The sequence below is a fragment of the Bubalus bubalis genome, chromosome 21, assembly GCF_019923935.1.
Source record: "Bubalus bubalis isolate 160015118507 breed Murrah chromosome 21, NDDB_SH_1, whole genome shotgun sequence".
NCBI lineage: Eukaryota > Metazoa > Chordata > Mammalia > Artiodactyla > Bovidae > Bubalus > Bubalus bubalis.
In genome coordinates, this window is record NC_059177.1 from 8,362,330 (window position 1) to 8,650,687 (window position 288,358).

A 288,358-nucleotide genomic window follows, 5' to 3' on the forward strand; every position below is an offset into this window, starting at 1 on the left:
GAAAGTGAGTGGTGTCCTTATTTTACACACAAGGGAGCTGAAATGGGAAGAGGGCTCGCCCAAAGTTACACAGCAGGCAGAGGGTGGAGGGAAATGGAGATTCAGGACGTCTGTTACTTCACCCATCACATGTCTGTTGGGTGTTTACTGGCCCCCTGCCTCCCTGTCCTGGTGGTGGGCCAGAAGATGCTGCATTAGAGAGGGAGTAATTGGGAAACCAGTCAGAAGGCTTTTTTTTTAAAAAAAAAATCATTTATTTATTGGCTGAGCTGGGTCTTAGTTGCGGCACTCAGGATCTTTGATCATTGTCGTGGCATTAGAACGCTTAGTTGTATCATGCGGGATCTAGTTCCCTGACCAGGGATTGAACCTGGGCCCTCTGCATTGGGAGCTCGGAATCTAGCCACTGAACCACCAGGGAAGTCCTCAGAGGCTTTCTTGGTGACCCAGACATGAGGTGAGGAAGGGCCATGTGATTCTAGACCTTGACTCGCTCCCACAAGCCCTCTGGGCACTGCTTCCTCAGCCTCCTCCCTTACTTCTTCCCCCTCCTTAAGCACCAACATCTCTCAGTGGTTGCTCCTGTCTCTAGTTTCTTTTCAATCTCCGTGGGTGATGCCACCTCCAGCCTGGCTTTTATCCTCAATTCCAAATTCACATCCTCAGCTGGACACATCTCCCAAGCTCAAGATCCATTCAAGACACTTGCATGACTCACAAATCTCACCCTTTCTCTTATGAATCATATAGTATCCCTGATTCCTTCTCTCTCCTGAATTCTAATTCTCCCTCTCCAGTGAATCCTTCTCATTAATGTTTAAAATGCTCAAATTTCTCCTACTAAAACTAAGACATCTAGGACCTATTATATAGCACAGGGGATTATACTAAATATCTTGTAATAACCTAATAATCCTGGACTCTCCACCTAAGTGAATGGCCTGACTGATCACCAGTCGCTCCACTAGGAGTCTCTGTGTCGTCATTGATTCTCTGCTTCCCACCGCATGTGTGTGTTAGTCGCTCAGTCGTGTCCAACTCTTTGTGACCCTGTGGATTGTAGCCCACAAAGCATCTCTGTCCATGGAATTATTCAGGCAAGAATATTGGAGTGGATAATCATTGCCACCTCCAGGGGATCTTCCTAACCCAGGGATCGAATCCAGGTCTCCCACATCACAGGCACATTCTTCACCATCTGAGCCACCAGTGAAGCCGAATCCCATCTCCTTAATAGCTTTTGGATGTATGCTCTTCTTCTGGACCCTGCTTTACCTATCTTAGTTAAGAGATTCTTTTGTTGGAAGCCTGCCACCCGTTTCTAATTTGTGTTCCTGACTCCAACTTCTTTTTCCTTTCCTTTTCTATAATACTAATAGCCATATTGTTTCCTTTTCAAAGTTTCCATGGTCTTCTATTTGGGTGAAATATCAAATCTAAAACTCTTAGCATTCTTCTCATGCAGATCATTGCTAACAAGTCCCATTTTCTCTTCCTTTTTTGCTCTCCCCCCTCTCTGTTCCTGACACAATGGTGCTCTTCCTATGGTCCTCAAATGTTGCTAGGCTTTCTTGGGCCACTGTATTTTTATCAAAGCTATAGTTTTTTTCCAGTAGTCATGTATGGATGTGAGAGTTGGACCATAAAGAAGGCTGAGTGCCAAAGAATTGATGCTTCAAACTGTGGTGCTGGAGAAGACTGTTGAGAATCCCCTGGACTACAAGGAGATCAAACCAGTCAATCCAAAGAAAATCAGCCTGAATATTCATTGGAAGGACTGATGCTAAAGCTGAAGCTTCAATACTTTGGTCACTTGATGCAAAGAGCTGACTCATTTGAGAAGACCCTGATGCTGGGAAAGATTGAGGGCAGGAGGAGAAGGGGGCGGCAGAGGATAAGATGATTAATAGCATCATTGACTCAATGGACATGAGTTTGAGCAAACTCTGGTAGATAGTGAAGGACAGGGGAGCCTGGGATGCTGCAGTCCATGGGGTCACAGAGTTGGACACAACTTAGCAACTGAACAACAACAGCTTCATTCTCCCTGGGGTGACCTTCTTGTTGACCTGCAAACATTTCCCTATCCTTCTAGCTGAGCTTCCTCACACCACCTCCTTCTCCTGGGGAGCTTTTTTGTCCCCCCACCCCAACTCCCACCCCATAGGCATATTGCACGGTACCTCTTTTCAGTTCCTCTGAGCACTTTCTATATACCTGTTTTAAAATGAGTACTTATTTCTGAGTTTGAATTCCCAGTAGAAGGGTATCAGCAATGCTTAGTACAGTTATGCCTGATTGGCATTCAATCAGTGATTTTTTAAAATATTTTTTTTTGACATGGCCCATTTGGAAAGACTTCATTGAATCTGTTACAATATTGCTTCTGTTGTTTATGTTCCTTTTTTTTTTTTTTTTTGGCCATGAGGCATGTGGGATCTTATCTCTCTGACCAGGGATCAAACCCTTACCTCCTGCATTAGGAAGTAAAGTCTTAACCACTGGACCGCCAGGGAAGTTCCAGTGGTTTGTAAATATATGGATATGCTTTCTGCAAATGAGGTCATTGGTTGTGAGCTAGAGGAACTCACCCACTTAAGGCTAATTTCTGTAAACAGGGTTTGTGGAAAGGTTCCTGGGAAATCTCATGAAACTGAACTGTAGGTGGGTCAGCTGGGCTTTGCGATGGCTTAGAAGTCATCAGGCAGCTGCTTTCTCTTTTTCTGGAGCTTCATTCCTTTTTTTTTAAACCAGCACCCTAAACTTTCATTCTGAAATTATCTCTGGCCATGGTAATAAAATGCAACAAATATTCACTGAATAGTCTTCCTCCTGTCATCAGCCGTGGAATACATACAGTGTCATAGAACTGGCCACTAGAATTAAAACCCGCTAGAACATCTTTTATGTTAAGTGGCGAGAGCAGCATCTCACAGAAATTTTTACATGCATATATACACAGCCCACATGCAACCATTTTCACATGTGGAGCTTTGTTCTTTCTCGTCTGCTCCTATCTGTATATCTTTGCTCATGTCCTTGACTAGTCTGGAAGTCTCTGAAGCTCCATAACTCTGACCTGCACCCAACTTCGGTCACTGTCTGTCCTTGTCACATGCCGCAGTACCAACTTCTGGGACCTTCAACAGTCCCTGTATCTCACTCCAAATTGTCTAGAAAAGTTGGTTCGTGGCCAGCCAGTGGCATGGCTAGCTTTGAATTGGTTCTGTTCAAAGTCTCTTGGCCTAAAGCTATCGGTTGGCATGAAGACTCTGATAAGGGATGTGCTAGGGGCAGGAAAACTGATTGGCTGTGAAAGTTGGAGCAGAATCCTAGTTTCGTGACTTGCTTATCAGGACCACTGCAGCTACGAGGGATGTGAATAGCTGAAGCCACAGACAGTCGGTTTTCTAAGCCTTCAGAGTGTCAGAGTCTGATGTTGATCTTGGCCCTATACCAACTCCAGCTGCTTCATCCTATCTCTAGCCTTAAGGTCTTTCAACCCAGCAGAACAGCCTCACATATGACATCCAGTAGAAATCAACTGGTAACTCAACAAGGGTGTGGCTGGACTTTCAGGTGTTCATTTGAACTGGGTTGACTTATCTAAAAGTGATTCTGGGAAGACAGTGTGCTTTGTCCTTTTATAAAATTAAAAAAATATTTATTTATTTTGCTGCATCAGGTCTTAGGTGCAGCCTGTGGGATCTTTAGTTGCGGCATGTGAACTCTAAGTTACGGCATGTGGGATTTAGTTCCCTGACCAGGGATTGAACACAGGCCTCCTGCATTGGCAGTATGGAATCTTAGCCACTGGACCACCAGAGAATCTCAGTGTGTTTTGTCCCGAACTGTCATTTCTGGCAGAAGTAGCTCTAATTACAGGTACAAGAAGAGGCTTCACTCTCTGGCTGGACCTTGCGTTCTCCAACCTTTCCCCAGGGAGTCACTTTTCTGGATTTGAAAGTATCAAGAAGTGGCACGGAGTAGAAAGACCATAGCTGTGGAATCTGTTGCTCTTTTACTGAGAATCTTTGCATACCTCTATTTTTCCTTCTCTGATTATGCAGAGTAATTTCCTAGGGAACACATTTAGAGAGCTGAGTTTTCTAGGTCCATTTTAGGCTTCTGGTGCAAACAAATCCTGGGACATCTCATTTATTGCCTCCAGCCAGTAAGCAAGTGTGTCTTTTGACTCAGAGCATCCTGAGCCTCTAGGCTATCAGATAAGGACCAAAAAAAAAAAAAAAAAAAAAAGGTATGTGTTTGAGGTCCTGGTACTGGTACTGGTGCTGGTAAGTCGCTTCAGTTGTGTCCGACTCTGTGCGACCCCATAGATGACAGCCTACCAGGCCCCTGTCCCTGGGATTCTCCAGGCAAGAACACTGGCTGCTGCTGCTGCTAAGTCGCTTCAGTCGTGTCTGACTCTGTGCAACCCCATAGACGGCAGCCCGCCAGGCCCCCCCGTCCCTGGGGTTCTCCAGGCAAGAATATTGGTGTGGGTTGCCATTTCCTCCTCCAATGCATGAAAGTGAAAAGTGAAAGTGAAGTCGCTCAGTCGTGTCTGACTCTTAGCGATCCCATGGACTGCAGCCTACCAGGCTCCTCCGTCCATGGGATTTTCCAGGCAAGAGTACTGGAGTGGGGTGCCATCGTCTTCTCCAGTTTGAGGTCCAGATGTGGTGAAATTGATGTTACCAAGCTCTAGTTGGACATTTGGATGTAGGACTTTACGTCCAATTAAAGAACTGGCTTTTTGGATATTATTTGGGCATTGAGGGGCAAGAGAATCAGGCTGAAAAGAAAACTTTTCAGGGAAAATTACTGAACCTCTCAGATTCTCAGTTTCTTCCTTTCTCTCTCCCTCCCTCCCTTTCTTTCTTTTAAAAATACTTCTATATTTGACTGCACTGGTCTTAGTTGTGGCACATAGGATCTTTTACTTGCATCATGTGAGATCTAGTTCCCTGACCAGGGATTGAACCCAGGCCCCCTGCATTGGGAGCACAGAGTCTTAGCCACTGGACCCCTAGGAACATCCCAACAGTTTCTTTCTTTATGAATTGTGGACCATCAGGAATATAACGTCTTGGGTGTGGAAGCTGTAATAAAGTCAGCTGAAGAAGATGAAGACTGCTGCTGTTCCTTCAACAGTCCCTGGTCATCAACATGGTGAAAACTGTGCCGATTCCCAGGACACTGGAGGACCAGTGAGCACACTGAAGGAGAAGCTTGAATCTGGCGATCTCCACACTGCAGGCAAAAACCAAGCCTATATCAGGGTGCTATACCTGCACCACGATGTTCTGTGGCCATGCAGATAGACCAAACTCTGCCTAGAAAGAAGTTAAGCAGGTTTTCTTGTCATTAAAAAAATTTTACTGCCACACAGGTCAGAAATTTTAATATGCTAATAATATTATTAAATCTGTAGGTGCATATAGTATCTAGTACTTACCATCCTTGTTTTGTGATACAATCTTTTCCCTTCATTTTAGTAGAACAACTTACAAGGCTGTCATTATATGAAACACAGACATAAAATAACTGTGGAACAATTGAGTTCAGTTGCAGGAGATGAGACGGCATTTGTGTACCAGGCAGAACTCCTTTAGAGGTAAGAGAGAGGTTAGAGATTAAGACCCGGCTTTAGCTGGCCTCAGTTAAAGATGAAATCTGTTGACTTAGGGGACTTGGAAGACTGAGGAGTCTTCTGGCTTTCGGTGTAACATAATCAAGGTGTTCAGAGAACATAGTTGGGTTTCTCTGTTCTTTTTACCATGAGACAAGCTCTGTTCATGCACCAACTATCTTAAGTTGGGATCCCAAGAAGCAGATTTTTTTCTTTTAGAATTTGCTTTTCCTTTAAAAAAAAAACAACTTATTTTTAATTGCAGGATCATTGCTTTCCAATGTTGTGCTGGTTTCTGCTGTACAACAACGTGAATCAGCTGCAAGTGTATATATATCCCCTTCTTGAGCCTCCCTCCTACCCTACCCCCATTCCACCCCTCTAGGTCATCAGAGCTGAGCTCCCTGCATTATACAGCAGCTTCCCAGAAACTGTCTATGTTACACGCAGTAGCATATGTATGGCAATGCTACTCTGTCAATTTGTCCCACCCTCTCCTTCCCCTGGAAGCAGACTCTTGAATGGAGAGTTGCATAAAGATTTATTGGGCAAAGTTCTTGGAACCTGTACCTGTGGGGAATTGAGAAAGCCATGACTAGGCAAAGAAAGATGCTCACATCTGAAGTGGTTGCAAGCTGAAGCCTTGCCTAATCCTACAGGAAGCTCTAGAAGCCTTCAAAGTGGTCTCCATATTGAAGCAAAGCGTCTATGGCATTGTATCTCTCTATTAGCAGGGCATTGGTTATGAGCCACTCTCTGGAAAGAGATATAACTTTGATGAAGTGTTTCATTGTGGCCGAGAGCAATTCCAGATGAGCAATTCCAGCTCTGAGCAATCAGCAGCAAACACTCTGGCAGTTGGGGAAATGAGTGGCTTTGCTTGGAAAGGGTAGCTGGACAGCACATCACAGGTCCACTAAACTCAACCAACATGGCCCTGCCAGCTCAGGACAGAACCTTCTTAGTATTTCAGAGGGAGAGATTTTCCTTTCAGGTGCTGTTTGTGAAAAGGGAATTTCATTGCTCAGCCTGGGTTCTTACTGCCTTTGTGATGGAGGAAGTGAAGTCATGTGATTGATGCACCATATGAGGGAGAGAAAATCCCCAAGAGGAATACAGATACATAGATAGTAAAGGGACAAAAAAGGAATGAATTATAGCCTTCAAAATCTTATTGTTCGAAGGATGAGAAAGCATATCCACAAGTGATGAGTAATAGCACAAAAGATTTTATGGCAGATACTTCTAAAAAGTATGACCAAGGGTCACTTCAGTTCAGTTCAGTTCAGTTGCTCAGTCGTGTCCGACTCTTTGCGACCCCATGAATCGCAGCACGCCAGGCCTCCCTGTCCATCACAAACTCCCGGAGTTCACTCAGACTCAAGTCCATCGAGTCAGTGATGCCTGGTTAAGATGGAGAAGGGAAATTTGTTTCTAATTTGCAATTGCACTTATGTCTAAATCTTTATTATACTCTTTAATTGTGAAGATAATTCTACATATACCATAGTGTAGGCTGGTTTTGAGTTGGTAATGCTATTTAACCATCTCATCCTCTGCCGCCCCCTTGTTCTTTTTCCTTCAGTCTTTCCCACATCAGGGTCTTTTCCAATGAGTCGGCCCTTTGAATCAGGTGTCCAAAGTATTGGCGCTTCAGCTTCAGCGACAGTACTGCAATGAATATTCAGGGTTGATTTCTTTTAGGATTGAGTCTTCTCCAGAACCACAATTTGAAAGCATCAGTTCTTCAGTGCTCAGCCTTCTTTATGGTCCAACTATCACATCCATACATAACTTACTAGAAACGCCATATCTTTGACTTGATGGACCTTTGTTGGCAAAGTGATATCTCTGCTTTTTAATATGCTGTCTGGGTTTGTCATAGCTTTCTTTCTAAGGAGCAAACATCTTTAAATTTCATGACTGTAGTCACCATATGCAGTGATTTTGGAGTCCAAGAAAATAAAATTTGTAACTGCTTCTGTTTTCCCCCTTTTATTTGTCATGAAGTGATGAGACTGGATGCCATGATCTTAGTTTTTTAAATGTTGAGTTTCAAGCCAGCTTTTTCACTCACCTCTTTCACCTTCATCAAGAAGTCACTCAGTCATGTCTGACTCTTTTCGACCCCATGGACTGTAGCCTACCAGGCTCCTCCATCCATGGGATTTTCCAGGCAAGAAAACTGGAGTGGGTTACCATTTCCTTCTCCACACACTTTCTTTCTTTCACCTTCATCAAAAGCTCTTTAGTTCCTCCTCACTTTCTGCTGTTAGAGTGGTATCATATGCATGGACTTCCCTGGTGGCTTAGACAGTAAAGATTCTGCCTGCAATTCTGGAGACCCGATTTTGATCTCTGGGTCGAGAAGATCCTCTGGAGGATCCTTTGGCTGCTCACTTCAGTATTCTTGCCTGGAGAATCCCATGGACAGAGGAGCCTGGTGAGCTACAATCCATGGGGTTGAAAAGAGTAAGTCATGACTGAGGGACTAACACACACACACACCTGCATATCTGATTTTGTTGATATTTCTCCTGGCAATCTTGATTCCAGCTTGTGATTCATCCAACCTGGCATTTTGCATGATGTGCTCTACATATAAGTTAAATAATCCTTGTCATGCTCCTTTCCCAGTTTGGAACCAGTCAGTTGTTCTGTTTCCAGTGCTAACTGTTGCTTCTTGACCCACATACAGGTTTCTCAGGAGACAAGTAAGGTGGTCTGTCTCTATTCCCATCTCTTTAAGAATTTTCCACTGTTTGTTGTGATGAACACAGTCCAAGGCTTTAGCACAGTCAATGAAGCAGAAGTGGATGTTTTCTGGAATTCTTTTGCTTTATCCATTATCAGTCAAATGTTGACAATTTGATCTCTGGTTCCTCTGCCTCTTTGAAACCCAGTTTGTACATCTGAAAGTTCTCGGCTCACATACTGCTGAAGCCTAGCTTGAAGGATTTTGAGCATTACCTTGCTAGCATGTGAAATGAGTGCAATTGTATGGTAGCTTGAAAATTCTTTGACATTACCCTTTGGGATTGAAACGAAAACCAATCTTTTCCAGTCCTATGGCCACTACTGAGTTTTTAAATTATTGACATATTGAGTGCAACACTTTAACAGTATCATCTTTTAGGATTTGAAATAGCTCAGCTGGAATTCCATCACCTCCGCTAGCTTTGTTCGTAGTGATGCTTCCTAAGGCCCACTTGACTTCATACTCCAGGATGTCTGGCTCTAGGTGAATGACCACACCATTGCGGTTATCTGGGTCATTAAGATTGTTTCTGTGTAATTCTTCTGTGTATTCTTGCCACCTGTTCTTAATATCTTCTGCTTCTGTTAGGTCCATACAATTTCTGTCTTTTATTGTGCCCATCTTAGCGTGAAATGTTCCCTTGGTATCTCTGATTTTCTTGAAGAGATCGCCAGTCTTGCCCATTCTATTGTTTTCCTCTATTTCTTTGCATTGTTCACTTAAGAAGGCTTTCTTATCTCTCTTTGCTATTCTCTGGAATTCTGCATTCAGTTGGGTATATCTTTTGCCCTCTCCATTGCCTTTCACTTCTCTTCCTTCCTCAGCTATTTGTAAAGCCTCCTCAGAGAACCACTTTGCCTTGTTGCATTTATTTTTCTTCAGGATGGTTTTGGTCACTGCCTGCTGTACAGTGTTATAAACCTGCTTCCATAGTTCTTTAGGCACTCTGTCTATCAGGTCTAATCTCTTGAATCTATTTATCACCTTCACTGTATAATCATAGGGATTTGATTTAGGTCATTCCTGAGTAGCCTAGTGGTTTTCCCTATTTACTTCAATTTAAGCTTGAATTTTGCAATAAGGAGCTTGTGATCGGAGCCATGGTCAGCTCCAGGTTATGTCTTTACTGACTGTATAGAGCTTCTCTGTCTTCAGCTGCAGAGAACTTAGTGAATCTGATTTCAGTATTGACCATCTGGTGATGTCCATGTGTCAAGTCCTCTCTTGGGTTGTTGGAGAAGGGTGTTTGCTATGACCAGCATGTTCTCTTGAGAAAACTGTTAGGCTTTGCCCTGCTTCATTTTGCACTCCACGGCCAAACTTGTCTGTTACTCCAGGTATTTCTTGACTCCTACTTTTGCAGTCCAATCAAGGGCATCTTTTTTTGGTGTTAGTCCTAGAAGGTCATGTAGGTTTTCATAGAACCCATCAACTTCAGCTTCTTCTGCATAAGTGGTTGTGGCATAAACTTGGATTACTGTGATGTTGAATGTTTTGTCTTGGAAAGGAACAAAGATCATTTTCATCCTTTTTTGAGGTTTCACCCAAGTACTGCATTTTGGGCTCTTTTGTTGACTATGAAGGCTACTCCATTTCTTTTAAGGAATTCTTACTCAAAGTAGTAGATATAATGGTCATAAATTAAATTCTCTCATGTTAGTTCACTGATTCCTAAGAGGTCAATGTTCAATCTTACCATCTCCTACTTGACCATGTCTAATTTACCTTGATACAGGGACCTAACATTCCAGGTTCCTATGCAATAACCAGAGGATGAGATGGCTGGATGGCATCACTGACTCGATGGACATGAGTCTGAGTGAACTCCGGGAGTTGGTGATGGACAGGGAGGCCTGGCGTGCTGCGATTCATGGGGTTGCAAAGAGTCAGACACGACTGAGTGACTGAACTGAACTGAACTGTGCATTCTCTTGGCAGAACTCTATTAGCCTTTGCCTTGCTTCATTCTGTACTCCAAGGCTAACTTTGCCTGTTACTCCTGGTGTTTCTTGACTTCCTACTTTTGCATTCCAGTCCCCTATAATGAAAAGGACATCTTTTTTGGGTGTTAATTCTGGAGGGTCTTGTAGGTCTTCATAGAACCATTCAACTTCAGCTTCTTCAGTGTTACTGGTCAGGGTACAGACTTGGATTACTGTGATATTGAATGGTTTGCCTTGGAAATGAACAAGGATCATTCTGTTGCTTTTGTGATTGCATCCAAGTACTGAATTTCAGACTCTTTTGTTGACTATGATGGCTACTCCATTTCTTCTATGGGATTCTTGCCCACAGTAGAAGATATAATGGTCATCTGAGTTAAATTCACCCATTCCAGTCCATTTTAGTTCACTGATTCCTAAAATGTCGATGTTTGCTCTTGCCACCTCCTGTTTGGTCACTTCCAATTTTCCTTGATTCATGGACCTAGGATTCCAGGTTCCTATGCAATATTGCTCTTTACAGCATCAGAACTTGCTTCTATCACCAGTCACATCCAAACAACTGGGTGTTGTTTTTGCTTTGTCTCTGTCTCTTCATTCTTTCTGGAGCTATTTCTCCACTGATCTCCAGTAGCATATTGGGCACCTACCGACCTGGGGAGTTCATCTTTCAGTGTCCTATCTTTTTGCCTTTTCATATGGTTCATGGGGTTCTCAAGGCAGGAATACTGAAGTGGTTTGCCATTCCCTTCTCCAGTGGACCACATTTTTTCAGAACTCTTCACTATGGTCTGTCTTGGGTGGTCTGCAAGGCATGGTTCATAACTTCATTAAGTTACACAGGCCCCTTCACCAGGACAAGGCCGTGATCCATGAAGGGGAGAGACTCAATTAAGAGGTTGATAATCATCACCAATCTATCAATCTTTACAACAATTCTCATGAAAGTGCCATTATTGCCCCCATAATTGGGTTGCCATTACCTTCTCCAGGGGATCTTCCCGACCAGGGATCAAACCCGAGTCTCCCACATTGCAGGTAGATTCTTTACCATTTGAACCACTATGGAAACTACAGAAAGGGGAACTGAGGTTAAATGAATTTTTCCAGTCTTTTATAAGTATTATAATAATAAATGGGATTTGACTGTAAAAGTTGGTGCTTGACCCCCTGTTATGCAGCTTAACAACTCAAGTTGACATTTCTGATTAGATCTTTTAAAAACTAGTCCTTTCTCTAGTAGAAAACTTAATTCATTGATTCTTGTACAATGAATTAAAGAATCTGAAATGGGAAGATTCAGCACAATCATACTCTGTAACTTGTTTCATGAGATGTTTTTATCTGTCTAGCAATCATATCTTCAATGTTTTAACATTAAAATGGATTTTACACATAATATCACAAGAACAGGAAAGATAAAAGAAGGTGAAAAGTTAATCCTTGATAGTAACACCTTTCAGCCATTTTTCTCTTTGTGTCTCCTCATAGGTCTAGTCCACAGGAAGATATTTTTATCTTATATCCATGCAGAACTAAGGTTGAACCATGTGAAATTTTCAGTATTTGGCCATTTTTTTCAGTGCAAAAATAATAACTTCATATGGTTCAGCCTGCTACTTTTCAGCATTAAACTTAACATTTTGTACAATATTAAAATTTTCTCTGTTGCTGGGTAGCTTTTATAGTTTTCATTTCCATGACTGTCCAATATTCTATCAAGTAAATGCTCACTTTAACCATTCCTTTTCTGTTGCCTTTGGTTTTTTAGTTTTGTAAATTAATATCTTCATACAAAGACATTTGTCTCTCCTTTGGGTTTTTCCTTAGGACAAATTCCTGCTGATGGAATTACTGAATCCAAGAAAATATTTATTTTATGGCTTTTGCTATATATAGTTAAATCACTTTAAAAACAGAACCTATTTAAATTGCAATCAGCAGTGTATAAATGTACTAACTTCATCAGAACCTGATTAGCCTTGAGGATTATCATTATTTTCTATAATATAATAGGTGTAAAATGGTACTTAATGAATATTTTAATTTGTTTTTCTTTGATCACAGCAAGGTGGAGCATTTATGAATGTTTGTTTGCTAATTTCTTTCTTCCTGCATAGATGATCAGATCATATGTTTTGCTCATTCATCTATTGAGCATCTTATTTGCATATGATCTTTTTTTTTGTTTTGACCATACCACATGGCATGTGGGATCTTAGTTCTCCAACTAGGGATCCAACCCACCCCTCCTGCATTGGAAACATGGAGTCTTAACCACTGGATTGCCAGGGAAGTCCCTTATGTGTGTATGATAATTATGCATTTTATATAATATAGATTTTTACCCTTAATCTTTCTTTAAAAAACATTTTACTTCCTCTTTCTCTCCTAATTTTCATTATGTTATTTAGAAGCCACAAAATAAATATTTTATACCATTAAATCTGAATTTTCCCATCAATTAAAGCATAGAAAATATTAATTCCTGTTTATATTTAAATATGTTTAATTTTATTCTTCTCCACATCCTGTAAGATTTAAAAATATTTACTCTTTTAGTGATCTAAAGTTTTATTTTTATTTTTTAAAATTAATTTATTTTAATTGGAGGCTAATCACTTTACAATATTGTAGTGGTTTTTGCCATACATTGACATGAATCAGCCATGGGTGTACATGTGTCCCCCATCCTGAACCCCCCTCCCACCTCCCTCCCCATCCCATACCTCAGGGTTGTCCCAGTGCACCAGCTTTGAGTGCCCTATTTCATGCATCAAACTTGAACTGGTGATCTGTTTCACATACGGTAATATACATGTTTCAATACTATTCTCTCAAATCATCCCACCCTCACCTTCTCCTACAGAGTCCAAATGTCTGTTCTTTGTATCTGTGTCTCTTTTGCTGTCTCACATATAGGGTCATCATTACCATCTTTCTAAATTCCATATATATGCGTTCATATACCATATTGGTGTTTTTCCTTCTGACTTACTTCACTCTGTATAATAGGCTCCAGTTTCATCCACCTCATTAGAACTGATTCAGATATGTTCTTTTTAATACCTGAGTAATACTCCATTGTGTATATGTACCACATCTTTCTTATCCATTCGTCTGCTGATGGGCATCTAGGTTGCTTCCATGTCCTAGCTATTGTAAACAGTGCTGCGATGAACACTGGGGTACACTTGTCTCTTTCAGTTCTGGTTTCCTCCGTATGTATGCCCAGCAATGGGATTGCTGGGTCATATGGCAGTTCTATTTGCAGTTTTTTAAGGAATCTCCACACTGTTCTCCATAGTGGCTGTACTAGTTTGCATTCCCACCAACAGTGTAAGAGGGTTCCCTTTTCTCTGCACCCTCTCCAGCATTTATTGTTTGTAGACTTTTTGATAGCAGCCATTCTGACCAGTGTGAGATGGTACCTCATTGTGATTTTGATTTGCATTTCTCTGATAATGAATGATGTTCAGCATCTTTTCATGTGTTTGTTAGCCATCTGTATGTCTTCTTTGGAGAAACATCTGTTTAGTTCTTTGGCCCATTTTTTGATTGGATTATTTTTTTTTTTTGGTATTGAGCTGCATGAGCCCCTTGTATATTTTTGAGATTAATTCTTTATCAGTTGCTTCATTTGCTATTATTTTCTCCCATTCTGAAGGCTGTCTCTTCACCTTTCTTATAGTTTCCTTCGTTGTGCAAAAGCTTTTAAGTTTAATTAGGTCCCATTTGTTTATTTTTGCTTTTATTTCCATTAGTCTGGGAGGTGGGTCATAGAGGATCCTGCTGTGATTTATGTCAGAGAGTGTTTTGCCTATGTTTTCTTTTAGGAATTTTGTAGTTTCTGGTCTTACATTTAGATCTTTAATCCATTTTGAGTTTATTTTTGTGTATGGTATTAGAACGGAGAAGGCAGTGGCACCCCACTCCAGTACTCTTGCCTGGAGAATCCCATGGACGGAGGAGCCTGGTAGGCTACAGTCCATGGGGTCGCTAAGAGTCGGACATGACTGAGCAACTTCACTTTCACTTTTCACTTTCATGCATTGGAGAAGGAAATAGCAACCCACTCCAGTGTTCTTGCCCAGAGAATCCCAGGGACAGAGGAGCCTATTGGGCTGCCGTCTATGGGGCCGCACAGAGGTGGACACGACTGACACGACTTAGTAGTAGTATGGTGTTAGAAAGTGTTCTAGTTTCATTCTTTTACAAGTGGTTGACCAGTTTTCCCTGCTGCTGCTGCTGCTGCGTCATTTCAGTCGTGTCCAACTCTGTGCGATCCCATAGACGGCAGCCCACCAGGCTCCCCCATCCCTGGGATTCTCCAGGCAAGAACACTGGAGTGGGTTGCCATTTCCTTCTCCAATGCATGAAAGTGAAAAGTGAAAGTGAAGTCACTCAGTAAGTGTCCGACTGTTCGTGACCCTATGGACTGCAACCTACCAGGCTCCTCCATCTATGGGATTTTCCAGGCAAGAGTACTGGAGTGGGCTGCCATTTCCCAGCACCACTTGTTAAAGAGATTGCCTTTTCTACATTGTATGTTCTTGCCTCCTTTGTCAAAGATAAAGTGTCCACAGGTGAATGGATTTGTCTCGGGGCTTTCTATTTTGTTCCTTTGATCTATATTTCTGTCTTTGTGCCAGTACCATACTGTCTTAATGACTGTAGTTTTGTAGTATAGTTGTTTTTCCCTTGCTGCTTTTAATATTTGTTCTTAGTGTTTGGTCTTCATCAGTTTGATTAATATGTATCTTGGGATGTTTTACCTTGGGTTCGTCCTGTTTGGGACTCTCTGGGTTTCTTGGACTTGAGTGGCTATTTCCTTCCCCATTTTAGGGAAGTTTTCAACTATTATCTTCTCAAGTATTTTCTCATGGCCTTTCTTTTTGTCTTCTTCTGGGACTCCTATGATTCTAATGTTGTGGTGTTTAACATTGTCCCAGAAGTCTCCTATGTTGTCCTCATTTCTTTTAATTCCTTTTTCTTTTTTCTCTCTGTTTCATTTATTTCCACCATTCTATCTTCCACCTCATTTATCCTATCTTCTGCCTCAGTTATTCTACTGTTGGTTCCCTCCAGAGTGCTTTTGATCTCAGTTATTGCATTATTCATTATCGATTGACTCTTTTTTTAATTTTTTCTAGGTCCTTGCTAAACATTTCTTGCATCTTCTCAATCCTTGTCTCTAGTCTATTTATCTGTAACTCCATTTTGTTTTCAAGATTTTGGATCATCTTTACTCTCATTATTCTGAATTCTTTTTCAGGTAGACTCCCTATCTCCTCCTCTTTTGTTTGGTTTGGTGGGCATTTATCATGTTCCTTTACCTGCTGAATATTTCTCTGCCTTTTCATTTTGTTTAGATTGCTGTGTTTGGGGTGGCCTTTCTGTAGACTGGAAGTTTGTGGTTCCTCTTTATTGTGGAGCTTGCTCCCTGTGGGTGGGGTTGGATGAGTGGCTTGTCAAGGTTTCCTGGTTGGGGGGAGCTTGTGCCTGTGTTCTGGTGGGTGGAACTGGATGTCTTCTCTCTGGAGTGCAGTGAAGTGTCCAGTAGTGAGTTTTGGGGTGTCTCTGGGTTTGACATGGCTTTGGATAGCCTGTATTTTAATGCTCAGGGCTGTGTTCCTGTGTTGCTGGAGAATTAGCATGGTATGTCTTGCTTTGGAACTTGTTGGCCCTTGGGTGGAGCTTGGTTTCAGTGTAGGTATAGAGGCTTTTGGATGAGCTATTGTTGATTAATGTCCCCTGGAATCAGGATTTCTCTGGTGTTCTCAAGTTTTGGATTTAAGCCTCCTGCCTCTGGCTTTCAGTCTTATTCTTACAGTAGCATCAAGAGTTCTCCATCCATACAGCACCGATGATAAAACATCCAGGTTAATGGTGAAAAAATTCTCCACAGTGAGGGACACCCAGAGAGATTCACAGAGTTACATGGAGAAAAGAATAGGGAGGAAGGAAATAGAGGTGACCAAGAGGAGAAGAGGGGGAATCAAAAGGGGCGAGAGTAATCACTTCCCTAAGTATTCTCCACAGCCCGGAACACCCAGAGAGATTCACAGACTTAAGTAGAGAAGAGAAGGGGGAGGGAGGAGATAGAGGTGACCTGGGGGAGAAAAGGGAGAGTCAAAAGGGGAGAGAGCAATCAAGCCAGTAATCACACCCCTAAGTGAAAATGGATACTGAAGATTCAGTTCTTAAAGGTACAGAATTGATAACAAATACCAAAAAGCAAAGATTAAAAATCTAGAGTAGAGGATAGACTCAAAAATACAAAACAAAATCAATCACAAAAATTATAAAAAAAATATATATGAAATTTGCTTTAAAAATAGGGTCTTTTTTTTGCAGGGTAATAGTAGGTTATAAAAATGAAAATTAAAGGAATAATAAAGAACTTAAAAATAAAGCAATTAAAAATGATAATAGTAAAAATATATCTAGGCATTTCTCTGGAGCTGTTGAGGGCAGCGTGGGGTCAGTTCAGTTTCAGATAGTCCCTGGTTCCAGCTTGTACTTCTTTTCAAGGTCTATAGGCCCATTCCAATGCTTAGTCAATGTTAATTACAGGGTTTTAATTTGTTGTACCCGTCACTTCCAGAGCATTCCCTCTTTGTTTATTTTGTTTTTTTTTTTTCTGTTTGCAAGTCACTTCAGTGTCTAATTTCAACCCTGGCACAAGGGGGTGAAGGTGGTCACTTATTTAGGCTCACTTGTTCAGTTGTGTTGTGGGGAGAGAGGAACACTGCAAACAAAAATACCACTGGCATGTGTGGGTAGTGCTCGCACTATATGGACCACACTGGGTTTGCCCCAGCTCACAGTGGTGTGTGCTTTCCGGGTCTACGCTGCTCAGGCTCCAGGGTCTCTGCAGGGGTACTGTCCAAAGCAGACCCTGTGTTCATGCACTTCCCAGGTCTAAGCTTCTCGGGTTCAGGTTCTTGGGTACTCCTAAAGGGCACAGACTCCACTGGGCATGTGTTTTGTATGCTTCCTAGGTCTGAGCAGCTCAGGTGACCAAGTGCTTGGTGAGTACACTGTCCCACGTGGACCGTGTGTCTTAATCACCTCCCCATCCCAGCAGCTTGGTTTCCTGGGTGCCCAGCGAGAGCACCGTCTCAGGTGAGCCATGTGTCTCCTCTGGGGAGCTGATCTCAGGCTGTGACCCTCCTGGCAGATGTTAACCATCCAGGATCCCAGGAAGATGTGATTAGCAACTGGGAGCCTGCTCACAGTTTGGTGGAGGATGCCGGTCTCTGGGGCTGAGATTGCCCCTTGCCTTCAGGCTTTGGCTGTCGCATGCCTGCCTCTCTGCCTCCAGTGGGGGGAGGTACCTGTACACAGCTGGCTAGCTCTCCTTTGGTATTCACTCAATGCTTTGTTCTGTGAGCGGGCCAGGATGTGCATTAGGTTAGAGCCTTTCGTGGGAAAGTTCTCTCTTTTTTTTCTGGCTATCCCACAGTTTGGGTTGCTATCTCATGTTAGCTCCCTCAGATTGTCCTCAGGCCTAGACTTTACCCTAAGCTTGCAGCCCGCGCCTCCTTGTGCAGCCCCTGCTCACTGGTGGCAGACGCGAGTGTCTGGGCTACTCCACTGGGAGTTGCGGTTAGGTGCGTATTCTGTGGGTTTTTTTTTTTTTTTTTTTTCTTCTCCTTGTTATGTTGCCCTCTGAGATTCCAAAACTCCCCACAGGCCCTCCAGTGAGAGAGTTTCCTGCTGTTTGGAAACTTCTCCTCCTTCACGACTCCCTCCCGAGGACAGGTCTCCATCCCTAACTCTTTTGTCTCTCTTTTTGTCATTTATATTTTATCCTACCTCTTTTTGAAAAGAATGGGCTGCCTTTCTGGGTGCCTGGTGTCCTCTGCCAGTGTTTAGAAGTTGTTTTGTGGAAGATACTCAGCATTCAAATGATCTTTTGATGAATTTGTGGGGGAGAAAGTAGTCTCCACATCCTGTTCCTCCACCATCTTGGGACTGCCCCAGTGATCTAAAATTTATTTTGATTTATGGTAAGCTGAGGATATAAACTAATTTTATTTTCAGTAAATTTGGAAAACTCAGAAGTGGCCACAGGACTGAAAAAGGTCACTTTTCATTCCAATCCCCAAAAAGGGCAATGCCAAAGAATGTTCAAACTGTGCCATAATTGCACTCATTTCACACACTAGCAAAATAATGCTCAAAATCCTTCAAGCTAGCCTTCAGTAGTATGTGAACCAAGAACTTTCAGATGTACAAACTGGGTTTAGAAAAAGAAGAGGAACAAGAGATCAAATTGCCAACATCTGTTGGATCATAGAAAAAGTAAGGGAATTCCGGAAAAACATCTACTTCTATGTCATTGACTATGCTAAAGCCTTGGACTGTGAGAATCACAACATACTGTGGAAAATTCTTAAAAGATTGGAATACCAGACCACCTTACCTGCCTCCTGAGAAACCTGTGTTCAGGTCAAGAAGCAACAATTAGAACCAGATATGGAAGAAAGGACTGGTTCCAAATTGGGAAAGGAGTATGTCAAGGTTGTATATTATCACCCTGCTTATTTAAGTTCTATGCAGAATATATCATGTGAAATGAGAGGCTAGATGAATCACAAGCTGGAATCAAGGTTGCTAGGAGAAATACCAATAACCTCAGATATGCATATGACACCACCCTAATGGCAGAAAGTGAAGAGGAACTAAAGAGCCTCTTGATGCAGGTGAAAGAGGAGAGTGAAAAAGCTGGCTTAAAACTCATTGTTCAAAAAACTAAGATCATGGCATCTGGTCCCATTACATGGCAAATAAGTGGAGAAACAATGGAAACAGTGACTGACCTTATTTTCTTGGGCTCCAAAATCACTGCAGATGGTGACTGCAGCCATGAAATTAAAAGATACTTGCTCCTTGGACAGAAAGCTATGACAAACCTAGACAGCATAATAAAAAGCAGAAGCATCACTTTGTGGACAAAGGTTGATATAGTCAAAGCTATGGTTTTTCCTGTTGTCATGTACAGATGTGACAGTTGGACTGTAAAGAAGGCTGAGTACCAAAGAATTGATGGTTTTAAACTATGGTGCTGGAGAAGACTCTTGAGAGTCCCTTGGACAGCAAGGAGGTCAAACCAGTCAATCCTAAAGGAAACAAACCCTGAACATTCATTGGAAGGACTGATGCTGAAGTTGAAGCTCCAATACTTTGGTCACCTGATATGAAGATTTGACTCACTGGAAAAGATCCTGATCCTGGGAAAGATTAAGGCAGGAGGAGAAGGGGGAGACAGAGAATGAGATGGTTAGATGGCATCATCAACTCAATGGACATGAGTTTGAGCAAACTCTGGAAGATAGTGAAGGACAGGGAAGCCTGGTGTGGTGCAAAGAGTCAGACATAACTGAATGACTGAGCAACAACAATTTTAAATTTGTTAATCAGATATCTCCATTGTTTAGTGATGTTTCCTCTAAGAATGTAAAAATGTTGAATGTGATAGAGTCTACTTCTGGAGCATTTATTTGGTTCCACATTCATTTATTTGATTCTACATTCCAGTACCAGGTGTATTTTAGTACCTAACAGGGTGGTCTCCTCTAATAATTTTCATGTCAAGAATATTCATTTTTCCCCCTGGCTTTGCCCCTATTTTTTCCTTCTTAGGTTAATTCTGCAATACTTCACAATTTCAAAATTTGGTCAGGTTTAAAAAATAGTGTATTGGTTTCCCTTTGCTTTGTAACAAAATAATACCATAAACTTAATGGCTTAACACAACACAGGTTTTCTACCTTATGGTTCTGTAGGTTAGAAGTCTCACTTGGTTAAAATCAAAGTGTTAGTAGAGCTGCATTCCATCCTGGAGGCTATCGGAGAGAATCATTTTCTTGCCCTTTCCTACTTCTAGAGGCTGCCCATATTCCTTGGCTCATGGACCCCTTCTTCTTCTTCTTTTTTTTTTTTTTGAGTTTTGTGTATTAGAACATCACTTACAATAGAATATTTTGTTTATTTATTCATTCATTTTTGGCTGTGCTGGGTCATTGGTGCTGCATGCAGGCTGCTCTCTAGTTGAGGTGCACAGACTTCTCATTGAGGTGGCTTTTTCTGTTGTGGAGCGTGAGCTCTAGGCTTCCAGGCTCAGTAGTTGTGGTGCAGGGGCTTGGTTGCCCCACGACACATGGGATCTTCACAAACCAGGGCATGCACACATGTCCCCTGCACTGGCAGGTGGATTCATAACCACTGGACCACCAGGGAAGTCCCACCTCTAAAGGTAGCAATGCTGCATCTCTCTGACTTTTTTCATTCTAAGCAGAGCCAGAAAATATCCTCTAATTTAAAAGATCTGTGTGATTAGGTTCAGCTCTGGATATTCCAGGATAATCTCCCCCCATTGCAAAGTCTTCACCCTTAATCACATTTATAAAGTCTACTTTATATATTACATACCATGTATGTAATATATTCAAAAGTACTGGGATTAGGACATGCACCTATTTAGGAAGCCATAAATTTGCCTGTAGATGTTTTTCTGGAACTCTCTTCCTTTTTCCATGATCCAGCAGTTGTTGGCAATTTGATCTCTGGTTCCTCTGCCTTTTCAAAAACCAACTTGAACACCTGGAAGTTCACGGTTCACATATTGCTGAAGCCTGGCTTGGAGACTTTTGAGCATTACTTTACTAGCATGTGAGATGAGTGCAATTGTGCAGTATTTTGAGCATTCTTCGGCATTGCCTTTCTTTGGGATTGGAATGAAAACTGACCTTTTCCAGTCCTGTGGCCACTGCTGAGTTTTCCAAATTTGCTGGCATATTGAGTGCAGCACTTTCACACCATCATCTTCCAGGATTTGAAACAGCTCAACTGGAATTCCATCACCTCCACTAGGTTTGTTCGTAGTGATGCTTTCTAAGGCCCACTTGACTTCACATTCCAGGATATCTGGCTCTAGGTGAGTGATCACACCATTATGGTTATCTTGGTCATGAAGATCTTTTTTGTACAGTTCTTCTGTGTATTCTTGCCATCTCTTCTTATTATCTACTAAAAAGCATTTTGATGAAAGTGAAAGAGGACAGTGAAAAAGTTGGCTTAAAGCTCAAGATTCAGAAAATGAAGATCATGGCATCAGGTCCCATCACTTCATGGCAAATAGATGGGGAAACAGTGGAAACAGTGTCAGACTTTATTTTTTGGGGCTCCCAAATAACTGCAGATGGTGACTGCAGCCATGAAATTAAAAGATGCTTACTCCTTGGAAGGAAAGTTATGACCAACCTAGATAGCATATTCAAAAGCAGAGACATTACTTTGCCAACAAAGATTTGTCTAGTCAAGGCTATGGTTTTTCCAGTGGTCATGTATGGATGTGAGAGGTGGACTGTGAAGAAAGCTGAGTGCTGAAGAATTGATGCTTTTGAACTGTGGTGTTGGAGAAGACTCTTGAGAGTCCCTTGGACTGCAAGGAGATCCAACCAGTCCATTCTGAAGGAGATCAGTCCTGGGATTTCTTTGGAAGGACTGATGCTAAAGCTGAAACTCCCATACTTTGACCGCCTCATGTGAAGAGTTGCCTCATTGGAAAAGACTCTGATGCTGGGAAGGATTGGGGGCAGGAGGAGAAGGGGACGACAGAGGATGAGATGGCTGGATGGCATCACCGACTCGATGGACATGAGTTTGAGTGAACTGTGGGAGTTAGTGATGGACAAGGAAGCCTGGCGTGCTGCGATTCATGGGGTCGCAAAGAGTCGGACACACCTGAGCGACTGAACTGAACTGAAGTTTGCCTACAACAAGTAGCTTCAGAATTTTGTTTGGGATTCTGTTAAATATATGTTAAATGATCTTGAAAGAATGAGCATTTGTGGACTATTTCGTTTGCATATCCATAGGGAGGTAAGTTCAGACTTCATGATCATCTGGTGACATTTTGAGGATTTCTTTAGTAGTTGTATGAGATTCCCTGGTGGCTCAGATGGTAAAGAATCCACGTGCAATGCTGGAGACCCAAGTTTGATCCCTGGATGAATGACTACCCACTCCAGTATTCTTGTCTTGAGAATTCTATGGGCACAGGAGCCTGGTGAGCTATAGCCCATGAGGTCACAAAGAGTCAGACACTACCGAGCAGCTAACAACACTTTTAGTAGTTCATTTCAGTTCAGCTCAGTTGCTCAGTCATGTCCGACTCTTTGCGACCCCATGAATCGCAGCACGCCAGGCCTCCCTGTCCATCACCAACTCCCGGAGTTCACCCAGACTCACCTCCATCGAGTCAGTGATGCCATCCAGCCATCTCATCCTCTGTTGTCCCCTTCTCCTCCTGCCCCCAATCCCTCCCAGCATCAGAGTCTTTTCCAATGAGTCAACTCTTCGCATGAGGCGGCTAAAGTACTGGAGTTTCAGCTTTAAAGTTTCATTCCTTCCAAAGAAATCCCAGGACTGATCTCCTTCAGAATGGACTGGTTGGATCTCCTTGCAATCCCAGGGACTCTCAAGAGTCTTCTCCAACACCACAGTTCAAAGGCATCAATTCCTCAGCATTCAGCCTTCTTCACAGTCCAACTCTCACATCCATACATGACCACAGGAAAAACCATAGCCTTGACTAGACGAGTCTTTGTTGGCAAAGTAACGTCTCTGCTTTTGAATATGCTGTCTAGGTTGGTCATAACTTTCCTTCTAAGGAGTAAGTGTCTTTTAATTTCATGGCTGCAGTCACCATCTGCAGTGATTTTGGAGCCCCAAAAAATAAAGTCTGACACTGTTTCCACTGTTTCCCCATCTATTTCCCATGAAGTGATGGGACCGGATGCCATGATCTTCGTTTTCTGAATGTTGAGCTTTAAGCCAACTTTTTCACTCTCCACTTTCACTTTCATCAAGAGGCTTTTTAGTTCTTCTTCACTTTCTGCAATAAGGGTGGTGTCATCTGCATATCTGAGGTTATTGATATTTCTCCCGGTAATCTTGATTCCAGCTTGTGTTTTTTCCAGTCCAGCGTTTCTCATGATGTACTCTGCATATAACTTAAATAAGTAGGGTGACAATATACAGCCTTGATGTACTCCTTTTCCTATTTGGAACCAGTCTGTTGTTCCATGTCCAGTTCTAACTGTTGCTTCCTGACCTGCATACAGATTTCTCAAGAGGCAGATCAGGTGGTCTGGTATTCCCATCTCTTTCAGAATTTTCCACAGTTTATTGTGATCCACACAGTCAAAGGCTTTGGCTAGTCAATAAAGCAGAAATAGATGTTTTTTTGGAACTCTCTTGCTTTTTCCATGATCCAGTGGATGTTGGCAATTTGATCTCTGGTTCCTCTGCCTTTTCTAAAACCAGCTTGAACATCAGGAAGTTCATGGTTCACATATTGCTGAAGCCTGGCTTGGAGACTTTTGAGCATTACTTTACTAGCATGTGAGATGAGTGCAATTGTGTGGTAGTTTGAGCATTCTTTGGCATTGCCTTTCTTTGGGATTGGAATGAAAAGTGACCTTTTCCAGTCCTGTGGCCACTGCTGAGTTTTCCAAATCTGCTGGCATATTGAGTGCAGCACTTTCACAGCATCATCTTTCAGGATTTGGAATAGCTCAACTGGAATTCCATCACCTCCACTAGGTTTGTTCGTAGTGATGCTTTCTAAGGCCCACTTGACTTCACATTCCAGGATGTCTGGCTCTAGATGAGTGATCACACCATCGTGATTATCTGGGTCGTGAAGATCTTTTTTGTACAGTTCTTCTGTGTATTCTTGCCATCTCTTCTTAATATCTTCTGCTTCTGTTAGGTCCAGACCATTTCTGTCCTTTATTGAGCCCATCTTTGCATGAAATGTTCCCTTGATATCTCTGATTTTCTTGAAGAGATCCCTAGTCTTTCCCATTCTATTGTTTTCCTCTATTTCTTTGCATTGATCACTGAAGAAGGCTTTCATATCTCTTCTTGCTATTCTTTGGAACTCTGCATTCAGATGCTTATATCTTTCCTTTTCTCCTTTGCTTTTTGCTTCTCTTCTTTTCACAGCTATTTGTAAGGCCTCCCCAGACAGCCATTTTGCTTTTTTGTATTTCTTTTCAATGGGGATGGTCTTGATCTCTGCCTTCTGTACAATGTCACGAACCTCATTCCATAGCTCATCAGGCACTCTATCTATCAGATCTAGGCCCTTAAATATATTTCTCATTTCCACTGTATAATCATAAGGGATTTGATTTAGGTCATACCTGAATGGTCTAGTGGTTTTCCCTACTTTCTTCAATTTCAGTCGGAATTTGGCAATAAGGAGTTCATGATCTAAGCCACAGTCAGCTCCTGGTCTTGTTTTTGCTGACTGTATAGAGCTTCTCCATCTTTGGCTGCAAAGAATATAATCAATCTGATTTTGGTGTTGACCATCTGGTGATGTCCATGTGTAGAGTCTTCTCTTGTTTTGGTGGAAGAGGGTGTTTGTTACGACCAGTGCATTTTCTTGGCAAAACTCTATTCGTCTTTACCCTGCTTCATTCCATATTCCAAGGCCAAATTTGCCTGTTACTCCAGGTGTTTCTTGACTTCCTACTTTTGCATTCCAGTCCCCTATAATGAAAAGGACATCTTTTTTGGGTGTTAGTTCTAAAAGGTCTTGTAGGTCTTCATAGAACTGTTCAACTTTCACTTCTTCAGCATTACTGGTTGGGGCATAGACTTGGATTACTGTGATATTGAATGGTTTGCCTTGGAAATGAACAGAGATCATTCTGTCATTTTTGAGATTGCATCCAAGTACTGCATTTCGGACTCTTTTGTTGACCATGATGGCCACTCCATTTCTTCTGAAGGATTCCTGCCTGCAGTAGTAGATATAATGGTCATCTGAGTTAAATTCACCCATTCCAGTCCATTTCAGTTCGCTGATTCCTAGAATGTTGACATTCACTCTTGCCATCTCTTGTTTGACCACTTCCAGTTTGCCTTGATTCATAGACCTGACATTCCAGGTTCCTATGCATTATTGCTCTTTACAGCATCGGACCTTGCTTGTATCACCAGTCACATCCACAGCTGGGTATTGTTTTTGCTTTGGCTCCATCCCTTCATTCTTTCTGGAGTTATTTCTCCACTGATCTCCAGTAGCATATTGGGCACCTACTGACCTGGGGAGTTCCTCTTTCAGTATCCTATCATTTTGCCTTTTCCTACTGTTCATGGGGTTCTCAAGGCAAGAATACTGAAGTGGTTTGCCATTCCCTTCTCCAGTGGACCACATTCTGTCAGAGAAACCCAAGTAAGACAGTAGGTGTTGCAAGAGGGCATTAGAGGGCAGACACACTGAAACCATACTCACAGAAAACTAGTCAGTCTAATCACACTAGGACCACAGCCTTGTCTTTTAGTAGTTATATAGACCCTATCTCCTTAATTGTTCTCTGCAAGTTTCCCTTTTGTGTGTTGCTATTGTGAACAGGACTTCCCTTTGCTCAGATTCCTCCCTAGTACATTTTTCTAACAAGTTATTGTTTGATGTCCTTTATTCTTTAGGAAAATTTATTCCCTAATGCAATCTTGATTTGGCATCGACTCTACAAGGAGAAACATATGCTGGCAATATGTGGTGCTGCGTGAATGCAGCTCCCAGGGAATTAGCCCAGCTATGCCATATTGAGAATCTCCACTTTCATTATTTATTTGAAAAGATGCAAAAATGCTGAGCACTGAGATGACCTTCAGTGCTTATGAAAGGTTGCTGAATATCGTGTTTGACCTAGTTTGCTCAATGTCCTGAGCAGAAGGACACCCAGCAGTCCAGGAGCTGCCCTGGCAGAGGGAAGTGGCATATGGGCCTGGGGTGGGAGAGGCAGAGCTTTGTTTAGGGACCCTGCACCACCCCTGTCTCCAAATGATTGATTAATTTCTACTTCAGCAGTTTGCAGTTTGTGATCTACCTCCTTTTAAGTTTGATATTCACATTGAAAGCATTCTCATGATGCAGAGGAGGGAGCTTAGGATTGGGAAAAGGGAGGCTTGGTTCCAGCCTTACGAACTTGGTTGAGTCCATATGGTCCTGAGGAGGTAATGTGATTCCTCAGGGGATCAGTTTTCTTGTAGTAATGGGAGTTGGATGATGTATCAGTCTATAAACTGATGGAGATCTTGAAGATGGCAAAAATCCATCTGAAGAAGGAACAAAGTACTGATCATTTTAGTTCCCACTCTTCTCTTGACATTGATTCTACGGTGACACTCAGGAAGCAGAGCTCTTTTGGACCTGTTTACTCTAGAAATATCTTTAATCTTGTGAGCTAATTCTCATCTCAGCCTATGAGCTCTTGCAACATCTCAGCATCCCCTGCGGGGAGTAGGGATGGTGGGACCTGACATCCTTCCTAAATGATAGGCATATAGAATTAAAAACACATTGGTCTTGTAAGATTTTAAAAATAGGGAAATATTGATGTGGGAATGTGAAAATCTATTATATAGTATTATGAGATAAAAAGTACAATGAAAAACTAAAAACAAACAAATAAAAAACCACATTGGTCTTCTGAAACTGGATCCTCCAGCCTCTGTTCTGCAGGAAACTTTTGCTCTTCAAGTCCAAGAGGAGAAACCTGGTAGGCTTGTCTTTAGGACCAAATGAAGTCTGGATGGATTTGGCCTTTCCCAGGCAATCCTTCCCATGGATCTTGTTGACATTCACCCCTCCTACTCTGTATGTGCATTGACATGTCTTCATAGCATGTCTCTTCATCAGCTACAGTTCCCCTTCCCTTGAAGATCAGGGGCTCTGATGTCTGAGGGGCAGGCATTGGCCAATGGGATCCAGAGAGTGCCTCGGAGACCGGAGGGAGAGGGACTGCATGATGGAGAAGGAAGTTTGGAGTCTTGTGGAGAAGAAAATGGGGACAGCAGTGCTGTTGTGCAGCCATAGCTTTTGAAAAGACACTGCAGTATTACAGTATAGCATGCTGGAGCAGGAAGAGCCCTCAGCCGGAGGGCCCGAAAGGTCAGAGGGAGGGCCCAGGGCCTCAGCTGCCAGGCCAGATCAGAATTCGAACCACCAGATGTCGCAGATGATGGTGGAAGGGGCCGCCTGCCTTCCCCCAACCTGTGAGCATGAGTGGGATCAAGTTTTATGTTTTCTTATCATCATTTCCGTTCAGTTCAGTTGCTCAGTCGTGTCTGACTCTTTGTGACCCCATGAATCACAGCATGCCAGGCCTCTCTGTCCATCACCAACTCCTGGAGTCCACCCAAATCCATGTCCATTGAGTCGGTGATGCCATCCAACCATCTCATACTCTGTCGTCCCCTTCTCCTCCTGCCTTCAATCTTTGCCAGCATCAGGGTCTTTTCAAATGAGTCAGTTCTTTGCATCAGGTGGCCAACGTATTGGAGTTTCAGCTTCAAAATCAGTCCTTCCAATGAACACCCAGGTCTGATCTCCTTTAGGATGGACTGGTTGGATCTCCTTGCAGTCCAGGGAACTCTCAAGAGTCTTCTCCAGCACCACAGTTCAAAAGGATCAATTCTTTGGTGCTCAGCTTTCTTTATAGTCCACCTCTCACATCCATACATGACCACTGGAAAAACCATAGCCTTGACTAGACAGACCTTTGTTGACAAAGTGATGTCTCTGCTTTTTAATATGCTGTCTAGCATGGAGAAGGCAATGGCACCCCACTCCAGTACTCTTGCCTGGAAAATCCCATGGACGGAGGAGCCTGGTAGGCTGCAGTCCATGGGGTCGCTAGGAGTCAGACACGACTGAGCGACTTCACTTTCACTTTTCACTTTCATGCATTGCAGAAGGAAATGGCAACCCACTCCAGTGTTCTTGCCTGGAGAATCCCAGGGACGGGGGAGCCTGGTGGGCTGCCGTCTCTGGGGTTGCAAAGAGTCGGACACGACTGAAGCGACTTAGCAAATTAACAAGGTTGGTCATAACTTTTTTTCCAAGGACTGTATTAAACTGAATGGAGGAATAGGCGTATTAGCAAAGGACTCCCTTAATAGCATTTTTAAAAATTAATCTTTATTGGAGTATAGTTGCCTTACAATGTTGTGTTAGTTTATGCTGTGCAGCAAAGTGATTCAGGTATACGTATACATATATACCCACTGTTCTGGATTTCCTTCCCATCCAGGTCACCACAGAACACCAAGTAGATATGTCAAGGCTTAGTTGCAGCACATGGGGTCTTTGTTGTGTCAAGCTGATCTTTCGTTGTGATGCATGGACTCTAGCTGTGGCATGGGGGCTTAGGTATTCTGCGGCAAGTAGGATGTTAGTTCCCCAACCAGGGATCGAACCTGTGTCCCCTGCATTGTAAGGTGCATTCTTAAGCACTGGACCACCAGGGAAGTCCCAGGCTGGGTGGCTTAAACAGTAGAAATGTATTTCTCACAGTTCTAGAGGGCAGGAGATTTGATATCAGGGTGCCAGAATGGTCAGGTCCTGGTGAGGGCTTACTTCCTGGCTTGTAGACAGCTGCCTTCTTACTGTGTCCATGGCCCAGACAGATGGAGCTCTAGTCTCTTTCTAATCATGGGGACTCCACTCTTGTGACTACTTCTGAACCTGATTGCCTCCCAAAGGCCTCATCTCCAATACTATTACATTGAGGGTTAGGATTTCAATGTGAATTTTCAGGGGACACACGCATGCAGTATATAACAGCATCTAAGCCTTGCTTTAGCAGGTAGTGACACAGATTAATGACCACTGTGTTCACAGCCTGGAATTGAGGAATTGACCCAGACCATGGGTCCACAGAACACATACTGCCACTCACTGCTTGAGAATTCACTGGGCATATTATTTAGCCTTTCTGAGCCTCAGTTTTTCCATTTGGATGTGCTGGGAAGAGATTTTCTGTACTCTACAGGGGTGCTGGGATAAATTATGCAAAGCAATTCATTTGTAGTAACTAATTGATAAATATTAATTGTTCATATTATCCATGTTCCAAATACATTATTTCCACGTGTGTGTGTGTGTGTGTGTGTGTTCCTTTGCAAACAGAACAAGAAAATGTCAGGAAAGATAATTGACTTTCACAAATAAAAAGCTTTTGAATAACCTCCTGTTGGTTGGGTAGAATTTTCTGCTCATGTTTATTTGCAAGGTCATCATCCAAGTTGCATGACTAGCCATCAGAGAGATATCTGGAAATAAACATTTTCAAGGGCAGGTGGAGATAATGGTACCTTGTGGAGCTGGGCTGATAAAAAGCAAAAGAGATGAAGGGGGAGGGATTTATTGATGAGACACTCCCAAGAGGCAGCCGCCTATAAAGATGAAGCCACAAAGTCTATGACAGGCCCTGGCTACATACATTCAATGAGCAAAGAAAGGCCTCAGTGATCCTACAGTGCCAGGGAGGGAGTGTGTGTGTGTGTGTGTGTGTGTGTCCTATGTTAATAGCACATCTTGTTTAGGCTGTGAAATAAACCACGGGGGAGATGAGCAAGAATTGCCATTCCATTAGTCTGCATTTTCTCTGATGCCCAGCTGGCATCATTATGATCCAAGAGAAAGTGAGTTTTACTTCCTCCATCTAGCAGGAGAGATCTGAGAGCAGGCTCTGAGCACAGTAGTGATGAGTAAGCAGCCAACCATTTGCTGTACAGACTGGAGGACCAGAAGTGGGACTCAGGTGTCTGCTGCCAGCTGTCTCTCAGATCTAACTCCTTAGCCTGTTTTCTAAGTCTGCCAAGATAGTTGTTCTCAAAGCTTTTGGTTTGAACCAACCAAACCCCTGCAAACATATTTTTTATCTTTTAGAATGTATTAATTAGTCCCATGTGGTTAATTTGTGAATTTAGGAGTTTTTATGTCCCATCTATACTGTTTGTCATGTTAAGTTATGGGTTAAAGAGAAGTGGATTAAAGTCTCCATTAATGTTCATTTTTCCTTGTTTTTGGTGCTTTATCCTGTGGCCTGTTTAGTGCTTTTTGCCCTGAATTCTACCCTGTCTGTGAGGGAGCCTCAGAGCCTCTGCTTTCTTTGGATATGCATTTGCTTGCAAACCTTGGTGCAGCCTCTGATTTCCCATCTTTCTGGGTTAGGCTGTCTTAGATATGCCTCTTGTATACATACTGTTGGCTTTTTCTTCATGACCCAATAGAAGAATATGATCTCCTACTAGATGTTTACATACTTCACATTTATTATTAAAGCAAATGAGTTGGATGTTAGTTCTGTCATCATATTAGATGCCATCTCTTCTATTTTTCCTTTTTATAATCTTTTATTATATGATCTGCTTCCTTTGTGTTTGTGGTGGTGGGATGGTATGTGTGTGTACTTTCTGGAGATCTGAAAAGTTTGTGCTCTTTTAATTTCTTCAGGTGCTTACATTGGTAATTTCACTCTTCCCTTCATTTAAACTCTATTGACTTTGCTGTAGTCAATTTTGCTTCTCTCTCTCTCTCTCTCTTTTTTTTTCTTCCGTTTTCCCCCTGTCTGTACCCAATTTTTGTCAGTTCTTTTTCTTGGGTCAAATTTCCAGGGTTCACATTGATTTCTTTCAATATATTTATCGATTTATCTGTCTTCCCCTCTCCTCTCAATTGTTGTTACTGCTTTTTAAAAATAACATTTATTTATTTGGTTGCACAAGGTCTTAATTGTGGCAATTATGGGATCTTCAATCTTTGTTGTGACATATGGGATCCATTTCCCTGATCAGGGATCGAACCCAGGCCCTCCACATTGGGAGTGCAGAGTCTTAGCCACTGAACTACCAAGGAAGTCCTCTAATTGTTGTTAGTAATATTACTTTTACATTATTATTGTGTATACCATGGACAAAGCCTTTGACTGTGTGGATCACAATAAACTGTGGAAAATTCTGAAAGAGATGGGAATACCAGACCACCTGACCTGCCTCTTGAGAAACCTGTATGCAGGTCAGGAAGCAACAGTTAGAACTAGACATGGAACAACAGACTGGTTCCAAATAGGAAAAGGAGTATGTCAAGACTGTATATTGTCACCCTGCTTATTTAACTTCTATGCAGAGTACACCACGAGAAACGCTGGGCTGGAAGAAGCACAAGCTGGAATCAAGATTGCTGGGAGAAATATCAATAACCTCACATATGCAGATGACACCACTCTTATGGCAGAAAGTAAAGAGGAACTCAAAAACCTCTTGATGAAAGTGAAAGAGGAGAGTGAAAAAGTTATCATGGCATCTGGCCTATCATTTCATGGGAAATAGATGGGGAAACAGTGGAAACAGTTTCAGACTTTATTTTTGGGGGCTCCCAAATCACTGCAGATGGTGACTGCAGCCATGAAATTAAAAGACACTTACTCCTTGGAAGAAAAGTTATGACCAACCTAGATACCATATTCAAAAGCAGAGACATTATTCTGCCAACAAAGGTCCGTCTAGTCAAGGCTATGGTTTTTCCAGTGGTCATGTATGGATGTGGGAGTTGGGACTGTGAAGGAAGCTGAGAGCCGAAGAATTGATGCTTTTGAACTGTGGTGTTGGAGAAGACTCTTGAGAGTCCCTTGGACTGCAAGGAGATCCAACCAGTCCATCCTAAAGGAGATCAGTCCTGGGTGTTCATTGGAAGGACTGATGCTAAAGCTGAAACTCCCATACTTTGGCCACCTCACGTGAAGAGTTGACTCGTTGGAAAAGACTGAAGCTGGGAGGGATTGGGGGCAGGAAGAGAAGGGGACGACAGAGGATGAGATGGTTGGATGGCATCACCGACTCGATGGACATGAGTTTGAGTGAACTCCTGGAGTTGGTGATGGACATGGAGGCTTGGTGTGCTGCAATTCATGGGGTCGCAAAGAGTCGGACACTACTGAGCCACTGAACTGAACTGAACTGAACTCACCTACCCTCACCCTCCTTTCACAGCGGAGGAAATTGAAGCAAACAGTTGTGCAGTAAATGGTAGAGCAGGATACACATCCAGGCCTTAGGCTTCCAGGGCTGTGTGTGTCCGCCCTCCTGTCACTGTTCCACGGTTCGGCGCGCACCGCCTGAGACTGCCGAGAAGGCTGAAACCAGAACTCACAGCCAGCCCCAGAGCAGCGCAGGGTCAATGAGCCGTTTCTCCTCTTCCTTCTCCCTCTTCTCCTTATATTGCTCCTTCTTCTCCCCGTGCTTTTCCCTGGATTGATCCTGTTTCAAGATAGGGGAAAATACGTCTTTTTTTTGTTTGACAAAAAAGGTGCAAAATTATTCCAAGCATTGAAAAGCACTTCTTTCTCCCGAAGGAAAGTTTCAGACGCTGACCTTGCTACTGGAGATACATTAGAAAATGATGAGGAAACTTCAGCTTTCAGTCTTTGTGCTGCTTTTCAAGTATCGTTTATATCTTCAGGCTTTCAAGATGGCAGCCGAGGGGGGCGCCAGTGGCGGAGGGCTGTGGAAGCAGCCGCTGGACCTCGGTGAAGCCCTGGATCTTGCGTCCTTTGGATCCAGGTTGTGAGTCAAAAGAGGAAGGGGAAGAGCCCTGCTGAGCAGCCACACCCTTCTAGAACAGTAAGTGCTGGCTGTTTACCTCAGTGGTCTCTGGCTCTGGTTCCAAATAGAAACTAGGTCATGAAGTGGGTACTTAGGGACCCACCTTGCAAGCCATTCTCTCTTTCCTTCATGGTTTTCTCCCAGTGTTTCCTTCACTCTCACTCTGCAGTCTCTTTCTTAGGGGAGGAAAAGCCTCGGCCTGGAAAATAGGCTTCTTGCTCTGATCTCATACAAACCTTTCAAACCCTGAGAAAGAGAGACAGGAGTGGGAGGAGCATGGAAGAGCCAGAGAAGGGGAGGGAGACCCACTGAACTCTGAACTCTGATTCCACATTTCCTGCGGGAGAATCTGATTGGTTTGGCTTCGGTCAGGGGTCCGTTTCTATCAAAGGGCCCGGGTTGCTGCTGTAGCTGCTGAGGATATAGACCCTCTGAGGAGGACTGGGGTGGAGAAGATGACTGATGGCGAGGGTGATCTTGGACACTAAATGGGGCCTTCCCAGGTGGCGCTAGTGGTAAAGAACTCGCCTGTCAATGCAGGAGAAGTAAGAGATGCGGGTTCAATCCCTGGGTTGGGAAGATCCCCTGGAGGAAGGCATGGCAACTCACTCCAGTATTCTTGCCTGGAGAATCCCATGGACAGAGGAGTCTGGTGGACTGCCTTCCATAGTCGCAAAGAGTCAGACATCACTGAAGTGACTGAGCATGCACAAAGGCACGGACACTAAATTGCTGTGTCAGTCTGCGCCTGGGGCCCTGAGATGGCACCTCCAGTCCTGCCTCCGGCTCCCATCCTAGTCCCCTAGCCTGCCCACCCACTGGCCTGGATTCCCAGTTGGCTGTCCGCCACGTAGTTCCTTTCCATTGTCTGATATGGACTGTTTGCCTTGGCAGTTGCTCTTTTTGTTGGTTCCCATGCCCCCTTCCAAACAGGCTTGCCTGGCATGTCAACTTGGTCTTTTCTCTGCCAGTTGATTTCTTCCTTGAGTGCTTTGCTGTAGCAGCAGAATGCCGTATACCAGACTCAGCCAAAGTCACTTAAAAGTCCTGTTCTGTAAGCAGAGGTGGATCAATCAATACTTCTCCTGCCACTTCCATGTGCCTCTCTCCAAATCATTCCAATCTAAAGAGGGAACCAGACAATCTTGGGGTGGGGGGTGGTGGCATTTCATCCCTACAAAGTTCTCCAAGGAAAGTTCAAAGATGGGCTGTTGTTTAGAGATCAATGAAAACGAAATGGAATTTAAATATTAAGAAGAAAGCGCTTGCCTTCAGGTAAAGCTTGCATTTGCATAATAATGAGAAAGACTAGTCCCATGGAATTGAGAATCTGACTGGAATCTCAAATCCTGGCAAAGGAGGATTCTTGTGCCTGAACTGGCAATAGGAAGTATGCTAATGAGGGGTTTGCTGCTGTCCATCACGTTCCACAGATTCTGAGACAAAGAAATAGAAGGAGATCACAAATGGGAGGTGATACAACTTGACATTAACCTTAATCTGGTTTGTTTTCCCATCAGCCCGTGACAGATGTGCAATTGTGGAAGCCTTTGAAGGGCGTGGGGCGAATGATGCCCGCGAGTCAGAGCTGCCTGACACTGCCATCAGAGTGCTGCCATTGTCCTTACTGTTACTGTGTTAGAAACGACGGGAGGGAGGGGAAGGGAGTCTGCAGTACGACCTGAATCATTATTGAGAACTAATAGGAACATCTGAAAAGAAAAGTAAAAGGAGAAGGAAATAAGGACTCTTAAGTAAATATTTTTGTGCCTTGCTTGTTAAGATAGGGGAGACCTAGTATCTGGGTGATAGAATCAATAATTTAGAAGACACCTTAACTTGGAAACTGGGGAGACATGCTTGTGTTAGCCTGTCCCAGACTTGAGCTGAAATTCTTTTATTTGAGGCAATGGAGTGTATTTTGGGGGAGACAGAGAAAAGCTGTGATGGACAAAATCCCAAGAGGGCCTCTGTCATCTTCTCCCCCTACTGTTGTGTCCTGTATAATTAATTCCTTCCTTGAGAGTGTGGGCAGAACTTATGGCTTGCTTCTAATAGAGTCACACTCATGATCTTGTTGTATTATATGACAAAGTTAAGAGGATTTTGCAGGGTTAATTCAGTTCAGTTCAGTTACTCAGTCGTATCTGACTCTGCGACCCCATGGACTGAAGCATACCAGACCTTCCTGTCCATCACCAACTCCTGGAGTTTGCTCAAACTCATGTCCATTGAGTCGGTGATGCTATCCAACCATCTCATCCTCTGTCATCGTCTTCTCCCGCCTTCAGTCTTTCCCAGCATCAGAGTCTTTTCCAATGAGTCAGTTCTTTGCATCAGGTGGCCAAAGTATTGGAGTTTCAGGGTTAATTAAAGACCCTCATTAATGGACTGAGTTAATGATAGGTGAGATTATCATGAGTGGGCTAGGCCTAATTGTTTACCCTTTCAAAGAACCAGTTCTTGGTTTTATTGATTTTTTTCCAATCTTTTTTTTTGTTTTTTTAGTTGGTAGTAACATCGGAGAAGGTGATGGCACCCCACTCCAGTACTCTTGCCTAGAAAATCCCATGGACGGAGGAGCCTGGTAGGCTGCAGTCCATGGGGTCGCTAAGAGTTGGGCACGACTGAGCGACTTCACTTTCACTTTTCACTTTCATACATTGGAGAAGGAAATGGCAACCCACTCTAGTGTTCTTGCCTGGAGAATTCCAGGGATGGGGGAGCCTGGTGGGCTGTAGTCTATGGGGTTGCACAGAGTCGGACACGACTGAAGTGACTTAGCAGCAGCAGCAGCAACATACCAATGTTAATTTCTTTTTTTTTATTTTATTTTTTAACTTTACAATATTGTATTGGTTTTGCCATATCTTTTAAAAAATTGTTTTGTTTATTTCCTCCTTGATATTTAGTTTCCATGCTTCTGCTAACTTTAGATTTTGTTTGTTCTTTTCCTAACTGTTTTAGGTGGTAAGTTAGGTTATTTACTTGAGACTTTTCTTGTTTTTTGACGAAGGCCTGTATCACTATGAACTTCCCTCAGAGAACTGCTTTTGCTGCATCCCATATATTTTGTGTGGTTGTGTATTCATTATTGTTTGTCTCAAAGTATTTTTAAATTTCCTTTTTGATTTCCTCATTGACCCATTGGTTTTATAGTAGCATATTGTTTAGTCTTCATGTAATTTTTTTTTTCTAGTTTCTTTTCCTGTGTTTGATTTCTAGTTTCATGTCATCGTGATCAGAAAAGATACTTGAGATAATTTCTGTACTCTTAAATTTTTTGAGGTTAGTTTTGTGCCCTAGGGTATGGTTAAGGGCCTGACCTAATTGGGTGAGTCCTTCAAAAGAGGGCTTTGACATTCTTTGAAATCAGAGACTCTAAGATATAGACCCTCTCCACTTCTGTCTTTAAAGCTGCCATGCAAGCCACAAGAAGATGACTTCTTTCCTCAACCCAAAGGCATCTGAAAGCAGATACTTCCCTTGCTGAGCTCTTAGATGAAACCCCATAGCCTTAACCCATTTTGACTTCAGCCTTGTGAGACCTTGACAAGAGAACCTAGCTAAGCCAGGCATGAATTCCTAACCCCTAGAAACAATGAGATCATAAAATGGGTGTTGTTCAAAGCTGTTGAGTTTGTGGTAATTTGTTATATAGCAATACAAAATGAATACAGGAGTTTATTCTTAAATAAGTCAGTTGGAGCAATACTACGTGCATTAGCCTTTCTGGTGGGGGTTGGGGGAGAAAGGCTAAAGGGGATTTAACAGCTCTGGTGTCACATACACATTTCGGTAGCTGGTTAGATGCCAGTCTAGGCTCTTCTTAACTGCTTGAGGATGTCTCCAAAGGCTGGATAGCTAGTTAGGCCAAGTCTTTGATCTCAGAATTACTATCTGTTCCGTCAGGCTTCTTTTCTCTTCATTGGAACTACCAAAATAATGTGACTCACTCAAGACTACATTTTCAGGGACATGACTAAGTTCATATTATAGTTTCACATATCTATTTATATTAACTATCCTATTTCTTATTAGTCAACTATTTCAGTTCAATTAAAGACAAAATTAGTTGAACATTTACTATATTATGGACTTCCTGTTGGGGTGGGGACAGAAAGTGGGGATGTTATAACAAATACAGAGGGTTGTGGTTCTACTGTGTACTTCTGTATTTTCTGATTGGGTGCTCTTAGGAAAATTACCTACCTGAGCTTCATCTTATAAGTAAGAATGATACAGACAACAGGAATGGTGATTAAGGATAATGATCAATCACTTAGCTGATAATGATAGGGCTATCGATATTGATAATATAGTTTTGAAATCAATTTGATAATATAGTTTTGGAGAAGGAAATGGCAACCCACTCCAGTACTCTTGCCTAGAAAATTCCATGGATGGTGGAGCCTGGTGGGCTACGGTCCATGGGGTCACAAAGAGTTGGACACAACTGAGCGACTTCATGACTTTGAAAATTAAATGAGCAAAGTACATGCAATGCTGGCATTATAATAAACTCTCAATGTATGTTGCTGCTGCTAAGTTGCTTTAGTCGTGTCCGACTCTGTGCGACCCCATAGACAGCCTCCTACCAGGCTCCTCTGCCCCTGGGATTCTCCAGGCAAGAACACTGGAGTGGGTTGTCATTTCCTTCTCCAATGCGTGAAAGTGAAAGTGAAAGTGAAGTCGCTCAGTCATGTCCGACTCTTAGCGACCTCATGGACTCTAGCCTACCAGGCTCCTCTGTCCATGGAATTTTCCAGGCAAGAGTACTGGAGTAGGGTGCCATTGCCTTCTCTGCAATGTATGTTAGTGTTCTAATATTACTGTTTATGAAGGAAGTAAATAAGGAAAAACATCTTTTAGGAAGGAATCTTTTAATGAAGCCTAAAACTACGGGTGATATTTGATGGGAGAAGATAAGGGACGATTCCAAGCAGAAGGGCCATCAATGATCAAAGACCTTGAGGTAGGAAATGGATAAAAAGTTTGGAAGACAGTGGCTTCCTACAGTATTTCTATTACACTCTTCTTATTTCCCCCTAAAGAACTTGACAGGCTCTTTCTTTCAGACTGGAGCTTGGATTTTACAGTGGCCTCCAAGTTCCCATGAAGTTTATTTTTCCTTCTGATTGTGGTTGAGATTGAACCCTGACACTTAGGAGAATAAGGACAATATATGGCTGGTTCATACTTTTCAGAATGGCACAGTCTTAGTTCGGAGCATGGCCTGCTTAGATAGCAAACTAGAGTGGGTGGGGTTTAGCCACCCCAGCCTTTGGGGAACGAGAGAGTGTACAGTGTCAGGTGTGGGAGGGTCCATCAGTCATTAATTTCAGGTGGAAAAGACCTGCAGGAGCCCCACAAAACTAGGTGTGGCAGAGGAGGTTTCTTTCCTTGTCCTCCCCGTGTTTTCTTTTACTTCTGTACTCCTGGAAGTCCAGGCAAAGAGGCCAAGACTCACAAGTTATACTAAAGAACGGATCAGCATTATCCTGAGAAAGATTTTGTAGATCTTTGAGCCTATAAGCTTTAGGATTCCTCTTATAAATGGCAGTAGGCTCTTCCCTCTGGCCTATTAGGGTGGACCCAAGACCCTGGGGTGAGGATAGAAGGTCAGAGGTAGAAATGGAAGCATAAAGGAGGAGGGAGATTAGGGAGAGGAGGGCCTTCTGGATGCTCATATAAGGTGGATTGTGTGTGGGATGAAGGGCAAATTGATGGCAAAGAAGAGCAGTGCTGTGCCATCTCCTGGATCCTGGAATTGTTTATGACAGTCTACTGCCCATTGCAGATTCTTACCTGTGTCTCTCCTGCATTGCCCAGAAAACTCTGGGATTACTCTGGAGGGTGGGTTTGAAATTGTTTGAAACTGCTCCATGTGACACAGTCTCCCGTTTATTCATAAGCATCAGAAGGTGAATAGGAAACATGGCAGCTCCCTGTTCCCTTGAACTAGTTCTGCCTCGAGTCTTACTGTTGAAAGTACTGGTGAAGTGGCAAATTCATCACAAAGGCCAAAACGTTATGGTCAGTTCGTTGCCCACTGTAGTTGATATCGTTACTGGTTTTGCATGTTCAACATTACATGGTACAGGAAGCCCAACTCGGTGTTCCGTGATGACCTGGATGGGTGGGAGGGAGGTCCAAGAGAAAGGGGATATATATATATATATATATATATATATAATACAGCTGATTCACATTGTGCAGAAGAAACTAACACAACATTGTTAAGCAATTATACTCCAATAAAAAACATTATGTGTTGTTTGCTTCAAAAAAACATGCTTAGGAAACTTGGTATTTGGAAACAACACACACAAGACTCAGAGTCTTGAGCTTCAACGATCTCCCTCTGATGTACAGTGGACCTGGACTAGTTAAACCTCCAGCACTCAGGTCACTTGTTGTTCTGAAGGCTTGGATGTCAGTCTCTTCCGTCAGAGAATGGACCACCATTTAGAATTTATTGATTGATTGTCTTCTCTGGGCTGTGAGTTTCCTGGGGACTGGATTTTGTGGCTTCCCTATAGCTTTATTCTCAAGTCCAGCACAGTGCCTCACATTGTCAAGGCAAATTTGTTGAATGCGTGAATGAATCTCAGTGACACTGCTCTGACTCCATGAATACATGTTATTTAATGACCAGGTACACTAGTGTTTGTAAGGTTACTGGTTTGTGTCCAGGGTATCTAGGGCTACAGAAGGATGGGCTCTTTGTGTGTTGGTTGATGTTCCTCCTCTTGCTGAACTTGACTGCTGTTTTCTCTCCTCAACCTGTGCTCCTGCATCCTTTCACAAATGGTTTTACTGCCTTTCTCTGTAGTCTGTTTCTTTGGATGACCGTGTCATTGGGGAGCTAGAGGCTGGTTCTGCCTCTTTGGTGGGAAGTGCAGCGTGCATAGTTGCTCAGTAAAGGAACAGAGAGGGCTTCCAGCAGCCCAAGCAGGGCAACTGTAGAGTGAGGCGGGAGCAGACGGGGTGCCCAAGCTTCAAAAGTGATGAGGAGGAGTGCTAGGGAGTTCTCTAGCTAGAGCACCATGGTCTTGACAGTGCTCAGGTTGAACACTTTAAGTAGCATCTACCATAAAAGAAGCACAACCCTCCTTTCTTGAGGTGCCCTGGGAACTTCCATTGTAGGGTTCACACCTTAATTAGTGTTTTCCTGGCATTAATATATTTGGGTACATCTCAGCAGGTGGCACTAATGGTAAAGAACCCACCCCCAAGACAGGAGACACAAGAGACGTGGGATTGATCCCTGGGTTGGGAAGATCCCCTGGAGTAGGAAATGGCACCCCACTCCAGTATTATTGCCTGGCAAATCCCATGAACAGAAGAACCTGGTGGGCTAGTCTATGCAGCTGCAAAGAGTTGGACGCAACTGAGCGACTGAGCACATGAGCACAGCTCCACTGGGTATCTGGGATACATTAGGTATCATAGTCAGAGTCCTCCAGAGCAGGGGTCCCCAACCTAATAATGTCTGATGATCTGAGGTGGAACTGATGTCATAATGATAGAAATAAAGTGCACAATCAGTGTAATGCACTTGAATCATCCCCAAACCATCCCCTGGCCCTCAGTCCTGGAAAAATTGCTCCATAAAAATGGTCCCTGGTGCCAAAAAGGTTGAGGAGCGCTGCTCCAGAGAAACAGAACCAATATTGTATGCGTGTGTATAGAACATACATACAGTGTTTTGCCAGCTATCTGGGCGTCCTTTAACCAATCAACTTCACCCTTGACCATCAAAACTAACAATTAACCATCAAACTGGATCTTGCTACAAGTCTGGATGGAAGTAGAACAGCCATGTTCATGGTCCCGGGAACCAGATCGGGTGGGAGAGCAGGGCCCTCAGACCCAGGCTGTCCCACTGCAGAGCTTCTGTGCTGGAAGAGGAGGGGCACCATCGCAGTGATGTGTTTGTGGCCTGAGCTTTCCTTTTTACTTTCTGCAGAGTAACACCACTTGCTATTATTAACTATAATAATGACATTGTATCAGTCACTTTGTAACTAACAAAGTCCTTCTGACCAGCCAGAGACTTGGAGTACACTTCCCAGAGAACACCAAACTGGCTCTGAGCCATTTGTCATCCTTGTCATTGTCTTCCTGTGGTTCTGATCATTACTAATAATGATGATCATGATCATTAGGCTTAGGAAGAAAATAATGATAAAATGGCTCTAATTAAGCATTCTAAATACATCATGTTCTTATCATTATGTTGTCTAGTATTAATTATAATCACTATAATCACTCTTAATGTGAACTTCTGCTTGGGTTTGTCTTCTGTGTGATCAAAGCCTTGAAAGACATGCTCCTGTTAGCTTCCCTGGCGTACTGGCCAAGGGAGCGCCGGTTTCCAATCACGGCCCTGTGTGTGGAGTAAGTGTGGATCCCTTCAGGGGATGTAATAAAGAACTCCAGGAACCAAAATGCAGCGAAGTCAACCTTGGGCAGATGTGTTATGGAAGTGTGTCTGATGTGGGATGAAATAGACTTCAGGATCTTCAATTTTAATTTCAAAGTGAAGTTTGTCTCTGCCATTTCCCAGCTGTGTGACCTTGAGAAATCTGCTTTGTCCCTCTGAGTGTAGAGATTCATAGTGCTCTATTCCTGTATTGCAAATAGAGGTAGTATATATTTTCCGGTTTCCCTCCCCCTCTAGTTTATGCAGTAAGGGAGTGTAGAGTAGAATGAGGTCCTAGGCTGTGAACTCTTGAAAGAAACCAAATGAATAGTCACTCTAGCACCTGACACAGTGCTTGGCATATACTTGGTTTGTACTGAATGAATGTTGCCTGAATGAGTAAAGCTATTAAAGCATTGATAGCTTTATATAATTTATAGCTGGAAGAGATTTTCAGTTGAATTGTTAATTTCTGGTTCTTAAATTTCTGAGCTGCCTTAAGTCAGAGCTCATTTGCCCTTTGCTTGGATCAGCTGCCTTTCTCAGGCTCCAAGGTCTCCACTCCCATCAGCTCCCTCCAGCAGTGGGAAGACGAGGTCTCTGGGATGTAGGCATTAAACAAGATGAACACATGGCCCATGAATGCCATCCATTCCACCCGTCAGCCCACCTCCTCTCCACTGCAGCTCTCCCTTCGGGGACTAGCTGACCCTGGGCTCCTCCCTGAGCCTAGGCCCCTTTCTTAACTTAACTCACATACCAACATCATCCACTGTGACTTGGACCTGGGCTTAGAGGATCTCCTGTTTGAGGAGTCCTGAAGTTAGCTCAATATGGCACGGTCTTTTAGCTATTCCCACATCCTCCTGTTCTGTGTGATCCACACTCTAATTTGCATTTAGAAGATGTGCTGACCACGGTAAGCTCAGTTTTGTTTCAATTACTAGAAATTCCTCATTCGTAGGAAACAAACGAATGAACTCTTAGTTGTCTTATTCAAGTACCCAGCACCAAGACTTAACACACTGCTTCAAGTGCCCTTACTTCATTTACTCTTATCAACGCCAAAGACTGGGGACTTCCTTGGCGGTCCTGTGGTTAGGACTTGGCATTTTCACTATTGTGGCCCAGGTTTAATCTTTGGTTGGGGAACTCAGATCCTGATATTTAAAAAAAAAAAAAAAAAGGCAAGAGCCTTGCTAGTATTGTCATATCCAAAGGACCCTGCTGGGCCTGTCTGCAAGTCCTTCTGTGCAATCGGCCATGCTCTTGTTCTCTCCTAGAGCAGTGGGCTCAGAGATCATATGTGGGTAGAAGGACCCCACATCCTCTTGGAAGAGCAGAACCAAGGACGCACATGAGAGTATGTCAGGACATAAATAAACCTCCACTGCCTCAGGTCACTGAGAGGCAGGGTGTTTGCTGCAGCAGGTAGCGTGTTACCCTGCCTACCGCAGACATGGACAGAGACATTCCTGGAAAGCAGGATGTTGAAGAGATGGGCGTCCAAAGGTCAGAGACTCCGCACTCGGTGGGCCCAGATTTCTGTGCCTCTCTTCAGCCCTCCATTACTCTCTTTCACAGTCATCCCAAACATCTGTCTGGGAGTTAGCAGCCTGCGTTAGCTTCCTCCTGTGACTCCCACAGATGAAAAGTGCTGGAGAATGATGTCCCGGGAGGGCCAGCATCGGGCCAATCACGCCCTGCCCCAGCTCTGCTGCAGTGCCCCTGTCCTGCCCGTGGGAGCACATGGATGAGAAGCCAGCTTCTCCATAAGGTGCTTTTGTCCCCCTGGATCCTGTCCCCGGTCTCTGCCCGTGGGGCTGGAGGGAGGGACAGAGGCTCGGACCCGCAGGGCTGAAGTGTGAGTTGGCCACGATTTCAGGCTAATGAAGGCGCTGCAGGCCCTTTTGCTGGCTGCCAGTTCCCGGCTTTGTGTGCTGGAAACATCTTGAACAAAATGTCATGGAGAGCATCTCGGCAGTGTCCTGCTGACTGAGGACACGGGGCTGCCGAGTTTGCCATCTGCCCGCAGCCTCTCCGAGGTAATTATATCAGAGTCTCTCAAGTCCTGGAACAAGGTGGATGTCAAATGCACTTTCCTTCCTCTAGGAAGGTAATTTTCATTTTCTCAGTTCATTTGGAGATGCACATCATTATTGTCTCCAGGTGTGAGGGAGGTGCAGGGAGAGAAGATGGGGGACTGTGTGGAGTCAGGAAGGGTGGCAGGAGGTGGGAAGGAAGGGGGGGATGGTTGAGGGAGGGGCACAGTCACTCTGAGCCCAGAGAGGGGCATGGACGCTAATTTTGGCAACTTTTAATTAAACGATAGGCTGGAAAAATTCCATTATTATTACTGCTCAGCTTTCTGACTGGAGTGGCTTAACGTCTTCTTTATTAGTGTAATAGTCTGAGAGCATTTTCTTTCTTCTCTGATTGCTAATTTGCACTAGGCAGAGGAAACGTGTCTGATGGCTCTTGGAAGAGAAATGTTTTCAAAATTTGCCAAACACAGAGCTTTTATACTCTTTCCCTCTGCCCCTCCTGTGATCCTGTGATTGCTTTTTGTTTGGGGTGGGAGGGAGAGGGGATTCAGTTCTACACGTGAAGCCTGTCACTTGGCAAGGGGAATGCAAAGCTAGTCCTCACTGGAAATATGCTTTAAATGTGGAGGCCCCTTCTCTGGGATATGGGTCTTCAGATTCCTCTGACTTTAGACAGCGCTTAGGACTGTTCTGCAGGAGGGCTGGCAGCACCTCTTCTTTAATGGACTTGCTTACAGAATCTTTATAATGAGGTTAATGGCCAAGATCATAAGGGCACGGGAAGCCAGGCAGCTGTCCAGGTGCCCTGGGGTCATGGGACAAAGGTCTGTAGACATTAAAAAGTCTACATTAATTCCATTGTTAACACAGCAGGTATACAAATTAGGCTTTATTTTTATCATTTTGCAGTCAGAGACATGGAGTTTTATAAAGGAAAAAAGTTATCTAGTAAGTAGACTGGTGAACAGTTTGCATTTTCTTGGGACTTAGTGAGTTCCTGGTACATGGGACTTTCAGTGTTACAATGGACTGAGTCGAGGGCAAAATGGGGTGAATTGGTCACCTTGTTAGTAAGTTCAATTTTCGGTTTTCAGATCCAAGAACAGGATTCTTTCTTGTTCCTCACAGCAGCCCCCAGTATATGCACTGCATTAATTGTGGTGTTAATTGGCTTTATTTAGGCTTTTATTATTTTGTATATGGATGCAAACTACCCTATCAGGGAGCTCATCTGGCTGACTTAGGGCTGTACTGGAGAATGAACACACCCAATGTTAATAGTATTGGCTTGTGCCTTTTGAAAAATTGTCTTTGAGAGGGTGCATATTACTCCATCACTCAAAATGTATTTGGAAATTCCAAATCTTCCAATTTGTCACTAGATCCAATTTTCAGAGCCATTCAAGAGACAGAGTCTTATTATTTTGCAGTTACATTTTGTGGCAAAATTACCTTTTAGTAATGTGCCTCTTGTTTCACCTCTCTTGCTCTTCTGCTGCTGCTGCTTCTAAATCGCTTCAGTCGTGTCCGACTCTGTGCGACCCCATAGATGGCAGCCCACCAGGCTCCCTGTTCCACGGATTCTCCAGGCAAGAACACTGGAGTGGGTTGCCATTTCCTTCTCCAATGCATGAAAGTGAAAAGTGAAAGTGAAGTCACTCAGTCGTGTGCAACTCTTAGCGACCCCATGGACTGCAGCCTACCAGGCTCCTCCGTCCATGGGATTTTCCAGGCGAGAGTACTGGAGTGGGGTGGCATTGCCTTCTCTGATCTCTCTACTATATGTTATTATATCCTTCCACCAGCTTGTTTCAGTGGTCATGTATCTGTAACAGCAGAAAATATGGTTGATTATAAGTACAGTTGGTGTTTGATGACCACCAGTGGTTTTAGTGAGTAATGAGAGCAAGTAACACCTTGAATACTGAAGATATCACTAACTAATATGTGGTAGCATTTGACACATTGTATAAATATAATGTAAAGTTAGCAAGGATCCAAAATTTGGTTATTAAAAAGCAAGCATTGTTATTGTGCTATAAATGAAACCTCAAGAAGGTTTTAGAAAAGGTGTTTGGAAGGATGCACTAGAGGAGAACCGTAGCCACAGGACATACACTCTGACCATAGACTCAATATGTAATGAAAAAGTAAGCTGGTAGGGAATATCAATTTCTCTTTAAATTTAGTAGAATTATTACAAAAGCCTATTCAAGAGAGCAAAAAAGCAAGGAGCATTAAAACAATAAGGAGCATTAAATACTCTTCCCCAGGAATATTTTATCACTTTTCAACCTTCATTTCTATGTAGCATTAGATGAAGTATTAGGTTTAACCAATAGTAATTTTTTACCTCAGAAATGGTTGAGTATTGGCAATTTTGTATGGTTCAAACTAACATGGCTATTTCTATATTGCTGATGGAAAAATGGAATTTATTACCGAGACAGTGAGTTATTGGAAAAACAGGGCAGAAAGCCCTCTGATCCCCAGTATAGAGCTCTTTCTGTTTTTCTCCTCTGTAGCTCCAGATCCACTGGCTCCCACAGAGCAAAAATGTGTGTGATGACTTTTGAAAAATGGCTATAAATTTGTTGACACTCTTTACATCAAGAGAGTCTCTGTCCTTACCTCTTAAATCAGGCAATCTTATGATTATCTTTTTTTTTTTTCAAACAACTTTTCATTGAAATATAGTTGATTTACTTATTAATATTGTGTTAGTTTCAGGTGTACAACAAAGTGATTCATATATATATGTATGTATCTATACACACGCATACTTTTCCAGGTCCTTTTTCATTATACTTTATTACAATATATTGAATATAGTTCTTTGTGCTATACAGTAGATCCTTATTGATTATCTAGTTTGTATATAGTAGTGTGTATATGTTAATCCCAAACCTCTATTTTATTCCTCCCACCTTTCCCCTTTGGTGACCATAAGTTTGTTGTCTATGTCTGTTTTGTAAATAAGTTCATTTTTATTGTTTTTTAAGATTCCACATATATCATAAGGTATTTTTCTTTCTCTGTCTGACTTAATTTAGTATGATAATTTTTGGGTTCATTCCTGTTGCTGCAAAAGGCATTTTTTCATTCTTTTTATGGCTGAGTAGTGTCCATTGTCTATAGGTACCACATCTTCTTTATCCCTTCATCTGTTGATAGACGTTTAGGTTGCTTCCATGTCTCGACTATTTTAACCTAGGGTTATCTCGACCAGTGGAAGTGATACTGTGTGAACCTCAAGGGTAACTCACAAGAGACGATACAATTTTTGCCTGGTTCTCTTGGAATGGTCATTCTTGTGCCACTCACAGCTCTGTTCATGTGGTGAGAAGCCCAGGTCACATGGAGAGGCCATAGTAGGTGCATCCACGTGTTGGTGAACATGTGGAGCCTAGACTTTGAGTCATGATGCCCCAGGCACCAGACATGGAGTCAAGGGACCTCCAAATGTGTCAGCCCCCAGCCACTGGCATCTGCGCGACTGAGGCTCTGGACGCTGTGGAGCAGAACCAAGCCACGTTCTGCTCAGATTCCTAACCTGCAGCATTTGTAAGCCTAATGATATGATCACTGCTTTAAGCCACTAAATTTGCAATTGTTTGTTATTCAGCAATAGGTCCCTGAAACAATGTGACAAGAATGTGTCCTTCTTGTCTAGAAAGTTGGGCTTCATTTTCTGTTCCAAACAGTCCATCTGAGTTCCAGTCAGATGCTGTCCTTCCCCTGGAAGCTCATGCTTGCTCTTGACCATGCAGGAGCATAAACCAGGAGTGTCAGGGTGACACCATCCCTAATTAGCCTGATGCTCTGAGAAGTCTGAGGGAGGTTTCTGTCTAGTGTGGGAATCTCAGCTTGCAGACAGTAGGGTTTGTCAGAAAAGCCTCTTGAAGAAGGTGCTCTCAATTGGGTTCAGATGCTGCAGGAATGCAAAAAGATTCTTCACATGTGCATATCTTTTCATTTAAAAATAACTTTAAAATGTATTTTGAAAGGAGTACTGCATATTCATTATTGCATAAATTGAAAATTCAGACAAGGCAAAGAAAGAAAGTAAAAGACATCTATAGTTTCCATCCAGAGGCAAGTGCTTATTACCACCTCCTTTTCTGGACATATATCATGTGATCTATTTGTACATGATGTCATGGAATGTGTGATTATTACCATAAAACCTATAAAAATGTACCATACACAATTTAACATATGAGATTATTCTATCCATTTTATTCTATAATTACTTTTTGTTTTACCAAAATATTATTAACATTTTTCCATGCCTGTTTATAAAACTCTAATTTATTTCTGTACACTGATTGCATAAGATGAATTGTGTGATTGCACTGGTAATGGATGTTTACACTTATTCCATACTTCTTTGTACAAATTATGCTGTATCACCTTCTAAAGAGAGTGCTTAAGTGTCTTAGGCTGGCTATTTCTTGTCTTTTGTGCAACCCAGGCACATTTCTAATAGAAAATGTTTACCCATATCCTCTAGGTCTGTCCTCGCTGCCCACTGACCCACCCTGACACATTTTTGCACACATACACAACACACCCATGAATTCAGTAGGAGGACATATGTACACATAGGGGAATTCCACAGAAGATGGCTGTGGGATCTTGAGATCAGACCTTTTCAAAAGGGAGCAGGCATTTTTGTTCTCAGACTTTGTGCAAGGTTGCAACCAACATCTGCTCCTCCAAAGAAAGAAATATTTAAAGATGCTGTGGGAAGTAGGTTAGGCTGAACATGAAAGGTTTTTTTTCCTCTCCCCTCACTCTTGTGTTTGTAAGTATCTCCCCTGTGGGTTTTGCAGTGGGGAAATGTCAGCATAAATATGGAATAAAAATGGTCTGGTCAGCTAGTTGGTGTAGGTTTTTTAAAATGGAGGAAATAAAGTACAGATTTCAAGTGGCATCTACATGGATTAAGCTCCTCTTCATTTTTTTTTTTTTTTTCCTTTGTCTTCAAGGAAAAGGTCCAAAAGGACTCACTTGCTTTCTGTTAGCTGCAAAGCAGCAGAGTATAGGTTTTTCTTAACATTCTTTGCTCGAGTAAGCTACAAACTTTTCACAGGACAATGGCAGTGTTTTTCAAAGGAACACTTGGGATTTCAATACAACGGGAGAAAACGAGGCTGAGTGGAGTTTGGCTTTCTTCTGTTCCTCTCCAATTCCTTGGTGGATTCCACAGCTTGAACAATGAACCTTGAACTGGTTGAGTTTTTGCTAAGAGGGCAAATGTGGTGACTGGGGGTAAACTTAGGTTTTGCTGTCAGTTAGATTGGAGAAGGAAATGGCAACCCACTCCAGTATTCTTGCCTGGAGAATCCCAGGGACAGAGGAGCCTAATAGGCTGCTGTCTATGGGGTCCCACAGAGTCGGACATGACTGAAGTGACATAGCAGCAGCAGCAGCAGCAGCAGCAGCAGCAGCAGCAGAGTTAAGTTAGAGCCCAGTTTCATTGCATCTGAGACATGGATATAATTTGAACTTCAGTTCAGACCACAGATGGTTGTCTTTGCTGGAGAGGTAAGGGGTAAACATAAAGCAATTGTACATAATAAATATTCGCAAATGCTGGTTTCCATCTCTGCCCATGACACCATTTTGTCTACCAGGGTGTACTGAACTGGAGAAAGTAAACTTGACTGGAAGTCTTCTCCTGACAGAGTGAGAGGCATCTTTGAGAGAAAGGATTTTTAAAGGAACCTAGGGCGGCACTAGTTACCTGCCTCTTCTGTCTCAAGGGGCCAGGGTATATTCTAAAAATGTCTTGTGTGGTGAATGGAAGAGATTGTTTTGTTGCTTGCTGTAGGGGTTCTGAGAGTGAAACCAGCAGATTCTGGAAAGATGTGTGTTCTGTGAGGTAACCCATCTCCATGTGTCACCTGGAGTCTTCAGGAAGCCTACCCCGATCAAGAAAATACTTGCTTTAAGTGATGATTTTCTTTTGGAAACTGGTAAAGAAACTAAGATTGCTGTGGATTTAAAGGGAGCCAGATTCAGAGGTCCCTGGGTTGGGAAGATCTAGAGGAGGAAATGGCAAATCTCTCCAGGATTCTTGCCTGGAAAGTTCCATGGACAGAGGTGCCTGGCTGGCTACAGTCTGTGGGTTTGCAATGAGTCAGATATGACTGAGCAAACACACACACACACACACACACACACGGATTCAGAGGTAACAGAGTCTGAGGAAATGAGCTTTCAGTCGTGCAAATGTTGTGGAGAGGACTTACGACTGTTACAGGTGATGGAATTGGGAGTCAGGACAAGTTTCACTGAGACTCTCAGTGGCAGGATGACCTCTGGGTTACACTTTTTTCTCCTTAAGTATGTTCCTCATTTGTGATGAATGTTTCTATTTACATCTCTTTCAGATATTGAAGCAAGACTGATTTAACAAAATCACAGTGAAATAAAACTTTTTCATTGGACTTTTCTGCTCCCCAGATAGTTTAAAGGATCCTTTGGCCTTTTAACGTTTTTATTGCCTTGTAAAATATTTACTGGTTTTCCTCACAAATCTTGGTGTCTCACTTAGAAGTAACACAACTGGCAGTAGGGCTAGATATAATCTAAAATTATTGTAAGAGATATACTTGTTTGCCCAGAATGTAATTTCTTTCCATTCTGGCTCATTCCACTCCCACCCCTCACCTAGATCTTGGGCTTGTGTTTGTCGCGTGTCTGCAATTGTATTTTATATTCTACAGTCTTTCTTTTTTACAGACATAGGCTGTAATTCAAGAGCTACAGTCAGATTCCAAAGTCTGGGCATAGACCATGCAGGGGCGGAGCTAGAGAACAGATTTCAGGTGGAGATGACCAGTAGGGGAACTATTCTAATAAATAGAGATGGATGGTCAAAGCCTTTGCTTCCTCTTGGACTTAACTGTCTACATTCAACAAATTGCACCTTTCTTGATATTAACAACTTTACTATGGTAATTATTGGAGAGAAAAAAGATTAGCTTTGTGCCTGGCCTTTCATTAGATGTTTAAACATAGACTATTTGTGTAATAAGTCCAAGTGCTCCAGAAAGCATTGTAAGAAACTTTTTCATTATTAATAATAATGAAACCCATGCATTCAGAGTTACAGCTGATAATAAGGATACGACTAATATTGGATGCAGGATGATAAACTTAGGGCTTGTAATCTCAGAAAAAACTATTAGAATAGTAATTGGAATGACTCCTTTCAGTAACATATTACAAGACTCACAAATGCTACTGAATGCTGAAGCTATTCTCCAGAAAAGATTACTTGGGGAAAAGGATAGGAATACTTTTGAATACTCATAAAGTGCCAGATACTTACATGTTGTTTCCTTGGATACTTGTAATAATTTTGAGATGAAAGTATTATTTTTACAGCTAAGTACATAGAGGGTAAAGGAGGTTAAGGATTTCACTAATCACATATGGTGTGTGCATGTGTGCTAAGTTGCTTCAGTCGTGTCTGACTATTTGTGACACTATGGACTGCAGCCAGCCAGGCTCCTCTGTCCATGGGATTCTCCAGGCAAGAATGCTGGAGTGGGTTGCTGTGCCCTCCTCCAGGGGATCTTCCTGACCCAGGGAGCCAACCCATGTCTCAAGTCTCCTGCATTGGCATGTGGGTTCTTTACCTTTAGCACCACCTGGGAAGCCCACTTTATATTTACACACACACACACACACACACACACACACACACACACGTATATAAAATCTCATATGGTAAGTGAATGCAAATGTTGGCTCTAGAATTCAGCCCCTACATGTATGCCCTTTCCATCAAGGGAAAGATTAAACGTGTTTAACCTGTAGTGTTAAATGTGTTTGATTCAGAAGGTGCTTTACTTCAAAGTCAAACATAGAGGGGCAGAACAGTTATCCATAAAGCCAAGAAATGAAAAGTTTCAACTTCACATTTATTGGCAGTTGGCAAACGTCCATCTTCCATTGTTACTCTAGCCTCTTGAAGAAAAAAAATATACATTCACCAAGTGTAGTGAGAAGAATGCTTCTTGGCAAGGTGTTTTCAGACACAGAACTTTGAGAGTAAGATAAGAATTGAGGAAGAGTGAGAGACTGGCTGACTTCTTAGAGGGTTTGCAATGTCAGAATGACAGTGGGTTGTCCCAGAAACGAAACTCGTCAGTGCCTTGGATTTAACCAGGCTCTGAGAACTGATTCATGAGTATAGAAAACTATTTATTAATGTACAAGCTAAGATTTCATCTTCTGTGACCGTATAATGGTACTCACCCCCAAGGAAATTTTTTTTGGTACTAAGATAATAGGTGTACTGAAGGTTTATTAGTGAGTAGACTTAGAAGGAATGGTTTGGGTGACCATGTGGGTATTTTCTTCAGGCCACAGATGAGAGTAGGTATGTCTAGTGACCAGAACATTCTCCTTGGTTCAGTAGTAACTATAACATTCATGTTCTTTTTTTTTTCTCCTGGATTCCACTCTTCACTCCTTTTGTAAGATTCAGTAATTTAACTGTTTAAACAAGTATCACACAAATATATACTCAAGTAACCTTAATTGGATCCCCACAAAGCCCTGCAATGCATGACTCTAAAAGTGGAAAACCCAAGACCAGTTTCTCCCATTAATATGGATCTCGTTTGTTCTACTTATTCCAAGATTTGATGTCAACTTGCTATAGCCACCACATATAGTCATTAAAAACACAAAACCCCTCTCAACAGAGCTGATTTAATGTGACCTGAAATTCATTAATGAAATGGAATTTGGATAATCATTCGCTAGAGATTAGAGTGTAGGAAAAGAAAATATAAGATGAATTTGTGGCAAGATTTCTGTAAATAATAATTAATTGAAGAAGAAATGAAGTATATAGGAAGGGGTGGATATTGCATTTTATTTGGGGCAAGAGAGAAACTAGAAGGAATATTTCCTGGGAGAGAAGCTACAGTTCTGATTATCATTTTCATTAAGGATGACAATAACATGAAAGGCTCATGTAAATTAAGCATTACTATTTTCAAACATACTTTCAAAGTTTCTTTTCAATCATTCAAGGGTAACATAGCATGGTTAAAGTTCTGTTTATCCCAATTATGGTGTGTTTCTCTTTGTATAATTGAAAGCTATCTAATGAGCACTCACTGTGTAAGAGGTGACTGCAAGGTGATATGAATAAACAGAAAGGACGATCGTTTCCTTTAAGGAACAATTGTTTTGAGTTCCGTCATTTCAAGTCTTCACGTGGGAAAGGGTGATTGACAGCTAAGGACTGTATATGCTTTATGCCCGACAGTTGGCATATCCCACCATTGGGAAGGACTGGCATAACGTCCTGGAGGTCAGGTCAGGAGCTGGGAAGGTAGCATTAACTTTGATTAGGAAAGTTCATCTGTGATATTTGCTCCCTTGAAGAGATTGGGTATTCCCTTTACATCAGTGACCCCCGACCTTTTGGCACCAGGGTGCAGTTTCATGGAAGACAATTTTTCCCTGAATCAGTGGGTGGGGGAGGTGGCTGGATGGTTTCTGGGTGAGTCCAAGTGCATTGCACTTATTGTGCACTTTATTTCTATTATTATTACATCAGCTCCACCTGAGATCATCAGGCATTAGATCCCAGAGGTTGGGGACCCCTGCCTTACACGAATCTTCAGTAAACTCTTCAAGTTTTCCAAGAGTTTATTGTTCTTATTTCCAGTTAGGCCACCTTTTAAGGGTAGCAGTTCTCCATTTAAATGGCAGCATAGTTGTCTGTGTTCAAGTACTTTCCAGGGGCACATTCTGGAGTTTACAGCTGTCCAGTAGTTATTAAAATTGCAGTTGAGGGGGGAAAAAAAACATTAAGGATGATTGCATAAAGGATGTGCAGATAATTCCTTCTTTTGAGATGCTAACATTTCCTTCCAGACCCAAGAGCTGTGAACCTCAACTGACTAGTAATGGCCCACCAAAGATTTGCAGTGTGGGTGAGTCATGAGCTTATGGTGAGGAACACTGTGAGGAACAGCCTTCAGAAACACCTTGCGCAGGCTGTGGAGAGAATGTTCCTGAGAATATCTTTTATAATTTAGGGCAAAGCATAGAGAGGTTTTTAAACCTACTGTGCAAGTTACCTAGTCAATAGTCCAATAGGCTAGCTCATCAACAACGCCTCCATCTTTAGCCTTTTCAGTGTTACTTGTCCCTCTGTGGTAGTAAAGGCAGAAGCAGAGAGAGTGATGGAAGCTGAGATCTGCCCCTACTGTGAGTACTAGCTCCTGTTAGGAGAGTGGGCAAATCACCATTAATGAGAAGAGAATTACCAAGATGGAGAAAGTGACCCTACATGAAATTATTTCCACTTACTACATTACATGATTTTTAAAAATTTTCTTTATTTTTAACTGAAGGATTATTACAATAATGTGTTGGTTTCTGCCATATATCAACATGGATCAACCATAGGTATACATATGTCCCCTCCCTCTTGAGCCTCCTCCTCACCTCCCACCCCATCCCACCCCTCTAGGTTCTCTCAGAACTCTGGTTGGAGTTCCCTGCATCATACAGCAATTTTCCACTGGCTATCTATTCTACATCTGTTAGTGTATATGTTTCCATGCTATTCTCTCCATTCATCCACCCTTTCCTTCCTACCCCGCCCTCCAGTCCATAAGTCTGTTCTCTATGTCTGTGTCTCCATTCCTGTCCTGCTAATAGGTTTATCAGTGCCGTCTTTCTAGATTCCATATATATGTGTTAATATATGATGTTTTTTTCTTTCTGACTTACTTTATGCTGTATAATAGGATCTAGGTTCATCCACCTCACTGCAACTGACTCAAATGCATTCCTTTTTGTGGCTGAATAATATTCCATTGTATATATGCTACATTACATGATTTAAAAAATTTTTATTTTATTATTGGAATATAATTACAGTGCTGTGTTAGTTTCTGTTGGACAGCAATGTGAATCAGATATATGTATACATATATCCCCTCCCTCTTACATTATATGATTTAATTTGCCCAGATCTGTGCTGTTCAATAGGGTAGACACTAGTCACATGTGGCTATTTACATTTGCATCCAAATTAATCCAAAGTTAGCAAAATGAAAAATCCATTTCCAGTTTCTTGGTTATACTAGTAACATTTCTAGTGCTCAGTAACCACATATGGCTATTTGGCTACTATAATGGACACAAATGGATAGAAAATTTCCTTTACTGCAGAACATTCTACTGGATAGCACTGGTCTAGAGCATAATAAGGAGAGAATGAGCCAAGCAGTGAAGTCCATGGTCTGTTTTACAAAGCAATGTATCAGGATATTTTCTATCTTTTTATTGTTGTACTTACCACATTACATTATTAGTAGCTACATTATTGCTACATTATCTTTGAGTTGGTACAAATGGATCATGCTTACTCAGTTATTCTAGAATAAGGGAGTTTCCCCACTAGCCAAATGTATGGATTCATATTTGTGTGTATGTATATTTATCAGCCCTTTCTATACATCTGTGTATCTATGTATCTATCTATCTGGGCTTCCCTGGTGGCTCAGATTGTAAAGAATCTACCTGCAATGCAGGAGACCTGGGTTCAATCCCTGGGTTGGGAAGATCCCATGGAGAAGGGAATGGCAATCCACTCCAGTATTCTTGCCCAGAGAATTCCATGCACAGGGGAGTCTGGCGAGCTACAGTTCATGGGGTTGCAAAGAGTCAGACACGACTGAATGACTATCACACATACACACACCCACACACACACATCTATTTATCGTCTAGCTAGGTACATCTGTCAATATATTCTTTCTCTTATTGGCTGTGTAGAATTTCTAAATTTAGTGCATCAGCATAGATACTTTTATGATCTGTGGAATAATTCTAACTGAGAAAGTTGACTCAAGGTAATGATTTAGGAAGTCTTGAATAATTTGTAGATTTAAAAATTTTTCTCTGTACCTGCTTCCTATTATCAAAAATAAACAAGAGTTAGGTGTCATTTTTATTAATAAGAAGAGTTGGGAGAATGTCTGACAGATGGAGAAGGACAAAGGAAGGAGCAAATAGAGATGAACAGATGAATAAGAGGAGAGACATTTATTGTATCCTGTGGACCTATTACTAGGCGAGGTTGTTCTCCTGTTTAGTTCTTAGAATAACCCAGGGAAGTAGATTTTGTCTTGATTTTAGAGGTGAGTAGACAGGCTCAGAGAGGGATTTCATTGCTCAGAGTTCACACTAGTTAATGTAGACGGTACTGCTGACATTCAAACTCAGTGTCTTACTCGAAGAATCCCTCGTTTCCCCCTCTATCAGCTGCTAAGTTATCTCTCTTTCCTGAGAGCTGACAGCTTACCCTCTATCTCCTTCCGTTGTTTTATATTTTATCTCTTATCTTTGCTTCAAATTTTTTCATGTGAGGAATTTTTGTTCTCTTTACTTGAAAATAAAGGGCAGTGTGTCTAAAAGATTTTTTCCTTTTGCTTACCAGAGTAATTCTTTTTCTGAATTGTGTTATACCCGCTTTTTTGCTCTTACAGCTCTTCCAGTTTTTACCAGAATACTAAGCGATGGCCCATGCCATTTCATTTCTAAAGGTTACATCTTTCATTGGGGGTGATTTTGTTTGGGTCTTTGATTTGCTCATTTAAAATGTTGGAGATGGGTGAGAGGTGTGAACCAAGGCTGTAACTGCTTCAGTTTGGTTATATTGTCTCCAGACTCCTCGCTAAATCTGCTGCATCCTCTGTTCTCATTGGACCATCTTTTAAATTTTGGCATTCTGCTCTTCAAACTAAGCAGATGTTTAGCTTATTTTCATTGAGGCTGAATATATCACCAGTCTCTTGTGATTTAATATGAACAACATATACATATACGTATACAGTTAAACAAATAATATAATGAAAATAAAGTGCCCATTACCCAGTTTAAATAATTCAGTTGTTCAAACTGCAGTTCCATGGAATGGGGAAAGCTGAACTATTGGCTTGCTTTTCAGATAATGTTAAGGTAAAAAAGAATAAGTGGTAAGAATAGTTGCAATTAGTAGCAGTAGTAGTCTTAGTCACTCAGCTGTGTCCAGCTCTTTGCGACCCCATGGACTGTATGTAGCTCGCCAGGCTCCTCTATCCATGCAATTCTCCAGGCAAGAATACTGGAGTGGGTTGCCATACTGTTCTCCAGGGGAATCTTCCCGACCCAGGGATCGAACCCAGGTCTCCTGCATTGCAGGCAGATTCTTTACCATCTGAGCCACCTTACTGACAAAATAAGGACAGATACCTTCTGGGTGTTTGCATGGAGTATATCATTTATTTCTTACCCCTGGAAGCAGATGTTGCTACATGCATTTCATGGTTGAAGAAACCAAGGTTCAAAGAGGTTAAACAACTTGTTCAAGGACGTTTAGCAAGTAGGTGGCCAAGCTAGAACTTGATTCTGGTTTTTCATTTATGTTAGTGAGAGATTTGGGAAAAGAGCTTCACTCATTAGACTCTCACTCTGTTATTATAGCAGTTTGTAAATGTTGGATCAGGAGTGCTATGGAAATTATGCAGATATTACAGAGGAGGAATAATTAGATGATAACAGAGAAGTGGTTTGGCTACAAGGATTGAATAGAACTGTGTTACCTTTCCTAGAAACAAAAAATCTCCTCTCTTGCAGCAGGAGACCTGGGTATAGAAGGATTGGGTGTTCTCGTGATTAAAAGGGATGAGAAAAGGAGGTCTTTGGTGGGAGCTGGGGGCTCTCAGTTAGTGAGTCCTGACCACACCCAACTGAGTGAATAAATTCTGCAGATATCTCTATGGGATGCTTTCCTCCCATAGAGGAAATGCTTTCTTCCCTTCATACCCACTAGCCTGCATATGATATGTTCAGACTGTCCCACCACAGAGGGTTCTACTCTTAAGGCAGTGGTTTTAAATTGGTTGAGATGTCCTCTGGGGGGAAATCTGATAATATCCAGAGATACTTTTAATTGTCACAGCTGGAGAGGGTGTACGGGCATGTAGTGAGTAGATGACAAAGATGCTGCTAAACAGCCTTTAATGCACAGGACAGCTCCCTGCAGCAAAGAATTACCAGCCTCAAAATGTCAGTAGTGACAATGCTGAGAAACCTTGCTTTAAGATAAAGCGAACAGATGGCACACCTTTTGTTCTCTAGGTCTTGAAGGCGACAGTGTGTAAGAGGGTATGAGGTTTGGCTAGAGGGAGGAGCAATAGACACTGCTGCTGCTGCTAAGTCGCTTCACTAGGGAACCTTCAATATCTGAGTTCACATAGGTTGGCTCCTAAAGGGAAATTAAGGAATTCACAGCTTTGAAATTCAAGCTCATGTTTTCTGATTCCAAATCCAGTGATTTCCAGTTTCCATCATCTTAATTTAGCAAATGCTGCACAATATCATAAAAGTTTTCTCTTGCAAAGACTATTTGGTTAGAAAATAACTCCAGGGGAGTTAAAAAATATAAATATGTTTGTTAATGATGAACATTTTTTAAAATGAAGAGTTTTCAGTGAAGTTGCATTAAAGTTTCAAATTTCAACTTCCTATAATTTTTGAAAAAAAAATTACCTTTGAGAACATTGTACAAATGTGTGAGTGTCTATATAACAGTCTCAAATATACTTTAGTCAACTGGTGATAAAATTGCTGTTAGAACAAATATTGGTCTATGGTATGCATTAAAGGGATTCTAGATTTCCACAATGTTGGGGAAATTGTTGTAGGGGTCTGTGACTTTAAGTATACAGTCCACTTTTATTTGTGTATTTAATTTAAAAAATTTATTTTACAGTTGAGCAAAAAAATAGTTTCATTTAAAAAAAATTGTGTATTATCCTAATTTTTGTGCATCAAGCAACCTCCTGATGATGTCATAAACTAGGGAAAGTTCCTTACCAGATAAAACACATTTATATGTATAGAAAATAGAAATCTTGACCTTGCATCTTTAAAAATTACATGTATTTCTTTTTAATGGAAGGATAATTGCTTTACAGTATTGTGTTGATTTCTGCCAGCCATGAACATGAATCAGCCATAGGTATATCTGTGTCCCCTCCCTCTTGAATATCCCTCCCACCTCACTCCTCATTCCACTCCTCTAGGTTGTTTGCATTTGCTGAGTCATACAGCAAATTCCCATTGGCTATCTATTTTATACATGGTGATGTGTTTCCATGTTACTCTCTCCATACATCATGCCCCCTCCTTGCTTCCCGCCTCCCCACCCTTTCTCCTTAAGTCTCTTCTCTGTCTGTGTCTTCACTGCGGCCCTGCAAGTAGCTTCATCAGTACTGTCTTTCTGCTGCTGCTGCTGCTGCTAAGTCACTTCAGTCATGTCCGACTCTGTGCGACCCCATAGATGGCAGCCCACCAGGCTCCCCCGTCCCTGGGATTCTCCAGGCAAGAACACTGGAGTGGGTTGCCATTTCCTTCTCCAATGCATGAAAGTGAAAAGAGAAAGTGAAGTCGCTCAGTTGTGTCCGACTCCTAGCGACCCCATGGACTGCAGCCTACCAGGTTCCTCCACCCATGGGATTTTCCAGGCAAGAGTACTGGAGTGGGGTGCCATTGCCTTCTCCGACTGTCTTTTTAGATACCATATGTATGCATTAAGGTAAAGTTGCTCAGTCGTGTCCGACCAAGAGTACTGGAGTGGGTTGCCATTGCCTTCTCCAGAAGGAAATTTTTCCTTTCTGACTTACTTCACTCTGTATAATGGACTCTCGGTTCATCCACCTCATTAGGACTGACTTAAATGCATTCCTTTTTATGGCTGAGTAATATTCCATTGTATATATGTACCACAGCTTCTTTATCCATTCATCTGTTGACAGACATGTTGTGTCCATGTTCTAGCTAATGTAAATAATGCTGCAATGAGCTTTTTCAATTTTGGTTCCTTCAGGGTGTTTTATTAATTTTATTTGTGTATGACCCAAGTTTACTTTTATTTATTTAAAATATTTTTGTTTATGAAAAACAATAAAGAAGGTAAAGAGTGAAAATTTCTCCTTAATTTTTCTTCCCATCTTCCCAGTTTCTCTCCTTTCCCCCAAAGAAACTATTAGTTTCTTCTCTTCTCTTCCAGAGTTTCTTTATGCATATTCAAGCAAATAAAAGCATGCAAGTTTTATAGACTTGTACTGCTTACAGTGTTCTTGATCTTATTTTCTCATTTAACAACATTATCTGAGAGATGTTTCCATATCAGTACATAGAGAACTTTCTCTTTTTGGTGTGTTTTCACAACTACATGTTAGGATGAGTCATAATCTACTTAACTGATTGTCATTGAAGGACGTTTGTTGTTCTCAAACCATTATTATCAAGCTTACACAATGTTTGAATGCCAGTTCAAACATTATGTAGATATGTCTATGAGATAGTTTTTGAGAAGAGGAATAGAGGGCAAAGTGTATATGTATTTTTATTTTTGAAATATATTGTGTTCAGTGAAAGAGCTACATTCCCACCAGTGATAGACCGGAGAGGCTGTTTCCATATGAATTCATTAATAGAGTGTGCTGCTAAAATTTCAGGTTTTTGCTAACAGAATGAGTCCATGTTTGGATGCTTAGAGAAAGTTGTATTTCCATTTTTGTAAACTGCCTGTTCATGCTGTTTGCCCATTTTTCTACTGGGTTGTGATATTTTTTGCCTTTATTTCTAGGAGCTTCTTATGATGTTAAGAATCCATATCCATGAAATAAGTTACATATATATTTCCCAGGTTTTCATTTGTTTTTGGAACCATATGATGTATTTTGCTATTCAGAAGATTTAAAAATACCTTTATAGGCAAATTTATTAATCTGATTTTATAGCTTTCAGATTTTGAACATAGCTAGGAAGACCTTTCTAGCTAGTTGGGGAAGGAGTGCATCAAGGTTGTATATTGTCACTTTGCTTATTTAACTTATATGCAGAGTGCATCATGCAAAATGCTGGACTGGATGAAGCACAAGCTGGAATCAAGATTGCAGGCAGAAATATCAATAACATCAGATATGCAAATGACACCACCTTTATGGCAGGAAGTGAAGAGGAACTAAAGAGCCTCTTAGAAGAGTGAAAAAGTTGGCTTAAAACCCAACATTCAAATTCAACAAATTTCATCATGGCAGCAAGTAGATAGGGAAACAGTGGAAACAGTGACAGACTTTATTTTCTTGGGCTCTAAAATCACTGCAGATGGTGACTGCAGCCATGAAATTCAAAGGTGCTTGCTCCTTGGAAGAAAAGCTATGACCAACCTAGACAGCATATTAAAAAGCAGAGACATTACTTTACCAACAAAGGTCCATCTAGTCAAAGCTGTGGTTTTTCCAGTAGTCATGTGTAGATGTGAGTGTTGGACTATAAAGAGAGCTGAGCGCTGAAGAATTGATGTTTTTGAATGGTGGTGTTGGAGAAGACTCTTGAGAGTTCCTTGGACTGCAAGGAGGTCAAACCAGTCAATCTTAAAGGAAATCATTCCTGAATATTCATTGAAGGACTGATACTGAAGCTGAAGCTCTAATACTTTGGGCACCTGATGTGAAGAACTGACTGATTGGAAAAGACCCTGATTCTGGGAAAGATTGAAGGCAGAAGAGAAGGGGATGACAGAGGATGAGATGGTTGGATGGCATCACCAACTCAATGGACATGAATCTGAGCAAGCTCCAGGAGTTGGTGATGGGCGGGGAGGCCTGGTGTGCTGCAGTCCTTGGGGTCACAAAGAGTTGGACATGACTGAGTGACTGAACAGCTAAGGCCTTTCACTCACTGAGACTATAAAGGAATTCTCCTTTGTTTTATTTTACCACTTTTCTGTTTTCCTTTTTTTTTTATTTTATTTTTAAACTTTACATAACTGTATTAGTTTTGCCAAATATCAAAATGAATCTGCCACAGGTATACATGTGTTCCCCATCCTGAACCCTCCTCCCTCCTCCCTCCCCATTCCATCCCTCTGGGTCGTCTCAGTGCACCAGCCCCAAGCATCCAGTATCGTGCTTCGAACCTGGACTGGCAACTCATTTCATACATGATATTTTACATGTTTCAATGCCATTCTCCCAAATCTTCCCACCCTCTCCCTCTCCCACAGAGTCCATAAGACTGTTCTATACATCAGTGTCTCTTTTGCTGTCTCGTACACAGGGTTATTGTTACCATCTTTCTAAATTCCATATATATGCGTTAGTATACTGTATTGGTGTTTTTCTTTCTGGCTTACTTCACTCTGTATAATAGGCTCCAGTTTCATCCACCTCATTAGAAAACCCTAAAGACTCCACCAGAAAATTACTAGAACTAATCAATGACTATAGTAAAGTTGCAGGATATAAAATCAACACACAGAAATCCCTTGCATTCCTATACACTAATAATGAGAAAACAGAAAGAGAAATTAAGGAAACAATTTCATTCACCATTGCAACAGAAAGAATAAAATACTTAGGAATATATCTACCTAAGGAATCTAAAGACCTATATATAGAAAACTATAAAACACTGGTGAAAGAAATCAAAGAGGACACTAACAGATGGAGAAATATACCATGTTCATGGATTGGAAGAATCAATATAGTGAAAATGAGTATACTACCCAAAGCAATCTATAGATTGAATGCAATCCCTATCAAGCTACCAACAGCATTCTTCACAGAGCTAGAACAAATAATTTCACAATTTGTATGGAAAAACAAAAAACCTCGAATAGCCAAAGCGATCTTGAGAAAGAAGAATGGAACAGGAGGAATCAACCTACCTGACTTCAGGCTGTACTACAAAGCCACAGTTATCAAGACAGTATGGTACTGGCACAAAGACAGAAATATAGATCAATGGAGTATTATTCAGCCATTGTTTTCCTTTTTAAATTGATATCTCTTCTCCATTTAAAGTTTCACTGGCATGATGTTGTTTATGGCTCCAACTTCATTTTTCCTACAAAAGGCTAGTAATTGACTGTTTAGCAAGTAGTCTATCTTTCTCCCACTGATGTGACTTGGGAATTTTCCTAAATACTGTTTTCTTCTCCTTTTTTGTGTCATCTTGGAGATTTTTTTTATCAACGTTATGTTTACTTCATACTTTATGTTTTCTATGTTTTGAAACACTTAGTGTTGGCTATCTACTGTTCAAGGTTTTAGTATATTTCCACTGTGAAACCAGTAGGGCCTGGTGCTTTATTAAAAAGTAGCTCTTTGGTAATTTTTCTGTTTCTTCCATGGAAAACAATATGTTTAAATTTTCTATTTTGTTTTCTGGGATCAGTTTTGGTAAACTCTATTTCCCTAGAAAATTATTTATTTTATCTGGATTTTCAAGTTTATTTGTGTGGAATTTCATAAATCATTCTCCATGGTGCTTTAATTTTCTGTGCATCTTGTCATTTTTTTCCTTTTTGTATTTATGCCTCCTTTAAAAAATATATAAGATACAGAATTATTTATATATTTTTACTATTCTTCCCTACATCCTGTAAGAATCATATTTTATTTTATTGGTTCCATTGTTTTCCTAGTTTTTAATTAATCAGTTTCTACTATTAACCTTTATTAATTTCTTTCCTGTGGTTTGTTATTGTTGTTAGGCCACTAAGTCATGTCTGATTCTTTGTGACCCTATGGCCTATAGCTTACCCGGCTCCCTTGTCCTCCATTGTCTCCCAGAGTTTGCTCAAACTCATGTCCACTGAGTCAGTGATGCAATCTAACCATCTTATCCTCTGCCACCTCCTTCTTCTTTTGCCTCCAATCTTTCCTAGCATCAGGGTATTTTCTGATGAGTCAGCTTTTTGCATCAAGTGCCAAAGTATTGGAGCTTCAGCTTTGGCATCATTCCTTCCAGTGAATATTCAGGGTTGATTTCCTTTAGGATTGACTGGTTTGATCTCCTTACAGTCTGAGGGGCTTGCAAGAGTTCTCCAGCACCACAATTCAAAAGTATCAATTCTGTCATATAAAAGTGGAATATATACTTAACTATTTTACTATTACTTTAGTTGATTAGGTTATTAACTATTAAAGTTATTATTTTGTGAAAACTATTTTAGCTGATTTTTACAAGTTCTATATTTTTTTTGTCATCCATGCTTTCTGGAAATTCTGTGATTTCAATTTAGTTCTCTTGGATTCAAGAGTTAAGAGAAAAAGCTTTGCTTTTAGGAGTAGGAGGACCCTTTTGCTTTCTCCTTTTATAATTAGATTCTAGTTTTAGTCCATTGTGATTGGGAAACCTTCCTGTTCTATTTTTTCATTTTGAAATTTGTTGAATTTTACTTGTGGCCTAATACATGGTCAAATTTCATAACTATTCCATGGGGACTTAAATGCATTTTTATTTTAGGGTAATGGATTTGGTATATATTAATCAGGATTACAGGCCTCATTGTATTGTACTTTGCTTTACTGAACTTTGCAGATACTACTTTTCCCCTTCAAGTTGAGGGTTGTGGCCATGTGTGTTGAACAAGCCTGTTGGTGCCAGTTTTCTGATAGCATTTGCTCGTTCATGTCTCTGTGTCATATTTTGGTTCCCTCTTAGCTCAGTCAGTAAAGAATCTACCTGCAATGCTGGAGACCCGGGTTCAATGTCTGGGTTGCAAAGATCCCCTAGAGAAGGAAATGGCAATCCATGCCAGTAGTCTTGCCTGGAGAATCCCATGGACAGAGGAGCCTGGCAGGCCCCAGTCCATGGGGTCACAAGAGTTGGACATGACTTAGTGACTAAACCACCATCACCGCAATATTTCAAAATTTTCATTATTATTGTGTTTTTTGCGATGGTCTGTAACCAGTGATCTTTGTTGTTATTATTGTCATTGTTTACAGATGCCATGAACCTTGCCCATATAAGCTGATGAACTTAATTGATAAATGTGTGTGTTCTGACTGCTTCACCAGCCATTCCCCATCTCTTTCCTCTCTTTCAGCCTTCCTGTTCCCTGAGATGACAATATTGAAATTAAGCCAATTAATTAATAACCTTACAATGTTCTAAGTGGTTAAGTGAAAGAAAGAGTCACATGTCTCTCAGTTTAAATTGAAAACTGGAAATGATTAAGCTTAGTGAGGAAGGCATGTTGAAAACCCAAACAGACTAAAAACTAGGCCTCTGGTGCCTGTTAGCCAAGTGGTGAATAAAGTTCTTGAAGGAAATTAAAAATCCTACTCCAGTGAACACATGAATGATAAGGTGAAACAGCCTCATTGCTGATAGGGAGAAAGTTTGAGTAGTCTTGTGGTTCACAATAAACTGTGGAAAATTCTGAAAGAGATGGGAATACCAGACCACCTGACCTGCCTCTTGAGAAAGCTATATACAGGTCAGGAAGCAACAGTTAGAACTGGACATGGAACAACAGACTGGTTCCAAATAGGAAAAGGAGTACGTCAAGGCTGTATATTGTCACACTGCTTATTTAACTTATATGCAGAGTACATGATGAGAAATGCTGGGCTGGATGAAGCACAAGCTGGAATCAAGATTGCCAGGAGAAATATCAATAACCTTGCAGATAACACCACCTTTATGGCAGAAAGTGAAGAGGAACTAAAAAAAAGCCTCTTGATGAAAGTGAAAGAGGAGAGTGAAAAAGTTGGCTTAAAACTCAACATTCAGAAAACGAAGATCATGGCATCTGGTCCCATCACTTCATGGGAAATAGATGGGGAAACAGTGTCAGACTTCATTTTTTTGGGCTCCAAAATCACTGCAGATGGTGATTGCAGCCATGAAATTAAAAGACGTTTACTCCTTGGAAAGAAAGTTATGACCAACCTAGATAGCATGTTAAAAAGCAGAGACATTACTTTGCTAACAAAGGTCCATCTAGTCAAAGCTATGGTTTTTCTAGTGGTCATGTATGGATGTGAGAGTTGGACTGTGAAGAAAGCTGAGAGCTGAAGAATTGACGCTTTTGAACTGTGCTGTTGGGGAAGATGCTTGAGAGTCCCTTGGACTGCAAGGAGGTCCAACCAGTCCAGCCTAAAGGAGACCAGTCCTGTTCATTGGTGGGAATGATGCTAAAGCTGAAGCTCCAATACTTTGGCCACCTCATGTGAAGAGTTGACTTATTGGAAAAGACTCTGATGCTGGGAGGGATTGGGGGCAGGAGGAGAAGGGGACAACAGAGGATGAAATGACTGGATGGCATCACTGACTCGATGGACATGAGTTTGGGTAAACTCTGGGAGTTGGTGATGGACAGGGAGGCCTGGCGTGCTGTGATTCATGGGGTTGCAAAGAGTCAGACACGACTGAGCGACTGAACTGAACTGAACTGAACTGAACGGATAGAAGATCAACCCAACCACAGAATTCCCTTAAGCCAAAGCCTAATCCAGAGCCAGGTCCTAATTCTCCTCAATTCTATGAAGGCTGAGAGAGGTGAGGAAGCCACTGAAGAAAAATTTGAGACTAGTAGAGGTTGGTCCATGAGGTTTAAGGAAAGAAGCCATCTCCACCTCCGTAACAAAAGTGCAAGTGAAGCAGCTGATGTGGAAACTGCAGCATATTCTTCAGCAGGTCTAGATAAGATAATTCATGAAGGTGGCTACATTAACCAACAGATTGTCAGTGTAGGCAAATAGCTTTCTATTAGAAGAAGATGCCATCTAGGACTTTCATAACTAGAGTGGATAAGCCATTGCCTAGCTTCAAATCTTCAAAAGATAAGCTAATTCTCTTGTTAGAGGCTAATGAAGTTGGTGACATGAAGCTGAAGCCAGTGCTCATCAGCCACTTCCCAAATCCTAGGAACCTTAAGAATTGTACTAATTCTACCCTGCCTGTGCTGTCTAACTGGAACAACAAACCCTGGAGGACAGCATATCTGGATGGGCTATTGCTCCAAAAAAAAAAAAATACCCCTTTCAAAATCTGACTACTCATTGACAAGGCTTCTGGTCACCCAAGATCTCTGATGGAGATGTGCAAAGTCAACGTTGTTTTATCTCCGATGCAATGAACATGAACTTGGGCAAACTCCGGGAGATGGTGAGGGACAGGGAGGCATGGCATGCAGCAGTCCATGGGGTCACAGAGAGTCAGACACAACTGGGTGACTGAACAACAACACAACTTTCATACCGCAGCCTGTGGGTCAAAGGGTCATTTCAACTTTGAAATCTTACTATTTAATAAGAAATATATTTTGTAAGGCTATAGCTGTCATAGATAGTGATTCCTCTGATGGATCTGGGCAAAATAAATTGAAAATATTTTGGGAAAGATTCACCATTCTAGCTGCCATTTAGAATATTTGTGAGAAAAGATCAAAATACCAACAGTAACAGTTTATAAGAACTGTTTACTAATATCAACAGTAAGGAGTTTGGGAGAACAATTTAGAAGGACATTCAGCCCTCATGGATGACCTTGAGAGGTTCAAGAATCAGTAGAGGAAGTAACTGCAGATGTAGTGGGAGTAGCAAGAGAACTGAAATTAAAAGTGGAGCCTGAAGATGGGACTGAATTGCTGCAACCTCATGATAAAATCTGAATGGATCATGAGTTGCTTCTTAGGGATGAGCAAAGAAAGTGGTTTCTTGAGATGGAATCTACTCCTGGTGAATATGCTGTGAAGATGAAATGACAACAAAGGATTTAGAATATTACATAAACTTACTTGATAAGGCAGCAGCAGGGTTTGAGAGGATTGACTCCAGTTTTGCAAGAAGTTCTCCACTAGGTCAAATGCCATTAAATAGCATTGCAGGCTGCAGAGAAGTCATTCATAAAAGGAAGAGTTGATCTGTGGAGCAAATTTAATTGTCTCATTTTAAGAAATGGTCACAGACACCTCAACCTATGGCAACCAATACCCTGGTCAGTCAGCAGCTATCAACTCTGAGGCAAGACCCTCCACCAGCAAAAACGATTACTATTCACTGAAGACTCAGATGATGGTTAGCATTTTTAAGAAATAAAATATTTTAAAATTAAAGTATGTATATTTTTTAGACATAATGCTATTGCATTCTTAATAGACTACAGAATGGTATAAATATGACTTCTATATGCACTTGGCAACCAGAAAATTCATGTGACTCACTTTATTGCAGTATTCATTTTATTGCGGTAACTTTCTTTTTTCTTTCTTCTGGAACTGAACCTGCAGTTTCTCCAAGGTCTGCCTCACTTCATCAGCTTTCTTATTTAGGTTTTCTATCTTTGTCTCTTGTTATGCTTTTTTGGTCACTTAACTGTTGAGAGCTGACAGAAACAGTGTAGCCTCCTGTTACTAGGGCATTTCTTTATATCTCCTCATAGTTCTTGAAATTTCTGATTTGTGAATATTGCTGCTAAATTATTTGATCTTCATAACTTGAACATACATTTTGACAGCAACCATTACCAATTGCCCTTCTTTGTTTCATATAATGCTTTGTTTTAGAGCAATACTTCTACCTGGTCTAGGGTTAATATTGTGATCCCTGCTTTGTGTAATTCTTTGTATTGCGTGATGCAACTACTCAGGCTTCTTTTCTGTTTTTTGAATCACTTTTTAAAGATGTGTCTAAAAACTAACCCAATCAACAAATAGGAAGAAAATCTCAATAAACATTTCTCCAAAAAGACATACAGATGGCCAAAAAGCACATGAAGAGATGCTCAACATCATTAATTATTCAGTTCAGTTCAGTCACTCAGTCATGTCCAACTCTTTGCAACCCCATGAACTGCAGCACTCCAGGTCTCCCTGTCCATCACCAACTCCCGGAGTCCACCCAAACCCACGTCCATTGAGTCGATGATGCCATCCAACCATCGCATCCTCTGTCATCCCCTTCTCCTCCTGCCCCCGATCTTTCCCAGCATCAGGGTCTTTAGAGAAATGCAAATCAAGACTGCAACGAGGTATCACCTCACGCAGGTAGGAATGGCATTATAATCAAAACGTTTACAAACAGTAAATGCGGAGAGGATGTGGAGAAAAGGGAGCCCTCCTACACTGTTGGTGGGAATGTAATTTGGCCACTATGGAGAACAGTATGGAGTTTGCTTAAAAAAACATAATTCAAAAAGATACATGCACCGCTACCTCAGTGTTCATGGCAGCACTGTTAGTAATAGCCAAGGCATGGAAGCAACCTATGTCCACTGACAGATGAATGGATAAAGAAGATGTGGTCTGTGGAAACCTCATCCAAAAAAATGTGTCTTTTTAATTTTGGCAGAGTTCAGTTTTGCTTTGTGAGCCACTCTGAACATTTCTTTCTTTTAATACATACGTTTTCTCATTTATATTTTTTATATAACAGATGCATTTGATTTGATTATGTTAAATTATTTTACATTTGTTTTCTCTTTTCTTAAAAAAGTCATTCACTATGTAGTTTGCTCTTTTTCTTTGTTGGTTTGTAGTTCTGTAACTTATAGTTTGAATTTTTATTTTAGTAGTTACTTCCATACTTAGAATTTTCTATGGCCACCTACTTTCTTTTTAAGATTTTTTTTTTTTTTTGATCTGGACTATTTTTAAAGTCTTTATTGAATTTGTTACAATATTGCTTCTGTTTTATGTTTTTGTTTTTTTCACCTCAATGCATATGGGGTCTTAGCTCCCTGACCAGGGATCAAACCCTCAGCCCCTGCATTGGAAGACGAAGTCTCACCACTGGACTGTCAGGGAGGTCACTGCCTACTCTTCCGGGCATCTATTACTTCCCAAATAGGTGCTCAATATAAATTAGTATTATCTACTTCCTAAAACTTTCTCTTCTTTTATTACCTGATATTAGCCGATGAATTGAAGAAAGTGCTTTCTTTGTACAGTTAAATGTGTCTCTACTTAGCAATGGCCTTAAGAAAAACTAATGTGAAAGAACAATATTTCTGTTGTTTCATCATCTTTTTCCTTGAATTTCTCCACTTTCGCATTGTGGTCCTTATTCAGTGAGGTATTTCATTAATACTGAATATAAATTCTGGTAAAACGCTTGGTCACCGTTTCAATCTGCTCTGTGGCACCATTTTTCTCATAAAGGTTTTTGTCTGTTGGTAAGTTTTGCCCCTCTCTCCTGTTTTTCTTATAGTAAGTTTGTGTTGATACCTTTTCTATATCGCTTTACTATTCTTATTTAAATCCGTTTTATTTTTCTGGATGAGCTCCTGGTGGCAGCTCCTTGGTGGCGGTGGGAGTGGGTATTGGATGCCCAGAGTAGACTTCCAGATGTCACAACCCAAGGGTCTTCTTTGTTTCGCTGCAGCAGAGACAGACTGCTTCCTGAAAATACAGTTTTTCTGTGCCTTTTTTTTTTCCTTTTTTCTGAGTATAGCCTCATTTCCTCTGTTTTTCCAAATCAAATTGAGTCCTAGAGGGCTTTTTCTTCCTGGCTGTGTACCCCAGTTTCTGCGCTCTTTGTGACAAACATGAGATGTCATTTGCCTCAGGAGGAGTCCTCATATCCAGGAAGCATATCTTTTTACTGGAACTTTCTGAGATTGGCCTCTGCTGGCCCTTTTCACCCCATGCTTATTCTTGTTACCTCTTGCACAGCCTCTGCCTCATTTCAGGGGCTTTTGGGGGCCCTTATGCAGATTTTTTGGAGTCTGTAGATTATAGCTGTCCTGGTTTTACTGAAAATGGAATTTGTGACAATTCTCAATTTTGCTTTTGTAACGTTTTCAGTAGGAGAAGTACTTATCTTGGAATTCAAATCCAATTTTATTTTATTTTATTTTTATTTTATTTTATTTTATTTTATTTTTTTTTTAATTTTATTTTATTTTTAAACTTTACATAACTGTATTAGATTTGCCAAATATCAAAATGAATCCGCCACAGGTATACATGTGTTCCCCATCCTGAACCCTCCTCCCTCCTCCCTCCACATTGCAGCGCTGTTTGAGAAGCACAGGTCAGGGGCAAAGTGAAGTGCTTCTGCGATTTGTCAGATGTCCTGCTTCACCCACACACTTCTCAGCCGCTGTAAACATGGAGAGAAGCGGGAAAGCTTCTGCAGTTGTCCCCTTGGTGTTTTGTTTGTAATTCTAGCCTTCTTTCTCTCATCCTCAAGGTCTGGTCATCTCTGTCAGACAGCTGGGGATGTGTTTCTGAGTTTCTTTAAGACAGTGACATTGCTCCGATTTTGGGGTCATGTGAGGGACACCGAGGCAGTGCTCAGACCTCCTGTGTGGCCCAGTGTTTGTGTGAAGTTCTGTCCCCTACATGGGGGAGCCATCTCCCTGCTCCCACCTGCTTACACACAGACACAGCTGCAGGGGATGGGTAACAGAACTGTGGGTAATAGACTGGTCTTCTTAAAACCACAAGTCATAGTATAGAATCGATGAGCACTGCAGAGAACGGTGGGTCACTACATGGAGAGCCGTCTCTGTTTCTGGGTAACCTGGAAGGTGTAAGCTTTCCGTGAGATTTGATATGTTCACTCACATAACATCACACCATTCCTATTGCCACTTTTAGAGGTCAAGGACAAGGTTATCTATGTATTCTTTTTATTATTATCTTTCACAGTTATTTAGCTGCTTAGCAAAACTGTAGTGTATTTTGTGGGTTATTGGTCACATTGAAGGAGGAATTAGCTGGGGGATGGGTTGAATGGTGATCACAATGAATATGAAAAAGATTTAAAAAAATAAAGAGCACTTTACAATACATTAAGTTCCATGTCATTGGTGATACAAAGCTGAATCAATCATCTGCCTCATATGCAGATGGAAGGCTGCAGACTGGCATTTATTAAGCACCTGTGTGCGTGCTCAGTCACTCAGTCATGTCTGACTGTAGGACATGTGGCCCCATGGACTGTAGCCCCCCAAGCTCCTCTGTCCATAGGATTTCCCAGGCAAGAATACTGGAGAGGGTTGCCATTTCCTCCTTCAGGGGATCTTCCCGACCCAAACATGGAACCTGTGTCTCTTGTGTCTCCCACATTGGCAGGCAGGCTACTAGCACCACCTGGGGAGACCAGTTAAACCCTTAGGTTTGATCCGGGGTTGGGAAGATCCCTTGGAGAAGGCACTGGCAATCCACTCCAGTATTCTTGCCTGGAGGAATTCGATGGACAGAGGAGCCTGGTGGGACCCAACGCCTCAGTCCATTGGATTGCAAAGAGTCAGACACAACTGAGCGACTATACTCTATGTAGTAAATATTGGGATAGGCATTTTACTTAGTTCTTTTGACAACTCTCTTGTGTGGGCGTTACTAGCCTTATCTTCAAGAGGAGCCATTTGGAGCTCAGAGAGAAGGCATAGAGCCCAAACTAGGATCAGTGACCTCAAAGCTCACCCTCCTTCTATTGCACCACACTGGTTCCATTTCCGTAGGTGGAACAGGCATGGGTACCATTTCCTGACATGCGAGTGATGGGCTGAGACCGGAAATGAAACCAGTCAGCCTGAGGGTTCCCAGTTTAGGTACCTGTGTTAAGGTGCTATTGAAACCTGGGTCCCAAGATACTCTGAAATTCTGTTTGTGTCTGAGGCTAGAGGCTGGGATGGAAGGGAAGTTTGGGTTGAGAGATTAAACACTCTGGGGATGCTAAATGCCAGGAAGATTAAAAACTAATAACCAAACATACATATTATCCAGAACACCTTGTTTCTTACTCCGAAAAATATGTAAGCCAAAAGCAAGTCTCTTTTCTTTAAAGTTACGAGATTATATTAGTAAAAGTGTGTCCCATACTTCTCTTTAGGGGCTGTTCTCACAATTCCTAGCTTGGCATTGGTGTGGGAAATGCAGTGCTCCCTGGTGCCATACTGCTGGGAAATTCGATACCTGTCCCTGGGTTGGCTCTTTCCAGCCACCTCCGTTCTCATGGCTTCACCAAGTCAGTTATCTTTCCACTTGACCCTCATGGGTCTGTGTCTTGAGCCCACTGTATTATCTTCCTCACAGGCATTTGCTCTCTGTGCAGAAATTTGCCGTGTGCCATTTCCCATGTCATGTGATGATAGCATGTCTGTGTAACTCAAAAATTTGGCAACAGTGACATTTCTGTGTTTGTGCTGGAATGATCTTGATATTACCAGGGACTGAAGGATGCTGCCACCTGCTAGGAACATATGCTTGTGTTTGAGCAAAGGTTAATGAGTCTATTCAGAAAATGACTCAGGTGCGGGCTCAAGAGCAACTTGCTATGTTCTAAGGTAACTGAGCTGTGTGTTCTGAGAACTTGGTCCCTTTGGGGTAAAGCAATTTGAAAGTTCCTTTTAGGGAGGTGGTGGATAGAGTAGTGGTTTGATTGATAATTTTCATCTTACACATAAGACGGATGTTCTCTGGCTTGACTACATGTTCTGCCTTGCAGGTCTGCATGCAGATATTAATTCTGTATCAGATTATACATTTGTAGGGGTGCAAAAGTCCCTTTATCTTAATCTCTGTGTATTTGTCTTTTTGTAGGCTCACTGCTTTGCACAAAGGTGGCAGCCACTGTTAGGGTATACACAGTGACTTGGATTGTATTTATTGAATATAAACATAGGTTGATAAATTTGATACCATTGAATCACACTCACCCTTCATATCAATTCTCCATTTTCTGGAGGTCTTACTTAGTTAAATGTGATGGCCAAGCTTTTGAGAATCTTCTAAATCCATGAGCCTTATTTTTGGATACCTATTTGTTGAGGTGTTTTTCTCTTGGATTTACAAAGAGGTGTAGCACACCATTCAAAATTGCTCTCTGGACAAACAAGACATCCTTCCCCAATCAGGATGGTGGTTTGACCTGAAGGAGCCTTTTCACCTCCCAGAAAAGCAGAGCAGTGAAACTTGTCTCTTAGTTAACTTGTCTTACTTTAAGAAAGGACTTGTTAGTTTAAAAATAGTCATCTTTTATTCCCCGCCTGTCAGGGCCTCTCTGCCTTCTCTCAAAAGCCAGCATTTACTGATGTTCTTTGATTGACACCCTCCTCAGTACTAAAAGGGAACAGAGAATGGGAGAAGGTTTCACTTTATTGACAGGCGCTGAGCCCTTGTCAGGGACAATTGCTTAGCAACCTCTATGGTGCCACTCTGGGGGAAGGGGGAAGGAAAGGGCAGAATTACATATAAATGAGAGGAAATCATGTGACAGAAGCCAACTATCATAAAACACTGAGTATTTTCTTTAAGTAGGTCTTTTAAGTTAGCAATGTAAGTTGTAAAATCTGCACAAATTATCTCTGCCCTTCCCCTGGGTTGTTGGATTACTGCAGAGTAGAGCTAATGTTAGGTTTTTGCAAAATGCACATTGATGTGGGGAAGAGAAAGGGAGCTGAGTTCAGAGAAAGCAAAGCTGGGTTCCTGTCTTGACTCTCCTTCTGGCTGCTTGACTCTGTGTGGGTGGCTTGACATTCCTGAGCTTTCTGGGTAAAACTGGGAAAACCACCTTGTGAAGATTAAACAGACATATTTAGAATTATAGGTTTACATGTGTGTGGGAGGGTCTTGAAAATTGTCAAGCACCTATAAAATAAGGAGTTCTTATAATTGTGCTATATTGAGATGCAGTGTATGTATTAAGATGGTACACTAGTGTAAGTTGGACGTAAATATGATTTTATTGGTGTGGAAGGAACACTGGCTTATGTTTATAAGTACTTTTCAGAGTACCTTTGAAAATATTATATCATTTGGTTCTTATAGTTCTGTAATACAGAATAACTATCTCCTTTTTTTAGGTTAATCATTATTAAACCCATTTCTAGAATTTGCCTACAACTAGTCTAGGGGTTGAACAGGGACTTGATCAAATCAATTGGTCCAAAAAACTGTGGCAATTTTATTCTCTTTTCAATTTCTGTCACTACCTTCAATTTCTTTTGTATAAGATTATGTAAACTAGCTTTTTTCCCAGATAACCTGTGGTAAACAACTGGTTTTTTAAAATTCTAATGTGTCACACATGGATAGTTTTGTAAAATACTATGAAAATGAAATATTACAGTCAGTTTGGACTATATGTTATATTTGGACTGTATGTTATATGTAATATTACAGTTTGTTTGGACAATATGCTAGAGGAAAGATGATACCATCAGGGAAGCTGGGCAAAGAGTACATGGGGACTCTATACTATTTTTGTAACTTTTGAGCTTTTGTGAGTCAACTTCCTTTACAAAAGTTACTGAGAATAAGTTATTAGAAAATAAAAATAAATACAATTCCTATATTTCAATCATTGGTGTAAACAGACATAAAATTACTCTGTCAAATTGTTATAAAAGTTTCTAAATGTATACTCTGGATTTCTATGCTTATTTTGTGGTGGACCAATAACAGGTCCACCGACCACATGAGTGTGAACATTAATAAAAATTAATTTCTTCTTTGTTTAAATAAGTCATTCCTGAAGGGACTGCAACTTCAACGTTCAAGTTCACTGAAGAGAGTCTAATTGTCACGCACCTTGTGTCCAGTCAACTATGGCAGGGTGGGAGGTAGGACCATGCCAGGATCCAACTTACCAGTGAGCATCCATTTTCAGAATAGTAGGGATGAAAAGAAAAGCTCAGGAAGTGACCAATAAATGACTCAATTTGTGTCTAATTCTAGGGAGGCAAAGACCAGCCCTTGGTGGAAATAACTGTAGATCACTGTCTAAAACTGCCAATTGCTTAAATACTGCAAGTTGGGGAAGAGGAATTATGGGAATTCAGAGAAGAGAAAATGTCTCCTTGGGAGATGACAGAGTTTCTTGAATTGAGTGGCATGTAAGTGGCTGAAATAATCCTTGAAGTAAGTGTGAGGTCTGATGAGAGATGAGAGGGGAAAGTCATTGTTAAGTTTTCTACAGATTGTTATTTTAGGAAAGTCAATCATTCAGTGGTGGGGAGGATGGATTAGAGTTAGGGGGTGATGAAGCCAAGGTCAGGGAGTCAGCTGTCAGGCTGATGCTTGGGAAGCATTGAAACAGTGGTTGTGGAATGGAAAAGAAGTGGACACAAGGGAAATTCCAGGTGAAAAACAGAGCAGAGAAACTGATTCAATGTGGGACATTAATAGTGAGAGGTACAGGAAGAGGAACACATTTGGGAGGAATGAGTTTCAGTTGTACTGCTTTTGAGGGGCTGGTGATGGTTTAGATGGTGGTTTCTTCCCTGGTGGCTCGGATGGTAAAGAATCTGCCTGCACGCAGGAGACCTGGGTTCTATCCCTGGGTCAGGAAGATGCCCTGGAGAAGGGAATGGCTACCCATTCCAGTATTCTTGCTTGGAGAATCCCCACAGACAGAGGAGCCAGTGGCCTACAGTCCATGGGGTCTCAAAGAGTCGATTGAACGACAACACTTCTCCTCAGTCGAAAATCCAAGTGTCCAAATGATCAGGAGGATGCTTTCACAGAATCGGAATCTTAAATACTGCCACTCACAAAGATGCATTCCAATCCTAAGTGTGGGCGTCTTGGGGACAGGGGCTTTGAAGATGGAATGAAGGTGAGGTTTCCAGGTGAAATCGTCCTGGATTTGGAGTGAATTACCCTTGGAAGAGAAAAGAGAGGAGGGTTCCCGCTTGGAGATGCACAGAGAAGGCCTAGTGGAGACAGGCAGAGATTGGCGTCATCCTGTCACAGGCCAGGGAACGCTGGGAGCCCCCAGACCCCACCGGGGGAGACTGCACAGGCCGCCCCACCGGAGCCTGGGGTGGGAGTCAGGCCTCACACAGTGAGCCACACTTCCAGCCTCCTGAAGTGCGACAGAATATACTTCTGTTGTTTGAAGTCACCAGTGTGTGTGATTTGTCATGGCAGCTCTAGGAAATGTATACCTCTCTGAGAAGTCTGTATATCACGTTTTTCTTGTGTTGTGAGGTAGAGGGAAAGCGAGGTTCCTTATTCATCTCTATTGGTGTCTTGTTTCTGGGTGTTTTCAAAGGTGGCTTTTCTTGCAAGTTACCAGAGGTAGAAATGATGTCATTCAGAAGAATAAAGTTTAGGACACCTAAAGTGTGAAAGGATTGGTTTACAGACCAATCCACCCCTCCCCATTGCATTGATTTAATTACTTTCTTCCTTTTTTTCCCTCCCTTCCTCCCTCCCCCCCACCTCCTTCTCTCATTTTTGTCCTTCTTTCTAACAGAATCTCCCTATATTGGAAGATTTCCTGCCATAAAAAGAAAACACAATTCAGATTCATTTTTCCATTTCTAACTTCCAATCTGAACTTTAGAATAACCAGAGTTACCACATTCACACATGTATACCTGTGGTGGATTCATTTTGATATTTGTCAAAACTAATACAATTATGTAAAGTTTAAAAATAAAATAAAATTAAAAAAAAAAAAACAACAACAAAAAAAACAAAAGTAATCAGCGTCCTATACACAGTCAGTCTAGTCTTATTCTGGTTAAAGATGTGATTATTTTCTTCTTGGACCTTTTGAAATATTGAAAACTAACTTGCAGACCCTCTAACTTCATTGCTACTGTCAGTATTTGGTTAGAGGTTATTGCCTCGAGAGCAGGGTTTCCATTTGGGCTCACTGCCTAACACAGTTTCTGGCACAGACTAGGCTTCCACATAATGTTTGTTGGCCTGAACTGTTGACTGAAGGATTGGATTTACTGGCCTAATACTGCATAATTCTTAAAGTGAATTTCCCTCATGAGATTAGAAGCATTTAAATGTGTCCTCAGGCTTGTGTGAAATTGGGAACCACCATATGTTTGCATATCAATAAGAGTACCCTCCATTGGGAGTGTGGAAGAACACAAATCAGTCTGGTTTCAACAAAGGGAATGTATTGGCTTGTGGAATGTAAATTCCAGAAGTGCTGACTTTAGGTGATGGTTGATCAAGGAGCTCCATGATGCCAAGAAGGGATGAGTTTCTTTCTGGTTTTGTTATTCTGTCCATGGTGTCAGCTTTATCCTAAGGTGGGGCCCCTTTTTGCCACTAGGAAGGCAGATGATATGAAAAAAGCCCCACTTGCTTGTTAGTTAATATCACTGGAAAAGAATATCTCTACCTAAGCTGTCAAACAAAAGTACTGAACGTTCCTCTGATGGGACCAACTAGGGCACATGTCTGTCTTTGAGCCGATCTCTATAATGATGAGTTATAATTATGCTACAAGAAAGACCTCATTGCTGGTTTAAGAACTTCTTGGCCTAACTAATAAGGAAAGGGTAACTCAGTTCCCCTTTGGTTAGACATTCCTAAGTTTAGAGAATCACTAGTCCAGGCTGTGTTAGCTGAGGAAGGCTAAGAATGATAAAAGGTTATATTTGTGTTCCAGTATATTGCACTGGGACAGGCCCTTTATTTATATTGCATATTATATAATCTAAGAAGTGATTTTGTACAACTGACCCAAATGGTGGAGCCCCAAGACCTAATTAGAATAGCTTAGCTGCAGAGCAGTCCCTGCCTTATTTATGGAGTGAGGTCGAGTATCTAAAATCCGATGTGACCTTACTGTCTCCAGTTTACCATCTGTAATTGGGGGTGCATGGAAGAACTGTATAAAAAAGGTCTTAATGAACTGGATTACTACAATGGTGTGGTTAGTTACCCAGAGCCAGACATTCTGGAGTGCAAAGTCAAGGGATCTTAGGAAGCACTGCTGTTAATAAAGCTAGTGAATGCAATGAAATTCCAGCAGAACTATTCAGATCCCTAAAGGATGATGCCATCAAGGCTGCATTCATTATGTCAGCAAATCTGGAAGACCCAGCAGTGGCCACAGGACTGGAAAAGGTCAATCCTTATCCCAAATCCCCAAGAAGGGTAGTACCAAAGAAGGTGCTCAGCATAGGACAATTGTATTTATCCCCGTGCTAGTAAGATCATGGTTAAAATCTTGCATGCTAGGCTTCAGCATTACACGAACCAAGAACTTCCAGATGTCCAAGCTGGGTTTAGAAAAGGAAGAGGAACTAGAGATCAAATTGCCAACATTCACTGGTTTATAGAGAAAGCAAGGGAATTCCAGAAAAACATCTATTTCTGTTTCATCAACTATGCTGAAGCCTTTGACTGTGGGGATCATGGTAAACTGTGAAAAGCTCTTAGAGAGACGGGAATACCAGAGACGGGAATACCAGAGACGGGAATACCAGAGATGGGAATACCGAACCATCTTACCTGTCTCCTCAGAAACCTGTATGCGGATCAGGAAGCAACAGTTAGAACCCTGTATAGAACAACTGATTGGTTCAAGATGGAGAAAGTACGACAGGGCTGACTGCTGTCACCCTGTTTGTTTAACCTATGCGCTGAGCACATCATGAGAAATGCTGGGCTGGATGAGTTACAAGCTGGAATTAAGATAGGTGGGAGAAACGTCAACAATCTCATATGTGGATGATACCACTCTCATGGCAGAAAGCAAAGAGGAACTAAAGAACTTCTTGATGAACGTGAAGGAGAGTGAAAGAGCTGGCTTAAGACTAAATATTAAAAAAACTAAGGTCATGACATCCAGATCCATTACTTCATGGCAAATAGAAGGGGAAAATGTGGAAGCAGTGACAGATTTCCTCTTCCTGGGCTCTAAAATCACTGCAGATGGTGACTGCAGCCCTGAAATCAGAAGACGTGTGCTTCTTGGCAGGAAAGCAATGACAAACTTAGTATGTTGAAAAGCAGAGATGTTACCCTGCCAACAAAGGTCCGTATAATCAAGGCTATGGTCTTCCCAGTGGTCATGTACAGTTATGAGAGCTGAACTGTAAAGAAGGCGGAGTGCTGAAGAATTGATGCCTTCAAACTGTGGTGCTGGAGAAGACTCCTGAGAGGTCCTTGGACAGCAAGGAGATCAAACCAGTCAATGTTAAGGGAAATCAACCCTGAATACTCATTCAGGAAGGACTGATGCTGAAGCTGAAACTCCAGTATTTTGATCATCTGGTGTGAACCAATGACTCATTGGAAAAGTCCCTGATGCTGGGAAAGATGAAGGGAAGAAGGAGAAGAGGGCGTCAGAGGATGAGATGGCTGGGCGGCATCACTGATGCAATGGACATGAACTTGGGCAAACTTTGGGAGGTGGTGAGGGACAGGGAGGCCTGGTGTGCTGCAGTCTATGGGGTTGCAAGGAGTCAGACACGACTGGGCAACTGAATAACAACAACAGCAATTGGGGGTTTATTGTTTAGAAGTTTATAATTCCTTTGGAAAAAAAGTTATTTAAAAAAAGTGACTTCCCATTTGGTCCAGTGGTTAAGACTCCACACTCCCAAAGCAGGGTTCCTGGTCAGGGAACTAAGATCCCACATGCTACACTGAGCAGCTGGGATTGGAGGAAAGTTATTAAAATGAAATTGGTAATTCCTTTGGAGAATATTGTCCACCTCTCTGCTGTATGCTTTTACCACCCCGACTTCCTTCTGTATCCTTCAGTTAGTAAACCTTATTTTATTTGCCCAAGTCAAGGCCAGTGTTGGTCTTACTCAGTGCATCTGAGTTACTCTTGATGTTTGCTGCTTCAGTGGTTACCCAGAGCTAACTGTCTTGGGCCAGTTCTGAATTAGTCCTGGAGCCAGGGCTGGGCTTAGCCCGCCTAAACCACATAACCTTTTATAGTGGCTAAAACTGATGCAGGGAGAGGCTATCACCATGCCTACTTATTGGCATTGTCTGTCCAACTTATAGCGGGTATTTCACTTGCTGTCACAGGGACCATTAATGTCTTCCTACTGCAAATGAGAAGACTGTGAGATTTCTGTTTCTAATTTGAGTTCTTTATCAGTCTAATATATATTGTTTATATAAAGAATATTTGGAGGTACAGGAAATGTTACTGGATCCAGTGGGTCATAAGAAGATGGTTTGGGTTTGTGCTTCCTGGAGACTCGGGGCTTCCCCGAGATTCTCATAGCTGAGCTGAACGAGGAGCAGTGAAGCTTTGGAGGCCAGCCCTGCTTCAGTCACAGTGGTCATGTGTGATTTCATTTAAGATCTGGTGCAGCTAACAGGTAGGGTTGAAAACCACTACTCCATCCTAGCTCTGTGACCTGGAAAAAAAAAACCCTCCCCATCTCTAGTCCTCAGTTTCCTTTACTTGTAAAATGAAGGTGCTAGATGAGAAGTTCTCAAAAACCCCTTCCATCTTCCACAGTCTATGATTCTATGACTTGCCTTTAGCCAAGTTGCATGAAAACTGATTAAATGACTCCCTTCGAAGTTATTAATTCAGCACAGCTTCCCCATCTTAGTGAGTTTTCAGCTGGCTAATGCCAGATGACAGTCATGAAATGCCAGCCTTGCTGGTGTGGGATGGAGTTAACAGTGTGAGGTTTGCTGAGTGTTTCTGTGTGATCAGTGTGAAAGCAATCACATCTCCAGAGCGAAAAAGGTCAGTGTCCTGTCGCTTCCAAGCCTTGCCACGCTAAGGGGACATGAAGGGGACTGCCACCCGCCGAACGCAAATCAGGCTAAAAAATGAATGCCCTCTGCAGTTGCAGTCTGCTAGCTCCGAATGTCAAACGATATTACTTTGGGAGCCTGTTAAGCCCCCTTCTCAGAGCACAGCAGTGTCTAAATCCCTTCATCTCATTTGATTAATCTGAGAGACTATAGAATATGTTATTAGGCATGGAAAACATGCCTGCAGTGTGATAGTCTGCAGTATTACCAAGCATGGACATTCTTTGAAGGCCTGATGATCTTTCCTGGTTCTGGGTTGCTTGGAAGTAGGGGTGGGGAAGCTCGTTGATCTTAGTGAATTAGCATCCGATGTGAAATAATATTAGTGAATATATCTGTACATTAAAAAAACAACAACAGGGTGGAACATCCCTGGAGGTCAAGTGGTTAAGACTTAACTTTCAATGCAGGAGGCTCGGGTTCAGGCCCTGATCAGGAAGCTAAGATCCCCACACACTGTGTGGAGTGGAGCGGCCAGGAAAAAAAAAAAAAGGATTATAGAGTGAATCATAACCCTTATAGGAACAGGACTCTTCTACCCCAAAGAGGGGACTCTTTCTTTGTCTGTCTTTCCCTGAAATAAAGGGAAAGTGTTAGTTGCTCAGCTGTGTCTGAGTCTTTGTGACCCATGGACTATAAAGCCTGCCAGGCTCCTCTGTTCATGGAATTCTCTAGGCAAGAATACTGGAGTGGGTTGCTGTTTCCTTCTCCAGGGGACCTTCCTGACCCAGGGATTGAATCTGGGTCTCTTGCACTGCAGGCGGATTCTTTACCATCTGAGCCACCAGGGAAGCCCCACGCCTTAAGCCTTGAACATACACCCGTACTTAACAGGAAGGAGACCATATATTTAACAGTGGTATTTCTCATCGGTAAGATCACAGATGACTTCTTTTTTCTTATGTTTTTGTATCTTACACATTTTTACCATGGGCACATTTTTTAATAAGAAAATATACTTGAAACCGTGTGTTATTTCAAAATACATTTTCCTTTGTTTGTTGTAAGGTCATTCTTTTCCCGAGAAATGTCCCTGAATACTGTCTTTTTTCCCATCCTGCTAAAATGGAGGAAATGCTCTGTGAAACAGATGAACTGAGCCCTTCCTGGGAAGCATCCCGCATTTTCCTTTTCAAGACCTGGAGCCACTGTGTGGCCTGACAAGCAGTAAGAAATGTGATAATAAAGACGATGAGCCACTCCAGGGCTGGGTTTCATTTCCAGCTTAATTAAATCCTAGAAACACACCTGACCTCCAGCTTTGAAGGGCTGCCACAAAAGCCAGGTGCCCTCATCAGCTAGGGCTCGCCCTGCGGTGACGGTGGGAAGGCGGCCTGAAAGGAGAGGGCAGAGGGAGGCAGAAGCCGTCGGAGATGAAACAGTGGAGTCAGGAGGCAATATTTCAGAGGAAGCTGTTTCATCCTGTGGGTGATCTCTCTGCCCCTCTGCTTAAAAAGCTGAACAGCAGCACTAACCTATGAATGTCCTGAATTGAAAACTCTGCCAATGGCTCTGCTGCCCCTGCCACCTGGCCCCCCAACCAGTCCTCGACCAGCTCCCTGCCCCCACCTGTCGTGGTAAATGGGGTACAAAATGCACTTGGTTGGCACAAGTCCTGACATGCTCTCTGGGCCACGCTGGTTGACTGGCTCCTGGGATGACAAACGCCTGGCTGCTTGTGGTCTGTTGGGCCCTGCAGCTACCCAGGGTCTCTGTATTCAATATCTATTTCAAGACCAGAAATCCTCCTGAAATCTAAATGATGTGGAGGGGAGGGGAAATGCCATGATTAATTGAGCCCAGAAATTGTACAGTGATCTTGAATGACATATCAGCTGGTTTTCAAGACCACTTGTGACACATGATGAGTTTTATATGTGAGGAAACGAGGCTCTGAAAGAGTAGGTAATTGTCATGGCTCTCAGAAGCAGAGCCTGAGACAGGAGTTGGGCCCCTGGTTTTATGAAGGGGCTGCTTTTAGGAGTGGAGAAGGCGATGGCACCCCACTCCAGTACTCTTGCCTGGAAAATCCCATGGACAGAGAACCCTGGTAGGCTGCAGTCCATGGGGTTGCCAAGAGTCGGACACGACTGAGCAACTTCCCTTTCACTTTTCACTTTCATGCATTGGAGAAGGAAATGGCAAGCCACTCCAGTGTTCTTGCCTGGAGAATCCCAGGGACGGGGGAGCCTGGTGGGCTGCCATCTCTGGGGTTGCACAGAGTCGGACACGGCTGAAGTGACTTAGCAGCAGCAGCAGCTTTTAGGATAAACTTAGAATGAGGCAGGGGGCAGGAGAGAGGTGGGAAAGGGTAAGTAAGGATGTGGTCTCAGGACACTCAGCTTGGCCTGAACCAGAGGCAGCCCTGGAGCATAAACTTCATCATGGAATGATCCCTACCCTGAGGCCAGGAGGCTGACTGACCTCCACTGGTCCTTGCTGGGAGTCGTCCCTGGGGTGGGGACACAGCTCCTCAGGCCAGGAGGCTCATATCAGCTGAGGGCAGTTCGCTGAAGGAAGGTGCCATTTGAAGCTCATGACAGTCAATACTCATAATATCTGGGGGACAATACCAACCTGCAAAGGGGCCCTGGCCTGGCGTCACCAACTCCTGCTCATCCACAGTGAACCCATGCTGGTTCTTTTCAGAACCGAAGGATGGCTCTGGGGGTTGGGGTGACCCAGGGGTGTGGCTCTCATTTTTGTAGCATGTGAAGATGGTCACAAATGTGCATGAGCCATGCAAATCATGGGAGATACTTTATAATCATTGAAAAGAAGAGTCCTTTGACCCTCAGTTGTGAATATTTCTTGCTCCTCTTTGATTTTTGAACATTTTGTACCTTCACAGGAGCTGCCATTATATTCAGAAAGTAAGAACATGTCTATCTCTTTGACTCAAGTGGGAACTTCTCAAGAGAAGAAATCTTGCCTCGTTTCAGGGGTAACACGCCCGCTTATACATGTCTTGTCCATAGTAGGCTAATCAACACTGATTGAATTGAGCACTTCTTGATTTTGGGAGGTGGGGAGTGGCTTCCTGGTGCTATTATTTTAGCCTGTCAACCACTCTAAGTTCATTCAGTGTCTATTAGTTAGCTGTGACCAGGTCAAAGGGCACTGTGTTGGTGCCTGTTTTATTTCCTATCTGTCCAAGGGTCTCAGAGTCCATTAAACAGCAACAGGAAGGTCATTCTAGGGACCAGGAAGAAAGGCAGCTCCATTTTGAAGCCATGTAGAAAAAGAGTGTGTCTCCTGGAGTCAGGAGACTTGGAACACCACTCATTAGTTAGTTTTCGCATCTGTAAAATGGGACAGGCCACCGCCGGGTTGAATGTACAGGGCTGTTGTGGAGGATCAAAGGAGGTAATACAGGTGAAATCCACAGACTGTGAGAGAAAATTGATGAGCTTGTAAGGACCAGTGATGGTTCAAAGGCAAGGGTGAGAGACAAAGGGCTTGGAGCCCCTCTCTGCAGTTCAGGTGCTGGATTCCTGTGTGCTTAGAATTCACAGTCTCAGGGAAACAAAAAAGGGAAAGGAAAATCTGCTTGCTTCTCTCTTCCTCTCCTGACTTTAGGGAACTGCATATGCTATAATTAGGGCCTCAGCTTATACCTCCAATTTCTGAAAGTTTCCCACTTATTTTTAGAAGAACATACACACTTTACAATGCCTGACACCTGCTCAAGCAAGCAAATAATTGTTTTGACACTGTGACAGAGAGTATATTTTAACACTTTCTGAAATCTGCCAATGGAATAATTAGAGTCTAATTCTCATTTGCCAGGACAATGAGCTCTTGAGGCCAGATGACTCCCTGATGGCAAACCGGCCACCTTTTCCTGGTTCTCATTGGCTGGTAGAGATCTAGTTTCACATAATTGTCTCCATCCTTACTGATGACTGATTTTTGACCTTTAATGATAATTAAAGGTTTCTTTGGATGGGTATTTTACTATAATTCTCGTTGCTTGAAAGATAGCTTTGATTTAATAGTTGGACTATTAAAGATTTCACTTTCCTTGTGGAGTGACCTCCTAGCTGGCCTAAGGCAGTAGGGCAAGGGGCCACAGAGAACTAGCACTCCTTCTCTGGGCAGAGGCGGCCAAAGAAGGAGGGATGGCAAAGAGAAAGTGTGGATATGAGGTAAAACTAGTGAGAACTGGCTAGAAGCACTGTCTTATGTTCTAGCATCAGATTTAGGAAGGATCTTGGAGATGCTGGGGATGGGGAAAGGGGTGTGGTTTCTTTCCTGGACCATTGGGATGTATTGCTGGACCATGGACTTGGAAGCTATGAGGATGCTGAGTCAGGCCAGGCAGCCTTCCAGAATCCTGGCTTTGATTTGGGATCCCGCAGAGTCCATCCTATAACCCTATGTAGGCATGGAGCCAAGCCTGCTACCCTGCCCAACTGTTGAGCCTTTGGGCCCACATAACTCAAAGGCCCCACATAAGAGAGCCTTTGAGTGCAGCCTGTGGTACTGCCCTGCAGTGGAGTCATGGAGCCCAGCTTACAGCCTTGCCCTGCCACAGATCCCAGTCTATGGCCCCACCAATGGCTGAATATAGCCTGAAGCCTCTCCAGGGCAAGGAACCCAGACAGTGATCACCCAACAATATAGTACAGTTTCTAGCCCCACCTAACTGCAGCCTACAGCTGCAAGCCCAGCTGGGCCTTGCCCAACAGCAGAGCACAGATATTGGCCTGTGTGATCACGATACCCAGCCTGTGGCCCCATCTGTCTATGAAACCCTGCCTGCAGCTCTGCCTGAATATGGAATCCAACTGGTGGTACCATCCCATTTGGGTAGCATAGCCTGAGACCCCCATCTGATCAGAAGCAATCATGGTGCCCGGTCTGTAGCCCTGCCCAGTTGCATAGTACAACCAGCACCAACCTACTAGGAAACATAACAGTGACTTTGTAAAGCTGGTGGCAGAGACCAGAGAGTGCCTTCAACTGTGGAGCCCAGCCAGCAGCACCCCTTCCTAACCTCAGAGCACAGGAAGTGGCCTCACCCAACTAGAAATCCTGATAGTAAGCCCCACCTGCCTATGGACACTGCCAGCTGACCTGACCATTACCCCGAGCTGAGCTGACTGGTGAAGGATAGGCCCTGATGAAAAAACTGGAAGGGGAGACTGCTTACTCAGATGCTCAGATACCAGCACGAGGAATCAAAGATCACAAAGAATCAGGTAAACACAACACCACTAAGAGAAACTAAAAGGGCTCCAATAACTGACCCTAAAGAAATAGGCTGTTTATGCGCTGTTTGACAAAGAATTCAGAATAATCAGGATTCAGAAAGTAAATTGGTACAGCCATTATGGAAAGCAGTATGGAGTTTCCTCAAAAGATTAAAAATAGAATTGCCGTATGATCCAGCAATCCCACTTCTGTGTATCCATCTGATGAGCATGTGAGAAACTGCTCAACATCATTAGTCATTTGAGGAATCCAAACTAAAACCACAGGGAGATACCAGCTCACACCCACTGGAATGGCTAGAATGCAAGACTTGCAGTGTTGCTGAAGATGTGGAAACACTGGGAGTCTCAGACATTGCTGATTGGAGTAGAAAATTGGTACAACCACTTTGGAAAAGTTTTGGCAGTCCCTTATAAAGGTTAAAAAAAAATCTAGTATACTGTATTGGAAAGCCAATACAATATTGTAAAGTAATTAACCTCCAATTAAAATAAATAAATTTATTTAAAAAAAACCTATGTATCTTATGATACATAGTAATGCCACATACAAGTATTGCTACATACAAGTAATGCCACAGGTAAGTATTTACCTAAGAGAAGTAAGAACATATGTCTACAAAAGGACTTGACCACAATGTTCATAGCCCCAAACTGGAAACAACCCAAATATTTCCTTGATTTATTTCTCAGAAGTATTTCTCACTGTGGAAGAAATTGAAGGAATTTCTGCATAGACGCAGGGTGGACCTCCCCAGCTCCCATGAAGAAGTGACATCACAAAGGGAGCAGATGACAATTTCTCAAACTTCAGATTTACAGCAAGGACCAGCTGTCGACGTGATTCCGAATCACCACTCCAGGTGATGAGGTTTTTCTCCTCAGTGGTCCGGGTACAAAAGCTCCAAGAAAGAGGTCCCTGCTTTTCCTGCTTTGGCTCCTGTCCTGTTCCTGGCATGCTAACATGAAAGCTGATTGTGTCTCTCCCAACTCTGCATCCAGTGATGTCACGTTGATAACATAAAATCAGCACAGTGAGAGTATTTGCATGATAAAAACCAGCATTTCATCTCCCATTCCACATCTTCTTGCAAAGCCATTGGTTAAACACTGACCAGCTCATCCTTTTCTGTGCCTTCCCCCTTCCCGCCTGGTGATTCTACTCTGACGAAATTAATCATTCTTTCTACTTGATCATTGTCTAGCACACACTGTTGTATCCCCAGGAAAGGACTTCATATGCTTTCACTGTTTCCTGATTCTGCTCTGGAGTCAGTGGGTGACAGTTTTCTTCTTTCTCAGAACCCAAAAGAGGGGCCTTTCTTCCCTACTTGGTGAGTGAGGACGGTTTCATGAGATGATTTTATTTGTCCATAGTTTTCAAAACATCCAGGCTAAACAAGAAAGAGCAACTTATGAGAAGATCTCACACAAAATGTAGGGGATTTAAGAATAATGCGTCCAATAAGAGGGTCAGGCAGGAATGTGCGAACTGTCTTTTAAAGGGACAGATAGTAAATATTTGAAGCTTTAAAGGCCAGGAGGCAACCATGTAAGTATTTATATAACCATTTAAAATGTAACCGTATAAAAATTAAAAAAAAAATCTTGGCTTATTAGCTATGAAGAAACAGGAAACTGGTTGGCTTTGTGGGCTGCAGTTTTCTGAGCTCTGCTATGGAGGACTGACCTGGGGAATGAGAAAGGCAAGGTGGTCAGGTAGGAGGCTGGCAGATAAGGATGACAAGGGAGGGTTAATACTGGGATGACGACAGTGGGGAGGAAGGAATGGGGAGAAATAGGTCAGAGGGAATGTAAATATCTAATTAGTTGTATATATAGCTGATACATGAAAAGACGAATCACGTGTGATCCAGAGAGCTGCTTGCAATTTGTTACTCTGTCTTGGAGATTCACAAACATTAGATAATTAGAAGCTCTGAGAAATCCTTCAGTAAGTTAAGCTTTCTTTGTTCAGTAAGTAAACTTTCTTTGTTCAGTCTGTCATTTCTCAAAATTATTTACCCATGGAGTCCTTTATTCATGGACTACCTACTAATTGATGCCCCCACGAAGTAATGTATCATGGAATGTCCTTTCATAGGTTCACTGACTTAGTCTATAAGTGCAGGTCGGTTCAGTCACTCAGTTATGTCCACCTCTTTGTGACCCCATAGACTGCAGCACGCCAGGCTTCCCTGTCCATCACCAACTCCCCGAGCTTATTCAAACTCATGTCGATCGAGTCACTGATGCCACCCAACCATCTCATTGTCTGTCGTCGCCTTCTCCTCCCGCCTTCAGTCTTTCCCAGAATCAGGGTCTTTACCAATGAGTCAGTTCTTCACATCAGGTGGCAAATGGAGCTTCAGCATCAGTCCTTCTAATGAATATTCAGGACTGATTTCCTTTAGGATTGACTGATTTGATCTCCTTGCAGTCCAAGGGACTCTCAAGAGTCTTCTCCAACACCACAGTTCAAAAGCATCAATTCTTTGGCAGTCAGCTTTCTTTATAGTCCAACTCTCACATCCATACATGACTACTGGAAAAACCATAGCTTTGACTAGATGGATCTTTTTGGCAGAGTAATGTCTCTGCTTTTTAATGTGCTATCTAGGTTTGTCATAATTTTTCTTCCAAGGGGCAAGCATCTTTTAATTTCATGGCTGCAGTCACCATCTGCAGTGATTTTGGAGCCCCCCAAAATAATGTCTTTCACTGTTTCCATTGTTTTCCATCTATTTGCCATGAAGTAATGGGACTGGATGCCATGATCTTTGTTCTTTGAAATTTGGGTTTTAAGCCAGCTTTTCACTCTCCTCTTTCACCTTCATCAAGAGGCTTTTTAGTTCCTCTTTGCTTTCTGCCGTAAGGGTGGTGTCATCTGCATATCTGAGGTTATTGATATTTCTCCTGGCAATCTTGATTCCAGCTTGTGTTTTATCCATCCCAACATTTCCAATGATGTACTCTGCATATAAGTTAAATAAGCAAGGTGACAATATATAGCCTTGATGTACTCCTTTCCCAATTTTAAACCAGTCCATTGTTCCATATCTGGTTCTAACTGTTGCTTCTTGACCTGCATGCAGATTTCTCAGGAGGCAGGTAAGGTGGTCTGGTATTCTCATCTCTTTAAGAATTTTCCACAGTTTGTTGCGATCCACACAGTCAAAGACTTTAGCATAGTTGATGAAGTAGATGTTTTTCCGAAATTCTCTTGCTTTTTCGATGATCCAATGGATGTTGGCAATTTGATCTCTGGTTCCTCTGCCTTTTCTAAATCCAGCTTGAGTATCTGGTAGTTCCTGGTTCATGTATTATTGAAGCCTAGCTTGGAGAATTTGAGCATTAGTTTACTAGCACGTGAGGTAAGTGCAGATGTGCGGTGGTTTGAACATTCTTTGGCATTGCCTTTCTTTAGAATTGCAATGAAAACTGACCTTTTCCAGTCCCGTGGCCACTGCTGAGTTTTCCAAATTTGCTGGCACATTGAGTGCAGCACTTTAATGGCATCATCTTTAAGGATTTGAAATAGCTCAGCTGGAATTCAATCACTTCCACTAGCCTTGTTCAAAGTAATGTTTCCTAAGGCCCACTTTACTTTGCACTCCAGGATGTCTGGCTCTAGGTGAGTGACCACACCATCGTGGTTATCTGGGCCATAAAGATCTTTTTCGTATAGTTGCCACCTCTTCTTAATATCTTCTGCTTCTGTTAGGTCCAAACAATTTCTGTCCTTTATTGTGCTCATCTTTGCATGAAATGTTCCCTTGGTATTGCTAATATTCTTGAAGAGATCTCTAGTCTTTCCCCTTCTATTGTTTTCCTCTATTTCTTTTCATTGGCCACTGAGAAATGCTTTCTTATTTCTCCTTGCTATTATTTGAAACTGTGCATTCACATGGGTATATCTTTCCTTTTCTCCTTTCCCTTTCACTTCTCTTCTTTTCTCAGCTATTTGTAAGGCCTCCTCAGACAACCATTTTGCCTTTTTGCATTTCTTTTTCTTGGGGATGGTCTTGATCACTGCCTCCCATACAATGTCCATAGTTCATCAGGCACTCTGTCTATCAGATCTAGTCCCTTGAATCTATTTCTCACTTCCACTGTATAATTGTAAGGGATTTGATTTAAGTTATACGTGAATGGTCTAGTGGTTTTCCCTACTTTATTCAATTTAAGTCTGAATTTTTCAATAAGGAGTTCTTGATCTAAGACACAATCGGCTCCTGGTCTTGTTTTGCTGACTGTTTGAAGCTTCTCCATCTTTGGATGCAAAGAATATAATCAATCTGATTTTGGTATTGACCATGTGATGATGTCCATGTGAAGAATCTTCTCTTGTTTTTGAAAGAGAGTGTTTGCTATGACCAGTGCATTCTCTTGGCAAAACTTTGTTAGCCTTTTTTCCTGCTTCATTTTGTACTCAAAGGCCAAACTTGCCTTTATTCTAGGTATCTCTTGACTTCCTACTTTTGCATTCCAGTCCCCTATGATGAAAAGGACATCTTTTATTTTCTTAGTTCTAGGAAGTCTTGTAGGTCTTCTTAGAACTGTTGAACTTCAGCTTCGTTGACTTTAGTGGTTGGGGCATAGACTTGGATTACCGTGATATTGAATGGTTTGCCTTGGAAATCACCAGAGATCATTCTGTCATTTTTGAGACTGCACTCAAGCACTGCTTTCTTGACTGTTTTGTTAACTATGAGGGCTACTCCATTTTTCCTAAGGGATTCTTTCCCACAGTAGTAGATTTAATGGTCATCTGAGTTAAATTCGCCTATTCCAGTCCATTTTGGTTCACTGATTCCTAACATATCGCTGTTGACTCTTGCCATCCCGTTTGACCATTTCTAATTCACCTTGATTCTTGGACCTAGCATGGACCTAGCATTCCAGGTTCCTATGCAGTATTGTTCTTTACAGCATTGGGCTTTTCTTCCATCACCAGTCACATCTACAATGGGGCATTGTTGTTACTTTGGCTCAGCCTCTTCATTCTTTCTGGAGCTATTTCTCCACTCTTCTATAGTAGCTTATTGGTCACCTACCAACCTGGGGAATTCATCTTTCAGTGACATCTCTTTGCTTTTCTTACTGTTCATGAGGTGGTTTGTCATTTCCTTCTCCAGTGGACCACATTTTGTCAAAACCCTCCAACATCACCCATCCATCTTGTGTGGCCCTACATATCATGGCTTGTGGTTTCATTGAGTTAGACAAGGCTGTGGTCCAAGTGATCAGCTTGGTTAATTTTCTGTAATTCTGGTTTCCATTCTGACTGCCCCCTGATGGATGAGGATAAGAAGCTTGTGAAAGTTTCCTGATGGGAGGGATAGGCTATGGGATAATCTGGATCTTGCTCTGATAGGTGGGGCCAGTTCAGTTCAGTCGCTCAGTCGTGTCCGGCTGTTTGTGACCCCATGAATCGCAGCACTCCAGGCCTCCCTGTCCATCACCAACTCCTGGAGTTCACTCAAACTCATGTCCATCGAGTCGGTGATGCCATCCAGCCATTTCATCCTCTGTCGTCCCCTTCTCCTCCTGCCCCCAATCCCTCCCAGCATCAGAGTCTTTTCCAATGAGTCAACTCTTCGCATGAGGTGGCCAAAGTACTGGAGTTTCAGCTTTAGCATCATTCCTTCCAAAGAACACCCAGGGCTGATCTCCTTTAGAATGGACTGGTTGGATCTCCTTGCAGTCTAAGGGACTCTCAAGAGTCTTCTCTAACACAACAGTTCAAAAGCATCAATTCTTCAGCGCTCAGCTTTCTTCACAGTTCAACTCTCACATCCATACATGCTGCTGCTGCTGCTGCTGCTAAGTCGCTTCAGTCGTGTCCGACTCTGTGCGACCCCATAGACGGCAGCCCACCAGACTCCCCCGTCCCTGGGATTCTCCAGGCAAGAACACTGGAGTGGGTTGCCATTTCCTTCTCCAATGCATGAGAGTGAAAAGTGAAAGTGAAGTTGCTCAGTCGTGTCCGACTCTTCAAGACCCCATGGACTGCAGCCTACCAGGCTCCTCCGTCCATGGGATTTTCAAGGTCCGTCTAGTCAAGGCTATGGTTTTTCCAGTGATCCATACATGACCTCTGGAAAAACCATAGAGTTGACTAGACGGACCTTTGTTGGCAAAGTAATGTCTCTGCTTTTGAATATGCTGTCTAGGTTAGTCATAACTTTCCTTCCAAGGAATAAGCATGTTTTAATTTCATGGCTGCAGTCACCATCTGCAGTGATTTTGGAGCCCCCAAAAATAAAGTCTGACACTGTTTCCACTGTTTCCCCATCTATTTCCCATGAAGTGATGGGACCAGATGCCATGATCTTTGTTTTCTGAATGTTGAGCTTTAAGCCAACTTTTTCACTCTCCTCTTTCACTTTCATCAAGAGGCTTTTAGTTCCTCTTCACTTTCTGCCATAAGGGTGGTGTCATCTGCATATCTGAGATTATTGATATTTCTCCCGGCAGTCTTGATTCCAGCTTGTGCTTCTTCCAGTCCAGCGTTTCTCATGATGTACTCTGCATATAAGTTAAATAAGCAGGGTGACAATATACAGCCTTGACATACTCCTTTTCCTATTTGGAACCAGTCTGTTGTTCCATGTCCAGTTCTAACTGTTGCTTCCTGGGCTGCATATAGGTTTCTCAAGAGGCAGGTCAGGTGGTCTGGTAGGTGGGGCCATGCTCAAGTAAATCTTTAATCCAATTTTCTGTTGATGGGTGGAGCTGTGTTCCCTCCCTGTAGTTTGGCCTGAGGCCTAAAGGCCTCATAAGTCCTTCAAGAGGAATTATGCCAGCAAGATGGTAGATTGGGCAAAATGGAAAATAGGATCTAAAAGTGCATTCATTGCCCAAGGCAGTGTCTCTCTCTTCAGGAAAACAGGAACCATATCTGGTATTTTACCATAGACAATTTAATATAGGGGATTAAATCGCTAAACAGGTGTTTGGAGGATTGTAACTGCAGAGAGATGTAGCAACTGCAGGAAACATCCAGCACCATTAGAGCTGGGAGAACAAAGGGAAGAGGTTGGGTTAATTAGAACCTAGAGACTTAGAGTGAAGGCCTCCAGAAAGCTGAGACCCAGGCGGTGAAGCAGGAGGTGCCACCTGTCTGGTGCTGGTGTCCCTGAGGGGAACCCCAGGAATCTGGCTCTGAGTGTATGGATGAAAAAAACCTGGAATCAGCTGCTACTGCTGCTAGCATGGGGCACTGTTGCTGAGGCGACATTGACAGGAAGCGGAAGCAAGGAGCAATGCCTTTCTTCTTCCTCTAGTCTTGCTGTCTCCCTCTAGCACCCTTTATTGGCAGATCCTCACAGGAAGCCAGATGGCAAAGGAGAAATTTTATCCCTGAAGTTCAACCTCAGGATCATAAAACAGACAACAGATGGGTGGGTGGTGCTGAGAGACAATAGCTTAATAACCAGCCCAGATCCTAACATACATGTATGGTCAGTTTCCAAACAGCCTGAGTCTGAATGCCTCAAGAGGTCTCTTCCTTCTTCCAAGGACTAGGACAATCACAGGTCCCTTTCTGAGGCTTTTCTTTTTTTCTTAGACTGCAGAAACTATTCTCAGTTGAGTAGAGAAAATCAATGGTTTTACTTACTTTTCTCTTATAATCCAGAAGAGTTAAAATAAAGAGAAAAGAGATTTTGGCAAAAAGCAAAACAATTTGGCAGCCTGTTCTAAACTTTTTCAGCATCCCTAGATTCAGCTGTTCCTAATCCTGTTCTTATGTGCTTTAATTTTCCATTTTAAGTCCCAGAGATTTAGAGGTACCTGCTTTATTGCTGGTGGTGGGTACTTAGGGATGACAGGGCTGAGTGCTGAAATGAGATACACAAGTAATGAAAACAAAGAAGCACTCTGTTCTCCCAAAGACCCCTCTTCTGGGAGGCACAGTGTCAGGCATCTTTCTGGAGAAGCTGAAGCATCCTGGCATCTTCTCTTTTTATGTTCCAGTGCTGACTGTAGAATGGTTTTCTTATACGTGAAACTGCTCCGATATGAAAGTCTGACAGAGCGATGTACACAGTTTGAGAAAGTATCTGGTTTGAACCCAGTTCAATCTCTTAGTATGTCCTGAGATACTTCACTTTATTACTCACTTTATTATTGATCATAATTGTACCTGTCCTGCTCTCTTTTTTTGGCTCATTCAGAAGATCAAAAGAGATGGTAACTCAATATGAAAACATATTGCAAATAGTAAAAATGAAAGAAATACACCAGGAATCAACAGTCATGGGGTTTGAGCTGTATTATTTCCGTGGCTCCTGACTCTGTAAGGTTACAAAGAGAGATGTCTCTGCCCTCCCCACCAAATGCCTTTATATGTTAGCAAAATTACAATGTATACACCTATCTGGGTTTATGCAGCATATTTTTCCCTCATAAAGTCTTTATCTTGAATGTCACTATCAGCAAAGCACCCAATGTGTAAGTGAAAATAAGCCCAGGACAGATATCTGTGTTCCTAGACCAATTCAGTTTTCTGTGCTTATTACTTCCACTTTTTCTTGGGATCAAGATGGAGTAGATGTTTCTGAAAATTTTGTTTGAATCTAGGAATCAAGTACTACTATCATAATTTCTTCCTCTCCCCGCCCTCCTCCTCCTCCTCCTCCTAACAATAGTAGCATTTGTTGAGTGCTTAGTGTATGTCGGACACTTTAAAAGATTTCTTATTTTGGCTGTGCTGGGTCTTAGTAGAGGCATGTGGGATCTAGTTCCCGGATCAGAGATGGAACCTGGGCCCCCTGCATTGGGAGTCTGGAATCTTAGCCACTGGGCCACCAGGGAGGTCCTTGGACACTTTAAAAGCACTTGTACTATATTGTCTTCTTAAAAATAACCTTATGAGGTAAATATTGTTTTCATTATCACTTAATATTAGGAAAGTGAAGCATAAACAGGTAAAGAAGCTTGCCTGAGATTACAGACACTTAGTTATGGAGTTGGGATTTAAACTCCATAAACTAGTTCCAAAGTCTAAACTTAAATCTACTCAAGAAGTGTATTCAATATTTTATTTTATTTTTTAACTTTAAAATATTAAAAAAAAGAAGTGTATTCAAGAAATACTTGTGCATAAATTGTGTAAATCAGAGTTGCCTATCAATAGCTTTTATTTTTGACATAGAAGTATTGTTTATTGAACACTTAAAAAGTAGTAGATTGAGTTATAAGATTCTCTATGCATTGTCTTATTTAATTCTCACAATATTTAAAAATCATTGTTCTTATCAGATGAAGAAACTAAAGTTCAGAGAATTTAAACAATTTGTGCAATCACACTCCTACTTTTAATAATTGTTGAAACACATTGAATTCAGGTCTATATGATTCAAAATCCCATGTTTTAGTGTAGTAGGTCATATACCTCTTTGTTTATCAAAAATACATATTCTTCCTATTTTCAATGAAGGCATCCCTCAAACTTCCCTGAACATTAGTGTAAAACTTATAATGGGCAAGCTGAAATAAAGCTAAATGAAGGTCAGAAATCATGTGGTATCCTTAGGGACCAGGTAATTTTACCAGGACGCTGGGTCGAGGGGCAATGAAATAGAGCAATGCTCCAGCTTTGAGCTTCTTAGAAGACAAGACTCCCCCCGTCCCCGCCCCCATCCTGACACACTTAGACCAATTTTGCACAAGCCACAAACTTCCCTTAGTGCTCAAAGTCAAGAGAAATTTATCTTAAGTCTTGTATTTGGACAACAGCCATAGTTTCTAGGGACCTTCATGAAACACAGCTTGGTATGAATGAATAGTTGGTGAAAGACAGAGACTGGAATTTATATTGTAAGTGAGATAGATGAAATATTTGTGGAGTATCTTTAAAGGGGAATGAATTATAGATGTATATCCTAGTGTGACGTATCAACTAATGTTCTTAGATCTGTCATACCAACTCCATTGGTAAATGTGTTTACCAACCTCATAGAAGGAAATAACTTCATTTATGTGCTAAAACTCAGTTGTTTACTTCTTAAAATTTTGGAGGAAAAAGTTTACAACTAATTTAGAACTTGTTCAACTTCAACTTAATGGACGGTCTCTATTTTCTCCTTGCAAGATCTGGTTGAGACTGAGGCTTCCTTATTCATTTATTCATTCAGCCTTTAATTTGGTTCTCTGTTAGTGAAGGGGAACTTCAGGCTTGACTGACACCCAGGCAGAAGAAACAAGAGAAGAAACGTTGGCCAAGAACTTGGTAGATCTCAATGGCCTGTGGTACATTCATGGGTCCTATGCACAACTGAGTCAGTTGAGTCCTACCTGTTAATGATATGCTGGAGCGAACCATTCAGGAAGGTAATAAGACAGGGGTACAATCAGCAAACAAGTCAGAGTCACTGATGTACATGATGTAGTTTCAAGACCAAGGAGGTAAAGATACTCAGAACTGGGTTTGCATTCAAGTGACCACAGCACAACATTCTTGAGCTTGAGACAGCCTTTCTTTAGTGAACCACAGTCTCACCCACATGGGCGTGGGGAGTACAACTCCTCATACTTGATGGATAAAATCTCAAATAGGTTAAAGATGAAATGAAAAGCCCAGGGGATGTATGATCATAGCTAGGTTCTAGGGTATTTTTTAAGTTTTTATGGAATTTGTTACATATTGAATATTGCTTCTGTACATGTTTTGTTTTTTTGGCCGTGAGGCATGTCGGATCCTAGCTCCCCAAACAGGGATCAAATCAAAATCCCTGCATTGGAAGATGAAGTCATAACCACTGAACTGCCAGGAAAGTCCCAGTTCAAGGGTTTTGCTCAAATATGACATCAGCATATCTCCATCTCCATCCATCCATCCATCCCTCCATCTCTCATTTATTTGATATAATTATGTCTATTGACTCAGAAACTAAAACTAGTTCAATATTAATGGAAATGAAAATTAAATTAGGTTTCTTTATAATAATTAAAGAAATGCAGTACAAATGGCATCAAGTATTAGTCACCTATGCATTAATTTGTAAGTATAATAGATGTTTATTAAAACACTCTTACAGACCAGGAGTTGTGGTAAGAGCTAGGGAGAATATATGGATAAGTAAGACAGAGGCTTGCTTTTTAGATCTTAGGATTCACAGACTAGTAGAAAGTCATCACATCCACCTCTCTGACCTCATGTCCCATGCTCTTACCTTCACTCACTCCACTTTAGAGACACTGTCCTCCTTCCTTTTTCTAAAACATACAAGCCTCTCTTTCCTCAGGGCCTTTGCACTTGCAGTTTCCTCTGCTCAGACTGTTCTTTCCCTCGATATGCAGTGTCGAGTCCACACTTCCTGCTGATGTCTGCTCACACATGAGCCCCTCAGTGAGGTCTTCCCTGAGTATCCCATACAGGGTAGCAATTCTCTTTCACTCAGGACACTCTGTATCTCCATAGTTCTGAACTACTTTTCTTCCTAATCATCTATATTGAATTTTTATATGTTTGTTTGTCTCCCCTTATGCCCAGTAGAATACATGTCCCTTGGAAATTAGGACATTTTTACATTCTACACTATCCTTGTGTCCAGGGAGGAGCTTGGCAAGAGTCGATGTTTAATAATTATTTTTAAATGAAATAATGCAAAGAAGAAAAAGTAACGTTGTTTGACAGCAATGGAGAAGGAGTGATTATTTTGGATCGGAGGTATGAATTTTGATCAGCTTATGAATCCTTGAATAAAAGGTTTTTACTTTGAATAGTAAAGTCCACAAATGTGGGACGACTACATGGCTAAATTCTAAGATAGATATACCCAGCATTTCAGGAATCAAGGTGCTGGTTAGATGTGATAAATGGCCATATGATGCCTGAAAATTTTCCATTACCCTGTGCATTTTTTTTTTTTTTTTTGGTTTGGAACCATCTGGAGATAAATGGGTTTGACCTCATTTCCAAAACTACTTGTGTAACCTGTTCCTGGTAACCAGGATCTAAATCTTCACTCATTGGCTGTCTGTACCTGATTCTATGCTCCCAATCCTTACAACTCTGACTACTCATGGGACTCAAGAGAACTCTGAACATTTTCCTTGTCACAAAAACCATCACTCATCTGAGATGTGGAACAGGGAAGAAGTCTAAAATTCATCGGAATGGCTCAGGGCAACCTGGACTGCCAGAGAAAACAGGTGTTCTGGAAAACAAAGTTGTTCCAGTGATGAATGGAACAACTTTGAGGCACAGAATCCAAGCTGTGCTTGGGCCCTGTGACACTTTTCCTTGTCTTGCTTGTGGATGTCAGACAGGTAATTGAGGTCTCTCAGGCAGCCAGAGAGTCCCCCATTTGGGGGCAGTTTTTCACTTATTCAATTGAGCTTCTTCCTGGTATAAGACTCAGAGCATGACCCAGTCTTGATCTAACCAGAAGTTCTCCCTAGTAAGTTTGTGGGATTTCCCCCAAGTGTTTCAGGAAGCTTTCTCTTGAGATTGTTTTAATCAAAGAGTATTTTTGAAAAACATTATTTACTTATTCATCTGCGCTGGGTCTTAGTTGCAGCTAGCGGGATCTTCGATCTCCTTTGTAGCGTGTGAGATCTTTAGTTGCAACATGTGGGATCTAGTTCCCTGACCAAGGATGGAACCCAGGCCCCCTGCATTGGAAGCTTGGAGTCTTAGCCACTAGACCACCAGCAAGTCCTAGTCAGAGAGTATTATTTTCAGGAAGGAGAAGCTCATTCAAACAAGCTTCTTTAAAACATAGGAGAGATGGGAGAAATTTTCCAGAGTTTAAAAGCAAGAGGTGGCGGATTCATTTTGATATTTGGCAAAACTAATACAATTATGTAAAGTTTAAAAATAAAATAAAAAACAAAAACAACAACAACAACAACAACAAAAACAAAAGCAAGAGGTGGCAACGTGTTAGCTCATGGCATGTTTCTCTACAGGGTTCTAATTCAGTTTTCTTTCCTTGGATCCGGTTCCTCCAGTGCTCTGTTCATCAGGCCAAAAAAGACCATTTCTGACCTGGCTGGATCACTGTCCAGCAGCATGTGAAGGAGGCTGTGTGTTCCATTCTAGATTCCTGGAAGAAAGAACCCAAGTGGCTCAGCTGTATCTGGGATCTTCTGTGCAATCAGACATAACCAGAGGGCAGGGTCCCGTGGCCTGGTGTCCACTCAGCAGGGCGGTGGGAGGTGGCTCACTCAGAAGATAGGCTGAGGATACGGGCAGGGTACAACTGGTATCTCTAGTGCAGACTGGAAGTGCTGTTCAGAGCTAGAGACCTGTGCATTTAGTGGGACCTGAGGGGACAGAGCTGTCATGGACAGGAGCTATTAGTTAGACACATGGGATGGAGGAGGGGAAGTTCAGATACCAAGAAGGAATCCTGGATACCAAAGTGCAAATGATGGGAAGAATGAGTGCCTGGGCTGTGCCAAGATGGCCTACCTTGTCCCCTCATGCCACTTGCTGTCCTGCAGCTGAAATAGGGGTGAAAGAGAATCTCCTGGATTAAGGAGGAGCTGCTGCACCAAAGGGGTTAATCAGTGTGTGAGTGACTCACATGCCCTCGCCTTTCTTGCACCTGGGTGGATTTTCCTGCACACCTGAAGTCTCAGTTTATTGCCCTAAGACAGGATTCTCAGCTGCAAACAAGAGGAAGCCTGCAGATTTGTCTTGACTGCAGTGTGTGACGGAGAAGGAAATGGCAACCTGCTCCAGTATTCTTGCCTAGAGAATCCTGTGGACAGAGGAGCCGGGTGGGCTGCTGTCCGTGGGGTCGCACAGAGTCGAACATGACTGAGTGACTTAGCATGCAAGCATGTATTGGAGAAGGAAACGGCAACAAGCTCCAGTATTCTTGCCTAGAGAATCCCGTGGACAGAGGAGCTGGGTGGGCTGCTGTCCATGGGGTCGCACAGAGTTGGACACGACTGAAGCGACTTAGCATGCATGCATGTATTGGAGAAGGAAATGGCAGCCCACTCCAGTATTCTTGCCTGGAGAATCCCAGAGACAGAGGAGCGTGGTGGGTTGCCATCTATGGGGTTGCATAGAGTCGGACATGACTGAAGTGATGCAGCAGCAGCAGCAGTGTGTGAAAGGCAGAAAAGTTCACCTCTCCTACCATTTTAAGGAAAAGGACAGAGACCATTTATTGAGGAATAGTTATGTTCCTGGATGCTATAGGTATTCCATCCAGGCCTCCTGGGTCTCCCTTGCCCTGTCTGTGCATCCCCTTCCAGTTTCAATGGGCATGTGCTTACAGACACCCTGCCTTGGGGTCTGTTCTTGGGCAGATGGTGTTCTGCAGGGGGGAGCTGCTCTGCTCACTGTGTCTGTGAATGTAGGTTTCCCTTCTTGCCCCCATGGAGACTCTTAGCTCCTAATGGACAGATGCAGGATATGAAAGTCTTGCCCTCTTGCCTTCAATGGAGACAACCTCTGAGGTGTAACCCACACTCCAGAGTGCCCCTGCACAGTCCAGCTGAGGCCACCCTCTGCAGGTCTCTCCCTGAGACCAGTCCTCCCCAGCCATCCTCCTCTTCCCTGTCCTGCTCCCTCCTCTCCCTTGCTGGTCTCACTGGGGGTGTTTTCTTAATCAGTCACTTGCACAAGAATCTCAGCCTTGAGTCTGCTTCTGACAAACCTGATCTAACTTGCCCTGCTTTCATTTGGGCCTGACAAAACCCTTGTGAAGGACACATTATTATCTTCATTTTACAGATGGGAACCTGAGCCTCAAAAGGTGGTAAGATGGCCAGAGCTAGTGATTCAAATCCAGCTCTGTCCAACACCATGAATTCAGTGCCCTGGAAGACAATCAGCATTTAGATGAAGCTAAGCCAGTGGTCTCCTCATAAATGCAGTTGCTTTCTGAAAGTCACAGAGAAGATTAGCCTCCTGCATTGCATCAGGAGTTGTCTGAGGTCTCAGGCCTATATGGGTGTTTTCACTGACTGTCTTCCTTCCTCCTTTAGCCTGTGTGGTACTTACCCATCTATTTCATCTATCAGCACTCTGCTTTGAGGGTCTGCTTTCACCTATGGCTCTTAATAAGCCAGTAAGCTGGTTGAGGACCAAAACCCTTGCTACTTATTGCGTGAAATCCCCAGAACCTAGCGTGGCCCTTGGCACAGAAGAGGTACTTAAATGAATATCCCTTCAGTTAAAGGGGCCCGCCACAGGCAGTGTACTCCATGGAAGGTCTGCTCTGGAGAAATCAGTTAAATCAAAACGAAGGGATTTCTCTGAATTCTTGAAAAGAACTGTTTCTCACTCTCTAGTGCCTACATTGTGGTTTAGTGCAGAGACCTCACTCCAGTGCTGTCTGGAGTGAGGACATAGTGAGTGTCCCTCCTCTGAGGTCTCCTTTCCAGCAACAGTAGCTAATTCTGTCCAAACGTTTTTACTCAAGATACATTTTCAGATTATATATATATATATATATATATATATCAATGACTTTGACATTAATTCTGGGAAATTATGAATCCCTCTTCTTAATTTTGGAGAAGGCAATGGCACCCCACTCCAGTGCTCTTGCCTGGAAAATCCCATGGGTGGAGGAGCCTGGTGGGCTGCAGTCCATGGGGTTGCTAGGAGTGGGACACAACTGAGCGACTTCACTTTCACTTTTCACTTTCATGCATTGGAGAAGAAAATGGCAAGCCACTCCAGTGTTCTTGCCTGGAGAATCCCAGGGACGGGGGAGCCTGGTGGGCTGCCATCTATGGGGTCGCACAGAGTCGGACACGACTGAAGCAACTTAGCAGTAGCAGCAGCAGCTTCTTAATTTACTATGCAGAAATCAAAAAGCCAAGACAGCTATATTAATACCAGAAAATTTCAAGGCATAAATTGTTTCCAGAGTCCAGAGATAAAGAGGGATATTTTACAGTGCTAAAAGGACCAATCCACAACAGACAAAACAGCCCTAAAATGTCTGCACCCAATTAACGTACTTAAAAGTACATAAAGCAAAAATTAAGAGGTAAAAACAGACAAATTCACTGTCGTAGTCAAGGTTGACAACTCACACAGAGAAAGGAGACATAAGCAGTTACATCAATGTTGAGATACAAAGCACATTAGAGTAGTTGCCCATTGGTGGGAGTGGAGGGGAATAAGCAAGTGTAAGAAATAGGAAAAAAGGCAAAAATTAAAATCAAATTAAACAGAATGAAGCCTGACATAAACTGATGATAGGATCCCACATATTAAAGGTATGTGTACCTCAGTTCTCTAGACAACAGGGGTAAAGTGAAAACTAAGAATAAAGTTTATTGGAAAATCCTAGTATTGAAGATTTGTTTCTTACCAGCATCACTTTTGAATTCATCATTCTCCCAAGGTTATCAATGGAGCAGACACTGTCTTGATACCATGAATCACAGTGTAGGTAATTATACATTCCAAAAGCATGCATATGTTCCAGTGTCTATTGATCATCTTGAAGTTTTACTTCTGCCACAGCTGAAATAGAAGGAAAATAAACATAAACATCAAGAAAAAAGAAATCTTCCACTAAAGTCAAGCCTGATCATTATATTGAACATCAGACATGAGTAATGCATAGGGTATGATTTAACCAATTTTGAGTGGTCAAATAATGGCATTATTCTCTTTTAAATTGTGAATCAATATTAGAAGCCCTTGTATTTTTCTGCTGATGCTGCTAGCAGATTTTCCTCACCGTGCTTTTCCACCCTCCCCTCAGTGTACCAATCCAGATAATAATTCAGATGGATATTATGGCTCATGGTTCCTGGGATTTTTTTTTGAAAGGTGCGTGGGTGGATTTTGTGATTATGTAAGCACAAAGCTAATAGGATTGGCGGGCGCCCCAGCTGAGAACAGGCAGGTGCCCCGCAGTCTCCTCCCGGCCTTGCTCTCCCTGGGTGTGGGCTGGTGCTGGGCCGCCTCTGTTACAGAGCAACCCCAGCATCCCCGCCTGCTGTGCCCTGCCACGCTACAGCTCCTAGCTAGAACCAAGAAATATGGACACTGACTCTTACACTCCAGCAGCCTTTAAAGTCACCACTACAGAAGGAGCTTGGATCTAGAATCAGAGTTTGTAGGTTGCCTTGGGAGGAATCCATGGGCTGAACTGGGTGCACTGGGTGCTTACGTTAACCGATGAAATTTATGGAAAATAATGTTTTGGCCTGTGTTTCAGGTACCTGTCACTGCATAACAAACCAGATGAAAAGCTTCGTAGTAGAAAGTATCATGACTTTCTATCACAACATAACCAGGAGGGACGGAGCAGTAGGGATTGAATGTCTGTTTCACTTGTTTCTGCTGGGCTGGAGTATGCAAGATGCTTTCTTCACTGACATGCCTGACACTTGGTCAAGGATAGTTTGAAGGGCTGGGCCTTGGCTGGGATAGCTTGACTCGGTACACGTTTGCCTTTGAGTCTTGCTCTTGGCTGCTTCCCTTGGTTTCCCTTTCTGTAGTTTCAGGGTCTCTGTCCCTCTCTTCAAAAGGCCTCTCCTTGTAGTCTCTCCAGCAGGGTAGTGACAATTCTGATGTGAGCACATAGAGCTTCCAAAAGTGCAAAGGCAGAAAGTCAAGGGCTTTGGAAGTCTTAGGCTCAGGACAGGCAGAGACTTGGTTGTATTATACTCTTGCTAATGTCTTTATTTTGGCTCAGATCCAAGAAGGGGGAACTTCTCAAGGATGTAAGGACTAAAGGTATGATTTTCCCCCAGATCCACTGATGTAAGACTTCTGCAGCATGGTCTGGGGCATAGAATAGACAGAGGCTACTGAGGTTTAAGAAGTGCCTAGGACTGCCAGATAAAATACAGGCTACTCAGTTAAATTTGAACCTTAGATGAACCATAAGTAATTTTTTAGGATAAATATGTCCAGTGCAAGCAGCATAGCATGCAATATTTGAGACATCAGTTCAATTCAGTTCAGTTCAGTCGCTCAGTCGTGTCCGACTCTTTGTGGCCCCACGAATCCCACTACGCCAGGCCTCCCTATCCATCACCAACTCCCGGAGTTCACTCAAACTCTTACCCTAAATTGCCTTGTTTTTCTTTCCTGAAATTCAAACTTAATAGAGCATTCTGAATTTTTCTTTACTGGATTTGGCAACCCTAGGTGAGAGCCCAGTGAGCAGAACCTAATAGCTGTTTATTAGTCTAGTTGCAAGGTGGTTTCAGGGCATGTGAGGACAAGAAGTAGAAGGCAGGTCTTTGAGGATAGCAGAGGACTGAGGCTGAGTGTTCAGACAGTGGACCAGAGTGGCTGAGGTCAGGACAGTGGAATCAGCAGACCAGAGAGGAAATCTCAACTCTGCTCTGAAAACTGTGTGTGTATGTGTGGTGGTGGTGGGGTGTTTTAGGCTTTCAAATAAGGCACATAATATAGTGCTACTCAGTAGGGTTGTGGTGGGGATTAAACATGGGTACCTGGAATGCACTTGGCGCAGCGCCTGGTATGTAGTAAGCTCCACGAACAGGTTAGTGTAGTCACACTCAGAGCAGCCATTGCGGCAGTGATCATAGCGTTGTGGGCATTGAAGCTGGTGCACAGGGAGTGGGGAAGAGGCACGGAGGAGGCTAATGTTCCCAGAACAGAGGCCAGGCTCTGTGCCTGCTGCTTACCTTTCTCCCTCTCCCTTAATCATCATAGCCTTTGCAGGGACAATAAATCAATTTTAGAGATTAGTGAATTGACTTGGAGGAACTACTGTTTGCCTGAGTGGCAAAGTCAGGTCTGTCTGATTCCAGAATTTTTTTCCTATTGAAAAAAAGACAAGTTAGTATAGTTCATTCAGGTGGACCTCAGTTTGGGTACTTCCTCTTAGTGTCCTAAGGCCCGTCTTTCCTTGACCTTGGCATCTGTCGCTTCAGCTCTGAGCCTTCCCTACTCCATTGGATGATAGAAGAGGAGCACGCACTTGCTTCTCCCACAGCCCGTTGCAAGCATTCACTGTGGTGTGAAGACATGTGAAAACTCTAAAGTGCCCCACAGGTGTTGAGATTGTTTTATAAACCCTAGTTCATCACGTGTCTGTGGAATTGAAATATAAATCACATATTCTGCTAATTCTAGGCCTTGGCAGGATGGGAAGCTCTGCTTTCTAGAAGGCAGTGAGGAAGGGGATTGGGGAGGTAGGAAGAAAAGAGAGGTGAGTCTTAGGCTGTGGTGTGTTTCCCTTGGAACACTCTGGCAGAAGATTTTGAGGATGTAGGATTTAAGGGCAAATAGTTGAGCAGGACATGAGCCATCCCTGTGTGGGCTGCGTATCTCTCCCTCTGGCTTATTGCTTTTAGGAAGCCTCACAAATAGCTCCTTACCTGAGGCACAGGGAGGTGTAATCAAGAGATTGATGAAATGCCAATTTCATGTTTCTTTCATTGTCTGCTGTAGATTTGGAACTTATTTACAAGGCCACTATGAACTTTCAGACTTCCCCAGAGAGGAGCAGCTTAGAAATATGTGGAAGTATTGTCATTATCTATTTTATGGGTGAGCATGATGTAAACAATGACTGACAAAGCCTGAGTGAGCTGGGTCGTGCCTCTGGCTTGCGTTTTCTCTTCTCTAATTCACTCTGGGTCTGAATTTCCATCCTCCCAGCACTCCGGACGTGCAGCTGCATTCATTATACTCACGAACTCTGCCCAAATCTGCCACATAAGGCACACAGTGGTCTACAACCACAGACTCATTTCCCGGGCAGTAAATTATGATAACGTGACAAGACAAGGTTCTAGTTCTGACACATATTTTCCACGTTTGCCAGAGGTAACAGCATAGCTGGTGGGGTGTGTGTGTCTGTGTGTGTTTGTGTTTATGTGTGATGGGGGAGGAGTGAATGTGTGGGCTTCTGAAAGGCATCTTGCGAATGCCACAGTAGAAGGAGAGGCGAGAGTGCTCTCTGCTTGGTAATGAGATTCAGTGTTATGGGGCTGTTATTTTTAGAGTTTAAACTATGAAAATCTCATTCGCTCCCGAGAGCCCTCCTCTCTGCCATTCTTTAGCACATCAGGTGAGAAATCAAGTGTCATCTTTAAAAAATGATAACAGATCCCAAGTTAACTTGTAAAAAATACCCCTTTCCCCTAATTCTAAGTGTTTGGTATGGCGAGAATCATCTTATAAATTGGAATTCTGATTTGAGATGAGCAGGGAGAGACAGGAGAAGGAAGATTAGAGATAGAGAATTAAAAATGGAACTTGACTTTATTCTTTATGAATAATTAAGCACAAATGCTCACTGCAGGCGTGTGTGCTTATTTGTATACTTGACTTTTTATACATATGTGTACGTATAGGTAACTTGCGACTTCCATACCTGTGTGTATATGTATGTGTTTCAGACATGCTTTTTGATATATTCTATGAATAATTTTTGATGATCTTTGTCTAAATTCTCTTCTTTGGTTATCCTTATATTTTATCCTCACATTTGTTCCCATCAGATTTCTTTAGCAGAACTAGTAAACTGGTTGCAATCTTAAAGGTACAAAGGCATGTCTCCCTTGATCATATAAGCTCCAGAGACAGAAATTTCTATTGTTTTTGCATACATCCAGTCAACCAGTAAAATTCAGGAGACTAAACAAGAAGATGCTCATTGCTTTGAATTCCAGCTATGTGGGTGATATCTTCCAAATGTGTATCTCGGGTATTAACTTTTCCCATGAGGCTGGGCATCTCAGAATTGATGCTTTAAAACAGTGGTGTTGGAGGAGACTCTTGAGAGTCCCTTGAACAGCAAGGAGATCAAACCAGTCAATTCTAAAGGAAATCAACCCTGAATGTTCATTGGAAGGACTGATGCTGAAGCCGAAACTCCAGTATTTTGGTCATCTGATGTGAAAATCTGACTCATTGGAAAAGTCCCTGATGCTGGGAAAGATGGAGGGAAGAAGGAGACGAGGGCCTCAGAGGATGAGATGGCTGGGCGGCATCACTGATGCAATGAACATGAACTTGGGCAAACTTTGGGAGGTAGTGAGGAAAGGAGATGACTGGTGTGCTGCAGTCCATGGGGTCGCAAAGAGTTGGACATGACTAGGTGACTGAACAACAACCACAATGATAGATTTATTCCTTGTTTTTTAATGGAATCTCTGTACTGTTTTCCATAATGGCTGTATCAGTTACCTTCCAACCAACAGTGCAAGAAGGTTCCCTTTTCTCCCCATCATCTCTAGCATTTATTGTTTGTAAATTTAAAAATGATGGCTGTTTACTGGTCGTAGCAAATGCCCTCTTACAACAGCACAAGAGGCAACTCTATGCTTGGATATCACCAGATGGTCAAGACTGAAATCAGGTTGAAAATGCTCTTTGCAGCCCAAGATGGAGAAGCTCTATACAGTCAGCAAAAATAAGACCTAGAGCTGACTATGACTCAGATCATGAACTCCTTATTGAATAATTCAGGCTTAAATTGAGGAAAGTAAGGAAAACCACTAGATCATTCAGGTATGACCTAAATCCCTTATGATTATACAGTGGAAGTGATGAATAGTTTCAAGGGATTGGATCTGATATACAGAGTGCCTTAAAAACTATGGACAGAGGTTCGTAACACTGTACAGAAGGCAGTGACCAAAATCATCCCAAATCAAAAGAAATGCAAGAAGGCAAAGTGGTTGTTGGAGGATGACTTACAAATAGCTGAGAAAAGAAAAGAAAGGAAAGGCAAAGGAAAAAGGAAAGATATATCCATCTGAATGCAGAATTCCAAAGAATAGCAAGGAAAGATAAGAAAGCCTTCCTAAGTGATCAATGCAAAGAAATAGGAAAACAACAGAATGGCAAAGACTAGAGATCTCGTCAAGAAAATTAGATCATTCCAAGGGAACGTTTCATGCAAAGATGGGCACAGTAAAGGACAGAAACAGTATGGACCTAGCAGAAGCAGAAGATATTAGGAAGAGAAGAATTACATACAGAAGAACTATACAAAACAGATCTTAATGACCCAAATAACCACAATGGTGTGGTCACTCACATAGAGCCAGACATCCTGGAGTGTGAAGTCAAGTGGGCCTTAGGAAGCATTACTTTGAAGAAAGCTAGTGGAGGTGATGGAATTCCAGCTGAGCTATTTCAAATCCCGAAAGATGATGCTATTAAAGTGCTGCTCTCAATATGTCAGCAAATTTAGAAAAATCAGTAGAGTCCACAGGACTGGAAAAGATCAGTTTTCATTCCAATCCCAAAGAAAGGAAATGAAAGGAATGCTCAAACTACCACACAATTGCACTCATCTCACACGCTAGTAAAGTAATGCTCAAAATTCTCCAAGCCAGGCTTCAGCAATACATGAACCGTGAACTTCCAGATGTTCAAGCTGGTTTTAGAAAAGGCAGAGGAACCAGAGATCAAATTGCCAACATCCACTGGATCATCAAAAAAGCAAGAGAGTTCCAGAAAAACATCTATTTCTGCTTTATTAACTATGCCAAAGCCTTTGACTGTGTGGATCACAATAAACTGTGGAAAGTTCTGAAAGAGATGGGAATGCCAGACCACCTGCCTTGCCTCCTGAGAAACCTATATGCAGGTCAGGAAGCAACAGTTAGAACTGGACATGGAACAACAGGCTGGTTCCAAATAGGAAAAGGAGTACGTCAAGGCTATATATTGTTACCTTGCTTATTTAACTTATATGCAGAGTACATCATGAAAAACACTAGGCTGGATGAAGCACAAGCTGGAATCAAGATTGCCGGGAGAAATATCAATAACCTCAGATATGTAGATGACACCATCCTTATGGCAGCAAGTGAAGAACTAAAGAGCCTCTTGATGAGAGCGAAAGAGGAGAGTAAGAAAGTTGGCTTAAAGCTCAACATTCAGAAAACTAAGGTCATGGCATCTGGTCCCATCACTTCATGGCAAATAGATGTGGAAACAGTGGCAGACTTTATTTTTTGGGGCTCCAAAATCACTGCAGATGGTGACTGTAGCCATGAAATTAAAAGATGCTTACTCCATGGAAGGAAAGTTATGACCAACCTAGACAGCATAGTAAAAAGCAGAGACGTTACTTTGCCAACAAAGGTCTGTCTAGTCAAGGCTATGGTTTTTCCAGTGGTCATGTATGGATGTGAGAGTTGGACTATAAAGAAAGCTGAGCATCAAAGAATTGATGCTTTTGAACTGTGGTGTTGGAGAAGACTCTTGAGAGTCCCTTGGACTGCAAGGAGATCCAACCAGTCAATCGTAAAGGAAATCAGTCCTGAATATTCATTGGAAGGACTGATGCTGAAGCTGAAACTCCAATACTTTGGCCACCTGATGCGAAGAACTGACTCCTTTGAAAAGACCCTGATGCTGGGAAAGATTGGGGGCAGGAGGAGAAGGGGATGACAGAGGATGAAATGGTTGGATGGGATCTCTGACTCAATGGACATGAGTTTGGGTAAACTCTGGGAGTTGGTGATGGACAGGGAGGCCTGGTGTGCTGCAGTCCATGGGGTCGCAAAGAGTGGGACACAACTGAGTGACTGAACTGAACTGAATTGAACTGATTTCATTCCTTTTGTTACAGTGGTAGATGGGATTGTTTCCTTAATTTATCTTTTTGATTTTTCATTGTTAGTGTATAGGAATACAAGGGATTTCTGTGTGTTAATTTTATATTCTGTGACTTTACTAAATGCCTTGATTAGCCCTAGTGGTTTTTTGGTGGCACTTTTATGGTTTTCTACTGATCCGATCTGATGCATAGTATCCACTTGCATGACCAGGGAAGTCCTACCTCCTTTTTTATTTATTTTATTTTTAATTGGAGGCTAATTACTTTACAATATTGTGGTGGTTTTTGCCATACATTGACGTGAATCTGCCATGGGTGTACATGTGTTCCCCATCCTGAACCCCCCTCCCACCTCCCTCCACATCCCATCCCTCAGGGTCATCCCAGTGCACCAGCCCTGAGCACCCTGCCTCATGCATCGAACCTGGACTAGCGATCTATTTCACATATATTAATATACATGTTTCAATGCTATTCTCTCAAATTATCCCACCCTTGCCTTCTCCCACAGAGTGCAACAGTGTGTTCTTTACATCTGTGTCTCTTTTGCTGTCTCGCATATAGGATCATCGTTACCGTCTTTCTGAATTCCATATATATGCGTTAATATACCGTATTGGTGTTTTTCTTTCTGACTTACTTTGCTCTGTATAATAGGCTCCAGTTTCATCTACCTCATTAGAACTGATTCAAATGCATTCTTTTTAATGGCTGAGTAATATTCCACTGTGTATATGTTCCACAGCTTTCTTATCCATTTGTCTGCTGATGGACATCTACCTACCTCCTTTCTTGATGAGTCACCACAGACATTATTTTGGAGAGCTGACTTTGGCAAGAATTCTTACCCTTTGCCTGCTTCTAAGCCAGTTTTTCCAGGATCCCATCTCCTGGCTCTGGAGTGAGTATGGGGTTCCAACGGGTTCCATCCTGGCCATAGGACAGTGTAGAGGAGAGGTAACTTCTCCTCTACCCTTTATGAGGAGTCCTTTCCTGAGACACCCTTTTCCCTACGATACTTCATAAGTGGATAAGCTTCTCTAGGTTAAAATTTTCCACTGTAGCCACTGTAATTCCAGATAATCTTTAGTAAGTTTAACCTGCCTTTTCAGCCTTGAATCAAATTTTATTCATCTGGGACCTCACACTAGACTCAGTTCCACTTAGGTTGGCTCCGGTCCAACCCCAGACCTGATCTAGTTTCCAAGTTGGAACTATTCTGATGCTGAAACTGGTCTGGTTTCTAAGCTGGACCCATCTGACCCCAGACCCAGTTTTTAAGTTGGATCCATTCTGACTTGGCTGATTTCCAGACCCAGTCCACAAAAATAAATGCTCACGTGAAGTCTGAAAGCTCATAATGCAAAGGCTGTGGGGAGGAAGTGATCCCCAAACCCCTCACCACCCCTCACCAACATCCAGGGCAGCGAGCTCAGGAACTCAGTGGCGCCTGCACCTGATTGCTCGTGGCTCAGGGCCCCTGGGGCGCTCCTTTAATTCTGTCTTCTGACACCACAACTGTTAAGAGATACTAAGGCACATTACAATTTTTAAGAGTTTATTTGAGCAGAAATCAATTTGAGTTGGGCAGCATCCAGTCTTGCAGATAGAAAGGAGTCCAAGGAGCTGTGCAAAATAAAAGGCCTTTTGTACAGGAGCAGAATGAGGAAGTGAAATGAGGCTAAAAAATGGGTTGACTATTGCAAGGTTTCCTTCCTTAGTGGGGCTGGTGGGGACCCCTCAGACAGATTGTCCAAGTAGTGCTGATCAAGTGACTCCTGAATGACTCTTAAAAAAAAAACTAGAGTATAGTTGCTTTATAATGTTGTGTTAGTTTCTGCTGTACAACAAAATGAACCTGTCACACATACACACACCGCCCCTCTTCCCTGGATTTCCCTCCCATATAGGTCACCACAGAGCACCAAGTAAAGTCCCCTGTGCAGGACAGTAGGTTCTCTTCAGTTACACATTGTTGCTGCTTAGTCCTGTCTTTGTGACCCCATGGACCATAGCCCACCAGTCTCCCCTGTCCCTGGGATTTCCCAGACAAGAATACTAGAGTAGGTTGCTATTTCCTTTTTCAGGGAATCTTCTTGATCCAGGGACCGAACCTGAGTCTCCTGCATTGGCCGGTGGATTCTTCACGGCTAAGCCCCTAAGGAAGCCCACTTTATACATAGTATTTTATACATAATAGTGTACATTTGTCAGTCCCAGTTTCCCAATCTATCCCACCCCTTCTGTCCCTCTTTGGTATCCATCCTTTTATTCTCTAAGTCTGTGTCTCTATTTCTGCTCTGTGGATAAGTTCATCTGTACCATTTTTCTAGATTCCACATGCGTGCTGCTTGACTCTGGAAGATCCCGTTTCTGAAGGAGTTGATGCTGTGCTAAGGTAAGTCCTGGTTTGGGGAGTGGAGCTTAGCCTAAGCAGCTCCATTTTGGGTCTCTTGTCTTGTTTTCATTTTAATAATGTATTCATTTATTTTTGGCTGCACTGGGTCTTCGTTGCTTTGCTTGCCCGCTCTCTGGTTGCAGTGAGCCTGAGCCACTCTCCAGCTGTGGTGCACGGGCTCCTCCTTGAGACGGCTTCTCTCGTTGTGGGGCACGGGCTGTAGGTGCGTTACGGCCTTCGGTAGCTGCAGCAAGCGGGCTCAGTGGATATGGTGCGCGGACTGAGTTGCTCCGCATCGTGTGGAATCTTCCCAGACCAAGGATCAAACCCAGGTCCGCTGCACTGGCAGGCAGATTCTTCTCCACTGTACCACCAGGGAAGTCCTCTTTTCTCATTTTCTGAGTGCGTGTTCCATTCACCTTTGGTTGGCTCTGCCAGGATTCTTTAATTTTACAATCATGCACACCCATCTCCTGCTCCATTTTGTCTCTACGTAAATGCCACCTCCTCAGAGTGATTATCTTTAAGCATTTAAAATAAAATACTGCTCCTGTACCCTATCTTCCTGACCCTGCCTCCTTTAACCTATTTTATCTTTATTCATAACACTCATCATGGTCTGACATTATATGCTTATTTATTTGTTTCCTCTCACCCCTATGTAAGCTTCCTGAGGAAGGGTTTTTTTTTTTTTTTTTAAATGCCATTTTTCCAGTGCCTAGAACAGTATCTGCCATCTAGAAATTGCTCAATAATTATTTGTTAAATAAACAAGTGAATGAGTTCCCTGGAAAGATTTCTACCAACATTCTGGTAAATTCTCTCTAGTGTTAGTGCAATTATTTATTCTGCTGCTCTGGCATGTGATACAGGGAAATGGACCATAATGATAGTTTGAAAGTGGAGGTTGTCTATCACTTCTTTCTTGTCACCCACCAAAAACTCCTTATTCCAGGGAAGTTGCTGATTAGGGCAGTGGGATTTTAAATCCAGGAAAAGTGTGGAGTGCTGGCTTCCTTCTCTCTTTTTGTAAATATCCTGAGAGTTACTTCTTTGTAAAGTCATTTTCTGGGAAGAGTTAAGTGCTTTCTGCAGGGAGCTGAGCCCTGACAGATCCCTGGTGACCTTTTGAGCCAACTTGAGGCAATGGCACCCCACTCCAGTGCTCTTGCCTGGAAAACCCTATGGATGGAGGAGCCTGGTAGGCTCCAGTCCATGGGGTCGCTAAGAGTCGGGCACGACTGAGCGACTTCACTTTCACTTTTCTCTTTCATGCATTGGAGAAGGAAATGGCAACCCACTCCAGTGTTCTTGCCTGGAGAATCCCAGGGACAGAGGAGCCTGGTGGGCTGCCGTCTATGGGGTCGCACAGAGTCGGACACGACTGAAGTGACTTAGCAGCAGCAGCAGCAGTACTTTTTACAGAAACACAGAGGAAAATCTCCTAGTTTTGATGCTACTTTGCAAAACTAGAAATAAAAGTTGAAACCAAACTATTTTCTAAGTTTACCCTCTTGATTCGTACATTTACCTGAGTTCTTCTCTCTTTTCCTAGTCAACCTCTGCAGCTCAGCTGACACAATATTTTGCTTTTATCTTACAAAATATTTCTCCTTAAAACCTGTTTCTGTAAAGAGAAGAATAGGTGGGATGTGGACTTCTTAAAAATATTGTACCTGAAAAATATCCTGAACAGTAGAATGGTTGCAAACTTACATAAGATGCTGTGTTTTCAACAAAGTCAGGAATGGTATGCCACCCTGAATCCTTGTCACGTGCAATCTGACAGATGAAACCCTCTCACCCTGATTTTGTCCCCAGGGGCCAGGATATGGATTGTCTGTGTCTCCATTTTCCAGGGGGCTCTCCAGGCCCTGAGTCACATCTGTATGGACTTTGTCCACACCTGTGAGGCCCCAATGGTATCTGACAGGAAAGCAAATGCTTTCAGAAGAAAGCTGCCGTTTTCCCCAATTTTGATATTCTTTTCCATTATTGCCTGTAAAGCTAATCCAACTCCACATGATGACCTCTTGTTCTGGAGTATTTCCCTTTCTGGTGTCTCCTTCTATGTGGTGTCTGTGGGTTGGTGGTGCTGGTGGTGGGGGTCTCAGGCCCAGTGGGGAAGGAAACAGCGCCCCCAACTCCTTCCTATCAGTGGAGCATTTGGTTGACCTTGACTGCTGGGCTCACTTGGTGTTGCAGTGGATTCTTGAGGAATGAACCTACCTGGGCTGCCTCTGTTGCCAGGCTGGGCATCAGGAAACATCTGGCTGAGGTTACCCCCTTCTGTAGGTTGAGAGGTCATATGATCCCCAGCTGCTGTGCTCCTTCTCCAGTTCTGGGGTCTCAAACCAGATCCTCTTCTTCTTCTACCTTTCAGAGTTCCCCTTTGACTGTCTCTTGAGTTATTTGCAATGTTTATTATGGTACTTGGTGGGGGAGGAGTGGGCAGGGCTAGAGGACGTCATCTTGTTGAGGACAGGAGTTGTCAGGTTCTACTTTTAAAAATAAGTTTTAGTTGAATACTTTTGTCATCTGGAGGAGAAGGCAAAAACTGCTGTATTTTAAAATTTTTTATTTATTTAAAAATATTTTTTATTTATTTGACTGCGCTGGGTCTTAGTTGAGGTGTGCAGAATCTTTAGTTGTAGCATGTGGAGTCTAGTTCCCTGACCAGGGATGGAACCTGGGACCCCTGCATTGAGGATGCGAAGCCTTAGCCCCTGGGCCACCAGGAAGCTTCAGAATTAGGTGGGCCTGAGTTTGAGCCACAGTTTCACCTGTTATTTGCCATGTGACTTCTGGCAAGTTCATTAACCATTGTTAAGTCTCAGCTTCCACATTGGTAGAGAATAACCGTATTACGTTTCTTTCTTTTTTCTTTTTCATTATGGTTTATCACATGATACTAAATATAATTCCCTGTGCTATACAATAGGACCTTGTTGTTTTATCTATTTGTCCATTGGATTCTCCAGACAAGATTACTGGAGTGAGTTGCCATTTCCTACTCCAAAGGATCTTCCCAGTCCAGGGATCAAACCCACATCTCCTGCATTGGCAGGTGGATTCTGTACCACTGAGCTAACTGGGAAGCCCCCTGTTGGGTTTCTTAAATTTTAGTCAACGAGAGGCCTGACTAGCTTGAGAAAAAGAATCAATGCAATTCCTTGAGAAAAAGGAATGCACTAGAAGGTGAGTCAGTTGGAAAAAGAGAAGCCATTCCAGTTATTTTAACACAAAGGGTTTAATAACGTGTCTGGATTAATTGGGTGTTGGAGGACTGAAAAGGCCATTATAGAACATTAGGGTTAATATAAAATTAGTAATTTCAAGAATCAGTCCCACTGCTAGGGCTAAGGACACAGAGGGAGAAAATTGAGGTGATCAGAACATAGAGACTCGCAGGTGAGACCCTAATGGATCAGTACCGTGACCTCTGCAAAAAGGCTCTGCCTGGTGCTGGTAATTTGGGGCTGAGAGGAGGGACAATGAAGCTAGTTCAGAGAGTGTGGAAATAAATGATTAATAGAAACCGTGCCACTGGAACCCACTGTTTGTGGAACCAGTTAGTGCTACTGGGGTGGAGAGATGCTATCCAGGTGTCACTGAAAAACTTTGTGTTTGTTCAGGAGGAGCAAGCTCTTCCTCCTGTCTTCCAGTCTCCCTCCCCACCATTTGTGGCAGAGTTGACTTGAATCAAACTGACAGAAAAGAACAATGATTTGCATAGGGCTGCAGTCCATGGGGAGAAGGCAATAGCACCCCACTCCAGTACTCATGCCTGGAAAATCCCATGGATGGAGGAGCCTGGTGGGCTGCAGTCCAATGGGGTCGCTAAGAGTCGGACACGACTGAGCGACTTCACTTTCACTTTTCCCTTTCATGCATTGGAGAAGGAAATGGCAAGCCACTCCAGTGTTCTTGCCTGGAGAATCCCAGGGATGGGGGAGCCTGGTGGGCTGCCGTCTATGGGGTCACACAGAGTCGGACACGACCGAAGTGACTTAGCAGTAGCACCCTAGCAAAGTAAAGCAGGGTGTGGTTTGATCTGAGAACCAGTCACTTAATAACTAGCAAAGAAGGATACTGGGCAGTCCATAGAATCAAAGATCTTAGAAAGGGCAAGAGCCAGGCCTGATCCGAGAAGTTTGAAGTAGAAATTCACTAAACTGTTAGTGTGCAGACACCGCAGAGGAATTCTTTATGGTGTTGCTCAAACCACTTTTGACCCTTTTGTGTCCTCAGTCGGGAGTAAAATATCTGGAATAGAGACAGAACTTGGCCAAGCTTGTTATATGCCCATTCTAATGGTCAAAAGGATCGAAAGGATGGGATCCCATAAGTGGCAACCCACTAGGATCATGTGGAGGAGGGAAAGGACCATCTCCAAAGGAAATAATGCTGAAGGAAAAGAGATGAAAAGTTATATACTGCATTAATTTTCTTGCCATAGACATGTGGCTGGTCACAGGATGTGTGATATCAGGAACTCACGGTGGGTGGTGTGTTTCTATTTTTACCCTACAGACTTTTTAGACTTTTTATATTGCTTCTTTTCATCTCTTACCATAATTTAAGGTAACTTTTATGTATCTTTTAAAAGCATTATTTTTGTTTGAAAATAATTAGGAAATGGTTTTGATGTAATTGCCTTAGTCATTCCTCTATTGTTGCTTTTTTTCTTTAACTTTTGTAATATAAATAATTCTGTGGTAAGTGTCTTCATACACAAATCTCGGGCTGTGCATTAACTGTCTTGACTGGAGAACCCATAAGAATTCTGGAGTGTCTTTCATATTCCTGGTGTGGAAGGTTGAGCAGGTTGTTTAACAGCTGATGCAAATGCTTCTTCCTAATGGAGTGCAGTGTGCAATCTGCACATCCATATATGGCAGCCCTGAATCCTGCTTATGCCACATATTTACTGTGTGAACTTGTGCAAGTTATTATTTTTTTTGCAAGTTTGTTGCCTCCATTTCTATAGAGAAAATAATACTTACCTTCTAGAGTTATTGTGAGAATTAAATGAGTTAATATATCTAAAACCCTTAGAACAGGTCTGGAACATACTAACTGCTATGCATATTTATTATGATTATGTGATGATGTTATTATTATCAGTGGGTATGAACATTTTAAGATGTTGGCTGCAGGCTGCCAAATGGAAACTCATCTTAAAATGACTGAAGACCTAGTATAATCTTCTGAATCTGGAAGCCTGGCAACTCTAGTTGATGTCATGATTGGATTCAAGGCTTCAAGAACTGTAGACTACGCTTGCAGTCCTGCTGAGAAGAAGCTGAAATATGAAGCCACATTTTCCAGAGATGAGATGAGGCACAGAAATGGAAGGTTAATTGGCCCAAGAGGAAGCATGTGATGATGGAATCATGATTACAGAAAAGGAAAAACCAGTGAAGAAAGCCAGTAGTGGGGAGTTTATTGGAAGAGAAGCCACTTATCCCTCTGTGGGGAGGACAGGTGACTGCAAGCTCTTCATGAGCTGGTGGGCCAGAAATCTGGGTCCCACCAGACGGGATGCTCAGGAGCAGTCACCATTAATTCTCAGTTGGGGTGTCCTGCTTACGTTTGGCTTCATATGGCATTGCAGTCCAGATGAGAGTCACAGCTTGGATCTCTTCTCCCTCTCTGAAAATTTTCCTCTAGAATAATGGTTGCCTTGTTAACCACCACCAACAGTTTTCAAAGGAGTACTTTCAGAAAGATGCAAAGGGCAGCAGAATGCTTGACCAAACCCATCTGGTTTCAGAAGCCTGTCTCTTCTCAGACAGGTCACTTTCATTAAGACAAACCATGAAGATTCCCATGCCTGCAGACAGAGGCAGAAAAGCTCTACTGCAGGCAGTTTCAGAGACATCTCCATGCAGAATAAGCAAAGTGAAGGTTGGGCCGGTCTCTCACTGCACTGAGTGAGCTGTGGGAGGTTTTCTGTTCTCTGACTTCATACTTTTACCTTATTTGTTGGGGAAGGAGAAGCCAGTCAGGCTGTGTGGAGGCCAGGATATTCTTTGGGGCCACATTGAACCAACAAGCAAGAGGAGTGAGTGAAGTCGCTCAGTCGTGTCCAACTCTTTGCGACCCCGCGGACTGTAGCCTACAAGGCTTCTCTGTCCATGGAATTTTCCAGGCAAGTGTACTGGAGTGGGTTGTCATTTCCTTCTCCAGGGGATCTTCCCGACCCAGGGATCGAACCCAAGTCTCCCGCATTGCAGGCAGACACTTTACCATCTGAGCCACCAAGCAAGGGGAAGCAGACCCCGAAACAGGATTTTGAATATAGATAGTTTATTCTCAAGGTGTGAAAAGAACTCAGGAAGTGGGTGAAGAAGTGGGACAGGGAAGGAAAGTCAGCTTATAAATGGTGTGTTAGCCAGTTACCACCATGGAAAACTGGAGCTTTATCCCGTATGGACACTCTTGGGAAAGAAAGGAACACAGGACTCAGACATTTCCTACTGTGGGGCAAAGAAGCTGAGGTATTTATACAACAACTTTCATCAGTTATCAGTTGAGGGCTGCTCAGGGAAATGTTAATTTCCTGGTGTTTCCAAGACTCAAAGGTCTGCTAGAAGTGTTGGAAAAAGCCCTGGAAGAGATGCAGATACTGGTAGGTGGGAATCTGCCTCATACACAATACGGCCAGATCTGAGGATTATGGGTGGGGGCACTTCCAGTGTCTGTTACATGTAGCTTAAAGGTCAACACCCAAGCTCAGGTCTTCCTCTGGTCCTCTTTCCTGTGGTAAATCTCGGCAGATCAATGTGTCCTATGTGGGTAATAATTAAAAGTCTAATTAATCACATTAAAACAGGAAAATTGTTAACCAATATTTATGGAAAATATACTTCTGTATGTGATCATGCATCTGGGATTATTTTGCATGATATATTCTGTTGGTAGAAATAGAATATAGTGGACAAGTTGGTTGAGAAGTAGAACAGGTCTTGGGAAACAAGACATTTGTAGTCACAGTCCTGTTTCAGAGGAAGAGACTGCAGAGTTTTGATATTTTTGTAACTGTGCAGTAGGTCTCAGTAGAGAAAATATCTTGAAATTCTATTAGGAAGGGTTGAGTTGGGGTGAAAAAGGATACACTAATCTCATGAGCTTCAGAACATCCTGGTAACAGCACAAGCCTTGCCTTCTTCCCACTGGTGTGGTCACTGCCAAGGCACACCTGCCAAGTCTGTAGGGAGCCCTGCTGCTTTGTACTTTCTTCCAGCCAGTCGACTGTGTGGAGAAAACTCTGAGCTGAAGCATGTGGAATCCATTTTCTGATGGATTTTGTGAGTTGGTTTGGGTTCCTTTTATCACTGTAATGCAGTATTAATTGGAATCATTCTTTCCTCATGAACATCTTTGTAAAAAAATTAATCCTTACTTCTTGGATGATGTTGTAGGGAGATTTCATTGCTTTTCCAGTCATTTTGAGGAAATCAGATCAGTTTCATTTGCAAGAGTAAGAATTCCAATCTAATCTAATGTCAAAACTTCAGACCCTCCAATACCCTTTTCCTCCAAAATCAGACGTAACTTGTGACTTGAGGCTCGGCAGGAGAAGGGAGGGTTGTGGTCCATTCTTTCCGTCTTCTTGTCCCACCTCTTTTTCAGTTAACTCTGCTGAATTTGGCTTCTTCAGAGCTGGAGAATATGGAGTGGGGGCTTTACAAAAGGCAGAGGCAATGTTTTTAATTGTGTTGTCTTTTAATGGTATGGCTGTCACAAGCCCTCTGTTAAGTATAGGCATCCAGTGGGTGGTTCTTTGGGGTATTCTCAGAGACCTCCAGTGGGGACCTCTGTACCTCACTCTGTCTTGGCCAATAGACCCGCTCTCTGCTGACTTCTTACAGCTCTTCCCCTGTTCTGTAGCCAAGGCATGTCACTGGGAATGCTTTGTCTCTATGGGCAGTCCTTTTCAATGAGGTCCTTTTAAACAGCTTAAGAATGGATTAAATTTCACAGGGTCCACATGGGAACTTAGCTTCCTTGATCCACTGAATTCTCAAAGTGAAGTTCATTTCTATTCTGTGCTGAGGTGATGCTCCAGCTAGGCCCTTGCTGTCATATCTCCCAGAGAGCCTGTATCAGTTTCTGCAGATAACTCTCTCACATTCCAACCTCATCACAAATTTATTGGGCTCTATATATACCATCAGCCAGGGAAGAAGATTCTACTTGTTTCTCCTGTCAGACAGTCTAAAAATTAGTTTTTGGGATACCCCTACTTGTTTGGGGATAAAAGAACGTGTAATAATCCTAATGATTCTACTTTTAATTAATCCATCTCATTTTATGTAGTTGTCATTCAGTCATTAAGTTGGGTCCTTCTCTTTGCAACCCCATGGGCTGCAGCACACCAGGCTTCCCTGTCCTTCACTATCTCTGAGTTTGCTCAGACTCATGTCCATTGAGTTGGTGATTGCCGGGAGCCGGCATATTGCATATTGAGTGCATATTGCATATTGCATATTGAGTGCAGCACTTTCCACAGCATCATCTTTCAGGATCTGGAATAGCTCAACTAGAATTCTATCACTGCTGGGAGCCAGCGTGAGGCACTCCGCCCATGGCAAAGGTCATGAGGAAGGAGGCTCGGCATAGGCAAAGGTGGGATCGAGCCTCAGGAGTCCCCCTGGAAATTCTCAAGCATCTACCCCCAAAACCAGAGTCTGCCTACTTTCTGCTTTGTGCTTTCACCTACACCTCTGACTTTACGGGGGCTGTCCCCCACTACCTCTCTCTGAAAAGAGAGTTAGCTTACAGCTCCAGTTAATAATTCCTGGGTGTGACAGCGTTTCAACCTACAAACTCCTTTGGAAGTCCTCTAGCCTGCCTGAATAGGTTTTTCCGGCCACATGTGATTGTTCAGAGCCTCCCAACTGTGAGAGGCAGGAGATGTTCTAAACTGTCTAAACACAGATTCTTTTGAGTAGTTAAAAGATTGATTAGAAATTGTATTGGTGAAGGATTTTTCACATATTGAGCCAATGTTTGCTGCTAAGTCTCCATACTCCTTACCTACTGTGTCCTTGGCAGTGTATTGATTGATATAATGGGTGTATAGAAATGTAAAATGCAGCTTTGTCCAGTGCTTTTTTGGAGGTTGGTGCCTGACTTTGGAATAATCACCTTTAGAGACAAGTTTCTTAAAATGTTAACAGGCCTCCGGGCCAGAAGATGATGTAAATCACCTGAACTTTTGCATATGATAAGTTTGAAAGCCTGGCTTTGATTAGAACCAGGAACTGCTGTCCTTGCATGACTCCACCCCTTCCCCCATTATCCTCTATGCATAACTTAAGGTATAAAAACTACTTTGGAAAATAAAGTGTGGGCCTTGTTCACCGAAACTTGGTCTCCCTATGTCGCTCTCTCTCTCAAATTCTGGCTGAGTCTCCATCTGGAGTGCGGAACCCGCCATGCTTGCTAATTATGCCTGGGCTTCTAAGATCCGACCGGGGAGGCTTCAGTGTCTCCTCTCCTTCGGGAGAATGGAAGGACGCCTGCGGCCTATGTAAGTGGTGCAAACATCTTGTCTTGAAGTTTTATTGGTCTCCCGCATAAACCAAGCTACTCAGCCTCTTTTCTCCACTGAATTTTCCTACTGAGCTATCCTCATTCTATTACTCTTTATATCTTTGATAAATATTTATAAATAAATAGGTCACTGATGCCATCCCCACTTCGAATACCCTGGATCAGCCGGGGCTGGACCCTGGCAGGTGATACCATCCAACTGTCTCATCCTCTGTAGTCCCCTTCTCCTCCTGCCTTCAATCTTTCCCAGCATCAGGGTCTTTTCCAATGACTCTGCTGTTTGCATCAGTTCAGTTCAGTTCAGTCGCTCAGTCGTGTCTGACTCTTTGCAACCCCATGAACCGCAGCACACCAGGCCTTCCTGTCCATCACCAACTCCCGGAGTCTACCCAAACCCATGTCCATTGAGTCGGTGATGCCATCCAACCATCTCATCCTCTATCGTCCCCCTCTCCTCCGGCCATCAATCTTTCCCAGCATCAGGGTCTTTTCAAAGGAGTCAGCTCTTCGCATCAGGTAGCCAAAGTATTGGAATTTCAGCTTCAACATCAGTCCTTCCAATGAACACCTAGGACTGATCTCCTTTAGGATTGACTGGTTGGATCTCCTTGCAGTCCAAAGGATTCTCAAGAGTCTTCTCCAACACCACAGTTCAAAAGCATCAATTCTTCAGTGCCCAGCTTTCTTTATAGTCCAACTCTCACATCCATACATGACTACTGGAAAAACCATAGCCTTGACTAGATGGACCTTTGTTGGCAAAGTAATGTCTCTGCTTTTTACTATGCTGTCTAGGTTGGTCATAACTTTTCTTCCAAGAAGTAAGCATCTTTTAATTTCATGGGTGCAATCACCATCTGCAGTGATTTTGGAGCCCCCCAAAATAAAGTCAGCCACTGTTTCCACTGTTTCCCCATCTATTTGCCATGAAGTGATGGGACTGGATGCCATGATCTTAGTTTTCTGAATGTTGAGCTTTAAGTGAACTTTTTCACTCTCCTCTTTCACTTTCATCAAGAGGCTGTTTAGTTCTTCGCTTTCTGCCATAAGGTGGTGTCATCTGCATATCTGAGGTTATTGATATTTCTCCCAGCAATCTTGATTCCAGCTTGTGCTTCTTCCAGCCCAGCGTTTCTCATGATGTACTCTGCATATAAGTTAAATAAGCAGGGTGACAATATACAGCCTTGACATACTCCTTTTCCTATTTGGAACCAGTCTGTTGTTCCATGTCCAGTTCTAACTGTTGCTTCCTGACCTGCATACAGGCTTCTCAAGAGGCAGGTCAGGAGGTCTAGTATTCCCATCTCCTTCAGAATTTTCCACAGTTTATTGTGATCCACACAGTCAAAGGCTTTGGCATAGTCAATAAAGCAGAAATAGATGTTTTTCCGGAACTCTCTTGCTTTTTCGATGATCCAGCAGATGTTGGCAATTTGATCTCTGGTTCCTCTGCCTTTTCTAAAAGCAGCTTGAACATCTGGAAGTTCGTGGTTCACATATTGCTGAAGCCTGGCTTGGAGAATTTTGAGCATTACTTTACTAGCTGTTTGCATCAGGTGGCCAAAATATTGGAGCTTCAGCTTCAGCATCAGTCCTTCCAGTGTATATTCAGGGTTGATTTCCTTTAGGATTGACTGGTTTGATCTCCTTGCAGTCCAAGGGACTCTCAAGAGTCTTCCAGTACCACAGTTGGAAAGGATCCATTCTTCAGTGCTCAGCCTTCTTTACGGTCCCAGTTCTTACATCTGGATGTCAAAGACAGGCTGAATGGTTTTGGTAACTAGTGGTCTAAACTGCACAGATGTGCTCTAACCACAAACCCAAATCTCGGTGGCTTCAAACAAAGGAATTTTATTTCTGGGTCATGTTATTGGCCAAAGTAGTTTGGTGTTTGTTGGGAGGAGGTCTGCTCTGTGCCATTGTTGGGTATTCAGGTTTCTTTTCCTAGTGTCTTTGCTATCTTCTTTGTGGAGAGTCTAGTTTGGCATGATGGCTTCCTTTGATAGTCTGGTGACGCTTAGGGACCCTTTCTCAGGATAGTATTTTTAAGTGAATAGAATACAATAGTCAAAATGTTAATAAAGTGTGTTGAAAGTAATAGATGTGCTTCTTTATTACACATTAAATAATAAGACTGAGGCGGCAGGTCTAACAACTTATGTACTTTTGAAGTAATCATGAACAAAACAGTATTTTGAGATACTGTAACAACTGGAATATATTAGTAAACATCTGTGACTTTTGTTGGTGACGATGTCACGGGTATCGTATAGTGTTTGTCACATTCATAAACTGAAGGAAATGGTAACATCCGTTAGAAATTAATTTATATCGCTGAATTTTTTTCTCTCATAAACTTCATGGAGTTCCTGAAATGAATCCCTTGAAGATCTGTGAATGGTGGTTTAAGAATCTTTATAGAGCCTCTACATGGAGAAGGCAATGGCACCCCACTCCAGTACTCTTGCCTGGAAAATCCCATGGACAGAGGAGCCTGGTAGGCTACAATTCATGGGGTCGTGAAGAGTCAGACATGACTGAGCGACTTCACTTTCATTTTTCACTCTCATGCATTGGAGAAGGAAACGGCAACCCACTCCAGTGTTCTTGCCTGGAGAATCCCAGGGACAGAGGATCCTGGTGGGCTGCTGTCTATGGGGTTGCACAGGGTTGGACACGACTGAAGCGACTTAGCAGCAGCAGCAGCAGAGCCTCTACAGCACCTTTTATGGTGTGTTCTATAAGATTTGACCACAGTTATGAAAAAAGCCCTGGGGAAGCTGCTAGGTACCCTTCCTTGTATCCACAGTCTTGGCAATTTGGCTTTGTAGTTCTTTCATCAAAAGGCAGAGTCTGGATACTTGTTTCTTCAGCCTGCAGTGCCTTTATTTCTTGCTTTGGGCCCATAGAGTGTGGTAGGAACGACACCGACCCAGTTCTGATCCTGGCCCTCAGGAAGCTTCTGCTTTTTTCCTGTGAACCCTGCCATTCCCATATGAACAATCTGGATCTGTCTGCTAGATGATGAGAGGCATGTGCTCAGCTGTTCTGTCCGTTCCGCCATCTGCCAGCTAACTGCCAGGAGTACAGGGGCCAGCTGACCCACATCACACTGCAAACACGGCAGGCATCGGCAGTGAGATGAGAAGTACCACCCTCTGTGTCCCGCCCAAGTTACCAACTTGCCCAGTTGTGCCTGAAATAAACGGTTGTTGTTTTAATCCACTGAGTTTGAGGCGGCACTTTCAGTAGGAATAACTCCTCATGCAGGAAGATGGCATCAGTAAGTACTGATGCGAGGAGGATGGCCCCACTTTTAACTGATTTGACTAGGTGGTGAGATTGTTTCTCTCCCTTACATTTTGTTGTTGAAATCTAATTATAGGGCCCTACCTATATACAAGCAAGAGATATTGTAAAATGTAGTCCAGTGTCATGTCCAGGAGAGGGCGACAGAGATATTGGTGCATCTCTGTCAGAAGCACTTACTTCTCTCTGTTTTGGAGCCTCAGCTGAAACTGCTGCTCAAGGACAGACAAGTGTTTGTTAGTTGCTCAGTTGTGTCTGACTACTCTGTGCAGTCCCGTGGACTGTAGTCTGACAGGTTCCTCTGTCCATGGGATTCTCCAGGCAAGAATACTTGAGTGGGTTGCCATTCCTTTCTCCAGGGGATCTTTCTGAACCAGGAGTCAAGCCCGGGACTGTTACTACCTTGCTCCCATCTGCCTCCAAAGAGGATAAGATTCTGGTTTAGTAGATTCTGGCCCTGGTCATATTCATTTGAGGCAGAGAAAGGAGAAAGCATGCAGGTTGAGCCATGATATTCAATTGCATTTTTAAAGCACATATACCTTCTCAAGGAAATCAACCCTGAATACTCATTGGAAGGACTGATGCTGAATCCGAAACTCCAGTACTTTGGCCACCTGATGTGAACAGCTGACTTACTGGAAAAGACGCTGATGCTGGGAAAGATTGAGGGCAGAAGGAGAAGGGGGCGACGGAGAATGAGATGGTTGGATGGCATCACCAACTCAATGGACATGAGTTTGAGCGAACTCTGGGAGATGGTGAAGGACAGGGAAGCTGGTGTGTTGCAGTCCATGGGGTCACAAAGAGTCAGACAAAATGAGCAAGTGAACAACAGCCAAAACATACCTTCTTGTGTATAGTTCCTTTGGGACCCCACGGGGAGGAGGCTTCATGCCAAGATTTATATATTCTTACTTTGTGTGTTGTGGTTGATTCTATCACAGCAACATCGGCATCTCTGTTCGTTGCTCTCTTAGGGTGTTGTATACAGTCTAGTGTATATAGGGTCTGCTGCTGCTGCTGCTAAGTCGCTTCAGTCGTGTCCGACTCTGTGCAACCCCAGAGACGGCAGCCCACCAGGCTCCCCCGTCCCTGGGATTCTCCAGGTAAGAACACTGGAGTGGGTTGCCATTTCCTTCTCCAATGCATGAAAATGAAAAGTGAAAGTGAAGTCACTCAATCGTGTCCAACCCTCAGCGACCCGTGGACTGCAGCCTTCCAGGCTCCTCCATCCATGGGATTTTCCAGGCAAGAGTACTGGAGTGGGGTGCCATTGCCTTCTCCGTATATAAGGTCTAGTAACGTGATTTATGATCCACAAGTTTGAACGAGGAGTCCTAAGACCACATAGTTAACGTGAAGTGTGCTGGAGGAATTGTACTGTATTCCCCACACCCAGGTTTCAACCTCTTCTTTCTAACTTACTAATTATGCAACCTTTTGGGAAAATTCCTTAAGTGCAGGCACTGCTTCCTTTTTGCAAAATGTAGACAATCATAGCAAACATCCACGTTTCTTGTGAGCATTACCTGAAAGAATGTGAAAGTATTAAATACTTCATACTCGTTCTACAAATACAAACCGAATCTAAAGGATGAGTAGGCTAGTGTTTTAAATAATAATTTGAAAGGTAAATATAGGACAGAAAGTTTTGTTAATCAGCACAATGGAACCATAAGCCCATGTGAGGCCCCTATCTAGTATGGACTCAATTATTTAATTTCCTCTTTATCCTTTTTCCATGGTTTCATTCATCTTTTGCTTTAGATATCCATTCTCATGTGCATTATGCATATTCCTTTTTTGGTGGGCTGCACTGCGAGGCATGTGGGATCTTAGTTCCCCAACCAGAGTTTGAACCCTTGCCCCCTGCATTGGAAGCATGGTGTCTTAACCACTGTTCCCCCAGGAAAGCACACCATATTCTTAAATTCATTTATATTTGGAAAATGTAGTATTGTTTTGTATGTATTTGTGTTTTTAAATTTATGCAAATGGTATTGTGTTCAAAATTTTTTTTAGCCTTTTGCCCAGTGCCTTGTTTGAAATGACTGCCCACGGTGCTGAAAGTGATCTCACTCATATTACTTTAAGGGTAAGTAGTATTATCTAAGTATTTTCTACCTTTAACTTATACATTCTCATTTGTTGGACACTCGGGTTGTTTACAATATCAAAATCATGCATTAAAAGCAACTTTTAAAATAGCCACTTTACTAACCTGATGGAAAATTTCTCTGGGATGAATGCTTAAGAGAGGACTAACAGTAACAGCGGAGAAGGAAATGGCAACCCACTCCAGTGTTGTTGCCTGGCAAATCCCATGGATGGAGGAGCCTGGTGGGCTGCCATCTATGGGGTCGCACAGAGTCGGACACGACTGAAGTGACTTAGCAGCAGCAGCAGCAGCAGCAGGAGATCATGTGGAGAAGGAAATGGCAACCCACTCCAGTGTTCTTGCCTGGAGAATCCCATGGATGGAGGAGCCTGGTGGGCTGCCATCTATGGGGTTGCACAGTGTCGGACACGACTGAAGTGACTTAGCAGCAGCAGCAGCAGCAGCAACAGTAACAGAGTGTGTGCACACTACATTTTACCAAGGACAGCTAAAGTGACTTTCCAGAGGTCTTTCCAGTACCAGTGTATATACCCACCAGAACTGCACAGGGAGCCTGTTGCTTTTACATCTGCACAGTTTTTCTAAACTTTGTATTTTAATAGATGTGAAGTCTTTAATTGTCATATGAATTTTTATTTCTCTCCTTTCTTGTGAGAGTATCTTTATGTGTGTGTGGGCCTTTCAGGAATCCCTCCTCTGCATCATTCCTTCATATCCTAGAGAATCCATTTTCTCGATACCACGTACCAAGCAAACCTCCTCTCCCCGTAGCTTTGAAGAGTCACCTTTCAGCTCAGTTCAGTCACTCAGTCGTGTCTGACTCTGCAGCCCCATGGACTGCAGCACCCCAGGCTTCCCTGTCCTTCACCAACTCCCAAAGCTTATTCAAACTCTTGTCCAGTTGAGTTGGTGATGCCATCCAACCATCTCATCTTCTGTTATTCCCTTCTCCTCTTGCCTTCAATCTTTCCCAGCATCAGGGTCTTTTGAAATGAGTTAGTTCTTCACATCAGGAGGCCAAAGTATTGGAGTTTCAGTTTCAGCATCAGTCTCTCCAGTGAATATTCAGGACTGATTTCCTTTAGGATGGACTGTTTGGAACTCCTTGCAGTCCATGGGACTCTCAAGAGTCTTCTCCAGCACCACAGTTCAAAAGCATCAATTCTTCAGTGCTCAGCCTTCTTTATAGTCCAACTCTCACACCCATACATGACTACTGGAAAAACCATAGCCTTGACTAGAGAGACCTTTGTTGGCAAAGTAATGTCTCTGCTTTTTACTATGCTATCTAGGTTGGTCATACCTTTTCTTCCAAAGATCAAGTGTCTTTTAACTTCATGGCTGCAGTCACCATCTGCACTGATTTTGGAGCCCCCCAAAATAAAGTCTGCCACTGTTTCCTCTGTTTCCCCACCTATTTGTCTTGAAGTGATGCCGTGATCTTAGTTTTATGAATGTTGAGTTTTAAGCCAACTTTTTCACTCTCCTCTTTCACTTTCATCAAAAGGCTGTTTAGTTCTTCTTCGCTTTCTGGCATAAGGGTGGTGTCATCTGCATTTCTGAAGTTATTGATATATATCTCCTGGCAATCCTGATTCCAGCTTGTGCTTCATCCAACCTGGCATTTTGCATGATGAACTCTGCATACAAGTTAAACAAGCAGGGTGACAATATACAGCCTTGACGAGTCATCTTTAGTATGTGTCAAAGTCACGTACAAAATGGGATCTACTTGTTTTTTTTAAAGATTTTTTTTTGATGTGGACCATTTTTAAGTCTTTATTGAATTTGTTACAATATTGCTTCTGTTTTATGTTTGTTTTTTTTTTTTTTAGATATATATACATTTTGGTTTTTTGGTTGTGAGGCATGTTGGATCTTAATTCTCTGCTGCTAAGTCACTTAAGTCGTGTCCAACTCTGTGCGACCCCATAGACGGCAGCCCACCAGGCTCCCCCGTCCCTGGGATTCTCCAGGCAAGAACACTGGAGTGGGTTGCCATTTCCTTCTCCAATGCATGAAAGTGAAAAGTGAAAAGTGAAAGTGAAGTCGCTCAGTCATGTCCGACTCTTAGCGACCCCATGGACCACAGCCTACCAGGCTCCCCTGTCCATGGGATTTTCCAGGCAAGAGTACTGGAGTGGGGTGCCATTGCCTTTTCTGCTTAATTCTCTGACCAGGGATCAAACCCCATACCTCATGCATTGGAAGGCAAAGTCTTAACCACTGGACTGCCAGGGAAATCTCAAGTGGGATGTATTTCTGAGGTCTCTATTCTGCTCTACATTTGTTCTGTGTATCTTTTTGTATGCCAGTCCATACAAAAGTCCAATGGCCTTTTCCTGTATCTCAATATTACTTGTAGTAAACTTTCTGCTCCCATCTTTCCTCTTCTGTTTTAAAACAGACTTAGATCTTCGTGGCCTTTGTTCTTCCTTTTTATCCTCTGTGACAATTAATTAGTCTATCCTCTGAATACAATTTATTGAAAGGGCTAGCTTTTTGCTGTTTAGCACAGGGGAAGCTCAGCTCAGTGCTCTGGATGACCTAGAGGGGTGGGACTGGGCGGGTGAGAGAGAGTCTCAAAGAGGGAAGGGGTATATGTATGCATATAGTTGGTTCACATTGTTGTACAGCAGAAACTAACACAACATTGTGAAGCAATTATGCTTAAACAGGAAAATAGAGAGAGATAGCTTTTAATAACAAATTCATAAGTGAACTTAATCATGAATCTCCACTTCTAAGAAATGGTATGTGTATTCTTATTTTTGTTCCTTTTTTTTTGAGTAGTCACTTTCATTTTCCTTCAGCCAAAGAGCTTTTTGGAGAGTGATTTTTTTTTTTTAACATTTTCAAGTGGCCTTATTTTAGAATTAACATGCTCTTATTGATTTCTGGCTTTATTGCATTTTAATTAGAGGAGGTGGCTGCAGAATACTTTTTAGAACTCTGGATTGTCTTTGTGATCCATTGTATGATTGATTTATGTGAACGGCCCATGGGCACTAGAAAGCTATTTTCCATAGAGTTAAAGTTGGTAATTATTAAGCCAATCTTTCTGAATTATTTATTTCAAATCCTTTAATCTAGTTTTGTTAACCCATAGGGGGCCCCAGAGAAGTTTACAGATGGGCTTCAGGGGATTCCTAAACCCCCTGACATGTACGGAATATGTACATGTTTCTGAGTAAGGAGAGAGCTTTCATGAGACTCTCGTAGGGATTTGAGAGTCTAAAAAGATAAACAGCCTCAAGATCTTGAGTTTTGTTTCATGGTTGTTTGTATCTATGATCTGTCAATAGCCGTACAGTTCTTGTACAATTTTGTCTTGTTTTTCTGCTACTTTTCATATATTGGCACAATGTTGACTGATGCATAAAATTCATGGAAATTTATGACATTTCTGTGGATTCTATTATTTATCAATATAAAATGATAATTATAAAATCATTAAAAATCCCTTTGATAATGTTTGCTTTGAATTCAGCTTTATCTGATTTTATTATTCCAGTTGTAGTTTTCTGTTTGTATTTGCTAACTCTGTGCTTTGTCAAAAAATTTCAGTTTTGTGCTTCTTGCTTAATTGGATTCTTTTTGTATCAAGCATGTTTAATACGAAATTTTATCCCTTTTATGCTCATTGCAACAACTGATATATTTGCTTCTAACTTATGTCATTTGCTTTTATTTTGTTGTTGATATTCATGGTTTTCTTTGTTATTGCTTCTGTCTTTTGTTATATGGATTTGTTCTCATTGGTTTGCTCTTCTTCAGTGGTTTGTGAATTTCGGTTGCAGACTATTTTGAAACCACATTTTTAATTCTTTAGACGTTTTTCCAAATATATTCTTATAGACATCTATTTAATATTACAATTGGTGTCTTTCCGTCCCATTTATGGAGAAGGCAATGGCACCCCACTCCAGTACTCTTGCCTGGCAAATCCCATGGACAGAGGAGCCTGGTAGGCTGCAGTCCATGGAGTCCTTAAGAGTCAGACATGACTGAGTGACTTCACTTTCACTTTCCACTTTCATGCATTGGAGAAGGAAATGACAACCCACTCCAGTGTTCTTGCCTGGAGAATCCCATGGACGGAGAAGCCTGGTAGGCTATAGTCCGTGGGGTCGCACAGAGTTGGACACGACTGAAGCGACTTGGCAGCAGCAGTCCCATTTATACTATAATAAGAATTAGAACTTATTCTCTTTTCCTCTTCCATTTATTTATACAAATTTACTTTTTAATTCAGTTTTTTTCAATTCCACGATTATTTTTATATTTTAGATCTTCATGAGTGTATTGTCATTTTTTATATTCTTTTTAGTCAAATAAGAATTAAGCCAATTTATATTAATTGCTTTCAGGAGTCTAATTTTGTTGTGACTTCTTCCTTGGCTTCTTAATTTTGCTTTACTTTTTTCATTATTTAATGTTTTAAATATTATTTTTATGAAAACTTGTTTTAAAGAGTATATTTTCAGATCCCTCCTATCCCCAAGATTGTCTTTATTTGCCCTCCCACGTGTGACAGTGAATAGGAATGCATCAACTGGCAACTTCTACCTAAAAAAACACATCAAAAAATTAGTGACTTGAAAAATAATCATTTATGTAGTTCACAATTCTACAGTTTGCCAATTTGAGCCAAGTTCTGCTGAGAAGTTCTCCTCATCTAGAATGGTCTCACTCATGCCTCCATGGTCAGCTGTTAGGTGGGTGGGTGTTGGCCTCGTTTGAAGTGGTTTAGTCCTTAGGTGGACCTTCATCTGATTGTAGGCTGTGGGCATGGCAGCTGGGTGGGATTCCAAGAGAGAGCACAGAAGCATGCACGCACAGCTCCTTTTATATTGGCACAGCAGGATTTCTAACACATTCTGTTTTCCAAAGGAAGTGACTGACACTGCCAGCCATTCTTGGTGGGGTGGAGAGAGAGACTCCCCTCTTGATGGGAGATGCTGCTGTCCCATCACAAAGAGGAATTCATCAACAAAAGGATGCTTATTGCCATTTTAGCAAGTCAGTCTACTATAGTATATAGAACTTCTGACACAAGTCTGTAAAAGATTCTTCTCACCTCATCAGTTAAAATATTTTAAAAAGTGTGTGTGTGTGTATATATATGTGTGTGTGTGTGTGTGTGTGTGTGTGTATGCTACTCTGCTTAGTCACTCAGTTGTGTCCAACTCTTGCCAACCCCATGAACTGTAGCCCACCAGGCTCCTCTGTCCATGGGTGTTCTCCAGGCAAGAATATAGATCAAACCCAGGTCTCCTACATTGCAGGCAGGTTCTTTACTATCTGAGCTGCCAGGGAAGCCCATATATATATAGGGGCTCAGCGGGTAAAGGACCTGCCTGCCAATGCAGGACAATCGGAAGACGTGGGTTTGATTCCTGGGTCAGGAAGATCCCCTGGAGAAGGGAAGGGCAGTCCACTCCAGTATTTTTATCTGGAGAATCCTGTGGACAGAGAAGCCTGTGGGGGCTACAGTCTACAGGACGCAAGAGTTGGCCATGACTGAAGCGACTAAGCGTGCACGCACATCTATATATGCACACACATATACATGGCCTCTTTCCAGAAAATTTTATTCTGGACTGTAATAGGTTATTTCCAGGGACATTGTGCAACCTCTGAGTGTTCTTTGTTTTTTCCTTTGTTTTATAGATATTTGAATAATTTCTTATTTATTTTTCTTAATGAGTAAATCAAGGTTTATCTAGAATCATTTTTCTTTTTTTTTTAAAGGTAAATCTTAAAACTGTATTATTAAAGTGATATATTCATAGGTTAAAACATCAAGCAGCAAAGAATGGTGTAAAATAAAAAGTAAAGTCTCTTCTCCCACAACCTAACCCCTTGCTGGTGGTAACCATGATCAACAGTTTGCTGGCATCCACCAGCAATATCTTTTCCATACATATGGAATACACACATATGTCACTCAAATAAGATAATGTTTTCACATTGTCCAGCACCTTTTTAGTTTTCCACTTAATATATTCTGAAGCTTTTCCTACGTCAGTACATATAGAATTATTATGCTTGTTTTTAACAGCTCAAAAGCTGTTGATGTAACTCTTTAACTGTAGATGTTTTTACCCATACGTGAATGTACTTGGATTAATAAGTGAATCTACATGTACCCACTTCCTAGTTCTAGCTGTTATCAGTATTTGGCCAGTCTTGGTTGCAGTATTCATCTCTCTTTACACTCCAAACACTGATTTATTCCTTATTGATAGCTTCAAAGTAATTCCCAGATATCATATCAATTCATCCTTAAACTATTCATTATGCATCTCTAACTGATAAGAACTTTGCCCGTGTAATCACCATGCCATTACCACCACATTAAAGGAAAATAACAAGTCCTTAGTCTTATCTCATTTCCACTCCATAGTCACGGTTACCTGATTATCTCAACTCTTCTTCTGAAGTTGGATTGCCTGGATCAGGATCTTCACAAAGACTCACACATTTCATTTTGGTTTTTATATGATTCTTCAAGATGTACAATCTGAAAACTGATTTTGGATGTCAGCTGAAATATTTATTTTCTCTATTTTCAAATTTAGAGTTTGCTTTTTTCCTTTAGGATTGAACCGTGTGTGTGTGTGTGTGTGTGTGTGTGTGTGTTTTGAATGTGTGAAGCATTTCTGTTGTTTAGGAGTTTAAAGGATGTAAGAGTGAAATGCTCAGAAAATCCTTGCTTTTGTGCCCCTCCCCTTCATTCTATTACTCTTGCCATTACCCCTGACTTCTACAGGTAACCATCCATTCTACTTGTTAGTAAGTTATCCTTCTATTATTTCTCTCTCTCTTTTTAAAAAATATTTATATATTTGGCTTTGCTGGGTCTTGGTTGTAACATGCAGGGATGGAACTGGGGCCCCCTGAATTGAAAGCATGGAGTCTTAGCCACTGGACCACCAGGGAAGTCCCCTGGTATTTCTTTTGACAAAAATCATTGTGTGTGTGTTTATGTGTGTATTTCCTGGTGTTTCTTGCACAGAAGGTATCATATTCTATACACTGCTTGAACCTTGTATTTGACGCTTAGTTTTTCTTGGTGCTCACTCTGTATTGGTCCAAATAACATTTCCTCATGCCTTTTGTGTGGTAGCAGAGTACTCCACTGGGTGGAGATACCCTGGCTTGTCTAACCAGTCCTCTGAATAATCTTGAGCACATATTGTCTGGTATTTGTGCAAACGTATTTTCAGGGTAGACTTCTGAGATGTGAAATTGGTGGGTCAAAGGGAAAATGCTTATGTAATTTTGTTAGATATTGCTATCATAACATAGGATCATTTTAATACTGTATTTTCTTTCAGACCAGATTTCAGCATTTTTTCAACAGCCAGGCTTTGGTTATATTCTCTGTCCACTTGTGCTTTGGTTGAATTTATCACAGACATTCAGTTAACTGGCAAATAAATCTGTATAGTAATGGTTCCAGTTCTTATTTCTGGCAGCCTTTCACTTTCTTTATTGGGGTAGTGTCTTTGCCTCACACCCAAAGGATTGGGCTCTGAATAGTGCATGTGAAAATCTACATTCCTGGAATGCAGTGCTACAGGGGTCTCTGCCTCTGCTCCTGCCCATGACGCTTTTCTGTAAAACTCCTCCTGCCCCAGATGTACTCAGACACATACTGCTTTAGCTGCTAGTCAGGTCATTTTTTTGGTGGTGTTATCTTATCCCGGATGTAGAAAAATGGTGCTTCGTTATTTGGGGAGTGGGTAAAGGAGAGGATTACTATTTTGTTTTCATTGTGGAAGAATTGGGGAGCAGACAGAGGCAGTAGAGGGGTTGATCTTCAATTTTCAGTTCTGTTGTTACTAATTTTTAGGTGGAGTTTTGTCTGGATTATATCTGTTCTTTTCAGATTCATGGATTGCCTTTCAGTCTAAGTTTTCGGGATAGTACAATTTGTTACCTTTTGCTGTATTTTCATTGGTATTTCAGTGAGATTATAGATTGGAAAACTTGAATTGGAGCTGCTTGTCAAAAATATTTTTAAATCAGAAAACTCATTGGTTTTTTCAGTATTGTATCTGTCCGTTCTTGCTGTGTAACCAACCACCTTCAAACTCTGGCTAATACTAATACTACTAATAACACAGTCTCACCCATTTATGGTTTGGCAGAACACCAAGTAGTCTAGGCTGGGTTTGGCTGGGAACTCTGCTTTAGTTGTTGGTCTTATTGGGTTTAGTTCCTCACTGCAGACTGCGCTCAGGTCTGCTCTATATACGTATTTAACACAGGCTGAAGTGTCTGGAAAAGCTCACCCCATGCTGAAGAAAGAAGTTGAACCAGCTTCTGGTTCAACTGGTTCAACTGTGTGTGGAACCAGCACATTGTCACTGGGACCCAGTTTCATTGGCCAAAGCATGTCAGATGACTGAGCCCACGTTCCAGGAACAAAGAAATTATGCCATATCTTGTGAAAAGGACAGCAAAGCCACATAGCCAATAGCATGGGGAGGGAGCCCAGAGTGTTTATTGTTTGGGGGTACTATGCCAAATCTTTCCCACAACTGTTTGTATCTCCACCTTCCCCTAACATGTTGAATAAAAATAGATTTCCTTTTGTTTCAAAATGAGGAAGCTGAGATTGAGGAATCTTTAGGAACTTCCTCACCATCGAACACCTTTTCCAGGATTTAGTTGGGATTTCAAACCAGGTCTCTATCCCTTTTCTGACTCTGCTGTTCCAAACTGACTTTCTTTCCCCTTCCCCTCAGTTCTTCAAACACACAGTACTCAGTGAGGAAAATCAGACACAGAACCAGTTATAAGCCACCCGACACATGAAAAGCTGCACCCACCAAAAGTTCCCTTATACAGGAGGAGGTAAAGGAGGCACCCTTGGGAAGAGCCTCGATTTAGTTGATGGAAGGGAACTTGATACCAGGGATCAATTAAAGGCTCTGGTTAACCTTGCCACTTGATGCTGGCTGGATCACAAGGCTTGGAAGAGTGGTGCAGAGAAGACCTCGAGAAAAACAACTGCAGCCACACCAGCCATCCCATGATTAACATTTTGAAATCTGCTGTACAGAACAGGTTAGCACAGAACCTCAGCCTTGGAGGCATATATATAATAATGACTCACACAGTCATTAGTGTGTGAACCCCAGGCAGGGAGCTCACATTTCCTATGAGAGAAGAGTTTTGTTCAGTCATAAGCGCTCTCCTACTGGGTCTGGAATTGCTCTCTGCACCAAAAATGCCTGACTTCATTTTCTTTGAATTTAAAGAGACCTTCAAAAACATTTTGGCTTAAATATAAAGAAAAACTTTTTATAAAGGAAAAGAAATTAGAAAAAAAAGATGAGTAGACTGTTAACGAAATGAAAATAGTTTCATTGAAAATGCCTCGAACGAAAGTGAAAGTCGCTCAGTCGTGTCCAACTCTTTGCAACCCTATGAACTGTAGCCCACCAGGCTCCTCTGTCCATGGGATTCTCCAGGCAAGAATACTGGAGTGGGTTGCCATTCCCTTTTCCAGGGGATCTTCCCGATCCAGGGATCAAACCCAAATCTTCTGCATTGCTGGTAGATTCTTTACCATCTGAGCCACTTAAGTCACTTCAGTCGTGTCCGACTCTGTGTGACCTCATAGACAGCAGCCCACCAGGCTCCCCCGTCCCTGGGATTCTCCAGGCAAGAACACTGGAGTGGGTTGCCATTTAGGGAAGCCCAAATATAGTTAAAAATATTAAGAATATGCTCCCATCAGTACCATCTTTCTAGATTCTATATATATGTGTTAATATGTGATATTTGTCTTTCTCTTTGTGACTTACTTCACTTTGTATAATAGGCTCTAGGTTCATCCACCTCATTAGAACTGACTCAAAAGATACAATACTGTTTCCATGAATGAGAAAAAAGGAAAAGAAACCTGATAAATATAAATTACTTTTATTTTGCAGTGAAAGTGAAAATAGAAGTATATTTTAAAATCATGTTGCTAAAATAAACATTACAAACTGTTTTTCAATAGCACAAAATACTATAAGCAGCCCTGAAAAGGAAGAATTCAGAGTTTGGGCCTCAAATATCAGCCCTGATGGTACATTATGTATTCATCTGTCTCCTCTGGTCTTTTCTCATTCTCACCTGAACTTCACATTAGTTATAACTGGCATTGATACCTAGAGTTTGTCTCCTTTTGCTTGTAAAAAGATCAGCTTTGACACTTTTTCTTACTGGTTACAAGAAGAAAGAAGCAGGGGCTAGTTTGCACATGTGGACCCTGAGACTTTCTTGCTGTTCCAACCAGAAGACATGGCAAAAGCATTAAAGGTTGGGAAGTCAATTCCATAATTAACAACATATCCTTTCTTTCTTTCCTGCCTGGGGGAATGCAACTCTAGACCTTTCATTGGGGAGGGTAATCTTACTGGATTATGACCTGGGGGAAAATAAAATCATCTTGAAAGAAGGCAAAACCATCACAGGAGCTCTGTCACTCTTTTTCATCTCATTTCAAGTTGTGTTCTCCAGCCCTTGAACCTTCAGGGAAACTCCAGCCAGAGACTATTTGTGTTTGCCATGCCTTTGGTAACATAATAGGGTGATGAAGTCTTAGGCAGGGAAGACCTTCAGTCTTAACTTTACTTGCTTCCTGCTAAACCTCAGGATCTATATATTTTCTGTTGTGTACATGAAAGCTTTTCTTTTAGAGAATTTTTTTGTAATGGGAAATGGCTCAGAGTTGTAGAGTTGATTATGGTTCCTTCTTGACTAAGAATAAGTAACTGTCTGTAGCAAAATCTGAAACTCTTCACTAAGTTCTTCTCAGAACCAGTAATGGGCAAAACTGAAATCTGAAAAATTCATTTTTACTAGGATTATATTGCCAGTTCTTTGTTTCTCCAGCATGAGACCTCGGAAGTTATTACCTGCTCCTAACCTCAGACGGAGAAGGCAATGGCAACCCACTCCAGTACTCTTGCCTGGAAAATCCCACGGACGGAGGAGCCTGTTAGGCTGCAGTCCATGAGGTCACTAAGAGTCAGACATGACTGAGCGACTTCACTTTCACTTTTCACTTTCATGCATTGGAGAAGGAAATGGCAACCCACTCCTGTGTTCTTGCCTGGAGAATCCCAGGGACGGGGGAGCCTGGTGGGCTGCCGTCTATGGGGTCACACAGAGTCAGACACGACTGAAGTGACTTAGCAGCAGCAGGAGCAGCAACCTCAGATGATCTCAGTTGCCCCACTAGTGTTTGCTCTCTGGCAAGAATCATAAACTGAATCACAAAAAGATGTAGGCAACTCTTAGGAGAAAGCGATGCTTTTTACAGGAATGAATGAATATTACCAAGATGTTGGTGGCTTCCAACCTGGGATACCTGAACCCCAAGATTCTGTGTAGATAGGGAAAGAAATATCTTTGAACTATTTTCAACATTGAAAAGACATTTACCCATGAGACAGTCATCTAGCAGATAAATCAAATTTCCTTCTTTGAACTTTAATTTTATCAACTCAGTGTGGTAATTTGAGTTAACATGTACTGAAGAATAATTTATAAATACCAAATATTTGTTATTCAAAAATCCACCAGAGATGTGATTCATGGGAGAGATTAAAATCAGTTTGAAGGGTAAAAAATCTGAATTTTCTATTTAGAGAAAAAAAGATTTAATAGCAGTGTTTCCAACATCAGCTTGAAACTGTTGATAAAGTAGAGAAGGATATAGAGAAAGTATGCAATGAGCATCTGCTCAGGGTCTGGTCGGACACTTTTACACACAGTCATTCTTTGGGTGGTGGGTATCTTCATGTAGAAGCTGTGGTTTATCCCAGTCTTTCCCTAGGGCTGAGTGCAACAGTTACTTTTTCTGTGGAAGGTGTTTCCCATGCGTTTATGAAATGGGATGGAAGATGAGAGAACTCCTCCGAGAACACACATCTGAGCTAGAATTAGGATCCAGGTGTGTCTCAAGAACTTCCACTTTTTTCAGCTGCACCTTGACTTTATATCAGTGAGATTAAGAAGAATCATCCTAGATGTCCTGAAGTCATCTACACAGGAAAATGCATACTGTTTTCTGTAGATTCACCGTCTGTACATCTGTCCATCTTGGAGCTACTGTTTTTTGTGATGTGGCTGTCTGTCTTGAATTGGAAACCTTTCTGCTTTGCACAGTACTGACTGTTTCTCCATATCACTCTAAATAAAGAGTAGTGTTCAGAAGGAATGGCTTAGGTTAGTTTGCCCGTCCTGTGCCCTTTTGGACACAGAAGGCTTGTGCACAGGCTGCGCTGAGGCTCACGGAGTCTGGCTTTGAGCTGCCCATCTGGCTGGGTGAGGGGCTTCTTCTCTCTTGGGTCTCCCTTGTGCTGCCCTCCAGGGCCTGCCTACCAAGCTTGGTTTGCTCTCATTTGAAAGCTGAAGCCTGGGTGCAGCAAGTCCGGGTGCAAAAAAGACGAAAAACTAAACAAACAAAAACTGAAGCCCACTGATAATGTGAACCTGGAGAAAAAGACTCCCTTTCACAGTCATTGTCTGGTCTGTCAGTCAGCCCCAGGACTCCTCTGCAGGACCAGGAAGACATAGTTGAGAAAAAAAGGACGTGGCTGACGATGGAACACACACACACATGCATGCCTGTGCTCAATCACACAACACAGGCATGCAGAAAAGGAGGGAGGGAGGTATGGTGATCATACCTTGTGTGTCAAGGATGCGAGATCTCTCCGTTCACAGTTGCATTCTTTTATTTTCAACAAACATTCATGGAGAAGCCAGTCCCAAGGAGCCCTGTAGCAGCACTCTGCAGGCTCTGAGTGGGATACAAAGCCACTTAACACAAGTCTCCACCCTCACAGTCTAGATGGAGAAGCATAAAACCAAAATGAACAGAAACCAAATAAAAACAGCTCCCCTCCCCCAATCCACTAACCCAGGAACCAACTTGAAAATTTCCGAGCACTTTCACAAACATCTCATTTAGCCACACATGCAAGGTGGGTGAGGCAAGTGTTATCTGTGTTTTATAGGTGAGAACAAGGGCCTTGTTGAAGATTGCAGAGCTAGCAAGCAGCAGCCCCAGAATCCAGGTCACCTAGCTCCTGATTCAAAGCGTTCCCACAATGCGATGCTGCCTCTGTGTAAACACTTGGTCACAATACAGCACTCTGTTAGGAGAGTACAAAGGAAAATAAATGATTAATTCTTCCGGACTAAGGGAGATGGAGGATCAGGCTTCTCAAAAGAAGTAATTTGCCACAGGTAGAGGAAATACAGATTGTTGTTTGCAGAAAAACACAATGGGATGGGAAGGTAACCAGTGTTCCCATGTAGAGCAGTGGTGAAGAGGTTGATATGTTTAATCCAGACTTTACTGAGTGATCAGGTCTAAGTCCAAGAGAAAACAGTCAGATACATGAACGCATCTGCCTGCAGCTTGCCTCCTGGATTTTCAGCTCCTGTATGAGGACCATCAATTTCTCAGGAAATGGTCATTAGGCATAAGGAACCCTCTTCATTAGCCCTGCTGCTGCTGCTGCTGCTAAGTCGCTTCAGTCGTGTCCGACTCTGTGCGACCCCAGAGACGGCAGCCCACCAGGCTCCCCCGTCCTTGGGATTCTCCAGGCAAGAACAGTGGAGTGGGTTGCCATTTCTTTCTCCAATGCATGAAAGTGAAAAAAATAAAGTGAAGTTGCTCAGTCGTGTCTGACTCCTAGTGACCCCATGGACTGCAGCCCACCAGGCCCCTCCATCCATGGGATTTTCCAGGCAAGAGTACTGGAGTCCTCCTCTAATCCTCTGACTTGGTACACCTCAGGGTGGAGATCCTGTCAGTAAACTATGGAATATCTTCTTGTTGGTCTACTCCAAGGATGTGAGATTAGGATTCAAGGTATTGTTTTGCTCCCACAGAAATGCTTCATACATCCTGTGTGACTTGCAGCACATCATTTGGTGCCTGCAATCATATTTCTTCATCTGCAAAATGGGGGTAATTATATCAACCATGAAGGGTGGCTGTGGTTATCAAGTGAATTGATTTTTATGAAGCCCATGGCCCAGTTCCTGACTCACAGATACCTGGTTATAAATATGAGACATTTCTGCTACTATTTGACATGAGGGAAAGGAATTGGTGAAGATCTGTTACATGCTGACCCTGCTTCTCCTCCATTCCAGGTTCCTGTAGGGCCAGCATGACCAGGGGCTGAATGGCCTCCATTGTCATAATCAATGAGGTCCTTCAAAATGGGGTGCTTTGCTGAGACTTGTGTTTCATGGGTTCATGGAGAAGAGGAAGAAGGAGAAAGCCAAGTTTAGTTTCTAATCTGGCTGAAGTAGTGCATCTGTGTGTTTTGAAAGCATTGGTTTTGGTTTGGGTGGTTCACTTTGCCAATGAGATACCATAACAAGCAGATGATATTCAATATGTGGTGAGGGAATAAAGTATGGTTTTGCAAACCCACCCATTATGAGTGACCCCAGACAGCAGCTGGAGATGGGCAGGGACTGGGGCCAAACCAAAAGAGCTGGGACTCGAGCAGGAGTGGCAGAGTGGAGTGACATCTGTGTCTTCAGGGCAAAGGTGGCATTTTCAGGGGAAGAGACAGCTCTATGATAACTTGGACCTCCATGGCTCATTTCCAGTTCATCAATTCCTAGGTCTTTGGCAGCACAATAAAATCCAGATCCCCATGGAATGGCATGGCTGAGTCTGTCTTGCACCTTGTAGCCTTATCCGGATGGGCTCAGCATTTAGGCATGATGGGGTGGGGAGATCTGGGACTGAGCAGGACGGGAGAAGAATGGAGCTGAAGCCCCCATGAAGCTCCAGTCCCTGGATGTTCATTGCCGGCACCTGAACCCTTTACTGCCTCTGGATTTTGCTGATGCCACAGGATCATTTGTCACCTGTTGAAACAAGCATCTGATACTCTGGCCATACTCCACTTGTATGTCACCATCCCATCAGGTACGTCTTCCACACTTACAGGAATTAGTTCCACATTTGCAGGAATTAATATCTTCAGCTAGGAATGCATTTGCAACTCTGGAGACTCTTCAGTGTAGAGGAACTATAACAGGTAATGGGAAAAAGCATGAGTAAGAAAAGCATATCCCTGGCTTATAAATGGGTGATATTTTTTCTCAATGGTAGAAGTCAGGGAACAGTGCTTGGGAATTTTAATTTCACTCAGTGGTCACTCATGACTGTGGCTGACTTTGCTGAAAGTCAATTCTATCTCCTGTGGAACAAATGGAATTTGGACTTTATTTGATCTGATTCTATGCAGGTAATAGGTATAGAAAAACTCTTGATTAAAAGTAGAGTTTAGTTCAATAGTTGTGAATTTCTCAGTGTAGTGAATGCACCATTTGTAGCTGATAATATAGTTAGTGTGGCTTACTCAGCACCCTTTTCACCCTCCTTGCTATAGCTGCTGCTGCTGCTGCTGCTAAGCCGCTTCAGTCGTGTCTGACTCTGTGCGACCCCATAGATGGCAGCCCATCAGGCTCCACCGTCCCTGGGATTCTCCAGGCAAGAACACTGGAGTGGGTTGCCACTTCCTTCTCCAATGCATGAAAGTGAAAAGTGAGTCAAGTCCTTGCTATAGAGAATGAATCAAATGCTAAGAACTACATTTCCCAGACTCCCTTGCAGCTAAGATTTTCCTGTGACTTAGATTATAAGGCAAGTGCCCTTGCAATAAGCCTGGGGGCAGATGAGAATAATGTCAGGCACCAGTCATGCAGAGATATATACAATTTTCTGGAAAATGCTGTGGCAGCATATTCTTTCTTTTAGGTTCATGTTCTTGTTTCATAGGAGCTATGTCTTCTCTTATTTCTCTCAAGGTAACCAGCAATCTACATTTTTATGAAAGTTTGCTCTCTCTGCAGAGATTTTATTTTTTCTGAGTTGCTTCTTTTTATATGTTGTTTGTTTTGATCATTATATTTTATGTTAGAGGTTTACCTAGAAGGCTAGTGATTCTTGATTGTGTGTTCATATATCTATCTATCTATCTATCTATCTATATCTATATCTAAGAGGTGGGGGCTAAACCCTTGGAAACCCTGAGCAAATGAGTTGGTTTGAAGACTGAGCATCACTGTGGGTCATCTTACTGGGGAAGCTCGACGTCAGTATCTTCTGGTCCTTCCTCTGGGGCTAGGCAGAGGGTGACGGTCTGGCTGTCAGTGTTCTAAGAGCCTAGAGAGGGAAGAGAACTGACCTCTGCATTCAGCTCACATAGCCTTACTTGACTGCACTGCTTTGGGTCGCATTGCCCACTGTCGTCTGTGCCAGCATGGGAGCTTCCTGCTTACCCCTCACCTTCTCAGAGGGAGACTTCCAGATTTCCCCAGGTGGGAAGTCTCGTGCAGTGTGGGGTGAGCACGGGGCCTGGAGCACTATCTGACCCTTCATCCCTCCTTTCCGATTTGACTTCTCTCTCATTCACCCCATTGCCGGAAATACTTAATGCTCACAGTACTTGAGCTTTTTGACGATTCTGTTGTGTTATTCAGGCTGGCCTTGGATTCCCTGCTGCCTTTTTAAGATTCAGTTTTTGAGCAACATTGAAACATATACATTACCGTATGTAAAATAGATAGCCAGTGGCAATTTGCTGTATGATGCAGGGAGCTCAGACGCAGTGCTCTGTGACAACCTAGAGGGGTGGGATGGGGTGGGGGGTGGGAGGGAGGCTCAAGAGGGAGGGGACATATGTATGCCTGTGGCTGATCATGTTGATGTATGGCAGAAACCAACACAATATTGTAAAGCAATTATCTTGCAATTAAAAATAATCAAAATTTTCTGTTTTCAACAGTTTACTAAGTCAGTTACCCCTTGTCCATCTTTCATTCACTTTGCAATTTTCAGCATTTTCTTGCTATCTCCTCCCCTGCTCTTTCCATCTTTTTGAAATTATACCTTTAAGAAAAACCCTCTAACTATAGCTTTAGTGAGGTTTTAGAAAAGGAGGAAAATCAGATATTTTCAATCTTCTGTCTTTATGTACAGCTGTCCACATATTTCTTTATATTCAGTTTCTACCATTTATCCAATATTCACAACACTAGTAGAAATGATTGTCTACTTAAATTTATTACTATACTATAAGCACAATTCATATTATTCTACTTTTGCAGACACTTTCATTAGCTGTATGTTTTAGAGCATAGGTGTACTTTAATTTCCATACTTGAATGGGAGAATTCTAGATACACAGGTCTCAGTGGTTCCTTCCCAAGAAGATCAAAGTGAAAATCCAAAGTATCAGGCTTTTACTTAGAGTTTTACTTAGATATTTTCTTTGTTTCAGTCATTTCAGTGTTATGATGAATATCTTTGTACATAAAGTTCTTCATGCTTTAGGATTATTTCTTCAGGCTTGATTCCCAGTAGTGAAATTACTAGATTCCAAGCTATAAACATTTTTAAAGCTTTGGATTCTCACTGTCAAGTTTCCTTCCAAAAGTTATGGCATATTTGCTCAACAGAGAGGAACAATAGGTCAGAAATCTGTTTGGTACACCCTTGCGAAGCCATCCACACAGCTCATCTCAGGAGTCAGGCACACATATAAACACCAAAAAATCTTGGCAGTTCCTCCTTTGCCCACTTGTGATGCCAGTTTCTTGGTCATTATGACAGGAGCCAATCCCAGACTTTCCCTGCTACTTAGGATCCTGCCATTTGCGATTCAGGAAGCACTTGCTGCATGCTTAGGTTGCCCCCAAACACACAGGAACAATTCTGTGTGGCACCTCCCAGTTTTAGCGAAACTTGGAGAAATTCCAAACAGGAGACCGGTGGCCTTGTCACCGTCAGAGCCCCTCCCGCAGGGTCCCCGTCTTTGCTGAGCTCCACGAATGGGGCCAGACCCATGGAAATGGCGTTTCGGGGGCAATGAGAGAAGGATGTTCACTGGGACTGGAAGGTCTCTGTAGCTGTCTCCCCTGCACCAGGGAAGTGTGTACTATGCGTCTGACCTTTTCCTTAATGGTGTATCTCCTTTCATACATGTTATTTTTCTTTAAGCAAACATGTAAAACAGAACAGGCTTGAATCAGCTTGAAGAGAAAAATGGGTCCTCATTCCCAAATGAGGACCACATCCTTTACCATCCCACAGCAGTCAGGCCAGGGGTTGCTTGACTAGAAATCCCCCAGGGCCCACAAATGGACAGAAAGCGGGGCCGTGTCACAAACAAACTGAAGCCCAATTCATGGCTTTATTGTGTGAAGGGTGTGTGTGTGTGTGTGTGTGCATGTGTGTGTGCAAACATGTGCACACGCACTAGTTTAGTGTTTGGGAAATAACAGCTGCTGCTTGTTACTTATCATTTTTCAGGGATGGTACATCCTATACTGAGCTTCTCTGGTGGTTCAGTGGTAAAGAATCCACTTAACAATGCAAGAGATGTGGGTTCAATCCCTGGGTCGGGAAGATCCCCTGGAGGAGGAAGCAGCAACCCACTCCAGCATTCTTGCCTGTGTCTCTTTATGGACAGAGAAGCCTGGTGGGCTACAGTCCGTGGGATCCCAAAGAGTTGGGCACAATTTAGCAATTTAACAACAACACACGCTGTAGTTGTTCTGGGGGGTGATGGGGAAGGTGATTGTGTGCAGGGTCCTCAAGAGGGAACTGAAGATTTGTGAGCATCTTCATCCATAGGCTCTTAGGACCATAAGGCAACCCTTTGAGGGGATCCCAGAAGCCTCCTCAAGGACTGATGCTTCGAACTAATCTTTGGACAAAGCAAGTCTGTCTCTCTGACTGGCCCCTGTTCACTGACTATTGCAATGGTCCTGGTAATTTTCCTTTGTATTTTATTTCTGCATGAAATGTCACAGAAGACAGCACCTAAAAGCTACACATATTGTAAGAAAGAGCTTCTCTTTTAATGTTTGAGACGGTTGAATTCTTGATTCATCTATCTGACCATCAGGGTTTTCCACGTTTGAAATGGGATCATGCTTCTTAGCTCATAAGGTTGTTGTGAGATTAAAATGACCCTTCTTGATGCATCGGGCACAGCGCCTGCCCACAGTTTATGTTCTATGTGCTAATTCCCTTCCTTGGTCTCAGGAGAGATGTGCCTTTGGTGGTGGGTCCCAGTTAGAGACCTTTCTGGACAACTCATCAAAGACAGAGTTCCTGGATCTTCGCTCCCATCTGCTTCCATGTGGATCAAGTCATTGACATGCCTTTGGAAATCTCCTTTTACGCTGCCACCTCCTCTCATTTCATTAGCAGGGGTTCTCAAAGTGTGGTCCCTGGACCAAGAACATCAGCATCACCTGGGAAGTTAGAGATGCCACTTCTCAGGCCTCAGCCTGAGCTACTGAATCAGACATTCCAGGGATGGGGCCCAGCGTATGTGTTTGAACAAGCCTTAGAGGTGATGCTAGGGTAGACTCAGGTTGGAAGCCACTGGTCTAAAGACACTGAATTCTCATTATCTGCCATCACATTTGGTCTGCTGACTGGGCACAGTCCACCTGCCTTACGACGGTGAAATTGGCTGAAATCTCTCCCGTGTCTCCAGCAGAGGCAGACCCTGTAGTGGAGTCTTTATTTTGTCTTGGTGACGGTGTTTCTTCTCACTTGTCAGTGCCCGGGCCCAGCTGGGGTCCTGGAGCTTGGCCGGGCCTCAGCCTGTGGCAGAGGAACCTGTGCTCTTAGCCCTCCTGCAGCCCTGCATCAGGATTATGAGGCATAAACTTCATTGTAGTTTAACTTTTACTTCATATTTTACATTCTATCAGTTCTTGAAACTATTGCATTTCACCAAGTGGAGAGGAAAAAAAAAAAAAAACACCTTAAAATGTTACCGAACACTTTAATAGTCTGTTTTCCTTGATCAGAGGTTCAGAGCATGTGCCAACATTTTCTTCATTTTCCACTTCCAAAATTCTGTCATCCCTTTAGTACTTTGGGGGAAATTCTCACTATGTCAGCAGGGCACTCAAAATCTCTATAACTGTAATCTTTGGAGTCAGGATCCTGAATATTGCCATCAAATCTTCATTCTGTGTTCCCCAGTGCTCAGCACAGGCTGAGGGTTTTATCCACTGAATGGACAAGCTCAGTGCACATCTGCCCTCCTCTACAGAGCCTACAGGTCTCGCTTGATCAATTGCTGGCCTATTTTGAATGTTATTGAATTAAGACTTCCTTGAATAGGCTTGTGTTTATCCTGCAAGGAGCTCTGCCAAGATGAAATTAGATTTTATAAGGTCCCGGATGGTTGCAGGAGCCATAGCAAGGCTTTAATATTTCAGAGAGCAATTATGTCGGGCTTGATCTCAAGTTCAAGTTAAAATTTGCAACATCTTCTTTGTGCAATAGTTGGTTGGAGGTTATCAAGCATAATGGTGAGAGGCCTCAGACAGTACCCTGATCTTCATAGTTGTTTTGAGTTTGGCTGGAAGTGGAAGTAACTCAGTGGTCCAAACAGAGATTGCTGTGGGAAGGATGTCTGCTTTCCAAGCATAGGGGCTTGGTGCTTGCTGTACCCTCTGTCCTGGAGTGCATGCCAAGATCTTCTCAGGTCGTATTTCTTTATAGCATTTGCTAAGAGGCTGTATAGGGCAGGAGCTAAGGGCACAGACTCCAGAGCCAGATTCTGTGGGTTAGCATGCTGCCTCCCCCCCCAGCTAGCTGTGCAACCCTCAGCGCATAATCAAACCCTTTGCTGCCGTGGTGTCTTCAGCAGTGAATGGAGATAATAGTACTGACTTTATGGAGTTGTTGGGAGGGTTAAAATAATTCATACATGGCAAGTGCTTTGAATATCTCTGGGCACCAAGAAAACCCTCCATCATTGTTAGCTAATACTATTATCATTCAGGTTCAGTTCCAAAATGACCTGTCCTGAGAGGCCTTTCCTGACCACTTAATCCAAAACAGTTCTCCCCACGTCACTTTAATCATCATCAGGCCACCACGTTACAGCCCTTGTGACATTGCCTGATATGAGAGCTTGCTCTGTTTCTTTCATGTCCTTCCAAGCCCAGAACATAAGTTCCACAACATCAGGCCTTGTGCCTTGGTCACTGCTGAATTCTCAGCACCTAGAGTACTGCTGAATCACCGCTGGCATTCAGTCAAAATGTGCTGAGTGAGTTATGGGTTCCGGAGCTCACCCACTTCTGACCAACTCAGAGAGGTAGCCCTCCTGCAGTGTGGAGAGGGAGGCATGATCTGGGGCCCACACACCCCTTGGAGGCCAGCTCACCACTTGCAGTTTTTGAGACCGTGGGCTCTACTTTGGGGGAGTTCAGAGTCTGATTCATTCCAGCATCTTCTAAGGCCTGAGAGATGTGCACTGCTCCGTAGGAGCACAGTGAAATGGGGGTATCTCCAAAGACTAAAGTGACTTGGCCTTTCTAGCCCTCTAAGGACCGAAAATAAAATGAGGAGTTTATGTTTATATGGAGGAGGCTTGGCTGGCCTCATTCAGACTCAGGGAGATGTATGAAACCTGGCCACACTGCTCATCCTGCCTCCTCCAGTAGACGCCTGCTCACTTGCCATGAGGTTTTGCTGCTCCAGGATCGGGTACACTTCACAGGCAGCCTTGATGTGACAAAAGTCTTGTTTTTCTTTTCCAGACTTGGCCAAGGGTGCGTAACATTTGGATGCCCAAATCTGTAATTCTCAGTGTTGTGCTTCTCTACTTACTATTATTATTTTTTATTTTATTTTTATTATTATTTTTGGCCATACCACATGGCCTATAGGGTCTTAGTTTCCCAGCCAGGGATCGAACCCATAACCCCTGCAGTGAAAGTGCAGAGTCTTAACCACTGGACCACCAGGGAAGTCCCATGCTTCTCTATTTTATAAGCAGATTTATTTGTAAGAATGCAGCCAATCTGGGAGTGCTTGCTCAAGACCCTGTTGGGATCAGGCACTCGATGGCTCAAAGCTAGGCTTGCCCACCTGGTTCCCAAGTTTGTTTTCCATTCCTCTCATAGTAATCAGGACAGGATAGGCTATGCTGCAGAAACAAACAATCCCGTTGTCTCAGGGACTTGATGCAAGGGAAGCTTACTGCTATTGCTGTGTCTGGGGATTCTCTCAGATTCTCATCCAGAGAGTGACTCAGTGAATCAGGCTGATCTCGTTATGAAGTGGCCCCCAGGGTCCCTGCAGAAGGAGAGGAGAAACCCTGGAATAGTACCCAGATTCCCCCACTTCTGCTCTGAGGTGATGCACTTCCCCTCTGCTTCTCTTTCATTGGTTGAGCTGGTCACATGGCCCAGCCACCTGCGAAAGTCTGCAAGTGTGATCTTCCACGTACTCAGTTATTTCCTGAGAGAAAATAACTGTTATGCAGAAAGACTGAGGCTGCTCACTTTGTACCTACTATTTTTATTCCTTCTTTCTTTTGGCAGCCACATCGCATAGCATGGGGGATCTTAGTTCTCTGACCAGGGATCAAACCTGTGCCTCCTGCATTGGAAGTGTGGAGGCTTAACCACTGGACTGCCAAGGAAGTCCCTGCACCTACTGTTTGAAAGGACATTACCCCAGAAATTAAAAATATATTTGTTTTCTCTACCAAGATAGTAGCACAACTTGAATCTTCACTGTCTAGAGGAGAAAAATAAACTCACATATTTAATATTTAGTGGGGTTACCCTCATGGTAGCAGAACTGTTAGACTGTGACCCAGTAATGCATAGGATTTGCATAGAAGAAAAAAGCAATATTTCAAGGACTTGGGACATGTAAGCAGTGACTCAGAGACAGGAATGATTATGAATAGTACCATTAGCATGAAATTAGAAAACTGCTCAGACGTGAGAGTCTTTGAAAGAGAGGCTAACTACCCAGAAGACTTATTCTCTAACTTCTCAGGATTGGTAATAATATACAGGGATGAAATATTCAGGTCCTTGGATAGAGCTGCCCAGGCATTTATCAATTACTTCAAGAAGGTATGTGGATGCCTTCTATAAGCTAGACACTGAACTAGAAAGGGACATGTGTATAAGTAAGACATGGTTCAAGCATTCAGAAAACTCATGGTCTGATGGGGGATACCGATTAACGAAATAATAATGTCTTACAACATGGGAATTGTAATACAGAGGTGTGTTCAAGGTGAAATGGTGGCTTGTGAGGTCAGAAAAAACTTCAGGCAGGAGGCTGTGCTTAAATTCATTCTGGAAGAATGGATAAACAATAGTCAAGTAGATAAGGGAGTGAGAGCATCCAGAATACTGTGTAAAGACAAGGAGGTGTGGAACAGTAAGACATAATGTGGACTGGAGAATACATACATAAGTAAATAAAGTATGATTAGAAAATGGGGTGGGGATGGCGGGGCATGTGATGTGGCTGGAGTGGTCATCTGGGCCAGGTCACAAGGAGTCTTCTTTGTCGAGTTAAGGAATTTGGGTCTTATCTTGAGGATAATAGGGTGCCTTTGAAGAGTTTTAAGGCAGGAGCATAAGGTACTAATGACCCGGTTTTCTTTGGTAGTGGGCAGGAGGATGGGTTAGAGATGATGAAACCAGAAGCAGGCAGACCGGCAGGGAGACTGATGAGCTGGTCCAGGTGAGAGGCAGTGGGATCTGCACGGGACAGGATCCCCTGGAGATGAAGGCGAGACCTAGTGGGTCTGGCATTGTTGCAGCAGAGATGAAGGAACGGCACCGTGCACTTTTAATGCTCCTCAGATTAGGTACGATGAACCCAAGAGAGCGCATGATGAAGGTGGGATCCATCAAGAACTGTATGACGTTTCTAACTGTGGTCTTGCCAAATGTGACAAATGCTGTTGGTGCCTTGTCCAGATCCCATTTATCACGCTCGGATGCCCACCCTCTAGGCTTCTGAAAGCTCAATGATGTACCTCTTCTGCAGAGAATTGTCTTCCTTTGCCGGGTGCTGCCTGGCCCTGGTCATGCACATGGGAAGCCTGCAGCCCGTGATGGATGCATGTCGGAGCACAGCAAAAGTTGGACCTAAAGAGGACACAACTTTGCATTGAAGTTTCTCTCCAGAGCCTCTATGCTCAAATCACAGCTGGATTTTACCCAAGACCTCCGTCCTTGCTTGGCTCCTTCCTCTGCTTTATCCCGCTTCCCTCCCTCCCTGGTTTCTGACGGTACCCCCTTAATATGTCACGTGCACCAGAATCCTTGTCACAAGCTCTGCCTCAAGAAAAACCTGTCTGAGATAACAGGAAATGTTGGAGATGGATGTTAATAAAAGACTGGAAAATAAAACCCCCACATGGCTAGCCATCTGAGGACAGTGAATTGGAAAACATAGTCAGAGAATAAACGATGCAGTGGCACTGAAGGCAGACCCCCCAATCCTCTTGCTGAGTTTATGAGAGAACCCTGATTCTTCAACGTGTGCGCGTATGTGCTGCCCTTAGGGATCAGGGCCACAGCTGCCGAGTTCCAAGCCCCATTTGATGCTCATCTGCCTGCAGAGCAGATGCGGGAGGTGGTGGACAGCAGAGTGAGGGTCTGAAGAAGCGTTCTTTTGTTTCAGTATAGGGAAACCTTGGCAGGGAACCTGTCGGGGCTGGGCTCCATTGGCCTCATCTGGAAAGGGAAAGGTGGGGCCAAATAACCTCAGCTTCCCCCAGACCTTGCTTCAGCACTGTCCTTTGAGATGGAATTGCAAATGCCAATAACATCTCTCTTCTTTTTTCTTTTTTCCCTTGCCTGGATGGCTCTGAAGGCTGAGGGCTGCAGAAATAGATAAAATGTGTCCCTGGCTCACTCCCCTCCTTTTAAAGCCACCTTTACAAAGCCCATGGCTCCCTCCTGTTCTCTTTATGCTGAAAAACACTACTCACGTGGGCAGATGTCGTTTTTAGCCTGTACGTCTGGGTCGAAGGTTCTGAGCCCAGTTTTCCCATTGTTTTGCTGTCTCCTGCTCACAGCTGCCCCCGTCTCACTGGGGAGCAGGCGGGCCAGGAGGAGGCCGGGCCGGTGCCGCGGGTGGCCTTGCAGTTACCCTCCTTCCAGGGAACATGCGTCAAGTCGCTGGCACGCAGACCAATACTAAGAGGGGCTGGCTGGGATTTTTATTTTTGACTTCCCTTTCCAAAAATCTCTGCTTTATTTTGGCATGGGGACAGAATGCAACTACCCCCTCTGCAAACACTGTAAAACGATCTCCAGACCAAACCTCCCGTGGTGCTTTAATCAGGCAGCTGTAAGGTACCAAGGCCAGTTGGATGCTGAGGGTTTGTGTGCAAGGATAAAGTGCTCCAGGTTATCTGAGACCCTGTGGGCGGTTGTGACTTGTCTTTTTAGTGCTGGTCTTATGGATGGACTGAGGGAGGGAGTAAGAGAGGAAGTCAGGAGAGAGTGGTCAAAAAAGACAGAGAGAGAGAGAGAGTAGGGCAAAGAAAGATAAGTGGGAGGAGATGAGAAGAAAGCCATTGAGGGCTGGGGAGAGAGAGATTAAAGAGAGGGAATTAAAAAGAGAACTAGAGATAGAGAGACAAAGAGACACAGAGAAGAAAAAGGAACAGGAGAGGAGAAAAGTGAGGGGAAGAAGAGTAAAGAGGGGAGAATCAGAAAGAGAGAAAGGTAGAGATGTGGATGAATTTAAAAGAGTGGGGGATTCTTACTCATTGAAAAGAATTGGAAAAGGGGGGTGGGTCATGGGCTGAAGCATAGTTGGGCTGAGGCATAGTTGTGTTGAGGAAGGGTAGTTATGAGTGAGGAAAACTGATGAAAAATTCTGAAAAACCATCTTGGCAGGCCCAGGATTGGGAGGAATGGGGATACATTACATGAGGCCACACTGCTTTAGGTCCAGGGCACACTGGCTCTTCCTAGGACTCTGGTCTTCCCAGCACATCCCCATCTGCCCAGGCATGGGCTGGTATTCCTCAGCTGCCCTTCTCTAAGAGGAGCGTGGCTAAGGATCATGACCTTCTTCCTGACTATACGCTGAGTGGGATAGGAAAGCAGGAATGGGCTCCATTGGCCTCATCTGGAAAGGGAAAGGTGGGGCCAAATAACCTCAGCTTCCCCCAGACCTTGCTTCAGCACTGTCCTTTGAGATGGAATTGCAAATGCCAATAACATCTCTCTTCTTCTTTTTTTTTTTTCCCCTTGCCTGGATGGCTCTGAAGGCTCTCTGATGGCTCTGATGGCTTTCTGGCTTATCATCCCCCAGTTCCGGTTCTGCCCTGACCCAGGCTTCTTGTGCTCATGAGGCTGCCCGCCCTTCAGTGTATGTCAGGCAGAGGCCAGAGACTTGGCATTGCCAGAGAACACTATGCATGGTCCCATTTAACCTGTTGAAATTGATCAAAGGAATGGCTCCAGGAAAACGATTCAGGGTGATGGACAGAAGCTTAGGGCTCAGGGTTCTGCCTCTGTCCCCGGCCAGTGTGCAGCCTTTGGTAAAGCCTGACCTTTCCGAGCCTCCATTCCCTCATATGTAAAATGGTGAGGGCAGAGGTCCTGATGGAACTGGGTCTCTGTCCAGTGTAGGCGGTCCCTCGTACATGGCTTTCTCCCCCTTCCCCGTGACATTTCTTAGTGGACTTCTCTGAGTGAGGGGAGCTTTGGGTTTCTTCCTGACACAGCTTGAACCCCCTGGGCTCCCAGGAGCAAGGTCCCAGGAATAAGAAAAAAGCCCGGGTTGTAGCCTCTGGCCAGGCGTAGAGAGACCACTCTGGCAGCTGTGAAGACTTGGTTTGGTTTGGCCTTTGCCAGGGGGCAGGGTTGTGGCAGTGTTTTATGCCCAGCCCACTTTTGGACCCTGGAAGCCTTGCACGCTTAGCTGTTTGGGGGGTACTGGGCATGCTAATGAGCTTGGTGGTCGGGACGAAGCTGGGGAGTTGCATCCACCAGGTTCTGCTCAGCCAGGGTGAGAGGGCATGCAGCCCTGCACTCTAATCCACCGGGAGTGAAATAAAGTCAGTGAAACAACTACCTTTCCCAGGCCGCAATTAGAGACGGGTTTTTCTCGCCAACTTGTTTCATTGTCTTTTTGGCTTTCTGGCTTATCATCCCCCAGTTCCAGTTCTGCCCTGACCCAGGCTTCTTGTGCTCATAAGGCTGCCTGCCCTTCAGTGTACATCAGGCAGAGGCCAGAGACTTGGCATTGCCAGAGAACACTATGCATGGTCCCATTTAACCTGTTGAAATTGATCAAAGGAATGACTCCAAAGCCAACTCTGTGAGTTGCTTTCCTAATGCCATCATTCACCAGACCCAGGGGCCAGGCTCCACTGCAGACATCTCCTTCTCCTCACCATCCCCCCTGAGGGTGGCAGGAATACAGCACTCTGTGTTTCGCTGCAGATGTGACAAAGCTCAGAGACATGAAGACCCTGCTCCCAAATGGTGGGGCCAGTCCTCCAGACTCATGGCCCCCAAGCTCCCAGGAGGACCATGGATGGGGGTGCTGTGTGGAAGACTCTCATAGGTGAGGGAGGGGCAGCCTGAGTCAATGTGGATGGACAGGAAGAAGCTCCCCTTGCCCTTGGCAGGGGTCAGAGTGGTGGCAGAAGTTTCCCTCTGCTGAGGTTAGAAGAGGTAAGGATCCTGACTTGGTCATCACCACTCTGCTAGTGTTGAACATATAATTGGAAATACACCCCAAAAGGGGGTGGAGGAAAACTTCAGACTGAGATGACTTTAGTCATAGAACTCTAAATATTTAGTTTCAGTTGTTGCATCTTAGTAATTAAGGGTTTGAAAGGAATAGACAGGCTTTCCCTTGGTTTGCAAATGTGTGCACCACCATACACACACACACACACACACACACACACACGCATGTGTGCACATCACTGCCTTCAGATTCAGAGAGAGCCAGCTTGCACTGCTGGGACAGCTGGGGAAGCCTCCTTGCCTCCGTTGCCTAATGGCTTTCAGGGGCCTGGCAGGAGGACCCCACCTGGCATCCTAGCCATCGCCTCACGAGGAAGGGGCAGGTACCATATCCTGCAGCAAGATGCCTTGTTTCTATGCCTTTTCCCTGCCTGGACTGTTGGGTTCTCTGCTGGGGCTGGAGAGATTAAGGCACGATTGTGTCCCTGTGTTCCCTTGGGCTCCATGGTGTCCCCAGGCAGTTGGCTCAGGTTATTCTAGAGCTCTGATCTGTTTGCAGTGCGAGGATCTGTTTCCAAGGCTGCCTTCCCCACTGCACCGTCAGCTCCCACTGAGTCCAGGGCCACGCAGGGTTCATTGTTCTCTCTGAGCACAGAATCTGCTGTTGGAGCAGCTGGAGAGAAGGCCTTGAGGACAGAGTTCAGTTCACTTCAGTCGCTCAGTCGTGTCTGACTCTTTGCGACCCCGTGAATTGCAGCACGCCAGGCCTCCCTGTCCATCACCAACTCCCGGAGTTCACCCAAACTCATGTCCATCGAGTCGGTGATGCCATCCAGTCATCTCATCCTCTGTCATCCCCTTCTCCTCCTGCCCCCAATCCCTCCCAGCATCAGGGTCTTTTCCAATAAGTCAACTCTTTGCATGGGGTGGCCAAGGTATTGGAGTTTCAGCTTCAGTATCATTCCTTCCAATGAACACCCAGGACTGGTCTCCTTTAGGATGGACTGGTTGGATCTCCTTGCAGTCCAAGGGACTCTCAAGAGTCTTCTCCAACACCACAGTTCAAAAGCATCAATTCTTTGGCTCTCAGCTTTCTTCACAGTCCAACTTTCGCATCCATACATGACCACTGGAAAAACCATAGCCTTGACTAGATGGACCTTTGTTGGCAAAGTAATGTCTTTGCTTTTGAATATGCTATCTAGGTTGGTCATAACTTTCCTTCCAAGGAGTAAGCGTGTTTTAATTTCATGGCTGCAGTCACCATCTGCAGTGATTTTAGAGCTCCCAAAAATAAAGTCTGACACTGTTTCCACTGTTTCCCCATCTATTTGCCATGAAGTGATGGGACCAGATGCCATGATCTTCGTTTTTTGAATGTTGCGCTTTAGACCAACTTTTTCACTCTCCTCTTTCACTTTCATCAAGAGGCTTTTTAGTTCCTCTTCACTTTCTGCCCTAAGGGTGGTGTCATCTGCATATCTGAGGTTATTGATATTTCTTCCGGCAATCTTGATTCCATCTTCTAGGCCAACATTTCTCATGATGTACTCTGCATATAAGTTAAATCAGCAGGGTGACAATATACAGCCTTGATGTACTCCTTTTCCTATTTGGAGCCAGTCTGTTGTTAGAAGCTAGCATTGCCCTGGCAGCCTTACCACAACTCCAGCTCTGTCCTTCCATCTGCACAAGCAGAAATCCAGACCTGCCTGTGAACCAGAATTTCAGGAATTCCTAAGAAAGCAGGAAGCTGGGCTAGCAAGTAATGTGTTAGTTTTGCAGTAGGACATAGAATAGGCCAGAGCAGGGCCCCTACCCGCTTGAGAACAAATCTGCATTGGATACCCAAGGCATCCAGTCAAGTTTGGTTCTCAAACTTGAAAAAGCATCAGAGAGGGCTTGTTAAAACACAGAGGGCTGGGCCCTGCTCCTGCAGTTCTTCTGAATCTGGAGTGGAGCCTGAGAAGTGCATTTCCATTATTTTCCCAGAGGATGCTGATATGGTGATCCAGGGACCCCACCTGTGAAAACCATGGTGCTAGGTCAGTGTGAATGGGGGAGGGAAACATGGCCCCTTGTGGTCCCCAGACCCTGGGGATCTGCAGGGCTGTCTGGGTCACTGCCCACTACATTGCTTCCACTCTTCTTTCACTTGTCTCCCCCTTGTAAAAACAACGAAACCAAAAGAAAAAGTCTTCACAACAGTGAAAATGATCCTTAACAATAATAACAACTACAGCGAAAAAATAAGGTAGAAAATGCATCCTGGCTGTTGTGAAATGTTTTTGCACAATGTCCTTAGTTGGAAATGCCCCCCAGTGCAGGACAACAAGGAACTCTGGCTTGGTCTCTGTGGGCTAGAGTTTGCCAGCAAGATCCTCAGCCCAAGGGCAGGAGGCAGGTCAGGTGATGGCCCTGCTCGGAGGAAAGCATGCCAGAAAGCTGGTGCGAGGATGAGCCGTCCTCCCCACCTGTTCTCGCCTAAGCACAGCTTCTCCTAAGGCATGGACGCCTCACCATCTGTGCTTTTAACGTGCGAAACACATTTTTAAATATACTATTTAATTAAAAATGATATTTGTCAGCTTACTGCTGTGCCAACTCCCTTCCCAGAGTTGTGTTGTTGCCGGGGCTTCAATACAAGAGAAGAGTCGACTTTCTAGGGAGCAGAGGTTGGGTGGCAGGGTGGCAGTTCAAGGCAGAGCTGCAAAGCTTTTCAGAGCCAGCAATAAGACCCTTGCATTGTTCTCAGAGGTCTGAAACCCTCCAGAGGTCAGGGTACTGTTGTTTCTGGAAGGGATGGGCATCTTCACCATCCGTGAACTTTCCTCCCGTTTGCAGAACAGACCCTGTAAATATTAATCTATCAGTATGTCTACCAAAAAAAAAAAAAAAATTCCAGTAATATACAAGCTACACATCCCTGCGTAGAAGCTGCCTGGGTACCCTGGGTGTCATAGCTGGCATGTCCCGTCTTCCTCTTTCAACGTCTAAATGATACCTCTGTTGAGCCGCTCTGCTTTGCTCCATTGTGGAAATTCGGAAGATTTTTCACAGCACGAGCATGACAGGCCGTCCCAGCTGTGCTATGAACTCATGCCTGCTCAGCTGGTACCGCTTTCTCGTCGTGAGGAGTAGGGGTGTTGTCCTGGGCTTTTGGCTGTGCTGTCAGCCTTGGAATAAATCGTACCCATGTCTTATGGCAGAAGGGAAAGGGTGAGGAAGGAGGAAAAGAGAGAGAGAAGAAAGCAAGCCTAATTCTGCACGGATATGTTTTCTGATCAATCTCTAGAAAAATCTTCCATGTTCACTGTGTGCCCCAAACCTAGGAATGGTAAATGATTTTTTTTACCAAGTTTTGCTTTTAGTCTAGCCTATGGGTTGAAGGCAGAAGGACCACCAGATGGGGCTAGAGAGAGGCTTGTTTGGGATGAGGCAGTAGCCAACTTATGGGCAGAAAACAATTAGTCCTGAAAGAGCTTACTTTTCATGTCCTAAAATGGAAGTTAAGTCCTAATGAGTCTTTGCAGCTCATGATTCTTCTGTAGAAAGCTCTGTGCTTTTAGCAGTGCCAAGCATTGTCCCTTCAGCCTCAAAACAGCAGCAGGCAACTTCTTTCTCTGCTCTCTTGCTTCCTGCCTGTCCCTGTTCTTCCTGCCTTCCTCCTGCTCTCTCCTCCCACTTTCTGCTATGACCATTCAAGTGTCTGTGTTGTAAAGCACTTTTCAGAGGCTCCATGGACTCAAACTAAAGGGCAGAGCGGCTCAGCCTCTCACATCTGATCTTACTGCTCTAGACGGATTAGCATTATTACTTTGGAGAAATTCCTTCAGCAAACTTCCACTAAATATTTGTGTAATACCTTCCAGGGATTACTAATAGCTCTCAGAATACTCTGGCAGTCTCATCTCACTCGTGATCTGTCCTTTTCAGTGAGTTCTTTGGAACTCCTCCCCTGCACTAGAAAGCATATAAGATAGTTTTAGCAGTCATCCTTTTAAAGATAAACATTTTCAAGTTCAGAGTGCAGAGATGATAAATACATAATGCTCTAAGTTTTTGGATTAATTGGTAATTAATTTTTGCAAAGAGCTTTGGAGATAAAAAGTGTTGCCTGCCATCTTGTCAAATTAGTGCTGATTACAGATTTTTAAGTTTAACACCGTGTGGATGTAGGCTTTTTCAGACCTCTTATATTGTGTTGCTGGAACAAAAGGGCACTTCTTTGAAATTTTACATCAATTATCGAATAAATGAGAGAGAGGATCAGTGAACTCGACAAATCAGCCATCAGTCTGATAGCAAACACACACACACATGTGTAGGCCCGATAAGAATTTTGACGGCATTGGAAACGGCATTCTGTATCACATTATTCTCATCCAGACTGGAATGAGGAAAAATGGTGACGACAGAATGGGTTATCGTGGAGTCTGAAGATGCACTTCTTCTTGATTTCAGTTGGAATGAGATGATGAAGTGAATATGCTGATTATAGCCCATAAAGGTCAAAAAATAAACTCAAACAGAAGACATGGGGAGACTGACAAGGCCTCAGGAGAGTACCCCATAAAGGGGTGCCGCTGAGCACAGACCTGCTGCCTGGTGGGGCCAGCAAAGCCAGGGAGTCACTCCCTGTGGAGTCACTGCTCATCAAGCTGCCCTTTGGTTATTTAATCTGGGACTAGGTCCCTGGGTCTCAGTGTCCCCTCTGAAAGATGGGATAGCCATATCTACCTCAGCGTTGTTTTAAGTGGCAAATGAGGTCCATTGTGCTTTGCAGGTGGTGTTTTCCGTAAGTGTTATCCTAGGTACCATGATACCTAGGGACGCCCAGCTGGGGTTCCCCAAATTGTGCTGGTGATCAGGACCCTATAGGGTAAGAGTATTTTGAGCCACATGGAGCAATAAAGACAGCTGACATTTGCATTCGGCTTTGGGTTTATAATTCACCATCACTCTTGTTCTTTCATGGTGTCCCCACAGCCTCCTTGTGAGGAGGTCAAGGCAAGCAACATTTCCCCAAAACCAGAAATGAGAAAGTTGAATGATTTGTCTACTCAGATCTTTTGATTCCAAGCCCAGAACAATTCAGCGGCATCTCTGAAGGTACCAACAGTCACGGCAGGGAGTGAAAAGAAGTGGATCTTATAATAGTGTGGCATAAAGGAACCACTCCTCAGATAGAGGGAGGGGACCACCACCTCCTCATTCCTGTGGCTCAATGAGTGTGAGCTTGTACATGCACATGCACACATACACTCACACACACACACACACACACACACACACACACACTCTCACACCCCTGAAGATAGCCAGACAGCCAGTTTAAAGCATCTGCCTACAATTCTTTAAAAAACGAAGATGCCATTTCCAAAGGCTAATCCCACTTTTTTGGAGGAAGAAAAGGAGAAAGTCTGATTTGGAGACTAGCAGGATGAGGGCGAGACCTGCTGGGCTAGCTGGAGAAGTGTGAACGTGGGGTGCTAGTCTCAGTATTAAGGTACTCCAAATTTAATTCTTCTCCACAGCTTTACACGAATGTCTTTCTGATGCGTGCCTTCCTTCTCTTCTTATGAAACAATGCTGGCAAACGCGAAGGAGAGGACTTTTATTGTGTTAAAAGGAGCTTTATTTGAGACAAGTTTCCATAACGACAGACTTTTTATATATAGAAGCAACACTACCTGCTTTTTTAAAAAAAATTCTTTTGGAATCACAGTCTGAGTAAAATCTGGTAAATTCTTAAGATATTCTAGGGGTCGACAGAAAGGGTCCACAGACACCTTGAAAACAGTGGGTTCACGGGCAGTTGGGCTGCAAATTGCTTTGCCAGTCCTCTGTGGACCCACTGGCCTGACCCTGGGCTGCAACCTGTACCGAGAAGGCTGGAGAGGATGCTGGCAGCTTCCCCAGCCCTGTCCAGAACGAGTCCATCTCCCATGTCTTCCTTATTCTCTCCTCTCCCCTCTTTCTATTTCCTCACTTCTTTTCCTTCCTCTGACTTCCCAGGTTAATAACATGCTGGGATCTTGGCCATAAATAGATCCCAAGTTTTGCTTCATGACCCAGACACTTGGGTGGGCCAATTAAACTATAGATTCTGGGGGCCTCATCCCATATTCCCTGAATTAGACCAGAGAACCTTCATTTCTAAGCTTCTCCCCAGGTGACTCTGAGCCCAGCACCCTGCCCTGAATCCTGCCAGGAGAATAAGGAACAAGGTTAGGTCACACGGAGCATTGTGTATATGTGAACGTTAGACCCTTGTCATTGCCCCAGGACAGATGCTGAAGCTGAGGCTTAGGGAGCTTAAGAAATATGCTTCAGGGTAACTATTCAGTCACTTCTTCATTGAATCACTGAGTGACTTCTTCTTTTGTCATGGTTTTTTGTGTGTGTGAAGGAGGGGGCAGACCCTAAAAAATACGTAGAGGAATAAAGCACAGTGGCTCCTCTCAAAAGTGACTGTAATGAGGAGGGTCACACTGCTCATTGCTGCTGGAACCAGAGTGCAAAGCTAGTTTTCTGACCCAGGATCTTGTGTTTTTAGAAAACCTTTTGTTTTGAAGTAATTACAGACTCACAAGAAGTTGTAGAAATAGTACCGAGTTCCTACATACCCATCACCCAGCTTCTTCGAAAGGTACCATCTTACAAAGCTATCATGCACTATAAAAACCAGGAAATTGACACTGGCATGATACAACTAGGCAAACTCCAAGCCTTACTCAGATTTCACCAGGTTTCAGCATGGACTTTTTAATGACATGCAAGGCCACAGATGGATCTGTAATCCTCCCTTAGCCTTGATGTTAGTTCGCAACCAAACTGGCTTCTGTTTCTGAGATGACAGGAGCTGATCAGAACTTGTGGAAGACACAAATCACACTCTGGGTGAGTTTGCCTTTCACAAAATAAAAACATGTATGATATCCAGTGGACACTATTGTTGCTGTGAACTGTTTCCGGGCTAGCATCTCCCAGCTGCTCTTAGTGTCTGCTGCCCCTGGCGTATAGTTGATCCTTCTCTGGACAGGTGACCCTCAGCCAAGCAAGAGCAGCCTGGCAGGGGTAAGATATCCCAGCCCCTCCTCCTGCAGCCGATAATGGACTGCCATGGTGGCAAAGAAGCCAATTCTTAGGATTATGGAGGGACCAGTTCTATGACACAAGTCACACTCCAGAGCTCCTAGAGCGATGGGCTGAAGCACTTTCCTGCTTAGCTACTTCCTGTGTCCCATCCTGAGCCCCCCACCCCCTTTTTCCTGAGGACACCCCCTCTGTAGATCATGTGCCTCTGAACCCCCATGTCAGACTCTGCTTCTAGGGAACTTGAGCAAAGCCACATTCTTGTTTTGTTTTCTTTTCTCCGTTTTTAATTTTGGAGAAGGGCCATTCTAGATTCACAATAGATTTCCTTGTTGTACTTTGGAGCACCCCCATGCCCCCACAGACATGCCCAGATGCCCAGACACACACATACAGACTCGTACAGCCTTATCGCCACCCGGCTATCCTTCATAAACACCATAACTAGGGCTGCATGGCAGGGGGTGATGGGGCAATCCTGAGCAGCCATTTTGGGCCCTGCATTGTGTGTATAAACAAGTTGAAGCCCAAATCAAAGATCGTGCATTTCATGTCAAATTGCATTTCATTAGTTTCTGGACATTGCTTTGAGATAATCAATACAATGTGATCAGAGTGCAGTTTTATATTCAGCACAATGTCTTCGCTGGAAATTCAAACTACTGTCTTCTGCTTCCCTGTTTACACAAAGGTAACTTTAAATTAGACTGATTGGACTGAACTGATCATTTGTTTTCCCTTCAGTAGAGAGTAACATCAATAAGGCTGCTTTTTATTTATTTTTTATTTATTTATTTATTTTTTAATAAGGCTGCTTTTTAGACCACCTGGGTGCTCGTGGCCAGCCCATAACTATGGGGAAGTGTTGCAGTGTTTTAAGAGGTACCACTCAGATGATAAAGAATCTGCCTGCATTGCAGGAGACCTGAGTTCAATCCCTGGGTTGGGAAATTCCCCTGGAGAAGGGAATTGGCAACTCCAGTATTGTGGCTGGAGAATTCCATGGACAGAGGAGCCTGGTGGACTACACTCCATGGGGTCCCAAAGAGTTGGACACAACTTAGAGATAAACACTTTCATTTTCACTTTTTTCACCAAGCTCAGAAACTAAGATTCAGGAGTCTTGGGGTCTTCCATGACTTGATAGCTGGAAATACTGGGCATGTTCCTTTTAAAATCTCTGGGTTATTTTCCAATAATATGGAACTAATATAACCTCCCTTGCCTGTCCCAGAAAACAAGGATAAAATTATTTAAGTGAAGGTGCTTTGTAAGCTAAAAAGTACTCAAGAGAGAGGTAGGTGTCAGTTTCCAGGGCCTCATCCCTGAATTTGTGCATCCCTTCCTCCTTTGGTTAACAGTCCTGCCTCCTTCTTAACTTTATCCCAGACCACCCCCACCGCCACCACCCAAAGCCTTTATGACTTCTTGGAGGGACCCTGAGTCTCTTAGAATTCTCTTTCCTTGTGAAATCTTACCAAGAAGATGTACTCTAAGAATGCTCTGATGTGGCTGGAATTTTACAGGTGCATTCATCACTCTCAATGCCCCCAAATCTGGATTAAAACACAGAAAACAAAATGTGTCCAGTCTTTTGACTTTGGCTTATTTTGCAACAGGATTTTGTAGTATTGCAACCAAGATACAGAACAGGTTCTGGTATTTCTCCACGAAATATCCCCAAAAGGTTCAACATTTCTTTTGTGGGATGTTTCCAATGGAAGAATCAGTCTGTTTCAAATCATCCTTTGGTCTGCTGTGATCACGCAGCCATGAAGGGCTTGGTGGGCATGCAAGGAAGAGGGTCGGGGAGCATGTGGTGACGAGGCCAAGGCTTTGAGGTTTGGAGACTACCTCCTCTGAGTTCAGTTTTCACTTTTTCTTGCTTCCGGAAATATACTCTTATTTCTCTCCTTCCCACTTGATATCAGATATTCACACCCTCCCTGAAGACTGCCTCCTTATGGGGTGCAACTAGCATCAAAATATAACAGTTCAGGTTTTGTATGTTATAAAAATATAGCACTTATTGACGTGAAGTTAATTACATTGGAGTACACCAGAGGAAACAAAAAGATTAAACTTCTACCCAAGATGCTCCATTTCTCCAAATTCATGTCAATGACCATAAAACTTGTTCAGGAGACATGGTCTAAGCAGTGTAATAGCCCAAGGAACAGTTCAGGGTCAGAGTTTTCTGGAAGTTATCAGTGACTGTTTTCTGAGCCCGCCTGGCGGTCTCCAGGGAGCCCTGGTTGTATCTTACTGGTGCAGTTGACTCTGGAAATGCATGGACTGTTCTACTGGGTTTGGCCTGAGCATTTTGAGCTTTTCCGCTTATGGAATGGTTAAGCTACAATCATGAATGTTTAAATGCATTAGAATGTCATCTCTTGATAATAATAATAATAAAACAGCAGGAACAAGTACTGTATTCCTTGTTGAGTGCTGATACAGTGAAGGGCACCTCTGTCCACTGGTTCTACCAGCCTCCAGAGATCACCTTGAACCTTTATTCTTAATTCCCATGCCTAATCCTTCACCAGGTGCTGTTGATTCCACTTCCATATTTCTTATTCTTCTTCTTTTTAAAAAAAATCTCCTGGAGTATAGTTACTTTCAGGCTTCCCTAGTGGCTGAGGTGGTAAAGAATCTGCCTGCAATGTAGGAGACCTGGGTTCGATCCCTGGGTTTGGAAGATCCCCTAGAGGAGGGCATGGAAACCCACTCCAGTTGTTCTTGGCTGGAGAATCCCCATGGACAGAGGAGCCTGGTGGGCTGCAGTCCATGGGGTTGCAGAGAGTCGGACATGACTGAGCGACTAAGCATAGCACATAATTGCTTTACAATATTGTCTCAGTTTCTGCTATACAGCAAAGTGAATCAGTTATACGTATACATATATCCCCTCTTGTTTGGGGTTTCCTTTCCATTTAGGTCACCACAGAGCATTAAGTAGAGTTCCCTGTGCTGTACAGTAGGTTCTCACTAGTTACCTATTATATCTCACTTCCGTACTCTTTTAAAAAATTAATTATTTGGCCGTGCTGGGTCTTCGTTGCTGTGCACTGGCTTTCTGTAGTGCAGTGAGCACAACCGCTCTCGAGTGTGGCGCCTGGACTTCTTATCATAGTGGCTTCTTTTGTTGAGGAGCATGGGCTCTAGATTGCAGGCTCAGTAGCTGTGATGCACAGGTTTAGCTGCCTCACAACATGTGAACTCTTTACTGGCCAGGGATCGAACCCATCCCCTGCATTGGCAGGTGGACTCTTAACCACTGGATCCCCAGGAAAGTCCCTTCCATACTTCTTAATAAATCTTTCCACTCCTCCATTGCTGCTGGCCCCATCTGAACCTAAGGATCTGTCTTATCACACCTGCATTATCACAAACATGTCTTTTTGAAGCCATTCTTGCCTCCCTCCAACCCATTCTCCTGTAAACATGCACGTCTGGTTTCAGATTTCAGATGGCAAACTTATATATCCAGCTTTCCTTTCTCCCAAAACTCCCCTGGAAGGACAACGGGAGACTTCAAAGAACAACAGTTCAAATACAGCAGTGTTGGAAGGTTAAGGACAAAAGCCAACAGCCACAGAGAAAGTTAAACGAAATCCTGTATGAGAAGAGACAGGTGTGATCGGTTTGATAAAGACAACAGATCTGGAAGAACTGCAACGTGAAGCACCCAGCATGAGAGCAACCTTCTTCAAGGGGCAGCAGAGGAAGCTTCCAAGGTTGAGGATGATGAGTGATGGTTATGGGGTGATCGCCAGAATTAGCAATAAAAAAAAAAAAAAAGAATTTTTAACAGCCAATTCTCCAGGAAGTGTCCTCTTTCATCCTCTTCCCCTCATACACAGAGCATGTGGCCATGGCACAAAACCCAAGAGCTAATCTTGAAAGAAAGTGTGTGATCTTTCTAGGAAGGTATCTTCCTGTGGTTTGGGGATCCGGAGAAAAGCTGGGCTGATCAGAAATGAGCTCATCAGAAATCCGCATTAGAAAGAGAGAAATAAAGGCATCAAGAACAAAGCAGCTCCACCCAAGAGGTCATTCTGACCTCTGTACAGGCCCTCTGTACATGGCAGTTGTGAGATGCTGCCTGCAGACAGCTCCCCAGCTCTGTCCCCACAGCAGAATCAGCAGGTCGCCAGCCCTTGCTTCCTCATGAAGCCTGCCTTCCACTGTTCCACTTATGGAAAAGCTTGTTAGGGAAACAAATCTACCCCACTGCAGAGGAAACATTACCCTTTACTCGTGAACATGAATTCTCAACCAGAAACCAGATATTTAAGGAAAACCAGTAGCACAAATGGAAAGACTAAGTTAAAAAAAAAACAAAAAACAAAAAACAACAACAACACAAATAAAATAGAGCAATCCTCTGTGGAAGAGACAGAAATAATTGAGAAACAAAAAAAGACCTCAAAAGTTCTGAATTGTCTTTAAAAAGAGAGGCAAGTGGATACTCTCCATTTTCTCCTCTTTAATAAACAAAGAACAAGCTATTCCATATAAAAAAGAGCAAGTAGCAAGAAAGGAATCCCTGGAAACTAAAAATATGTTCAATTGAAATGAAAAAAAAAAAAAAGAGATCAAAGGACTGACTAAATAAGACAAAGCAAAGCCGGGGTTAAAGACCAAAGTTAGGAGATAAGTCAAAGAAATCTCCTGCAACAGGAAACAAAAGTCGAAGAGGTTATCCTGTCAACAGTAGAATGGCCAGAAATCAGAGTCTCTTCCCACGTGGAAAAGGATGAGAACAGTGCAGTGCTGCACACAATGTGGATGACCATCAGGAACACTGGGGAAAAGAACCAGCCCCAGAGAGCTTGTGCGGTATTATCCTGTGCGTGTAATGAGTTCAAAGACAGGCACAAATGCTCCCAGGCACTGAAAGGAGAGTGGTGGCCCCTGGGGAGGTGGTAACAGGAGGCCACATGAGGTGGCTTCTGGATACTGGTAACATTCTTTTTCTTGATTTGAGTGCTGGCTACATAGGTTGTTCAGGCTGTGCAAATTCATCAGTTCATACATATGGGTTCATTTTTCTCTATGTATACTATACTTTGATAAACATTATCAAAAAAGAGCCAAACAAGTATAAAACATCATGCATTCGAATTTATCAGTGTATCCTTGATGGTTCTGGGTCTGGTATTTAATATCATGTTCAGAAAACTCTCCCCTGGTCTGAGATTACAACGTTGTTTTCCCTGATGCTCTCTTCCAGTACATTTATGGTTTAATTTTGTTTTGGTTATTATTTAAATGGCATGACCATCTAGATTTCTTTCTGTAGATCATCATTAAAAAAAAGACGACTCCATGCGTCACCAACAAATGTGTCACGATGCATTTAATGAGTCCTCTGTTGTTAGGAAATAGGTTGTATTTAGTTTTCACTATTTAGAAAATAATAAAATATAGACAACTGGGTAATAGGGAGTTAAATATTCATCCATTAACAGTTCAAGCAAGGGGATGTGATAACAGAGGGAACAAAACCAATGGAAAACAGGTTTCTCAGAGGTAAGGAAAGGAAGGTCTTTAGAGTGTCATGGCCTAATCCACGCTGAGCAGAATGCTGAGAAAAAAGTTCACACTTAGATGCAACGAAGTTAAAGTGGAAAACTCCAAGGATAAAAAGAATATGCTGAAAGTTTCTGTAAAGAAGAAGCAGGTTACCTGAGATGCAATCAGCTTGACATCAGATCTCTCGCCGTCAAGAGTGAAGATACATTATTTAAAAGAAAATGACATGTTTCAAGTTCTGAATATGCCCCCAGCCAAACTTTCAATTAAAGGTTATTTCTGAGAAATCAAGCACTCAAAGTTTTTACCACCCAGGTAGCCAATTTGAACATAATTACTTGACTTGAAGAGTTTTTCTGAAACATTCAAAGGAATATAAGAGAATGACTATGTCCTGGTTCTCCACAACCTCTGTTTGGACCCCAGACTCATTTGCTTCAGTGTTCACAGAACCTCCATGCCCCCTCTTCAGGACACACAGAGTCTTCTGGGTCTCCTGCTCACCACACACCAACCGTAAAGAATCAAAGCTGCCACCTCAGGTCAATTTATTTAGATAACTCCCTCCACCTGTGTTGTAGCCATTTTGGACTTTGTGACTGGCTGAATGGAGGGCTTTTCCGAAAGCACTGTGGGCTCCCTCAGACTGTGGTCTGGAAAGTGGTTTGCTGGCCCCCGGGGGTCTCATGAATCCTCTTGCTAGCTGGAAGGTTACCACTGTGTGCAAACTCTCTGGGATCTCAGCCTGGAGGGAGGCCAGGACACATGTTTGCTTCTCCATCTCTTTCTCTTCTCCATGCTCAGCACAAAGCCAGAAAGACTGGGCTTTCCCATGTGGCAGGGGTCTTTTATAGCCTGAATGCTCTCTTTCCCTTTAGCTTGTAGCTCAACTCCCAACCCTCGAGAGCCCAAGAAATATAGAAAATTCCCTCCTCTCAATGTGGCAGTTTCCTTGATAGGAACTTGAAGTCCTTTTCAAATCATTGACAACTATGAACTCTCTTCTTCCCTATCTGGGTGATAAGTATTCAATTTCATCTATTCTAAGGACAACCAGCACTTCCTTGATTCCTCCCAGTGTAAACCTTGTCTGCCAGATCTTGCACAGGACATAGGAGTTATCATAATTATTTGCGTCTATCTGGTTATCACATGGCTCCCTCCAGATCATTCACTCTATGAGAGAAATGCCTCTAAACCAGCTGTCCTCAACCTTTTTGGCACGAGGGACTGGTTTCATGGGCTTCTCTGGTGGCTCAGATGGTAAAGAATCTGCCTGCAATGCAGGAGTCCCAGGCTCAATCCCTGGGTCAGGAAGATCCCCTGGAGAAGGGAATGGCAACCCACTCCAGTATTCTTGCCTGGAGAATTCCATGGACAGGGGAGCCTGCAGGCTACAGTCCATGGGGTTGCAAAGAATTGGACATGACTGAACAACTGAATACTTTTTAAACACTAGTTTCATGGAAGGTAATTTTTCCTGGGGTGAGGGGATTGTTTTGGGATGATTCGAGCACATCACATTTATTGTGCCCTTTATTACTTTATTTCTCTTGTTATTACATCAACTCCACCTCTGGTCATCAGGCATTGGATCCCGGAGGTTGGTGACCCCTGCTCTAAACAAGTCTATGAAGTTACTCTGATTTGGCCAGTTAAGGTGGATTTGTTTACACTCTCAGATCTGCTTCTTAATCACGAATATCTTTTGAGTGAGTTTAAATGACTTCTTCTGGGTTAAAACCAATGGCCAGAGGTGATCCTTGAGGAGGACCCAAGGATAGAAGGAGGTGAATCTCCTAATCATGAGTATCCAGGACGCAAGACTCTGAGACAGTGCTTCTCTCTCCATCTTCATCCCAGCCTGCCAGTGCCCTGTTTTGGAGGCAGACAACTGGGCTGTCCTGTGGAAACTGCTTTTGGAGTGCTTCTGGAGTGTCCTCTCTGGTTCCAGGTGCCCTTAATGTTAGTGTTTTTGTGGATGTTAATGAGGGGACAGTCATATCCATGCACATAAGCTGGCCCAACTCTCAGGCTCTAGATTCAGGACGTGAGAAGAACCACCCCTGTAGGGCATCTTCCAAAGACGAGGCGAGCTGACTCGGGCTGGAAGTTCTCAGGAGCAGTTGTGCTGGGAATTGGAGCCCTTGCTCTTTCTTCTTTCCTCTTTCTCTCCTTTCCTCCCTCTTAAGGATGTATGAACAATGCTGTTTGCAGGAATACCTGCCCCTTTCCCAGATTCTCTCTTAGATTATGGTATATCATTTGCTTGCCTTTTAACACACACACTGTGCACCATTTTTCATTGCTCCCTTAGTTTTGAAATATGTATTTCCAGCATTTCCCTTGGGAGCCAGGAGGCTTGGTCTTAGCCTTGCTGTCTGACTGTGGGAAAATTAATTGCCCCTGCTGGGCCTCTGCTTTATCCTATGCAACAGGGCTGAGAAGGACCAGATAATGCCAGCATTTCTGTCAGTGATGGCATTCTAGGGCACTTGGCTTTGAAGCCGAGGCAGGACTGACATATGATGGCATCTGCATGTGGTCGGTGGCTGTCAGCATTCCACTCGGAGAGGTTTCACGGGTACGTGGACTCCTGCTCGGAACACAACTGCCTAGAAGGAGCAGAGACAAGTGTGCTGGCAGAAGTGACTGTCTATTAACACAGCCAGTTGTTGATTAATGAAGGGGAGAGAGCACAGAAAACTGAAATCCACAGATGATTGTCAAACCTTATCTTCAGCAATAATTTTATCCTCTTCTCTGATTTCATTGAAAACAATTTTTTTTTGCTTCCTCTTAGACCAAAGCTGCTAACAAGAAAAAAAATGAACTGATTTAAATTTCATCTTCTTTCATTTTCTCCGTGCCAGCTGAGGTAGAGTGCTAATGAGCAGTGGAAAGACCACAAGGGTTCATCAAAGGGTGGGAAGAAAGAGTGAAGAGGCCAGAGCCCCTGCCCACAGGGTGGGAGTTGAGCGAGTGAAGGTCAGCATTAGAGGGTGCAGCACAGTGTAGGTTTGCCCTCGAACATGCCGCAGCCCTTGTCACAGTTGGTGGTGATGCTCTGCTCCATGCAGCCACTCAGGAACCCAGGATTCTTCCATCCCTTGATGCATCAGAGACCTCTACCAAATTCTCTGCATCTGGCTTGAAGACAGAGGAAGAGAGAGCATGGAAGATTGTGAAGGAGGTCTTATGAGTGGAGCCTGACCACAGAGAACTCAATCATATGACCCTATCTGACTCCAGGGGGAGCTGGGAAATGTAGTCTGGCTTCGTTCCCAAGAAGTAAAGGAACAGGATGAGTGAACACGTTGCAATGTCTTTGCCATCAGGTCTTGGTCCATGCTGGCTGGTTGTTGCTCTTATAGCTCTGAAGTGGGGGGACACTTTTCTCATCAGTACCTGAGCTCATTCATGGTCTTACTCAGGGCTTTTGTGTCATCCCTTCTTTTCTGGAATGCAGTCAATCCCCAGCACCCAGATCACAGCTTCTCCTGGTCAGGGAAACTCTCTGATGGTACCCGACTCTCTCTGAAGAAAGGAAGAGGAGACTATTTCCTTGTATTCTCATGATTAGGGACCAGGCTCTAAGCCCTTTGGATCTGATTGGAATCTTTACTGTGTTATTCACGTTTCTGGACCTGAGTTGTTCCAACTGTAAAACAATAATTAAAAACTTTTGTCTCATAAGATTTTTGTGATGTTGAGAGTAGTATTTGGCATATTTGCAGGTTTAATATATTAATCTAAAACACTCAGTGGATTCAGAAGGGGAAGAAAATGTTCAGACTTTGCTTCTAACCCCAATAACTCTAGGGAAGTTGTTACTTTAAAAAAAGAATGAAGTTCTTTTGTGCTGTCTCTTTCTTGCTCATTAACCAACAAAGAATCTAGTTATGGCTTCTTGTCATCAAGACTGCAGGGTAATGGTAAAGAATATTCATTTCTCCCAATCTGTAACAAAAATTAGGTGTGGTAGGGGGTTGTCCAAGTGTCTGTTCTGTCATCCTTAGACCATCAAAGGACCATGGGATGACTGTGGATCTGTATTGGGGAAAAGTAGAGTTGATGGAAGTAATTAGGATTGATTTTGAAGTTTTGGAGCTTAAAAGACCTTTTGAACATCTTTTCTTCTGTCTCCCATGGAAATAAAATTTTTAAAAAATCTTAATTCTTCCAGTCCAAAGTGCCTGTTTCTGTTTGTACTTCCCTAGGAGTTCAGGAACCTTGATCATAATCCTAATTACCATAATACTGCAACTGATTTAATGGCATTAAACAAATGTCTGTACTTAGTAGTTACTATATGCTGGGCATATTCAAACTTGTTTGTTCCTTTTGTCTTGGCAGGCATGGGATTTGAATCCAGGACCAGGTGGCTGCAGAATCAAGTCTTTTCTACAATATGGTGTTGTCTTTTAGATTATGTAGACATTGGTGGTATAATCTGATCAAGTTCATAATTTAATCAATCTTGATCAACTTGATCAAGTTCATGAACTTGAAGAACTCGATGACACACTGGTGCCTTTATTACATTGCACAGAAATTATACTGCCTGGTAATGGTGGTGGGGGACTGTCTCCAACATATTTTGTTAGGAATTTGCAGTATTTCAGTTTTAGTCTAACAGATAAAGTAGGCTGTATAGGTCCAACTCCCAAAGAACTCCCAGTTTCATGGGTCTAAGTGGAGCTGGGTGTCCAACGTTGTGTGTCCAGGAACAAGGTTCCCAAGGGAGTTCACAAAGGAAATTCAAAGTTCCAGCGAAGGTCTGTGGGGGACAGGGAGGATGACCTGGGAGAGCCAAGGGGTAGAATAGGGTCTGGACCTGTCAGATGGGTCCTAGCGTCTTCTTGGGAGTTATTTGGTGTCCAGGGCATGTAGAGGGGTCTCAGAAAGACCTTGGGTTCATCACCCTGATGAGAAAACCTTCATCCACTTGCATGTTCTGGGAAGGGGGTTACCCTGGTAGATAAGATGTGTCAAGGGTAGCCATGGGTTCTGAGACAGAGGTTGGCTGATGCTGGGGCAGCCCTCCCTCTATGCCCTTCCCTAAGTGGGGGAGTGAGGACCCCCATGCAGATTTTATTTTACAGATTCCCAGGAAGTGGAAGAGGAACAAAGGCTGACTCTGGCTTGACATTTCTGCTGCTCTCTCCTTTCCTTCCACCCTACTCAGGAATTCAGAAGTATAGGAAATTACTTGGTTAACCAAATGGAGAATTTAATGAACCCACAGATACTAAAAGAAAAATCTGCAGTATCTTTATCTGTGTAATTAATTATCCTCTGTCTGTGAAGTGTTCTGAGCATGTGATGTGCCATGGATCTCTTGTGTTATTAATTATCATCATGCATGGGAAACATAACTGGATTTCTTGACCTCCGTGCCCTTAACAGCCCCTGTTTAATGGTGCGTTAATTGTAGCTTTACTTTTTGATCAGCTTTGATTCTCTTTAGGTGGTGAAATACTTTTTCATGCCTTTTAAGAATTTCTCCTTAGAAGATCAAGTTTCAAAAGTATGTGTGCAAATGTGAGTATCAGTGAGGAGACACTGAAAGTGTCTGAGGTGGGAGGAGCTTCAGGGAGGAGCCGGTGAAAGCACAGGAAGCAGATCTCCTAGTGTCAGATGAAATTTGAAGGAGGAGAGACTGGGAGCAGGAACAATCCTGCTCAGGCATGAAGCAATGGAAATTTAGGAATTAGGGATTGTATGGAGGAGAGAAAAACTTATTATTTTGGAACTGTTGGAGACAGTGTCATAATGGGCCCTCTGGTATGCTGGGGAAAGACCATAGGTAGCTTAATACCTTGTGTTAAAAATGCAAAAGAATTTGGGAGCTGGAGGTAGTCTTGAGACGGATAGATGCGAGACAGATTTGGAAGGAGGGAGCCACAGTGAGAGTCCTGTGGACTTGAGGACGGAATCCTCTGTGGTGAGTGAGTGGCTGTGTGCCCTACAGCAGGCATGGCCCAGGTCCTGAGTAAGCGCGGGGCTGGGTAGCAATAAGGTTTGTCTTCTCATCTGTACTTGGATGCAGGGTAATACTCACCTGTCTTCAGTGTGGTGGGAATGGTGTTCTAGAGAAGTCAGAGTGCCACACTGGGCTTAGCCGTGAGAAGAGGGAAGGGGAGGTTGGGAGAGGGCAATGCAAGTTAGGTGGAGAGTGGTCCTCCAGCACGGACTCTATTGACTCCAAGAACAAAAAGCCACAGTGGGATTCAGTAAATTCTTGAGCTGGGCCTGGATTTCCAAGAGCATGTGAGATGGGGTTAAGTCAATTTGATTTGATTTTTCAAAACCAGTGTGACCTCAGCTAATATCATGATACCAAAAGGAAAGACAAATCCTAGCTACTCTGCAAATTGAGGATCATATGTTGAACCGTAAGAAGACCAAAGTCGCTTGCCTTCCTCTCTCCAGCTTTGACCTTGTATTTGTCTTTTAGTTACATAGTTATGTCTAACTCTTTTTCAACCCCATGGACTGTAGCCACCAGGCTCCTCTGTCCATGGGTTTTCCAAGGCAAGAATACTGGAGTGGGCTGCCATTTCCTCCTCCAGGGGATCTTCCCGACCCAGGGATCAAACCTGTCTCTCCTTCACCTCCTTGCATTGGCAGGTGGATTCTTTACTACTGAGCCACCAGGGAAGCCCCTGTGTATCCATTCATTGTTTTACTACTTTTCTCGAATAGTCGCCTGTATCTCAGTGGGACAAACTATGTTTTTAGAGCTTTCAAAAAATCCTTTTTTTCTGGAGCCACTCTGTTCTGGATCACTTTGGGCTTTTAATGAGATAAGGTCTAGATAACTGTTCTGGATCATTCTGGACTTTTAATGTGGAGAAACCCAGAGACACTTGTCTCAGAGCCAGTCTTGGTTCTTAATGAGGTGAGGCCTATGGAAACGCAAATATGTGGATGAAGTCTTCCAAATTGCTACCTTCTTTCCCCAACTCCTCTCCTTTGTTGTTTTTCATGTTACTTCTTTTTTTTTCTCCCTGAGTATGTGTGTGATAATAGGCATTATCAGTGGACAGGTGGAGGTCTGAGTATCTATTTGTGATTCTACGCCTGGACTGCCTTCGTCACTAAATAGCTATATGAACCCTGGCAAGTCACCCAGTCTTTCCTTCTCTGCCTACGTCTGGCCTTCTATAATCCACTGTTTCCTTTTCATGAGATTTCCCTGTTTAGTTGTCTCTATTGATAAAATGCTCAGGCCAACTGATCATTTCATCTGCCAAAGCAAAAAAGCAAAAAAGGTTCCATAGCCAAGATATGCAAACAACCTAAATGCCCGTCGTGGATGCATGGATAAGGAAAATGTGGTGTGTGTATATATATAGAGAGAGATATATAAGACAAATGATTTATCTTTCCTTTTGAGATCATGATATCACATTGGTGTGGAAAATCAAATAAAATTGACTTGATCCCATCTCACATCCTATATATAAGGGAATACTACTCAGCCATAAGAAGATGAAATCTTGTCATTTGAGACAAAATGAATGGACCTGAATATACTATGCTAAGTGTACTGAGTCTAATTGGGGAGGACAAATGCTATATGGTTTCACTTATGTGTGGAATATGAACAAACAGACAAAATTAATGGCCAAACAAACACATAAATAAAAAGAAGAGAATACTGGTCGGAGAACTGATGCTTTTGAACTGTGGTGTTGGAGAAGACTCTTGAGAGTCCCTTGGACTGCAAGGAGATCCAACCAGTCCATTCTGAAGGAGATCAGCCCTGGGATTTCTTTGGAAGGAACGATGCTAAAGCTGAAACTCCAATATTTGGCCACCTCATGTGAAGAGTTGACTCATTGGAAAAGACTCTGGTGCTGGGAGGGAGGAGGAGAAGGGGACGACAGAGGATGAGATGGCTGGATGGCACCACTGACTCGATGGACATGAGTTTGGGTGAACTCCCCAAGTTGGTGATGGATAGGGAGGCCTGGCGTGCTGCAGTTCATGGGGTTGCAAAGAGTTGGACATGACTGAGCGACTGAACTGAACTGAACTGAATGGGAAAGGAGGCAGAGGGAAGGGCAAAATGAGTAAAGAGAACCAGCTGTATGGTGATAAGTGGAAACTGAAGTTTTGGTAGTGAGCATGCTGTGGTGTATGCATATGTGAAACTTATAATATCATAAGCCAATGCTACCTCAATTAAAAGAAATAAAGTGTTGTCTTCTACAAATACTGATATAAGATACTCCATGATGGCTAACTTGAATCACTCTGGGTTTGAGAATGCCTTCCTGGCTTGGCCAGGTACTCACCTGTGAAATGTTTGAGTATTGGAGTTGCAGATGTGGTGGGAGAGACATTTCTTTCCCTGTGGAAGTTACCATACCCAGGCAAGCATGCAGGTCATGTCAGGGATCCTGGGCAAGTTCTCAGTATGTCTCTAAGATACATTTCATTCCTTGTGTTTCTTTGTGTTGCCGTTCTGAAATGCAAACAGGTTGAAGACAGGAGCTGTCTTTAATGGAAACTGAATGGTGCCTAACCTCTGTGGATATCCACTGAGTGTTGAATAACAGCAGTGATCATGTAATAAGGACACCGGCTCACTCAGGAGAGAATACCAAATAGCCTGGAATTTTCCTGTTGCTGGCAGCACGGCCCAGGAGCATCCTGAGGTGAATTTAAAAACCTCAGCGATTCAAATCACATTTCTCATAAGAAATCCATCTTCTAGGTTGGAGTAATTGTTCAGCTCATTGCTGGTTTACTGCGTGATTTGTTAGTCCTTGTTTGAATCCTCCAGGTCTGGAAGAAAGATATTGTGCTTTAATGATAAATAATCTCAAAAAGAGGAAAAAACATCCAACCAGCTCCCTGGCCAGTACCTTTCTCTTTTTACCTCATCCAGTATTTTTTTTTCCAACTGCTTCAGTTGTTCTGAAGTAAATTATTACCGTATGAGCTCCATTTAAAGAGCTGCTATAGAAAACAAGCTGCCACAAGCTATTAAGAAAATAACCCTATTTCAGTTTTGAGTGAAAAGGAAAAGAAATTAGCTCCACTCAAGATACATTTTTTCCCCGCGTGGAACCAGAGTCTTTCTCTACAGCATCAAAGAAAAGAAACTGTGTCCTTTTTCTATCCTCCCTGCTTTCTTCAATTCTACCCCCAGTCTTATTCCAGAGGATCCTGAAGAAAGCTGTCAGAAATCTTAGTTAAAAGCTTTCTGATGGAGACACTAATGATTGGTTTGGAAAGACCCAGGGTGAGTGGGCACGAATGCAGCTCCCCCTGCAGATGTGTAGTCTGTGCCCAGCACAGACGTCTTCCCCAGCATGGGTGCTTCAGCGTCACTGGGGCACTGCTGGGCTTGAGATTCACGCATTCACTCATTGTTGGCCCACAAGTGCCACATGTCTTGCCAGATGACCAAGATATAGTAAATAAGACATAGCCATGCCCTAAAATGACCTCACTGTAGATTAAAGAATGATGGGTTCCCTGGATATGTAAAATGACAGTGACAGGCATGACTTGGAGGTGGGTTGTGGGACCACAGCTCAGAGTACTTACTCCGTCTTAAGAGGGGTCACAGAAACTTGCCAGACGAGGTGATACCTGAGTTGTTTTGAGAGACAAATAGGAATTTTCCAGTTGTAGGAACGTCCAGGAAAGAGCATTTCATCGTCACACCTTATTTGCCCTCTGCCCTTGGAACTTTAGAAGTATTTCACCCCACATTTCCAAACTTTGTTGAAGTTCAAATAGGGGCCATTTCTGCTTCTCTGTGTCTACTAATTCTCTCAGCTATCAAATACCAACAGTGGAGCTAATGCTGGGTGCTTTGTAATATCTTATTTGTCTTAACTTTACTCCTATGTTTATAGATGAGGAGGCTATAGTCACGCAGCTGATAATTCAGATAGCCTAGTCTGTTTTCTAAAATATAAGCTCTTCTCACTAGAGCATGCTGCAAGTTAAAAAATTCTGTATGGTCTAAGTGGAAAGAATATTTAAGCCTGACAGCTACACTTTCTAGCATGAAAACCTGCAGCACATTTATAGTATTTGCCTGAGTAGATAAGTCTCATTGTTATTGTTATTATTATACATGAACTATATTATTTGTTGTGCTTGGTTTTTGTTTTTCCATATTGTCAGGCTTTGAAATGTACATTTTTGCAAGGAGATCCAACCAGTCCATTCTGAAGGAGATCAGCCCTGGGTGTTCTTTGGAAGGAATGATGCTAAAGCTGAAACTCCAGTAGTTTGGCCACCTCATGCGAAGAGTTGACTCATTGGAAAAGACTCTGATGCTGGGAGGGATTGGGGGCAGGAGGAGAAGGGGACAACAGAGGATGAGATGGCTGGATGGCATCACTGACTCAATGGACATGAGTCTGAGTGAACTCCGGGAGTTGGTGATGGACAGGGAGGCCTGGCATGCTGCAATTCATGGGGTCGCAAAGAGTCGGACACGACTGAGTGACTGAACTGAACTGAACTGATAGCACATTTACATTTCTTATGAACAGGTATTTCCATGTTTCTGTAGTATTTGTGGACACCAAAATACTTGAACTGCTGAGCCAGTTGCTAGTACACTTTAAGAAACACCAAGCTGGGCTCAGTGCCCTAGCAGAAAGATTGGAACCTTCAACGTCTTCTGCCCCTGTGTAGACATAATGATACATGAAACTGGATTCTAAAGTGTCTATTTAGGACTTTATTTCCTCTTACGCAAAAGAGAATTTTAGGAAGTTTTGAGTTGATCATTGTCCCTGGTGGCAAAGACCACTGACTGTATGAAAATTCTAGGGCTAGACTACATTTCCCAACCTTCCCTTGCAGTTCAGCATGGTCATGTGACCGGGTTCTAGCCAATGGGCTGCAGGACTCAGTGATGCGTATCCCTGCCAGGTTTGGCACACAAACCTCCCATGCAAGTTCTTTCATGCTGTGCACCTTTTACAACTGCCTGAGACAGAGATGACTTTCAGGGTGACCTTGGAAGCCATGTGTTGAAGATCCACGATCAACCATCTGCCTGAATGACTATGTGGAAGAATCCATTCTCTGTCAAGAACTCTTAGGTGAACACGGAAAAAACTATCATGTTTCCCTTTTTTATTTTTAGACTTACTTGCTGCAGCAGCCAGTGTTACTCTAAACAATGTAGATCATCATCATCCCTGGAGTCTTTATTGCCTTAAACTTAGTATCTGTGGCCTGAATCTTGCAGTTTCCACTGTAGAGAACTTAGTAGGGAGAGTTGGAGGGCTTTGTGAGGCTTTAAATGGGAGGAAGGCACACAGGTTAAGTCATCAGGTCCCATCCCCGCTTGTCTCTGCTGAGCTGGGTGTGGCCTGTCCCCTGAGGGCTCTACGGGCATGGAGGAGAATGTTCTGGCTGTGGTCTTTTCCCTTGGTTGCTTTATCAACATAGCTTGTTCTGCTGCAGGGTTCCTGATGAGATTTCTGTTTGCCAGGGCCTGCCATCTCTCTGTCTTTGTTTCATCCTTCTTTTCCTGAAGAGTTGTCCATTGCAGTGACTTCATTAGCTCTATCTTATTTCAAAATTTATTCAAGTGGAGTGAGGCGCTTCCAATTCTCAGAGCTGCTGAGTTTGGAGGACGAACAAAACTTGCTCACGTGTATTAGTGGAAGGTGCTGGCAGGAACCCGGTGTTGGTGAAACATTTTTTATAAAACACCAACCTAGTGTTGAAAAATAAGCATATATCCTGTCAGTGTTTCTAGAGGTCTTCCTGAGTCTAAGTTCTGGGCACAGTTTATCTGGATAGATTTGGGGAACTGGGTTTCTACCACCACTGATGCTGTATCTGGAACCCATCAGCTGGGAACATCTGTTGCTGAGTAAATCCACTTCTCACTTTATTAAAATGTCACAGGGCATGACCCACAGGGAGTGGGCAGAGTGGTGCATGACCGTGTTATCATAGACTTCAGGGTCTGAGGACTAGGTTAGATGCTTGCTTTCTCTGGGATTCCACATTGCTGTTTCCTTCTTATTCTTTTAGATGTGAGAAAGCTGAAGCAGGAAGGATTCCTGTGTATTGGACAGCAGCCCACAAATGGTACCTTCAAGACATACCCCTCTTCTATTCCTGTAGAAATGGGCAGGGATAAGATGACTCAGCATTTAGGGATTTTGAAGGTAGGCATATTTAATATTATATACCTAGCTTTTATATCCACATTTCTAACTTAACCCAGACTGAATTTGATAGGATTTTATGTATCTTTTTAGACAGATGCATCTCATTTTACTCTGGGTAGACTTCCTATTGTGGGCACTTATAAATAGGACATTTCATGATTTCTCAAATATTTACCATTAACCTGTTGTTTACTATTATTTGGAAAGCCCTCTGAGCATCTTTCTCCTCTCATCCAGAATGCTTTGCCACCATCCCAGAGCACCAGTGATAAGCTATGATACTTAGGAGAGCTCATAACTTGGTTGCTTTCTTCAAAAATAGTATGTATAACAGAGGATGAAATGGTTGGATGGCATGACCGACTCGATGGATGTGAGTTTGAGCAAGCTCCGGGAATTGGCGATGGACAGGGAAGCCTGGCATGCTGCAGTCCATGGGGTCGCAAAGAGTCGGACACAACTGAGTGACTGAACTGACTGATAAATAATTCCAACTTTCTAACCCCCATTGATGTTCCCAATTTGATTATCCCATCACAAACTCTCCCAGGGAAGTTGGAGTAGTTCTAGTAATAATTTATATCATCTCGAACTGTCTCAACTTTTAAGTTGTAATGACAAATCCCAGTTACAATTAAAATTATACTTTTAACTCAACCAGGGGTGAAAATATCTATTATACATGCCATTAAAAGGTTCCAGTTGCCTCCTAAACACCTTGTTTTTAGAGTTTTGTTTTTCTAAGTCTCTGGGGAAATGGGGAGAGTGAAAATCTCTTACTTGAATGCATTATTCAAGGGAAATCTTGTGCCAGATAGAACTTGCTAACAGGCAGTATTAAATGCCTTTAATTCTGTCTTGATAATTTCCAATTGGAGGATTGTGTTAGTTTTCTTCTTGAGATCAGGTTGACTTTGTCATATTTATGAGAAATCACCATCAGGAGGAAGACTTTATTTCATTTTTTTAGGTGGCTACATGGTGTCCCCCCCACTGCTTGCCCTCACAGGGCTAAGGACCTAAGGGAGAGCCCTGTACAAGGTCTCCTGGGCCTGGGAAACAGACGTTGTCTTTAGCATAATCAAGAGAGGAGGGGCACTGGCAGGGTGGTCATTAGCTCGCGGTGTGAGCTTCTTTGTCTGGACTCTGGCCTCATTCTCACACTGAAATCAGAGTCAAGTAGTGGCCCTTTCCTGCCTCCTTCTCCTGAAAGGTAGAACTTCTCCTTCTTTTAAAGCAGCAATGTCAGTGGTGACAGGTAGAGACTGTCCACCCCTGTTAGAGGCCAAAACCAAAAGAAGTAGGGAGAGAAAGGAGCAATCAGTGTGGAGAGAAAGGGCAGGTCTAGAAATGATGTCCCATGTCTGATAAGATGCTTTGTCCCCAAGGAATAGGAACTGCTCGCACAAAAAATTAAGAAAGGAGGAAGCTTACTTCATGTGGGGGTGTGTGTGATGTGTGTGTGATGGCGCCAGCTTCCTCAACACTCTGGGTTTGTCCTCAGATTGGAGGCCTGGTGGCCTCAGCAACCCCATGTCATCTGGACACCACAGCACCAGAGGCAGAGGACAACCTTTTCTGTGGCTTTCTCTTTACATTGAGAAAACTTGTCCCTGAATCTCCAGGAGAGTCATTTCTCATGGGCTGGAGTTGCGTTAAATGCCCATTTCTTAGCTACTAATCCATAAGACAATGGAATTACTGTGATTGGTTTAGACTAGTCTAAATATTGGGGGGATTAGGCACTATGACACTCAAGGTTCCATACGTGTGATGTCTCTTATTATCTCCTATATGTTATCAATTAGATATATTAATTGCACCTAGATATTTAAAGCATTTAATGACTGGTGTATAATATAAAAAATAAAAAGTATACCCTATTTATTTGTATAACTAAACTATATATATATGTACTATGTATAAATTAAATTTAAGTAATGCTTAAAATTCTCCAAGGCAGGCTTCAGCAGTTTGTGAACCATGAACTTCCAGATGTTCAAGCTGGATTTGGAAAAGGCAGAAGAAACAGAGATCAGATTGCCAACATCTGTTGGATCATCGAAAAAGCAAGAGAGTTCCATAAACCATCTACTTCTGATTTATTGACTATGTCAAAGCTGTTGACTGTGTGGATCACAACAAACTGGAAAATTCTTCAAGAGATGGGAATACCAGACCACCTTACCTGCCTCCTGAGAAATCTGTATGCAGATCAAGAAGCAACAGTTAGAACTGGACATGGAACAACAGACTGGTTCCAAATCAGGAAAGGAGTACATCAGGGCTGTATGTTGTCACCCTGATTATTTAACTTATATGCAGAGTTTATCATGCAAAATGCCTGGCTGGAGGAAGCACAAGCTGGAATCAAGATTGCCGGGAGAAATATCAGTAACCTCAGATACACAGGTGACACCACCCTTATGCAGAAAGTGAAGAAGAACTAAAGAGCCTCTTGATGAAAGTGAAAGAGGAGAGTGAAAAAGTTGACTTAAAACTCAACATTCAGAAAGTTAAAATCATGGCATCTGGTCCCATCACTTCATGGCAAGTAGATAGGGAAACAGTGGAAACAGTGACACTTTATTTTCCTGGGCTCCAAAATCACTGCAGATGGTGACTACAGCCATGAAATTAAAAGATGCTTACTCCTTGGAAGAAAAGCTATGACCAACCTAGACAGCATATTAAAAAGCAGAGACATTACTTTGCCAACAAAGGTCCATCTAGTCAAAGCTGTGGTTTTTCCAGTGGTCATGTGAGGATGTGAAAGTTGGACTATAAAGAAAGCTGAGCACCGAAAAATTGATGCTTTTGAACTATGGTGTTGGAGAAGGCTCCTGAGAGTCCCTTGGACTGCAAGGAGAGCCAACCAGTCCATCCTAAAGGAAATCAGTCCTGAATATTCATTAGAAGGACTGATGCTCAAGCTGAAACTCCAGTGCTTTGGCCACCTGATGCGAAGAACTGACTCACTGGAAAAGACCCTGATGCTGGGAAAGATTGAAGGCAAGAGGAGAAGGGGACACCAGAGGATGAGATGGTTGGATGGCATCACCAACTCGATGGACATGAGTTTGAGTAAACTCTGAGAGTTGGTGATGGAAAGGGAAGTCTAGCGTGCTGCAGTCCATGGGGTTGCAAAGAGTCAGACAGGACTGAGCAACTAACTGATAAATTATATCAATATATACTACGTATATATATTTATATTGTATATGATATATGTCTGTTATATACTATAGTATATATTATATATACTATATTGTTACTATTTTTAGAATGTGTGTATATATGCATACACAGACTATTTACACACACATAAGGTAAACTTCTAAAGTATAATCTAAAAGCTGCTTTCAAAGTGTTGTATGTTGTAACACAAACCCTTTATCACATCAAAATAATAATTTCCTAGTTTTTTGTTGCACCTTTGAAATTGTTGGTCTGCAGTAGCTAAATGGTGCTAGTCAGAGCCACCTAGTCAGGTTTGATGGTGCTTCAGACTTGTCCAGCATCTTTCTCATTGCACCGATAGTCACTGAGAGACGATTCTCATCAGAACCTGAGTGGGGCCTGCACCTTTCTCCATCTTAGTGTTGCGCTCTCTAATGGTCTCCAGGCCTTGAGTCCTCTCCTTCCATCTTCTCTTGCCTGCAGTTAGTCAGGTTGGCACTGGTCCTGGGCCCATGCGGGGGGTGGGGCTCCAAAGGGACCAGCAGAGAGGAGGAGGCAGGAGTCCAGGATGGTAGGTGAGGAGCAAGCTGGCTCTGCAGTAGCTGGACTGGGATCTTTGGCTGGCTTTTTCATGGAGGGAAAGGAACTCTGAAGAACCATGGGCCCCCCACACACCAGTCACAGGAGAGTGGGCACTGTTGGGAAGGAGGCAGCTGGTTGAGGGCACTCTCCACGAAGTGTGTCAAAGTGTGACAAAATTCAGAGGATGAAGGACAAAGAAAAGGGACATGGGCAAAAATGAAGGCGGAGCTGTGGTTGTTGATGGGCTTTTGGGTGGATGCTGTTGGGAAGCCCAGTACAAAATAGCCGGTTGGAGGAAGTCCTTGGGAAAATGGCGAAGGGCCAGAAATACCCCGGCTTGGTGTGCTTGGGCAGAAAAACATCTCCTGCCTTTGGTTATGCCTGGTGCCAAGATTTAATGATAAATATTAAGGATGTTGCTTGAGAAAATGGGTTATGGGATAAGCACATGGGTCACTTAGAGCGCGCTGTCCTTAGAAATATTTTTACTGATTAGGTGTTAACCCCGTATGCGCTCTGCTGGCTGTATACTCTAAGCTCTTTGTTCCTACTTCTATAAAAAGGCTTGACTGTAGAAATAAACTTGTCAGTCCTTGCAAGAGACTGTCTGAGCATTCTTTCAGGTTCATCACTTCCAAGTCCCGGGGAGAAAATCCCCAACAGATGCCATCTTCCTGTGGGAGCATGTCTGTGTGGGAGAGGTGAGTAGGGTGAGCCTCCCCTGCCCAGAGGTCACTCGATGGGGTTTGGGGGGGCTCCACGGCCACTTGCTGGGGTGTCTGGCAGAGTTCCCTCCAAGACTGGTTCCCAGTGTCTGGGATGGCTGCTCCCCACTGCGGACAGCTCATCAGCTAAAGCAGGCTCACCAAGACACCCCGTACTGACATCTGACCATGCCCATGGGCCCTGGCCAGTATTCAGCCACTACCTGAGCCCAGCAAGGTGAGGTGTCTCTTCTGGGTGTGTATAAATAGTTCACACCCAGCTTGTCTGAGGGGCCTCCTTCTCTCACTTTTGAACCAGGAGGCAAATTTTCAGTTCATTAAAAAAGTAATAGTGGACTCCTGTGGATCCATATCCAAAGAGGAAGGACATTTTGATGCGCAGTAATGTGTGGTTTACCGTGATAAACCATATGTACTAGAATTTACATTATGAATTAAGCCTGCATATGGCAGTTGTACTGTTTACCAGCCAAAACAGAGGTCCATAAATATTTGAATAGCTTATGATGCTGGGTACCCACTGAATACACAGTGTGCTTACATTTCTTCCCATCCCCAAGAGGTGGTTTCTGGAGGTGGGTATTGAATTATATAGCTTGAACCTGAATTAAACATTATTGAGTATGTTAGGGTTGTGTAGTTTTTTATGATGGAGGGAGGGGATAGGCCACCTCCTCACCCTTTACAGGAGTAACCACTCCAGTGCGGAAAGAAGGGTCCTTGACTTGACTGCTGGCCAGAAAACTGACAGCTCCTGAGGGTTCCCCTCCCTTCCCCTCCCCTTGGAGTGGAGCACATCCATTGTCTGTTATACTTTTTTTTTTTTAAAGTAACATATTCTCTTCTGCTCAGGAACTCAAAAGTAGATATTCTACAGAAATGTGAACTGTGAAAGTATATCCTGTAATTTGCAGTCAATGTGCTTTGAAGGTGAAAAACACCCTCTAGTCATACAACATCACTGTAGCTTCTGTCTGTCTTTTTATCCACTTCTTTCCCTCCTTTGCTGGCTGACTCGAATCACCTGCAGAAGAGATCTGAAGAGGGAAGGAGAAATGAAGAAACACACTGGAAAAAATTCTTCATTTATTATTAACTTAAACCTCCAATTGACTTGCCTCCCCGAGGGCTGGAGACTACCATAGGAGTGGGGAATTGGTCCAGTTAGCCTCAGACATTCAGAGAAAGAGATCGGTGTCGTGGAAAGATCAGTGAACTGGGAGACAGAAGAGCTAAATGCTAATCGTGGTTTTCTGAGCCCTTTAACTTCTCATCCACTCCGTTTTTACTTTACACACCTTGTTCTCTCTCTTGTTGTCTTTTACTTCTGGCAGTTTTATGGTTTTCTTTTCTACTTGCTAAGGCCTCAGAGCATAGCAGACAGGAAATGCCTCGTACTGTGTAATTGTTAAAAATCTCATCCTGCAACTTTGTTAGTTCGTAACGCTGTAAATCAAAAGATGCTTACTCCTTGGAAGGAAAGTTATGTCCAACCTAGATAGCATATTCAAAAGCAGAGACATTACTTTGCCAACAAAGGTCCGTCTAGTCAAGGCTATGGTTTTTCCAGTGGTCATGTATGGATGTGAGAGTTGGACTGTGAAGAAGGCTGAGTGTTGAAGAATTGATGCTTTTGAACTGTGGTGTTGGAGAAGACTCTTGAGAGTCCCTTGGACTGCAAGGAAATCCAACCAGTGCATTCTGAAGGAGATCAGCCCTGGGTGTTCTTTGGAAGGAATGATGCTAAAGCTGAAACTCCAGTAGTTTGGCCACCTCATGCGAAGAGTTGACTCATTGGAAAAGACTGATGCTGGGAGGGATTGGGGGCAGGAGGAGAAGGGGACGACAGAGGGTGAGATGGCTGGATGGCATCACTGACTCTATGGACACAAGTCTGAGTGAACTCCGGGAGTTGGTGATGAACAGGGAGGCCTGGCATGCTGCGATTCATGGGGTCGCAAAGAGTTGGACACGACTGAGTGACTGAACTGAACTGAACTGAACGCTGTGAAGCGGCCAGTTCCTCTGGCCTGGGCTAGCTCAGCTGGTTGTGGCTGGTTCGCTCACACGTCTGCTCTCAGCTGGCAGGTCTGCTCGATGATCTACCATGGCCTCCCGGTGTGTCGAGTGGTTGGCAGGCTGGCGGCCAGGATCCGGTTGCCTGTTGGTTGTGGGGCTCCCTGGGGTGCCTTGGTTCTCTTCCACATGACCGTTCAGCCTCCAGCACACCATCTCAGACTGAATCACATGATGGTCTCTGGGTTCCAAGCTCAGCAAGTCGACCAGCCAGGGTGCGTAAACACTTTCCTAATCTCTGATTATATCATCTTTGCTAATCTCTTGTTGGTCAGAGCAAATCACATGGCCGATCAAGATTCAAAGGGAGGACAAATAGACTTCGTGTCTGGATGAGAGAGAAGAAATTCATGACCATTTTTGCAGTCTATCAGAGACTGTATTTTAAGACATCTGAAAAAAGTGCTGACTGGCAGAGAGCAACTGGGTGATCAGTGGGTGCAGGACATTCACTAATCACTGAATTCACGTGATGTCGTGATGCTGGACAGTATCGTGTCCTCATGATGCCACTGTCCTCATCAGTCCTACGGCTTTGGTGCTTCTGTTTAGAAAAGTCACTATGCCAGAACCCTGCTCTCCTTTACATAGCAGATGTGGTGTAGAAATGTTCCTTGTACATAGACATTTTTGGAGCTTGAATTATATTTTCAGCACAATAGGGGAGTTGGCTATTTCAAGGAGCCCAGTCGTGAATCTTTTATGAAAGTAACGAATCCTTTTGTAAGACCCCAAATCACCTTCTGGTTTAGCTGCTTGGCAGGTCAAAGTAAAGGGATTTTAAAATATAGATGATGTCAAAAGGGTTCCGACTTTGCACTTGAACTGCCCAAGGTTCAAATCTTCCTGACTGTGTGATCTCACGCAGGTACTTTAATTTCCCTAAGCCCTATTTAAAATTTTTTTTAAAGTAAAATGCTGTTAAGAGGTATCTACATCCATTGGATTATTGGGCGGATTACATGACAAGTGGAAAAAAATATAAAGGGCCAGATAATTACAGAAGTTTGGTCAATGAGCATGATGATTTCTTCCATATTATCAGATGTTAGATTTTGTGTAACTACCTATCCTGTCATCTCCCATCATAGATAAGAAACTTTTGAAATATTTGTTTTTCAGTTTTGAGGTTAGTTTGGCTTGGTTCCCTTTGTCTGTTCTTCCAAAGTCTTGCCATAAAGCTTTATAGCCATTTTCATTCCTTGATCAAATTCAAGAAGGTAGATGAGGAAATGAATTCATAAGTTTGTAGACATCACCGGGTAAAAAGTCTGTACTAAATCAATTTAAAATAAATTAGCTGAGAATAAGGCAGGTGCTACCTCATATTGTCTGCAGAGTTATCTTTTAACCTGATCAGCAGAGAACAGGAAAACAATTAGCAAACTGAGAAGCCATCCCAGGTATCTGAGGGCCACCAACCACAAGGTGGTCGGTTGAGTGATTGTCAGTGGGTGGATGTGCCGTGTCAGCACAAAATCCTGACCTGGGGTGGCCAGTCTTCCAGGGCTGTGAGAGCATCACAAGGAATTTATAGCTGGTGAATTACAAAAACAGCTCTAATTAGCCCCGAGAGGCAATAGCATAAGAACTACTGCAGACTCACATTTGCTTCCTTCTCAGGATTTTATATGCGAGCTTGGTAATGAATGTTCTTTAACAATAGGAGCTGGGAGACTTTAGCTCTAATAGGCCTCCTAAGGATCCAGCCTCCTTTATTTGCAATCCTGCAAAGATTAGTGGGATGCTATTGTTAAGCCCTGAATCGCCCCCCAATTTGCATTGTGGCTTCAATCAGAAGGGTGGAGCACTGGAGAAGAAATTTTCCTTAACCACTGCCCCCTCTCCACGCAGGAATAAACAGTAAATAATTCAGCACTCAGAGGGGTTGGAATGCTTGGTGGAGGACCAGCACAGTTTTAAAAGGAGTTTCAGGCACAAAGGTTGTTTTGTTTGTTTGTATTAATAAAGAATAATGTCTCTCTGGCATAGGATAAGATACTGTTTCTGAAGTCAGGGTTGCTTTGGCCAGATATTGTCACTGCCTCCCTTGGTCTGCTTTTTCTACATCTCAGTGAAAAGGTACTCATAAATTCATTCTCTGGTTGACGTTTGGGGGTGTGGCTCAAAAAAAACCCCTCTGTTTTTTCCCTTGCTCCACTCAGTAAATATAGAGAGAGCCTTATATGCAACAGCCTCTGCTCTAGGTCCTGGATATGTAGTGGGGTTGAATGAAAGATCTCTCCTGAAACCTGAGCACTGTGGTGTTTTGGTAATGGCAACCCACTCCAGTACCCTTGCCTGGAAAATCCCATGGATGGAGGAGTGTGGTAGACTGCAGTCCATGGGGCTGCAAAGAATTGGACACAACTGAGCGACTTCACTTCACTTTAGAAGTTCAGACAGGTAGCTGTAGGGGTCTTTAGGGGTAACAGTGGGGATCCAGCCATATTCCCATGCTTATAATTCCTCAGTCAGGTGAGAATCCAGGATGGGGCAGAAATTCAGTGCTGTTTTCCTCAGCTTGTAATACAATTATAATGGATTTCAATGTAGGCAGTTCAAAAAGGGTAGAAAAAAATAAATCATCATTTTCATGGCAGTTTGGTTCTGAACCAAACATGTTAGCCCGTTCCTGGTGGATGCTGATATGACCAACTTCATCCAGGTCAAGGAGATGGTTCAGCTTCACTGACCAGTGACTTCGGAGCTTATTATAATATTGATTTCTGGGTCCCATCCAGGAACTTCTGAGTCAGTGTGTCCAGGGAAGGGGCTGAGTCTCTTGACTTTTTAAAAAGAACTCCTCGGATGCAATTCTTGGCTACAGATCTCAGGTGGGCCCGTGTGGTTTACGTGTTCCATGTTGAACCCCGCCACCTTCTGGCAGGAGCAGCACTTGGCTTTGGAGGACCACTCTCCTCATCCTGTGAGGAGTAAAGAAGAGTGTGATGGTTGGTCTTATACCATTAGCTCATGCAGTCAGATGCTGCTTTTCCCAGAGTGAGGTCAGACTAGGACAATGATCTGGAGCCCATTGATTCCTCAGTGGTACTCAGAGTAGCTGGCTTTAACTTCTGCGACTTGAGTCCTCAGAGCTGCTCTGGCCCCAGATTTTGTTCAAGTTCAGTCCTTCAGCCATTTATGGTTTGGGGAACCTTCATGAGAGCCTTTAAATGGATTTTTTTGGGGGAGGTAGCAGAATTGTTCTGTTGTTATCACTGAAGAGGCAGGAAAGAACATGAAATAATAACATGGGGTTGGTGTTCTGGCTTTGGGTGGATGGCATGTTTAGGAAGAAAATGCGGATCTTTCTTCTGTGTGGTCCATGAAGGGAAAGCCTGCCCTGCCTTCTGCCTCCTCCTGAAGAGGAGCAACATGCCTCTTCTCTTTCTTTCAGCTAAGGCAACTATGCTGAGAATGTATTTTCTATGTATCTATTTCTCCTCCTAAGCTCTGAGGACAAGAACTGTGTCTTATTTTTGTCTGTGATTCCAGGGATTAATGGAAGGCTTGGCGTATAGAAGACTCCACATTTGGCTGTGAGACGGGATTCTATCCTGGACCTGAACCGTGATGCAGGGACTAGGCCTTGTTTGAGCCTCAGGCTTCATCGTGAGCCCCACCTGGGTGTTTGGAATCTGTTTCTCTCTGCCTTTGACCACTCCTGTGCTTCCTAAGAAAAAAATAACTGCCTCCATATGGGCCATTATCCTTAGTTTTTAAAGTCCAAAGATCTGTCATTTGCTTAGGAATCGGTATGTTTCTTGGATTAATTTCTTATATCTGGGACCACATTTCATTTTTTGCCCCTCCTGAGTCTGTTCTGTGCTAATGGCATGATAGACAAAAGAAGCGTATTTGTCTCTAATCTTTCCAGGACCTCAAGAGATAAAAGTTTCCAATTAGCATTCTTTCCCTGGCAGCTCCACTTTGTGATTAAAGAGCTTCATTGGCTTTGGACAGTTTTAGAAATACAACTGAGTGCTACAGAGACCCAGGGGCAAGACCTCATGAGCGGAGGCCAGAGAGGAGAGAAGCCAATGAAAGGGGAGAGGAGGAGGCCGCTGTTGCTGGAGAGGCAAGGAAGGACAAAAACAGCCACGGAGATAATTCGCTCTCCCGAAAGTGGAGTCAGTGGCCAGTTCCACTGAGGCGGTGCAGTTTTGGGAGTCAGGAAATTTCAGGGAGCTCCTCTTCGTTTCTACTTTGTAAAATGCTACTGAATAAATCCAGGAATCTTGGTTTGTAACTCCTTCCTCTAGAAACTCACTTTATCTAGATATGTGCTGAAATATTGCTTTGAAGGCAACCATGAGGGAGATCAGAGGTCAGCTTAGTGTGGAGAGGTGGCATGTGACTGGCTGGATGTTGGGAGACATCTGGGCATCCGTCTGGTTTCTGTCATGCCCCACCACTGCTCATCCCTCTGCCCAAGCTCACAGCTGTGCTGTGTTGTTCTGGGCTCTCTCATATCCATGCCTTTGCACCATTGTTCTCTCCATCTAGAACATTCTTCTCCCTGACTTAGGTTTTCTAAAAGCAGAAAGGAAGCCAGGGATTCATATGGTTTCTTAAGGGAGTGGTGGCAGGAGAAGGGAAGGGAAGGAAGAAGTATAGGGTAAGGAAGGAGTATAGGGTAAGGAGATGAGCAAGAATGTGAGCTCAGCTGTTCCTACAGGGAGCTCTGAGTGTGAGTTGCATCACAGAAATGGTCCCAATTTCAGGCAGGGCCCCTGGACCCCCATGAGAGTGAGTCATTGCAGAGGGGATATCCCTACATATAGGACTTGACTGGTGGCTCAGACAGTAAAGGATCTGTCTGCAATGTGGGAGGCCTGGGTTCAATCCCTGGGTCCAATCCCTGGGTCAGGAATATCCCCTGGAGAAGGGAATCTTTCAATATTCCACTCCAGTATTCTTTCCAGGAGAATTCTATGGACAGAGGAGCCTGGCAGGCTGCAATCCATGGGACCACAAACAGTCAGATGTGATTGAGTGACTAACAGTATCGCTGTGTATGAGTGAGGTACCTCCCCCTGGCTGGGGCCAGCTGTCCTGAGAATGGGGTCAGTGTGAATCATAGCGATTGAGATGTCTACAGAAGCTGGATGGTGGGAACCCTGCCTGGCAAAGGAGATCCTGGTGGAGTGTTAACAGCATCCTCTCCACAGCCATTCTTTACCCTGTTAAGTTTTGTTAGCTGATTTTTCAAGTCTTGGTTCCGGTCATACATTCTTTGACCACCTCTTTCCTTTCTAGCAGGTTAGATAGCCCTCATCTGTATTCAGTAGCCTCCTGGACTTACTAACCTCCATATCATCTCACTGTACATCAATGGGCCTCCTCCAGTTATCTCCTTGGTGATACGGGATTACCTTTCCCATCTTTATCTATCATGCTTACATAGTATGTGGGGCTTCCCTGGTGGCTCACAGGGTAAAGCCTCTGCCTGCAGTGCGGGAGACCTGGGTTCGATCCCTGGGTTGGGAAGATCCCCTGGAGAAGGAAATGACAACCCACCCTGGTACTCTTGCCTGAAAAATCCCATGGAAGCCTGGTAGACTACAGTCCATGGGGTCGCAAAGAGTTGGACACGACTGAGCAACTTCACTTTCTTTCTTTCACATAGTATGTACAATATAATGCATGCTAAGTCACTTCATTTGTGTCTGGCTCTTTGCATCCCCACGGACTGTAGCCCACCAGGCTCCTCTATCCATGGGATTCTCCAGGCAAGGATACTGGAGTGGGTTGCCATTTTCGACTCCAGTACAACATAAGGGTGTTCCATAAAATTGTGTTGAGTGGATGAGTGAAATCTTGAATCCTCCATTAGTTTACTGTGTGATTGAGGTCATAACTTTTGTGAGTCTAAATTCCCACTTTTTAAAGCAAGGTATAGTATGTGCCCACTGGTCTGTTAGTGTTGTTAAGAAGGTCAAGCCACCCAGCCTGGTCTTAGCCATGAGGCATGGTATGAAAACCAGATTTTGTTTTGTCTGGCTCACCCTGGTGCAAGAGTCTACTTAACAAAGAAAAATGATGTCCCTCCCACCTAGTTCCTCTCTTGGTACCTTGGACAGTTCCAACAGGTCTTCCCTATATAATACAAGGCTGAACTCTTGAGCTTCTCTTGAGCTTTCAATTTGCCTCCTGAAGCCACTCAGGATGTCAGCTCTGTGTTCCACAGGACAGTCCTTATGATTCGATTATTTCAGGGAGTGTTGTTGCCTCATCTGCTGTTCTCACTTCTTGATGACAGTTGTAGCCAAACCTTTGAAGATTGAGTCTTGCTTGTCTCCTTCCTTCCTTGGTTGTCATCAGCTCCTGCTGTTACCGAGATGAGATGGAGAGAGTTGGACTCTCAATGTTGGTTAAGTTCCCAGGAAAAAGATCCTCAGGAAAGTCTTCTGAGGACATGCATGGAATTTTGTCTTGATTTTTTTCTAATCATGCCAATTCAAAGGGGGACATTTCTGCTTAGAGGGATCCTACACTCCTCTATTTGAGCAAACATAGGGAGATGGTGAGGCATAGGAAAGCCTGGCATGCTGCAGTCCAAGGGGTTGCATAGAGTTGGAACAACAACAACACTCCCCTATTTTTCCTCAACAAAATCTTGATGATAAATGACATCATATCCATAATCAATTTTGGTTTTCCTGAAAAATGTATGATTATATTAGGGTGATGTGGACATACCAGTGCACCAGGGGCTGAAATACTTGGGTCCTGTTTCCATGGCCATTAATTAGCTGTGTGACCTTAGGCAACTTTATCTCTTTGTTCTTGAGGGGCTACAGCAGCTCTCCACATGTGAGAGGAGTGAAGACAGTGCACAGAATACACAATTACTGAAGGGCCCAAATTAACAGGACTTACTGATGGTTTTGATGGAGAAGTAAGGGAGAAAGAGCAATCAAGGACAACTCTCAAGAGTCTATAGGGGCTCTAGCAAGTTGGATAGGGAGTGGGAACCTGCAGAGAAAATAGAGGAGCATCCAGGGAGATGGGTGGGGGGAAATTGTGGGGTTGAGGAGTCCTGAGAGCCCACATAATTCCAGAGAAGAGGTATGGTCTGCACCACTGCTGAGGTTTCAGGTAAGATGAGGATTAAAAATTATGCTTGGGCTTTAGCAGTAAAGAGGTCGCCTGATGATCACAGAGGCTTTTTAAAGCCTGTGATGGGGGTGGAAGATGGATTGGAGTGAATTGAGGAGTAAGTGGGAGGGGAGCATATGGAGACTGCAGGGAGAGATAACTTTCTGGAAAACTTTGGGGTGTGAGGAGGAGGAGAGAGGACTATAGCTGCAAGAAATGTGGAGTAGAAGGCAAGTATTTTTAAGTCGGGGGAGACTCGAGCCTTTTTAAGTGATTGAGAGGAAAGGTTTGGCTTCTGCGTAGAAGAGAAATGGGCTAATTGATATCCTGAGAAGATCAAGGAAGAGGTCCAAAACACAGGAGGAGGGACCAACCTTGGCAGAGAAGGGCACTGTCTTGAATGTCACGCCAGGGATACATGTGTTGCTGTGGAAACCACACTCAGATTCACTGGCCAGCTGCTGTTTCTGCTTCCCTCACTGCGACCACAGTAGCTGCTGGATGCCTTTTCTCTAGACCTCAGTTCTCAGCAGCCTGAACTCCATGTGTGTGTCCATTGCGGGAAGGAGAACATCCCAGGACCGCACGGGCACATTCTTGGCCGTTGGGACTAACCCCCTTCCTGCCTCTGTTCATTCAGTGTCTGATCAGGAGTGAGTCACACCCAAGCTTCCCTGCACACTCACCCCTATCCACACATCCATTCTCACCTGATTTGCAAGTTCACATCCTGCAGACCCCACAGTCAACTCCCTCTCTCCTCCTCGCAGATGAACTAGACAAGCTACTCTTGCTGAGAGGATGATGGTCTCATTTCCCATGGTCTGCCTCAGGCTCCTCTGTCTGGGTCCAGGATGAGTCAGCATTCTCTAATACTCTTGGCCAAATCTACTTTTCTTATAAATGAAATTGTTGTCTTTGTTTACTTGCTAAGTTGTGTTCAACTCTTTTGCAGCCCCATGGACTATATAGTCTGCGAGGCTCCTCTGTCCTTAGGATTTTCCAGGCAAGAATACTGGAATGGGTTGCCATTTCCTTTTCCAGGAGTTCTTCTAGACCCAGGGATTGAACCCATGCCTCCTGCATTGGCAGGTGAATTCTTTATCACTGAGCCACCAGGAAAGCCCATAAATGAAATTATTGTTCCCAGTTTCCTTGTTGATAGAGGGGCCTAAAGGAGTCTACTGCCCTCCCTATGTGTGTTAAGTGGCTTGTGTGTCAAGATGTATGACTAAATTCTAGATGTGTTAATAAAATACTGACCCTATAAAAAAATTCATGTCACATTTTAAAACAATCCAGGAAGCAATGACCAGAAACATCAATTAACTGAGAGCTTTAATATGCTTATGTGTTTGTACAGAACTAGCTTTCTAAAGGCCTGAAGACAGAAGCACAGACTTTTTTAAAGCAACAAGCAATTGCAAGTCAATAAACATCCAGCTCCTCCTCTGCTCATCCAGCCTGATGATGATGAAATGCACACCGACAGGAGCAATAAGAAAAATAATAACATTATCACAGGATCAATGTCTATTGCTGGCTTCATAAATAAAGGACTTGTCTTCCTATTGATGTTTAATTTTTGTAAATGCCTCTGGAAATTTAAGTAGCAGTAGGAAAACATTATCCTGAGATAATGTTCAATTTCTCCCAGCATAAGCTCTTAAACCTTGGACGTGTTCAGCTTTCAGTCTGGGACAAATTCTGGAGAACAAATTTCCTTGGAACAGACGGTGGTAGGTTGATTTTAAATAGGCTGACCTTGGTGCTCTGGATTTAGGGGACAGGAGAGTAGACGATGGTTGGAATAACAGAGGCAGAGAAGGCCTGGTGTTCCTGCTTCTTCCATGGCTTGTTCTGAGGTATCTGTCAGCAAAATGGGAGATTCTTTCTCCTCCATTTATATCCCACAGCCAGTGCAGCAGCTTGTGCCAAATTTGTGAGTCCTGGGGGACAAACGAGGCTCGGAAGGAAGGGTTCACCTATCTCTGTGGGATACCGTGATGTCTTGTATCCTGTTACCTCTTGCTGTACATGAAGTACATTGGGCGCCTGGCTTGAAAACAAATCAACGCCTGCCAACTTGACCCTAGCAGAAGCATGAGAATACTTTGAAGGCGAGAAATCATAGATATTAAAGCTGAAAGGGAGCTTCCTCAAGAGATCTTCTAATCTAGGCTTCCTCAGCCTTCAGGAAGGTAAGCATGAATGCCCCCATTCCTCAGAAGACATTCTGAAAATTGAGCTAATTCGAATAGAGGGCAGGGAAGTGACTGTCTTCTATCCTGAGAGCAATGTTTCTCTGACATCTTGCACAGAATCACCTGGTTCTTGTTAAAACACAGATCCCTGGACCCCCAACCCCAGCATCTCTGATTCTGTAAGTCCGGGGGTAGGGCCCAGGAGAGTGCATTTCCTTTTTTAAAAATTATTTCTTTCTTTATGGCTAGGCTGGCTCTTGATTGCGTCATGTAGGATCTTCCGTTGTAGCACAGACTCTCTAGTTGAGGCTCACGAGCCCAATAGTTTCAGCTTTCAGGCTCAGTTGCCCTGTGGCATGTGGGATCTTAGTTCCCTGATCAGGGATCAAACCCTTATCCCTTGCAGTGGAAGCCGGATTCTTAATCACTGGACTTCCAGGGAAGTCCCCAGTGTGCATTTCTAATGAATTTTTAGGTCCTGCTGATGCTCTTGGTCTTGGTCTTACTTTGAGAATCACTGGACTAGAGTCTCCTTTCTTGATTTCATGACCCAGAAGCTGGGCTGTCTTAAGCTAACAAGTGAGTTTTTCTGTAACCCATTGTGTCAGATAGGGGCAGAGAATATGTATGTTAAGCTTATTACTTAATCCGAGACTGCAGAGTCTTTGCTCGAGTAAGAGCAAGCTTATTTTTCTGTGACTTTAAGGCCGGTTCCAGCTACTCCAAAGACATGTGGGCTTGAAAAGATACAGGGATTCCTCAGGTACCCCAGTCTCTGACCTGGTTTCTTTTAACTTGAGAAGAGCTGTCACTTTCCTGGGAATCTGAAGCAGAAAGGCAGGTTTGTAAAGGCCTTTCTGACTCCAAACAGCTGGATTTGCACTCACCATGGTGATCGCTCAGCGCCACACAGACCTGACAGTGATGAAGGATGCTGGTTCCACTGGAATTCCATCAGAGCTGCGGGGTAGAGACCCCCGTCACTGAGCCCGGTGCCCTCTGGCTCTTCCCCATCAAGGTTTGAAAAGCTGACATGTAGCAAGGAGGCCGGTGGGAAAGAGGCATCAGTTGGGTGTGGCAGCTTTGCTGTTTAGCAGAGGATGCAGTGTTAGGGATAGGGGATCAGCGGGAGAGGAGGGAATGAGAGGGTTTTCTTCAGTCCCAAGAATTCCAGACCCTTACCTGACCTCCGTTCTTCTCTGATGGAAGAATCTCATGAGAAAGTATACTTGCCTCAGAATACAGTCCCAGCCCCACCCCTACCTGAGTCATAGCAGTGAGAACAATTAGGCTCTTCACAGGGTTATGTGTTCTAAATATCCTACTTGCCTTATATTTCACATAAAGGTTAGAAAACAGGAATGCTGGAATTTTGAAGTCCTTGTCCTGCTTCTCTCTGTCCATTTCTAGTGTGCTGCCTTTATAAGCATGTCTCCCTGTTGTATTAATTGCCTCCATCCTTTTCCTTTTGTATTCTTTCTCACTGGTTCCTCTTCTTTGTTTCTCTTTGAGGAATTGAGATTTCTATTCCTCCATTCACCTTCCTGTCCAGTCTTTGACTTTTAAGAACAGACTGAGTAGGTGGTTATGAAACACAAGGGCCAGTTCTGAGAGCCACTTCTACCCCAGCAACTTGCATTTCAGGCAAAACAAGCCCACGTTTCACTTCTAGTTTGCTTAATGTAAGTGTTACTGAAATGCGACATGTATACGGAGAAATGCACAAATCATACATTTTCAGCAGATGGATTTTCACAGCATGAACACATGGAGTGACCAGCACCCAGGTCATGAAACAGAAAATGCCTGGTACCCCTCAAAGCCCCAGTGCTCCCCTTCAGCAATCTCCTGCCCTCCAGGATATCACTGTCTTGACTTTTAACAGATTAATTTTGACAGTTTTTTAACTTTGTATAAATGGGAGCATTCCATATACACTCTCAGATGCCTGGCTATTTTTCTCAATTTTGTGTTTGTGAAATCCACTGATGCTGTTACATGTAGTTCATTTCCCCTATGCTCTCTTCTCTGTGTAATGAGCATATCACACTTGATTCATTCAACTATTAATGGAAATTTGGGCTTTTCCAGTTTGAAGCTGTTATAAATGTTGCAGCTATTCACATTCTTTTACATGTTTTTCTGTGAACCTACATCCTTTTTTGTGTGTGTGTGTGTTGAATCTATAAATGGGTGGAATTGCTATTTTATAGATTGGCACTTATTCAGCTTTGGAAGATACTACTGTATGATTATCTATAGTCGCTCTACCAATTTATACCTATACTACTAAGTCGCTTCAGTCGTGTCCGACTCTGCGCGACCCCATGGACTGCAGCCTACCAGGCTTCTCCATCCATGGGATTCTCCAGGCAAGAACACTGGATGGGTTGCCATTTCCTTCTCCCATGCATGAAAGTGGAAAGTGAAAGTGAAGTTGCTCAGTCGTGTCCAACTCTTAGCGATCACATGGACTGAAGCCTACCAGGCTCCTCCATCCATGGGATTTTCTGGGCAACAATACTGGAGTGGGGTGCCATTGCCTTCTCCCATTTATACCTATACTCCCACCAGAAAAGCCCAAGAGCTGTAGTTCCTCTGCAGACCTGCCAACATCTAGTATCTTAAATTTAGTCATCTGGTAGGTGTGTGATTATGAGGGATTGTAGATTTAATTTGCATTTCTTCAAAAACTGATAAAATTGGGCAGCTTTTAATATGTTTACTGGTTGTTTGAATACCCTCTGTGGTGCAGTACCTGTGAAGTATTTTGCCCATTGTAAAAATCAGACTGTTTGCCTTTTCTTGTTGCTTTGCAGAAGTTCTTCATAATTGTGGATATGAATATTTTGACAGGTACTCTGGAGCAAATGTCTTCTTCCAGGTGCCTTTGACTTGTCTTCAAACCCTTTATATTATGACTGTCAAACTGATGCTTAAACTCCAGCTCAGATGTCATCTCACTGGTGACCTAGGCTCCCTCTCCTTTCTCTTGGAGTCGTCACCTGCCCCCTGTCCTGCCACAGCGTCAGCCTAACTCCCTCTCAAAGCAGTTGTCATGTTAGTTACAATGACCTCTTTTCTTCCCTCTCCTTTCCCAGCCCCAGGGTACCTGAGGCACAGACTATTCTAGATGGAAACAGTGGCAGTCGCTTTTGTGGAGGTTCTGGGTGTTTTGTTTCTTTCTGACTTTGTAATCATCTGTGTCCCAACTTTCTACTATGTGTATGCATTATGTCTATAATTATAAAAGGTATTAATATATACCTTAATACTGTGTCCTTGATCTTGCCTCACTGTGTGTTGGGCGTCTTTCCAGAGAAACTTTCAACTCAGCGTGGTAAAACATGAGCTCCTTGTTTTGTCTTTCCATCTCAGCCCAGTTTCTTTCCTGGCCTTTGCGATGGATATGGGATAGGATCACACAGAATTGCTCTAACTTCAGAAATTATCTTTTAGTCCTTCCTTCAACATCCAAACTGTGATTTCCAGCTCTACTGTCTTCGCCTCTCTCTCTGTTCTGTTGGAAAACTAATGCAGCTTCTAAATTGTTCCTTTGCCCACCTTTGTCAGCTCAGAATTGCACTTGATGGAATTAAGCAGATAAGGAAGACTTTATTCAAGACTGTTGTTATAGAGGTCAGCTTCACTGCCATAGGAGAGAAGGGCTGACCTCAATGCCACTGAAACAAAAGACAAGGAGTTTTTAAGCAGTGGGGTGAGCTAGTAGAAAAGTACTGTGGGACTCAAGGGGGAAGGTAGGTCAGTATGATTAGCTCATCTGTGTCTGCTAATTGGTGTTTATCAAAGTTAGGCTTCCACCCTCCCACAGAGACAGAGATGACTGTAATCATCTCTCTTGATGATTCTATTTCAAAAGGCTGGCTCTTCAGTCCTTGAGAAAGACTCAGGATTCTTGGGCTGTAATTGGCTAGGAGAAGAGTTGCATTTCAAAAGGACAGAGAAAGAATTTATAGTTTCCTAAAGTAAGTAATGAAAAAGTAAAGTAAGTCATGCTTTGAGGAAAGGGAGCCTACAGTCAGGAGGAAGCCTGTCTAAAGTTTAGCGAGAGCAACACTAAGGCCATCTTGCTCACCCTCACTCCAATTTAAATGCCATAATTTAAATTTGATTCTGACATTCTACCCCTGTGTTCTAAAACGTTCCATGGCTCAATACTGCGTGATCTGTAAACTCAGGCATGTATGGAAGAGTCTCCATGTCCTCGCCCCAGCCTCTCCTGAGTCTCATTCCCTCCACACTGGAGGTGAAGTCACCATGAGCATTCTGAAAATGGTCTCAGGAAACTGAGATTGAGGCAGGTGAATTTCAAAGCATCACAGGATATGAGTGACTAACTGGGGGTGGGTGATTTGAGTCATGGGTTGGATGAGGATGGAGCAGGAGAACCAAGACCAAGTAACGTCCAAAGTCATGAGACTCCCAGCCAGGTGCGTTTCTGGGACGATGGGCATTTCCTCACCGGTGGTGCTCAGAGAGTGACCTGCTCAGACTCCTCAGCTGGGGCCCAGCTGCCCTTCAAGGGCTTTCACCTGAGGGTCAGTTTAGCAAAATTTGGCGACTTTTCCTCATGTGGAAACCTTCTGTTCTCTATCAAGGTCAATGGGCACAGTGGGGCAATCGTGTCTCATGCCCATCCTCTGAAGGTCAGCAAGGTGGGCACTGTCCTCTTAATGTCTCCTGAATGACAAGGGCAATCTAAGATTTTCTACCTTCCTGCTCCACTGAACACGCAGAACTCAATTGAAAGGCCACAACACATTTAAGTGTCTGAAATTAAATCTGAAGTCGAAGCAGCAGCATCTTATTACTTTTAATCAGTGCAGTGCATGAAAGCCCCTTTGGAGAAATCATTATTTTACCTCTCTGCATGGAAGGCCGAACTGCTTCCCTGCTTCCTCTGGTCCCTGAGAAATGACAGGGACTCTTTACTCTGTGCGTCCATCAGATTTGGGGCTGCTTTCAGCTTCTGCTGTGTCCAGGGCTTGGGTCAGATTTCATTCTTAGAGCTGCTTATTTTGAGTCCCTCTTTCTCTGCCTCTCAGCTATACTTTTCTTAATAAAGGGACAAGAGGCTGAGGGATTAGTAACTATAGTTACCATGTATTAAGCACTTTCTTTATCAGTTAAGGTGTTTAGTAGCAAACAATCAAAACTGGTTTGAGCAGAAGGTAATTGATGAAAGGATATTGGGTTGCACACAGAATCTCCAGCCAAGCTAAGGAGCAGACCTGGGAGCTGTACTGCTGAAACAATGCTCAGAATCTCACCGAAGAACTGGAGGCAATGTTGACACGTGAGCTGCCCGCCCAGGCACAGCACCGCAGGCTGCACCGCCGATGCTGAACGCTGGAGGCCACGTCTGATCTTCCCCGCAACGACCATGAAAGGCAACTGCTACTCTTTTCATTTTGTAGATGAGGTCATGGAAGTTCAGAGATGGTAGGTAGCTTATTCCCAAGGTTAGCTATAATAGAAATCCTTGACTGTGTGTTCACTGAGCATGGGGATTATATTGGTTTTGCTCACCATTTACTGTAAGCTCAGAACCCAGTGCCGTGCTGGGTCAGTAGGTACTAGATAAACTTAGGGAATGAATACATGGGGAAGTGGTGGACAGATGCATTGTTATGGTGTTTGTGGTAGTCTCACTGTAATGTGAGCTGTCTTCTCCTACCTTGCTTTGGGGCCATCCTGCATGTTCGTGGCCAGAGGGTTGGGTGAATGAGTGTGGGCCAGGCAGTCATAATATATCCTCATGGCCATGGTGATTGGTCCCAGCGTTTGAAGGTTGTGAGTCTGACCAGATGGCCCAGCACCTGGAGTAAGACTGACTTGCTCTAATATGTAAGAATAGAGCTGACATACAGAGAGGAGCAAAGACAGGGTTTATGATTCGACTTTCCTGCATGTTACTAATATTGGCCTTTTATAAGCAAGCAGTATCGCTCCAGTCAAGAAAGGCAGATCGAAAGTGGTGACTTCTCTCACAAAAGGGCTTTTACTTTGGATGCCACCTCCAATGCCCCATTAGATGGATGGGTGTGTTTCAAGAAATATTCTGGAACTGGGTAAAAATGGACGTCTTCTCAATCCTTCTTCCTCTCTCCTTGGCAAGCCCCCCAGTTGTCTTACCTTATATACAGATTTTAAAAAAAAATTATATATATAGGTACTTATTTTTGGCTGCGCTGTGTGTTCATTGCTGCTTTCGGGCTTTCTCTACTTGTGCCGAGCGGGGTTTCTCTGCATCACAGCGTGCTGGCTTCTCATTCTGGTGGCTTCTTTTGTTGTGGAACATAGCACTAGAGCTGGTGGGCTCAGCTGTTGTGGTGTGTGGGCTTAGTTGCTCTGAGGTATGTGGGATCTTCGCAGATCAGTGATTGAACCCATGTCCCCTGCGTTGGCAGGTGAGTTCTTAACCACTGGTCCACCAGGGAAGCCTTACCTTATCTCTAGTTGAATGGAGTCTTTTTTTTTTTCCCCTGACAGTTTATCCATCTCCAAGCCCTTGTTCAGTGAACATCTCTGACATATGTTTGTTGGGACAGCTGTTGGGCAAAGGATGTGATGGTTGCGGTGGTGTGAGGAAAGCAGACCTCAGGGGGACAGGTTCTGGTGACGGTTGTGGGTTTCAGGCTGGGCATCCGTGAGAGCCCTTCTCCCGGAGCAGTCTGCTGTGCAGGGCGCTCAGGCGGTCGGGTACGGAGCACTCTGTCAGGGCAGCGCAGTAATGGGACTGCCGTGAAGTTGTCAGTGCGCTCATCGTGTTGACATTGCATTGTCCAGAGGCCTTGCAGAACCAGAGCTGCAGCTTGGATACTCTGTGGATACTGGGATGTGATGTAAGAATTAGATGTTTGCTCTATGCTGGTAGCCTTGGCCTCAGGCCGTCTTGGCCGGTCCTGTAGCACCAGGGCTGCTTCATTATCAGGGCTCCGTTATCCTCCTTTTGTTCCCACTCCAGCTCCAGCGCTGTCAGACTGATCCTTTCCCTCATGACTTCCAGGGACCACCAGCCCGCAGAAAAGACATCCCTGTGGGGCATCTGAGCCGTGCTGACCTCTGTCCTTGATGGATAGAGCTGTGGCCGTGCTGTCCTTCCCCGTGCACCCTGGACCCAGTTCCCGACTCAACCCTCTCCTCTCCAAAGCTTTGATGAGTCACTTTTCAATTCCCAGGTTGTGTGTGTGCCCGTTTTGGCTGAAGACTTTCCATAGAATGTCCAATCTCTGTGCCTTTATTTTCCTCCTGTGTCATAAGGAGAGCAGCCTGCTGCTGCTCTGCCCCCTCGCTGCTTGCCTTAGTAACTTTCTTTTTCCTAATGAGGCTTAATTATAAGTTTTATTGACAGACTTATGTTATGCCATAGGAAACCATCTTGAATCAATTAAAATCAATTAATCACACTGTGATTAACTTTAATTGTGGGATGTTTCCTACATCCAGCAAATAACCATTCACATATGTTCCAATTAATATTTTTACCCCCCCTTTGTTGACAAATGAGCTATTGTACTTAAAATTAATTATATGTTAGCATGGTCCCAATTAACATTGCGTTAACCTGAAAAAAAAAAGTCTTTATTGTCAATCCTGAGCAAAATCTGTGACAATCTACTGCTTATAGTGCACAATATATATAAAACACATGGGGCCTAACCTTTTGCCAAAGTAGTGGATGATCTGGACAAAATATGAGGCCACATTGAAAATCTTGAGGTTTTTGGCTGTGACTTGAGATAAGCAAGGAAAATAAATGTTGTCTGCCTAGAAATAGTTGCCTATCTTTTTCTGTGTTTTGCTAAACCAAGATTTAATATCTCTAGATTATCAGTACTTTATATATAGGACCTTTTTTTTTAACTCAGTATTTTTTTTGGCCTTTTTTTTTTTAATCTCTAAAGTGTCTCATTCCCCTGTATCTTGAATATTTCTTTACCTAATGCTATTTATTGTGCTGTAAATTCCAAAGTGTATCTTTCATTTTTCACCCAGTCTTCTGTCTTCTGAGACTCCTCTAAGTAGGTTATGTGGGTCTGTTTTATATGCAAACATTGTTTATCCATGCTCACATTGATAAGTGTTCAAATTGTTTCCAACTCTTTGCTTTTATAAGCACTGTTGGGAAGAGTATCTTAGTGTATCTGAATTTGGGTCTGTTGAATCCCAGGACAGATACCCCAAAATGTGTCTCAATGACATATTGATTATTTTAAATTAAAGTTACTGAAGAAACAACCAATACAAGAGGAACACTCTGACTCTTTTTTTCTGCCTCCCTGGAGGCAGGGAATGAATCTCTCCTGTGAGAGTTACATTCCCTGCATCTGGAGAAGGGCACCCTTGCTGCCCAAGACAGAATCCAGGGCTGAGAAGCCCACAGAGACAAATATTGTGACTTCTGTTTACTCCCCCAAGCCCAACCCTGTTTAGAATCTTCACTAATTGGCCACCCCAAACCTAAGCTTCTTCGTTCTGTGAATTCCTCACAAATTTATTGTTTCCTTGCCAAGGACAAAAGCCACCTGCTTTGGCCACCTCTTAGGTCTCATTTCGATGGGACTTCAGTGCACATGAATTGGAATGTATTTCTTTTTCTCCTGTTAATTTGTCTTATGTCATTTTATTATTAGACCAGCCGCAAGAACTCAAGAGGGGTCGAGAGGGAAAACACCCCGTGTTTTATATCTCAGGTACCTGTCTGAGATATAGTCCTAGGAAAACAATTGTTGGGTCACAGAGCAAATGCAAACTGCACTCTGGAATTGATCCTCTTTGGCACAGGAGGGAATGGAGATCTGGAAAGGTTAAGTAATTTTTTCAAGGTCAAGTCTACAACTAGGCTTGATTTCAGATCTTCTGAATCTTAGTGAAATATATATTTTGCAATAGGCTACCATCTCAATTTCCCTGAATTCCCTGGAATTGTCTAAGCAAAATTTCCCCAGTATGATAGTTTCATTGTCTTATAGCTTGGAATCATCCTCCTTGGGTTCTCCTTTAAGAGTCAACATTCAATATATGTTACAACTGACACAGAAACGTATACAGCTATTATCAGGCAATGACACTGGGAATTTAGGTCTAACCTGCTCTCTTCAAGAAGATCTGCTTTTAGGGAATTCGCTGGCAGTCCAGTGGCTAGGACTCTGGGCTTCTCACTACTGATGGTGTGGCTCTAATTCCTATTTGGGGAACTAAGATCCTGGCAAGACTCGCAGCCAAAAAATAATAATAATTAATTTAAAAAAACTGCTTTTGTTATTGAACAAAGACCTATAAATATTTTAGGATAGGTGATAGAGATATCAAGATATAATAATGATCAATCAGAGATTTCAAAGCTCTTCTCACACAAGGGGGCAAAACACTGCTTCAATGATTAAAAAACAAAACAAAACATAAATCCCAGGTTTATCTTTACAAGTAAGTTTGCCCTGAAGGATGAACATGAGAGATAGGAAGTGATACAAGTTTTCAAAGCTTTCAAGTTGTCTTTGGAACTTTGTATTTCTTAGGGGGTGTTCCTAGGATTGACCACTGGAAGGCAATCCCTGGATACATGATTCTCCTTCCTCTTTCCCCTGTCTCAGTTCATATTAATTCCTCAAGGGTTAACTGAGCAACTGATGAATCCGAGAACAATATACATTCCTTGTCCTTATAACACAGGATAGAGGGAAATGAGTAACAATTCTGAGTGCTGAGCCAGGTGCTGTGGGTAACCTGAGGAATGAGGCACTGAATCAGCGAGTGAGTGGTGAGCAGGGCGGTGAGATCTGAGCTGGACTTCAGCAGACGTGTAGGAAGTGGTCTTCAGGGGAAGGAAGGATCCTAAGTTCAGCTTCCTCTAGTTCTCACACCCTCACCCTCTGCTCCTCCTGCCCCCACAGTAGCCATGTTCAGAAATAACCCAGCATCCCTGAGGGAAGAGGAACAAATGTTCTACATTGCACCATGCTAAGCATCCCCCTCCAGTCCCTGTGCCTGTGAAATGCATTTCACGCCTCATCTGTTCCCTAAATGAGATGTGAAAGCAGTTTACACCTCGTTTACATTTATGCTGTTTTACCAAACAGCATAGATACAGCTCCATCCCAAGTCCTGAAATGAGGTCAGACACCCTTTCTCTCCTTGGATTGAATCCACCCAACGCTCCAGATCATCTCAGGCAACCAGGCATCTCCCAGGTGTTGAGAGAGAAAGTGCAAGCCTTGGCGGAGAGGTGTGGGGAGCAGTGAGCAAGGGGTGTTCAGGTCCTTTTAGGTGAGGGGAATGGCTTTTTTTTAAAAGCCAATTGTATTCTTAGTAAAATTTGCTTAGTGAAGTGAAGTCGCTCAGTCGTGTCCGACTCTTTGTGATCCCATGGACTGTAGCCTATCAGGCTCCTCCGTCCATGGGATTTTCCAGGCAAGAGTGCTGGAGTGGATTGCCATTTCCTTCGCCAGGGGATCTTCCTGACCCAGGAATAGAACCTGGGTCTCCCGCATTGCAGGCAGACGCTTTACCGTCTGAGCCACCAGGGAAACTTACTTAAGCAAAATGCAAAAATCATAGGTGTACACTTAGAAGAGCTTTTAACCTTTGCACATACCTGTGTAATCAACACCCAGATCAAGACATAGAACATTTCTCTCACTCCTGAAACTTTTCTCACGCCCCCTTTCAGTCAGTAGACCCCTCTCCAAACAGAACTGCTAGATTCTGACGTTCATCGCCACCATGGGTATATTGTACCTATTCTAGAACTGAATATACGTGCAAACATATAGATGTGCTGACATCTCTTCAGATAATGTCTGTTGATCCATGTGTGTTGCTGTATCAGTAGTTCGTTCCTTTAAATTGTTGGACAGGGTCCCACTGTATGAATAAGACACTTTAGTCATTTCCCTATTGATGGGCATTTGAGTGGTGTTCTGTTTTTGCCTATTATAAATAAAACTGCTATGAATATTCTTGCACAAGATTTTATGCACATATACACTCATTTTTTTTTTCTTGGGAACACAGCTAGGGGTGGAATTCCTGGGTTGTAGTGTAGATGCATTTTAACTTTATTAGAAACTGCAAAACATTTCTATGAGGTGATTGAACCATTTTCCACTCCCACTGGCAGTGTATGGAAGCTCTGGTTGTTCTGGTTGATTCAGGATAATGAAACAGTGTTGGCAATCAGTGTAAAGTAGCACAAGTTCATCTAAGGAGCATGGCATAAAAGACAAGATTAAATATTTCAGAAGAGAACTAGAACATGAAAGGCATTCCTATGCATGAATCTTTATTGTCCCAAAGAGTATCTCTCGAATGTCCTGATTTTGTCCAAAACTCACTGTATTTAAAAATGCACAGCACATTTTGTCTTAATCAGACTACATACCTGGGAATACAAGAACAATGTGCTGGGAGTCATATACCAATAATGCACATGAAGTTCTTTGCTCATTTTCACCAAATTAGACTAATAATGTTTGTCATTTTTGCTAAACTGATAAAAAATATTTATCTCTTACTTCTTATTTAATATTTTGTACCTTGATAATTAATAAAGTAAAGCATTTTGCTTGTTTATGGATATGTGTATTTTTTTCTTAGTGAATTTTGATGTTCTTTGCCCATATTCTCCAGTGTTTGTCTTTTTCCTGTTGATGTTTGGGTGGCTTAACTCTGACAACTGGTTGTTGTATATGTTGCAAATGTTTCTCTTTTTTGTTGCTTACCTTAAAAACTGCTTTCCTTATTTTTAAAGATCCTACTTGGTCATTACAAAACATTTGTACAATTGAGAAAATATTACAAAAGATTAAAATTCTTCCAAATCCCACTTTGATAAAACAGAGATAAAACAACAACAAAAACAGAACCAAGAATAATCAATAAAATTCTGATGAAAATCACTGCAAGCATCTCTCTATGCATATGTAAAGAAACCTAATGAGATATGTACAATAGGTAGAGACTTAGAAGAACGCTTTAAATATGAGAGTTCTAATCACATGGCTACACTTAAGATAAAAGTTTGTTTATTGCAAAATATATTAATCCTAAAATGATCCTATTATTTAAAACTTCATGAGTTTGGAACAATATTTGAACAACATAATTTAACTATGGCCTGTACCTTTGGGAATCTTTGCTATATACAGTGAAAAAAATTAGCAAACTTTTTTTTTTCTACTCTCTGGCATGTCTAGTTTCATTGGTTACTCGGTGCTTTGATGTTGTCAAGTTTTATAACATTTATAACCTTTTCTCTCACTGTAATTCTCAGAATTGTCAGTTTTTCTTCTGTTTTAAGCATATCGTCAGCATTTCTTTTATCCTGGCCTTGTATACATATTTTCTTTATTTTGGCTTTTGGCTTCTTATATTCATTTTATTATTCCAATAAATTACTTTTCACGAAGGGCTTGTAGGTGTTAGTTTTCTTGAGTTCTTGCATATTGCAGGGTATTTCTCAGTTGCATTTGCACTGGAAGGTTTACTGGGGTAGGGACAAGATTATTGGGCTATTCCTTCTTTTACTCAGAACTTTACAGATATTGCACCAATGTCTACTGTTATTAAATGTTTGATACAAAGGTCCATCTAGTCAAAGGTATGGTTTTTCCAGTAGTCATGTATGGATGTGAGAGTTGGACTATAAAGAAAGCTGAGCGCCAAAGAATTGATGCTTTTGAACTGTGGTGTTGGAGAGACTCTTGAGCATCCCTTGGACTGCAAGGAAATCCAACCAGTCCATCCTAAAGGAAATCAGTCCTGAATATTCATTAGAAGGCTGATGCTGAAGCTGAAACTCCAATACTTTGGCCACCTGATGCGAAGAACTGACTCATTGGAAGACTCTGATGCTGGGAAAGATTGAAGGTGGGAGGAGAAGGGGACAACAGAGGAAGAGATAGTTGGATGGTATCACCGAGTCAATGGGCATGAGTTTGAGTAAGCTCTGAGAGTTGGTGATGGAGAGGGAAGCCTAGCGTGCTGCAGTCCATGGGGTCACAAAGAGTCGGACACGACTGAGCAACTGAACTGCACTAAACTGAAAGTAGAGATCAAGAGGACCCTCATCAGCTCCCTCCCCAACACACACACTTACATACTCTGTAAAGTCTACGTATGACTTTCTGCCTAGATGTCCATATATATTTTTTTCTTTTAAAATATTTATCTTTTGGTGGTTACTCTAGTGATTACAACACACACCTTTGACTTATCAAAGTCTAATGTTACTTGGAACTTTTATCCTCTTCCAGGACAATGTTAAAATATTTAATTCCATTTAACTTCCTATCAACTTATATGCAATGTCACATGTTTTAGTTCATTATACATTTTAAACCATGTAAAACACGATTATAACAATTATTATTGTTATTGTTTTGTACAGAAAGCATTCATTTATTCATTTATGTCATTCATTTGACATACATATCTAGCTTTTTATTTTTCTTCTCTTCATTCCTTCCTGCACCTCTAAGAAAACATATGCGATCATTTTCTTCCTGCCTAAAGAACACCCATTGTTATTTCCTTAAGGGTGTTTGGGATGTGCTGCTTATGAATCATTTTGGTTTTTATTTGTCTTATTTCACCCTCATTCTCCACATGTGTTTTGCTGAATATCCAGTTCTGGATTGACACTTTCCCGCTTTCAATACTTTGCAGGTCTGTGTTCACTGTCTTCTGTTTGAATCTGTTGTTTCCAGGTAGAAGTCCAGTTGTTACTCTCTGTGAGGAGGTGTCTGACTCCAAGTTTGGATGTTTAGCTGCTGACAGCTTTTAAGCTCCCTCCTGCTTCGTTTCCTTCTGCCCCACATCTGGACCAGCTGGTGAAAGAGCCTGAGTGCTCCCTCCTTTACTGTTGGTGGGAGAATCTACCCACACAGGTCCCTGCCTGCATGTGGGAACCCTCACCCCGGGCCTACTTCCCAATCACAGTGAAAGCCAGGCCAGTCTCTTTTGGTTGCTCTCTGAAGTCACCCTGCTCTCCCCATGGATACAAGCATGTAAATAGCAAACTTTTCCACAGCCTCTTGATGTGTGTGGCATCTTCATTCTTTTTTTTTTTTTAATTTTATTTTATTTTTAAACTTCACAAAATTGTATTAGTTTTGCCAAATATCAAAATGAATCCGCCACAGGTATACATGTGTTCCCCATCCTGAACCCTCCTCCCTCCTCCCTCCCCATACCATCCCTCTGGGTCGTCCCAGTGCACTAGCCCCAAGCATCCAGTATCGTGCATTGAACCTGGACTGGCAACTCGTTTCATACATGATATTTTACATGTGGGAGAGGGAGAGGGTGGGAAGATTTGGGAGAATAGCATTGAAGCATCTTCATTCTTGATGTTAGAACCAGACTTTGGGTGGAAGTCCTGTTACCTTTGCAGGTAATCGTGACACCTTGACTTTATTTTTAAAATATTTATTTATTTATTTTACTATGCCAGGTCTTAGCTATGGCATATGGGATCTACTTCCCTGACTGGGGGTGGAACTCAGGCCCCCTGCATTGGGAGCATGGAGTCTTAGCCACTGAACCACCAAGGAAGTCCCATGAGACTTTTAAAAGTCTGTTTTGTTTAGCTGTCATTAATTTCATCCTGAGGTATTTAATTTTTCTTTATTTTATTTTTTTATTACTTTGCTTAGGCCTTCTTGAACTTACAGCTTGATTAAAAAAAAAATAGTTTTGAAAAGTTCTCAGCCATGATACTTCTGTCCAATTTTCTGTAACCTCTCTTTCTGGGACTCCAAGTCAGTCTCCCCAAGTACATCAGTCTTTATCACTTCTCTCTGAGCATTTTTTTTTTTTAAATTTTTCATCCTTTTATCTCCCATGTTTCACTTTTTATATTTTCTTCTGATCTTGCTTCCAATTCAATAATTCTTTTCACCAGTGTCTAAGCCCACACATTAAGTTCTCGATTTAGCTAATTGTATTTTTAAGAATTATAATTTTTCAGGAAGAGTTCACATATGAACTAAAATATATTCTTGTAAAACAAAATGTCGCCTTACAGTTTGCACTCTTTCCCCGTTTCAGAATTTAAATGCAAATAAATATCCCAAGTGGTCACACGAAGTGATGGAGTTAAAGTAACCCACACACACAAAATGTTTTCATTTAGTTGTATTTATAATTGCTAGCTGTCTTCCAAGATCTCAGTCTTGTGTGTTTCTCCATGAATGTGTTAAGGATGGTTATTTTAATGGACTTTTGGAACGTCATTATCTTAGACACCCATAGGCTGTTTCAGTTTTTTATTATTTCTCTTGATTTTTGTTTAGGTGTGTTTGCTTCTTCATTTGTTTGCTTTTTAATACTTGCATGTCCGGGGGGAGAATTGGCCTGAATTTACCTAGTCTGCTATAATCAGAAGTGGAAGCCGGAGCCTCTGACTTATCTTTATTCATTACATTCACCATGAAACTTGTTAATGAACAGTTCACAATGAAGTATATATAAAGTATATGCATATAATACACTTATTATATATATATAGTAACTATATATATATTTGGTTCCTTTTTTTTCTTAGAATATCAATTATATATTTGTTGATTTTTCTTTTTTTATTTTACAATCCTCTTAATAATTCTTTAAATATGTGTTCTTTTTCTTATTATTTGAGTTATTACCTGAGCTTTGTCCAGCCAGGGACCTGGCTATATTTTTAATTCTATATAGTCAACAGTTTTCTGCTTCAAAAAAGACTCTAATTTCTGTAATGTTTCCGTTTTCCTCTTACATTTCTACCTGCACTTTGTCGGCTCACTTCCTTGCTCCTTTTATTATCCTAAAATCTCTTGAAGATTTTCAAGCCTTCAGTTCTCTTTTTGATGTCATTTTTGAAAAGAAAGTTCCATATAATTCTTTGAGGCCCTGAAGAATCATTTGGTGAAGGCTTCATCTCTTTCCTTACATACACTTTTTTACCCTGTGTTGTTTTTCATTTTTCTTTTCTTTTTTTAAATGTATGAGTTTGGTTCCTTTTCATTTATGGCTCTTTTTCACATGGGCACAAACAGGTACTATGCAGGGAGCGACTTGGGTGAAGGTTGGGCCAAAGGCATTTGTAGCTTAGAATCAGGATTTGTGGCTTTAACCATGCTCTCATTTAATCTGCCTTCTGCTTTACCCAGAGCTCAATTCTCCCTTTGGTTGTTGAAGGTCAGTGGTCAGTGTGGGCCAGAGCACATCCCTTTCATTCACTGGCTTTCCAAGATATCACCTGGGGTTTGTTCTTCCCACCTGCCTTCTCTTTGCTTTACTCCTGAAGCACCGTTTGGTTAAGAGTCTCACACTGGTCAGATTTGAAAAAGAGAACTGGTGTATTGTTCCCACGACGATTGGGATTACAGCTTAGGCAGAGTTTAAGCAGGAGCACAGCCCAAACCTAAAGGTAGGGGTTTGTTTCCAGAGCTGGTGATGAGCTGCCGGTAACTCAGGCACTGTCTCAGGACAGTCTGCCTGTCGCAGCAGCTGCCTGCTGCAGGGTGAGGACCCTTGGAAGCTTCTTCTCTTCAGGCCCAAAGCAGGTCTTTGAGCTGACTGTCCAAGGTGGCTCAGAGTTCCTAACAGATGATTTGGAAATTACCTATCAGTCTTACCAAATGGAGTCTTACCATCATGGGCAAACACCTCTCCTCAGAGTGTAACGTGGAGAAGTGATGAGAACTCTGGCTCGAAATTAGGACACACGCGTCCTCCTCCTACCCCGCACATTGAATGGTTGATGCACTTGGTAACAAGCAGTTAGCCTCTTCAGGCTTTAATCTCTTCAATTCTGCTATACCTGCCTTGTGATCTTTCCAGGTGGGGATAGTCTGAAAAAGGTCTGCATATTTCTGCTTCCAAGAGAAAATGCAAATTAGCAGTTTCTTTCCTTCTGATTGCTCGTGTGCTCAGAACAGAAGAATGACACCTGGATAACACATTTCTGCAGACTTCTGCCATTCCCTAAGGGGCTCCCAGGATCTTTAAGCTTTCTTAGGTTCCTTTGAGGTCTCTCAGCTCAAGGACTGTCTCCACATGTCCTCCATCCTGTCCACACTTCCAGCAGGTGTGTGTAGGTGGAGCTCAAATTTAAAAACAACTCAAGTGAACTCACATATCTTTTTTTTTTTTTTCAACTTTCTGTTTCAGTGGAAGCTCTTAAAAGTTGTCAGCATTTTTCTTAGTAGTTAAACAGAACTAGAAACACAGACAGTAGCCACTCATGACCACAGTGTGCCTCCAGCTCTCATCCGTAGACCAGCCTCCTCAACAGTCATAGCAGCAAGGTGATACGAATTTTCTGTACATGTAAAGCAACAAGGGTATATAATGTTCACAATGTGATCCTTACTGAAAATGGTTCCAAAGTTGAATCACATGCCATCCAAGCAGGTGTAACACTAATGAGTTGTTTAGCGCATAAACTTCAGCAAATTGGCTATGTAGCTTCAATACCTTAAATAAAGGAGCAGCATGGCTTTAGAGTCAGGGCAAGTTTGTCACCTTGGAAAAGTCAGCTCAGTTATTTGGTGGTACTTACCAGCTGATTCCATAGTTATTTAGCTATTGGAGACCTTGGAGATACCAGGGAGAGCTTCAGAAGGAGGGAATGTCTGCTAACGTGTTCAAATAAGAGGCTGTTTTGTCATCCCAGGTGACTGAAGGCTTTTGAGTTGCTTCAGAATCCACTGAAATAGCTACACACTAGAATGGATTAGAACAGAAGAGTGGATTTCCTCCAACTTCTGGACTATTTCCTCATGCTTTCACATCCCCATAAGTATGATCCAATAACAAAGAAATGTCTACGTCGTAGCTATGAACTAGCAAGTACTGTCCTCCTAAAACTTCTAGGATTTTTGGCAAGAAACAGTAGAGATGAGAAGGAAGAACTTGTAAGTTCCTGTTCTTCCTATAAACAGGAATAACCTACCTAGGAAGCTAAAATGACTTCTGGCAAACAAAACAGAACAAATGCACAAATAATTCAGTAAAATCCTCTTGTCTGAACTGTCAGGGGCTGGAAATGAAAATTGGTTATCAGCAGTTTATGGATGTATAGGTGAATGACGATCATTTCAGAGTTCCAAACCAAGGTGTACAAGGATCTATACAGAGCAGGAAAAAATCCCAAGAGGGTACCCCAAGTGTCTGGAATGTGGATGATAAATGAATGGTCATGCAGACAGTGGACTGACTTGGGATGAAGACTTCTGCCTTTATGGACTTTCTGTTGTTTTGTTAGGTGGAATGTGTGGGAAGGAAGGAAAGAAGGGGTTCAAGGGTTAGAGAGAATATTTAACCCCAAAGAATATTTCTGCCCAAGCCTTCCTCCTTTTGTCTATATTCATCAAAATATCTCCACACCATCCCTCAAAAGATTACTGTTTCTCAAGAGATTAAAACCTTTCCTTTTTCTCTCCACCTTTTTCTAAAGGTTTGAACACTATTATATTTGAGCTACAGTTCAAACAGCTCCCTGTGCTGTGCTTATTTGCTCAGTCATGTCCGACTCTTTGCTACCCCATGGACTGTAGCCCCCTAGGCTCCTCTGTCCATGGGATTCTCCAGGCAAGAATACTGGAGTGGGTTGCCATACCCTCCTCCAGAGGATCTTCCCAATCCAGGGATCAAACCCAGGTCTCCCTCATTGCAGGTGGATTCTTTACCATATGGGCCATCAGGGAAACCCAAGAGTACTGGAGTGGGTAGCCTATCCCTTCTCCAGGAGATCTTCCAGACCCAGGAATCAAACCAGAGTCTCCTGCATTGCAAGCGGATTCTTTACCAGCTGAGCTACTAGGGAAGCCCCCCTGGTCAACTCCTAAAGATAAGACAGACATACTACTATGACATAAGAATGAGTAAACATTAAAAAAAACATCCCTAGTGTTTGTACATATAGCAGCTGCAGCTGTTTCTAAATATCTATCTACCTAATCATTAGTAGAAATTAAAGCAATCACATGGACAAATGGTACCTTTTAAACAAAGTTACTGCTATTAATAGATAAATAATAATATTCAATGAAATCCCAGAGGACATTAAGTCCATAAACCATAAATAGAGAATCATGAAAGAATTTCATTTCATGGAAAGAAGAAATTGTTCTTAGGGATAAAAAATATAATGGAGGTATTTAAAAAGTCCTTAGAAGAATATTACACTATGATTTCTGGACTAATCCAAATAATGTACTGGCCATGTATTTCCCTCCCCACAAGCCTTCCTACAGGTTTATCCAAATGGAACTCAGATGACACATAAATTTACTAAGAGAGAAAGAGTCCCGATTGTTTGGGGTTGTAAACATAGAAGGAATATGTGCCACAGTCCCTGGCCAGTAAAACCACAGAAGACAAATACGTTCTCTAAGGATGGTGGGATAGTTAGACCATGAGCTGCTCTGTGAGAACCCTGCTTCTCATCTGCAGAGACCAAGGAGGTATGGATGCATTAGTCAAATACAGCAATACTGTGCTTTGTATGTGCATGTGTGCTCAGTTGCTTGAGTCATGTCCAACTCTTTGCAACCCCGTGGACTGGACCATAGCCACCCCCCCCAAGTCTCCTCTGTCCATGGGATTCTCCAGACAAGAATACTGGAGTGGGCTGCCATGCCCTCCTCCAGGGATCTTCCCAACCCAGGGATCAAACCCATGTCTCTTACGTCTCCTGCGTTGGCAGGCAGGTTCTTTACCACCAGCGCCACCTGGGAAGCCCTTCAGAGTGTACAGTTTAGCCCTTTTAACATACTTGTGTTCCCTGCTCTTGTTCATCAAAGCAGGTCTAGATTTGCACTAATTCAAGAAATAGTTTTCGATGGCTTGGATTCTCCTATGAATAATTGGAGGAGTGGGGTCCAAGTATTCTTAACCTCTTTGTTTTTATAAGGAGACAAAATTGACTAATGAATGATTAGGGTGACCACATAATTTATATTCCAAGCCAAGACCTTTCTGGGAATGAACATAGGAGTTGTTAATAATTGTGTTAGGACAATGGGCAAAATGGGATTCAAGGGTCCCCTGCTTATAGTTAAAATCAAAATATATTTCTAGCTAGGTTTAAGCGATTTTTTGCACATTTAAAATTAAAACACACTTAATATCTAATACACACATGGCCACCTGATTTTTCTTTAATTCTTCATTGAGGGGAAAAATGCAATAATCTATTGAAAAATACCCTATATACTCTCACACTTGCATTCTTTATTTCTGATCTTCCCAAGGTTAGATAATCATTAATAGAACTTAAATAAATCTATTATATAAAACAATGAACAATGATGAACCTTGCAGAAAATAGATTTAGGAGCCTGGAGAATGTCAAAAAAATATTCGTGGAGCTCAGAGAAAAATGAAGACATTCAAGCTTTATAAGAAAAGGTAAGATATATAGGGAACAGATGGAAGATATCTGCTATCCTTGCAGCAAGACTTAGAGAAAGACAATGTTCTGTTGTTCAGTTGCCAGTTTGTGTCCAACTCCATGGCCTGCCACCTCATGGACTGCAGCAGGCCAGGTTTCTCTGTCCCTCACCATCTCCCAGAGTTTGCCCAAGTTCATGTCCATTGAACCAGTGATGCCATCCAGCCATCTCATCCTCTGTCGTCCCCTTCTCCTCCTGCCTTCAATCTTGCCCAGCATCAGTCTTTTCCAATGAGTCAGTTCTTTGCATCAGGTGTCCAAAGGATTGGAGCTTCAGCTTCAGCATCAGTCCTTCCAATGAGTATTCAGGAATGATTTCCTTTAAGATTAACTGGTTTGATCTCCTTTCAGTCCAAGGGTCTCTCAAGAGTCTTCTCCAGCACCACAGTTTGAAAGCATCAGTTCTTTGGCAGACAAAGCAGGCTGTAAAAACAAAAATTAGGAGGAAAAGGGACTTCCCTGGTGATCCAGTGGCTAAAACTCCTCTTCCCAGTGCAGAGGGCCTGGGTTCAATACCTGGTCAGGCATGATGCAACTAAGACCCGGTGCAGCTGGATAAATAAGTAAGTAGAAAAATTACCAACGAGAAAGAAGGAGAGAAGTACATTTCCCTAGGATTGAAAACAAAATAGAATCCCACCAAAGTCCTAAGTCAAGAGATAAGAAAAGATTCACTAAGGGCCAGACTAGATGAATGAATCCATTCCCAGATAGAGTCTAATGATATTATGGAACCTTGGGAATAAAGAAGAAACAATTCAATAAGCATTGATGCAGAAAAAAGGAAAATAAAAAGTAACCAATCATGCATTTATTCAACAAGTATTTGTGGAGTACTGTGGTAGATTGAGGTGTTCTCAGTTTGCTGCCCTGCCTCTAAGATGATCAACACATCTCTTTTCTTGTTCTATGTGACTTGCTCCTCAACAGGAGAAGTGTATTTCCCCATTACTGTCAAGCTTAGCCAGATGGCTCACCGCATATGAGTTGGGTGTTACGTGCTGCGTCTAAGTAGAGGGTTTAACAGTGAAACTTGTATATGGTTCTGCTGCTGTCCTTTCCCTTCTGCTAGGAGAAGAAATGCTCAAGGTAGGATCTGCTCTATCAGCATGGATTCTGGGATAAAAAAGATGTAAAGAAAGCTACAGCTATGGAGTAGAACCTCAGCCTACCTTTATGCAGCCAACACATAATGTGATCAAGAAATAAACTCTCGTTGGTTAGGACAACAGGGATACTAGGGTTTTTGGCCATAGCAGTATAACCAAGCAGAGTCGACTAATGGAAGTGCTAATGACTGGGGCTTCACGGGTGGCGCTAGTGGTAAAGAACCCGCCTGCCAAACAAATGGGACCTGATTAAACTTAAAAGCTTTTGCACAGCAAAGGGGACCATAAACAAAAAGGCAACCTACAAAATGAGAGAAAATATTTGTAAATGATGTGACTGACAAGGGATTAATCTCCAAAATATGTAAACAGCTCATATAAGTCAATATCCAAAAGCCCCCCAGACAACCGAATCAAAGCATAGGCAGAAGATCTAAGCAGAAATTTCTCCAAAGAAGACATACAGATGGCCAAAAGGCACATGAAAAGATGCTCAACATTGCTAATTATTAAAACTACAATGAAGTGTCACCTCACACTGGTTGGAGTGGTCACAGTCAAAAAGTCTATAAATAGTAAACGGTCTATAAATATAAATAGTGTGGAGAAATGGGAGCCATTCTCCTGTTGGTGGGGATGTAAATTGGTGCAGAAATCTAAATTTCTTCAGAAAACTAAAGATAGAGTTACCCTATGATCCTGCAGTCCCGCTTTTGGGCATATATCCAGAGAAAACCATAATTCAAAAAGATACATTCATCCCTGTGTTCATTGCAGCAATATCCACAATAGCCATTGCAACTTCCTGTGTGACTCGGGACACCCTCGGTGTTATATTAATAGTTAATGATAGAGGTTGGGTCAGAACTCATCTTTGAACCAGGAGAGAAGCAGCAACAGCCATATTCTACTCTTAGACTCGGTAAGGGAGCTTTTTGTTATAGCTTCATTGACATGGAGTTTGGCTTTGTGATTAGGAAGTCATTTTCTGTATAATCTCATGCCATGCGAATCCTATACAAATGAATAATAATTATTATTCCCACTGAATAATAATAGTTTCATTAGTTCTCATTTTGAGACCTTTAGAACATATGGTTTATTAATGAAGCAACATAACCAAAGTTTAATTAATAATTAAAAACAGGCATCTGTATTTCAGATGAAAATTTAGCCATTTTTTAAGTACTCCTCAGTCAGTGATTCATTACTGGGAGAAACTAAATGTTTAGAATCACTTGAAGTACTAGTTCCTATAATAGTCACCAAATCTTCCAGTTAAATGTGAAAGCTGGAGTCTTGGTCACTCTTGGACACACCCTGAACCTAAGAATTGTGTGTGTCTGATTGAAAAGACCTATAGCTCTCCAGAACAGATCAGCAACCTCTGTGATGTTTCCCAGCACCGCAGACACTGCCAAACCTCCCCTGCCTGTCCTCACTAGTGCTTATCACTGGAGGAGAGGTCTCACCCAGAATCAGACAATTGAAATTCAGAGTCGGTCAGGTCTGACCTTCTTCACTGCTCAAGTTTGCCATTTGCCTCAACGTGTCCGAGCAAGGGAGAATTGAACCCGAGCGCACCTTTGAGAAAAGGCCAGGTTCAAACACTCCATCTTTAAGGAGCTCAGGCCGTCCACACTGGTCCCCTCGGGCTTGTCTTGACGCCTTCTAAAACTGCTCCTCCGCCTCCAGTCTCATCCCTTGCTGTCGTGACTCCTCAATCTCGCCAGAGTGAACTTTTCAAAAGGCAAACCTGAAGGTGTTCCTGGGCTTGCAATCTTACCTGTGTTTTCCGGGTGTTTTCTGCACCCTGTGGTCAAGGCAGCTGAGTGTGTTGCCCTTCAGCTTTCTGGGTAGCAATGTGAATGCCTTTCCTGACGTGGCCTGCCTTGAGAAACTCATACATCCATTAGGGTTTTTCCCAGTCTTCATGTTTTTGAGATGCCTTTCAGAATACCCACAGGCAGGCTTGAGCTGCGTCAGCTCGGATCCCAGAGTGTCTTGTGCAAATCTTACTAAAGCTGCAATCAGTTTCTCTTGTGGTTCCCGTCTGTGTCCCTCAGGACTCTGTGACTCTCTTCTGCTTCTCATTGTGTCTTCAGCACGTGGATGAATGGGAAGACTACTGGATAGGGATCTACAGCTTAGTGCTTTGGATTCCATTAAATTAGAATGTGGGATACTTTATGTGAATTGACTGGATGGGATTCCCAATGGGTGGGACACGTTTAAGCCTTTTTCTTTTCTTCCATGGGCAATCACCATGCTTGAAACATTAAGGATAGCTCCCAAAGAGTAGGGGTCTTTGCCTGAACTGACAGAAGAAACAAAATTGCAACAAGATTCTTTAATTAATAAAGAGAGAAGAGTGCATAAGCACTTTTGTATCAGTATTTTGAAGACCTTAGTTTTCTCAGTTAAAACAGGGTTTTGATTACATATAGTACTTAAAATAAGTCTACAAGGCTTTATTGACATTCTTTTGATCATTTTTCATAAATAGAAATAATGCAGTACCATGCATTTAAAAATGGTCTGTGTTTTCGTTTTAAAACTCTGTCTGCTTTCTTTATTTTCTTATTCACTCAGAAATGATTAAGGCCTGTGCTCCCTTAAGAGAAATTTTAAATCTTTCCTAAACTTTAAACTCATTTTGATTAAAAGCTTCTCTTACTAATATATATGTATGAGCTTCCCTCATGGTTCAGATAGTAAAGAATCTGCCTGCAATGAGGGAGACCTGGGTCTGATCCCTGGGTTGGGAAGGTCTCCTGGGGAAGCGAATGGCTACACACTCCAATATTCTTGCTCAGAGAATCCCATGGACAGAGGAGCCAGTCCGGCTACAGTCCATGGAGTCGCAAGAGTCAGAGTGACTTTAACTTCACTTACTAATATATATAATCATACATACTAGTACTGTATGATTATGAGTTAAAAGCATCATTGTTTTAATCAGGGCAACTTTTAGGGACATATACATACATACATATCAGGACTTTCATTTAACACTGTGGCATATGAAGGAGTCACAGTGGTCATTCACCTTTTTCCTTCATATTTTTCCCCACTTCCTCCTCATTATTATTATGAATAACATGTTTAGACCAGAAAGCTGTGTCCGCCAGTCTGCAACAAAATGAGAAAACACTCCCCCCCCCCCAAAAGATTCTTATCCTTAATTCAAGAGCTGCTGACAAATTTTAAGCAACGGAATAAGGAAAACCACAGTTACATTTTGGGAAAGATTCAGTTCAGTTCTGTTCAGTTGCTCAGTCGTGTCTTACTCTGTGACCACATGGACTGCAGCATGCCAGGCCTCCCATCACCAACTCCTGGAATTTACTCAAACTCATGTCCATTGAGTCAGTGATGCCATCCAACCATCTTGTCCCCTTCTCCTCCTGCCTTCAGCCTTCAAGCATCAGGGTCTTTTGCAATGAGTCAGTTCTCCCCATCAGGTGGTCAATGTGTTAGAGTTTCAGCTTCAGTGTCAGTCCTTCAAATGAATATTCAGGACTGATTTCCTTTAGGATGGACTGATTGGATCTCCTTGCAGTCCAAGGGACTCTCAAGAGTCTTCTCCAACACCACAGGCCAAAAGCATCAATTCTTTGGCACTCAGCTTTCTTGAGAGACCAACTCTCACATCCATACATGGCTACTGGAAAAATCATGGCTTTGACTAGATGGACTTTTGTTGGCAAAGTGATGTCTCTGCTTTTTAATATGCTATCTAGGTCTAAATGATCTGAGCCTTAGTCAGCTCCCAGTCATGTTTTTGTGACTGTATAGAGCATCTCCTTCTTTGGCTGCAAAGAATATAATCAGTCTGGTTTTGGTGTTGACCATCAGGTGATGTCCATGTGTAGAGTCTTCTCTTGTGTTGTTGCAAGAGGGTGTTTGCTATGACCAGTGCATTCTTTTGGCAAAACTCTATTAGCCTTTTGCTCTGCTTCATTCTGTACTCCAAGGCCAAAAGTGCCTGCTACTCCAGGTGTTTCTTGACTTACTACTTTTGCATTTAGTCCCCTATAATGGAACAAAAGAAAAGAAAGTTAAGTCACTCAGTCATGTCTGACTGTTTGCGACCCCAGGGATTGTAGCCTACCAGGCTCCTCCATCCATGGAATTTTCCAGGCAAGAGTACTGGAGTGGGTGTCTATTTCCTTCTCCAGAGCATCTTCCTGACCCAAGGATTGAACCCGGGTCTCCTGCATTGTAAGCAGATGCTTTACTGTCTGAGGTACCAGGGAAGTCATAATGAAAAGGACATCTTTTTTGGGTGTTAGTTCTAGAAGATCTTGTAGGTCTTCATAGAACCATTCAACTTCAGCTTCTTCAGCATTACTGGTTGGGGAATAGACTTGGATTAGTGTGATATTGAATGGTTTGCCTTGGAGAAGGAAATGGCACCCCACTCCAGTACTCTTGCCTGGAAAATCCCATGGACGGAGGAGCCTGGTGGGCTGCAGTCCATGGGGTCGCTAAGAGTTGGACACGACTGAGCGACTTCACTCTTGCTTTTTACTTTCATGCATTGGAGAAGGAAATGGCAACCCACTCCAGTATTCTTGCCTGGAGAATCCCAGGGACGGTGGAGTCTGGTGGGCTGCCGTCTACGGGGTCGCATAGAGTCGGACACAACTGAAGTGACTTAGCAGTAGCAGCAGCAACCTTGGAAACAAACAGATCATTCTGTTGTTTTTTGAGATTGCATCCAAGTACTGCATTTTGGACTCTTTTGTTGACTATGAGGGCTACTCCATTTCTTCTAAGGGATTCTTGCCCACAGTAGTAGGTATAATGGCCATCTGCATTAAACTCACCCATTCTAGTCCAGTTTAGTTCACTGATTCCTAAAATGTCAATGCTCACTCTTGCCATCTTTGACCACTTCCAATTTGCCTTAATTCATGGACTTAACATTCCAGGTTCTTATGCAATATTGCTCTTTATAGCATTGAACTTTGCTTCTATCACCAGTCACATGCACAACTGGTTGTTGTTTTTGCTTTGGTTCTGTCTCTTCATTCTTTCTGGAATTATTTCTCCACTGAGCTCCAGTAGCATATTGGGCACCTACCGACCTGTGGAGTTCATCTTTCAGTGTCCTATCTTTTTGCCTTTTCATGCTGTTCATGGGGTTCTCAAGGCAAGAATACTGAAGTGGTTTGCCATTCCCTAGAGAAGGGAATGTGAAAAATTATCTGAATGTGTTCAGGTTGAATCATGCCAAAATTGGAGGCTGTTCTACATCCTCAGTCTTGTGTATTTCTTGGTCTGGCCAGTGGACCGCCATTGTAGCCTCCTCTCTGCTCTCTTCCTTTATCTCCTTGAATATGCCAGAAGTCATGAGCGATTAGGCATTTCCCCAAAGGTCCCATTCTCTCTGCCCTTTTCTGTACAGGGCAGGTTTATTCCACCTCTCACCTCTAGGGGGAGCGTTCCCATTCTTCAGCCTACACAATGCCCCACTACCAGGGCTAGTGCCTTCCTAGCATCTGTCAGAGACAGGTCTTGCCTGGAAAGTTATTACCTGGAACTTTAGCCTGGTTGGTAGTAGGAAACCCATTCATGTGATCAGTCATTCATGTGGCCTCAGTGTCCTCTCATACTTGGTTCCATGAATGAGGTGGAGAATGAACGAGTGGGTGAGAATAGAAGCAAAAAGACTAGGTAAGTAGCTGGTCTGATTGCTCGATCATTTCAACTTGATTTTGGAAATGATGAGAATGTGGTTTGGAGGGTGTTTGGTATTTCAGGCGTGGCATTACAGTAGTAGGACTTCCCTGGTAGATTAGGTGGTAAAGAATCAGCCTGCCATGCAGGAGACCCAGCTTCCATTTGCTGGGTTGGGAAGTTTCCCTGGAGAAGGGAATAGCTACCCACACCAGTTTTCTTGTCTGGAGAATCCCATGCACAGAGGAGTCTGGTGGGCTACAGTCCACAGGGTCGCAGAGTTGGAAATGACTCAGTGACTAACACACACATGTATTACAATAGCAACCCCTGGCTGAAAATCAGGTGCGATGGAGAAAAGAGAATCACAGATGATAGAGCCTTTTGGTTTGCTTCAGAAGACTGCATGTTCTAGGAGTGGAACCGGGAGGGGGGGAGGGGAGCAAGGAGAAATAATTTTAAGGTTAAGAACCAGCGATTTTATAGAAGTTGAATTTAATAAAGTACATTGGTGTTGTTCAGTTGCTAATTCATGTCTGACTCTTTTCCAACCCCATGGACTATAGCCCACCAGGCTTCTCTGTCCATGGAATTTCCCAGGCAGGAATACTGGAGTGGGTTACCATTTCCTTCTCCAGGGGATCTTCCCAACCTAGGCAGGGATCGAAGCTGCATCTCCTATATTGGCAGGTGAATTTTCACAACTGAGCTGCCAGGGAAGCTCAACAAAGTACACAGCACTGTAATATTAAGATAACTTTGACTTTTTTCTATCTGAAGTTTCTTCTATTGAACCTAAATTTTCAATATGTAATTTATACCCAGTTTGGTACAAAATTTTCTTCTTTTCTTAGATTAGACTCCTGAATGAATGTGTTTGCTTTAAAGAGAGAAAGAAATATTTGAAAAGAGTAAACAGTTGAAAAATTAAAATATGAATAATTTACATGCTGTCAGTTATTTTGTTGATTGTTAAATTATGTGTTCATTGAATGCTGACAGTGTTTAAATATCTCCTTCAGTGTTGCTAAGGGAAACATCCTTACCTGACTTTTGTGTGTAGACTTTTGTTTATATTGTTCCCAGTTTATTTTTATTTTTGAAAGAATAATAACTATTATTGTTCATAAATGTATATGTTAATTTTTAAATAAGAATGCAGTAAAATAGGGCTTGCAAAGAAGATCAGATTACCTAAAATCCCACTGCCCAGAAACTACTGCTTTCAATGTTAGGTAAACTGAATTTCAGATATCCCTATATTGAAATACATATAGATAGATAGATAGATACAAGAGACAGAGACAGAGAACAAAGATTGGATTCATAAAGCACATAGTATTTTGACTGAAAATATTAAACATAATCCTCCTTTAATTTGCAGAGATAAATTGGCAATGACATTAAAGGAACCAGTGATCTCAAATTCTCACAGTTGTTTAGACTAAGTTTTTTATTTAAATGAGTTTAATACCAACTACCAGTGCTTATTGTATGGTTTCTTCTTTCCCGTTGTGTATATTTTGATAGATTTCCTTGCTAGCAGAATCTCATCCTCTAGTAGTTTTCATAAGAAAGGCACACAGGTGCTTGATATTCTAAGTTATTGCCTACTCAAGAATGTGTATTTGTTGCTTCTGTACTTTCTATTTGAAGGAATTCTTGTGGAGTACTTTCCTTTCAGAACATTTGAACTGTCTGTCTACTGTTTTTGGGCTTTGATAGTATTGCTTTGTATAAATCTGAATTCAGCTTTTTTTTTTTTCTACTGGGATGCTGGTTTGATATTCCTTTTTAACCATTGTGTTTTGAACTGCAACTCACAAATAGAGAAATCCACAACACACAGAACAAGTACTTATGTATCCCTCACCCAGGGTAAGAGGGAACATTGCCAGCACTCTACAGTATCGTCTTGAGATTTGCAAAATTTTCACAAGACAAGTGGCTTCTCATGGAGGGCTTACCTCCGTGTATCTTTGGCTTTTCCCAGATCTTATGGCATGACTTTCTTTTCTACCTTATTCACCTTTCATTGCTGTTCAGCACACTTTTAAAAAATATTTTGTCCTGCTTTTCCATTAGTTGTCATCCGTGGAAGGGTTATTCTGAATTACATACTCCACCACAAGCAGAAGTTGAATTCCCTAATGTAGCTGTTTAACTTTGAATTTCAGTGATTGTGGTAGGATTTGATTATGGTGTTCAGTGTTATTTATTTATTTGAGGGAAGGGAAGGTCAATGCCCAGTTTATCTGTAAATTTAATCCTTTATGTCTGGAAATTTTTCTTTTCAATTATTGAATTCTTATTGTGCATCTGTTCCTTCTATATTTATCACTATCTCTATAACCAATTTTTAATATCAACATCTTATTGAAGTGTTACATATATATATGTGTATATATATATATATATATATATACAGAAAAGTTTTTAAATTTTAGGTGTATTATGTGACAAATTTGCACACACTTGGTACACCCATGCAATAAATGCTCAGTTGAAGAAATTCAAACTTCCCAAAAGCCTCTCGTGATCTTTGTCTCCTATCCACCCTCTCCAAAACTATCCCCTATTTTAACCTCTAACATCATAGACAGACAGGGAAGCCTGACGAGCTGCAGACCATGGGGTCGCAGAGTCAGACACGACTGATTAACTGAGCTGAACTGAACCATAGATTAGTTACATCTGATTGTGAACTTTCTGTAAATGGAATTATACTGTATATTATCTTTCAATTTCAAACTTTTTACTCAATAAAAAGTGAGTTTCATCCATGTTACTGTATGTAGTTGTTTATTATTACTGCATAGTATTGCACTGTATAACTCTATTATGATTTCTTAACCTCTGTTTAATAGGATTAGGTGTTTCCAGTTTGGGGCTATTTAGTGAAGGATGTTGTTACGAACATTCTAATACGTATCTTTTAGTGAACAGTTGTACATTTTTTTTTAGCATATTTTAATCAGGGTGGAATTGCTGGCTCATAGAATAGGCAGGTGTACAGCTTTAGTAAATATCATGAAATAGTTTTCCAAAATGTTTGGACTATTTTGCATTCCCACCCACAGCATATGCTATGAGAGTTCCAGTTTTTCCACATTCTAACCCTCACTTGGTAATGGTTCTTTTTTGTCTTAATCATTCTGGTGAATGGGTTTGTAATCAACTTTATTTACTTCTGATTTATGTTCCAGATTTCTAAGGGCTTAATTCTGTGCCACTCACTATAAGATCTCTCTTTTCTGGGTGTCAGTTCTTTCATCTGTAAATTAAATATACTACCCTGAGTGGCAAGCACATTTCTAAGCTTCATATTTCTCCCTTTCACATCTAAAATTCTCTTTATGAATTTCTCAAATAGTTTTTTGGTGTGTGTGCTCAATTATCATGATGCAAATTTCCTTCCAAGTAAACGCAACCTATATTTTTCTGACTTCTTTCTCGAGACAACCTGGGGGAGATGACAAGTAACTCTGTAGCTTGACAGCGTGCTGGCGCTTGGTTGGATCATCCTGGAAATGCTGATGACCCAGTATCATCAAATGAACTTTTAGGTGCATCTTCAACTGAAATCTGACCTGAAAAAATGGCTGGTGAGAGCGGAGTGTCAGTGTTGGAGTTTGAATCCAGCCTGCTGTGACTACCTTTCATTTTCTTTCTCTTCTTCTTATAGGAGGCAGCACTTTGGTTTCCTGAATACTTCGGTGCATAGGGCTGTGTGCAGTATTTTATACCTTCTTGTTAACCTTCACTGAGAAGCTGTGTAAATAAAACACAACTCAGCTATAGGGAGACCCTGTTTGAAGCTCCAGAGGGCTGTGTGATGATTATCCTACGGCTCCTTTTCAAACAGGAAGAATGCCTCCCAAAGGCAAGCAATCAATCTGCTCCTTGGCACATCCTGGAGCCCTGGGGTTGCACGATGTCAGGAAATTGCTGCCCCTTTGTTTCTTGGCTGAGAATGGCTCTGCCTGTTTCTGTTTACCTGCATTTTCGTTCCTTTCAGAGCTCAGTCATTGCTGATACTGCTGCTGCTCATACTAACAACAAAGAAGAATCTACCAAGTTTTTGCTTTGCCTGTGTTTCTTTTTTAAAATTTTTTGTTTATTTATTTTTGGCTGCGCTGGGTTTTTGTCACTGTTTGGGCGCTTTCTCCGGCTGTGGTGCTGGGGCTTCTCATTGCAGTGGCCTTGCAGAACACAGGCTCTAGAGTGCACGGGCTTCAGTATTTGCAATGCGCGTGCTCAGTTGCCCAATGGCACGTGCGATCTTCCTGGACCAGGGAGTGAACCCATATCCCCTGCACTGGCAAGCAGATTCTTAACCACTGGACCACCAGGGGAGTCTTGCCTGTTTTTAAGTAGCAAAATGTACATAGTGATCTTGTTTGTGCCTGAAACAAAGAATATTAGTGACGTAGCGTCACAAGACTTCATTCATAGGGATTCGTTTCTAGCCATAATTCTGAATGATGGGTTTTAAAGACAGAGAGATTTTAGTTCCTGACTACCTTGGTCTCTGTATGAAAAAAATGTCTCACTACCCAAGACCAGAGAGGAGATAAAACTTTTCATTAACCCTTCTAGTTATTTGAATGCTAGTTGCTCTTTGACTTGACCTATCTTGTCCCCTTAGCCAAGGTGGAGAAATGGGCTCTGTCAAGGATTAATGGGCTTATCATCAGCATGTACCTCAGGAGCATCTCTGTTAGAGGGACATGGAGGATGAAATATTTGTGCCCTCTAACGATACGGGAGCTTTCCTCCTGAAGCATCTGTGCTAAATACCCATTTGAGAATTTCTTACAAACCTTTGAGACTCGAATCAATAGTGTCTCTTGAAATCTCTCAGAGGTAAGAATATGCAAGCCCTGGCTTCATTAGCCTGGCAGTCTAACAGCCTCAGTGGGGGGAATGGATGGGGGAAACAGCCCTGTGCATCGTGTGTGCAGGCCCAGCTTTACCAGGCAATGTCTGGGCATCATGGGGGCATCTTGGAAACTGATCCTGGTGTTTCAAAGCTGGGATGAAGCTGAGTATCCGCAGTGTCCAGGGGCTGAGGCTCAAGGAAGCAACGTGGGCTTTGTCTAGCTGTGAATGGGCTGTGTGTGACTTCGGAAGAGGGATGAGAACACAGACACAGAAAGCAAATCAGGCTTCACGTGAAATGTTTGGCAGCGTCAGCACCTGCACTTTTGACACGTGCGGGCGCTGCTCCTGATCTCACTGGCTGCTGCTGCTGCTGCTAAGTCGCTTCAGCCGTGTCCGACTCTGTGCGACCTCACTGGAGACAGTATAAAAGAGAATATCTCTCTGGCTACTTCCTTGGATTGTGTTTTTTTTCCCCTTTCCTATTAACCAGGCTGGAGAAGGAAATGGCAACCCACTCCAGTACTCTTGCCTGGAAAATCCCATGGATGGAGGAGCCTGGTGGGCTACAGTCCCTGGGGTCATAAAGAGTCAGACATGATTGAGTGACTTCACTTTCACTCTTCACTTTCATGCATTGGAGAAGGAAATGGGAACCCACTCCAGTGTTCTTGCCTGGAGAGTCCCGGGGACGGAGGAGCCTGGTGGGCTGCCATCTATGGAGTCGCACAGAGTCGGACAGGACTGAAGCGATGCAGCAGAAGCAGCAGCAGCAGCAGCATTAACCAGGCAGCATTCGGGAACACATGTCTGACTTCTCAATTCTTCCTGCTTCTTGAACATGGGTGTAGGGGGCGGGCCATCAAAACCTGCTGCAGGAGAGAGGAATGCATCTAAACTCTTTAAGAGGTGGGTTTTATTGTGCTTTGATGAGACCTGCATGGAACACCTGTGCCTCATTCAGTCTTTATCATATCTCTTGGTTTTCATATTGACTACACTGCATATGCCATAAAACAATTAAGAAGAGACTGGTGTGCAAAGCAGTTCTTGATAGAGTACTTAGGGGCTTTTGGAACCAGGCCATAGCAGAATGATAACACCTGATGGCTGCCAGTAGCGTGATGCAGGTGAGATGGACCAGTGCCAGTGTGGGCTTCTCCTGAACTGCCAGGCTACCTGCCACGGTAGATTCCGTGGGAGCAGCTGCCCTCCTGAGGTCACAGGTGTGTGAGGATGGCTCTTCACTCACAATGTTCACTCCCAAGATGCCCACTGACATCTGAAATATATTTAAGCGTTGTTTTCCTGATACTATGACTATAGGCTGATTGAGCAGGTGAGTGCAACTTTCAGACCATAAAAAGTGGAAGAGAGGATGCCTAAGAAATGTTAAGTGCTTCCTAACAAGGGCAGTGGATTAAACTTGGTTTCCAAAATCCTGTGTGACTATTCCAGGGCTGACTTAAAATATTTCTTCCTTTAAAAGAGACATATTTTTATCCCTTGCTGGAGAAAAGAAAAATCATATAGTTCTTTTGGATCTATTTTTTAGTAAACGAGTGGGGAGCAGGTGTGTTCTGGCTCCTCATCTGTCTGCCCTCATGGATAGCTGGTCTTCCTCTGTAGGCAGGAGAGAGAATTTTTCCACGGAATACTGCCTTGCAAAACAGCCCTGTTTTGGCAGCATGCTTCAGGAAGGCCAGATTTCATATCTTCTCTTTGGCAAGACATAGTCTTTGCCACTCTTTCCAAAATCAGATCCAGTGCAGTCACTAGGGTCTGGCAGGCAGTTGGCCAGGACCTCGTGTCACGGGAGACCCTGCTGCGTTCTCACCTCTGATGGATGAGGTGGCTCAGCTGGGAACAGCGGAGGGAAGTTCTTGGAGGGGAGGCTTCAATGGGGTTCAGGCAGCCCAGAGAAGTAGCCAGCATGAGCCACTAAATGTGACATCGTGGCTCTGGATGTGGAAAAGAGTTGATAGACATATCACAATACTATTACAAATTTGATTATTCAAAGAGACTCAGGCAAGCCACGATTGTTTATTCATATATTACCACTGGAGACCTCTAGGTACCAGGATATAAAGCGAAAGTCTGCTGCCCCTAGAAGCATAACCTGTCACCAAGTCTTAAGTTCATTCTGGTATTTAAATTAGCTTTCACCTGTCTTTCTCAGTTTCTTGAGCTTGTCTCCCTGTGCTGCCCATGTGCCACTGCCTTCAGGGGAAAAATGAGAGCTCACTATATTTTACCCGTTCTGAGCATAGGTACTGTGCTGGACGCCTCTGTTTGTAGAATTGAGAAGCTAATGAACATGTCTCAGGAGATAGGTGGGTTTTGTTTTTTTTTTTTTTGGCCTTTGTTGATTTCTTGTGGTCACTTTTTAGTCTCTTTGGCTTCAGACTGCACACATGCCATATGCATACACACATGTACAATTGCATATACACATATGTACATGAGCAGTTGTACAGAGACTTGAGTGTGCACTCCTACTCTGATTTTAACTGGCATTTCTCATATTTTACAATTGTCTTGCAGGATAATAGAAGATAAACATATTTAGAAGAATTAAACCTCTATGTCATATGTAAATGTGAAAAACTAGAGTAACTTGAAATCTAACTATACAAGTTTACAAGTAGAAACTCCTAAACAAATTGAAGAATAAAGCTTAAAAAATGAGGGGATGGACATATAAATACATGCAATTTTAAATAAAAGGGAACAGAGTTGATAGTAGAAGAAATAAATTATATGAAAAAATTAAATGTGCAAAAAGGAAATAGTCTAAATTCGCTGATGATATAGATCCAAACAAGAATATAATAATCACAAATCTTTAGGTAGTTAATCACACATAGTTGGACAAAATAAAAAGGGGAGAAACTTGAAACTCAAATAAATAGTAGGAGGCAATATTTTAAATATTAAATATGTAGCAGAATAAAGAGAAATCAATAATTAGATTGACATGCTTTTTTTAATGGTTGTATTTTGAATTGTGTCCTATCCAAGGAAGAATTCAATGAAAATATGAGGAGAAATTAATATGTATGAAAATAATAAAAATGACAAATTAGTACTTTTTTGTTCTTTTCATTTCTTGTCTTACTTTTCTTTTTTAAAAAGAATCAAGACCAACAAAACAGGTGAAGTGCTCTTAAAGGTGATCAGGGAAATAGAAAAGAAGTAGCTATGTGCTTTATTAGGAATAGTTAAGGAGATGTAGTTAAATAACTGTATGTTTATAGAAAAAAAATAGAATTCAGTGTCAATACATGCCAATAGAGATAAATACATGAATGAAAGAATAATCATATAGGGCACTATTAAAAAAGCAACTGATTATCGAACAAGTTGGAAAAAATTAAAAAGAACCTGAATAAAATTATGAAAAATGTCTAAAAGTAACCCCTGGAAGGATATCAGATCTGTATGAGTGAGTGAGTTCCTGCAAACAATTTTGGAACACAGAATTCTTTTTTTTTTTTTTTAGTTCTTTTATTTATTTTTTACAATGTTCTGTTGGTTTCTGCCATAAAACAACATGAATCAGCCATAATTATACATATGTCCCCTTCTTCTTGAACCTCCATCTCCTCCGCACATTCTACCCATCTAGGTCATCACCAAGCACCAGGCTAGGCTTCCTGTGTTATATAGCAACTTCCCACCAGCTATCTGTTTTACACATGCTAGTGTGTGTATGTCAAGGCTAGTTTCTCCATTCATCCCTCTCTCTTTCCCCTCATGTATCCACAGATCTGTTCTCTATGTCTGCATCTCCATTCCTTCCCTGCAAGTAGGTTAATCAATATCATTTTTCTAGATTCCATATATATGTATATGTGTCAGTATGCAATATTTGTTTTTCCCTTTCTGACTTTCTTCACCCTGTATAACAGGCTCTAGGTTCATCCACCTCACTACAACTGACTCCGACTTGTTCTTTTTTTATGACTGAGTAATATTCCATTATATATACATACCACATCTTCTTTATCCATTCTTTTGTCGATAGACATCTATGTTACTTCTATGTCTTAGCTATTGTAAATAGTGCTGCAACGAACACTGGGGTATATGTGTCTTTTAGAATTGTGGTTTTCTCAGGGTATATGCCCAGTAGTGGGATTGCTGGGTCATATGGTAGATTTATCCCTATTTTTTTTAAAGCAGTCTCCATACTGTTCGCCATAATGGCTGTATCAGTTTACAATCCCATCAACAGTGTAGGAGCATTCCCTTTTCTCCACATCCTCTCCAGCATGTATCGTTTGTAGATTTTTTTGATGATAGCCATTCTGATTGGTGTGAGGTGATACCTTATTGTAGTTTTGATTTGCATTTAGTAATTAACTGATGTCAAGCATACATATTTTCATGTCTTCTTTGGAGAAATGTCTGTTTAAAGCTTCTGCTCATTTTGTGATTGGGCTGTTTGTTTTTCTGATATTGGGCTGTATGAGCTGCTTATATGTTTTGGAGATTAATCCTTTGTCGGTTGTTTGATTTGCAGTTATTTTCCCCCATTTTGAGAGTTGTCTTTTAATCCTGTTTATTTTTGTTTCCTTTGCTGTGAAAAAGCTTTTGAGTTTAATCAGGTCTCATTTGTTTGTTGCTGTTTCTACTTCCATTACTCTGGGAGAAGGGGTCAAAGAGGATCTGGCTGTGATGTATGTCATAGGGTATTCTGCCTATGTTTTCCTCTAAGAGCTTTATAATTTCTGGCCTTCCATTTAAGTCTTTAATCCATTTTGTTTATTTATGTGTATGGTGTTAGGAAGTGTTCTAGTTTCATTCTTTTATATGTAGCTGTCCACTGTTCCCAGCACCATTTATTGAAGAGGCTGCCTTTTTTTCCCCATTGTATATTCTTTTTGTTTGTTTGTTTGTTTATTTGTTCATTTCTTTTTTTAAAATTTTATATTATTTTTAAACTTTACATAATTGTATTAGTTTTGCCAAATATCAAAATGAATCCACCACAGGTATACATGTGTTCCCCATCCTGAACCCTCCTCCCTCCTCCCTCCCCATTCCATCCCTCTGGGTCATCCCAGTGCACCAGCTCCAAGCATCCAGTATCGTGCATCGAACCTGGACTGGCAACTCGTTTCATACATGATATTTTACATGTTTCAATGCCATTCTCCCAAATCTTCCCACCCTCTCCCTCTCTCACAGAGTCCATAAGACTGTTCTATACATCAGTGTCTCTTTTGCTGTCTCGTACACAGGGTTATTGTTACCATCTTTCTAAATTCCATATATATGTGTTAGTATACTGTATTGGTGTTTTTATTTCTGGCTTACTTCACTCTGTATAATAGGCTCCAGTTTCATCCACCTCATTAGAACTGCTTCAAATGTATTCTTTTTAATGGCTGAGTAATACTCCATTGTGTATATGTACCACTGCTTTCTTATCCATTCATCTGCTGATGGACATCTAGGTTGCTTCCATGTCCTGGCTATTATAAACAGTGCTGCGATGAACATTGGGGTACACGTGTCTCTTTCCCTTCTGGTTTCCTCAGTGTGTATGCCCAGCAGTGGGATTGCCAGATCATAAGGCAGTTCTATTTCCAGTTTTTTAAGGAATCTCCACACTGTTCTCCATAGTGGCTGTACTAGTTTGCATTCCCACCAACAGTGTAAGAGGGTTCCCTTTTCTCCACACCCTCTCCAGCATTTATTACTTGTAGACTTTTGGATCGCAGCATTCTGACTGGTGTGAAATGGTACCTCATAGTGGTTTTGATTTGCATTTCTCTGATAATGAGTGATGTTGAGCATCTTTTCATGTGTTTGTTAGCCATCTGTATGTCTTCTTTGGAGAAATGTCTATTTAGTTCTTTGGCCCATTTTTTAATTGGGTCATTTATTTTTCTGGAGTTGAGCTGTAGGAGTTGCTTGTATATTCTCGAGATTAGTTGTTTGTCAGTTGCTTCATTTGCTATTATCTTCTCCCATTCTGAAGGCTGTCTTTTCACCTTGCTAATAGTTTCCTTTGATGTGCAGAAGCTTTTAAGGTTAATTAGGTCCCATTTGTTTATTTTTGCTTTTATTTCCAATATTCTGGGAGGTGGGTTATAGAGGATCCTGCTGTGATGTATGTCAGAGAGTGTTTTGCCTATGTTCTCCTCTAGGAGTTTTATAGTTTCTGATCTTACGTTGAGATCTTTAATCCATTTTGAGTTTATTTTTGTGTATGGTGTTAGAAAGTGTTCTAGTTTCATTCTTTTACAAGTGGTTGACCAGATTTCCCAGCACCACTTGTTAAAGAGATTGTCTTTAATCCATTGTATATTCTTGCCTCCTTTGTCAAAGATAAGGTGTCCATATGTGCGTGGATTTATCTCTGGGCTTTCTATTTTGTTCCATTGATCTATATTTCTGTCTTTGTGCCAGTACCATACTGTCTTAATAACTGTGGCTTTGTAATAGAGCCTGAAGTCAGGTAGGTTGATTCCTCCTGTTCCATTCTTCTTTCTCAAGATCGCTTTGGCTATTCGAGGTCTTTTGTATTTCCATACAAATTGTGAAATTATTTGTTCTAGCTCTGTGAAGAATGCTGTTGGTAGCTTGACAGGGATTGCATTGAATCTATAGATTGCTTTGGGTAGTATACTCATTTTCACTATACTGATTCTTCCAATCCATGAACATGGTATATTTCTCCATCTGTTAGTGTCCTCTTTGATTTCTTTCACCAGCGTTTTATAGTTTTCTATATATAGGTCTTTAGTTTCTTTAGGTAGGTATATTCCTAAGTATTTTATTCTTTCCATTGCAATGGTGAATGGAATTGTTTCCTTAATTTCTCTTTCTGTTTTCTCATTATTAGTGTATAGGAATGCAAGGGATTTCTGTGTGTTGATTTTATATCCTGCAACTTTACTATAGTCATTGATTAGTTCTAGTAATTTTCTGGTGGAGTCTTTAGGGTTTTCTATGTAGAGGATCATGTCATCTGCAAACAGTGAGAGTTTTACTTCTTCTTTTCCAATTTGGATTCCTTTTATTTCTTTTTCTGCTCTGATTGCTGTGGCCCAAACTTCCAAAACTATGTTGAATAGTAATGGTGAAAGTGGGCACCCTTGTCTTGTTCCTGACTTTAGAGGAAATGCTTTCAGTTTTTCACCATTGAGGATAATGTTTGCTGTGGGTTTGTCATATATAGCTTTTATTATGTTGAGGTATGTTCCTTCTATTCCTGCTTTCTGGAGAGTTTTGATCATAAATGGATGTTGAATTTTGTCAAAGGCTTTCTCTGCATCTATTGAGATAATCATATGGTTTTTATTTTTCAGTTTGTTAATGTGGTGTATTACATTGATTGATTTGCGGATACTGAAGAATCCTTGCATCCCTGGGATAAAGCCCACTTGGTCATGGTGTATGATCTTTTTAATGTGTTGTTGGATTCTGATTGCTAGAATTTTGTTAAGGATTTTTGCATCTATGTTCATCAGTGATATTGGCCTGTAGTTTTCTTTTTTTGTGGGATCTTTGTCAGGTTTTGGTATTAGGGTGATGGTGGCCTCATAGAATGAGTTTGGAAGTTTACCATCCTCTGCAATTTTCTGGAAGAGTTTGAGCAGGATAGGTGTTAGCTCTTCTCTAAATTTTTGGTAGAATTCAGCTGTGAAACCGTCTTGACCTGGGCTTTTGTTTGCTGGAAGATTTTTGATTACAGTTTCAATTTCCGTGCTTGTGATGGGTCTGTTAAGATTTTCTATTTCTTCCTGATCGAGTTTTGGAAAGTTGTACTTTTCTAAGAATTTGTCCATTTCTTCCATGTTGTCCATTTTATTGGCATATAATTGTTGATAGTACTCTCTTATGATCCTTTGTATTTCTGTGTTGTCTGTTGTGATCTCTCCATTTTCATTTCTAATTTTATTGATTTGATTTTTCTCAAAAATATGGAACGCTTCACGAATTTGCGTGTCATCCTTGCGCAGGGGCCATGCTAATCTTCTCTGTATCATTCCAATTTCAGTATATGTGCTGCCGAAGCGAGCACCCCATTGTATATTCTTGCCTCCTTTGCCAAAGATAAGGTGTCATAGGTGCACGGGTTTATCTCTGGACTTTCTATCTTGTTCCATTGGTCTATATTTCTGTTTCTGTGCCAGTACATACTATCTTGATGACTTTAGCTTTGTAGTGTAGTCTGAAGTCAGGAAGGTTGATTCCTCCAGGTCCATTTTTCTTTCTCAAGATTGCTTTGGCTATTCAGGGTCTTTTTGTGTTTTCATACAAATTGTGAAATTTTTTGTTCTGGTTCTGTGAAAAATGTCATTGGTAGTTTGACGGGGATTATTGCACTGAATCTGTAGGTTGCTTTGAGCAGTATAATCATTTTGACAATATTGATTTTTCCAATCCAAGAATATGGTATGTCTCTCCACCTCTTTGTGTCATCTTTGGTTTCTTTTTTTTTTTTTTAAATTTTATTTTATTTTTAAACTTTACATAACTGTCTTAGTTTTGCCAAATATCAAAATGAATCCGCCACAGGTATACATGTGTTCCCCATCCTGAACCCTCCTCCCTCCTCCCTCCCCATTCCATCCCTCTGGGTCGTCAGCAGATGAATGGATAAGCAAGCTGTGGTACATATACACAATGGAGTATTACTCAGCCATTAAAAAGAATACATTTGAATCAGTTCTAATGAGGTGGATGAAACTGGAGCCTATTATACAGAGTGAAGTAAGCCAGAAAGAAAAACATCTTTGGTTTCTTTAATCAGTGTCTTATAGTTATCTACATACAGGTTTTTTGTCTCTTTAGGTAGGTTTATTTCTAGGTATTTTATTCTTTTTGTTGTGGTGGTGAATGGGATTGTTTCCTTAATTTCTGTTTCTGATTTTTTTTATTGTTAAGTGTATAGGAATGCAAGAGATTTCTGTGTATTAATTTTATATCCTGTGACTTTACTATATTCATTGATTAGCTCTAGTAATTTTCTGGTTGCATCTATTAAGATCATATGGTTTTTATCTTTCAATTAGTTAATATGGTGTGTCACATTGATTGGTTTGCATATATTGAAGAATCTTTACATCACTGGGATAAAAGCCTACTTGATCATGGGGTATGGTCCTTTTAATATGTTGTTGGATTTGTTTGCTAGAATTTTGTTGAGGATTTTTGCATCCATGTTCGTCAATGATACTGGCTTGCAATTTTCTTTTTTTGGTGGTATCTTTGTCTGATTTTGGTATCAAAGTAATGGTGGCCTCATAGAATGAGTTTGGAAGTTTTCCTCCCTCTGCAGTTTTCTGGAAGAGTTCTAGCAGTCAGCTGTTCTTTAACATTTTGGTAAAATTTACCTGTGAAACCCTCTGGCCCTGGGCTTCTGTTTGTTGGAAGATTTTTTATCACAGTTTCAATTTCAGTGCTTGTGATTTGTTTCTTCATATTTTCTATTTCTCCCTGATTCAGTCTTGTAAGGTTGTACTTTCGTAAGAATTTGTCCATGTCTTCCAGGTTGTCCATTTTTTGGCACTTAGTTAGCTGCTTGTCGTAGTCTCTTATGATCCTTTGTATTTCTGTGTTGTCTGTTGTAACTTCTACTTTTTCATTTCTAACTTTATTGATTTGAGTCTTTTCTACTTTTCTTGATTGGTCTGGCAAATGGTTTGTCAATTTTGTTTATCTTCTCAAAGAAAAAGCTTTTAGTTTTATTGATCTGTGCTGTTGTCTCCTTCATTTCTTTTTCACTTATTTTTTCTCTGATCCTTATGATTTCTTTCATTCTACTAACTTTGGTCTTTTTTGTTCTTCTTTTTCTAGTTGATTTAGGTGTAAGATTAGATTGTTTATTCAGTGCTTTTCTTGTTTCTTGAGGTAGATTTATATTGCTGTCAAATTCCCCCTTAGCATTGCTTTTGCTGCATCTCATAGGTTTTGAGTTGTTTTGTTTTCATTGTCATTTGTTTCTAATATTTTTTAATTTCCTGTTTGATTTCTTCAGTAACATGTCAGTTATTCAGAAGGGTATTATTTAGCCTCTATGCATTTGTATTTTTTACATTTTTTTCCAGTAGTTGTTATCTAATCTTAACAGTTTTGTGGTCAGAACAAAATGCTTGATACATTTCAGTTATTTGAAATTTACTAAGGCTTGATTTGTGACCCAAGATGTGATATGTCCTGGAGAATGTGCCATGTTCACTTGGTAAAAGAAAGGAAATCTACTGTTTTTGGATGAAATGTCCTTTAGATACCAATTAGGTCTTACTGGTCCAACATATTGTTTAAAGCTTGTGTTTCCTTATTAATTTTCTGTCCAGATGATCTGTGCATTGGTATGAATGAATATGGTCTACTGGAGAAGGGAATGGCAAACCATTTCAATATTCTTGCCTTGAGAACCCCATGAACAGTAGGAAAAGCCAAAAAGATAGGACACTGAAAGATGAACTCCCCAGGTTGGTAGGTGCCCAATATACTACTGGAGATCAGCGGAGAGATAACTCCAGAAAAAATGAAGAGACAGGACCAAAGCAAAAACAACACACAGTTGTGGATGTGACTGGTGATGGAAGTAAAGTCTGATACAGTAAAGAGCAATATTGCATAGCAACCTGGAATGTTAGATCCATGAATCAAGGCAAATTGGAAGTGGTCAAACAGGAGATGGCAAGAGTGAAAGTCGATATTTTAGGAATCAATGAACTAAAATGGACTGGAATGGGTGTATTTAACACTGATGACCATTATATCTATTACTGTGGGCAAGAATCCTTTAGAAGAAATGGAGTAGCCCTCATAGTCAACAAAAGAGTCCAAAATGCAGTACTTGGATGCAGTCTCAAAAATGACCAAATGATCTGTTTGTTTCCAAGGCAAACCATTCAATATCACACTAATCCAAGTCTATGCCCCAACCAGTAATGCTGAAGAAGCTGAAATTGAATGGTTCTGTGAAGACCTACAAGACCTTCTAGGACTAACACCCAAAAAAGATGTCCTTTTCATTATAGGGGACTGGAATGCAAAGGTAGGAAGTCAAGAAATACATGGAGTAACAGGCAAATTTGGCCTTGAAGTACAGAATGAAGCAGGGCAAAGGCTAACAGAGTTTTGCCAAGAGAACGCACTGGTTATAGCACACACCCTCTTCCAATAACAGAAGAGAAGACTCTATACATGGACATGACCAGATGGTCAACACCGAAATCAGATTGATTATATTCTTTGCAGTCAAAGATGGAGAAGCTCTATACAGTCAGCAAAAACAAGACTGGGAGCTGACTGTGGCTCAGATCATTAACTCCTTATTGCCAAATGCAGACTTAAATTGAAAAAAGTAGGGAAAACCACTAGACCATTCAGGTATGATCTAAATCAAATGCCTAATGATTATACAGTGGAAGTGAGAAATAGATTCAAGGGATTAGATCTGATACACAGAGTGCCTGAAGAACTATGGACATTGTACAGGAGACAGTGATCAAGACCATCCCCACAAAAAAGAAATGCAAAAAGGCAAAATGTTTGTCTGAGGAGGCCTTACAATCAGCTATGAAAAGAAGAGAAGTGAAAGGCAAAGGAGAAAAGGAAAGATATACCCATTTTAATGCAGAGTTCCAAAGAATAGCAAGGAGAGATAAGAAAGCCCTCCTCAGTGATCAGTGCAAAGAAATAGAGGAAACAATAGAATGGGAAAGACTAGAGATCTCTTCAAGAAAATTAGAGATACCAAGGGAACTTTTCATGCAAAGATGGGCACAATAAAGGACAGAAATGGTAGGGACCTAACAGAAGCAGAAGATATTAAGAAGAGGTGGCAAGAATACACAGAAGAACTGTACAGAAAAGATCTTCATGACTCAGATAATCATGATGGTATGATCACTCACCTATAGCCAGACATCCTGTAATGTGAAGTCAAGTGGGTCTTAGGAAGCATCACTACAAACAAAGCTAGTGGAGGTGATGGAATTCCAGTTGAGCTACTTCAAATCCTAAAAGATGATGCTTGAAAATGCTGCACTCAATATGCCAGCAAATTTGGAAAACTCAGCAGTGGCCACAGGACTGGAAAAGGTCAGTTTTCATTCCAATCCCAAAGAAAGCCAATGCCAAAGAATGTTCAAACTACTGCACAATTGCACTCATCTCACACGCTAGCAAAGTAATGCTCAAAATTCTCCAAGTCAGGCTTGAACATTACATGAACTGTGAACTTCCAGATGTTCAAGCTGGATTTAGAAAAGGCAGAGGAACCAGAGATCAAATTGCCAACATCTGCTGAATCATTGAAAAAGTAAGAGGATTCCAGAAAACCATGCATTTCTGCTTTATTGACCATGCTAAAGCCTTTGACTGTGTGGATCACAACAGACTGTGGAAAATTCTTAAAGAGATGGGAATACCAGACCACCTGATCTGCCTCCTGAGAAATCTGTATGCAGGTCAGGAAGAACAGTTAGAACTGGACATAGAACAACATCCTGTTTCCAAATAAGTAAAGGAGTATGTCAAGGCTGTATATTGTCACCCTGCTTATTTAACTTATATGCAGAGTACACCATGAGAAATGCTGGGCTGGATGAAGCACAAGCTGGAATTAAGATTCCTGGGAGAAATATCAATATTCTCAGGTATGTAGATGACACCACCCTTATGGCAGAAAGCGTAGAAGAACTAAAGGGCCTCTTGATGAAAGTGAAAGAGGAGAGTGAAAAAGTTGGCTTAAAACTCAACATTCAGAAAACTAAGATCATGGCATCTGGTCCCATCACTTCATGGAAAATAGATGGGGAAACAGTGGCAACAGTGAGAGACTTTATTTTGGGGGAGCTCCAAAATCACTGCAGATGGTGACTGCAGCCATGAAATTGAAAGATACTTGCTCCTTGGAAGAAAAGTTATACCAACCTAGATAGGTAATAAAAAGCAGAGACATTACTTTGCCAACAAAATCCATCTAGTCAAAACTATGGTTTTTCCCAATAGTCATGTATGGACGTGAGAGTTGGACTATAAAGGAAGCTGAGTACTGAAGAATTGATGCTTTTGAACTGTGGTGTTGGAGAAGACTCTTGAGAGTCACTTGGACTGCAAGGAGATCCTATCAGTCCATCCTAAATGAAATCAGTCCTGAATATTCATTGGAAGGACTGATGCTGAAGCTGAAACTCAAGTCTTTTTTTTTTTCTTTTTATTTTATTTTTTAACTTTACAATATTGTATTTGTTTTGCCATATATCAACATGAATCTGCCACAGGTATACACGTGTTCCCATTCTGAACCCTCTTCCTTCCTCCCTCCCTGTACCATCCCTCTGGGTCGTCCCAATGCACCAGCCCCAAGCATCCAGTATCATGCATCAAACCTGGACTGATGACTCATTTCATATATGATATTATACATGTTTTAATGCTATCCTCCCAAATCATCCCACCCTCTCCCTCTCCCATAGAGTCCAAAAGACTGTTCTATACATCAGTGTCTCTTTTGCTGTCTCATATACAGGGTTATTGTTACCATCTTTCTAAATTCCATATATATGTGTTAGTATACTGTATTGGGGTTTTTCTTTCTGGCTTACTTCACTCTGTATAATAGGCTCCAGTTTCATCCACCTCATTAGAACTGATTCAGATGTATTCTTTTTAATGGCTGAGTAATACTCCATCGTGTATATGAAACTCCAATCTTTTGGCCACCTGATCTGAAGAACTGACTCACCGGAAAAGACCCTGATGCTGGGAAAGATTGAAGGCAGGGGAAGAGGGCAACAGAGAATGAGATGGTTGGATGGCATCACCGACTCAATAGACATGAGTTTGAGTAAACTCCGGGAGTTGGTGATGGACAGGAGGCTTGGAGTGCTTCAGTCCTTGGGGTCGCTAAGAGCTGAACATGATTGGGCAACTGAACTGAACTGAACTGATGAATGCAGTATTAAAGTCATCCACTATTTTTGGTTACTGTTGATTTCCCTTTTATAGTTGTTAGAATTTGCCTTATGTATTCAGGTGCTCCTATGTTGGGTGCATATATATCTATGATTGTTTTATCTTCTTCTTGAATTGATCCCTTGATCCTTACAGTGTCTTTCCTTGTCTCTTGTAACATTCTTTAAAATCAGTTTTATGTGATATGAGTATTGCTACTCCTGATTTCTTTAGGTTTTCATTTGCGTAGGATACTTTTTTCTATCCTTTCACTTTCAATCTGTATGTGTCCCTACGTCTGAAGTGAGTCTTTTGTAGACAGCATACATAAGGATCTTGTTTTTATATCCATTGAACCAATCTGTGTCTTTTCGTTGGAACTTTTAGTCCATTTATTTTGAAAGTGATTATTGATATGTGATTTGATTGCCATTTACTTTATTGTTTTGACTTTGTTTTTGTAGGCCCTTTCTCTTGTGTTTCCTGCCTAGAGAAAATTTCTTTATCATTTGTTGTAAAGCTGGTTTGGTGGTCCTAAATTCTCTTAATTTTTGCTTATCTGTAAAGTTTTTGATTTCTCCATTAAACCTGAGTGATATCCTTGTGGGCAGAGTAATCTTTGTTGCAGTTTTTTTCCCTTTCATCACTTTAAGTATATTCTGCCACTCCCTACTAGCCTGCAGAGTTTCTGTTGGAATATCAGCTGTTAACCTTAGGGGAATCGCCTTATATGTTGTTTGTTGCTTTTCCCTTGCTGCTTTCAATAGTTTTCTTTCCGTTTAATTTTCATTAGTTTGATTAATATGTGTCTTGGCATGTTTCTCTTTGGGTGTATCCTGTATGGGACTCTCTGGGCTTCCTGGACTTCAGTACTATTTCTTTTCCCATCAACTATCATCTCCTCAAATATTTTCTCATACTCTTTCTTTTTCTCTTCTTCTTCTGGGGCCCATATAATTTGAATGTTGGTGTGGTTAATGTTGTCCCAGAGGTCTGTGAGGCTGTCCTCATTTCTTTTCATTCTTTTTTCTTTGCTCTGCTCTGCTTCAGTTATTTACACGATTCTGTCTTCTATCTCACTTACCTGTTCTTCTGCTTCAGTTATTCTGCGTTTGGTTTCCTCTGGCATATTTTTTCATCTCAGTTACTGTGTTGTTCATTGCTGATTATCTATTCTTCATTTCTTCTAGGTCCCTGTTAAACATTTCTTGTATCTTCTTGATCAATGCCTCCATTCAATTTATCTGTGCCTTCATTTTATTTCCAAGATTTTGGATCATCTTTATTATCAACACTCTGAATTCTTTTTCAGGTCAATTGCCTGTTTCCTCATCATTCATTTTGTCTAGTGGGTTTTTAGTGTGTTCCTTCATCTGCGGCATGTTTCTCTGTCTTTTCATTTTGTTTGATTTACTGTTTGGGGCCTCCTTCTGCAGGTCATAGTTCCTCTTATTGGTGGAATGTGCTCCAGTGGGTAGGGAGGGACCAGGGCCTTGCGATGATTTCCTGTTGGGGGAACTAGTGCCTGTGTTCTGGTGAGTGGAGCTGGATCATTCTCTCTGAAGGGCAGTGCTTTATCCACTGGTGTGTTTTGGGATGTCTGTGGGCTTGGTATGACTTTGGGTAGCCTGTCTGCTAATGGGTAGGGTTGTGTTCCTGTTTTACTGATGGTTTGGTGTGAGGCATCTGGCACTGGAGCTTGCTGGCCTTTGGGAGGGGCCTGGTCTTAGTGCTGAGATGGAGGCCTTTGGGAGAGCTCTCACTAATTAATTTTCCATTGAGTCAGGGCTTGTCTGGTAGCACAACATCCTGGACTCAGGTCTCCTGCCTCAGAGATTCAGGGTCAACCCCCTGCTGTAGCTACCAACACTCCTCTGGAGAGATTAGCTTGCCATTTTGGAAGTCGGGGGTCTTCTGCCAGTGTTCAGAAGGTGTTCTGTAGGATTTGTTCCACATGAAGATGTATGTTTGATGTATTTGTGGGGAGGAAGATGATCTCCTCCTTTTACTCCTCCACCATCTTGAACTTTCTCTGAAACACAGAATGCTTGTGCCACTTGAAATATTTCTGCACAAAAAGATAAGTTTCTCCTTTTTTTTTTTGCTAAAGCTATGGAGAACCACAGACTAGTCTCTCTTAGAAATGGAAACACCAAATCCTAAACACATGACGGCTCTGTGAAGTCAAGTGTGTTAAAGAAATTCTGTGTTATGAATAAGTAGGCTTTATTCTAGGAATTTAATGATGGCTCAGTAATAAAAAGAGATATTAATGATAATCATTGTTAGTAAGGGAAAAACATATGACTATTTCTGAATTAGAGTAAATTAGGGATTTCCCTGCTGTTCCAGTGATTAAAAATCCACCTTCCAATTCAGGGGATGCAGGTTTGATCCCTGGTTGGGGGAGTAAGATCCTACATGCCATGGAGCAACTAAGCCCATCTTCCAAAAATACTAAGACTGCACACTGCATCTAGAGAGAAGCCTGTGCACTGCAATGAAAGATCTCACATGCTGCAACTGGGACCTGATGCAGCCAAAAATACATAATTAATGAAAGTAATTCCAAATCACTAAAAAATTAAGTTGCAGTGAAATAGGATTAGAAAAATAACTTCTGTATGTAAGAAAAAGATCTCTGACCAAAACATGCCTGTCACACTTAAAATGCAAAAAAGCACTGTGAACTTTTTAGAACCATCTTCAGAGTTTCCTCCATTGTAATAATCTCTTTCCAGTAACACCACGACTTGGGAGTAGGTTGGAGAGTATTGATCTTGCTTCTCTGTTTTCATGACCAAAACACGCACTTTAAAGGCAGAAGCACTAGAGCTCTGTAACGTCCTCATTACAAGACAAGATGGTTTGCCTCCTTGTTGGACTACAGTTTACGCAATGTATACAGAAAGTACTTCAAATCAACAGGATAGAGCATAGATGTTTGTTAATATTTTCCAGAAAAGTACTTGTTGAAAATAAGCACACTCAAGGAAACAAAATTAAGGAGGCTCCAAAGCCTTTTATAAGCATATCTCCTAAGTGGATAAAGAGCATGAAGGTGAAAAAATTAAACTGTTAGATTCATGGAAAACATAAGCATATATTTATGTTAGTTTAAAGTAAACAAGAACTTTACAACCATGACGGAAGTCAGAAAATTGGAAAAGAAAGAAAATAAAGCAATTTAAATTAAAGTAAAAGAAAAAAGAAAACTGGCTAAGAGTTTTTGAACAAATATGACAGGGAGATGGTTAATATCTTCAATGTATAGAAAGCTCTTCACAGTCTCACAGACATAGAAAATTAACTAGTGGTAACTAGTTGGGGGAGGGGAGTTGTTGTCAAACTACTGGGTATAACATAAGCTCAGTGATGTACTCGACATCATGGGGAATCTAGCCAGTATTTTATCATAACTGTAAATGGAAAATAACCTTTTAAAATTGTATAAAAAATAAAATTCTAAAAAAGCTTTTACAAATCAAGAAATAAATATCCTTAAAGAAAACAGGCAGTCTATAGAAAAAGGACCACCAGTTGTCAGGAAACAGAAAAGAAACAGCAATGACTTATCACTAATCTTATTAGTTAAGCAACAATTGGTTTTTGGGAAAATTGAGTAAATGTAAGGTAATTAACTCAAGGCAGTAGAGAGAATGACAATTCAGATGTAGGCTGTGGAATAGAATAATTTGAGTTAAAACACTTTCCTAACCCTTTCTAACTGCTAATCTCACTCAACTTTCTCAATCTTCAATAACAACATTCATATGCAATGGAGGTGGCCTTTACGTGATCAGTGGTTGAAGTAAATGATAAAATCATGAACCCTCAAAACATATGGAAGCGTATTGAAGCACTGTATCTGTCTGTTCCTCTATCTCTTTATCCATGTCTTGAATTCATCTTTTTCTTTCTAATTATATTTTTATTTATGTTAAGAAAGGGTTTCCGAGGTGTCTCAGTGGTAAAGAATCTGCCCACCGATGCAAGAGATGCAAGACACATGGGTTCGATCCCTGGGTCAGGAAGATCCCCTGGAGAAGGAAATGGCAACCCACTCCAATATTCTTGCCTGGAAAATTTCATGGACAAAGGAGCCTGGTGGGCTACAGTCCATGGGGTTGCAAAGAGTCAGAGATGACTGAGCAACTGAGTACATATTAAGAAAGCATGGATTGGTGGCAAGAGAGAGAAAAAGAGAATTATGTTCAAAGATAGTGCAGTCATTAAAGCTTGTGAAGATTTAAGTCTATTTTTATAGAGAATATTTAAGCCAAACATATATATATATATATATATATATATAAAACATCCATAATGAACAAAAAAAAAGGCTTCTCCTGTGGCTTAGCTGGTAAAGAATCTGCTTGCAATGCAGGAGATCTGGGTTTGATCCCTGGATTGGGAAGATCCCTTGGAGAAGGGTTGGGAAGATCCCTTGGAGAAGGGAAAGGCTACCCACTCCAGTATTCTGGCCTGGAGAAACCCATGGACTGTGCAGTCCATGGGTTGCAAAGAGTTGGACACGACTGAATGACTTTCACTTCACTTCACATAATAAAATTAATAAAACTTGACTTAAAAATGACAAATAGTGCAGTTAAGGCAGTTTGTTGGCCAGTCATCCAGGTAATTGATGGTACTCTCACACTAGGTAGACCCTGAAATCTTGGTGGCTTAGCAAGATTAAAGTCTATTTTTCACTCATATCACACCTAGGTGTAGCCATGCCATCTGGAACATACAGCCTCCAAGGTTTCCATGGCAAAGGAAGAAGACAGGTTGAAGGGTTTGGGGTTTTTAACTTACCTCATTTTTTGGGCCCACATTCCGTTAGATAGAATTTAGCAGTTTAGTACTGACTCACCTCCAAAGGAGACGGGGACAAGCAGAGAAATCTGTGAAGATCAGATGAGGATTATTGGTCTCTGCCTTTGACATAGTATAAATAGGCCCAGTGTTTCCTGGATGACACAGTTGCACTGTGAACTTCTTAGAACCATCTTCAGAGTTTGTTCCATTGTAATAATGCCTTTGCAATAATATCATCACTTGGGAGATGGTTGGAGAGTATTGAGTTCCTCTATTTTCATAAAAGATTGTCAATCAGTAAAAATAACAGCAACATCAACAATAATAACAGCACACCTGCATTCTAGATCAGAGAATTTGAAAATATGTTTCCTTTCCAATTCTTACTCAAAGGTCAGCTGAAATAAGGAATATTTGTAAGTGAATGTGTGAGAATTCTCCTTAAAAATATTTTAATTCTTGGATCAAGCAGAATAAATCTAAATGCCCTGAAAGTGAAAGTTGCTCAGTTATGTCCTATTCTTGTGACCCTATGGACTATACATGGGGATTCTTCATGGAATTCCCCATGGAATTCTCCAGGCCAGAATACTGGAGTGGGTAGCCTTTCCCTTCTCCAGGGGATCTTCCCAACCCAGGGATCGAACCCAGGTCTCCCACACTGCAGGCAGATTCTTTACCAGCTGAGCCGCAACGGAAGCCCTAAATGCCCTGAGACCCTCAATATTATTCCGTCCCCTCCCCCGTCTCTCCACACCCTTCCAGACTACTTTCAGAGGGCTGTACTTTGATTCCATGCCCAAAGGTCCTAATGAAATCTATCACCATGTTTGCAATTTTTAAAAAAATTTTAATTTATTTATTTTAATTAAAGGCTAATTACTTTACAATATTGCAGTAACTTTCGATGGTCCATGTGTGAACCTCAAAGTTCAATATCGAGTTTTAAGAAAAAGTTGGCTTATTTCGAGGGTGTTGTATTTTGTTCATTTTCCTTTATGTTTTCTCTTTTGCTTTGGCCACCAGGAAGCTCTGTCAAATTGTTGGATCAACTAACACAACCAGGACACGAAGGACCACAGATATGTATTGCACCGTCCTCTCTCCCATGTTGATCTTTCATTTAGATTTATGTCTTTGAGTCCTGGATTTTTATTTTTGTTTCTATTTCAGGATTGTCACACATGTTTTATAGTCACGTTGAGTCCCAAACTGTAAATTAACCTCAGGGAATCAGTTAGCTCAGAAACTTCCAGGGGTGGTTATTGGAAGGACTCTTTTGATATAAAAAGTTGGTGCACATTTGATTATGAGGCCAAGCTTTACAGAAAAGTATCAATTCCTTGGGTGTTCTTGTATGCATATTTTATTAAAGAACAAGACTTGGAAAAGGGGATGTTTATGGAAAATGAAGAGATACGTGACAGCCAATTTAATAAAGAACCAAAATAAATTATAGTGAGTCCTTTTAGGACTCACAAAGGATTTATGTGTTCTTCTGTTCTAGAGGGAATGTTTTCTGTCTGGTTTATGAATTGCTGCACTAATGGATGGGCAAATGAAATACCTTGACTAGACTGTTAATATCTCTATAAAGATCATATTCATGAGTGTAAAGCATAGGATTTACCCATTTCTCAGAATATAGAATGTTATACATAGAGAAGTATTATACATGATGACCTAGTTTCCATGGCAACAACATTCATTATCTTTTCTCATTCTCTTCTAAGTTACCCAGTTTAACTGCCCTATCCCTTTCACCACACCTCCCCCTCATTAAACACTTACCAGATCCTTTTCTGTTGCTGTGTAGGCAGTAAAATAGCTTTCACAGCTGCCTGCTGAATGAAATGGGAAACACACACTCACACACACATGCACACTGAGAGTGTGTGTAAGGAGAAGGATTTCAGCAGTATTTCAGGATCAAGGGATGCAAGTGGCAGGTACGTGTTCTATATATATATTCTATCTACATATACAGTGCATCCCCCTGGCACATTTTGCACAATAATGTGACCTGGTTTTGGTGCGCAGAGCTGCCAGGTATGTCGATTTGATGGAGTCTGGGCTCTCCTGACAGTGTGACAGGCTATTAATCACATGTGACCAAAATAGCACACAAAGGAGGACATTCCTGTGTGGTTTTTTTCCTTCCCTCAGTGGGAACAGGTGATTTGCTGAAATTCCTTGTCTTTGTATCCTTTCTGGTTTCTTTTTTTAATCTTTGTCTTTGTCTCATCCTTCATCCTTACTGGAGGACTTCTCATTTAGAACTGCAAGGTAGGTGTGTTGCCTTGGGTGTGTGAGGTCATGAGGACCAAGTAAGTGGAATAAAGATAATATAAAAAACCCAGATGCTTATTTCACATTGACTTGTTTACTCCTAAGACCCATTGCAAGAATCATATAGGTTCATAATTATTATCTTAATGGCTTTGTCTTATTTAGGAGGATAAAGTAGGTAATAGTTAAGATTTATTATGTTTTTAATGGCCAAGTCATGCTGATAGTTAGTAATTGTCTTTGCATAATTTGCAAATATAGAATACTGTCATATTTATTATGTTTTTACATGTCCTATTTCAAAGCAATCACATGATTTTCTGTTGGAAATTTATAATATGAGATAGTGGAACCTTAGGGTCAGAGTCTGCTGTCAAATGCTTGTCTTGGTCAGAAATGGCATGGATAGTTGATGTGCCCTGTTCTCTGCCAATGATGGGACATGGCCAACAGAAGGTGGACTTGATTTTTTGGTACTTCTGGTCCAAGGACAGAAGATTTTTTTGGTTTCAGTAGTCACTGTGCCTGAGGTTGGAGTGTGGAAAACTGGTAATGGGTCTGTGATAGGGAGCTTATGAGGTAAGGGGAAAGCCAGGGGAGCAGAATTCAACAATATTCTTAAGTACAATCAGCAGATATTTTCTATAAAGAGATAGACAGCTTTGCAGGTCCTATGGCTTCTGTTGCGACTATTCAGCTCTGCTGTCGTGGCATAAACGCAGTCATACATAATATATAAATGAATGGACATGGCTGTGCGCCAATAAAACTTTATTTATAGAACTGGAAGGTTGGCCCTATTTGACTCACAGAACATAGTTTGCTGATTCATGTTTTTAAAATGGTACCAAATAGATAGTAGTTATTGAGATACAGGGTCAAATAAGAAGGATGGGTTGACTGACAAATCTAGCCAGAAGAAAAATGAAAAGTAATGGTAAAAATTGACAATTAAGTGGTGTTTACTAGACGCTAGTCACTATTCTAAGTGTTTTACATCCACTAATTCATTGCATCTTTATAACAACAACCCCATGATATAAGTACTGTCTTCCTTGCTGGGAAACATGGAGGTTATATAATATTCCCAAGATCACATGGATAGTGAGTGGCAGGACTGGGATTCAAACCCAGGTTCTGAAATCCAAATCAAGTTCCAAGATCCAGGCTGTAAACCACTGTGGTTTATCACCTTGGGTGGCAGAGCTGACAAGAGAGAGCTGGTCAGGAGGAACTCTGGAGATGAGTGCAGTGACTTTATGTTATCTCAGAATGTACATAAGGTTGCATTTAAAGCCAGAATGGGATGGACAGGCTGTACATTGACTATGCATGATGGGACTGCAGAAGGTTGGAGACTGAGGGGAAATCTCCACCCTGACATTAACTTTCTTGGAGTGTGAAATATATCATACATGAGAGAGTGTATATAACGTATGTGATGGATGTAAGGAATGATAGTAAAACACACTTGAACCCACTATTCCACTTTTAGAAACAGGTCATTATCAAGACCAAAGAAGCTCCCTGAGCCTCCTGGTCCGATTCTGTTCTTATCTCCTTCCAAAATAGCCCATTATTCTCCATTTTAATTAATATTTACCATGCTTTTCTTTACGATTTTATGACATATGTGTCTAATCCAAACAGTATGCTCTTTACTTTTGTCTTTCATATGAATGGAATCATACTGCTTCAGTGATTTTTTTTCAGTGATTTTTTCTTTCAGCATCAAATCTTTGACGTCCGTACACCTTGCTAAATCTAATGGTAATTCATTTCCGTTGCTGTGTCACATTCCATTGTGTGAATATAATCCAGTTTATTTATTCATCCTGTTAATGGGCATCAGGTTTGCTTTAGGTTTTAGTCTGCTTAGGGTGATGCGACTGTAAATATGTCGATATGTTTTTTGTATTATAGAGCACAAATGCAAGAATTTCTTTAGCAAATATTTTTATGAGTGGAGTTCCTTTCCCATAGACTGTGAACATGCTGAACTTTAAGAGGTAGCCAATCCAGGTTCGATGCACGATACTGGATGCTTGGGGCTGGTGCACTGGGATGACCCAGAGGGATGGAATGGGGAGGGAGGAGGGAGGAGGGTTCAGGATGGGGAACACATGTATACCTGTGGCAGATTCATTTTGATATTTGGCAAAACTAATACAGTTATGTAAAGTTTAAAAATAAAAAAAAAAAAAAAAAGAGGTAGCACCACATTATTTTTTAAAGTGATTGTACCAATTTCCTTGTTCACCAGCAGTGTCTGAGGGCTGGTAAGGCTCTGCATCCTGGCTAACCCTCCATGTTGCTGGGTGAGTGGATTTGTGGTTTTAACTTACATTCCCCTAAGAACACTTGAAAGATTTTTCAGGTTTTATTAGTTTTGCTTTCACACTCTTCCTAGTCACTCTGTGCATATGTGTGTGCTCGGTTGTGTATGACTCTTTGTGACCCTATGGACTGAAGCCTGCCAGGCTTCTCTGTCCATGAGTTTCCCAGACGAGAATACTGGAGTGGGTTGCCATTTCCTCCTCCAGAAGATCTTGCTGACCGTGTCTCCTGCGCCTCCTGCATTGGCAGGTGAATTCTTTACCACTTGAACCAATAGACAAATATACACTTCCAAGGCTGATGGACTCTTGTAACTCACTATAGATGCCTTTTTATCTCCCCTATGCAAGTAGGGTTGGTGAATGAGCAACCCCAGCACAGAAATGTCCTCTCAGGATCCAGATGGATAAATCTGTGTCTCCACATCAATCAAAATCCATTCATTCTTTCGGATTTTGGAGTCAGGGGGATTCAGACTTATTCACACATCATTCCCACCACAAACTAGTGGAGATAACTTAGGCAAAGTTATACCACTTCTTGAAACTCAGTTGCTTCAGTAATAAGATGAGCATAATAGCATCTCTCTATGCTGGATGTTGGAGAAGGCAATGGCAACCCACTCCAGTACTCTTGCCTGGCAAATCCCATGGACAGAGGAGCCTGGTAGACTGCAGTCCATGGGGTCGCTAGGAGTCGGACATGACTGAAGTGACTTAGCAGCAGCAGCAGCATGCTGGATGTTGTCTGTTGACTTTAAGTTCTTCCTTGTTTTATGGGGGCTGGAAGGGTGAAAACTACATTTTCCAGGCTCCTTTGGTCAATAGAGTTCTGGTTTGGATCCTGCCAATGCAAGACACTCATGCCAACCTGGAAGGCAGAGAGGAGGAGAGCCATTCACTCCCCTCTGCCTGTTTGGGGTGACCACGTGAACGTACAATCACACGATGCTTGCAGTGACTTGCAGGTGAGCTTCCAGAAACCTTGACTTCAGTGTGACACATGAGATGAGATCATGAGGTGGGATCATTGGTAGGGGCTTCCTGTGACTCAAGTATTTTCTGATTTCAAAGTCAATGATGGTTCTCACTGACCCTCACTCCCTTGCCAGATATTAAGAATTTCTGTATTAACTCCCTTTCTGCTAAAATACCTAGAGTGGCTCTCTTCATCTGCCTGAACTCTGACTGATATACACTTCCTTATACTACCTAACTGCTTCAGGCTATTGTGAAAAGGAAATGAAATCATATAGGGCACCTCATATGAGCCTGGCACATAGGTGGGTGCTCTATAAGCAAGGGGAAAAAAAGCACCATCTTGTTTTCAAAGAGGATCATCTCTCACTTTGAAAGGAAACAAAAAATGCATAGAGCATGATGAAGGATCTTGCTTCAGACAGCAGAAAGGAGACCTTGGGTAAACCTTCATTTCAAACTTCGTTTCCATGGCACCTGGGCCAGGGCTCTAACACCGCTGCTCTAGCACTACCAAAGCTGCCGTGAGACTCCCAAATGTCTAGAAGCCAGCGCCGCATGCCGTTGGCCAGGTTCGGTCTCCACCAGGTGTGCTGAAATGCCAGCATCCCTCCCTAACTGTGGTGGTGACTTTCTTTATGATGTTCACGCTGAATCTCATTAAAACATCCCTGCCCAGAATTATCCCTGCATCAAAACCCTGCCGACACCTGCCGGGAAATTTTCTAAACAATTTTCTAAGTTGAGTCAATGAAAAGACACCACCTCCCTCCATACCACTGAAGCATCATCTGGAAGCAATCAATGCAGCTATGGCTTCCGTTCATTTCTCCACTGGCCTCATGCAGGTTTGAAATAGGCCGCACGGTGACTGGTTCACAATCAGAAATACCCACTTCCAAGGGCTCCTTTGCTTCCGTGTTTTGACATTTTCAGAGTTCTTCATGAACAACTTCAGAAAAGCTGCCAGGCTGCCAATCAAATTCTATCTGACTTCAGAGTTCTGAATTCTTTTTTTTTTTTTAACACTGTTGGAAGAGATGCTCCCCTGAGAGGGAATGTCACCCTCTCCCTTTCTCAGCACCAGCAAAACAGATCCTAATCTCCATCCTCTCCAGGCGAAATCTGCCTTTGTTGTCCTCCAGAGTCTCCTTTCTGATTCCTTTCTTCTCCTTTAGGAGTCCCTTACCCACTTCAGAGATTCAGGGTTCTTGAGTGAAGTTACATTATTGTGCCCCTTCTGACAGACATCATTACAAAATATATTTATTTATTTAGTTCTCTGTACTGGGTCTTAGTTGTAGCATGTGGGATTTTTAGTTGCAGCATGTAAACTTTTAGTTGAAGCATGTGGGATCTAGTTCCCTGACCAGGGATCGAACCCCAGCTGCCTGCATTGAAAGCACAGAGTCTTAACCACTGGACCCAGGGAAGTCCCCAGACATCTGCATTTTAAGATCTGTGTCCTCTGGTGTGGAAAGCTCTACTTACTCACATACGCAACACACGTATAAGTGCCTCGTATGTAGTGGGCACTGTGATAGGCAGTATGGACCGGACAGAGCATGCCTTCCTGTTCTCCAGGAGGTTAGTAGGAAAGATATCTGGACTGTGGGAGCTCAGGCTTGGGAGGTCACTGTGATCAGGGAACGCCTCGGATTGATGGGAGGAGACTCATGCAAAGCAGGGCGGCAGTCCATCTGGGAAACACCTCTTGAGATATCCATATGACCTTTCCAGCTCAGGGGACATGTGGGCAGCAAATATGGGGTGGCTTTGTCTGACAGTCTAGCTGCAAGACAGCCTCATCCTGAGGGAGCTGAGTGGTGGCTCTTTGGAAGCCAGGGGGAGGGGGCTCGCACTGTGAGGCTGTGGGAGGGCCAGCTGAGACGAGGTGGGTGGAGAGCGATGTGTGGCCAGTCTTTGCTTCAGAACAAGGCAAGCTCTTCTTGGGTGCACATCATGTCGGCAGAGGGCACCAGTGGGCAGGGGCCTGCTGGTTTGTTAATCTGTGTGTCTACAGTTGTGGTAAAGCATTTTCTCAGAAATGGAATCCGATCCTGTGCCCAGTTTTCAGCTTAGTGCAAGTCAAAAACAACCATGTGTACTATGTCCTCTGTGTTTTATCTCTGGAGTTTGGTATTTATTGCTTAGTGTTTTGAGAATACCTTCTTTATGGGGTGTTTGCAGGGGAAACTAGTTAGACAGTTTTCTATTTCAGAGCCATCTCATTTCCTGGCAAAATACCTCCATCTTTTCCTACTATCTTTTAAGGCAGGAATCAAGGGTGGTCATTTTCTTTTTATATCAGGGAGAATATTTGGATTGTGTTAAGGGAAATGGAATGCATTTGGTCTTGCCTTTCATATCCCTTGGTGGTTTTTTTCTCATTTGTGAAATGGGACTGGTGGTTTCCATGTCAGAGGGTGATTGTCAATACATAATGAGATAATGGATCTGAGAAGACTTTTAGACTTCAGCGTCAGGCTGGCTCCAAACAGAGGAGGTCCCTTGGTTCCAGGAGCATGCCAGAGCTTTGTCCAGTGGGTGTGTTGGAGCAGGGGGTGAAGGTGATAAATAGGTTTACTCCAACCCTCATGGAGTCCAAGGACACTCCTGTACAAAGAAAGCCCTGCAGGCAATCTAAATCCATATGTTGTGTGACCAAAAACTGTGTACTAGAAAGAGGGAGAAAGAAGCGGGCCTGGCTGAGGGTGGGAAGTGCTAACGGTATGCTTGGTTGGAAGGCCTGCTGTGCCAGAGGCCGTTCTTTTAGTTCTGCAACTGCACTTAGCTTTGTCTGCTGTATTTCTGTGGTGGGTATTGCTGTCTCATTCTAGAAAACTCTGTCTCAGTTGCCCAGTGGTGGAACATGCATTTGAGGCTAGATAGGCTGGATGCTCACATCCACTGTCTTTCTTTTGCATGGCATGTATGTATCTGCTGCTGCCTCACGGGAAAGAAGCCTGCATTGCCACTGAAAGGAGCCTACAGTTCTCACTGTCCCCATGTCCCCTTTTGTCCCCTTTTTGTCCCCTTTTGTCATGGAAGCAGGAAACACAGGAGGCTTTGCTAATGGCCGAGGGCCACAGGCACCTGACTCACGTGTCTGGCGACAGAGAGACGTTGAGCATCTTTTCCTGTGTCTGTTGTCCACCTGTGTGTCTTCTTTGGAAAAGTGTTCAGGTTCTCTGCCCATTTTCAAGCAGACTGTTTGTTTTTTTGATGTTGAGTCATAAGAGTTCTTTGTATGTTTTGGATATTAACTCCTTATCAGACATATCATTTGCAAATATCCTCTCTCATTCAGAGGGCTGCCTTTTTGTTTTGTCAATAGTTTGCTGCACAAAAGCGTCTTCATTTGAAGGAGTCCATGTTGTTTGTCTTTATTTCCCTTGCCAGAGGAGACATATCCAAAAAATATTGCTCAGGCTGATGTCTTCTGGGAGTTTATAGTTTCAAGTCTTACATTTAAATATTTAACCCATTTTGAGTTTATTTTTGTATATCCTGTGAAGTAGTAGTCCAGTTTGATTATTTTATATGTAGTTTTCCCAGCCTCAGTTAATTAAGAGGCTGTCTTTCCCCCATTATATATTCTTGCCTCCTTTGTCATAGACTAATTGACTATATAAGCGTACATTTTTTCTGGATCCTCTATTGTGGTCCATTGATTTATGCATCTGTTTTTGTGCCAGTCAGTCAGTCAGTTCAGTCGCTCAGTCATGTCCGACTCCTTGTGACCCCATGGACTGCAGCACGCCAGGCCTCCTTGTCCATCACCAACTCCCGGAGTCTACCCAAACTCATGTCCATTGAGTCAGTAATGCCATCCAGCCATCTCATCCTCTGTCGTCCCCTTCTCCTCCTGCCTTCAATCTTTCCCAGCATCAGGGTCTTTTCCAGTGAGTCAGTTCTTCACATCAGGTAGCCAAAGTATTAGAGTTTCAGCTTCAACATCAGTCCCTCCAATGAACACTCAGGACTGATCTCCTTTAAGATGGACCGGTTGGATCGCCTTGCTGTCCAAGGGACTCTCTAGAGTCTTCTCTGACACCACAGTTCAAAAGCATCAATTCTTTGGCACTCAGCTTTCTTTAGAGACCAACTCTCACATCCACGCATGACTACTGGAAAAGCCATAGCCTTGATGAGACAGACCTTGGTTGGCAAAGTGATGTCTCTGCTTTTTAATATGCTGTCTAGGTTGGTAATAACTTTCCTTTCAGGGAGTAAGCGTCTTTTAATTTCATGGCTGCAGTCACCATCTGCAGTGATTTTGGAGCCCCCCAAAATAAAGTCAGCCACTGTTTCCACTGTTTCCCCATCTATTTGCCTTGAAGTGATGGGACTGGATGCCATGATCTTAGTTTTCTGAATGTTGAGCTTTAAGCCCACTTTTTCACTCTCAGAGCTCTTTCATTTTCATCAAGAGGCTCTTTAGTTCTTCTTCACTTTCTGCCATAAGGGTGGTATCATCTTCATATCTGAGGCTATTGATATTTCTCCTGCAATCTTGTGCTTCATCCAGCCCAGTGTTTCTCATGATGTATTCTGCATATACCACTACCATACTGTTTTGATTACTGTAGCTTTGTAATATAGTTTGAAACCAAGGCTCACAGCTTTGTTCTTTATTAAGATTGTTTTGGCTATTTGGGATCTTTTGTGTTATTTTGTTAGGGATTGCATTCAATCTATAGATAGCCCTGGGCAGTATGGTCATTTTTTTTTAACAGTGTTTATTCTTCCAATCCATGAAAATGGTATTATCTTTTTCCATGTGTGTGTATCATCTTCAATTTCTTTCATCATTGTCTTATAGTTTTCTGAGTACAAGTCTTTTACGTCCTTGGTTAGATTTATTCCTAGGTATTTTATTCTTTTTGATGCAGTTGTAAAAATTAAAGAGGATTCTGATCATGCACAATAAATAATCAGATCAGATCAGATCAGTCGCTCAGTCATGTCTGACTCTTTGCAACCCCATGAATCGCAGCACACCAGGCCTCCCTGTTCATCACCAACCCCTGGAGTTCACTCAGACTCACGTCCATCAAGTCAGTGATGCCATCCAGCCATCTCATCCTCTGTTGTCCCCTTCTCCTCCTGCCCCCAATCCCTTCCAGCATCAGGGTCTTTTCCAATGAGTCAACTCTTCGCATGAGGTGGCCAAAGTACTGGAGTTTCAGCTTTAGCATCATTCCTTCCAAAGAAATCCCAGGGCTGATCTCCTTCAGAATGGACTGGTTGGATCTCCTTGCAGTCCAAGGGACTCTCCAGAGTCTTCTCCAACACCACAGTTCAAAAGCATCAATTCTTTGGCGCTCAGCCTTCTTCACAGTCCAACTCTCACATCCATACATGACCACAGGAAAAACCATAGCCTTGACTAGATGGACCTTTGTTGGCAAAGTAATGTCTCTGCTTTTGAATATGCTATCTAGGTTGGTCATAACTTTCCTTTCCAGGAGTAAGTGTCTTTTAATTTCATGGCTGCAGTCACCATCTGCAGTGATTTTGGAGTCCAGAAAAATAAAGTCTGACACTGTTTCCACTGTTTCCCCATCTATTTCCTATGAAGTGATAGGACCGGATGCCATGATCTTCGTTTTCTGAATGTTGAGCTTTAAGCCAACTTTTTCACTCTCCACTTTCACTTTCATCAAGAGGCTTTTGAGTTCCTCTTCACTTTCTGCCATAAGGGTGGTGTCATCTGCATATCTGAGGTTATTGATATTTCTCCTGGCAATCTTGATTCCAGCTTGTGTTTCTTCCAGTCCAGCATTTCTCATGAGGTACTCCGCATAGAAGTTAAATAAACAGGGTGACAATATACAGCCTTGACGAACTCCTTTTCCTATTTGAAACCAGTCTGTTGTTCCATGTCCAGTTCTAACTGTTGCTTCCTGACCTGCAAACAAATTTCTCAAGAGGCAGATCAGGTGGTCTGGTGTTCCCATCTCTTTCAGAATTGTCTACAGTTTATTGTGATCCGCACAGTCAAAGGCTTTGGCATAGTCAATAAAGCAGAAATAGATGCTTTTCTGGAACTCCTGCTTCTTCAATATTATGATATAAAAAACTGATTCATATTCTGAAAATGTCCTAAAATAATTAGAACTTCATATATTGGGTGTGTAGATTAACTATTATAGGGGACTTTGACCTCAAGCAAATAGACTTCCAGTTTTTCTTTGACAAAAATAAAACTTATTTGTAATCAACCAAGAATGTCTGTTCATGGTCTGTAACATGGTGAGTCACTTGCAATTCCCCTGAAAAAATGAAGAGAACTCTTATATAGGGGAAAGGAAGTTGAGGGCCTGTGCTGGCTTTTTAATGTATGCCATCTGCCTTGGGCCCATGCTAAACACACATCCTTTGTGCTGATAAAATCCAGGAATGCACACCTATACCAATGCATTCAACTTTAAAAGCACTAAGTCAATTGCCACATCGTATTTTCTGCTCTGTCCTTGGGACAAGGGTCATATTTTTGTGCACTGAGTTTCACAAGCTCTACAACACATATATTAGGCCTAATGGTCCAGGCTGCATACTTGAGTGAGTGAGGAATACCACCCCATCAGTTATTTCCCTTGCTCAGAAAGTCTCTGGCTTATCTTGTGTTTTTTCAGGGACTAAAAAGAGTCAGTGTGGAAGGCTCCGTCAGGGCACGGGGGGAGGATAGTTAGCATCTTGACTTTTCCCTAGTCTAAGTGTCTTTGAAAAATTCAGAAGACTTCCCATAGATAAGCTAGTTTTATTTCTGTCTTCTTTATACCTCCTTCCTGAGATCAGCAATCCCAAAACCAGGTTTGAAAGTTGGCTGCCAGTAAGGGAAGACTTTGGTTAAATTGACCCTGATTCCCTGGATGGTTCCTGATTAATTACTGTTTAGGGATATTGTGATCATTAAATAAGCAGTTATAGGCAGAATAGAGACTGCAGAATAGAGAAAAAAATGCTGTCGGTGTTCTCTGTGCTCTTTGGTTCCACTGCTTGCTACAGACGTTTTGGGTGGGATCTGAGAATTTAGATGTTTCAACCACTTGAAACACTAGTAAGAATAATTTTTGAAAGAATTAATCCTGAGGAAGTTAGACATGTAATTGTCCCTTTTGAGAGGGCATTGAGATGCCACAAGAAAAAAATATTTCACCGAGGTCTTAATGGCACTTAGCTTGTGAAATAGCCAACCAGATACTGAGAAATGTCTGCAAAGTTCTAAAACTTCCATTGGAACTTTTTAATATATATTCCTAACTCCAAAAAGAACTCCTAGGAGAGACTCTAAAAGGGCCCTGCTTAATGCTTGCACTGTTCTCCCCTGAGGTCACAAACTTTTTATGTAACAGATGAAAATCGAGCATTTTGCTGATGTGCCAGCAGCATGACATGGCTTTAAGGCAGCCAGGCATCTGCAAAATGTCTAGAAAAGCAAGTGTTTATCATCATCTCCTTTCTTTCTGGCCTCTAACTTATTGTCAGAGAAGTATAAAGTGGAATTTTTAAAGTGTCACCATGCTGTAGAAAGAGATTGAAGGAAGATAGATTTGGGAGAGTAGAGTTTGCTGTAGGAGGGAATCTAGGTCCCAGAAGGAAAGGCCTGTGGTTGGTGTCAGAGCCCATACAGCCTCCCTGAGTGGAGTGGAAGCTTCCTGATTGTAAACAGCCACAGTACCAGCAGTATTTATTGAGCAACTACTTTGCACTTGCTTTTTAATGAACTCTTTCATTCCAATTTTCACTAATGTATGAGTTGGTTATTAAAAGCATTCTATTTTTAAAAATTAATTTTTATTGGAACTTAGTTACTTTACAATGTTGTGCTAGTTTCTGCTGTACAGGAAAGTGAATCAGTTATATATATACATATATCTACTCTTTTAAAAATTCTTTTCCCATGTAGGTCATTACGGAGTGTTGAGAAGAGTTCCCTGTGCTATACAGTAGGTTCTTATTAGTTATCTGTTTTATATGTAGTAGTGTATGTATGTCAATCCCAGTCTCCCAAATTATCTCCTCCCCACCCCTCCCCACCCCATAACCATACCTTTGTTTTCTACATCTGTGACTCTATTTCTGTTTTGTAAATAGGTTTCATTTGTAACATTTGTTTTCAGTTTCACCCTAAAGCAATATCATTTGATGTTTGTTTTTCTCTTTCTGACTTACTTCACTAAGATGGCAATTTCTAGATCCATCTATGTTGCTGCAAATGGCATTGTTTCCTTCTTTTTGTGGCTAAGTAATATTTCACTGTGTGTAGGTACTGCATCTTCTTTATCCATTCCTCTGTCAATGGTCTATTTTTCTCAGTGGGGAAGTAATCTTCCTAAGGTTACACAACTGTTAAGTGCTAGAGTCAGAGTTTGAAACTGTGATCAGCCAGACTCCAAGTTGTGGAAAAGCTTAAAATGAGAACAGATGTTCCAAAAATTCACTAACCCTATGTTATAAATTTAATAGTGTCCCCCGACCCCAGTTCATATTTACAAGCCCTAACCCCTAATGTGATGTATCTGTAGATGGCCTTTAAGGAGGTAATTAACGTCCCGTGAGGTCATAAGGGTGGGGCCTGAAGTCAACAGGACTGATATCCTCATAAGAAGAAGAGGCTGAGATACCAGTAGCATGCACATACAGAGACAAGGCAGAGTGGGGACACAGTGGGAAGGTGGGCAGCTGTAAGCCAAGGAGACAAGCCTCAGGAGACACTCAACCTGCCTTGATCTTCCAGAACTGTAAGAAACAAATTTATAGTATTGAAGCTACCCAATCTGTGATATTTCACTATGGTAGCCCTTCGCAAGCCAGTATACCCCACCATCTTTGTGAGTGGAACACTTTGCCGTTCCTTGACTTTGAGTTGATTCATGTGATTTATTTCGGTCCACAGAATGTTAGCAGACCTGATGTGAATAGAGGCTTAAGAGACATCTGTGTGGTTTGGCTTGCTCTCTTGTGCCTATGCTAATGCCATAAGAAAGACACATTCCTTTGAGCTGGTCCAAGGGAGGATGAGAGACGCGTGGGGTAGGGCCTTGCAGCTTCAAGCAAAGCCACCTGGCAACCTGGTCTAAGTCAGTCAATGCTAAGATGCTGCAATTTGAAGCCAAATCACCCCAACTGACCTCCATACCCATGACAGCAGATGATCATTGTCTTAAGCTCCTGAGTTTTGTTAGGCAGCATTATGCTGGCAATAGCTAGCTGTCACATTAGTCATAGATCAGACTAGGCAACTTCACATAATTTCTGCATGGAAGCTAATAAATGGTGGGGATGGAAGGATATATGGAGAGAAGGCAGACAAATGGCAGCTCTAATAATTCTGTCAATAATTCTGGATTAGGAGGAGAAGTTATATTTATCTAGGAATATATATATATAAAGTGAAATTGAACTGTTATTTTCCACTTCTCCAGGACAATATTTGTTGTTGTGCAGCTGCTAAGTTGTGTCCGACTCTTTGCAACCCCATGGACTACAGCATGCCAGGCTTCCCTATCCTTCACCATCTCCCAGAGCTTGCTCAAACTCATGTCCATTGAGTTGGTGATGCCATCCAACCATCTCATCCTCTGTCATCCCCTTCTCCTCCTTCCTTCTGTCTTTCCCAGCATCAGGGTCGTTCCTAATGATTCAACTCTTGACATCAGGTGGCCAAAGTATTGGCACTTCAGTTACAGCATCAGTCCTTCCAATGAATATTCAGGATTGACTTCCTTTAGGATGGACTGGTTGGATCTCCTTGCAGTACAAGGGTTTCTGAAGAGTCTTCTCCAATACCACAGTTCAAAAGCATCAATTTTTCAACACTCAGCCTCTGTTATGGTCCAACTCCTCACATTCATATATTCCTACTGGAAAAACCATAGCTTTGACTCTACGGACTTTGTTGGCAAAGTAATGTCTCTTCTTTTTAACATGCTATCTAAGTTGGTCATAGCTTTTCTTCTGAGGACCAAGCATCTTTTAATTTCATGGCCGCTGTCACTGTCCACAGTGATCTAGGAGCCCAAGAAAATAGTCTTTCACTGTTTCCAATATTTCCCCATCTATTTGCCATGCAATGATGGGGCTGGATGCCATGATCTTGGTTTTTCGAATGTTGAGTTTTAAGCCAGCTTTTTTACTCTCCTCTTTCACCTTCATCAAGAGGCTCCTTAGTTCCTCTTCACTTTCTGTCATAAGGGTCATATCATATGCATATCTGATATTTCTTCCAGCAATCTTGATTCCCACTTGTGCTTCAGCCTGGCATTTTGCGTGATGTACTTTGCATATAAGTTAAATAAGCAGAGTGACAGTATGCAGCCTTGATGTACTCCTTTCCCAATTTGGAAACAATTGTTACATGTCCAGTTCTGACTGTTGCTTCTTGACCTGCATACAGGTTTCTCAGGAGGCAGGTACGGTGTTCTGGTATTCTCATCTCTTTAAGAATTTTCCACAGTGTGTTGTGATCCACACAGTCAAAAAGACTTTTGTGTAGTCAATGAAGGAAAAGTAGATGTTTTTATGGCATTCTCTTGCTATTTCTATGATCCAGCAGATTTTGGCAATTTGATCTCTGGTTCCTCTTCTTTTTGTAAAACCAGCTTGAACATCTGGAAATTCTTGGTTCACATACTCTTGAAGACTAGCTTGGAGATTTTTGAACATTACTTTGGTAGCGTGTGAGATGAGTGCAATTGTGCAGTAGTTTGAACATTCTTTGGCATTGTCTTTCTTTGAGATTGGAATGAAAACTGACCTTTTCACATCCTTTGGCCACTGCTGAGTTTTCCAAATTTGCTGACATATTGAGAGCAGCGCTTTCACAGCATCATCTTTTAGGATTTGAAATAGTTCAGTGGGAATTTCATTACCTCCACTAGTTGTGTTTTATAGTGATGCTTCCTATGGCTCACTTGACTTTGCACTTCAAGATCTCTGGCTCTAGGTAGTGATCACGCCATTGTGGTTATCTGGGTCATTAAGGTCTTTTTTGTACAGTTCGTCTGTATATTCTTGCCACCTCTTCTTAATGTCTTCTGTTTCCTTTAGGTCCATACCATTTCTGTCCTTTATTATGCCCATATTTGCATGAAATGTTCCCTTGGTATCTCTAATAATCTTGAAGAGACCTCTATAGTCTTTCCCATTCTATTGTTTTCCTCTGTTTCTTTGTATTGGTCACATAGAAAGGCTTTCTTTTCTCTCCTTGCTGTTCTTTGGAACTCTGCATATATTTTTCTCCTTTGCCTTTCATTTCTCTTCTTTTCTCAGCTATTTGTAAAACCTCCTCAGACAACCATTTTGCTTTTTTGCATTTATTTTTCTTGGAGATGGTTTTGATCACCACTTCCTGTACTATGTCACTTACCTCCATCCATAGTTCTTCAGGCACTCTGTCTATCAGATCTAATCCCTTGAGTCTATTTGTCACTTCTACTGTATAATTGTAAGGCATTTGATTTAGGTCATACCTGAGTGGTCTAGTTGTTTTCCTGACTTTCTTCAATTTAAGTCTGAATTTGGCAAAAAGGAATTTGTCATCTGAGCCACAATCAGCTCCTGGACAATATTTAAATGGAGGAAAAACACTCACTCCTACACACTCACACAGATAAATGGAGAGAGAATGGCCTTGTGCTTGTTGCAGTGAGTTATACTTAGTTTAATGTCTTAAGTTTGTCTCTTACTAGCTATGAGTGACCTGGAACACATTATATAATCTCACTGACCTTTAGTCTTTCTATCTGGAAGTGGGAATGCTAATGATACCCTTACACCCAGATACAACTTTTTCTCCCACATGTTTGTTCTGATCCCACAGTTGGAAGTGTCTGACTCAGAGCAAATACTCTTTATATTGCCTCTTATAGTCCAGGAAGCTTGAAGGGATGGGGTAGAGTGGGGAAGATTTGAGAAACACAAACTTTTGGGAATGTGGTTTGCTATCTGGGTGTTTGGAGATACTTAGTTCAGAGGGGCCAGAAGGACAGGTTGCACTGCCTTCGTGCTGACCTGGGTTGGTTATGAAGTCTTGAATCCTGATTATGTGGCCCAACGGGGGAAGGTGTGGAATCCCAGACTGTCAGAGCTAAAAGACCCCAAGCAGGTGACAAATAATAGATAAGTTCTAGTTTGACAAGTTGGAGCCCTGATTAATAGTTCAGGTTCCAAGTTCCAGAATTTGTGACTTGGGACACATTATTCAGCCTTTTTGAATCTTTGTTTCTTTATCTGTAAAAAGAGAAGAATAGTAGTGTGTATCTTTCATAGTAAAGCTTTACATTATTATGAAAATCACATTAAACCAAGGCTCTTAAGCCCTTAGTATAGCATCAAGCTGCAGATAAGCACTCACAATATAATCTTGGGGTATTTAATTTATTCAGGCTTCCCCAGTGGCTCAGTGGTAAAGAATCCGTCTGTCAAGCATGATGTGGGTTTAGTCCATCGTTGAGGAAGATCCTCTGGAGAAGGAAATGACTACCCACTCCAGTATTCTTGCCTGGGAAATCCCATGGACAGAGGAGCCTGGTACGCTACAGTCCATGCTGTCTCAAGGAGTCAGACACAATGTAGCAGCTAAACAACAATAAGTTTAATTTATCCACTCCAGTCCCCTCCTTTTGTGGATAAATAAACTGAGGCTCCCTGAGGTATGCTGATCTTCTCCAAGTCACAAGCAAATGATGTGCCAAAGTAGGACTAGACTGGAGAAAATTTTTCCTAGTGATATATACCTAAAACAGAGGCATGCTAAGCTGTTCAGAGGTTAAGAGGAAGTATGTAGTCTGCAGACCCAGGAGAGAGAATTAGAGCTATAACTTTTCAGTATTGATAATGTCCTAGAATCTCCATCTAGCCTGTCATTGTTGCAAGAGTCCTTTCCCTAGTTTCTGCTGGTAGCTTGGCCTCATCTGTTACACCATCAGTGACAAGAAGCTCATCACCTACTATGTCAGTGCATCCCACCTGGAACAACTTACTACCAAGTTTTTCCTTATATTGAGCCTTAATGTAATATCTATTTCTTGAACCACATAGACTGAATCTAATATTTTTCCATACCATGGTCTTTGAGTGTTTGCAGGAAGCTCTGTCTCTTGCTCTCACTGACTCTGCCAAACACACCTTCATTCAACCAGTGTGTGTTGAACAGCATGTCAGGATTGTTTTAGAGGTAATAAACAGGAAACTCAGACTTCAACGTTTCATTCATTCATTCATTCATCTGTTGGACACATTTGCATTAGGTACGTTTTATATTGCAGGCACAATTCTAGATATTGAGGGCAGAGCAGTGAATATAACAGTCTCTACCCATATGGAGCCTGCATTCTAGTGTGAGAAGATAGACAATGAACAAATAAATAGGTTTAGCTCAGTGAATAAACATATAGTAATTCAGAGGAAAAGTGCTTTGGAAAAAGGAAAGAGAATTAGAATGAAGGACACGGAGAATCCTGAGGGGTGGTTGTGAGGTGGCGGATGGTGCCACTCAGCTGAACACTTCAGAGGGAGAGTGCAGCTCAGCTCTCCATTTCTTTATCTGCGCTCCTCTCAGATCTGCTTTGTGCTAAACCAGCTCCCCTTATGTTAGCCATGTGGCTCTCAATGGACCAGGGCTGTGTGTTTTCTCATGCACATTGGAAGGAGATGGGTGTTAGCTTCTACAACAGGGAAACAGATGTTTTAAGTTCTACTCTGACAGATTCACCCTTGTACTCTGTGTCCAAGGGTAACATCATGCACTGATTAGCTTTCGCCTTGGTTTGTTTCCGTGTGAACTTTTAGAGGGACACATCCACTTCTAAAGTGAGAAGTGTGCTCATTGCCACCCAGAGCATTGGCACCCTGGCACTGTCACCCAGAGCATATGGCTGCCAGGAAACAGGGGAAGAGGAACCTTGTGATAGGGAGGCAACTGTATCATCCACTGCAAATACTATATGTGGGCTATGAGGGCTTACAAAGATTGATAGAACACAGTCCCTGATGTTACGGAGGTGACAGCTTAATGGAGGGATACGAATGATTAGGTAATTCCATAACGGGGATTAGCATGCTAGCTGGCTCAAGACAGTTGTCAGCCTTAGGGTAAGGGTGTGAAAAAAGGGGTAGGGGTCCTAGAAGAACCATTCTAGAATAGTCTGTACTACTCAGGAGTTCTGTGTTCCCAGCTCTTCATTCCCCTATCGGTAACAACCTTACCTATGAAAGTTTGTGGAGTTCTTTCATTTAAGGGGAGGATACTTCTCCACCCTACAGAGTTTGCTTTGGCCAATGGGATGTTGAGAGACCTGAAGTCAGTGGAGGCATGAAACATGCTTGCACACATGGGCTTCCTTCCTGCACTTTGCCTTACCTGCAGAATCATGTACCTGGGCTCAACCTGCTTGCTTCAGGAGAGAGAAGAGAAACAAGTGGTGCAGAATCACCCCAGCTGAGTCACTTCAGTGGAACTCAGGTTCAGTCTTCTAGCCCCATTCAACTTCCACAGCCATGAGCTAACTAAATGCCTATTAAGGGTACCCTTAGAGTTTTGTGATTGTTTGTTATGCTACATTATTGTGGCTGACAAATACAGGCTGGAAGAACATCTTTGTAGCATTTGAAAACATTCTAAATTATTTTAGTTCTCATTTAACATAGCAAGAAATATGATCATCTAGTTTGGTGTTCTAGAAGTCTTTGCAAATCAAGAAAAGACCGAGAATAGCTTGCTCTTTCTAGTCATGGCAGATGTGGGAAGAAGACAGGAAAGGAAGATGTGATTAGAAGAGGCAAATGGCCAGAGGAGTGATCCAGCTAGGGTTGGCTTCCCTGTACTCTGGCTCCCCAGGGGAATGGGTGGGATGCATGGATGGAGGGTGGATATGGTGGGGAAAAGGGTCTACCATATGTGGTCCTGTGGAAGGGTGCAGGGAGGGAACTACAGAACTACAGAAGGGATGGATTCAGACATGGCAGAGACTCTGAGGGGCCTAGGAGAGGCGTCAGTGAGAGCCCCAAGGCAGCACCAATCAGCCGGAAAGCACTGCTGGGTCTTGAAGAAGCTGAGAGGCCAGTTGGCAAGTCACAGCAGCCAGAGGTGTCCCAGCAGGCATTGATGGGATGCCTGTGATGGAACTGACTCACTTTGGGCGAGGTCATTCAGGGTCAGTTCAGCCCTGTCTCTCCATAGCCTAAGCTAGAGAGGATTCAGAGGGTACCAGGTCTGTTCAAGGAGGCTCCACTCTCTCCATTCACCAGCCCAACAATATACATAGAGAGGATGGGATGGAGCCTGGGAGACAGGCTTCAGAAACCTGAGAATCTGAGCATTTTGACCTCAAGAGACTATATACTTAATTCAGCAGATTCTTCAAATTTAGAATCAGACCCAAGAGTAACAGCTTAAACTAAATTCAGTTTTCTTTTCTTGCTTACCAGTGGGGAGGGGGGTTGTGAGGAAGAACAGGCCAGTTATTGACCGAATGAAGAAACCACATTTTCTTTGTACACAGAAGAGTAATGGGGATGGATTTTCAATCCTGCCACAATTAAGATCCAGCATGGTGAGGTCTGAAGTGGTGGAGAGCTCCGGGGTGCTGGGAGAGCTGCAGAGACCATCTCTGACTCAGAATGAAGAGGGGCAGGGCTGGGGGCTCGGGAGAATTAAGTGCTCCTAACAAGCTGAATCTTACAGGAGTGATAGCAGGTGCCCAGACAAAGAACCAAGTTACAAAGAAGGGACTGAGGTGGGGAATGGCATGCACAAGGGTCTAGGTTGGGGGGAGCACCTAGAATTTCTCTAGGTGACCTGCATGGGATGATTTTTGAGTGTCCTCGTTGCCTGGGGAACTGCAGGGATCTGAGAGCCAGGAAGGTGAGTGAGCATGTGCTGGCCAAGGCAGGGACTCCCTCTGCCTTCTCTTTCCTCCTCTCAGCCAGACAGCCTGTGAATTTCCCAGGGATTTCATTTAACTTGTAGGGAAATGTGCAGTGTGGGGTAGAGGTGGGCTGAGACCAGGGCCAGAGGTGAGGCACTGCACGCATGTATCTCATTTTGTCCCCACTGCAGCTTTCTCATCCCAGTATTAGTCTCTAATCCATCTTGGCTCTTATTTATATTCAGGACACAAACAGAATCAAACCACTTCTTTTTTAAAAAAAATTTTATTGGAGTATCGTTGATTTATAGTGTTGTGTTAGTCTCAGGTGTATAGCAGAGTGAATCAGTTATATGTATACATAAAGCCTTTCTGTTTTGTTTTTTGTTTGTTTGTTTGTTTTAGATTCTTTTCCCATGTAGGCCATTATAGATTATTGAGTAGAGTTCCCTGTGCTATGCAGTAGGTTCTTATAAGTTATCTATTGTATCTGTATAGTGTGTGTATGTCAGTCCCAGTTTATCCCTCCCCCCTTATCCCCGCTAACAACAAGCTTGTTCTCTATATGCTTAACACTACTTCTGTTTTGTAAATAAGTTCATTTGTACTCTTTTAAAATATGATTCCACATATAAGCAGTGCCATATGATATTTGTCTTTCTGTGTCTGACTTCACTTAAAGTGATGATCTCTGGGTCTATCCATTTTGCTGCAAATGGTATTATTTCATTCTTTTTTATGGCTGAGTAGTATTCCACTATATATATACCCACATCTTCTTTATCGCTTCCTCTGTTGATGCACATCTAGGTTGCTTCCATGTCCTGGCTATTGTAAGTAGTGCTGCAATGGACATTGGGGTGCATGTATCTTTTTGAATTATGGTTTTCTCTGGGTGTCAGCCCAGGAATGTGATTACTGGGTCATATGTTAGTTCTATTTTTAGTTTTTAAAGGAACCTCCATACTATTCTTCATGCAACTGTTACCAATTTACATTCCCACCAACAGTATAGGAAGTATACCCTTTTCTCCATACCTTCTCCAGCATTTATTGTTTGTAAGTTTTTTTGATGATGGCCATTCTAACCCATGTGAGATGATATCTCCATGTAGTTTTGGTTTGCATTTCTCTGATAATTAGTGATATGGAGCATCTTTTCATGTGTCTAACCACTTCTTATACCTCCATCACTTCCCAACTTGCCTGTTGGTCCAAGCCACAGCTATCTCTCACTTGGATTATTTTAATAGCCTCCTAACTGGCTTCTCTGCCCCCACCCAACCTCCCCATCCTCCACACATGTTCAAGGAAATCCGTAAGACACACTGAAGTCTGATTATGTCATCTCTCTGCACAAAGCCATCCAAAGTCTCCTCACATGACTCACAATAAACCTCCAGACCTCATGGGAATCTGCTAGACCCTCCCTGATCTGGCCACCCTTATCCTTCCCAATCTCATCCCCTACTTCCCCCTGTTCTGTTAACTCCAGTCACTTGTTTCCTCCTCATGAAATGCTTTTTCCTCACACATCCTTAGAAAGCCTTTACCCTCTGCCATCCCTCTGGTGTGCTGCTCCATGGCCCTTGTATCTATTTCCTCCCAACGAGGAGGTCATGTCCTCAATAAGGAATCTAAGCAGTAAGGGGCTGAGCTGGTTGGGACTCCTGGTCAAACTTTCACTTGATCACCTGATGATTATGCAGTTGGATGCAGGCCAGTACAGCAGCTCGGTGAGGAGCTGGGACAGAGACAGGCCCTGCTCCTGTCCCCTCGCCATTTCTGCCCTCATCCTCTTGGCTCACTCACTGTCAAGGGAAACTCAATGGGAAGGAACTGCCAGTGCCTTCCTTATGCCCATGAGATCTGGCCATTTGGCAGGCATCAGAGATAAAACTGTTGATGACTTCAGAGATCTTTGTGCAAGAAACAGTTTATATTTATAAACATCTAATATTTATGCAGTATTAGATGTCTGTATTGGTTGCAGCAATAGTAGGAAAGAGAAAGTTATACTTTTCTAGGAAGAAGCACAGAGAATATGTTGTCTGAACAAAGTCTGCAAAGGGAATGGCTTGTGAAGTGGACCAATTGGGACCAGAGTGGGGATGAAGGAAAGAAAGTCAGCACTAAACTTCATGTGCAGAAGCTACAGAAGGACACAGACCGTTTGGTGATTGACCTGAGTTGGAGGCATCTGTGAGAGCCCTGAGTCCTACTGACAACTACATGCCCCGGGCCAGATCAGTGAGGACCCAGTGATCAAGGCTGGAGGCCACATGTGGAGACCTTTGGCATATGCACAGCAGGTGATTTGATGGATGGGTTTGGAGATCTCACAGCAAAGAAGGCTGGAACACAACCCTGGAGAAGACCAAACTTTGGATATGTTCAGAAAGACACATCTACCAACGAGGCCCAGCAAAGGAGCGTGATGGGGTAGAAACTAGATAGAATCACATGGCTAAAGGCACAACTGAAAATGTCAGGCAGGAGTGGCTAAGAGCTCCAAACCCTACAGGGAGGCCCTGGTCAGACTATACATGGAATTTAGCAATTAAGAGATCAGTGGTGATGGGAGGGAACCACCTAGCATTCAGCTAAGGCACGTGGAACAGCTTTGTAAACTGGAGAGCCATGGGAAAGCCACGTCAGTATCCAATGAAGGCAGACATCAGCAGCATTGCATGCTTGCTAAGTAGTCTCAGTCATGTCCAACTCAGTGTGACCCTATGGACCATAGCCCACCAGGCTCAACCCTCCATGTGATTCTCCAGGCAAGAATACTGGAGTGGATTGCAATGCCCTCCTCCTGGAGATCTTCCTAACCCAGGGATTGAACTCATGTCTCTTTCAATTCAGGCATTGGAAGGCAGGTTCTTAACCACTAGTACCACCTGGGAAGCCCCATCAGCCACCTTGGACTGATCAATTCAGACCCTGTAGTGAGAATAACATCAAATTCACCAGTCCAGATTTACAGCTTCTCAACTGAATCCTGTGGATAACAGAACACCAGTATTTTAAATAGACACACCTGTGTTCATCATGAATTTTTTTTTTAACAGTTTTACATCCTTATCTAAAAATTAGCTTCTTGTCAGCTCCAGAAGATTGCTTGGGATTTGTCACCAAGGAGCAAAAATAAAATTGAGGGCATCAGAAAGAATGAGAGGGAGAAACTGCAAGTTATGAGGTCATTACTATGCAGGAATCAATAATTCTGGAGCTCAATAGCAATGCCAAGTTGTAGAATGTATCCTCTGAAGAAAGAAGCTTCCATCTTAGTCTGTTTGGATAATGCCGATAGGGAAAGGGCTTATAGTGGGACAAAATAGATTTTCCAACTAGTCGTTTTATTCTGTAAAAAAGAAAAGGAAACCCATAGAATATCATAAGAGGTATGGCTGTTGAGAGAACCTTATCTAGAGGCTACATGAATAATTTCAATGATGCAGTGCAGGTATCCTGATCGGCTGCAGGTGACTGTGGCTGAGTGCAGCAAGGAGAATGCTTGGGAGAGGATCATGCGACCCTGAGTCTGTTTGATTTATAATATCTGCTTATAATTGTGATTGAGCTCCACACAAATACCTAAAGAGGAGTCATGTAAGGATGTGCGTTGTGGCCTTGATGAGTGATGTTCCTTACTCCAGGCTGGGACATGCTGGGTACATTCCTGTCTTGACATTGATTCTTCTCCTATTTGATGTGCTCATCCCCAAATGTTCACACATGGCTGTTGCTCTCTCTATTCTCAGGCCTGTGCCTAAGCACTGCCTTCTCTATGAAGCCCTTTCTGACAACCCTATCTAAAATAACACTTGCATTCATCCATTCCCTCACCTGTTCCTCTTCCCTGCTTTATCTTTCTTTATAGCACTTACTGTGTATATGTGTGCATGCTAAGTCATTTCAGTAGTGTCCGACTGTTTGTGACCCGATGGACTGTAGCCTGCTAGACTCCTCTGTCCATGAAATTCTCTAGGAAAGAATACTGGAGTGGGTTGCCATGCCCTCATCCAGAGGATCTTCCCAACCCAGGCATCGAACCTGTGTCTCTTATGTCTCCTGCATTGGCAGGCGGGTTCTTCACCACTAGAGCCACCTGGGAAGCCCGTAGCACTTATTATCTTATGATATATTTTTATCAGAATGTCAGCTGCTTAAAGGAATGGTTTCTGCCTGTCTTGATCGCTGGTATATTCCCAATGTCTTGTAGACTGTATGGCACCTCAGAGACATTCAATGAATATTTTTGGAATGAATGAAGGATGGGCATTGGCAGTCTGCCATGTTTTTGGCTCCAGAGAGGGATTGTCCAGCTTCTAGAAAAGTAATTCCCTCGTAAAGGTCACGATCAAGTCTCCACTTAGCTTCCATGATGTTCATCCTGGGTCTTTTCTCTTCCATTGTGTAAATCTGTCCTCTTTTCAAAAGTCTTGCAGATCCCAGGCTGGAGCCATTCCTGAGACCTATGGATATTTAGAACCTCAGTGCCCAAAGGAGCCTGGAAAGCCCATCTGTGCAGTCTAAACTTCTCTAGATGAAGAAACTAGAACTCAGAAAGGTGTCCTAATATCCCTCATGCCATGCAGCCCATTGGGTGGATGGGGCCTGCCAAGGAGAGGAGTGTGATCATATATGAACGTGTGTGATGAACATGTGAACATATATGAACATGACATGTGTGATCCTATATGAACCTTGCAAAAGGTGAGGTCCATGGACAGGTTGAAAAATAGAGGATCAGAAATGTTAAGTTACTTTTCAAGGCTGCTCAGCTGCTGACTGTTAAAGTCAGGACTGAGACCCAGGTTTGTTTTGATTCTAAACTGTTCCATGGAGTAGATTCTGTTTGTGCTATAATTTGAGAGCAATGTCATATCCTGGCCTGCTGCCCTTGTTGATGGTGAATGTGTGGCCATGTCCTTTTCTGTGGTCGGTCGCTTTTGTATTTCTGAAAGATGGTTTTCACCTTTCCTCTTGTTCCAGCAGAACAGGTGTTCCTCTTTTCTGTCTAGCAGTCAGTCCTCTGCTGAGTCATTTTTCTTTCTCCTTGTTCTCCATCTGCACCTGTTCATCCTCTCCCTGGCCTCTCCTACCAGCATTTAAACATGCCTGGTTTCATGTTCATCTCACAGTACAAAGGAATGCAGCTGTCCAGTTATCCTGCATCCCCTGCAGTGACAATCTTTGCTCATTCTTCTTCTTTAATTCTGGGATTCCCAGATGCATCCTCCACATTTCCCATGCCCTCTTCAGCCCTCTATCCTTATGAGTTTCAAAGCTGTTCTGGCTCCTTCTGTCCTTCCCTCCCCCAGTCCCCTGGTGGCCACCATTCTGTCCTCCACTTCTAAACCTTTCATTGCTTTAGCTGCATCGTATGAGGGGAATCATGCAGTGTTTGTCTTCCTGTGACTGGCTTAATTCACTTCCTATAATGCCTTCCAGGGCTATCCATACTATCACAAATAGTAAGTTTTCCTTCTTTTCTAAGGTGGAATTATATTCCATTGTATGATCTCATGTGAAATATTTTTACTACATCAAGAAGAAAGAAAGAAAAAGGAGGGCAGGGAGGAAGGAAAGAAAAAGAAAACAAAGAGACAGAGCATTTTGGTGATGATGGATATATTTATTGCTGCGATTGTGGTGATGAGAACACGAGTGTCCACTTAGGTACAAACTCACCAAATTGTGTACATCAGCGATGTGCAGTTTTTTGTTTAGCCAATTATACCTCAAAAAAGCTGGGGAAAAAATAAAATATCTATCACAAGACACATTACCTATTTAAACAGAAGTTAATTGCACACATTGAAAAAAAGAGCCTTGCCCAGGTCCAGCCCCGGTGGATCCAGGGAATTCGAAGCGGGGGCGGCGTCGGCGAGGATCAGGAAACAATTGCTTAATTAAACATTAATTAAGGATATAAAGAGTGGTTAAATAAGGATAGCTCAGTGAGGAAATTCAGTGGAGAAAAGAGGCTGAATAATTCAGCCAGAAGGTGAGAGAAAGAACGACATGGGGAGACCAAGTTTTGGTGAACAAGGCCCGCACTTTATTTTCCAAAGTAGTTTTTATACCTTAAGTTATGCATAGCGTATAATGGGGGAAGGGGTAGAGTCATGCAGTAAGCCAGGCTTTCTTCCTGCAAACTTATCATATGCAAAAGTTTAGGTGATTTGCATCATCTTCTGGCCCGGAGGCCTGTTAACATTTTAAGACCCTTTCTTCATAAAACTTATTTTTCTCTAAAGGTGATTAGTCAGGTGCCACCCTCCAAAGCATTAGATAAAGTTACATTCCTATAGGGCAAAGGTGTGGTGGGCTATAACAAGAAAAAGAATTAACTCAAGGGTCCAAGGTTACAAACATTAAAGCTACTACTTACACCAATCATATTAATCAATACACTGCCAGGGACACAGCAGGTAAGGGATATGGAGACTTAGCAGCAAACCTTGGCCCAACAAGTGAAAAACCCTTCACCAATACAATTTCTAATCAATCTTTTAACTGATCAAAGGAATCTGTATTTAGACAGTTTAGAACATCTCAGGCCTCTGGGATGGCCTGAGATTCCTGAGATTCCCTTCACAGTTGGGAAGCTCTGAGCAATCACATGTGGCCGGAAAAACCTATTCAGGCAGGCTAGAGGACTTCCAAAGGAGTTTGTAGGTTGAAACACTATCAGACCCAGGAACTTTATTAACTGGAGCTGTAAGTTAACTCTTTTTTTCAGAGAGAGGTAGTGGGGGACAGCCCCCCGTAAAGTCAGAGGTATAGGTGAGAGCACAAAGCAGAAAGTAGGCAGACTCTGGTTTTGCGGGTAGATGCTCGAGAATTTCCAGGGGGACTCCTGAGGCTCGATCCCGCCTTTGCGTATGCCGAGCCTCCTTCCTCATGACCTTTGCCATGGGCGGAGCTCCTGCTCCCGGCAGAGCCTTTCTTGCTAAGAGCACTAGCAGCCTCTTTGTTGATAAGTCCTGTGACCTTTCTTCAGATTTATTTCACTTGACCGTCTTCGACATTCTACATGGGGAAGCACTCCATTGTTCTCTGAACTCTGTTCCTTTGGATTATGCATCAGCACACTCTGGCTTTCTGCACAGCCCTCTCCAACTTAGTTATTGTTCGCTGGATCTCTGGTAGATTGCAAAGATGGCTTCATTCATCTCTTCCATTCCAGGTGCATGTCCCTGTGCGTTGTGACTTTGCTGATCCTCCTTCAAGAGGTAGAGTTTATTTCTGCCTCCATTTAATCTAAACATGATCACATGAGCTCCTTTAAGGAAATTAGAAAATAGGATTTAGAGAAATTAGCAAGCAGTGTTTTAAAATGGCTTGCACATTGGTGCTTGTCATTTTCTGACTGTGATTGGAACTCTGAGCCAACAGTGTGAAGGAGCTGCAGCCAACCTGCTGGAGAGGTCATATGAAAGGTAGCCAAGATACCCTGGTCTCACAATTTCCAGACAAGTGAGAAAGTTTTAGATCAATGAGTTCATCTGAATCATTAATTCACTGTAGCCATATGACCTCAGGTAAAACCAGCACAAGAAACAAAAAACCAAACACTCAAATGAATCCAGACCAAACTGTCAAACTGTAGACTATGCAAATCAAGGCTAAGGTAGTAGGGTATTTGTTATGTAGCAGCAGAGAACCAATACCACCTTTTATTTACTCTATTCCTTCTGTTTTTGTGGTTTTCAAAAATCTACATGGCATATCATCTCCAAATATTCATGTTAATATGTGCATTCTAACAATTCCCAAAGAAAGGCAGTGCCAAAGAATGCTCAAACTACTGCACAATTGCACTCATCTCACATGCTAGTAAAGTAATGCTCAAAATTCTCCAAGCCAGCCTTCAGCAATACGTGAACTGTGAACTTCCAGGTGTTCAAGCTGGTTTTAGAAAAGGCAGAGGAACCAGAGATCAAATTACTGACATCCGCTGGATCATTGAAAAAGCAAGAAAGTTCCAAAAAAAGAAAAATCTACTTCTGCTTTATTGACCACATTAAAGCCTTTGATTGTGTGAATCACAATAAACTGTGGAAAATTCTGAAAGAGATGGGAATACCAGACCACCTGACCTGCCTCTTGAGAAATCTGTATGCAGGTCAGGAAGCAACAGTTAGAACTGGACATGGAACAACAGACTGGTTCCAAATAGGAAAAGGAGTCCGTCAAGGCTGTATATTGTCACCCTGCTTATTTAACTTATATGCAGAGTACATCATGAGAAACGCTGGGATGGAAGAAGCACAAGCTGGAATCAAGATTGCTGGGAGAAATATCAATAACCTCAGATATACAGATGACACCACCCTTATGGCAGAAAGTAAAGAAAAACTAAAGAGCCTCTTGATGATGAAAGAGAAGAGTGAAAAAGTTGGCTTAAAGCTCAACATTCAGAAAACTAAGATCATGGCATCTGGTCCCATCACTTCAGGGCAAATAGATAGGGAAACAGTGGAAGCAGTGGCAGACTTTATTTTTGGGGGCTCCAAAATCACTGCAGATGGTGACTGCAGCCATGAAATTAAAAGACCTTTACTCCTTGGAAGGAAAGTTATGACCAACCTAGACAGCATATTAAAAAGCAGAGACATTAGTTTGCCAACCAAAGTCTGTCTCGTCAAGGCTATGGTTTTCCCAGTAGTCATGTATGGATATGAGAGTTGCTCTCTAAAGAAAGCTGAGCACTAAAGAATTAATGCTTTTGAACTGTGGTGTTGGAGAAGACCCTAGAGAGTGCCTTACACAGCAAGGAGATCCAACCAGTCCATCCTAAAGGAGATCAGTCCTGAGTGTTCATTGGAAGGACTGACATTGAAGCTGAAACTCCAATACTTTGGCCACCTGATGCAAAGAGCTGATTCATTTGAAAAGACCCTGATGTTGGGAAAGATTGAAGGCAAAGAGGAGAAGGGTACGGCAGAGAATGAGAGGGTTGGATGGCATCACTGACTCAATGGAGATGAGTTTGAGTAAACTCAGGGAGTTGGTGATGGATAGGAGGGCCTGGCATGCTGTGGTCCATGGGGTCATGAAGAGTCGGACATGAGTGAGCGACTGAACTGAACTGAACAATTCCTGAAACAGTATCTCCAAACCAAGTATTCTTCTGATTCTTGATTGTAAAACCAACTGCCTATTGAAATTAGGCTTCATGGAGCTCAAAATGATCACGTTCTATGTGAAATTCATCCCTGCTGTCTCAAACCTGCTTCTCCTCTTCTCCCTAACTCAGAGAATAGAGCAGACATCTGTACAGTTTTCAATCTGTAAATTTCTTCCTTGCCTGCTTCCAACACTCACACTCAATGTGTAATCCATCACCGAGCTCTATGAATATTCTTCCTTGATCTTTCTTAGAATAATCCACCTCTCCCTATCCCTGTTTTCACTACCCTAATTCCAGGACCACAGTTGTCCGCCAGCGTTACTTTCAGCATCTTAAGTAGACTTACTCTTACCACTTGGTTGCCAAACAAGTAAGACTCTCACTATCCAGCTGCCAACCAGTCCATTCTTGAAAGCAGTGCATAGTCTTCCATTTTTGGCAAGAGATTAGCCTATGTTCTTTAGATCTCCTGTATCTAACTGACTATTTTCTCCCTACTTGTCAATTTTGGGGATAAATATGGTAAAATCTTATGTTATGGAATTGTCTAACTCTTTGGGTGGTTCTGTCAGGTTTTGAGTTTTATATTCTGAGCCTATGTTTTTTTTTTGGTGTGTATAAGTTTGAAGTTGTTATATTTTCCTGATGCATTAAGTCTTTTTATCTTTATGAAGTGACCTCCTTTGGTGCTAATAATACTTTCTGCTTTAAATTTTATTTTATGCAGTACTGTTTATGTGCCAGTGCTTATTTGTAAGTTGTTTTTGTAAATTTCTCTTACAACTTTTCTTTGCCTTCATGTTTTAGGTATATTTTTATCCAGTCTTTATTTTTATCTTTAAACTGGTGGGGTTAGTACAGTTCCATTCACAGTGATTACTGATATATTTGGATTTTCCCAATTCTTTTATTTTTCATTTATGTTGGAATTTTTTTATTAGGTTAGGGCTTCCTCTGGAGAAGGCAATGGCACCCCACTCCAGTACTCTTGCCTGGAGAATCCCATGGATGGAGGAGCCTGGTGGGCTGCAGTCCATGGGGTCGCTAAGAGTCAGACACGACTGAGCAACTTTACTTTCACTTTTCACTTTCATGCGTTGGAGAAGGAAATGGCAACCCACTCCAGTGTTCTTGCCTGGAGAATCCCAGGGACGGTGGAGCCTGGTGGGCTGCCGTCTATGGGGTCACACAGAGTCGGGCACAACTGAAGCGACTTAGCAGCAGCAGCAGGGCTTCCTCTGTCCCCCATTATTCCTTTAGTTTTCTGCTATTATTTTGGGATAGATTTCTGCTATTATTTCCATTCTATTTGTATTAGTTAATTGGTTGCTTTAGAAAATTTTCTCCATATTCAATTTTTAAAAGTCTAAAATCAGTTTGCCTTCTCCTCCCCAACAATGTAAGATATTTAAAATACTTTATTCCCAAATATTCTCTCAGAATGTATATACTATTATTACTTGATAACTTTTTGTATCTTGTTCATATTTTGTCATGTAAATCATTTTATCATTGTTTTATAAGTTAATAGGTCTTAGGTTTACCTAGATGTTTATCGCCTTCTGTGCACACTATGGTTTATTAAATCTTCAATCTGTTTGAAATCATTTTCCTTCTTTCTAAAGTATATGCTTTAGTCCTTTAGTAAAGATCTTTGGAAATTAACCCAGTTTTTGCTTGTCTATGGCTGCTTGTATCTCACCCTTACTCTTCAATTATTGCCTTGATGGTTAGAAAATTTCCAGTTGACAGCTATTTTACTTCGGCACTTTAAATGGGTTCCACTCTTACTGCTGGGAGTCATTCATCAGTCTAAGTGCCGTGACACTGGAGGTAAGGCAAGTTGTTTTTCTCTGGATACCTTTAAAGGCTTTCTCTGTTATTTGGTGTTTGGCAGATTCATTATGCCATATCACTGTCTAGGTTTCTTTTTAATTATCCTATTCAGACTAACTCATGCCTTTCATCAATTCTGGAAAACTTTGAGTCATTATCTCTTCAAATATCGTCTATCTACCAGCCCATTATCTCCTTTCAAAATTCCTACTAGGGGTGTTTTAGATATCATTACTTCACTTTCTGTGTCTCTTAACCTCTGATTTATACTTTTTCATTTTATGCAATATTTTAAATAATAATTATTATTAATTTATTTTTGCATTCATCTTCCTGTTGAGTAGTAATTCTCTTTTAATTCTAGACTATTTCCAGTTCAGTGATTCTTGCTTTAGCTGTGTCTAATCTGTAATTTAGCTTATACCTTGATTTTTTTGTTTTTATTTACTATATTTTTCATTTATATAATCTCTCCTTGAGTCTTTCTTTCACATATGCCTGGTCATTTTTGAGACACAATCTCAGTCAGTTATCTCTTTAAATGTGTTACCTGTCATATTTTTTATTATTATTTTTTAAAATTTGATTTTATTTTTTAACTTTACAATATTGTATTGGTTTTGCATTCTCACCATTCTAAAATTTGAAGACATTCTGCTTTGTTTTCCTTATTTGGAAAATGGGAATGAACATTAAGAAAAAAGTAATAAAAGTAATTGCTTTGAGAACTGTTTTGAGGATTGAATACTAATGATATGTAAAGTTCTTAGAGAAATTCCTAGCACCCAGCGAACTGCACAAGTGTTAGCTATTGCTACTGTTGCTATTGCTGCTCTCATTTGTAGAACTGATTTTGTTCTTTCCCAACTCCCTCCAAATGACTTGTTTTACTCATGTGCTAAGTAGTTTTTGATTGTGAGCTCATGTTCCTTGAAACATTATCAGTGGAAAATTCTTAAGGCTTGTATGTATATTAGATGCATTTCTCCAGAAAGGCTATGTAGAGCTTTTTCCAAGGCCAATTCTAAGTAGTTTAAATTAAATTCTTTCCTTGGATATTTTTCTTGCCTTTTCATACTGTTCAAGGCCAATTTTCCTTCCAGTACCAAAGAAGGGCAATGCCAGAGAATGTTCAAACTACTGCACAATTGCACTCATTTCACACAGAGCAGGTAATGCTCAACCTAGGCTTCAACGATATGTGAACTGAAAACTTCCAGATGTATGAGCTGGCTTTAGAAAAGGAAGAGAAACCAGAGATCAAATTGCCAATATCCATTGGATCATAGAAAAAGCAAGGGAATTCCAGAAAAACATCTACTTCTGCTTCATTGACTACACTAATGCCTTTGACTATGTGGATCACAACAAACTGTGGAAAATTCTTAAAGAGATGGGAATACCAGAACACCTTACCTGCCTCCTGAGAAGCCAGTATGCAGTTCAAGAAGCAACAGTTAGAACCAGACATGGAACAACAGACTGGTTCCAAATTGGGAAAGGAGTACATCATGGCTGCATATTTTCACCCTGCTTATTTAACTTATATGCAGAGTACATCATGCAAAATGCCAGGATGGATGAACCACAAGCTGGAGTCAAGATTGCCAGGAGAAATATCAGATATGCAGATGACACCACCCTTATGGCAGAAAGTGAATAGAAACCAAAGAATCTCTTGATGAAGGTGAAAGAGGAGAGTGAAAATGTTGGCTTAAAACTCAACATTTAAAAAAGAAAGATTATGGCATCTGGTCCCATCATTTCATGGCATATAACTGGGGAAACAATGAAAACAGTGACAGACTTTATTTTCTTGGGCTCCAAAATGACTGCAGATGGTGACTACAGCCATGAAATTAAAAGATTCTTAGGGGGGATCAGGATGGGGAACACATAAAAAAAAAAAAAAAAGTCGATGCAAAATAAACATTTCTGCCTATGTCTCATTAAAAAAAAAAAAAAAAAAGATTCTTGCTCCTTGGAGGAAAAGTTATGACAAACCTAGATAGCATATTAAAAAGCAGAAACATTACTTTACTGCCAAAGATCTGTCTAGTCAAAGCTATGGTTTTTCCAGTAGTCATGTATGGATGTGAGAGTTGGACCATAAAGAAGGCTGAGCATTGAAGAATTGATGCTTTCAAACTGTGGTGTTGGAGAAGAGTCTTGAGAGTCCTTGGACTGCAAGGAAATCAGACCAGTCAATCCTAAAGGAAATCATCCCTGAATATTCATCGGAAAGACTGATGCTGAAGCTCCAATACTTTGGCCACCTGATGTGAAAAACTGACTCATTGGAAAAGACCCTGATTCTGGGAAAGATAGAAGGCAGGAGAAAAAGGGGACAACAGAGGAGCAGATGATTGGATGGCATCATTGACTCAATGGACACGAGTTTGAGCAAGCTTCAGGAGATGGTGAAGAACAGGGAAACCTGGCATGCTGCAGTCCATGGGGTCACAAAGAATCAGACATGACTGAGCAACTGAACAACAGCATTCTTGTTGTGAGTCCAGTCCACATGGACACTGTGAGTCCAGTCCCAAATTTGCCTGAGTGTTGGATTGTCATTATGAATTCTCAAGGAAGACTTGTTTCCCCTTCAACCTTAGATGGACTAAGATAAGCAACCTTCCTTAATGCCGTTCTTTGCAAGGTAGGTTCTTTGCTGGTTTAACTGGTGAGATTTTCACTCATTAAGGTCCCAGCAATGGTATGAGTATCAGTGATTGTGAGTCCCATGGTAGGATGATCCAGTATTTGTAGAGAGAGGAAAAATGGCCCTAGATCATATACTAGCTTAAGTAGTTGCTTATTTTTGAGAGTTCATTGTTCCTGGTCATTTTTGACTACTTTTATTGCCACCCCAGCCATCCTTTAGAAATATATTTTGAATATTACATCCAGGATTTGCACATATTTTGAAACTGGAGATTTTTTTCTATTAGGGGCTAGATAGTCAATATTTTAGGTTTTGTGGGTCACATGGTCTCCGTTGTTATTAGCCCTGCTATTGTAGCATAGAAGCAGCCATAGACAATTCATAAACAGATGGGTCTGATGGGTTTCCATTAAGCTTTATTTACCGAAGCTTTATTGACCCAAGGTCTTCATTTTTTTGACTCTTGTTCTATAATATAGCTGATGATAGAAGACGGAAGAATAATGCTGCCTCCAAGACTCCTGGCAGCCATAGCCAAAGGGGAACTGACATTGCTACCTGATTGAAACATTCCTTTTTATTTGGAGCTTAAAGTCTTAGAAGAGCAACCCCTATAGGGGCTTCCCAGGAGACAACCCATAGGGTGGGAGGTTGGCCAGAAGCTAGAGTTAGGATATGGGGGAAACCTGAAGTGTTTACTGCCATCCAGATTCTTTCTGATATAGTCCCTTGCCTGCTGCCTGTAATGATTCCTGCCAGACCACAGATGCTTAGGAATTTCCAAGTTTCATCCATCCTTCCCAAAGTTCATCAGAGTCTGTATAACCTCTAAACCTGCCTGCTCCTCCTCTGCCAACAGAATATCTTGCATGTCTCACTGATGATTCAGGCCAGGATAACTGCTTTTTCTTTTTTCTTAAGCCAACTTAGATCCTCATCATGAATTAAGGCTGTGCTTTTGACTGACTGCTTGGGCCTAAACAATAATGTTATTTGATGATGTTAATAATGAACTTAAAATGGGGTAGAAGTGGGAGATGCTTGTACTTTTTAATTCCCTGAAATCTGACTATGGAAACATCACTTTTACAACAAAGGCAGCTTCAGTACAATTTTTGGAAACATAAAAGCTTTTGTTGAACAGGTTGTGAAGGCTTACTGGCTGGAGAGAACTCAAGCCTATTTTAGGTGGTACAGGTGCTGAACTTGTTGGTAGGAAGGTGGGAATCAATTCTGAGGCTACAGGTGCAAAGAAAAATATTTATTGAGATGGCATCTCTGAATGTAGTTGCTCTAAAGCTGGGTTTTCCCATCCCCTTATTTGAAGTGCTCTGAAAAGCTGGCATTTCCACAGGTGTCTTTGTTAGTGGGGAGTTGGGCCTGTCAACTGGTATGGAGAAGGAAATGGCAACCCACTCCAGTATTCATGCCTGGAAAATCCCATGGACCGAGGAGCCTGGTGGGCTACAATCCATGGGGTCGCAAAGAGTCGGACATGACTGAGCGACTTCTGTGTGTGTGGCTGTGTCAACTGGTAGGTTAATCTTCCTAATTAACAGGAAGTACACAGACCTCAGAAAGTGCCTCAGCAGATTGGCAGAGTGTCCGTCTGTTTCATCCGGGTAATTCTGAAAAGGTTGCAGGCAAACGGCACCTTTTACTTTAAGAAGCAGAACCATGGCTTTGTAACCATTTTAAAAATTAGAATTTGAGGGACTTCCCTGGTGGTCCAGTGGTTAAGAATCCAGTTTCCACTGCAGGGGGCTCGGGTTCAGTCCAGGGCTGGGAAACTAAGATCCGACATGCCCCGTGTGATGCAGTCAAACAAATAAATTAATGAAAAAATTAAGAGTTTGAGAAGCCCACATTGTTGAAGGTACGGGCAGTTGTGGGGTTTTTCAGAAACCTGTCCAGAGGAAGCCTGGAGGAATGGAAGGGCTGCATTTTAAATGCATTGTTCTTATTCTCCCGTCCCCCTGGCCTAGCTTTTTTCCTTCTTCGCACTTATTTTAAAAGCCCATCTCCCTCCTCCTTCCAGTGAAAACCCACGCTTCATCCCTGAGTCTGTTGTGGAAGAACAGACTGGAAGACATCTGCCTCTTGCCTTATTTTTTTAAATTCCTCTAAACGCGCCAAGTCTCCACCGCAGAGCCCTGACTCCCTGAACAAACCAAATGGTGGCTGTTGGCATCGTAGTGACAGCTTGTTAATGGAGGAATCCTTGACAGTGTGACAACCTGTGTGGGCTGCCTCGGGAAGCCAAGTCCGCCCCCGCACACACCCCAGTCATTAACAGGTGGGGAGGAATCGCAACGAACTGCCGTTGAGCAGGGAAAAATACTCCACCAAATGCATTACGTGTATTAAAAAATACTTCCAAATTGGTATCATCTCTCTCTCCTAGTTCTTGTTAGCAGGAAAAAGCAAAGCAAAAAGTGCTTTGCTTTTGGGGTCAGAGGAACCTGGATTTGTAGCTGAGTTTGGCCACCTCCCCGCTGTGTGACTTTCTGAACATCCCCTCGCTGAATCTCAGTTTGCAGACAGCAACACGGTCAGAGACACAGTCGTAGACGTCACCTATCAGTGTTCAGTGGTTAAGGTCTCTTTTTAGGGTGACGGATTGGCCCGATTGTTGTTGTAGTTCTGTCAAGTGTCGATTTTTAGATTTTGAGGCAGTGTCGTTTCAATGCGTTGGGTTGGAAATAGCTTTGTCTTCTTGAATTGGGCCTTTCATCATGAGAAGGTGACTTCCTTTATCTCTAGTCTTTTTGTCTTACATTATTTTGTGTGATGTTACTTTATGTGCTGATAGCTTTATAAATATATATATATATATATATATATATATATATATATGTATTTAGGACTAATTCCATTTGTTTTACAATATTTCTGTGTCCTCATGTGTCTTGGGATGAAAGATGGGGGATGTAGAGACAGGGCAAGCTTGGGTTGGCTTTTGCTTGGTGAAGGCAGTCACACTGATTGGACTGGCTTCCTTTCTTTCCAGCTTTTTGAAGCCCAAAATATATATTTTATATACACACACATTCTCTGAAAGAAAGCCTCTTAGAGCCTACCTGTGGTGGCACCACTCGTGCCAGCCTCTGAAGACTCCCTCCCTGCTCTGACCTAGACTAAAAAGGGCATAGAATGCATTTCTTTATCTGTAGCTCTTAGCATATGTCTAAGGGCTCCACTTAATTTAGGAGACATTCAAGATTGTTTAAAAGGACGGTTTTAAAACCTTTTAACGCCATTGAAAGAATGGTTTCTAAGGGTCTCAGATCCCTTTGTGAATATGATGAAAGCTGCAGATTGTCTCCTTAGAAAAAAATGCACAAATACAAAAATTTCAAACAATTTCAGCATGTGATATCTACCTTCTAAGATTCCAGAGGCTCCAAGTAAAGGAAGCTTTCTTTAAATATTTATGTTTAAAAAATAAATGGATTAAAAGACAGGGTGAAACAATTTAAAAAATGCAAACTTATATGTCAGAATGGCAGCATATGTAACCCTGGCAGAAATTCACTGCCTACCATGATCTAAGGTGAATCAGACTTACCAGGAAGAACATGCAATGAGCTGCTCTGCATGTGTGCACTGGAGACCTGAGCTGAGGATTAATCCAAGGATCTAGAACCAGTGAATCCTGTGAGCCCAGCTGAGACTTCCAGAAAACATCCTCCAAGGGAGGTCTTCATAAACCAGGGCATGCCCCAAGCTTCTCCTGAAGAAAATTCCTATTGAAGATGAGCTGAGGAGAAAAAATAAAACACTGAGGAAATGCCACCATGAGAGATAGTCAGCAGGTGCAACAAATGGAAGCTTTGATGCCCAAGAAAGCAGAATGAAGTCAGCTGAAAAAATACATGCACACTTCGTTTTATTGTGCTTCAAAGATATTGCAGTTTTTACAAATTGAAGGTTTGTGGCAACTTTATGTGGAGCAAGCCTATCAATACCATTTACAGCATTTGCTCACTTTGTGTTATGCTTTGGTAATTCTAAAAAAGAGTGGATATGTGGATATGTATAGCCGATTCGCTTTGCTCTACGCAGAAACTAACACAATATTGTAGATCAACTATACTCAAATAATAATTAAAAAAAACATATTTCTAACTTTGTCTTTATGATTATGTTTGTTATAGTGATCCGTGATCAGTAATCTTTGATGTTACTGTTAAAAAGGTTATGGCTTGAAGGTTCAGATGATGGTTAACATTGTTGGCATTTGGTATTTTTAATTGAGGTATGTATATTGTTTTTGTAAGGCATAATGCCTACTTAATAGACTACAGTATGGTATAAATATAACTTTTATATGCATTGGGAAACTGAAAAATTCATGACTTGGTTTGTTGCATTATTCACTCTATTGTGGTATCTGGAACCAAACCTGCAATATCTCTGAGATGTACCTGTATTTTCATATAAGTGTGTTTAAAATATTCAAAGTTAAAGAAGAATAGACTCCATAAAATGGAGGTAATGGAAAAGGATATTCAAACCTGAGAAAAGTAGCTATGTTTACATATGAAAAATATTGCCATAGGTGAGAGAAATAATTAACCTTATTTAAGGATAGTTTAATCCCATGGACAGAGGAGCCTGGTGGGCTGCAGTCCATGGGGTCGCTAAGAGTTGGACACGACTGAGTGACTTCACTTTCACTTTTCACTTTCATGCACTGGAGAAGGAAATGGAAGCCCACTCCAGTGTTCTTGTCTGGAGAATCCCAGGGATGACGGAGCCTGGTGGGTTGCCATCTATGGGGTCGCACAGAGTCGGACACGACTGAAGCGACTTAGCAGCAGCAGCAGCAAGGATAGTTTAAACCAGGTGTGACTAAACAGTGAATAAATAAATTGGAGGAATTGCCTGAGGAAATAACCCAGAATACAGAAGAGAGGAATGAACAGTTGGGAATTAGGAAAGAGAAGATGGAGGAAGGAGAAAACAGTTTTATCCTCAGTTCAGTTCATTTCAGTTGCTCAGTCATGTCCAACTCTTTGCGGCCCCATGGACTGCAGCATGCCAGGCCTCCCTGTCCATCACCAACTCCTGGAGCTTGCTCAAACTCATGTCCATCATGTCGGTGATGCCATCCAACCATCTCATCCTCTGTCATCCCCTATATCCTCCCACCTTCAATCTTTCCCAGCATCAGGGTCTTTTCCATTGAGTCAGCTCTTTGCATCAGGTGACCAAAGGATTGGAGTTTCAGCTTTAGCATCAGTCCTTCCAATGAATATTCAGGACTGATTTCCTTTAGGATGGACTGATTGGATCTCCTTGCTGTGGGACTCTCAAGCGTCTTCTCCAACACCACAGTTCAAAAGCATCAATTCTTCAGTGCTCAAGCTTTCTTTATAGTCCAACTCTCACATCCATACATCTTTCTCTCTTTAGTCGCTAAGTTGTGTCCAACTCTTGCAGCCCCATGGACTGTAGCCTGCCAGGCTTCTCTGTCCATGGGATTCTCCAGATGACAATACTGAAGTGGGTTGCTATTTCCTTCTCCAAGGGATCTTCCCGATCCAGGAGTTGAACCCAGGTCTCCTGCATTGCAGGCAGATTCTTTACCAATTGAACTATGAGGCGGAAAAGCCATAGCTTTGACTAGATGGACCTTTGTTGGCAAAGTAATATCTCTTCTTTTTTATTTATTTTTTTAAATTTTATTTTATTTTTAAACTTTACAATATTGTATTAGCTCTGCCAAACATCGAAATGAATCCGCCACAGGTATACCCATGCTCCCCATCCTGAACCCTCCTCCCTCCTCCCCCCCCACACCCTCCCTCTGGGTCATCCCAGTGCACCAGCCCCAAGCATCCAGCACTGTGCATCGATATCTCTTCTTTTTAATATGCTGTCTAGGTCAGTCATATACCCTCTATGCATGGTAATGAAGCAACAACTATTATGCAGAAGGAGAAAGTTTTGAAAGTTACTAGAAAAGACATTACTTACAGAAGTCAGTGTTGGACAAAAATCAGACTGTCATCCTCAGTAACACATGCCAGGACATTAAAAAAAAATAAAATAATATCTCCAAGGCACTGAGGCAAAATCGTGTGAGTACATATTTTAACTAACATAAATGATGCACTTCTGCATCCCCCAAACCACAGAGGACAGTGTCCTCATTAAATGGTGTTGGGAAAACTGAACAGCCACATAAAAGACTTAATCATACACAAACTTAACTCTAAATGGGTTAAAGACTTGAATGTAAAACCCGACACACAAAGAGTGCCTAGAAGGAAATACAAAGCAGCAGTAAGCTCCTTGACATCAATCCCAATGTTGAATTTTCAGATTTGACTCCAAAAGCAAGGGCAACTAAAGCAAAAATAAGCATGTGGGGCCTTTATCAAACTAAAAATGTCTGTGCAGTGTAAGAAACCATCAATACAATGAAAAGACAGCCTAGTGAATAGTGAAAATATTTGCAAATCATATCTGATAAAGAGTTAATATCCAAAATATAGGAACAATTCAAACAACTCAATGGCAAAAAAACAAAAAACAAAAAACCCTCCCAAACAATCTGATTTAAAAATGGACAGAGAATCTAAATAGACATTTTTCCAAAGAAGACATGGATATATATGGTCAACAGACCCAGGATAAGATGTTCAGCGTCACCGATTATCAGGGAAATCAAATCAAACCACAGTGAACCATCATCTCACACCTGTTAGAAGGGCTGTAATCAAAATGAGAAGAAATAGCAAGCCTTGGCAAGGATGTAAAGAAAAGGGAACCCTCACTCACTGTTAGTGGGAGTGTAAACTGGTGCCACCACTGTGGAAAACAGTATGGTGTTTCATCAAAGAATTAAAAATAGAACTACAGTATCAATTCCACTTCTGGATATTTTTCCAAAAAGAACAAAGTCACTAATTTGAAAGATGCATGCACTTGATGTTCATTGCAATTTTGTTTAAATAGCCAAGGTTTGGAAACAAGCCAAGTGTCTATTGGTAGATAAATGAATAAAGAAGATATGGTATATATCTACAGTGGAATACTACTTAGCCATAAAAAATCTGCCATTTGTAACAACGTGACTAAGCCTTGAAGGCATTATGCTAAGTGCAATAAGTCAGACAAAGACAAATACTGTTTGATGGCATTTATATGTGGAATCTAAAAAGCAAAACATATGAACAAACAAAACGAGATGAAAGTCATAGATACAGACAGCAGATTGATGGGTACCAGAACAGAGGGCAGTTGTGGGTGGGTGAAATGGGTGAAGGGGATAAGCCGTATGGTGACAGATGAGAACTAGACTTATCGTATAGATCACTTTGTAGTGCATGCAAATATGGAATTAT

At 42.4% G+C, this 288,358-nt stretch overlaps 2 long non-coding RNA genes and 1 other non-coding gene across 3 annotated transcripts; 2 read left to right on the plus strand and 1 right to left on the minus strand.

Moving 5' to 3' along the window:
* The first annotated feature begins 110,090 nt into the window (after positions 1–110,090).
* LOC123331009 lies at positions 110,091–194,345 on the plus strand. The gene is made up of 4 exons (XR_006547390.2): positions 110,091–110,242; positions 111,675–111,739; positions 126,641–126,713; positions 194,147–194,345. It is a non-coding gene; the product is annotated as an uncharacterized LOC123331009 (long non-coding RNA).
* Positions 194,346–198,178: 3,833 nt separating this feature from the next.
* LOC123331006 lies at positions 198,179–209,044 on the plus strand. Its single transcript, XR_006547386.2, has 2 exons — positions 198,179–200,450; positions 208,718–209,044. It is a non-coding gene; the product is annotated as an uncharacterized LOC123331006 (long non-coding RNA).
* Positions 209,045–235,057: 26,013 nt separating this feature from the next.
* Positions 235,058–235,164, minus strand: LOC123331071. The gene has a single exon (XR_006547558.1). It is a non-coding gene; the product is annotated as a U6 spliceosomal RNA (small nuclear RNA).
* Positions 235,165–288,358: the final 53,194 nt, after the last annotated feature.